General features: G+C 45.3%; 2 protein-coding genes across 4 annotated transcripts in view; both read right to left on the reverse strand.

Moving 5' to 3' along the window:
* Window positions 1-46618: 46618 nt before the first annotated feature.
* Window positions 46619-197893, reverse strand: NSG2 (neuronal vesicle trafficking associated 2). 2 transcript variants are annotated; one of them, XM_075342347.1, is made up of 5 exons: window positions 197736-197893; window positions 197326-197512; window positions 173367-173483; window positions 77019-77129; window positions 46619-48322 (listed from the first exon to the last, which is right to left on the reverse strand). In XM_075342347.1, exons 2-5 carry the CDS (start codon window positions 197452-197454, stop codon window positions 48131-48133), a joined length of 549 nt encoding a protein of 182 aa, XP_075198462.1. In that variant the 5' UTR covers window positions 197455-197512; window positions 197736-197893; the 3' UTR covers window positions 46619-48130. The 2 variants fall into 2 exon arrangements, with proteins under 2 accessions (XP_075198462.1, XP_075198461.1); XM_075342346.1 differs by having other exon boundaries at window positions 197326-197477; window positions 197736-197892.
* A 32480-nt stretch (window positions 197894-230373) lies between these two features.
* CPEB4 (cytoplasmic polyadenylation element binding protein 4) overlaps window positions 230374-288358 on the reverse strand; it is a 114785-nt gene continuing 56800 nt past the window's right edge. Inside the window, exons 3-9 of one of the 2 annotated variants that reach the window (XM_075344613.1) lie at window positions 283143-283166; window positions 276337-276510; window positions 274624-274713; window positions 267185-267303; window positions 254321-254435; window positions 250930-251111; window positions 230374-237589 (exon numbers count right to left, since the gene is read on the reverse strand). In XM_075344613.1, the coding sequence (XP_075200728.1) occupies window positions 237362-237589; window positions 250930-251111; window positions 254321-254435; window positions 267185-267303; window positions 274624-274713; window positions 276337-276510; window positions 283143-283166 (932 nt within the window). In that variant the 3' untranslated portion in view covers window positions 230374-237361. The remainder of the gene's footprint in view (window positions 237590-250929; window positions 251112-254320; window positions 254436-267184; window positions 267304-274623; window positions 274714-276336; window positions 276511-283142; window positions 283167-288358) is intronic. The other variant, XM_075344614.1, reaches the window with a different exon arrangement.

A 288358-nucleotide genomic window follows, 5' to 3' on the forward strand; every position in this document is an offset into this window, starting at 1 on the left:
TCAGAGACAACGCTGGCAGCTGTACACGACAAAATCTCCAAGGCGTAACTGGATAGCTCTGGCCATTTTTCTAGATTTGAAGCCCAAAATGAGCAAGGCTCTATTTGCAAAGTCATGGCATCGATGTTCATTTGTAGATACTGCTGTATCATCCTCTCCAGCCGTTGACTATGTGTCAGACTTGTTGTCTCTGGTGGCCTTGCAAAGGAGGGTCTAAAAAAATTATGAAAAGATTCCATTAAATTGCTGTTACCAGCACCAGATACGGTCCTACTGGTACGTGTAGACTGTTGAAGATGACGAGACCGTCCCATGTTTGTCAAGTTACAACTGGGAGAATCACTCCCTGCACCTGCACGGTTGTTTGGTGGAAAAGCCGAGCTAAGATCGAGTAACAGCTTCTGCTGATACTCCTGCATAAGTGCGTACCTTTCTATGGCTGGAATTATGTCACAAAATTTGGACTTGTACCGGGGATCTAATAGTGTGGCAAGCCAGTAGTCATCATCACTTCTAATTTTGACAATACGAGGGTCATGTTGGAGGTAGTGCAACAAGAAGGCACTCATGTGTCTTGCGCAGCCATGCGGACCAAGTCCACGCTGTGTTTGTGGCATAGAGGTGCTACCCGTTCTTTCTTCCTCTGACATCTCCCCCCAACCTCTTTCAACTGAAATTTGACCAAGGTCTCCCTCATCTGCTGAGTCTTCCATGTCCATGGACAGTTCGTCCTCCATATCTTCATGTCCTCCTGCACCTTCCTCAACATCTCGCCTGCTACCATGCGCCCTTGTTGATCCCTGTCCCCCATGGTCCCATGCCTGCCGCGTTGGTGATGATGAAGGTCTGGACCTTGGTGATGTTGTTGTGTCTTGCGCATATGAATCCTCCTGTAGTTCCTCCCCTTCCTGTTGTCCCACCCCCTGACTCCGAATAGTGTTTAGCGTGTGCTCCAGCATGTAAATGACTGGAATCGTCATGCTGATAATGGCATTGTCAGCGCTAAACATATTCGTCGCCATGTCGAAACTGTGCAGAAGGGTGCATAGGTCCTTGATCTGAGACCACTCCATCAGGGTGATCTGCCCCACCTCTGCATCTCGTTGGCCCAGGCTATACGTCATGACGTATTGCACCAGGGCTCTGCGGTGCTGCCACAGTCGCTGTAACATGTGGAGAGTTGAATTCCAGCGTGTCGCCACATCGCATTTCAGGCGATGAACCGGCAGGCCGAAAGACTTCTGGAGCGATGCAAGTCGCTCAGCTGCGGCGCTTGAACGGCGGAAGTGAGCAGACAGTTTTCGTGCCCTGTTCAGAAGGCCATCTAGGCCGGGATAGTGTGTTAAAAATTGCTGGACGACAAGGTTCAACACGTGAGCCATACAAGGTACGTGTGTCACCTTGCCCAGGCGAAGGGCCGCACCCAGGTTTGCAGCATTGTCGCACACGGCCTTACCAGGCTGCAGGTTGAGTGGAGACAACCATTTATTAAACTCAGACCGCAGAGCTGATCACAACTCCTCAGCTGTGTGACTCTTATTCCCAAGACATGTCAAGCTAAAGACCGCCTGATGCCGTTGCGCTCTGCTGCCAGCATAGTAATGAGGGGTGCGTGATTCCTTCTGCGCAGTGAGAACGCTGGTGGCCTGACCAGGCAGGCTTGGGGCGGAGGTGGAGGACCCAGATGAGGTGGAGGATGCAGAAGCAGTGGCGGAACTTGGACAGACAGAGGATTGACACACAAGTCGTGGGGACGGCAAGACTTGTGCAGCAGACCCTTCACCATCTATCACCATAGTTACCCAGTGCCCAGTCAGCGACATGTAACGTCCCTGTCCATGCTTACTGGTCCAAGTATCGGTGGTGAAATGCACCCGTTCACACACAGAGTTTCTCAAGGAAGCGGTGATGTTGTGTGCGACATGCTGGTGTAGCGCGGGCACACCTTTCTTAGAGAAGTAGTGGCGACTAGGCATCTGGTACTGGGGCACAGCGACAGACATAAGGTCTCTAAAATCCTGTGTGTCCACTAGGCGGAAAGGCAGCATTTCGGTAGCCAACAGCTTACAGAGGGATAGAGTCAACCTCTTAGCTTTGTCATGGGTCGCAGGAAGTGGCCTTTTATTTGACCACATCTGAGGGACAGAGATCTGGCTGCTGTGTGTAGACGGTGTTGAGTAGGGTGTCCCTGGAAAAATGCAGGTTTGTGAGGAAAGTGCAGGCGGAGACATGATGTTGCCTTCATCCAACGTTGGTGCTATCGATGTTTGAGAGAGCTGTACACAATCACTTGTTTCCCCTTCCAAACCAACTGACGATCTACCAAGCAAACTGCCTGTTGCGGTTACAGTGGTGGAAGTTGTGGGTGGAAAAACAGGTGTGACAGCTGTCCCCACAGTCCTAGAAGATGACGAGCGCGCGGATGCACTGGAAGGGGCAGGCGGTGGATGGTTGGCTCCGCTAGGCCGCATTGCAGCACGGTGAGCTTCCCACCAGGCCATATGATATTTATTCATGTGACGATTCATGGAAGAAGTTGTCAAACTGCTGAGGTTTTGACCTCTAGTAAGATAACCATGCCAAATGTTACAGATCACATAATTTGGGCGATCTTTTTTTATGTCAAAAAAGGACCAGGCTAGGCAAGGCTTAGAGGCCATGCGACCTGTTGATCCACCCCGAATAATGCTCAGAGGCAGAGTGGTGGCTGAGGATGCAGTTGTAGACATGCTACCAGTGCTCCGACTGTGTCCAGGAAGGCGCAAGGTTACTTCGACGTCGGTTGCATCCTCCTCCACCGCCTCTGTTGACCTCCTCGAGTGTCTGACTGTGGGTTGACAGTAGGTGGGATCTAGAACTTCATCATCAATTGTTGTGTTTGCACTCCCCTCCCCCTCAGACCGAGCATCTTCTTGCCCTGACCGAATATTTAAGTTGTCATCCCAATCGGGTATCTGCGTCTCATCTTCATCAGTATGTTCCTCATTGTCTATAACCACAGTTGTTGGAAAGGCAGCATTTTGGTAGCCAACAGTTTGCAGATGATGAAAGTCAACCCCCAAGCCATGTCATGACCTTCTAAAAGCATGTAAAACACAGCGAGGGGACTCCAACCACAGTCTCCCTCGTTTCCACTAACTGGGCCACACACACCCCACTTGACTGGCATCGGTTGACCCCCCCTTTTGAAAAAGAAAAAGATGCTTTGCATGAAGCACTCTCAAAAATACGCGTGCCTTTCCCGTCCCCTAGCTGACCCAGGGGAAGAAAAGTCCTCTGAGAGCCATGACTTGTTCATCTTGGTTCTTTTAGAGACACAGCGAGGGGACTCCAACCACAGTCTCCCTCGTTTCCACTAACTGGGCCACACACACCCCACTTGACTGGCATCGGTTGACCCCCCCTTTTGAAAAAGAAAAAGATGCTTTGCATGAAGCACTCTCAAAAATACGCGTGCCTTTCCCGTCCCCTGGCTGACCCAGGGGAAGAAAAGTCCTCTGAGAGCCATGACTTGTTCATCTTGGTTCTTTTAGAGACACAGCGAGGGGACTCCAACCACAGTCTCCCTCGTTTCCACTAACTGGGCCACACACACCCCACTTGACTGGCATCGGTTGAGCCCCCTTTTGAAAAAGAAAAAGATGCTTTGCATGAAGCACTCTCAAAAATACGCGTGCCTTTCCCGTCCCCTGGCTGACCCAGGGGAAGAAAAGTCCTCTGAGAGCCATGACTTGTTCATCTTGGTTCTTTTAGAGACACAGCAGAGGGGACTCCAACCACAGTCTCCCTCGTTTCCACTAACTGGGCCACACACACCCCACTTGACTGGCATCGGTTGAGCCCCCTTTTGAAAAAGAAAAAGATGCTTTGCATGAAGCACTCTCAAAAATACGCGTGCCTTTCCCGTCCCCTGGCTGACCCAGGGGAAGAAAAGTCCTCTGAGAGCCATGACTTGTTCATCTTGGTTCTTTTAGAGACACAGCGAGGGGACTCCAACCACAGTCTCCCTCGTTTCCACTAACTGGGCCACACAAACCCCACTTGACTGGCATCGGTTGACCCCCCCTTTTGAAAAAGAAAAAGATGCTTTGCATGAAGCACTCTCAAAAATACGCGTGCCTTTCCCGTCCCCTGGCTGACCCAGGGGAAGAAAAGTCCTCTGAGAGCCATGACTTGTTCATCTTGGTTCTTTTAGAGACACAGCGAGGGGACTCCAACCACAGTCTCCCTCGTTTCCACTAACTGGGCCACACACACCCCACTTGACTGGCATCGGTTGAGCCCCCTTTTGAAAAAGAAAAAGATGCTTTGCATGAAGCACTCTCAAAAATACGCGTGCCTTTCCCGTCCCCTGGCTGACCCAGGGGAAGAAAAGTCCTCTGAGAGCCATGACTTGTTCATCTTGGTTCTTTTAGAGACACAGCGAGGGGACTCCAACCACAGTCTCCCTCGTTTCCACTAACTGGGCCACACACACCCCACTTGACTGGCATCGGTTGACCCCCCCTTTTGAAAAAGAAAAAGATGCTTTGCATGAAGCACTCTCAAAAATACGCGTGCCTTTCCCGTCCCCTGGCTGACCCAGGGGAAGAAAAGTCCTCTGAGAGCCATGACTTGTTCATCTTGGTTCTTTTAGAGACACAGCGAGGGGACTCCAACCACAGTCTCCCTCGTTTCCACTAACTGGGCCACACACACCCCACTTGACTGGCATCGGTTGAGCCCCCTTTTGAAAAAGAAAAAGATGCTTTGCATGAAGCACTCTCAAAAATACGCGTGCCTTTCCCGTCCCCTGGCTGACCCAGGGGAAGAAAAGTCCTCTGAGAGCCATGACTTGTTCATCTTGGTTCTTTTAGAGACACAGCGAGGGGACTCTAACCACAGTCTCCCTCGTTTCCACTAACTGGGCCACACACACACCACTTGACTGGCATCGGTTGAGCCCCCTTTTGAAAAAGAAAAAGATGCTTTGCATGAAGCACTCTCAAAAATACGCGTGCCTTTCCCGTCCCCTGGCTGACCCAGGGGAAGAAAAGTCCTCTGAGAGCCATGACTTGTTCATCTTGGTTCTTTTAGAGACACAGCGAGGGGACTCCAACCACAGTCTCCCTCGTTTCCACTAACTGGGCCACACACACCCCACTTGACTGGCATCGGTTGAGCCCCCTTTTGAAAAAGAAAAAGATGCTTTGCATGAAGCACTCTCAAAAATACGCGTGCCTTTCCCGTCCCCTGGCTGACCCAGGGGAAGAAAAGTCCTCTGAGAGCCATGACTTGTTCATCTTGGTTCTTTTTTCAAAAGCGAGGGGACTCCAACCACAGTCTCCCTCGTTTCCACTAATTGGGCCACACACACCCCACTTGACTGGCATCACTTGATCTCCCTTTTCAAAATGAAACAGATGCTTTGCATGAAGCACTCTCAAAAATACGCGTGCCTTTCCCGTCCCCTGGCTGACCCAGGGGAAGAAAAGTCCTCTGAGAGCCATGACTTGTTCATCTTGGTTCTTTTAGAGACACAGCGAGGGGACTCCAACCACAGTCTCCCTCGTTTCCACTAACTGGGCCACACACACCCCACTTGACTGGCATCGGTTGAGCCCCCTTTTGAAAAAGAAAAAGATGCTTTGCATGAAGCACTCTCAAAAATACGCGTGCCTTTCCCGTCCCCTGGCTGACCCAGGGGAAGAAAAGTCCTCTGAGAGCCATGACTTGTTCATCTTGGTTCTTTTAGAGACACAGCGAGGGGACTCCAAGCACAGTCTCCCTCGTTTCCACTAACTGGGCCACACACACCCCACTTGACTGGCATCGGTTGAGCCCCCTTTTGAAAAAGAAAAAGATGCTTTGCATGAAGCACTCTCAAAAATACGCGTGCCTTTCCCGTCCCCTGGCTGACCCAGGGGAAGAAAAGTCCTCTGAGAGCCATGACTTGTTCATCTTGGTTCTTTTAGAGACACAGCGAGGGGACTCCAACCACAGTCTCCCTCGTTTCCACTAACTGGGCCACACACACCCCACTTGACTGGCATCGGTTGACCCCCCCTTTTGAAAAAGAAAAAGATGCTTTGCATGAAGCACTCTCAAAAATACGCGTGCCTTTCCCGTCCCCTGGCTGACCCAGGGGAAGAAAAGTCCTCTGAGAGCCATGACTTGTTCATCTTGGTTCTTTTAGAGACACAGCGAGGGGACTCCAACCACAGTCTCCCTCGTTTCCACTAACTGGGCCACACACACCCCACTTGACTGGCATCGGTTGAGCCCCCTTTTGAAAAAGAAAAAGATGCTTTGCATGAAGCACTCTCAAAAATACGCGTGCCTTTCCCGTCCCCTGGCTGACCCAGGGGAAGAAAAGTCCTCTGAGAGCCATGACTTGTTCATCTTGGTTCTTTTAGAGACACAGCGAGGGGACTCCAACCACAGTCTCCCTCGTTTCCACTAACTGGGCCACACACACCCCACTTGACTGGCATCGGTTGACCCCCCCTTTTGAAAAAGAAAAAGATGCTTTGCATGAAGCACTCTCAAAAATACGCGTGCCTTTCCCGTCCCCTGGCTGACCCAGGGGAAGAAAAGTCCTCTGAGAGCCATGACTTGTTCATCTTGGTTCTTTTAGAGACACAGCGAGGGGACTCCAACCACAGTCTCCCTCGTTTCCACTAACTGGGCCACACACACCCCACTTGACTGGCATCGGTTGAGCCCCCTTTTGAAAAAGAAAAAGATGCTTTGCATGAAGCACTCTCAAAAATACGCGTGCCTTTCCCGTCCCCTGGCTGACCCAGGGGAAGAAAAGTCCTCTGAGAGCCATGACTTGTTCATCTTGGTTCCTTTAGAGACACAGCGAGGGGACTCCAACCACAGTCTCCCTCGTTTCCACTAACTGGGCCACACACACCCCACTTGACTGGCATCGTTTGAGCCCCCTTTTGAAAAAGAAAAAGATGCTTTGCATGAAGCACTCTCAAAAATACGCGTGCCTTTCCCATCCCCTGGCTGACCCAGGGGAAGAAAAGTCCTCTGAGAGCCATGACTTGTTCATCTTGGTTCTTTTAGAGACACAGCGAGGGGACTCCAACCACAGTCTCCCTCGTTTCCACTAACTGGGCCACACACACCCCACTTGACTGGCATCGGTTGAGCCCCCTTTTGAAAAAGAAAAAGATGCTTTGCATGAAGCACTCTCAAAAATACGCGTGCCTTTCCCGTCCCCTGGCTGACCCAGGGGAAGAAAAGTCCTCTGAGAGCCATGACTTGTTCATCTTGGTTCTTTTAGAGACACAGCGAGGGGACTCCAACCACAGTCTCCCTCGTTTCCACTAACTGGGCCACACACACCCCACTCACTTGACTGGCATCGGTTGACCCCCCCTTTTGAAAAAGAAAAAGATGCTTTGCATGAAGCACTCTCAAAAATACGCGTGCCTTTCCCGTCCCCTGGCTGCCCAGGGGAAGAAAAGTCCTCTGAGAGCCATGACTTGTTCATCTTGGTTCTTTTAGAGACACAGCGAGGGGACTCCAACCACAGTCTCCCTCGTTTCCACTAACTGGGCCACACACACCCCACTTGACTGGCATCGGTTGACCCCCCCTTTTGAAAAAGAAAAAGATGCTTTGCATGAAGCACTCTCAAAAATATGCGTGCCTTTCCCGTCCCCTGGCTGCCCAGGGGAAGAAAAGTCCTCTGAGAGCCATGACTTGTTCATCTTGGTTCTTTTAGAGACACAGCGAGGGGACTCCAACCACAGTCTCCCTCGTTTCCACTAACTGGGCCACACACACCCCACTTGACTGGCATCGGTTGAGCCCCCTTTTGAAAAAGAAAAAGATGCTTTGCATGAAGCACTCTCAAAAATACGCGTGCCTTTCCCGTCCCCTGGCTGACCCAGGGGAAGAAAAGTCCTCTGAGAGCCATGACTTGTTCATCTTGGTTCTTTTTTCAAAAGCGAGGGGACTCCAACCACAGTCTCCCTCGTTTCCACTAATTGGGCCACACTCACCCCACTTGACTGGCATCACTTGATCTCCCTTTTCAAAATGAAACAGATGCTTTGCATGAAGCACTCTCAAAAATACGCGTGCCTTTACCGTCCCCTGGCTGACCCAGGGGAAGAAAAGTCCTCTGAGAGCCATGACTTGTTCATCTTGGTTCTTTTAGAGACACAGCGAGGGGACTCCAACCACAGTCTCCCTCGTTTCCACTAACTGGGCCACACACACCCCACTTGACTGGCATCGGTTGAGCCCCCTTTTGAAAAAGAAAAAGATGCTTTGCATAAAGCACTCTCAAAAATACGCGTTCCTTTCCCGTCCCCTGGCTGACCTAGGGGAAGAAAAGTCCTCTGAGAGCCATGACTTGTTCATCTTGGTTCTTTTAGAGACACAGCGAGGGGACTCCAACCACAGTCTCCCTCGTTTCCACTAACTGGGCCACACACACCCCACTTGACTGGCATCGGTTGAGCCCCCTTTTGAAAAAGAAAAAGATGCTTTGCATGAAGCACTCTCAAAAATACGCGTGCCTTTCCCGTCCCCTGGCTGACCCAGGGGAAGAAAAGTCCTCTGAGAGCCATGACTTGTTCATCTTGGTTCTTTTAGAGACACAGCGAGGGGACTCCAACCACAGTCTCCCTCGTTTCCACTAACTGGGCCACACACACCCCACTTGACTGGCATCGGTTGACCCCCCCTTTTGAAAAAGAAAAAGATGCTTTGCATGAAGCACTCTCAAAAATACGCGTGCCTTTCCCGTCCCCTGGCTGACCCAGGGGAAGAAAAGTCCTCTGAGAGCCATGACTTGTTCATCTTGGTTCTTTTAGAGACACAGCGAGGGGACTCCAACCACAGTCTCCCTCGTTTCCACTAACTGGGCCACACACACCCCACTTGACTGGCATCGGTTGACCCCCCCTTTTGAAAAAGAAAAAGATGCTTTGCATGAAGCACTCTCAAAAATACGCGTGCCTTTCCCGTCCCCTGGCTGACCCAGGGGAAGAAAAGTCCTCTGAGAGCCATGACTTGTTCATCTTGGTTCTTTTAGAGACACAGCGAGGGGACTCCAACCACAGTCTCCCTCGTTTCCACTAACTGGACCACACACACCCCACTTGACTGGCATCGGTTGAGCCCCCTTTTGAAAAAGAAAAAGATGCTTTGCATGAAGCACTCTCAAAAATACGCGTGCCTTTCCCGTCCCCTGGCTGACCCAGGGGAAGAAAAGTCCTCTGAGAGCCATGTCCACATTGTCAGTGGACAGACATGTGTGCTTATCTGCCAGCAGACCCCCAGCAGCACTGAAGACAGGTTCCGAGAGAACGCTGGCTGCAGGACACGACAAGATCCCCAAGGCGTACGTGGTGAGCTCAGGCAATTTATCAAGATTGGAAGCCTAAAATGAGCAGGGCTCAAGTTGCACAATAATGCAATCGATGTTTCCTTGCATATACTCATATATCTGTGTGTCCTCCTCTTTTTCCTTGTCCTGCTCTTTTGTTTTCACATGAGTATATGTCCTTGTCACTTTCCCATGTGTTGTGAGTTGTTTGTCACCTTTTGGACACCTTTGAGGGTGTTTTCTAGGTGTTTTTCTGTGTTTGTGATTGCCTGCCATTGTTTCCTATGCAGTTCGAGTTCGGTTCGTCGAACGTTCGACGAGCCGAACTCGAACGGGACCTCCGTTCGGCGAACCGACCTCGAGCCGAACCGGGACCGGTTCGCTCATCTCTAATTACTACACATATAAATGTGACGCCCTGGACTAGCCAGGTAGTCACAGACATAACATCACACACACCCCCTCCCCTGGATAGTCACATCAGTCAAACAAAAACCCTTGTTGCCTCCCTCCAGGGTCTGATGTCCACACCAGGTGGGGTGGAGCCAGGCAGTTGGCCCCACCCACCGAGAAGTTCACAGGCCTGGAGGCTGGAAAAAGCAGTTAGTTCAGTTTTGAAGTGGAGGAGAGGAGGAGATTCGTTTTGGATGTGAAAGTGTGAGGAGTAGAAATTGCAAGTGTCTGGGTCGGAGCCCAGGCACTGACAGCAAGGTTGGCAGACGGTGGTGGCCGTCTGCAGGAGTTAGTGGATCTCTGCGGAACCGTAGGACCGGGGTCGGGCGGTGGCCCACCGGTACCGAACTGGAGAGTGGAGTGAAGCTAAGCACAAAGGCAGGGCCATTGGACCCCGACTAGGCTTGGAGCCGCCGACAATGGTCAAATCCAAGTGTGACCGGAACCCCAGGGGTTTCCTAACAACCAAGATCCGACAGAAGGCAGCAGTCCACACCGTGAGGATACACAGCCACCGCCATAGGCTAGAGATCCAAGGGCCAGCACCTGCAGGCAAAACGGGCTCCTTCGGTACATACACGCCGGGGAGCGGACTACCGGTGGGCAACCACAGGAGTCAGAACATTCTAACCAGGTGCAGGGAAAGACAACCACCATCACCCTGTCTGGGGAGAGCACAAACACTGCAGCTCACTGCGGGACCTGTCCATCCAGCCATTTGGTTTACCAGAGACTCTGTGCATCTGTTTCTGAGTGAGTACAACAGTGCCATCCGGCACCGCACCGTGCTGCCCCTGCAATCCTGCACCCCCAGCCATCCAGCCTCCCCGTTACACCACCGGGCCGCGGGATCACCAACCCCTACCCACGGAGGGGACAACATCCTAGCTGCTCCCTACCATCGCTCCCGGGATCCCCGTCACCAGCAGCGGTGGTGCCCGTAGGTGGCGTCATGAACTATCTCCCAAAACAAACCACCCCCTTTTCACTCGTGGGCGAGGAGCGCTGTTCGAGTCCCCGGGTCCGGCCCACCACTCGAGCCACCGAGCAGCAGCAGCCGCGGACCTGAGCGTGGCGAGCGCGTCCCCTCCGCCCGCGACATAAATATACAATATACACTTAATATAAACATGAAGATCTTCAGGAGTTTGCAGGTTACAGTCCTCCTTCCTACATTTATCCCATCTTTAGCCATGGCTGTCTTCGGCCATGCGGAAATCAGCAACACAATAAAAATGACATAAAATCTCTATCAACTCTTTTCTTCTTCTGGGTCTCGACGTTTTCTTTCTTCAGGTCGGACTAGACAAAATCTCCGGAACAAAGACGGTGTCCCAAAAAAATCAGGCCCGTGGGCACAGTCCTCCGCTAGATGTCGTAACAAAGACCATCATGAGGTTTTGCCCATTTCTTCCACTTACCACAATGGTGGTGGTACAGTCCTTAAAACTATTCATCCATAAAGAATAAAACACATCCCAACTCGGCCGATATATCAGGCCATCTGTACACTATCCCTCCACTCACGAATCACGGGACTGGGCACAATCTCTCAGGGGTTGGTTGGGGTAAAATCCATAGGGAAAGGGTGTAAATGGTCAAAGTTCATGGCTTTCAAGATTCATATTTAGTAGCAAAATTAAGACACAGAGTATTAAACTGCCCTCCTGGTTTGCAATTGTAATATCTGAAGATTAAGAAAAAAATGCTGTTATTAAGTTGTGCTGTTATTGCAGTATAGGCAGGGCACCCACAGGAGTTAGGAGACGCTCGGGAACAGACAAGCAAGCAAAGGCATAACTAGTCAGGGGCCCGTGGTCTGGAGCTGCAGGCTCGAACCGGGATCCTAAGAAAGAACGGGGATCCCAGGGTTTGCGGGGAGTGTGGAAGGCACCCATGACCCGTTCCATGGCCCAGGAGCTGGGGTGAAGGGAGACTGTCGAAAGGTGATGCACAGAAGGAAACACCAGCCTCGACCTCCAAAGTATCCGGGATCGGCTGAAGCCCAACACAGCACAGCCCGGCACTCCAACAGCGGTGTGCTTCCAGTGAGTAAAAAAGACTTGAACTGCACCATCTGTGTCGTCCCATTTCTGCCGGTGTTTCCAGCATCGCACCCTTGCACCATAGGCGACAACTACCACCATCATCCTCCATGGGGCATAGCTCTGCCTGTGGATAGCTGAACCATCCGAGCTGTGCACCACAGGTAGCATTGTAGCGCCCCTGAAGCCATCAGGAGCTACAGGAAACTGCATCCTGTCAAAGATGTGTCGCGGGCGGAGGAGGGGACGCCGCGCTCTCCCACTGCTCGGGTCTGGCTGCCGCTGCGGCTGCTGCGGCCTGCTGCTGCTCGGTGGCTCGAGCAATGGGCTGGATCCCGGGGACTCGAGTGGCGCTCCTCGCCCGTGAGTGAAAGGGGATTGGTTTTTGGGATAGTTTATTGTCCGTGACGCGACCCACGGTTGTGGTGATTTGTTGACACCACCGCTGCTCTGTATGTGGATCCCGGGGACTGATGACAGGGAGCAGCAAAGTTGTTGGTTCTCCCCTCCATGGGTAGGGGGTAGTTGTCCCGGGGCCCAGTGATGAGGTGGGTGATGAGGGATGGCGGGGCCGGTGCAGGGCTTGGTGGGGTGCAGGGACGCGGGGGCAGCGCTGTGCCTTGCGGCACTGTGGTACTCAGCCTGAGACAGGGACACAGTTCTCGGTAAAACACACGGCTGGAAAGACGGTTCCCACGGACGGCTGCACTTGCTGTTCCCCAGTAGTTGACGGTAATGGTCCCTTTTCCTGCACCTGAGATGATGATGGTAACGATTGGTTCCCACCGGTAACCCGCTCCCCGGCTTGGATATGGGCCGGAGGAGCCCTACTTTGCCCGCAGGCGCTGGCCCTGAGAAACTGGTGCCCTGGCGGTGGCGGTGTCTCTCTCCAACGGTTGGACTGTTGCCTTCAATCGGGACTTGGTTGTTGGGAGACCCAGAGGTCCCCTTCACTAACGGATTTGGCAAATTCACGGCAACTCCTAGCCTTGCCGGGATCCGAAAGGCCCCTGCCACTGGTGCTGGCTTCACTTTGTATACCGCTCCGGTACCGCCGGGCCACCACCCGTCCGCGGTCCTTTCGGCAACCTCCGGTCCGCCGCTCCTGCGGACAGTCACCGCCGTCTGCTGACCTTGCTGTCTCAGTCCGGGGCACACACCCAGACCAACTTCAGGCTTTACAAACTGTCACTTTTCACTCCTTCTCTCAAGCTCCTCTACTACTTCCCTTCCTTCTACTTCCACTAACTTTTCTTATCTGCCTGGTTCTCCCGCCTCCAGGGCTGTGAACTCCTCGGTGGGCGGAGCCAACCGCCTGGCCCACCCCCTGGTCTGGACATCAGCCCCTGGAGGAAGGCAACAATGATTTTAGGTTAGCCTTGGTGTTCCTAACTGGGGTGTAGGGTGTGGTGGTGTTATGACCTGTGACCCCTGGCTTGCCCAGGGCGTCACAGATGCAGGTCCTACCCCCAGGGACCCGTGTCGTTAACAGTAAAACATTCCTTTTAATCCCTGTTTTACCCCCCAGAACTGGTGAAGGGCTATGGTTGGACCCAATATATGGCCACTTAGAGATGGAACTGATGCAGTCCACTAGACGATGACCAGGGAGGAGGGGCCAGCCAGTCAGTAAGTGGAAGTGAAAGGAAACGGATGTACGATACTGACGGGGAGTGTAGCGGTGACCTGTGGATCCAGGCATGTGGTTGCTGGGGGAGTATGTGTGGCCAGGAATTTGTTGTAATATAGTTGGCACCTATTGTACACCCTACGTGAATTAGCAAGATCCAAAAACCTGTCGGTGTGCTGAAGAGGAGAAGCAGGGTCAGGAATGCTCTGAGCACCCCCAGAGCCTACGTTGGGGATTCAGCGCAGGTCCCCCCTTTTGTTGTTGCTGCTAAGTTATTGCACTTGATTAGAGAGGTGCAGGATGCAAAGTGAAAAGTTTTTATGTGAAGTGAAAAGTTTTTATACAAAGTGAAAAGTTTTTATGCAAAGTGAAAAATGATATACACAGTGAAAAGTCTAATGTGAAAGTGCAAATTTTATGTGAAAGGGAATGTTTATTGCCCAAAGTGAATGTCTTATACTGTGAACCAATGTTTTATGCATTTTACAGTGTCAAAAGTTTGTATGTGACATAAAGTAAAACATGAAAGTTTGTAAAGTTCAAGTAACAATGCCTCCCATAAAGGGACAGAATGTTGTTGTTCTTTTGTATAGTAAAAATTTTGCAGTTTCTACTGTATTGCCTTATTTCCAGCTCGCGGACGTGCTGGGATTCGCTGTGGGGCTATGTGGTGCTTATGCGGTTTCAGGCGCCACAGGGTACTATACCTCACCCGAAATGCAGTATTCATCTCGGATACGGAGGAGATCATTACCTGTAACAACCACCAACCACCAACCACCAACGTGTTTCGCTTGATGTGCTTCGTCGGGGGACAGATAAAACTAGTGAGATGTATGGGCCTTATAAAGGACACCAAACCCCATTAAAATGCCCCCTCATCATATCCAATACATAACACGGGAACTCTCTTCCACTGGGACTGCTCTAGGGTAGGTGCTGGGGTGGCCATCTTGAGATATGGGACCTCTTGCCCACAAGTTCAGGAACCCGGGAGGCGGGGTAACCACAGGGGAAGTTAGGAGCCATCTCACACTGAATTCAGTCAGAAGTTAGCTTTGGATGCAGCAATCGTCAGGAGACGCTCGGGAACAGACAAGCAAGCAAAGACACGACTAGTCAGGGGCCTGTGGTCTGAAGCAGGAGGCTTGACCCAGGTTCCTAGTAAATAAGGGGGATCCCAGGGTTTGCGGGGAGTGCGGAAGGCACCCGTGACCCGTTCCACAGCCCAGGAGCTGGGGTGTAAGAAGACCGTTGAAAGGTGATGCACAGAAGGAAACACCGTCCTTGACCCCCGAAGTATCCGGGATCGGCTGAAGCCCAACACAATGCAGTCTGGCACTCCAACGGTGGTGTGTTTTCAGAGGGTAAAGAACTTGAACTGCACTCTCTGTGTCGTCCCATCACTGCCGGCGCTCGCAACATTGCGACCCCTGCACCATAGGCGACTACCTGTCACGTCCCCATCGGAGTCCGCTCCTGCGACTTCTGCTCCGATCGCCAGATGACGCCATGTTCCCACCATGGATAGTGCTGGTGATGGGAGAGGAGTCGGTGCCCGTGGTTCTGCGGAGCACAGTGTCACGTCCCCACCGGAGTCCGCTCCTGCGACTTCTGCTCCGATCGCCAGACGCCATGTTCCCACCATGGATAGTGGTGGTGATGGGAGAGGAGTCGGTGCCCGTGGCTCTGCGGAGCACAGGCTCCGCTCATCCACTAGGCTGGGTTTCCCTGGACCCTGCAGTACCACTGGCTTACTGTTGGTGGCGTGACTCCCGGCTGTAGTGGCCAACATTCACCTGCAGCCTATGGGAAGACACCACACCCTTCTTATTCCCTCTCCTGTCACATGATCACTGCCAGTGATAGTTCTGTTCTCCTGGCTCATGTGCTGTTTGTATTCTGATTCCTGTGCGCTGACCTTGCTTGTGTTTGACTACCCTCCTGCCTGTCGTTTTTGTACCTTGCTGCCAGTTCCGGATTTGACCCCTGCTTTGTCTCCTTACTACGCCCTTGCCTGCCGATTCTGTTCCTGTTTTGCATCTCCTGGATTTTGACCCTGCCTGACGACCACGGACTACAGTCTACCACAGGTAGCGATCTCTGAGGCTCTGTGTAATTCCAAATCCCTGTACAGGGGTTAAAGGGTTGCAGAGTTCTTGGGGTCCTGCTTTGTGAGCGGCTTTTCACTGTAGCTCCTATCAGGCATTACACTACTACTCTGAGCATCCTCCCTGGGGCCCAGCTCGACCTGTGGAGAACTGCAACACCAAAGCTGTGATATCATCCGCCCCAGAAAAGCAGTTACGCAGCGGCAGCTAATATTGGTTGCAGACCACATGTGGCATCACGAACTACAACTCCCATCATCCCCATCCAGGAACCAGGCATGGCCACCGCGGCGACCCAGGAGAAGAACTGTGGCCTGGTAATGAGTATCCCCAACCCCGTGGGCACGTCATATGGAATGCACTGTGCACGTAGATTTCCATGCCTACACTGTAAAAGCATAAAGTGGTGCTGTTTGCTTAGCTCCCATCTTCTACATTAGTGTCAAGGGTGTGTCACGTTTGACAGACAGTCGTTTGGTTTTTGGCAGTAGAATGTCATAGCGTCTGGCTGCGCAGAATGCTTCCTGACTTTCTGTTGTTCCTTCTGTCAGTATTCATTGGTATAGGTAGCTTTCCCGCTGGATTCATTTCTCTCCTTTTTGGACCCAGCTGGAGCATGACTTCCACCCAGTTGTTGATCGCCAGTATTCCCTTGGTGTTTAAATACCCCTTCCTTCCTTTAGACTGGTGCTGGTTATATTTTCAGTTCCTTCAAGCATAGGTTGCAAGCAGGTGGTTTGTACTCCTCTGTGGTATCATTGCTGAAAGCGCTGCTCAACTGCTGAACTACCAGTGTCATCTAATGATAAGTAGTTCATGCTTTTCCCCATGTGTGTTCCCCTTGTGTCTTGTATAGTTATTTACTGGGGTTGATGAAGAGCTCATCCCATCCATTCTCCTATTTAGCACCCACCACTACGAATACCTTCGGCCGGGTATCCGTCTCGGCGCATAGGTGTAGAACTTACTGTATCTAGGACCCAAACAAGAGAGTCTTTAAATTTGCCAAATAGAGGAGACACTCAAACAAGCCATGGTTATAAATGTATAACACATTTTATTTAAATAATGCTGTAGATGTGTCAATAACAAATCAAAGTGATATAGAAAAGGACCAGAGAGAATAAGTGCTGAAGGGGAATACACCCCACGTGTCCCGGAAGAAAATAGAGGAGAACAAATCTTCCAAGAAATCCAAACACCTTCCCAGGGTAAAGAATGACCACCCGGTAGATAATCGCCCAAAGGTGTATAATAACCTAATGACACAAGTAAATCCAAGTGTAGCCCACAGGGCAGTGTACCTACCAGGATGATGGATCACAGAAAACCGGGGTAGCACGTGGGGACCGACGTCCCAACACGTGTTTCGCTTGATGTGCTTCGTCGGGGGACAGATAAAACTAGTGAGATGTATGGGCCTTATAAAGGACACCAAACCCCATTAAAATGCCCCCTCATCATTACATAAAGGTGAGTAGCACGCCAGGTCACACCGCGGTGAGGCGTCGGCAGCGGAGGCCAGATGGAAGAAAACTTCCTGTGACGTCACAAACACTTCCAGTCTCCGCTGCCAAGGACGCCACCGCGGTCACGCCAAGGGGCAGATATTTCCTACTAGCGCGTCACACGGCCAAGGGGAGGATACCTCCAACTAGCGCGTCACACGGCCAACCCCTAACCAGGTAATAGAGACTAACACCCCCACAACAAGTAAGTGGCGATAGTCCCGCAAAGTCGCGAGATCCCACCACGGTCTGCCAGGGAAGATTATCCAATGCAAGATATCAAAACCGGGCCATATAAGCAACAAGGAAAGAAGAGAATGGAAGACGTGAATAATCATAGCTAAGAGCATAGTACAGGCATGTAAAGAGCTCTTAAATGCAATGTTATATATAAAAAGATACAGTAAGATGATACAATAAAGGCCACATAAAGTTACATAACAGTCATAGATGCAACTATAAATGAGCTACAATGCATGCTTGTTAGTAAATCCGATGAAATGGACATCAAGTTCAAAGCTTGCTTGTTAGGAAGGCTTCCATCTCTGTCGATCATATGTCTTCCGGTAGGCAAGAGGGTAGGGGGGGGGGAGGCCATGAAGATGAGGGCTGGAAGTCACAGGGGATGGATCAATATAAGCTAAGAAACCAAAAGATCTAGGGTAGTGAGGGACCCCAGACAGCAGCAGTAGGTTCAGTCAGGGATCATCATCTTCCTCCCTAGACACAAGGTTTCCCTTCCCTTTCACTTTCCCATACCTAGCGTGACAATTAGGTGTGATAATTCCCTCTTGATTGATTGTGATTTGTTTTCAATTGATTGTATTAGTTCACTGTTTCATTGTGCGATCAGCTAGTTCCTTGCGTGAGATGGTGAAACAGCCCCCATTGTTCATGGCCAGAAGTATGTACTTGGTTAAAGATGCGTATGACTGTCACATCTGATCAATCACCTGACGCCGCCACGTAACCACTGTGGGCAGCACTAGGGATGAGGGAGCCGCTCATCTATTAGGCTGAGTTTCACTAGGACCTGCAGTACCGCTGGTTGACTGTGGTGGTGTGTGCCTTCTGGCTGGAATAGCTACCTTTCAGCTGGGGCCAATGGGAAGGCACCACACACCTCTTATGCTTTCTCTCTTCTGCTGGCAGGTGCCAGATATAGTCCTATAATTCCATGCTAGACTCTGGTTCCTTGCTGTTTGTATTCCCGTATATTGACCTTAGCTTGACTACCTGACCACTCTTCTGCCTGCCGTTCCTGTACTTCGCTGCTAGCTCCGGCTTTGACCCTATGCTTGTTTGTCTGATCACTGTTCTGCCTGCCGTTTCTGTATTTCGTTGCAAGTTCCGGTTTTGACCCTTAGCCTGCACCCCGCTGATGAAGCTTTGGCGACACGCGCGTCCGGGTTGAAGGATACTCACCTACCCACCTCTGAACCACCACTGATAGACTCTCTGTTCTTACACCATGGGTAAGTCGAAAAAACTGTTGTTTTACAATATGACTATTTAACCACATGGTGTTCTCTCATTGTTATTGCACTGGCTATATACCTCTCTTGAGATTATGATGGGCTGATTTGGGTGGTTTATTGGCGGGTGGGTGTGTATAGAATCCACCTTACCTCATATTTACTTTATATGGAAAATGAATTTTAACCTTTTTGGCTGATATTTAATAAAAATTCTATATTTTACAACTTGACTGAGTCTCCTATACGTGTTTTACACGAGTTTCATAGTTTAATTTTGGAGTATATTCTATGACCTCCGTTTATTGGGTATTGTGATATAATTCACTAGGATGAAACTACAATATGGTATCTTCCCCTGTTTGTCTGCGCTATATATTTTAATCACAAGATATCGCTGCTGTGACGGGGGCGGGGACTATCGCGCTCGACATCGCAGCATCGGCTTGCGATGTTGCAGCGTGCAAACTACTCCTAAGAGCAATTCCACATATCCCTATTAAAATATCAAATTTTTATTATAATTCAGTGCAAAAAAGTGAAAAAATATATATACAAAAAACTCATTAAAATTGCAATGTTACAGGATGTACAACGCACAAAGGTGCGTGAGATGAATGCGTCTTAATACAATTATTTTATAACAGTTTTACAATAAATATTATGGTTTCATACAAAATTTTGCTTCAATAAGTAAATACAAACAATGGGTAGTAAGTACATTTTATGTTGGTGTTGTATTGGGCTATATAAAATATCTGAGTGATAGCCAGCAGCTGCAGCAAGTGTTGCCCATGTTATACTGCATAGTCAAATTTAGATAGCATACATTTGTCTATATAAAGAGCTGCCAGTTATTTGGCTTAATCCCGTATTTATAGTTATCTTGGCTACATTCCACCCATCGTGGTACAATTTTATAAAAGTTACAATAATATGTTCTGTGACCACTATAACTGCAACCACAAGCCGCCAGTTCAGGTGTGGAAAACCATATATATAGTCCAATAACAGCTCAAGAACATAAAGCATGAATGGCAGTAAACCTGGCAGTTTGTTAAAATCATTCAGCCATGCTGTCAGCATGAGAGCCCATCAACAAACCATTATAGATCATTACATTTACCCATTTGAGTGCTGGCAGGTCAAGAACGCATCCTCCTATACCCCTATGTACATTTCACAAGTATTGCTTCCTCAGGGGGCTGTTACTCATCAGTTCTCCCCTCACCTTTTATACTATGTGCTCCTAATGAGTATCAACTGCAATCTGTAACTGGCGCGTGCGCGCCGGTATTCACAGCCTCCAGCAATGAAGCGCCGCTCGTCGGCAGTACTGGCGCATGCGCAGTGGCTGTGTGAGCCAGTGCACGTGTCCAGACCTCTGGACAGCAGCGCTACCTAGCAGGAGAGTGAAGGACAGCGGGCGTGCGCTCCAGATTGCCGTGCGAATAGCTGCATGGTGTGTACCCAGGTCACAACACACCATGAGCTCACCATATAGTCATTTGTTAGCTAAAAAACATAAAGAGATGTGTACATATTAGAGCACAATACCATATGTAGATATTTATAAATAATATATCGCAAGAATTGATATGCAGAGCAATTCCATCAGTGAACATCCATTTCATAATCTTGGATCCATGGGCATGGAAAGGGGATCATTGCTGTTGGTACGAGATATACTGTAAACAATACACAAATTAAAAACCGATTAAAAACAGTGCATAGAAGTAGTGGAGAGAGGCATATCTAATATATTATTATATATATGCAAGATATTATTTTAGAGAGAATTTATTCTCTCTTTTTTTCTTTTTTCTTTTTATCAATTTTTCAAAAAGTGAAGTTGCTGCGCAAAAGACCAATTGAGTGACATAGTCTGACAAATGATCAGGTACCATAGGGCTATCTCTGACTTATGTGAGCAAGTGCAAGGTTACAAATTACAGAAAGCAAGCAAATGAATTGGTTTCCTATAATCCCCTCGGTGTTTTTGTTTCCAACAGGGTAATCCATTTGCATTCTTGTTGCAGTAATTTTTTGTTTATGTTGCCGCCTCTGATCCCTGTCGACACTTGTTCAATCCCCCTTACCATAAAGGTGCGTGGGTCACTATTATGTTTTAATTTAAAGTGTCGAGGGATCGTTTTTAATTCCTCCACATTAGAGATAGATTTTGCGGCAACAATATCGCGTATGTGTTCCCTTGTCCTTACTCGTACTTGTCGCGATGTAAGCCCTACATAAATGAGGCCACAACCACACGTCGCATAGTATATCACCTAGACAGTTGAGCAGGTGATATACTGGTGAATTTCAAATTCTTTATCTCCCCCAGATGAAACAAAGGTCTTGATTCGACAGATATTGGCACATGCCCTACAGCCACCACAGGGGTAGCACCCCCGAATTGGTGGTCCTGTACTGAAGGGAGTGCTGGTAGTCGACACATAGTGGCTTCTAACCAATATATCTTTAAGATTTCTACTCCTGCTGTAAGTCATCTGGGGGCGATCAGATATACAGTATATTCCCTCAAAATAGGTTCGGTTTGGAGGACTGGCCAGTGGTGTTGCAGGATTATTTTTACCTCATCACATTGTGAATTGTATGTCGTGATGAACCTGACATTATCGTTATCCCTACTTTTTCTGGCAGAGGGCTTCAATAGGGTTTCACGTGAGAGTTTTTTTGCTCTATTGTATCCTTCCTTAATGGATCTGTTACTGTACCCTCGTGACTGGAATCTCTCTCTTAATATGTCAGCCTGATGTTCAAATTTCTGTGGGGTGGAGCAGATCCGCTTCGTTCTCATAATAAACTGCCCAACTGGGATGGATTTGATGGTGGCATAATGATGGCTAGACCCTGCGTGCAACAGAGAGTTTATGTGTCGCCCAGGGATAGGGGTACTCAGATTTGGGCCAAGGGTAACTTCAGTAGTATCACGGTGGCGTGACCCGGTCTGTGATCCCAGGCTCCACTGTAAAAAGGGGTTATTGTAAAAGGGGATTGTTCGTGACGCCACCCACGGGTTGTGGTGATGGTGGACACCACCGCTGCGGTGAAGGTGCGGGACTCCCGGGAACGGTGTTGGGGCGCAGCTTTGGATGTTAACCCCTCCGTGGGTAGGGGCAGTTGGTCCCGGGGCCTGTTCGGGGATATGCAGGGAGCAGGGCGCAGTGCTGCGGTGCGGTGCGGTGCCTGAGGGCACAGGCGTACTCATAAGTATTTCACACAGAGTCACTGGTAAACTAGGAACTGCCGGTGTCCGCAGCCTTCAGTACAGATGGTGTTTGGATCCCACTCACGGTGCAGCAGACCCCTGTTCTTGCCCTGCAGCCAGATGTCTCTTTCTCCTCTCTTGTTCTCCACTCTCTCTCCTCAGTCGGGAATGGGGAGCCCACTCCCCTGCCGTGATCCGGGTCTTCCCTGGGTACCGGCGGGCCACCACCCTGCCCCGGCTACCTCGGGCCCCTTCCTCACACTTCCCTTTCTTACGGCAGCCAGGAGCTATCCTCCCCTGGTCTGCTCTCTTCACACTCCAAACTCACTCTGATCTCGCCCCTCCCCTGCTGCTCAGTTTAGCTCTTACACTGGGGGGAGGGGGTGTCCTGCTGCACTGGTGTGGGATGAGGTTACCAAGGAGGAGAATGACCTGCACTTTGCTGGATTTCTGCAGGTCTGTGACACCTTGGTTTTGCCAGGACGTCACATTTACTGCGTTGGGCTTCCTGAACAGATCTGTCTGCAGTTGTTGGTTACCATCAATCTCAATCTTGATGTCCAGGAAGTCCACCACCTCCCTGCTGCACACATAGGTGAGCCTGATGTTATAGTCATTCACATTGAGTTGATCCATGAACCGCCTAAGCCCATCCTCATTACCTTGCCAAATAAATGAAATATCATCAATGTATCTCAGCCACAGGGGTATATGGTCCACAGCCTGCACGCCCTCGCCCCCCCACAAACCTCTTTCCCAAAACCCCAGAAAGAGGTTTTCAAACGAAGGCGCGTAGGCCGCCCCCATTGCAGATAGAATTGTTTAAATGAAAAATAATTATGGGTAAGGATGAACTCAAGCAGCCCAAGGACCAACTCACATGTGGTTCTATCCCAGTTGCTGTTCACGAGAAAGAAGCGGACCGCCTCCAACCCCTGCTGATGATCTATGCACGTGTAGCGAGACTCAACATCCGCAGTCACGAGGTACATATCATCCTCCAAATGGATACCGTTAATTCTAGTCAGCACGTCCGTGGTATCCCGGACGTACGATGGGAGGGCCTCTGCCAGTGGTTTCAGGTAAAAATCTATGAATATACATACTGGGTCATTAAGGCCCTCCAATCCGGACACTTTCGGTCTATCCGGGGGTTCAGTGGCATTTTTATGAATTTTGGGGATGAAATAAATGTTTGGCGTTTTGGGGCACTTTACCGTTAAACCATCATATACTTTTTTGGGAATAATGCCCTGCGTCAAACCATCATACAGTATCAAATCAAGTTCAGCTGAATATGATACTATTGGGTTGGTGGATAATTTTATATATGTGGTTCGATCCCTCAACTGTTTTTGTGCCTCCTTCTCATTTTTCTCCTCATCTTCTGATATAAAATGTACATCACAGGAAGTACAGTGGCGGCCATCTTGGGAGCAGTTAGCAGTTACTGAACGAAGAGAGAGGACATGCAGAACAGAGGGTCAATAATATTTCAGAGTAGAAATTTATCATCTTGACCAGAGTGGTGACAGAGCAGAGCTGACCCTGTCCATATCCAAATCCTTACCAGATGGGAGAAGATTGCTGAAAGGACGCTGTCGTGAAGTTGATAGGATGTTGCCAAGGAGACAAACCACAATTGCCAGCAGTATTGCTCATCTGTTGGAGAGGCCTCTCATCTGACTGTGTACTTCAGACATATTGTCCAGAGCAGACGCGGGTCAGTAAGATAACTAAGGCCCACAGCGCCATCGCAGTGGGTACCGTGCACGCACCTCACATCAGTTGGCGCCAGAATATTTGAGACTGAGTCAGGGCCTGTAGATAATTTACATAGGCCTAATAACCCTGTCAGGCTGCAGTTACTGCACGATCACCATTTGGGATCACCGTTTCCATGAATACATCATCTAACTGTTCGCCATTGAGGATTCTGTGTGGACCACAATAACCTCACTTACACCTAGGTGTTGCTAAGGCCTATCACAAACTTTAGGCCATAGTTGAGCTCATAGAACAAGAAAGGCAAAATTTGCCACAAAATGTAATAAAAATATAATTCTTTATTAGTCCCATAGTTTTATAAAAGACAATCATACAAAAAGGTAATACACAGTTTATTGATTAAGTTAAGAGGACCATAGCATGAGGACAAAAAATTGGGGGAGCTTTTCCAACCAGTTCCAAGGGTAATGACAATATAGTAGTTTCGCTACTAGGGAGATGTTAAATAATTTGGCACAATGGCTCAGTAGATTGTTCTTGCCAGGCAGTCCAATGAACACAGTGGGGGATCATTAGTACTGACAATGAGTCAGCTATATAAAGCTGTGTTCACACACATAGCGACAGCGACAACGACGTCGCTGTTATGTCACCATTTTCTGTGACGCAACAGCGACCTTGTAAGTCGCTGTTATGATCGCTGCTTAGCTGTCAAACACAGCAGACGCAGCAGCGATCATAACGACATGCGTTGCTGTGCTACATGTGCAGAGAGCAGGGAGCCGCGCACACTGCTTAGCGCTGGCTCCCTGCACTCCTAGCTACAGTACACATCGGTTTAATTACCTGATGTGTACTACAGCTACATGTGCAGCGAGCAGGGAGCCGGCACTGACAGTGAGAGCGACGGACGCTGGTAACGAAGGTAAATATCGGGTAACCAGGGAAAGGTCTTCCCTTGGTTACCCGATGTTTACCCTGGTTACAGCTTACCACAGGCTGCCAGACGCCGGCTCCTGCTCCCTGCTCGCTTCATTTCGTCGCTCTCTCGCTGTCACACACAGCAATGTGTGCGTCACAGCGGGAGAGCGACGACCAAAAAATGAAGCTGGACATTCAGCAACGAGCGACGACCTCACAGCAGGGGCCAGCTCATTGCTGGATGTCACACACAGCGACAGCGACGGGACATCGCTGCTACGTCACAGAAAATGGTGACGTAGCAGCGACGTCGTTGTCGTCGTCGCTGTGTGTGACACCACCTTAAGTCACAGAGTATAATCAATGATCATATAAACTCTAAACAAAAAGCCCCATGGTGGTCATGCAGCAGCCATACATTCACAATCCTCCTATCAGCATAATGTAAAGAATCCATATTTACCCATTCTTAGAACTGTGTCCAAATACCAACCCTGTACATCCCTGACGTACGTTTCTCAATGTCCTGACAAAGCACATTGCGAAACATACGTCAGGGATGTATAGCGTCGATTTGTTTATCTATGGCTGCTGCATGACCACTGTGGGGCTTTTTGTTTAGAGTCAATATGACCGCTAATTATACTCTGTGACTTATGTAGCTGACTCATTGTGAGTACTAATGATTCCCCACTTTGTTCATTGGACTGCCTTGCAAGAACAATCTACTGAGCCATTGTGCCAAACTAATTAACATTTCCCTGGTAGTGAAACTACTATATTGCCTATACCCTTGGAACTGGTCGGAAAACCTCCCCCAATTTTTTTGACCTCACCTTATGGTCCTCTTACCTTAATCAATAAACTGTGTATTACCTTTTTGTATGATTGTCTTTTATAAAATTATGTGACTAATAATTATATTTTTATTACATTTTGTGGCAAATTATGCCTTTCTTGTTCCATGTACTATATTGGGTTATCCAATATTTGGGATCATGATCTACTTGTCCATGCTTTGAAAATATTTTTCATATTTGAGATCATGCAGGAGGGAACTGGTGTTGAACAATATAAATACATGTTATTTGTTTAAGTTATTACACACCCTTTCTGGCTAATCAACCGTTGTATATTATAATTTGTTTGGTCTTTCCAGGAGATAATGAGGAAGGACCCTTCATCAAAGTTCACTGTATTTATATTGGGGCTAGGGAAAATGTTTAGTTGAGATTTAGAATGAATTTATGGTAAGTTTGTAAACTGTTGTGCTATACTGCAGTCGGTTCGTATAACACACTACCATGATTTACTCCTGGCTCAGCTGCAGCTGAGCATTTTTTTAGTTTCACTTCTGATACAGGTCACATTAGGGGTTAATCCTTCCTGCCTCGTTCTGGAGGTCAGGCTGCTTTATCAGGTCACTGTTTCTCTGGGACTAGGCCAGTGATATTTCTGGCTCTGCTGTGTTCTGCTCGTGAGTGACCTGTTGTCTGCCCTGCCCCCCTCCTGACCTCTGTGTTCACCTGATCTATTGTTAACCTCCTCTGTTCTCTGTTTCCACCAGTGTCTCTCCTGCTGTCTCCCTGTTTGTTCCTTATCTGTTTACCTTTATTCTGTCTTGTCTTCCCACTCCCCCTCGCTTCTAGGCTCTGATTTCCCGGCTACTGACTGTTTGCTTCCCTCTGACTACGTTTAGACTTTGCCCCTGTGTATTTACATCATGTTGTGACACGGCTTTCTGACGATTCTACTGCCATCTGGTGGGCTTGACTAGTATTACCTCTGCTAGGGAATTCCCTGCTCATACGTTTTCTCCCCTCTAAAGCCCCCTAGTGGATTACCAGCTAACTACCTTCTCAGGTAGTTCCAGGAATCCTCTCAGTCCCACATTACTGCGCTATACTGCTATTGTACATCTTAGAGTACAGCGTGACACACACCCATTCAATTATTTCAGACTAAAGGTTATCAATAGGTGGTGGTTGGATTATCCAATCATGCCTGTAGGTATCACATGGTGTACATATTGTAGTTGACACATATTGTAAGATGCCACGCTGTAAAGCACCAGGGTCTCAGCCTCTTTTGCTGAGTGTCTTTGCATTTTCCCTGAGTGTTTTCCCCTGTTTTGATTACATTCATATCCAAATTGAAGTAAAGAACTTTTGCTGGTTGATTTAGCTTTGGAGCCGTCTATTTCTTGTTTGTGACTTTGCTGTATCCTAAAGAGCCTACCCCGGTACGTGACTAATGGAATTGGACTTCAAAACCTACGCAGCAAGTAGAACTCATTTTTAGTGAGGTATGTGGTGATTAGCTCAAATTATACTATTGATGATATGCCTTCAATCACTATTATTACAGAACCCATTACAGCTCTATTTTTACCAAAGCAATATGAAAGTACTTTTCTTCTATTCCTTTGTATTCTATACTATTGATTTTTAACTTTATAGTTCAATCACATATTTGTTTTTCATCAATCTTCAGATGTTCAAGTTACAGTTACTAAAAATGTGGCCTCAACATTAGCGACCAAATCTTAATGTGTACATTTTGACCTTAGAACATCAAAGCCAATAATTGATTAAGTAAAGTGCAATTACTGGCTTGTAAATGTAAACTGTGGCTGTTTACTACATTCATGAGACAGTTACTTAAATGTACTCTGACTCTTATAATGCCATTTTATCTCTCTGTTCAATTACAAGATGTGGGTACATAGGATGTAAGTCATTATGTTGCTATTTCTTGCTTCCAATGTCAGTGATTACGACGACTGTCTAGGGAAAACTGTATTAGCAGTGACATATACCGTAAATCACTGCTAAAAGCACACCACTGTCGTCAGAGTTCAAGTATAATAGAAATATTGTCATACGGACGGACACAAATGACAGATGTATTTTTAACTTAAAAATTACATTTAATACTCCTGGGAGGAGATGTATTTTTGCTTTTTTCCATGTTATAATCATTTTATATACCGTATTTTACAGCGTATAAGATGACTTTTTAACCCCTGAAAACCTACTCAAAAGTTGGGGGTCTTCTTATATGCTGGGTGTCGTCTTATACTGCGGTGCACGGAGCTGCATGAGCCCATTGTTTAGTAATGTTCTCCTACCGGTCCCCTTCTTGTCTTCTATTATGCCGTTGTTTACACACAATAAACATTATTCTCACCTGTCCTCCGTTCCTGCGGTGTATTCAGTTTCTGGCAGACTGCAGGCCCATATACCCCTCCACGATATCGTCCTGTACACAGGGCAACCGCCACTGCCATCATGGCTTTACTGCAGTTTAATGCTTTGCGGTGCCGTAAAGCATTCAACTGAAGTAAAGCGCTGACAGCACCGGCGTCAGCCCCATGTACAGGACTCAATCATGGAGGGGTCTATGGGCCTGCGGTCCGCAAGAAGCATCCTCCATGATCGCATCCCATACACGGGGCAGCTGCTCTCAGCACTTTACTGCAGTTGAATGCTTTACAGCACCGCAAAACATTTAACTGCAGTAAAGCCATGATGGCAGACAGCAGCCCCGTGCATCAAACACTATCGCGGAGGGGTCTATGTGCCTTGCAGTCTACAAGAAGCAGCTGAGGTCACCGCAGGAACGGAAGAAAGGTGAGAATAATGTTTATTGTGTGTAAACAATGGCATAATAGGGGACAAGAAGGGGATCAGTAGGAGGACATTACTAAATAATGGGCACATAACTGCAAGGGGGGGACAAGGATGGGCACATTACTAAACAATGGGCTCATTACTGCGGGTGACAGTACTAAACAATGGGGACATTACTAAACAATGGGGACATTACTGCAGGGGACTTTACTAAACAATGGGCACATTACTCGGGTCGGCTTATACTTGATTATATATGGTATATCCCAAACTCTATATTTTAACTGGAAAAGTTGGGGGTCGTCTTATACGCCCAGTCATCTTATACGCCGGAAAATACAGTATATATAGCAACCCACAGTACACTTAGCAGTCTACCATACCAGGTATGTAGATAGAATTTCTTTCATTTAGCAGCAAAGAGGACTGGACAGGTACAATTTAGTTTTTAGAAGAAGAAAGACATTTTTTTATTCCTGTAAAACCCACTTTAAATATAATGTTTAAAAACACATTTTATAGATTTGTAATTCTTAAAGGGAATCTGTCAATATGTTTTTGCTATGTAATCTGAATACAGCAAGAATTGGGTCTGAAACAAATTTCAGTGATGTGTTATTTATTAAGCTGTGTGCTGTTGTTTACTTATTCTGAAGGTTTTATCACCAGGACATTATCATTAAAAACAAGATAGAGGAAAGGGTTAAACCCGCGCTGCCATGGAGATGGACAGGAAAACACTCCGGAGGTTAATTCTTTGTGATTTTTAATTTTTCAATGCATTTCAGAGTCTAACTGAGTCCTTCATCAAGAATCAAAAACCACTGACGCATATGTATAGCAGTGTTTTTTGATTCCTGATGGAGTCAGTTAGACTCTGAAACGCGTTGAAAAATTAAAAATCACGAAGAATTAACCTCCGGAGTTTTTCCCTGTCCATCTCCATGGCAGCGCGGGTTAACCCTTTCCTCTATCTTGTTTTTACCGATATCAGCTGGGTTTGCGGCAGCCAATGTGGTGATATACTATTCTTGATTGGTAGTTGTGACCCTCACAACTCCCTGAGATGAGTGTTTCCAAGCTCTTTATTTTGGTTCCACTGGGATAAGACACCATCTGCGCCTTTGTCTCTTCCAGATATTACTTTATCAGCACATTATCATTGCTGGGACTAGCTACCTTGTGCAAAGTCGTCCAACCATGCCCTCCTGTGATAAGCAGCTTGCTGTCAATAGACAATGTACACAAATAGCCTGCTGTAGGCGGGGTTAGCTTTCTCAGCTCCGCTACATGCTACATCTAAGAACTCTAATTTTGTCACAACTGCTGGTCCCAGTAAACTAAGTGATAGATCACTGAATTCAGGATCTCTTTTTCAACATTATGTTGCTCTCTGATGAGGCAGCAAAATCTTGGAGACAGAGTCTCTTTAAAGAAATCTGAGGTATGGACATTTTAAACATCATGTTTATGTAACATTGCTGTCCAAAACCTGAAGTATAGAGCTATGAGAGACAATTCTCTCAGTAATGGTGTCCCGTGAGCATCATAATGCTTAGACTGGCCATCTGCTTTCCTACCCTAAGGGGCACTTTGCACACTATGACATCGCAAGCCGATGCTGCGATGCCGTGCGCGATAGTCCCCGCCCCCGTCGCAGCTGCAATATCATGGTGATAGCTGCCGTAGCGAACATTATCGCTACGGCAGCTTCACATGCACTCACCTGCCTTGCGACGTCGCTCTGGCCGGCGAACAGCCTCCTTATTAAGGGGAACCAAGGAAAAAAATGGTGAAAACATACCCTGCTGTAACTAAATAAAAGCATAGTGCATATAAACATAGGGTACTTAGTAAACACTGTTTTTTGATCAAAAAAAGCATAAAGCTATCCCACCAACGCCAAGGTGTACCCAGTTGGGATAGGGATTGATCAAAAAACAGTGTTTACTAAGTACCCTATGTTTATATGCACTATGCTTTTATTTAGTTACAGCAGGGTATGTTTTCACCATTTTTTTCCTTGGTTTCTCTTTGTCTTATGGCCAGTGTGAACATGAGCTCACAAGCTCCATGTGTATCATCTCATACTCCAGCTCACTTTTTTGTTTTTATGTAGTTTTTTTGTATTCAGTACAAATAGGGTGTGGCCCCCTTCTTAGTGAGCTGGGCATTTATTTCTGTGCATCCCCTGACTGTGTGTCCTGTTGGGATCCGGTCACTCTCAGCCCTTAGCCACATTGAGGCCTATTTTAGACCCATGGTAAGGTTTTAATATTAGAGAGTGTAGGTACTATCCCAACTGGGTACACCTTGGCGTTGGTGGGATAGCTTTATGCTTTTTTTGATCAAAAAACAGTGTTTACTAAGTACCCTATGTTTATATGCACTATGCTTTGATTTAGTTACAGCAGGGTATGTTTTCACCATTTTTTTCCTTGGTTTCTCTTTGTCTTATGGCCAGTGTGAACATGAGCTCACAAGCTCCATGTGTATCATCTCATACTCCAGCTGACTTTTTTGTCCTTATTAAGGGGGTGGGTCGTGCAGGTCATAGCGACGTCACACGGCAGGCGGCCCATAGAAGTGGAGGGGCGGAGATGAGGGGGACATAAACATCCCGCCCACCTCCTTCCTTCCGCATAGCCGGCGTGAGCCGCAGGACGCAGGTAGGAGATGTTCCTCGCTCCTGCGGTGTCACACACAGCGATGTGTGCTGCCGCAGGAACGAGGAACATCATCGTAACATCGGTATTTCCCAATTAATGGAAATGACCGTCGCTACACCGATGATACCATTACGACGATTTTGCGCTCGTTAATCGTATCATAAAGGATTTACACACTACGATGTCGAGAGCGACGCCGGATGTGCGTCACTTTCGATTTGACTCCACCCACATCGCACCTGCGATGTCGTAGTGTGCAAAGTGCCCCTAAGAGTGACAGCTGCATAGAAATACTGTCATGCGCAGGTCAGAGGGATGGACTGCCAGTACGAGAATTGTAATGAGATCTTTGGACGAGTGATATGGCAGTCTGACTGCACCCTTAGCCTAAGTTCATATGCATATTAATGGCTCCGTATGGAATCCGATTTTTTTGGGGGACCACCCATAGACCAGTGAGTCTCACACAAAGAAAAAAGTAATTTTTTTACAGACAGCACACAGACCAAAAATATGAACATGTGAATTTGACCTTCTAGTAAGAAGGTGAAGTAGTGATTGTTAGATCTACTGTATGTGCTGCCTAATTTAACATTTTCCCAACATATTTACATTGGTGCTTGAAACTTTGTAAACCCTTCAATCCATCTCCATCATGCGCTACAAGCTGACTGCCAGTACAGGGAGGTTTCAGGTTCACAAACTTTCAAGCACCACTGTTCCATAGAAGTTGCAGGCAATTAAATAGAGCGGGATCCAATGCTGATCTTAAGCCACCTAAAGTGGGAGACAGTTGTAACATAGATGAGCACCTGGTGCCTAGGACAATAGTGACTATGGCATTTAAGGGCCATCTATTACCTTATGAAGTCCTCTACATTGCAGTTGCAGGGTGTTAATGGGTTGTCAAGGCAGTTAAAGATCATATGAAGGCCTCCCTAGCCAAGGTCAAAGCTTAATAGGCTAATGGGTCAATTCACTGAAAATCAGGTGGGGTAACATGTTGATGCAGTTGGTAAAACTGTTGCCTTCAAGTACTGGGATCCTGGGTTAAAATCCCACCAAGATCATATGACGATCATATGAAGGCCACCCTGGCCTGGGTCAAAGCTTAATAAGACAATGGGTCAATACACTGAAAAAGAGAGGTGGGGGTAGGACGGTGACTCAGTGGGTTCAAATCCCACCAAGGACAACATTTACAAGTAACTTGTATTATCTCACTCCGGTTTCTCTTTCGCTCCTAACACATAGTGATAGATTGTGAGACTCAATGAGGACAGTCATAATGATACTGTATTTTTTCATATTGTTGCCCCAAATTCTGGAATACAATTCAATCATAAATTCTGGTGTACACCAAATTGGCACAAATAAAAAACAGCTTCACCCCTGAGAAACATAACTCCAATAATAGAAAACAAATAAGACTAAACATATAGCTTTCAGAATATGGTAACACAAAAAAAGGGGGTGGGTAGGGTTCTTTTTTTAGACTTATACACAAAATTCTTTAATCCTATATGCTATTGTTTGGTCAACGAGAGTTGTTGTCACTGCTTATTAGCTCCTGGGTACTGATTTACTTTCAAGTTTCTTTGTTCCTGGTGACAGGTCACATTCATGCTCTCAGTTATGGATCTAACGCCTAGTCCTGAGGCTTAGCATTACGTCTTGGCACTAGCCCTTCTACCTACCTTCTACCTCCAGTGGCTTAGTTTTTACTTCCAATGGAGGTGCTTGCAGCCAATTTATTGTGAGCACAAATAAAGTAGAAATACAGATCTAACAAGCTTTATTACAAATTCATACAAGTACAAGCAATGCATTAAAAGCAATTAAAACATCAAACAAATAAGGGTCTCACTAAGGAATGACGCACTAAATAATAGAGAAGCACAGTAAACTGTTTAATAGTAATACGCATTATCCAGTATACTTTTTTCCTTTAACCCTATAATGCACATACCTGGGGACTCGCAGGCCTGCTAGGTTACTTATTTTCTGCAAAATTACTTTAGTTAGAATTTTGAAACGCTAGGTATTCCTCAGGTATATAGTTGTTAGTAATTTCCAGTTGTTCATATATTTTTATGTTATAGGCATTTCGATAAAACAACTCTTTTTTGGGACTACCCCATATTCATATACCTGGGGCCTTTTAGGCCTGTACTTGGTTTACATGTGATCCTCATTTTTTTTGTCTGTACTGTTGCTGGGGAAGACTTTGTCTTTATCTTGTCTAACTTGGTATTTGCACTTTTGATGCCTACCTTGATGGAGCGAAGCAACACGAAATGCTTGCCAAGGCAAATTATGGAAGCTATGATTCGATGTGGTATACATTTTCAGGAACATCCAGAGCCAAGAGAAAAAAAAAGAAAGCGCTGTTATATTTATCCAACAAAGAGGGAAAGGAAATCTGAGCGTTTCTGTACTACTTGTGGACAAAATGTCTGCAAGGAACATTCTTCCGAAAGAATAAGATATGAAAATTTTTGGGGTAATCAGTAATGTTGAAAAGGAAAGTTTTTGAAAATAAATATCCCTGCACCATGTTTACTACAACTTTTATATAAAAAACTTTAAAACAAAAATGTTTTTTATATATATATAAATATATATATATATATATATATATATATATATATATTTACATACACACACAGTATATATATATATATATATATATATATATATACAATACAGACCAAAAGTTTGGACACACCTTCTCACCTCTAGAACAACTATTAAGGAGACTTTGTGCAGCAGGCCTTCATGGTAAAATAGTTGTTAGGAAACCACTGCTAAGGACAGGCAACAAGCAGAAGAGACTTGTTTGGGCTAAAGGACACAAGGAATGGACATTAGACCAGTGGTAATCTGTGCTTTGGTCTGATGAATCAAAATTTAAGATCTTTGGATCCAACCACCGTATCTTTGTAGAAAAGGTGAACAGATGGACTCTACATGCCTGGTTCCCACCGTGAAGCATGGAGGAGGTGTGATGGTGTGGGGGTGCTTTGCTGGTGACACTGTCAGGGATTTATTCGAAATTGAAGGCACACTAAACCAGCATGGCTACCACAGCATCTTGCAGCGGCATGCTATTCCATCCGGTTTGCGTTTAGTTGGACCATCATTTATTTTTCAACAGGACAATGACCCCAAACACACCTCCAGGCTGTGTAAGGGCTATTTGACTAAGAAGGAGAGTGATGGGGCGCTACGCCAGATGACCTGGCCTCCACAGTCACCAGACCTGAACCCAATCGAGATGGTTTGGGGTGAGCTGGACCGCAGAGTGAAGGCAAAAGGGCCAACAAGTGCTATCTCTGGGAACTCCTTCAAGACTGTTGGAAGACCATTTCTGGTGACTACCTCTTGAAGCTCATCAAGAGAATGCAAAGCAGTAATCAAAGCAAAAGGTGGCTACTTTGAAGAACCTAGAATATAAGACATATTTTCAGTTGTTTCACACTTGTGTAAGTATTTAATTCCACATGTTTCCATTCATAGTTTTGATGCCTTCAATGTGAATATAAAAATAGCAACAAAAAGAGGACAATGTCCTCCAAAAATTAAGTACTACTCACAGCAAGTTGGGCTGCAGTGTGTAGATCGCCCAGGCCAAAAGCTAATGCTCTACCAGGATACAGCTAAATCCCCACTAATGTGGAAGCATCACAGGTGCAGGAGAAGCAGATCACACACACACCTCCATCGAATGGAGGGGAGGCGAATGCTAGATAATAAAACTGCACACAAGTGGCTTGCATAGAGCGCTGTTCACATGCAGATGGTACAGTCACAAACCCGCAGCCTATTAGGTGACGCCCTTCTATTAGATCAGGCGGGCTGCCAAGCCGTACCCCACTGTGTATCATGCACGGACAGACACTCTACAATGCAAGGCTCAACAGAAAGGGGCCTGGCTGTATGCTGTACAAGCAAAAAAATATGAGGTTGTTGTTGGTATTTATGGCCATAAAACGTAAGCCTACACTCTCATCATGGGACCTCATGTCTGTAGGTCCCTACACTAAATATAAAAATAGCAACAAAAAGAGGACAATGTCCTCCAAAATTAAGTATTACTCACAGCAAGTTGGGCTGCAGTGTGTACATCGCCCAGGCCAAAAGCTAATGCTCTACCAGGATACAGCTAAACCCCCACTAATGTGGAAGCATCACAGGTGCAGGAGAAGCAGATCACACACACACACCTCCATGGAATGGAGGGGAGGCGAATGCTAGATGACAAAACTGCACACTAGTGGCTTGCATAGAGCGCTGTTCACATGCAGATGGTACAGTCACAAACCCGCAGCCTATTAGGTGACGCCCTTCTATTAGATCAGGCGGGCTGCCAAGCCGTACCCCACTGTGTATCATGCACGGACAGACACTCTACAATGCAAGGCCCAACAGAAAGGGGCCTGGCTGTATCCTGTACAAACAAAAAAATATGAGGTTTTTGTTGGTATTTATGGCCATAAAACGTAAGCCTACACTCTCGTCATGGGACCTCATGTCTGTAGGCCATACACTAAATATAAAAATAGCAACAAATAGAGGACAATGTCCTCCAAAATTAAGTATTACTCACAGCAAGTTGGGCTGCAGTGTGTACATAGCCCAGGCCAAAAGATAATGCTCTACCAGGATACAGCTAAACCCCCACTAATGTGGAAGCATCACAGGTGCAGGAGCAGCAGATCACACACACACCTCCATGGAATGGAAGGGAGACGAATGCTAGATGATAAAACTGCACACTAGTGGCTTGCATAGAGCGCTATTCACATGCAGATGGCACAGTCACAAACCCTCAGCCTATTAGGTGACGCCCTTCTATTAGATCAGGCGGGCTGCCAAGCCGTACCCCACTGTGTATCATGCACGGACAGACACTCTACAATGCAAGGCCCAACAGAAAGGGGCCTGGCTGTATCCTGTACAAACAAAAAAATATGAGGTTTTTGTTGATATTTATGGCCATAAAACGTAAGCCTACACCCTCGTCATGGGACCTCATGTCTGTAGGTCCCTACACTAAATATAAAAATAGCAACAAAAAGAGGACAATGTCCTCCAAAATTAAGTATTACTCACAGCAAGTTGGGCTGCAGTGTGTACATCGCCCAGGCCAAAAGCTAATGCTCTACCAGGATACAGCTAAAGCCCCACTAATGTGGAAGCATCACAGGTGCAGGAGAAGCAGATCACACACACACCTCCATGGAATGGATTGTAAACGAATGCTAGATGATAAAACTGCACACTAGTGGCTTGCATAGAGCGCTGTTCACATGCAGATGGCACAGTCACAAACCCGCAGCCTATTAGGTGACGCCCTTCTATTAGATCAGGCGGGCTGCCAAGCCGTACCCCACTGTGTATCATGCACGGACAGACACTCTACAATGCAAGGCCCAACAGAAAGGGGCCTGGCTGTATCCTGTACAAACAAAAAAATATGAGGTTTTTGTTGATATTTATGGCCATAAAACGTAAGCCTACATTGTGAATCTACAATTTTTAGAGTCATGAATATAAAGAAAATGAGAAGGTATGTCCAAACTTTTGGTCTGTACTGTATATATATATATATATATATATATATATACATATATATAAAGAATTATATAGAGCGCATATATTGGGCATTTTAAGCCGGTGTAAATACTTTTTTTGTTTTATGCACATAATTATAATGTTTTGAAATATTCACATCTCAAATAAACTTTGAAAAGTATTTCTATTTGAGTTACTCCATGTTATTTGCGCACAGGCCTAAAAGGCCCCAGGTATGTGAAAGTGTAGATTTCTATGATTGAGCGTTGTAGGGTTAATTAATGCTTACTCTTTACCCCATCTCCATACAAAGTGACCTTGAATTTGGAGCTCCCGTCCCACCATGATCTAGATATACTTATGTTGTTCAAAAGTCCATGTTTTTTTCGAAACAGATGTCCCCCCAAAAAAAAGTCACGGAGTAATGCATTTTTGATCCTAGTCATGGATAAAAATTGCCCATACAAGTCTATGGGTTCGTCAAAATCACAGACGATACACGGATGCCATCCATATGCTGACTGTTTTTAACCGTGTAATGGTAATGGTAGCAGAAACTTTACAATATTTTTTTTAGCATATGAGAAAATCACTGGCAAAACAATGACATATCAATGAAAATACTGATAGAGAACATGGATGAAAATACGTCCTTCTGCTCGTGGGGCCTCATAATGAACAAACCAACTTAGATTGAAATCTCCAGCCAAATCCATCTGTCCATATATCGTAGTAATATCCATGTTGATATCCACATATGTTTGTAGTGTCAGGACTGATGAGGATTTCTGCAGTGTGCTCCTGACAGCCTATTTGTGGCATTGTCGCTCTTCGGTATGTCCTTGTTATCTTCTTAGCGCTTCTTTAGGTTGCCTTTCTAGTTCTGTGTCTTTATCAAAGCTTTCCCTTACAGTTTCCCATGACTGACTCCTTGTCTCCGTATGTAATGATGACACATGTAGTGTCTCGTGCCTGCCTGTTTTTTGCTATTTTTGCTTGCTCTCACAAGTCTTTTTTTGTTTCCTTTAAGCCAGAATGTAGCATTTGATAAATAATAACTATACCAGAGAGGGTTCATTAATGAATTGATATCTCCTCACCTTATCCACCTTTCCATATCACTGTGAAGGGATGACTGATAATTCTAATGAATAGACACTATATTCTTTCATTATTAATTAAAGGTTAAGCAGCTTGACTGATTTTATCAATTTGGTTCATGGAATGGATGCACCATAATGCTCTGCATGCATCGAATGTGCCGTCCTTATCACAATGGTTAAAAGGGTTTTATCACCATATTATTACAAAATTGATATTATTTTACAATTGTAGATTTTTGTTCTCTTTTCCGTACCTGACCATGGAGGCAAACACCTTGTTTGAGCTGCTCCTCTATTTTATTCACAATATTTCAGATATTTTTTTATTCAGCGCAGCTACATGAATATATGAGGATTGCCATAGACATTTATGTGCCTCCTCAAGTACCTCACTATGGCTTAGGTTACAAACATAAACACAGGAAGGTATGTTTTTTTACCAATAGAAAGGAAATGTAATATAATAACAGGTTCTATATATGTAGAGGTATTCACCCCTAGATATACTGCTTCCAGTGAAGAATATATATATATAAATATATATATATATATATATATATATATATACATACATACATACATATACACACACACACACACACACACTAGCTGTAGCACCTTCTCCCTCTCTCCAAATTTCCCTCTCCCAGTCCCCCTCTCTGTCTCTCTCTTTATCTCTCCTTGTCTGTCTCTCTCCCTCTCTCCCACTCTCTCACTCTCCCTCTCTGTCTCTCTTTGTCTTTCTCTGTCTGTCTCATTCCTACCCTCCCTCTCTCCCACTCTCTCACTCTCCCTCTCTCTGTCTCTCTCTTTGTCACTCTCCCTCTCTCCCACTCTCCCTCTCTGTCTCTCTCTTTGTCTCTCTCCCACTCTCCCTCTCTCCCACTCTCCCTCTCTGTCTCTCTTTTTGCCTCTCTCCCACTCTCCCTCTCTGTCTGTCTCTCTTTGTTTTTCTCTGTCTGTCTCATTCCTACCCTCCCTCTCTCCCACTCTCTCACTCTCCCTCTCTCTGTCTCTCTCTTTGTCACTCTCCCTCTCTCCCACTCTCCCTCTCTGTCTCTCTCTTTGTCTCTCTCCCACTCTCCCTCTCTCCCACTCTCCCTCTCTCTGTCTCTCTTTTTGCCTCTCTCCCACTCTCCCTCTCTGTCTGTCTCTCTTTGTTTTTCTCTGTCTGTCTCTTTCCCACTCTCCGTCTCTCTCTTTGTCTCTCTCTTTGTCTCTCTCTTTGTCTCTCTCTTTGTCTCTCTCCCACTCTCCCTCTCTCCCACTCTCCCACTCTCTCACTCTCTCACTCTCCCACTCTCTCACTCTCCCACTCTCTCACTCTCCCTCTCTGTCTGTCTCTCTTTGTCTTTCTCTGTCTGTCTCTTTCCCACCCTCCCTCTCTCCAACTCTCTCACTCTCCCTCTCTCTGCCTCTCTCTTTGTCTCTCTCCCACTCTCCCTCTCTCCCACTCTCCCTCTCTCTGTCTCTCTCTTTGTCTCTCTCCCACTCTCCCTCTCTCCCACTTTCCCTCTCTCTGTCTCTCTCTTTGTCTCTCTCCCACTCTCTCACTCTCCCTCTCTGTCTGTCTCTCTTTGTCTGTTTCTCTCCCACCCTCCCTCTCTCCCACTCTCCCTCTCTCTGTCTGTCTCTTTCTCTCCCACTCTCCCTCTCTCCCACTCTCCCTCTCTCTGTCTCTCTCTTTGTCTCTCTCCCACTCTCCCTCTCTCCCACTCTCTCCTTCTCCCTCTCTGTCTGTCTCTTTGTCTCTCTTTGTCTGTCTCTCTCCCACCCTCCCTCTCTCCCACTCTCTCACTCTCCCTCTCTCTCTCTTTGTCTCTCTCTCTGTCTCTCTCCCACTCTCCCTCTCTCCCACTCGCCCTCTCTCTGTCTGTCTCTTTCTCTCCCACTCTCCCTCTCTCCCACTCTCCCTCTTTCTGTCTCTCTCTTTGTCTCTCTCCCTCTCTCCCACTCTCTCCCTCTCCCTCTCTGTCTGTCTCTTTGTCTCTCTTTGTCTGTCTCTCTCCCACTCTCCCTCTCTGTCTATCTCTCTCTTTGTCTCTCTCTCTGTCTCTCTCCCACTCTCCCTCTCTGTCTATCTCTCTCTTTGTCTCTCTCTGTCAGTTTCTCTGTCTGTGCGTCCTCCATTTACTTGCATTGAGGCTCTGTGGGCAAACTCATTAGAGATCTTAGATAAAAATTTCAGTTTAAGCATTTTATGTCAGTGGACAAGTATAATGAATTGAAAGTGGAACTGTGAAAATTGACATTGCTGGTATTTTATTCAAACAACAATTTTCTCATTATGGAGCCTTATTGTCTGTGTTTAGGATAATGGATGCTGAAATGCTAAATTAACACACTTGGGGTTTATCGACTACACATTTGAAATATACAGTCACTTAATGTGGGTGTGGAGGGTTGCTGTAAAATGTAATATAACTTTTTATTTAATTATCTTCCATTCATTGCAAAAATAGTTATATTTGCAATATACTTCATCACCTTAGTTTTCTTCCTTCTCACCAAAACATCATGCTGAGGTATTGCTTCAATACTTAGTTTATGCTCTTTTAGAAGCTCCTTTCCACTGCTGCTCAGCAAGATCTCATACATTATATTAAACCAATAAAAGAAAGGGAATTCTATCTGAGCACTGATGTGGGGAGCAGAGATGCCCAGAATTCCCATATACAGACTAAATATAATACATCTTGATAAGCAGCAATTGAAAGGTGCTTCTAAAGGTGCATTAAATATGCATTAAAGTAGCACTGCAGCATAATGTTTGGGTGAGAAGGGAGCAAAATTAAGTATATTCTAAATAAAATTCCAATGCTGTACTAACTGGAGGATAACTCCCCTAAAAAAGTTTACTTTTTAAAAGGGTTGTCTGGGGTAAACTGACAAGTCTGCCTACACTCTACATGACTACAGACCTGTGCACTGGGAGAATTTTCCATTTGTCAGAGTGGGGAATGGTGATCTTGTGGCCACATGTATATAATATGCATATTCCTGGCCAAATTCCGACTACATGGGCTCTTAATGCCAGAGCATTGCGCAAGGTCATGCCCATCGAGTAAAATTCGGTCCTGGAGTATGTATATTGCATACTTACAGCCATGTGACACCAGAGTATGCTCTGACTGGACAATCCCTTTTAGGCTATGTGCGCACTTTGTTTACCTGATTTTACACTGCTTTTTCAACTGCAGCGTTTTCATTCCAAAATGCTTGCATTCTGCTTTTCAAGCAAAGTCAATGGGACTTTCTTGTGCGCACTTTGCTGTTCAAAACGCTGCAATTAATTTGCATAAATTTGGGCAAAAATTGAGCGTTTAAAGAAGCAACATGTTTTTGTTTTTGCCATTTTGGCTGTGTTTCCCATCCATTCAATTTAATACAAAACTGCAGTGTTTCTAAAAGCACCGGAAAGCACTAAAAACTCATGAAAACCGCAAGGTGCACATAGGCTACTTTCTTTGCATTTTACATGCATTTTTAAAGCCAAAAGCATTGTCCTTTCTTCCAGAGGATGCTTTTTGAACTGCAACTACCTTGACGCAAAGTGCGCACCTAGCCTAAGGCTACATATTATGGCTATATGGCTACATATTAAGTATTTTACTCATTGAGAAACTGTAGCAAAATAGCTAATAATGAATAACCCACAAGAAAAAAAATCAATGTAAAAAATATCTGTTCGAACAGTGTTTATACGCTATTTTTTATTTGAACTCTTGGTGCTTTTTGTGCTTCTTCTCATCAGTTCTTCATAAATAATGTAGAAAACATTACAGACAACTCAGACACATCCAGCTTTATTTTCCTGTCAGAAAAGAGTGCAAGGATTACATCGAAATACTCCAGACTCTGCTAGCTACTAACAAGAAACACACCACACAATTAGAAACTACCGAGTGGGCAGATGTTAATATACATAGTGACAGGTGTAGAGAAGTCCGTTAGAGAATTTGGCACTATAGTCTGGGTATAGCACGTTACACCGTCATCTCAGGTTTATGGGGTACATATGGCAGCATATCACAGTTCAGAAAGCTCTACACAGTTCTAACTACAAAAGAAATCATAGAAATTTGAAGAAATACATGAAAAATCTCAAACTGGACTTATAAAAAGAACAAGATTCCAGGTAAACAATCAGCAATGTATACATCATCATGATATTCCATTTCTATGAACGTAATGCATGTTGCACCAGCTTAAAGGGAATCTGTCACCACACTTGACCCTTATGAGCTGTGGCCACCATCATTACACCCTTATATACAGCATTCTAGAATATTGTATATAAGAGCCCAGGCGGCTCTGTTTAAAGTAAAAAACATATTTTATTACACTTACCTGTGGGGCGGTCCAATCCTTTTGGTGCCACTGGTCTTGGTCCGGTGCTTCCTATCTTCTTGTGATCGCCGTACTCCTTCCCTGCCCCGTGTGGATGACGCATCCTACGTCATCCACACAGAGGTCTCCATTTTGCTCTTGCGTATGTTCACTATGATCTGCCCTGTGGGGGAAGATCAGAGTATTATAATTAGGGATGATCGAATACTTCGATTATTCGGCTTTGCATATATTTTCAGAATACCTCGCCGCTGTTCGACTATTAGCGAATATTCGATGGACAATGTAAGTCTATGGGAAACCTAAATAACAACTATTTGGAACTATTTGGACTTCCCATAGACTTACATTGCGCATTGAATAGTCGAATAATGGCGAGGTATTCGGAAAATATTTGCGAAACTGAATAATCGAAGTATTCGATCATCCCTAATAATAACAAGTCTGACTTTTTTCCAAGCCTGCGCATTACAGTACTTTGCTCTTCCCTCAGCAGGGCAGATCAAAGTGCGTGTGAGCAGAAGGGCAATGGTGGCCTCTGTGAGGATAATGTATCATGAGTAATCCACACAGATTAGGAAAGGAGGACAGCGATGGAAGGAAGAGAGGAGGTGCCGGACCAAGAGCATCAATGCCCATCGGGCCCGACTGCCCTCAGGTAAGTATAATAAAAGATGTTTTTTACGTTACATAGAGCGGCCTGGGCACTTATACACAGTTTTCTAATTGCTTTATATAAGGGCTGACTGGTGCTGGCCTCAGCTTATAGGGGAAAGACCTGGTGACATGTTCCCTTTAAAGGTACATGTTGGCCTAATCCAATCTGGGTGTGAGACCCCATTTACAAAAATGCAATTATGGCTTATGAAAATGCAACGTACAAAGTCTATCTAGGCATGTGAAAATTTACTTTTGTCTTATGTCATAGTTCGTTTCAATCATAGTAGTGATCCTTTTATTATTATTAAGCATAAACATGGTTAGCAAGAAAGAAAATAGTAGCATTGCCTGGACAGAGCCCAAAAATCATTGTTATTTCTATTCTACATCAATGCTTATAGGTAGCGATAAAGGACAGCTCCCCTTCCAGGTTATGCCTGCAGAGTAGTCTTTGCACATAATAGTATTATGTAAGAGAAAATTTACATTACTCCAGTGGTTAGAACAAATCAAGGAGAAATAAAGACTACATCAATATATTATCCTTATATACTATAATAATATTTTATATATATATATATATATATATATATATAAATATATATATATATATATATATATATATATATATATATATATATATATATATATATATATATATATATATATATATAGATATATATATTATATACCAGTCAAACCTTTTACTTTAGTCATAGTAGGAGATATACGTGTGTATTATCCTCACCCATAAGGTGCTGTAAGTTTGGTTCAGTAGAACCACGGCTCGGAATCCGGAGGTTTCATTCTTAAGATGTACAGTGAAAGAGGTTTGCCGGAAATCAAAAAAAATATAACCATTTCCAAAAGCCATAACTTAGCAAATCAAACATTTTGTCTATGAAGGTAATTACTACAGTATATTAAATAGGGCGCCATCTTGCTACACGGAGAGGAACTTTCCCTCTAATGTTACTAAGGTGCCAGTGAATATTGGAAATAGGAAGTTCTAACCTCATCCTTCATGTTTAGAAAGAATAGCTCCCCATGGGTATTCTGATCTAATACTGGAAATACCAAGGTGGTATGAAAAGGTTGCTCACAATGCTGTTCACTCTGTCTTTCTGATCTATTACTGGCAATTCCAGTGGTGATGAGATAAGAAGAGGCTGCTTATATTGTTGTTCATTCTGTCTTTCTGATCTGATACTGGAAATGCCAAGGTGGTGTGAAAAGGCTGCTCACACTGCTATTCCCTCAGTCTTTCTGATCTAATACTGGAGATTCAAGTGGTGATAAGATAAGAAGAGGCTGCTCACACTGTTGTTCACCCTGTCTTTCTGATCTAATATTGGAGATACCAGTGGTGCTGAGATAAGAAGAAGCTGCTCACCCTGCTCCATACTGTCTATCTGATCTAATATTGTAGACACCAGGAGCACTGAGGTAAGGAGAGGTCTCTCACATTACTGTAATCCCTGTATATCTGATCTAACATTTTAGACACCCAGATATCTGAGGTAATAAAAGGCCACTCACATTGTTGTTCACCCTGTTTTTCAGATCTAAAACTGCAAATAATAGGGGTGTTAAGGTAAGAAGAAGCTGCTCACACTGTATTTACCCTGTCTTTCTGATCTAATACTGGAGATACCAGGGATGTTTTCCACCCTGTCAGTTTGATAAGATAGTGGAGATGCAATGGGTTATGAGATAAGAAAAGGTCACACTCATTGCTGTCTATCCTGCTTTTCTGAGCCAATACTGGAGATGCCATGACTCGGAGTGCAGAGGTAAAAAAAAAGGCAGCTAGCACTGAGGTCTGCCCTGTTTTCCTGATCTAATACTGGAGATTCCAAGGATGCTGTCCACCATGTTATTCTAATCTAATACTGGAGATACTAGAGGTTTTGATCTAATACTGAAAATACAGAGGTGGTGAAGTAAGAAGAAGCTTGTTACACCGCAGTTCACTATGTGTTCCTGATTTAATACTGCAGATCCCTAGGATGCTGTCCACCTGGACTTTCTGATATAATATTGAAGATACTAGGGGTTCTGATGTAAGAAAAGGCAGCTAACACTGCTGTTTTCTCTATCCTACTGACCTAATACTGGAGATACTAAGAGTTTTGAGGTAAGAAGAAGCTGCTAACACTGCTATTCATCCTGTCTTTCTGATCTAATACTGAAAATACAGGGGTAATGAGGTAAGGAAAAGCTCCTTAAACCATTGCTCACTATGTCTTACTGATCCAATATGGAGATACCAGGGATGCTGTCTACCTGATCATTCTGATATAATACTGAAGATACAAGGGGTTTTGAGGTAAGAAGAGGTTCACAGTGCTTCTCACCATGTCTTTCTGATCAAATACTGAAGATACAGGGGTGATGAGGTAAGAATAAGCTCCTTACACTACTGTTCACTATGTGTTCTTGATCTAACACTGGAGATACCTGGTATGCTGTCCACCCTGTCATTCTGATATCATACTGGAGATACTAGGGGTTCTAAGGGAAGAAGAGGCTGCTCACACTGCTGCCCAACCTGTCTTTCAGATTTAATATTGAACGTACAGGGGTGATGAGGTAAGAAGAAGCTGCTTACACTTATAGCAGAGATACTAGGGGTTTCTGAGGTAAGAAATTCAAGCTAACACTACTGAACGGCTGATGGGAAATGGAGATAACCTACACCACATACTGGGAATCTAAGTCTAGTTCTACTGAACATGCTCACTAATACCTGTCCTACAATTCTAACACATGGTTATGTCAATGTAACAAGATGGCAATCATTTGAATTATATATATATATATAATATAATATAGATTATATATATATATATATATATATATATATATATATATATATATATGTATATATATATATATATATATACAGTTAGGTCCAGAAATATTTGGACAGTGACACAATGTTCGCGAGTTGGGCTCTGCATGCCACCACATTGGATTTGAAATGAAACCTCTACAACAGAATTCAAGTGCAGATTGTAACGTTTAATTTGAAGGTTTGAACAAAAATATCTGATAGAAATTGTAGGAATTGTACACATTTCTTTACAAACACTCCACATTTTAGGAGGTCAAAAGTAATTGGACAAATAAACCAAACCCAAACAAAATATTTTTATTTTCAATATTTTGTTGCAAATCCTTTGGAGGCAATCACGGCCTTAAGTCTGGAACCCATGGACATCACCAAACGCTGGGTTTCCTCCTTCTTAATGCTTTGCCAGGCCTTTATAGCCGCAGCCTTCAGGTCTTGCTTGTTTGTGGGTCTTTCCGTCTTAAGTCTGGATTTGAGCAAGTGAAATGCATGCTCAATTGGGTTAAGATCTGTTGATTGACTTGGCCATTGCAGAATGTTCCACTTTTTTGCACTCATGAACTCCTGGGTAGCTTTGGCTGTATGCTTGGGGTCATTGTCCATCTGTACTATGAAACGCCGTCCGATCAACTTTGCGGCATTTGGCTGAATCTGGGCTGAAAGTATATCCCTGTACACTTCAGAATTCATCCGGCTACTCTTGTCTGCTGTTATGTCATCAATAAACACAAGTGACCCAGTGCCATTGAAAGCCATGCATGCCCATGCCATCACGTTGCCTCCACCATGTTTTACAGAGGATGTGGTGTGCCTTGGATCATGTGCCGTTCCCTTTCTTCTCCAAACTTTTTTCTTCCCATCATTCTGATACAGGTTGATCTTTGTCTCATCTGTCCATAGAATACTTTTCCAGAACTGAGCTGGCTTCATGAGGTGTTTTTCAGCAAATTTAACTCTGGCCTGTCTATTTTTGGAATTGATGAATGGTTTGCATCTAGATGTGAACCCTTTGCATTTACTTTCATGGAGTCTTCTCTTTACTGTTGACTTAGAGACAGATACACCTACTTCACTGAGAGTGTTCTGGACTTCAGTTGATGTTGTGAACGGGTTCTTCTTCACCAAAGAAAGTATGCGACGATCATCCACCACTGTTGTCATCCGTGGACGCCCAGGCCTTTTTGAGTTCCCAAGCTCACCAGTCAATTCCTTTTTTCTCAGAATGTACCCGACTGTTGATTTTGCTACTCCAAGCATGTCTGCTATCTCTCTGATGGATTTTTTCTTTTTTTTCAGCCTCAGGATGTTCTGCTTCACCTCAATTGAGAGTTCCTTAGACCGCATGTTGTCTGGTCACAGCAACAGCTTCCAAATGCAAAACCACACACCTGTAATCAACCCCAGACCTTTTAACTACTTCATTGATTACAAGTTAACGAGGGAGATGCCTTCAGAGTTAATTGCAGCCCTTAGAGTCCCTTGTCCAATTACTTTTGGTCCCTTGAAAAAGAGGAGGCTATGCATTACAGAGCTATGATTCCTAAACCCTTTCTCCGATTTGGATGTGAAAACTCTCATATTGCAGCTGGGAGTGTGCACTTTCAGCCCATATTATGTATATAATTGTATTTCTGAACATGTTTTTGTAAACAGCTAAAATAACAAAACTTGTGTCACTGTCCAAATATTTCTGGCCCTGACTGTATATATATATATTTATAATATATGTATGTGTATGTATATATATATATATATATATATATATATATATATAGAATATATATATAGAATTAAAATATTACCTCCAAAGAAAAAAGTACAGTGATTTGCTAATTAAATGTATTTCAGATGTTATTTAAAATGGGATTTCCATTATTTAATTATTTCTCTTCCTGGAAAACCTCTTTAAACCCGGGTACAACTTACGTGTCTGAACGCGACCTTAGTATTGGCAAATCTCCATTGTGATACAGTTACTCAGTTAGAAATTTATTTTTCCATATTCATTGATATTCCTATGTGCTTATCTGACATCATGATCTCTTTTACATATATAGCTATATTAAATTTCTGAATACTAGAGAAATCCACATATTGCACTTCCAAATGCCTTTTCGAATAAAGCATGATATGGTCCCTTGGCTTCTACTGTGCAGTGAAAGGGGCCCATTAAAATGAATAATTATCCCACTTATACTCATATCAATTCCATATACATCAATTTATTTTTGCCTACAGATCGACACATTATATATTTCTCTCTCTTGAAATGACCCAATGCCGGAGTATGAGTGGCAATCAATGGTACTTGCAATTTTATGACAAAATAATCCATCTGTGCTTTGCTTCCTAGTGTATATATTTGTCTATTATATCAATCGTTCCATTCCAAAACTGCTGTGTATCTACGTCTGTCTCAAACCGGTTGCATTCCCACAACATTGGTGAAGGTAGGTGCACCTCCAACTACTCCTGTCCATACTATTGTGGATCTAGCTGTGCCAACTAACAAAAAACAATGACTATTATAGCTGAGCAATAGGCAAGCCATTCATGTGCATATGACTGCATCTGTCAACAGATTATTGAATTTGGCAATGTTAAAAAAAAATCTCTTTGCACTTTTTTCCCTATTTTTACATTGCAGATTGACAATAAACATTGAACATGCCTTTGTACAAGGTTGTGACTCGGTTACAAATTAACGATAACAATGCACAAAAAAGGAAACATCTCGCTGTTCATTAAAGACTCCCGCAAGTTTTTAGCTTTGCATCTAAAATGCGGCACCTCATCTGAGCCGTGGGATCAGTCTGGGATCACTGATGTCCCTTGTCTGCTTGACCTTCTAGTGACCTTCAGTTTTACTAGCCTTGGTATCATGATTCATGGATCCCGAAGAAAGCCACGGAGACACAGATCTTGAGCTTGTTTGCTTAGCCATGCTGTAGTGGCTAATGACAGTGTAAAACCTTCCTCGTGAGTTGGAATCCTGTGCAGAGTAGTAGGCATCCAGTGAGGAGGGTATGCATCTCTTATGCTGTAATTGAAAATGGAAATCTTTTAATGATATAGGAATACATGGCATAAATATCACTAGCATATAACAACACTGGAAATTAGGGCTTATATATTAAATAGGTGTCTCCCTAAACCACAACCCCCAAAGTTAGGTGGCCACCAGTTTCCATATTAAGGAGGAGAATGAATTTAAAGATATCTGTGCATTTTTGTTGGTGCCTCTGTTGACTCCTATGGAAGAAAAAAGGGGTTGTCCACTACTAGAACAACCCCTTCTGATTCCACGTTTCCTTCAGGTAAAATAATAAAGCCTATACTCACCTCCCGTACCGACATCGTTCCAGCGGTTTCCTGGATCGCGCTGCCGGAGCTCACTAGGAGTGGTGACATCATGTGAGCCCTCCAGTCGGCACTGGCTTCCTTCTCCCTGCCTTTGTGTTATAAAATATTTTTATTTTCAATAATTAAGAAGGGGAAAGGGGGAGGAGGAATTGGATACTATTTCATAGTTGAATATGATTGAATACAATATAGATAACAAAAGACATATATCTTAAAGCTTCTATTAAGGGTTAGGTATAAGATAGGGATGGGAAGGATGTAGGGAAGGTTGGGCTGTGGAAAGTTGTGTAATTTAATTGTGGAAACAGGGACAGGAGGAAGGAAACATTAAAATAGAGGGTAATGGAGAACAAGGCTTAATCAATCATTAAATATAACTAAAACATATATACAAATTACATTCGATCGAATCTTATCTGTGACGACAAATTAAATGACCATATTTATTCATGAGTTGTAAGAAGATACCCCTATGTGATTTATATTATGATGCACAAATATTTGTTCATGTGATCCCTTCTCGGAATTGGTTCCATGGATTCCATCGTTTGTAATATGGGGCGCATAAATTAGTTGTAATAGCATAATCTTTTTCATATTTTTCATCAAGGGAGAGAGTTTTCACAATTTGTGATATAATGGGGACATCAATTTTCTTCCAATTGGCTGCAATTAGGTTTTTAGTAGTGAGGAAAATATGGATAATTATGGGTCTGTATATGGGATCTATTTGTTCTAGTTCTAAGGAGAGAAGGGCTTTTTGAGGGGTGAGAACAATGTTTGAATGACTGATGTTATTGATTAATTTCGATACTTCCGACCAGCATTCCTTTAGTGATGGACACCCCAAAAAGACATGCATTAAGTCACCAATTCCACCACAATGCCTCCAGCAAGCAGGGGAGACATCTTTGTTAAATTGGTGAATTCTTGATGGAGTATAGTACCACCTCATCAGTATTTTTGTATGTGTCTCTAGAAGAGTTGCACTAGAACTAGACGAGATTGTTGCTAGCTTCCTTCTCCCTGCCTTTGTACACAGGAGAAATCAACAGAAAGTGAGCTCCAGTATAGCTGGAGTCTTGACCCTACCACTTGCTGTCAGCATTCTCCTTTAATAAGACACACCTAGAATGATAACTGAGATTCAAGGTTATTCCCACTATTAAAACTACCACAGGCAAATTCTTTAGGTGCTTATTATTAATAGATATTTTTCAAAAAGTAATCACATTTGACACTATTCTTTTTAAAAGACAAATTGTTAGTATGCTTATTGAGGAACCCTTAGTACTCATGCACGTTAATGTTATGAAAGTTTAATTTTCATTTTGCAAATCCTTTATAATCTAAAAAGGTTCAAAACTCTGTGCTAATTCTTAATGGGAACCTGGTACATGTTCTCTTACACTATCCACCCCTCGGCCTGACAACATTTTACCCCCATCTGCTACAGTCTTAGGGTATCTACTCTTCACATTTGTCTCAGGGGGTCGTCAATGTGCGTCTCAACAAACCTCCCGACAGTGATTGACTGCAGCATTTAAGTAGTTTAAAATCAGATATGATCTGCCGCTGATCTTTGCTGTTGTAGGCTAATTGCAACTATATAATACAGCTGAAACCAACCATGGATGGTTCACCCAAGCCACACAATACACTTCCACCTGATATCTGCTGGACAAGTGGTGCCTAGATGTATAAGATAATAATGCAGAAAGAAAGGGGTTAATGCTGTGCTGCTGTATACTGTACTGCCCCAGCGTCAGCAGCCAAGACTGCTCGGATCCAGATCCGCGATGGCTCGAGGGGTCTCCAGACCCGGGAGGGGTCGTGCGGCCACTCGAAATAAAAGGGGGGTATTTACAGAGGGCTGTGTGTTTAGAGTTCGTGACGCCACTCACGGTGTGTGGTAAGGTGGAGTACCACCGCTGCTGTTGGGAGCGCCCGGTGGCGATGGGATGGTAGCCAGGTGTTTAACCCCTCTGTGGGTATGGGGAATGCCCCGAGGCTCGGTGATGGTAGTGAGGGGATACCATTGGGGAGGAAAGGGTCACTGCGCACTCACTCCGTCCAATAACGCTGACACCGACAACTTGTAAACTGAAATTCTGAGCACCGCTGCAGCAGGGAGGGAGAACGCTTAGATCCCGAGCCTGATGGTGTTGCTTGTTACCCTGTGATCTTTTCCTTGGCACCTTCTTTATTGGATGGCCCCTGTAGTATAGAACTAGTCGGGTCCCGCTCACCTGTTTGCCTAACGGAGTGAGCTTGCTCTCAGGGTTCACGCTTGGGATTTTCTGGACTCTATATTGGGAAAGTCCTATCCCCCTCGTTGTGCTAGTACCCCGATTTTGGAGCGGGTGGAGAAAGATTCCTGAAGACTTCGTCCTCATCAGGTGAATTTCCAGGACGCTTGAACCTACTTCCCGGCCTAGGGTCCACATACCCCGTCATGCCCCGGCCCCTGCCCGGAGATGGCACAAAGCCGCCGGCTGCCCTCCTCGGCAGTTCCATGCCCCTTGACATGATCCCCTGCAATTGGGGTTCCAGCTCCTACCAGGCCCAGACCAATATCTGCCACCTAGTATTAGCATGGAGCCCAGCTCCTGACCTCCTCCAACTGACTTGTGGCCTCTCCTCATGAGAGTCACCACGCAACTGACTGCTCCTGACACTCCTGACCCTCCTCAACCAACCCCCCAAGTGGGCGGCCCTATTCCCTTCAGGCTACCCATTGGTGTGTTTGGTGCAGAGTGTTTCTAGGATTTCGTTTAGCTTGTTCTTAGCAACACCAAAGGTCAGGGACCCATAACCAAAGAGGATGTGGATACTGTGCAGAAGGGCGGATTGCACAATACCCTGTAGAGACCAGATAGGCCAGGGCGTCACACTACCATGGAAGTCCAATGTGCCTTAAAGGTATTTATTGGACAACGTGTTTGGGAGAAACCTTCTCCTTTCATGCAGGTCAGTAGGTTCTCATCCCGGTCCATGGTGAAATCGATATCCCATGGTCAGAGGAAACCATAATTGATTCTTAAACCCCCTAGGGCAAATATTCTCAGTGACAGCCACGGGGAGTTTTGAAGAGCTTCTCAAAGAGCAACTACACTATAGTATTGATACCAAATATTTATACATCTGCCTGGAGGAGAATATCTGCCGTAGGATTTTAAGTCTCAATTATGCTTCTCCCTTTCCATGGTATATCAATTTCACCAAAGACTGGGATGAGAACCTACAGACCTGCATGAAAGCAGAAGGATTCTCCAAAATGCGTTGTTCAATAAATCACCTTTAAGACACATCAGACTTGTATCTCCTTCTACAACAGCGTGGAATTGTAACGCCTCTGTAGCATGGTCGTTACAGGGTATTGTATAATATACTTTCCCGGGCAGGAGGAGGGTAAGTTTACGCACACACGCATCACATCACCAGGAAAGGGTTAATAGGTTTTCAGCACATTTGCATGACTCATCCTGTCTCCTATTGAGCAGGAAGCAGGTGGCTTCACAGAAACAGATCACCATCATGACGTCCTGGTAGGGTGGGGGCATGAGCTAGCAATGAGCTGCAGAAAAGGCAGGAAGTCTAATCAGAACCATCTGGAATGTGAGTAGAGACAGACCTCTGCAGGGGTAGCTCCAGTGGAGGGGGACCAGCCAGACCAGGGCTAGTAACACCTGGAGGAAGGGAACAGGGACAGGTACTGGGGAGCATGGAAAATGTCCTGGTGGTGATCTAGAGAAAGGGGACACTACCAGAGTAGGGAGAAAGAGAGACAGAGAGGTAGCGAGTCCCCAAGAAGCTTTATGCCATGGGAACGGCAACCAACGCACACGCCAGAGGGACCCTCAGATAACCTTACCGGACCCTACCTCCGACCTGCCTGGGCCGACTGGAGGCTACAATGGCGAGGACCGGCACCCAGGTGCGATGTTGAAAAAGACCAAGACCGGTGAATAAAAAGGAACTGGAACCCACACTCAGTGACTCTTTTGAGTAAATGCCGCCGCCCTGTGCCCCGATGCTCCTGTGGTTCTCACCAACCTCCCGGGGCTTCCGCTCTCCATCCGTGGGGAGTGATTCCATCTTAGCTGCCCGTAACACCTGCCCCGGAGAGAGACTGTGCAGCGGCGGCTAAACACCTGGCCGCATACCACGGGTGGCGCTGCATGCAATCCCTGTACCCATCCCATACCGTTCCTGGGGGAGAGAAGGGTTGCAGGGAGAAGGGGTCCACGGCAGAGGAGACCAAGACCCCAGTCACCGCTGCAACAGGTGGCGTGCTCCCAGGAACCCCGTTACCCTCTTCCTGTTACCCCCCTCTTGTGGATTGTCGAACTCTTTAATGAAACCCGCTGGGGTCACGGAAGCTGGGTCGGGCCACTTGCAGCTCGACCCCGAACACCACCGGCCCGATGACTGTGCGAGCCCTGCAAGCCCTGGCGTGGGTGTTTCAGCATCAGGGCATTAACCCCTTTCTTTCCGCATTATTGTCTACACCACGTGAGGCTGCAGCAGCCGTTGGATATCTACGAGGGACTGCTGATAAGTCTTTGGCTTTGTGATCTTTTTTTGTTTCTATGGTAACAAATATTACATCACATCAAAGCTTTATGTGTCTAATATATGTTTTCAAAATTTTGTGTTTGTTGCTTATGGCAACAGTGTTCTGTGCATGTGGGAAAATAAAATGGCAGAGTCTAATGTTATATTCACAGCAACTGAGAGCAGAGAAGTGATAAAATTCTTGTTTCTGCAAGGAAAGTTTGCAAAGGATATTCATGGTGATATGTCGCAGACATTGGGGGATCAATGTGTGATGACCTGGCCTATCAGGTTGTCCCAGGGTATTGTGCAATCTGCCCTTCTGTGCAATATCCACCTCCTCCTTGGTTATGGGTCCCTAACAATTGGTGTTGCCAAAGCCAGCTAATCAAAGTCCTAGGAGCACTCTGCACCACACCCACCAGACACACCAGTGGACGGCCTGAGTGGAATAGGGTTGCCCACGTGGGGGGTTGGTTCAGGGGAGGTCAGGAGTGTCAGGAGTAGGCCAGTGTAGTGTTGGAAGTGAAAGTGAGAGGAGGTCAGGAGCTGGGCTCCTTGGAACTACTAGGTAGCAGACGTTGGTCTGGGCCTGGTAGGAGCTGGACGCAGGAGATCATGACATTGTCGTGGAGGACAGCCAGTGGCCTTGTACAATCACCGGGCTGGGACCAGGGCATGACAGGGTACGTGGACCCTAGGTCAGGGAGTAGCTTCCGGCAACCTGACAATTCGCCCGGCGAGAACGGAGCCTTCAAGATCTGCTCTCCAGCCACTACAAAATTGGGGTACTAGCGCAACGAGAGGGATAGGACTTTCCACAAATATGGTCCAAGAAATCCCAAGCGTGAATCCTGAGAGGAAGCTCCCTCAGTTAGCCATACCGGGGAGCGGGACCCGACTAGTTTCAAGCTACAGGGACCAACTAGAAAGTAACAAGGTGCCACGGGAAAAGGTCACAGATCAACAGGCAACACCAACGGAAACGGGACCCAAACAAGCTCCCCCTCAGTAGCAGCGATGTCAAGAACTTTGGTTTACTTAAGTTGTCGGTGTCAGCGTTATTGGACTGAATGAGTACGCAAGTGACCCTTACCTCCCCAATGGCACGTCCCTGTCACCATCACCGAGTCCAGGGGCATTCCCACCTACCCGTGGAGGGGTAAAACACTTTGCTGCCCATTCCATCGCCACCGGAAATTCCCAGCCGCAGCGGTGGTACTCCATCTTGCCACACACCACGGGTGGTGTTACAAACTCTCAATATACCATACCCCCCCCGTAAATACCCCCCTTCATCCGAGTGGCCGTGAGACCCCCAGGTCCGGACGCACCTCGAGCCACCGCAGATCCGGATCCGAGCAGCTCGGCTGCTGACACGGGGGTGGCACAAATGCCCTTGATATTCCACAGTTAAGAATTGGGTTGCCAAATTTGAAACGGGCCACTTCAGCACCAATGATGAGAAACGTCCTAGACCGAGGAGAGTGGTTGTTGTTTCGGAGATCGTCGATGCTGTGCACAACCTCATACTGTAGAATCAACGAATTTCAGCTAAAGCAATAGCAGACATCATGGGGACTTCCCGTGAATGTGTTTGTGTCATTATCCATGAACATTTTGACATGAGGAAGCTCTCTGCAAGGTGGGTCCTGAAATGTTTGACAACAGATCAGAGAAGCATGCGAGTGAAAACTTCCCGGTCCATTTGTCACCGTTTCCAGGCTGATAGGAACTTCCTGTATCGACTGGTCACTATGCATGAGACCTGGATTTATTTGTGTGGCTCCCCTGAACTTCAGGCGCCAAAGGGTATTACACCACTTTTAAGGGGTAATATCCATCCCAGGAAAGGAGGGGGTTAACTGCCGGTGCCTTCACAAAACAACACACACAAAACAATGAGGTGCCTCCTACAGGGGGGTGGACTAGGGCAGACAGGGTGGTTAGCCATCATGAAGCATGGGACTTCCCTGGTTTCTAGAACAATCACTGGGGCGGGCATCACTTGGGGTAAGAAGTAGGCACAACCATCTAACTAGAGCAGACTTTCCCGGGCACAGCTTGGGATAACATCTCACATAACAGGAGTCGAGTGTTTCTCTTTCTTCGTGGGGCCCATGGCTTGGAGCTGGAGGCTCAGCCGGGTTGCAGACAGCAAACGGGGGACACTTCACTAGAAAGACTTCCACGGGCACCAGCGTTGACTGCCGAATAACCGGGATTGGCTGGAGCCCATTGTGGCAGAGATCGGTACTCTGGGGCAGCACCTGAACTACCAGTGAGTAAAAGACCTGGAACCACAGCCCCTGCCTCTGCCTCTCATTGGCAGTCGCAGCGCCAGCGGGGACTACCACCACCCCTGTCCGTTCTCAGTCATCTTCCCCGGGGTAACCCCGCTCCGTCTGTGGGGAGCAACACCATCCCAGCTGCGACCTTCACCATTAGCCCCGGAGAGCAGCACGCGCAGCGGCGGCTCATCTCTGGTCGCAGACCGCAGGTGGTGTCACGATCTAAAAAGACTTTCCTCACTGTCACTACCACCCCCATCCTCCATCCTTCCTCCCGTTCACTGCCTTCCCTTCCTCCTGTACATCTCAGGGTCACGAAACCGGGTCAGGCCAGCCCGTGATGACACAGCAGATCTGTGCCCCCGGCCTGGTGACGTGTCGAGTAAAAAAACCCTCAACCCTGGGATATTACATTTGTATGACCCTGAAAACAAGGAGCAGTCAAAGAAGTGGAGGCACAGTGGTTCTCTTCGTCCAAAGAAGTTCAGGGTGTAAAAATCAGCCACTAAGGTGATGGCGTCTGTGTTCTGGGATAAGGAGAGCGTGTCGCTAGGGGAGTACCTTCAAAAGGGTTCCACCATCAATGCAAGGTATTAAATTGAACTTATGGACCAATTGAACGCAGCTCTTAAGGTCAAAAGGTGCAACAAGCTGTCCAAATGAATCTTGTTCCTGCAAGACAACGCCTTCACTCACACTGCATAAGCAACCCTGGCAAAACTGTCAGAGCTGGGCTTCCAGCTGATTGACCACCCACCTTATTCACCAGATCTAGCTCCCTCCAGCTGTCATCTGTTTCTAAACCTGAAGAAACCCCCCAAGGGTATCAAATTTCACACCATTTCTGATGCCATGGCTGCTATGGATGCCTGGTTTGAGGCAATACCGAAATCCTTCTTTTTGGCTTACAGAACTTGGAATACAGATGTAAGAAGTGTGTTGATATCAGTGGAGACTATGTGGAATAAATGTAAAGTTTAATCATCCTATCTCGTGTCTTTCTGGGTAAAGACAAAGACCTATAACCACCCTCGTACTCTTCAAAGTGGCTGTTAGGGTACCTTCACACTTAGCGATGCAGCAGCGATCCGACCAGCGATCTGACCTGGTCAGGATCGCTGCTGCATCGCTACATGGTCGCTGGTGAGCTGTCAAACAGGCAGATCTCACCAGCGACCAGTGAACAGCCCCCAGCCAGCAGCGACGTGCAAGCGACGCTGCGCTTGCACGGAGCCGCCGTCTGGAAGCTGCAGAGACTGGTAACTAAGGTAAACATCGGGTATGGTTACACGATGTTTACATTAGTTACCAGTGTGAGCAGGGAGCCGCGCACACTGAGCGCTGGCTCCTTGCTCTCCTAGCTACAGTACACATCGGGTTAATTAACCCGATGTGTAATGCAGCTACATGTGCAGAGAGCAGGGAGCCGCGCACACTGCTTAGCGCTGGCTCCTTGCTCTCCTAGCTGCTGTACACATCGGGTTAATTAACCCGATGTGTACAGCAGCTACATGTGCAGAGAGCCGGAGCCGGCAGCACAGGCAGCGTGAGAGCTGCAGAGGCTGGTAACTAAGGTAAATATCGGGTAACCACCTTGGTTACCCGATGTTTATCTTGGATACAGCTTACCTCAGCTGTCAGACGCCGGCTCCTGCTCCCTGCTCGCTTCATTTGTCGCTCTCTCGCTGTCACACACAGCGATCTGTGTGTCACAGCAGGAGAGCGGCTTTGAAGAAAACGAACCAGGGCTGTGTGTAACGAGCAGCGATCTCGCAGCAGGGGCCAGATCGCTGCTCAGTGTCACACACAGCGAGATCGCTAATGAGGTCACTGCTGCGTCACAAAAAGCGTGACTCAGCAGCGATCTCGGCAGTGAGCTCGCTGTGTGTGAAGCACCCCTTACTCTCACAACCCAACAAGGTGAGCCTCCTTGTTATATACCCTTTATTTTCCCACCCAGTTAAGACCCTATTTTACGCTTTTGTGTCTTCCAGGCATTTCTCAGCTTAGATGTATAAGAGAACATTCTGTTTGCATCCAGAACCAGAGGAAGACCTTAAGCTCCCTCTGTCTGTGGCAGTCAGCCCTAGCTCTATATCTTACATCCATTTCTATGCAGAATTGCACCTTGGGCCAAGATACAGGTAAATAATGAAATTATGAAGCACCGAACTTTGGAACTCTAAACCAAATTATGTTATAAGAAAGACATTCACTTTAGGATAGCAGTACATTCAATATCTACTAAAGGGAACCTGAAAGTAGATCCATGCAGCATGATACAGACACTAGCGGTGTTACTGCAGTAGTATATGTGTTACTTTGAACCGCTATAGAAGAATGCCGCAGAAACATGCTTTGAAGAGATGGCTGGGAATTATGCGTCTCACTTGACTAGTCTGCGGCAAGTCCCCAGCAGCTTCTCTTCGCCTAGCATACCTAGACTGACAGTTTGTTCTTTATACACACACATACGGAGAGACCTGTTAGTCTAGGACAGCCGAGCAGGACCCTGGCCACTTTTCAAAGTCTGTTTTCTCAGAAATCCCTCAGAATTTCAGAGTAAAATCTACATGTCTGCAACATTGAGTTATACTTCCTGGGGTTCAGACAGCAGGAATCTCTTGAACCTTTAAACTGAATCTGTCAGCAGGTTTTTGCTATGTAACCTGACAGTAGCATAATGTAGAAACAGAGACTCTGATTCCAGCGATGTGTCATTTAAGAGGCTATTTATTGTTGATTCAATAAAATCAGTAGAAAAGCATGGAGAAAGGGCACCACCATTAATACAGTGCTGGCCAAAAGTATTGGCACCCCTGCAATTCTGTCAGATAATACTCAGTTTCTTCTTGAAAATGATTGCAATCACAAATTCTTTGGTATTATTATCTTCATTTAATGTGTCTTCAATGAAACTTGACTTGAGAATCCAAATTGTGAGGAAGCATGAGCAATCTCAAGGCTACAAGTCCATCTCCAAAGACCTGAAAGTTCCTGCGTCTACGGTGAGCAGTGTCATCAAGAAGTTTAAAGCCCATGATACTGTGGCTAACCTCCTTAGATGTGGAAGGAAAAGAAAAATTGACAAGAGATTTCAACGCAAGATTGTGCGAATGGTGGATAAAGAACCTCAACTAACATCCAAACAAGTTCAAGCTGCCCTGCAGTCCGAGGGTGCAACAGTGTCAACCCGTACTATCCATCGGCGTCTGAATGAAAAGGGACTGTATGGTAGGATACCCAGGAAGACCCCACTTCTTACCCCGAGACATAAAAAAGCCAGGCTGGAGTTTGCCAAAACTTACCTGAGAAAGCCTAAAATATTTTGGAAGAATGTTCTCTGGTCAGATGAGACAAAAGTACAGCTTTTTGGGAAAAGCCATCAACATAGAGTTTACAGGGAAAAAAAGAGGCATTCAAAGAAAAGAACACAGTCCCTACAGTCAAACATGGTGGAGGTACCCTGATGTTTTGGGGTATCTTTGCTGCCTCTGGCACTGGACTGCTTGACCGTGTGCATGGCATTATGAAGTCTGAAGACTACCAACAAATTTTGCAGCATAATGTAGGGCCCAGTGTGAGAAAGCTGGGTCTCCCTCAGAGGTCATGGGTCTTCCAGCAGGACAATGAGCCAAAACACACTTCAAAAAGCACTAGAAAATGGTTTGATAGAAAGCACTGGAGACTACTAAAGTGGCCAGCAATAAGTCCAGACCTGAATCCCATAGACCACCTGTGGAGAGATCTCAAAATGGCAGTTTGGGGAAGGCACCCTTCAAATCTCAGGGACCTGGAGCAGTTTGCCAAAGAAGAATGGTCTAAAATTCCAGCAGAGCATTGTAAGAAACTCATTGATGGTTACCGGAAGCGGTTGTTCGCAGTTATTTTGGCTAAAGGTTGTGCAACCAAGTATTAGGCTAAGGGTGCCAATACTTTTGTCTGGCCTATTTTTGGAGTTTTGTGTGAAATGATCAATGATTTGATTTTTGTTTCATTCTCTTTTGTGTTTTTTCATTGCAAGCAAAATAAATGAAGATAATAATACCAAAGAATTTGTGATTGCAATCATTTTCAAGAGGAAACTATGTATTATCTGACAGAATTGCAGGGGTGCCAATACTTTTGGCCAGCACTGTATATACAAAAAACTCAGTGCATGCACAAAAACTAACCAGTTAACAAAAGACAAAAAAGCGTGCATGAGCTGCACTGGAGCTCACAGTAAAGCCCAGTCAGAGGTGCATGCTAACACCAAAGTGACAAATGTTTATTGAAATAGTTCACCTAAAACATTTAAAAACAGCGGAACCCACAATTAAGAGGGTATCCAGCACAATCCCCCCATGGGTAACAAATTACATGTATAAAGCTGCTAACATGACATAGTAAAAGGGCAAATAAAAATTATAAAGATAAATATAATGTATAATATTACCATATGAAAGAGAAATCACAGTGGCCCTAAGGTACAAGAGGTTAATGGAGCAGCATGAGAAATGGGCGTATGGAATAGAAAGGCCCCACGTGTTATGCCACACAGGGTGTGAGAGTGGCTTCCTCAGGGGTAAATGAGCAGTGCAACATACAGAATATTCATCACACAAACTCTGAGCTAAATGCACCACAAATGTGAGTGTAATTAACAAGCTGGGAGGTTACCTCATGAAAAGCTGAACACAATGGAGAAAGGGTGATAACGCATTGTATAAACATAAGGCCCCTTTCAGACGTCCGTGTTTCAGGCATGTGTGACATCAGTTTTTAACACAAATGCCACACGTACCCATGTTATTTTCTGGAGTTACTCACACGGCCATGTTTTCACACGGACCATGTGACCCCTCGTGGCCCCGCACGCTCACACGGAGACATGTCCGTTTTTTTCCTAGCATCACAGGTGTCACACGGATCACACACTGATGTGATCCGTGTGACATCAGTATCACACGTACCGGAGAAAACACGGGTCTTTGAAATAAAAAGATTTTCTATATTTACCTGTATCCAACGCTGTTTTCTTCAACTCTGCTATCTCCTTATTCTGACCGCTGCTCATTATATTCATTCATTATTCACTGCACTGAGGACCTGGAACCCGTAACATCACCAGGGACAGCACTGGGGACACCATCGCTGAGGACAGCATCGCCGGGAACAGCGCCAGAGACAGCGCGAGGGACAGCTTCACCGCATCGCCAGTGACAGGTGAGTATTTAGCAAGCAGTATGTGTGCAGTGATGTCCAGGAGGTAATTGGAGTGGAAATTGGAGTGGTGACACCCGCTGTAGCGCAGGTGTCATCAAAGTTCATTGGGAACTCCAATGACCAACTGGACGTCACTGCACACACACTGCTTGCTGGATACTCACCTGTCAGCGGCGGTGCTGTCCCCGCCATACTATCACCGGAATGCTGTCCCCGCGTTGCTCCGGCTTCCAGATCCTCGGACAGTGAATAATCAATGAAAATAATGAGCAGGGGTCAGAAGCAAGAGGCAGCAGAGCCGAAGAAAACAGCGCTGGATACAGGTGAATATAGAACATCTTTTTATTTCAAAGACCCGCGTTTTCTCTGGTACCTGTCACACTGATTACACGTATGAAAACACAGATGTCACACGTATGACCATACCGATGTATGTGGCTTGTACTTGATTAAACGCAGACGTCTAACAGGGACCTTAGTGTGTCCAGGATCCTATCATAATTGGTAGATACATGGTGTGCGTTCCACTGTGGAATGCACGCTGCTGTGCATGTCTGGAAATCGAGTTGTGTGAAGTATGGCGCCCCTGAGGGGCCAGTCGCCACAGAGGTACTGTACATCAGCAAGAGGTGTGGTACCCCATTCTCTAGTAAGGAGGTTGCACAGGCTGTTGTCCACACACTCATAGCATAGACATACCACTTCAAGTCAGGGTGAGGGCAAGATTGATCCTAAGGGAGAGCACAGCCCCGGGGCCAGTTTAGATGTGGGGTTTAGGTAGTGGGTGGAACAAAGGTAGAACAAGTAAGAAAAGAACAAGGAAATAGACGGAACGGAGAGGAGAGGAGAGAGGTCCTGAGGACTGGAGCTACACAGTTCATCCGATAGATCCATTGAGACTTAAGGCGTAAAAGAGGCAATGTTGCGTTGCCTCCTCTAATAGTATTTATGAAATGTTCCAAACCAACGACTTTGGTGACCCGAATTTTACTGTCATGATGATGCAGTTAATGCATGGCAACCATAGAGAAGACTTTGCCTTGTTTTTGATGCTTCTCAGCCAGGGCAGCTCCGGAAGTGAATGTGCGACCCGGAAGTAGCTTGCCACCATGACACGGAGCATGGGTGAGTACACCGCGCGCGCTCCTATGCCCATATCCCGGACCAAATACGTATTTTTTAAGAAAATGAGCAGGTCCCGTTTTTTTGCGAGTCTGCTCAGCTCTACTCCTCAGTCGTTTTACCAACATAGTTCTTCCTGCAAGGACACATAATAACATACCACGTTGGTGGTATGGCATTTGGCTGTAACATTTAAGAAGGAACACCTTTGAATCTGTGCCCAGTTTCACCGTTGGATGTGAGAAATGACTCCTACACAGAGAATCTTTCAGATTTTTAGACCTTCTTGCTGTTAAGAGTGGTCTGGCAGAAACTAGATCTTTGAGCTTGATGTCATTGTGGTCCGAATTCTGAATCCTTGGCCTGAGAAGGGAAACTCTATCAGATTTTTCCGCCTGATGAAAAGCAAGGCCTAAAATTTTCTTGAGATAGCCCCTGGCATCAAAACAATCTGTCTAAAGTCTTGCAGTAAAGATTGGTGGTAATTGATTGGTCCTCAACAGTGAGTCTCAAGTCTAGGAAGTCGATGGTGACAGGGGAGATCCTCCACGTAAGCTTAATATTGAAAGGGTTAACATTGAGCCCTGAAATGAAATCCAGGCAGGCAGCCTCTGATCCTCCATGCTCTTCCTCCAGAAATGGGGAGACTGCCTGTAGACCAATGTTATGTCCAATGCACGTGTACAGGGATTCCACATCTAGGGAGACTAACAACGTTCCCGGTGGGACTGAAATATCTTGCAAGATTTTCAACAGATGAACCGTGTCCTGGAGGATTGTTAAGTGCGTGAATCTTCAGGAGAAGGTAAAACGTTGGAACGATGGGATTGGAGATCATGAAAAACTCCTCTTCGTGGTTGATGACACCAATATACGCAGCTTCTGTGAGAATGTTGTTCAATATTTTGGCTGGTGATATTATCATATTATCAATCAAGGTGTATGTTGAGATGGTAATCTCTAGTTAAAGGGTCTCCTGTTAGAAGGTTCCTCACTCTTCTGAAGAAGATCAAGAAGATCCTGGAAGACTCTGTTTATTATCGAGTAGTTCATGATGGCTGATGGATCCATTAATGTTGGTTGTCCGGGTGATTTTTCCTGTGTCTTGTTTGTATATTGGAGTGGTATTGGGGTCTCATTTTTCTTTTGCTTCTCTGTCCATCACTCCTTGTCCTCCTTCTGGGTCGCTCGTGTCTGTGGGCAAAAAAAATAACTGATATCCCTTCCCCAGGGTTAGAGGTGGATTGTCTGAGTGTCCTGAAGGACATATTAGTTCTGGCACTGCGATGATGTGACCATTTATAGGCCCTGTTGGACTCAAAATACATCTATTTAATCTCTGATCAGAGATTTTGATTTTCTCCTTGATTTGGGTGAGCAAAGCCGGTCATAACTAAAGTAATGACTTCATATTCCTAAGCTCCTTATATCCCCGCTCCACCAGTGGTTACAGTTTTATCCCAATGTAAAATGTGCACAGAAAGCTGCCAATCAGTGATGTGGGAGGGGTTATACAGAGCTCAGCATTCAGAGATATTCTACATCTGCAGCAGTGAAAACTGCTTTTATTAAAATGATAAAATTGAGTGATACATCTCTGGAATCAGGGTCTCTACCCCTACATCATGCTGCTCTCAGATTTCATAGCAAAAACTTGACAGATTTCCTATAATGTACATTTTGTAATACATAGCTCCTATTATGCTAGTAAGCATTCAATTGGTAGTCTCCTGAATTATGCATTACATCCAACATGTTTTGGCTATTATGCTGCAAAAGTGAGATAAATTAGCCAAGCTCTGTGAAGAGCAATGCTGAGTAATCAAATTGTTCACTTCTGTAATATCTGTAGTACAGTGATTAATGTTTTATATACATCTGGATCATTATATATTCTGTAATAACATTAAATCACATTACATTTAATTAGACTTGTCACCAGTGGCGTAACTAGAGTCTGATGGGCCCCAATGCAGATTTTGAGCCTAGTCCCACCCCATATGTTCATCAGATGTATGGGCCATTGTAGCATTCTAAATCCTATAAAGACATACAGGTTGACCCCCCTCCCCTTCATTGTGTAGTAATGTCCCACATCCTGTACTAATATTCCACATCCTGTGTTACTTCCTGGTAAATAGGTCCTCCATCCTGGTATATGTCCACATCATGGCCCCATCCTGGCATATGTCCACATCATGGCCCATTCCGGGTGTATGACCCCACTGTGACGACCTGGACTCTGTCAATGCTTAGCAAGGGTTACATTTCTTAAAATTCAGCCAGATGTATTGTTCTTCTGTGTGTTAACTCATGTTTGCTAAACTATTGTTTGGGACCAGACCCTCTGAGCATTCATTGTAATGTAGTTGTGTATTGCTAATCTAATGTAAATTACCTTAGTAGCCATTGTCTAGTCTGTGACTTGCAGACTTCATGTAGATATCCTCAGTCTTTCTATCCACATCATTTAAATGAACATTATCCATGCAGCTTGAAATTCATCCAATAACAGAAGCAACCTTGTACAACCAATCCGTTAAGGGCACAGTTTATCCTAAGGGAAGGTTATAGCTATAAAAGGGATTTCTTTAAGTCACCAGTTGGTTGATGGATTTTGCATGATCCAGTCTAAGCTCTTAGGAGCTGGCTAGAGGATCAGAACCAGGATACCTTGGGGGTGGACTCGGACTAGGGACTTTGGCTCCGACTAGAGGAACACTTGGCTACATAACTTCAAACCAGAGACTACTTAAGAAGGAAACCCAGGTTGGGACAATTTGGTCACCTGGTACAGACTTTGCAGACCTCAGCCAGCTTCCTAAATCTGGCGTTATTCCATTCTGGGTGGGTGCCCGCCAAAAGCGGGGTGCTGCTGGATTGGAGTAAATAGCCCTGGAACCTCTGAGGCATGGACATTCTAAATCCCTGGTGAGCCAGCGGAAGGGTGAGACTCTGTTGCCTGTTACATTTGTGTGTTTTGCTGGTTATGTGTTATGTGCCGTTAATATTTTGGGGATCCAATAAAGTCTTAATATTGTGATTCCCTCACCCGGTGTTGTCTGAGTAGTGTTCCGCCCACGGTTAAGGAGGTCGTGCTTTCAGTTGGGATGAGCCCTGAGCCACACTGTCTTTCTATAGGCGGCTGGGCCAGCGGACAAGAGCACCCACTGAGCCCCGTGTCTCCACACCCATCATAGCTATATTCTGGGATATATGGTCCCATTCTGGTATATATGTCCACTATCATGGCCCCATCCAGGTATATATATCCCCATCATGACACCCTCATGGTATATGTCCACATTATTGCCCCATCCTGGTGCATGACCCATCATGCCGATATCCTGGTATATAAGGCCCCCATCCTGGTATATAAATCCCCATCAAGGCCCATCCTGGTATATATGGCCTCATCATGGCCCCATCCTGGTGTTACGGTTGCTGTGGCACTGGAGACTATGTTTAGATTTCTTGCTACTGCACATGTGCAAGCGCTGGAGACTAAGTCCTATCTTGGAGCCATTGCAAATGTGCGTGTGACATCATCGCTGACACGAGGCCACATGTCTCTGACACCTTCTAAGCTGATTGGCCGCTGGTCATGTGCTTGTGACACGTGGTCACATGTCTCTGACACCTTCTATGCCGATTGGTCGCTGGTCATGTGCTTGTGACGCTTTGCTCGGTGATAGGCCAGCGTGACGTCATTGCTGTCATTCTGGCAGCGGATTGGCTCTGGTGTCCTCCATCTTGGATGAGGCACAGAGTCTATATAAGACCCTGACGCATGCCGCCCGGCACTCAGTCCTCTTGGTTCATGCATGAGAGTAGACGCTCTGTGCACGTCCCTCTGGGCATCTCTCTGTCTATGCTAGGTGAGCGCTACCGGCAGGGTAGCGTTCTAATACCTTACAGCTTCGGCTGCGGTCCGTATCCTTACCTCTTAGTGGAGCGGACATAGGCAGGTGCCTGAGGCACATGGTCCGGCTGGGCCTTGTGACTCTACTTGTAGGTGGACGTTGCCGCTAGGGTAACGTTCCTTATACTGCGTCTGGCAGTTGTTCGTATCTTCGCACACTAGGGGAGTGAACATAAGTAGGAGCTTTGTGCGGCTTATGCTGCTGTCCGTCTCTTTTGCACCACTAGTGGAGCGGACCTAGGCAGGTGCCATATCTAGTTGTTCGTATCCTCGCACACTAGGGGAGCGAACATAGGTAGGAGCTTTGTGCGGCTTACGCTGCTGTCCGTCTCCTGGCACCGCTAGGGGAACGGACCTAGGCAGGTGCCATTTCACACTCACTGCTTTTGTCTCTGTGACCATTAACAGAGACCATACCACACACCCTCCAAGTAAGGGAGGAATTGCTTTATTTTCTAATTATATTCCTCTGTGAGTTTAACAGAGGAATATACTCTGCACTTGTGCTATTACTATTTACAGTGGCACACTTATATACCCCTTATCCTCTGCCATAGTCTGCAGCAGAGTCTTTGCACGGTGGACCCTGACTGTCTGATATTCCTTTGGGTTTTATTATCAGACAGCCCCTCGTAACATTAGGACTGAGCCAAGGGTCTGGCAGTTATGGCAGAATATCAGCAGTTACACCGTTACATACAAGTACTTGAGTCGCGGCTCAAGACTATTGAGGATAAACCTTAGACCATGGTGACATCTGCACATGATCCTCGACTTGCTCTGCCAAACAGGTATTCTGGCGATGCCAGATCATGTCGTGGTTTCATTAGTCAGTGTCAGATACACCTAGAGGTGAACTCTTCTCGCTTCTCTACGGAGAGGTCCAGAGTAGGCTTTATCATCTCCTTACTTCAGGACAAAGCCTTAAAATGGGCGACTCCCCTATGGGAGCGCTCTGATGTGGTTACTCTGAGACATCAAGACTTTCTTGATGCTCTTAAAGCGGTATTCATGGGTCTGCAGGTTACCCATGATGCGGCCCTGAGACTGTTAGATCTATCTCAGGGTTCGTTATCCACTAGTTCTTATGCCATTGCTTTTAGAACTCTGGTGGCAGAACTAGATTGGCCAGAAAAGGTGTTGATTCCTATCTTCTGGAGAGGGTTGGCAAGCTATGTCAAGGATGCCCTTGCTACTCGTGAGGTCCCTGCTTCTCTAGAGGACTTAATCACTGTAGCAACAAGGATCGACGTACGCCATAAGGAACGTAGACTCGAGGTCTCTTTCTCACGCCCTAAGCATCAGGCTATTCCAGTTGTTGAGGGTCCACTACCATCTTCCTCAGCATCTGAGACATCTCCCACTCCTATGGAGTTAGGTCATACGTCCTCCAGACTACACAGGTCTGGTCCTCCTATATGTTACGTATGTCGTCAGGCTGGGCACTATGCCAACAAGTGTCCTAGCCATCAGGGAAACTCCCAGGCCTAGTAACCATTAGAGGGGGGTTACTAGAGATGTCTTCTGTACCCTCTAAGTGTAGTATCCCAGGTCAGCTCTCATTCTCTGAGAATATATGGCCTATTATGGCTTTTGTGGATTCCGGAGCTGACGGGACTTTTGTGTCCTCAGGATTTGTAAAGAGACACAATATTGCCTCTATCATGTTAGAGGCGCCTATTCCTGTCCGTGTTGTTAATAGGACTATGTTGTCTGACTCCATTACATTGAGGACAGTTCCCTTGCGCCTTTCCCTGTCTCAGGGTCACATAGAGGAGATATCTTTTCTTGTTTTGCCTGAGGGTATGGACGACGTTCTTCTGGGTCTCCCATGGCTTCGGACCCATGCTCCTCTAATTGACTGGGAGTCCGACAGCATTATTAGTTGGGGTTCGAAATGTCAGTCCCGATGTCTTCCCTTACCACCTAAGGTCGTTGCGGTTGCATCACCTGATCTCTCTCCCATACCTACACCCTATTTGGATTTCGCTGACGTGTTCTTCAAACAGGGTGCTGAGGTTCTTCCACCCCATAGGCCGTATGACTGCGCCATAGACCTTATCCCAGGTTCGGTTCCACCCAAGGGCAGGGTTTACCCCCTGTCAATACCTGAGTCGGAGGCCATGTCGATCTATATAAGAGAGAGTTTAGAGAAGGGGTTCATTCGTAAGTCTGTCTCTCCCGCGGGAGCTGGGTTTTCCTTTGTTCGGAAGAAAGAGGGTGATTTGCGTCCCTGCATAGATTACAGGGGTCTCAACGCAATCACAATAAAGAACAAATACCCGTTACCTTTAATTTCGGAGCTCTTTGACAGACTGAGGGGAGCTCAGGTTTTTACGAAGTTGGATCTGCGGGGTGCGTATAACTTGGTACGAATTCGAGAGGGTGACGAATGGAAGACCGCTTTTAACACCCGAGACGGTCACTATGAATACCTCGTCATGCCTTTTGGTTTATGTAATGCACCCGCAGTATTTCAGGACTTTGTAAATGATGTGTTCAGGGATTTACTGTTATCCTCCGTCGTGGTGTATCTGGACGACATCCTGATTTTTTTCTCCTGATCTGGAGACTCATCGTCAGGATGTCATTCGTGTCCTTTCCCGTTTAAGGGAGCACTCATTGTTTGCTAAACTCGAAAAGTGTGTATTCGAGCAGTCATCCTTGCCTTTTTTGGGTTACATTATCACACAAGAGGGTCTGGCTATGGATCCTGCGAAGCTCTCTGCTGTCCTGGAATGGTCTGAACCTCATTCCTTGAAGGCAGTGCAATGCTTCTTAGGATTCATAAATTATTACCAGCAGTTCATACCCCATTTCTCCACTTTGGTGGCCCCTTTGGTGTTCTTGACTAAGAAAGGTGCTAATCCAAAAGTCTGGTCTACTGAGACATCCCAGGCTTTTGAGGCAGTAAAAAGACACTTTTCAACTGCTCCCGTTCTTCAAAGACCCGATGAGAATAAGCCCTTCCTCTTGGAGGTTGATGCCTCTTCAGTGGGTGCTGGTGCGGTCTTGTATCAAAAGAACGGTGTAGGTAGAAAAAGGCCGTGTTTCTTCTTTGCTAAAACCTTTTCACCGGCAGAGAGAAACTATACCATTGGGGATAGGGAACTGCTCGCCCTGAGATTAGCCTTGGAGGAGTGGCGTCACTTGCTAGAAGGAGCGAAACATCCTTTCCAGGTCTATACAGACCATAAGAATCTGATGTACTTACAAACCGCTCAGCGTCTGAATCCTCGCCAAGCCCGCTGGTCCTTGTTTTTCTCCCGCTTTCACTTCTCCATCAACTATCTGTCTGGGAGTAAGAATAACATGGCAGACGCACTGTCTCGCTCTACGGTTTCTACCCAGGAAGAGATTGACGAACCTCGTCTTATCCTTCCCTCCAGGGTTTTTCATACGCTCTCCCCTGTGACGTTAGACCAAATCCCACCGGGCAAGACCTTTCTTCCGCCGGATCGACAGAATGATATACTGTCGTGGGCCCACACCTCAAAGGTGGGTGGGCATTTTGGTATTAGACGGACACGAGAGTTACTCGAGAGGTGGTATTGGTGGCCACACTTAGCCAGCCACGTCAAGAGATATGTCGGTTCCTGCTACTCGTGTGCTCGCAACCTTCCGTTACGGCAGAGACCAGCTGGGCTCTTGCATCCTTTACCAGTGCCAGATAGACCATGGGAGGTGGTAGGCATGGACTTTGTGGGTGATCTTCCGTGTTCACAGGGACATAGATTTGTGTGGGTCATTACGGACCATTTCTCCCGGATGGTTCATCTCATACCGTTATTGAGAATCCCATCTTCCAGGGTACTAGCCAAACTATTCCTCAAGCATGTCTTTAGGCTTCACGGGATGCCAGATCGTATCATTTGTGATAGAGGCCCGCAATTTGCTTCCCGTTTCTGGCGACATCTTTGTAGCCTTCTGCAAATTGAGTTGAATCTCTCTTCGGCATACCATCCGGAGACCAATGGTTTGGTTGAGCGTACCAATCAATCCATAATTATATACCTTCGACACTTTGTTGCTGAGAACCACGATAACTGGTCCTCCCTCCTACCCTGGGCAGAATTTGCCCTTAACAATTCGCTGGCTGAGGCCACTAGGCAGACACCATTCATACTCAATAATGGGCAACACCCTAGGGTCCCGGTACCGTTTCCCGCTGCTGCACCTCCTCCTCTTGTTGCCGACTGGGCAACTAATGCCAGAGAGGTTTGGGATCGGACTCAAGAGTCGATCCAAGCAGCTAAGGACCGTATGAAGGCGGTGTCCGATCGGCTTCGTCGCCCGGCTCCTGTCTTTTCTCCAGGGGACTTTGTGTGGCTCTCTGCAAAACACGTGAAACTTAGAGTGAGCTGTATCAAATTTGCTCCTTGCTTCCTGGGCCCTTATGAGGTTCTTCGACAGGTAAATCCTGTAGTCTACCAATTGAAGTTACCCGTCCATCTTAGGATCCATGACAAATTCCATGTTTCACTGCTAAAGCCGGCTATTTTACCTCACACTCGTGAAGTGCACTCTCCTGCCTCTGATTCCTCTCGCTCTAGCTATGAGGTATGAGCCATAGTTGGTTCTAAGATGGTTAAAGGGTGCAGGTTCTTCTTGATAGATTGGGAGGGCTATAGCCCGGAACATCGCTCTTGGGAGCCTGAGGAGGCTGTCCATGCTCCCGACTTAGTTGCCGATTACCTGCGTCGCCGGGAGGGGGGCCCTTGAGGGGGAGGTACTGTTACAGTTGCTGTGGCACTGGAGAATATGTTTTGATTTCTTGCTACTGCACATGTGCAAGCGCTGGAGACTAAGTCCTATCTTGGAGCCATTGCACATGTGCGGGTGACATCATCGCTGACACGAGGCCACATGTCTCTGACACCTTCTAAGCTGATTGGCCGCTGGTCATGTGCTTGTGACGCTTTGCTCGGTGATAGGCCAGCGTGACGTCATTGCTGTCATTCTGGCAGCGGATTGGCTCTGGTGTCCTCCATCTTGGATGAGGCACAGAGTCTATATAAGACCCTGACACACGCCGACCGGCGCTCAGTCCTCTTGATTCATGCATGAGAGTAGACGCTCTGTGCACATCCCTCTAGGCATCTCTCTGTCTATGCTAGGTGAGCGCTACCGGCAGGGTAGCGTTCTAATACCTTACAGCTTCGGCTGCGGTCCGTATCTTTACCTCTTAGTGGAGCGGACATAGGCAGGTGCCTGAGGCACATGGTCTGGCTGGGCCTTGTGATTCTACTCGTAGGTGGACGTTGCTGCTAGGGTAACGTTCCTTATACTGCGTCTGGCAGTTGTTCGTATCCTCGCACACTAGGGGAGCGAACATAGGTAGGAGCTTTGTGCGGCTTATGCTGCTGTCCGTCTCTTTTGCACCACTAGTGGAGCGGACCTAGGCAGGTGCCATATCTAGTGGTTCGTGTCCTCGCACACTAGTGGAGCGAACGCAGGTAGGAGCTTTGTGCGGCTTACGCTGCTGTCCATCTCCTGGCACCGCTAGAGGAACGGACCTAGGAAGGTGCCATTTCACACTCACTGCTTTTGTCTCTGTGACCATTAACAGAGACCATACCACACACCCTCCAAGTAAGGGAGGAATTGCTTTATTTTCTAATTATATTCCTCTGTGAGTTTAACAGAGGTGTTGCACTCTGCACTTGTGCTATTACTATTTACAGTGGCACACTTATATACCCCTTATCCTCTGCCATAGTCTGCAGCAGAGTCTTTGCACGGTGGACCCTGACTGTCTGATATTCCTTTGGGTTTTATTATCAGACAGCCCCCCGTAACACCTGGTATATATGGTCCCATCCTGGTATATATGGCTTCATCATGGTATATATGTCCCTATCATGGCCCAATCCTGGTATATATGCTTCAATCATGTCCCCATCCTGCTATATGTGCCAAGCATGTCCCCATCCTGATATAGCCCCAATCCTGATATATAGCCCCCATCCTGGTATATAGCCATTTATCCTGGTCTATAGCCCCCCATACTGGTATATAGCCTCCCATCCTGATATATAGCCCCCCATCCTAATATATAGCCCGCCATAGTGGTATATAGCCACCTATCTTGGTATATAGCCCCCTCATCCTGATATATAACCTCATCCTGGTATATAGCCCCCATCTTGCTATATAGCCCCCACGATGCCACACACAGTAAAAAAAAAAAATAAAAACAATTATACTCACCTTCTATACGCTCCCCTAGTGTCCTGCTACGATGCTGGCATGCCGGCAACTGACCAACGTGCAAGCTGCTCGGTGCATGACGTCAGTGTCTATTCACGTCAGCGAATAATCATGGCCTTAATCAGCAGCATATCACAGTGCAGGGACCCCACGGGTCTCTCTGCTCTGATGTACAGTATTTCAGCTGAATGCGTGCCATCAGACACGCATCTAGCTAAAGCAGTGGTCTAGCCTGGTCGCAGTGGCGATCTCTGCGACTGCGGGCGTGACACCCCTGCTTGTCACTAATCTACTAATCCCTTACAACAAAACCCAAAACAAAAACAGAAATTGATTGTATACTCTATAATAAAGCAAATAAGCAAATAGTAGTAGTACATGTAAAAAACATAGTGTACTTGGCTAACACTGATCAAAAAGCTATCCCAAGGCGTGCCCAGTCGGGTCAGAGCTACACTAGTATTAAAACCTTATCTTGCATCAGCGACATCAATGTCAAAAAGGGCAGAGGACAGAACCAAACTGCAGCCACCTGTCCATGGGAGGCTATATAGATAAATTGCCTAACTCAGAAGGCGAGACTACACCCCTTTTCGCACAAAGTACAAAAAATACAGAAAAAAAAATGAGTTGAAGCATAAGTTGGTATATGTATAAGAGCAACTTCACAACGTGGCCATTTTAGAAACAAAATGGTGGGATGGCTTTTACGCTTTTTGATAAAACAGTGTTAACTAAGTACCCTATGTTATTTACATATATTACTACTATTTAATTATGTGTGTATTTCTCTTGGGTTTTGTCTGTGAAATGGCCATGGTTTGAATGTGCTCCTATTGCACATATACTAACTTGTGCTCTGGCTTATTTTTATTTTTCTTGGCGGGGGGAGGGGGTAATCCGTTGCAATGCATTGTAAGCATGCCAAATTATTAAAATCTTCAGTTTTTACAGTATAAGTGATCATGCACATTAGATAACTTTTGACCTGCTGCTGCACATGCATGCACATTTGGTTCTTCCAAACATGCATGTGTTTTATGTGGTAAACAGAGAATAATAGTAAAGTGAAATACCACCCACTAAGAACTTACTTTAACAGGTACAAGAATTAATTCCCAGTGAAGTTGCAAAATAAATGTTCAGTATATATACAGTCATATGAAAAAGTGTGGGCACCCCTATTAATGTTAACCTTTTTTCTTTATAACAATTTGGGTTTTTTCAACAGCTATTTCAGTTTCATACATCTAATAACTGGTGGACTGAGTAATATTTCTGGATTGAAATGAGGTTTATTGTATTAACAGAAAATGTGCAATCCGCATTTAAACAAAAGTTGTTCGGTGCAAAAGTATGGGCACCCTTATCAATTTCTTGATTTGAACACTCCTAACTACTTTTTACTGACTCAATAAAGCACTAAATTGGTTTTGTAACCTCATTGAGCTTTGAACTTCATAGGCATTTGTATCCAATCATGAGTAAAGGTATTTAAGGTGGCCACTTGCAAGTTGTTCTCCTATTTGAATCTCCTATGAAGAGTGGCATCATGGGCTCCTCAAAACAACTCTCAAAGGATCTGAAAACAAAGATTATTCAACACAGTTGTTCAGGGGAAGGATACAAAAAGTTGCCTCAGAGATTAAAACTGTCAGTTTCCACTGTGAGGAATATAGAAAGGAAATAGAAGAACACAGGTACAGTTCTTGTTAAGCCCAGAAGTGGCAGGCCAAGAAAAATATCAGAAAGGCAGAGAAGAACAATGGCGAGAACAGTCAAGGACAATCCACGGACCACCTCCAAAGACCTGCAGCTTCATCTTGCTGCAGATGAAGTCAATGTGCATCAGTCAACAATACAGCGCACGTTGCATAAGGAGAAGCTGTATGGGAGAGTGATGCGAAAGAAGCCGTTTATGCAAGCACGCCACAAACAGAGTTGCCTGAGGTATGCAAAAGCACATTTGGACAAGCCAGTTACATTTTGGAAGAAGGTCCTGTGGACTGATGAAACAAAGATTGAGTTGTTTGGTCATGCAAAAAGGCGTTATGCATGGAGGCAAAAAAACACGGCATTCCAAGAAAAGCACTTGCTAACCACAGTAAAATTTGGTGGAGGTTCCATCATGCTTTGGGGCTGTGTGGCCAATGCCAGCACCGGGAATCTTGTTAAAGTTGAGGGTCGCATGGATTCAACTCAGAATCAGCAGATTCTTGACAATAATGTGCAAGAATCAGTGACGAAGTTGAAGTTACGCAGGGGATGGATATTTCAGCAAGACAATGATCCAAAACACCTCTCCAAATCTACTCAGGCATTCATGCAGAGGAACAATTACAATGTTCTGGAATGGCCATCACAGTCCCCAGACCTGAATATCATTGAAAATCTGTGGGATGATTTGAAGCGTGCTGTCCATGCTCGGCGAGCATCAAACTTAACTGAACTGGAATTGTTTTGTAAACAGGAATGGTCAAATATACCTTCATCCAGGATCCAGGAACTCATTAAAAGCTACAGGAAGCCACTAGAGGCTGTGAATTTTGCAAAAAGAGGATCTACAAAATATTAATGTCACTTTTATGTTGAGGTGCCCATACTTTTGCACCGGTCAAATTTTGTTTAAATGTGGATTGCACATTTTCTGTTAGTACAATAAACCTCATTTCAATCCAGAAATATTACTTAGTCCACCAGTTATTAGATATATGAAACTGAAGCAGCTGTTGCAAAAAACAAAATTGTTATAAAGAAAAAAGGTTAACATTAATAGGGGTGCTCAAACTTTTTCATATGACTATATCCACCATGGAGATTCTTTTTAGCTCCACAACATTTGCTGAAAGAATGCTCACTGATCATCAACAGTTGGCTGGTTACATTGAATTCAGATGGTTTAAGGGAATCTGTTAGCAGGTTTTTGTTGTGTATGCTGAAGCCAGCATGCTGCAAGGGTTAAAGGGAACCTGTCGCCAGATTTAGCGACTATAAGCTGCGGTCGCCACCACTGAGCTTTAATATACAACATTACAGAATGCTGTATATAAGAGCCCAGGCCACTGTGTAGAACGTAAAAATCACTTTTATTACACTCACCTAAGGGACGGTCCGGTCCGATGGGCATCGCTGTTCTCCAGTCCGGTGCCTACTCTCTGTGGCGATTGCTGTCCTTCTTCTTCTGAGGCCCGTGTGCATGACGTGTCCTACGTCATGCACATGCACTTTGATCTTCCCTACTTAGGGCAGATCAAAGTATTGTAGTGCGCATGAGCAGGCGACCTTTAACCTTTGCACCTGTGCATTACAGTACTTTGATCTGCCCTCAGCAGGGCAGATCAAAGTACGCCTGTGCATTTGTGCATTAACCGCAATGTTGGCCTGTCTGGATGACGTAAACGCGTCATCCACACTGGGCTGGGCAGAAGGAGGGTGGAGATCACAGCAGAGAGTATGCGCTGTACCGGTGAGAGGAGGTGCTGGACCGAAGAGCAGTGACACCCATCAGACCGGACCGCCCCTCCAGGTGAGTATTATAAAGGTGTTTTTATGTTCTACACAGAGGCCTGGGGTTTTACTGTATATACAGCATTCTAGAATGCTGTATATAAGAACTCACTGGTGGTGGCCGCAGCGTATAGTCACCAAATCTGGTGACAGGTTCCCTTTAACAAAGAAAACTCAGGTCTGCCAGTCTTGTTACAGATTGATCTGTTGTTTATTTGCTATGTTTGCTTAAGCAGCAGGACCCTGATTATTGCTGGGACTAGAAAGTCATGTGCAGGGTGGTCCGTTAAGCCTCCTCCTGTGATTGACACCCCACTGTCCATGTACATTCTCTATTGAGAACCTGTTATGGGTCGGGCAGCTCTTTGGACTCTGCTACATGACTAAACCAAAAAATTCTGATTGTGTAAGAATGGCTGCAGCCAGTAATCTAAGTGATACATCGTTGGATTCAGGATCTCTTTGCCTACATAGCATAAACCTGCTAATAGATTCCCTTTAAGGCTGAAGTTCATCTATTGTGTGTTTGGTACTTGGGGTTTATCATTCTAATATTGTTAAACTGAAAAACAATAAAAAAAAACCTCAAATAAAAATGAAAGTAGTTTTCCACTAATATTAGCTGCTACAGTGACAACATCTTTGCCATTGCAGACTGCACAAGCCCATTACATCAATGATTTCCTCCAGCGGTGATATGAGATATTGACGTAACATCACCGCTGCAGCCAATACAGAGACTGCGGAAGCAGTGGAAAGCCAGCGCTAGACCTGGGAAGGGTGAGTACTATATGATTTATTATTTTAACACAGATTTGCCAATTGAGGCCAAAAACTTAAGTGGAAAGCCCTTTTAGAGAAAATCTGACAGCAGGTTTTTGCTATGGAATCTGAGAGCAACATGATGTAATGGCAGAAAGCCTGAGACCAGGGATGTATGGTGTACTTACTGGACTGCTTAATGCAGTTTGCATAGAATCCCTGTTTTCTCTGTTGCAGATGTAGCAGGTGTCATAGTGCTGAGCAGTGTATATCCCGCCTACATCTCTGATTGCTAGCTTCCTGTGTACACTGAATTGTCAACAAGCTGCCAATCAGTGGTTGGGGCGGGGTTACACAAATTAACTAAACTGCATTGCACGTGACACAGTCCTCTAGTAATAATATCCTGCTGATGAAACATTGATTATACTGAAACTACAGCAAGCTGTTGAGCAAGGGCCATATCGCTGGAATCAGGTTCTCTGCCCCAACATTCGGCTGCTCTCTGAATAAATAGAAAAAAAATCTGCTGACGGATTCCTTTAAGCGAATAAGGATGACTAACCTGAAACGTACAATACATGCTGTATCTACAGCAAGATTTCGAGTATGATGGAATTACGTACCTAGCTTATGATAATGCCTTTAAATATTAACTAAACTATTCCCAGAATTAGTGTTCCTATTGTTGATTTGATAGAATTATTCATTCCTACAATATGCCATTGTCGATTTTATTATTTCATAATTCAGCATTGATTATTTTTTTGTTCTCAACCAGAATGACAGCATACCTTGTATACAAATCCATCCGGGCAGCTGTGATCATATGTGAAGGCTTTGTAGACCACAAGGAATACTATGCAAGCAAGGAAAGCCAGTGCCAGGCTTATTAGGATGGTGACCTAGAAGAAAAAGAAGTAGAGTCATAAATAAAAAGTAAAAACCTAATCAATGCAAAAAAAAAAAAGTGTCCTGTGCTGTCCCGAATGTAATTATTAGGGTCTTATTGAAGTATTAATGTGGAAAAACTTCAATGGGAAGGATGTTTTCAAGAGTGTGCTCTGCCCCTGGGATACAAAGGAAGGACACTACAGAACTGAAAGGATTACCATCAATAGGAGGGAAATTGACAGCTTCCCCTCCGCAGCGCCTAAGAATGAAGACAAGTAAACATCATTAGGACCTGAGAGCTCTTCTGATCTTCCTGGAACCTGACATCAAGATGGGCAGTGAACCCCATAGGGGTGAATAGGCCCCATGACGATCGGGAGGGTTCAGGGTAGGAAAGGGTTAAGGTATATGGCTAGAAGGTTGTATATGGGGCTTTTGGATTGGTGGGGAGAAATGGCAAAGGGGATTGGGGGATAGACTGGAAGGGGTGGGGTGTTGCAGGGGGTATAAAGGGGGATGTGCATAGGTCACTGCCTCTTTGTCCTACAATCAATGTGTCCCACCTGTGCTGCTGCCTCGCTGACCTGCAAGATGGCGGCCCTGGCTGCACTGCTGGTGGGGCCTCTGAAGTCAGCGAAGTGGACGCGCGGCAGGAGCAGCTGGTGGCGGTCTGGGGGCCGGAGCGGTTAGGCCTGCTGCTTCTGCTCCCAGGCCGGCACTGCGCGCTCGGCGGGCGCGACCACCGGAGCGCTACTCCCCTGGCGGGGGGAGAAGGAATAGATCTGGGAGCCCCCCCCTCGGGGACCCTCCGGGGCAGCGGAGCTCTCCTCACCTGTCTGGAGAGTCACCAGCCGCCGGGAGGAATCCTCGCCGGAGATCCCGTAGGCCGGAAGTGGGCGGAGCCTCGGCAAGGTCTACTTCCGGTTTGCGGCCTGCACGGCCCCGGACCGGAGCGACGGCAGCCCCCAGTGAGGAGTTGGAGGGGGTGGTGCCCAGCGTTGTGGAAGGGGAGCGGAGAGCTCCTGCAGGCGGCAGGGCAGCGATCGGTGCGTGCGGGGCGGCGCGGATCAGAGCGGCAGCCGGAGAGGACCGGGAGCAGGGCCCTGCAGTCCACAGGGCCGGACGCTCCGGTCAGTAATAACGGTCCCCCCCAGCAAGGATCAGGCTGGGGGGAGTTCCCTGCGTACGTCGGAGCGGCACGGCCTCCCTGCAGTCGGCAGGGAGGGAGACCCATACAGATGCCTGAAGGGGGGATGGCGCAGCAGGCAGGAGTGGAGGCATGAAAGAAGAACGGCGGCAGGATGCCGCGTGGCAAAAAGACAGAGGCCCAGCGGGAGACGCCCGGAGGAGCAGGGTGAGGTGACCGTGGGGGTTGACGGCCGCTGGAGGCAGGCTGTCCCCTCGCTGGTCCCCCCTGAGGAATTCAGCAGCGTCTCAGAAGCCGGCGAGGAAGAAGGAATGGAGGAGGCGGCTGAACGGATGGAGCGGCAGCAGGAAGTTCGTGTTACGGCTGCTCGGTTCAGAGGCAGCTCGGTAAGAGGACGACCACTATTGTTTAATGTTGTGGGTAGCGGGGATGGGGGTTCCTCTGCGGGGGGTAGCATGCTGGGGGCGGTCAGTCAGTCGGTGTTACCCGGGGCGGAATTTTTGGGCTTAGCTGTTGGGGGGTATTGCAGGGGTTGTTGGCGGAACGGTGAGGTCAGAGTGGGCCTGGGTTTGACGGGGGGATTCGGCTGGCGGTTGTTGCGGGTCAGGCGGACGGCGTGGCGGCTGAGCCGGTGGTTAGCAAGGACATGGAAAAGACAAAAGGAAAGAAGGACGAGGTTGCGCGTTTGGGCGATAGGGCACGGAGTGCAGTAGCAGTATACGTGGGCGTTGAAAGTCCGTTGGGGGTACATTTAAAAAAAAAAAAAAAAAAAAAAAGGAGGTAAGGCAGAAGATACGAAGAGGGGAGTATGTGAAAAATTTTTCCCTGCTCCCCTTGGAAAAGTTTAACGTGGACGAAGGAAGCGAGTGACTCCAAGAAGGAAAAGGAGGAGGAGGAGAAAAGGAAGTATAGGTTGCTCACTTTTACTAACTGGCTACAGTCCTTTGTGGCCCTAGCCAGGGGGATTGGGGAAAAGGAGCCGGAGCGTCCCCCCCCTCCCCCCTTTTCCGGTTACATGGACTCGATCGGCGAGGCTAACTGAGGGTATGGGGGTTTAGGCTGGCTGTGATATGATGCGCAGTTCCGGCAGCGGAAGGCTCTGCGGCCTGGCATCCGGTGGGACCACAAAGATATTTCTTTGTGGCTGCGGTTAATGACGGCCTCGGCCCAGCCCTTTCGAGGGGGTGCCGGGAGCCCGGGGGCGAGCGGCGAGTCCCCGGCTGGTCAGAAAAAGGGCCAGGCTGGCAATTTAATGAGGGGCAAGTGAGTTTGGGGGCGTCGTGTCGGTTACAATACGAGTGTTCCGGTTGTGGAGGCTCCCGCTCTTTGGCCAGGTGTTTCGACCAAGGTTAAGGAGAGTTTGGGGGAGGGGTCTGGAAAGGGAGGCCGCCAGTGAGGGAAGAGGCGATGCACCCCTATTTAAATAGATAACCGTATGTTCGGGCGGTGGAGCTGTTGGCGACAGGTTTTAGGGAGGGTTTCCGGATTCCGTTTGAATCCGAGGCGCCGGTGTTTCGGTAATTTGCGGTCCGCTAAAAAAAAAAAAACATTTGGAGGTGGTAGGGGGAAAAGCTGCAGAAGGGGGTGGAGTTGTGGATGATGGCGGGCCTGTTCAAGGACCCGCCATTCTACAGCTTGAGGATTTCGCCACTTGGGGTGGTGCCCAGGAAGGAGCCGAACACCTTTTGGCTCATTCATCATTATCCTCTCCGGCAGACTTGTCAGTGACCGATGGGTTTTTCACCTGAGTTGTCTGTGGTTTGCATGTCTCATTTGACACGGCATGGGAGTCACTGCGGGAAGCCCGGCAGGGGGGGCCCTGATGGCTGAGGCGGAGGTGGAAGCAATTTTGGTTAATTCCAGCATCCGGAGAATTTTCAGCTTTCAGGGTGCATGTGGGATGGTGAATACTATGTGGATCGGTGCCTGCCCACGGGGTTGTTCCAGTTCATGTGTTTATTTTGCAGCGTTTAGTTCTTTTGTGGAAGTGGTATTCAGGGAAGTGGCAGTAGTCCATGCGGTGATTCACTATTGGGTTGATTTCTTTACGTTGGCCCGGTGGGCTCCTTAGTTTGTTCCTTTGTTGATATTTACGTTACAGGGGTTAGCAGGAAGCCTAGGTATTCCGTTTGCAAAGAAAAAGCGGAAGGGCCAGGGACGGCTCAAGGTTTTTCGGGCAACGGAATTGATACGGTGGCTATGGAACGCCGATTGCCGGTGGGGCAAGCTGCGTGATTTGAAGGCGTCAGTGCAGTTTTGTCTTAGGCTGGGAAGGTGCGGTTGCGACATTTGCAGTCAGTGCGTACTAAATTGAATTTTGCTTGTCGCATTATGCCGATGGGGCAAATAGTTAATAGGCGATTGGCAGGCGCAGCTACAAGGGTGACAGCTTCGGATCATTTTGTCAGAGTGACGAAGGGATGAAAGGAGATCTGCTGGTGTGGGATGCATTTCTGGAACAATACAATGGAAAGATGTTATGGCTGGCCAATGGCATTGTCAAATAAACAGCTGGAATTCTTTACGGACGCGGGGGGGCCTCGGGTTTGGGGCAATTTTTCAAACACATTGGTGCGTTGAAAATGGCCACGGCTTTGAGTGAAAAAAGGGGCTTGTAAAGAATCTTGCGCTGCTGGGATTGTTTCCCATCTTAGTGGCTTTAGAGTGGGGCCCGAATTTGGAGGCAAGAAGCTTGGCATGGATGGTGATAACATGGCGGTGGTGCATTCTAGCAATTCACTGTCGGCTAAATCACCTCCAGTAGTGGGGTATTTGAGGCAGCTATTGTTGCGTTGCTTGGCGCTCAACATTGGGGTGGTGGCGCGGTATGTGCCGGGGTTCAAAATGAGGTGGGTGATGCGCTATCTCGATTGCAGTAGCACAGGTTCCGGTGACTGTGACGGGAGCAGACGAGGATGGAGTGCTATGCCCGTAATGGCTGGGGGACCTGGTGTCGGTGTAGCATTTGAGGGACTTAGGAGATCGGTGTCCGAGGCTACTGGGTGCCGGTATCAGTCGGTGTGGCAGAAATGGGTAGAGTTGGTGAAGGCGGATTGGATGGAGCCTGGTTACACGGGAGGAACGTTGGGGGTTTTGTCGTTGATTAGTGGGGATTGTTCTGCAGGTCGGTCTGTTCGGTCATAGGTTTCAAGTTGGAGGCGTGGGCTTTCTTGTTTGAAATGCAAGGGGTCGGGACGCGACAAAGGTTTTTTCTGGAATGGCAGGCGATGAAGGGGTGTTCGAAAGGGGGCGCGGTCGCGGGTCACAAGGCGGCCTATAGCGTTCCCATTGTTGGGTCGTGTGGTGGGGTGTTTGTGGGGATATATGCTCGTTTCCTTATGAATGAGCCTTGTTCACGGTGGCCTTCGTATTGGCATTCTTTGGGCCTTTCGCATCGGAGAATTGGTTAGCCCGGCTGGGCAAGCAAGAGGCGGACGGTTGGTGGAGGGTGTGATGCTTGGGATGGATAGAGCGGAATGCTGGCTACGGTTTTCACTGACAGATCAAGTGGGCCGGGGATGCCTGGTGGTGTTGTTTGAATTTCCAGGGCACTAGCTACGCCCGGTGGTACAAGTGAAGGAGTTTTGGAAGGTGGGGTGGTTACCCTGTTGTTTTCCTTAGGCATGGGGATGGATCCGCTTTATAGTGATTCCAGTTTATCGCAGTGCTGAAGACGGCTTTAGTACGGGTGTGGGAGGAGACAAGGGATTGAGGGTCCCACTCCTTCCGGATTGGGGCAGCGACTGAAGCCGTTAGGTGAGGTCTGAGTGAAGAATGGTTTCGGCAGATTGGGAGATGGTGGGAAGCTTTGCGGGCGGATGGTCGCCGGGACGGTCGGCAGCTCGGAGTGGCGCTGACGGAAGCCCGTCTGAAATGGCTCGGAAATTGGTCATGACCTGGGGGAGAGTTCGCCTTGAGGTGGTGTTTTTAGCTGTATTGATCGGGAACCGGATGCGTTAATTCAGCATGTGGGAGGGAATGAGCTTGGAGTGAGGGTGGCGACAGAGTTGAAGAGGGATATCAGGTTTGACTTGTTGCATTTGTGGAAGGCGTTCCCTGGTATTTTGATTGTAGGGTCCGGTATCATAGCCGGAAGCAGTGGCGTTTCGCGAGGTCGGTGGATCATATTAACAGGGCCCGGGTACAAAATTGAACCGGGCATTGGCAGGGTCGGAGCGCGAAATGGACGATTGGTGGTCCGACAGGGAGAGCTGGAGGAGTCCACCGAGCATTATTTGAGGCGAGATGGGGTTCATCTCACGGGCATAGGTTTGGATTTGTGGATGTTGGTTTTGAAGGATGGCTTAAAGCAAACAATGGGGGTGTGGCGGGCCCGGGCCAAGTAAGGTGTCACTTGGCCGGTCTGTGGCGGGGTGATAGGTCCGTTCAGAGAGGTTGGAAGTACCGACAGTCGGTTTGTTGGTATGAAGCCACTCAGGGGGAGTGGCTTCGGTTTGGATGGGAACTTGTGGGCGGAGGTCCTGCAGGTTCTGGGGAGGGGTAATTAACGATGGAACGTTATTACCCCACACCTCGGGTCGGTTGGTCACGGCCGAGGTGGTCCTCTGGGCCGGTTGGAGTTTACGGCCGGGGGATATGAATGATGGTTTGGCCTCTCGGACGGATCTATCAGGTGTGTTTTGTGGAGAATAAGTATATATGTACAGGTTATGTGTTATCAATGGGTGGCATGTGGAGCCACGAGTTTGGGTACATATATACTGTTAAATAAAGCTGTGGCCATTTGTGCAATAAAGTCGTAGTCTGTGTCATTATTTTAGGTACAGTTGGTAAGGGAAGTTTTACATTGGAGACCCGCTTATCCCTATAGATACGTCAAGATGGGCAGTGAACCCCATAGGGGTGAATAGGCCCCATGACGATCGGGAGGGTTCAGGGTAGGAAAGGGTTAAGGTATATGGCTAGAAGGTTGTATATGGGGCTTTTGGATTGGTGGGGAGAAATGGCAAAGGGGATTGGGGGATAGACTGGAAGGGGTGGGGTGTTGCAGGGGGTATATAGGGGGATGTGCATAGGTTACTGCCTCTTTGTCCTACAATCAATGTGTCCCACCCGCCCGCCCTGCAATAATATATATAAAAAAAAAAAAAAAAAAAACCCTAAGTTATACGGGGGTGGAAGTATCATAAAAAAAAAAAAAAAAAAAATAAATAAAAAAAAAAAAAAAATAAAAAAATAATGAGTTTTGTTTTTGTCACAGCGGGGTGATAGGTCCGTTCAGAGAGGTTGGAAGTACCGACAGTCGGTTTGTTGGTATGAAGCCACTCAGGGGGAGTGGCTTCGGTTTGGATGGGAACTTGTGGGCGGAGGTCCTGCAGGTTCTGGGGAGGGGTAATTAACGATGGAACGTTATTACCCCACACCTCGGGTCGGTTGGTCACGGCCGAGGTGGTCCTCTGGGCCGGTTGGAGTTTACGGCCGGGGGATAGGAATGATGGTTTGGCCTCTCGGACGGATCTATCAGGTGTGTTTTGTGGAGAATAAGTATATATGTACAGGTTATGTGTTATCAATGGGTGGCATGTGGAGCCACGAGTTTGGGTACATATATACTGTTAAATAAAGCTGTGGCCATTCGTGCAATAAAGTCGTAGTCTGTGTCATTATTTTAGGTACAGTTGGTAAGGGAAGTTTTACATTGGAGACCCGCTTATCCCTATAGATACGTCACGTCTTTCTTTGCATGGCCTTTTGATAATGCATCATGAATGAAATTAGAGAGTACATTCTAGGTTTTCTAAGAAAAAAAAGCTATTCAAGAGGATTGTGCTCTCAGCAGATCTTAGGCGAAGAAGAATCAAGAGATTACATGAAACCCCGCAATCCCCCACCTCCACCGGAAAATCACAATACAATGTATTTCCAGAAATAGTACCCAAGCTATGGTTACTCTACACGAGCTGGGGACCATTCAACTTTAATATATAAAACACATATAGGCATTGCATACTGTATGTCAATGGAAACGTACCTGCCTTTTTCTTAGGCCCCCTTCACACGTCCGTGATACACGTGCGTGTTTGGTCCGTTTCCGTATATACCGGAGACACGGCCAAACGTGCACCAATGTTAATCTATGATTGTGGTCACACGTCCGTTATTTCATTATGTCCGTGTGTGCGTGTCCGTGATCCGTATGTCTTTGCGTTTTGCACGGATGCATGTCCGTTATCTGCACGGAACACGCACACGTGGACACAATGAAAGTCTATGGGTATGTGCACACACGTTAGTAAACACATATGCATCTACCTATAGTCCGTGTCCGTTTGGTGTTTTTATTTCTAGTGATGTCGGCTATTCTTTCTATTTCTGTGTATGTCGGTCAATCTCCCTGAGTCCGTCGGTCGGTCTCTCTGTCTCTCTGTCGGTCTCTCTGTCTGTCTGTCCCTCTCTCACAGTCTGTCGGTCAGTTTCCCCCCCTCTCTCATACTTACCGTTCCCCGATCTCCGGCGCAGCGCTGCACGGCATTCACACTGCTGCGGCGGCTTTTACTATTTTGAAAAAGCCGGCCGCTCATTAAACAATCTCCTATTCCCTGCTTTCCCCGCCCACCGGCGCCTATGATTGGTTGCAGTGAGACACGCCCCCACGCTGAGTGACAGGTGTCACACTGCACCCAATCACAGCAGCCGGTGGGCGTGTCTATACTGTGCAGTAAAATAAATAAATAATTAAAAAAAAATGGCGTGCGGTCCCCCCCAATTTTAATGCCAGCCAGATAAAGCCATACGGCTGAAGGCTGGTATTCTCAGGATGGGGAGCTCCACGTTATGGGGAGCCCCCCACCCTAACAATATCAGTCAGCAGCCGCCCAGAATTGCCGCATACATCATATGCGACAGTTCTGGGGCTGTACCCGGCTCTTCCCGATTTACCCTGGTGCTTTGGCAAATCGGGGTAATAAGGAGTTAGGGTATGTGCGCACGTTGCTTTTTACCTGCTTTTTACCTGCTTTTTTGCTGCTTTTTCTTCTGCGCTGTTTAATGCCAAAATGGATGTGTTCTTCTATTCAAGCAAAGTCTATGGGAATTTGGGTTTCTTGTTCACACTATTGTTGTTCAAAATGCTGCCTTTTTGTGGCAGAACTTTGGTCAAAAACTCAGCTTTGCAGTGCAAAACCCAAATGGCAAAAACAATTGACATGTTGCTTCTTTGAAAAGCTGAGTTTTTGACCAAAGTTCTGCCACAAAAAGGCAGCATTTTGAACAACAATAGTGTGAACAAGAAACCCAAATTCCCATAGACTTTGCTTGAATAGAAGAACACATCCATTTTGGCATTAAACAGCGCAGAAGAAAAAGCAGCAAAAAAGCAGGTAAAAAGCAGGTAAAAAGCAACGTGCGCACATACCCTTATTGGCAGCCCATAGCTGCCAATAAGTCCTAGATTAATCATGTCAGGCGTCTATGAGATACCCTCCATGATTAATCTGTAAATTACAGTAAATAAACACACACACACCAGAAAAAATCCTTTATTAGAAATAAAAAACACACACATATACCCTGGTTCACCACTTTAATCAGCCCCAAAAAGCCCTCCATGTCCGGCGTACTCCAGGATGGTCCAGCGTCGCATCCAGCGCTGCTGCATGGAGGTGACAGGAGCTGCAGAAGACACCACCGCTCCGGTCACCTCCACGCAGCTAATGAAGACAGCCGTGCGATCAGCTGAGCTGTCACTGAGGTTACCCGCTGTCACTGGATTCAGCGGTGGCCGCGGGTAACCTCAGTGACAGCTCAGCTGATCGCACGGCTGTCTTCATTAGCTGCGTGGAGGTGACCGGAGCGGCGGTGTCTTCTGCAGCTCCTGTCACCTCCATGCAGCAGCGCTGGATGCGACGCTGGGCCATCCTGGAGTACGCCGGACATGGAGGGCTTTTTGGGGCTGATTAAAGTGGTGAACCAGGGTATATGTGTGTGTTTTTTATTTCTAATAAAGGATTTTTTCTGGTGTGTGTGTGTTTATTTACTGTAATTTACAGATTAATCATGGAGGGTGTCTCATAGACGCCTGACATGATTAATCTAGGACTTATTGGCAGCTATGGGCTGCCAATAACTCCTTATTACCCCGATTTGCCAAAGCACCAGGGCAAATCGGGAAGAGCCGGGTACAGCCCCAGAACTGTCGCATATAATGTATGCGGCAATTCTGGGCGGCTGCTGACTGATATTGTTAGGGTGGGGGGCTCCCCATAACGTGGAGCTCCCCATCCTGAGAATACCAGCCTTCAGCCGTATGGCTTTATCTGGCTGGCATTAAAATTGTGGGGAACCGCACGCCGTTTTTTTTTAATTATTTATTTATTTATTTTACTGCACAGTATAGACACGCCCACCGGCTGCTGTGATTGGGTGCAGTGTGACACCTGTCACTCAGTGTGGGGGCGTGTCTCACTGCAACCAATCATAGGCGTCGGTGGGCGGGGAAAGCAGGGAATAGGAGATTGTTTAATGAGCGGCCGGCTTTTTCAAAATAGTAAAAGCCGCCGCAGCAGTGTGAATGCCGTGCAGGGCCGCGCCGGGGATCGAGGAACGGTGAGTATGAGAGAGGGGGGGAAACTTCAGTCACTCGGGGGATTAGCGGTCACCGGTGAATCCTTCACAGGTGACCGCTAATCAGTACTCGACACAGACAGAGCCGCGGTATGAGGATGAAGTCGGGTGAAGTTCACCCGAGTTCATTCTCATCGCGCAACTCTGTCTGCTGTCAGCCGACATTTATAAACGACATTGTGCATCACACACACGGACATTCCACACGGACATTCCACGTACACATACACGTTAATTCCACACGCACACACGGACGTTCTGCACACAAACACGGCTAGCATACGCAATTCACACAGGTGCCACACGGACCATAAAAACGGACACAAAAACGGGACACGGACCCGAAAAACGGCCCGTAACACACGTGCGTGTTTTTCACGGACGTATGAAGGGGGCCTTAATATGTATATCCCTTTGAATTGATGTGCCAATAAAGGATTTTTATATTTAATCATTGGATAAGAGTCTTTTTATTTCTGTTGCATATATAGAGATAGATAATAGATAAAATTAGATAGAGAGAGCAATAGACATATAATAAAATTGCTCCCTGAGAAAGGCTTCTTATAATTAAATAAATAAATGTATGCATGAATGAATGAATTAATTAATTAATTAATGAAAAAACGACGTGGGGTCCCCCCTATTTTTGATAACTAGCAACGGTAAAGCAGACAGCTGGGGGCCGGTATTATCAGGCTGGTAAGGTCCATCATTACTGGGCCCTTCCCAGCCTAAAAATACCAGCTCGCAGCTGCCCCAGAAGTGGCACATCACATTTGATTCTGGCGCTTTGCCTGGCTCTTCCCGATTGCCCTAGTGGAGTGTCAATCGGGGTAATTATGGGGTTGATGTCAGCTGACATCAATCCCTGGTGGTTGTAATGGAGAGGTGTCCATGGAGAGGGAATAAAGCCACTTAATGACCACCATTTTTTTGTGTATTAGCAGTAATTAAGTGGTTAATGATGTTTATTGCATGGTAAAAATTACCTGTCAATATGTTTAAGTCAATCTGATAAGAGCAATACCAAACTTGTATAGTGTTTTTTTTCCAATGTTTCAGTGGTTAAAAAACTTTGTAAAAAAAAATTGGTTTCTGTCGCCATTTTCTGAGACCTGACTTTCTAATTTGGTCACAGAGGGAGCTATGTAAGGGCTTGTTTTTTTGCAGAGCAAGCAGTTCAGCTCTGTTTTAATATTTTTAAAACCTTTTTTTTAATTTATTTTTTAGACCCTTCATTTATTTTTTTACATGCCAAGTTGATTTGAGTCTGTGATCATTTTACTGGTACTATACAGGGTGGTCCAAAAGTAGGTGGACAGTATGTGTAATTGGGTTATCAAACATGGTGTAAAGTGAAACTGACTCAGTTGCCCTTAGCAACCAATCGGATTCCGCCTTTCATTTTCCAGAGTCTGTGAAGAATAAAAAGTGGAATCTGATTGGTTGCTAAGGGCAACTGAGTCAGTTTCACTTTACACCATGTTTGATAACCCTATTACACATGCTGTCCACGTAAGTTTGGACCACCCTATATAGTGCAGTACTTCATAATTTGATATTTACTAGATTTTTTAATTCTATATTGATTAATTTTTGGTCAAACAGGTTTTCTTTATTATCTGCAAAAAAGAAAAAGATGAATAGTGACAGAAGAAATGGGAACATTTAGTACTGTGAATTCAATGCTGACAATATATATGGTTAACAAGTCCATAGAAATCTATGAACCTGAAGACGTCCATTTAGTAAATTAATACCCTGTTGCAAAGGAACCATTTAAATGTGCATCTCAAAAGTTAAACAGCAGCTATTTTAGCTAGCTCTGATCGCTGCAGTTAGAGGTTGGCACTTGCTGTTCTGCAGATATGGCACCCACAATGTATGGATCTGTCTCAGTTTCTACACTTAGGGGTACTTTGCACACTACGACATCGCAACTGCGATGTCCGTGGGGGTCAAATCGAAAGTGACGCACATCCGGCCTCGTTGTCGATATCGTAGTGTGTAAATCCTTTATGATACGATTAACGAGCGCAAAAGCGTCGTAATCGTATCATCGGTGTAGTGTCCAACATTTCTATAATGTAGCTGCAGCGACGGTACGATGTTGTTCGTCGTTCCTGCGGCAGCACACATCGCTGTGTGAGAAGCCGCAGGAGCGAGGAACATCAGCTTACCTGTGTCACCGCGGCTCACGCCGGCTATGCGGAAGGAAGGAGGTGGGTGGGATGTTTACGTCCCGCTCATCTCCGCCCCTCCGCTTCTATTGGCCGCCTGCCGTGTGACGTCGCTGTGACGCCGCACGACCCGCCCCCTTAGGAAGGAGGCGGGTCGCCGGCCAGGGCAGGTGAGTGCATGTGAAGCTGCATAGCGATAATGTTCGCTACGGCAGCTATCACAAGATATCGCTGCTGCGACGGGGGCAGGGACTATCGCACTCGGCATCGCAAGCATCGGTTTGCGATGTCGTAGTGTGCAAAGTACCCCTTACCCTATACACCCACAGCAGACATGAACATCGTATGTCAGGAAAGATTTGATGTATAACAATATGTTTTAATCTCCTACGTTCTTTAGAGTTGTGACTAAGGGCAACCAGAATATTATTTACTTAACTCTGGAAGGTCTATAAAGGGGATTTGAAGAAAAATACAATTTGCCAGAAAAGTAATTTAAAAAATGAATCAATATATTTTGGTGCTTTGTTCAATTCTTTCATCCCACAGGTTATTAGTTTACTAGTTAATGGATGTCTCAAGGGTTGTAGATTTTAATGGACTTGTTCTACCATACATTTCAACATTGAATTCACATTACTAAATGTTCCCATTTCTTCTTTCAATACTCTGCTTCTTTTTCTTCACTTAATAATAAAAACAGATTTTAGAAAAAAAAATTAAACAGCATAACATTTTTAATTTTTTTCTTAAAGGGAACCTGTCATCAGAAATTTAGCTATCCACCTAAAAGTTTCCCCCTCTGCAGCTCCTGGGCTGCATTCTAGCAAGGTTCCTGTAGTTTTTCTTGCCCCTTTTAGCCCAAAATAAACACTTTATAAAGTAGTACCTGCTCGTATGTAAATTTTCTCATTTTTCCATGTGGGCGGTCTGTCTGGTGTCTGTGCCTGTCCTCCTACCGATTTACGCCCCCCCCAGAACGCAGAATTTCAAACCTCAAGACGCCGCCCCTGGGCGCCTGAGGTCCTGCGCATGCGCTCTGCTACCGTAGCGGGACAGTGCACAGCGTGCACGTGTGACCGCTGGTGACGGTATGCGCAGGCACGATGTTATGGGCGGCGCTGTGAGTGTCCTCAGCAAGTGCCGCCCATAACCTCGTGACCGCACTTTCCTCTCTTCCTCCATCGTTCTGCGCCAGCGCTCGCTGGCGCGGTGACCCGACGTCACCTCCTCCCATCTTGCCCTGCAGCAGGAAATAGATGGGAGGAGGTGACGTCGGGTCACCGCGCCAGCGAGCGCTGGCGCAGAACGATGGAGGAAGAGAGGAAAGTGCGGTCACGAGGTTATGGGCGGCACTTGCTGAGGACACTCACAGCGCCGCCCATAACATCGTGCCTGCGCATACCGTCACCAGCGGTCACACGTGCACGCTGTGCACTGTCCCGCTACGGTAGCAGAGCGCATGCGCAGAACCTCAGGCGCCCAGGGGCGGCGTCTTGAGGTTTGAAATTCTGCGTTCTGGGGGGGGCGTAAATCGGTAGGAGGACAGGCACAGACACCAGACAGACCGCCCACATGGAAAAATGAGAAAATTTACATACGAGCAGGTACTACTTTATAAAGTGTTTATTTTGGGCTAAAAGGGGCAAGAAAAACTACAGGAACCTTGCTAGAATGCAGCCCAGGAGCTGCAGAGGGGGAAACTTTTAGGTGGATAGCTAAATTTCTGATGACAGGTTCCCTTTAAATTTACCCATTCCTGAGGTACTGAAGGATTACCAATTTCTGACACATGATGTATTAGAATAATATGATCAGTATGTATTTTCACAAAACACCTTACTATTACATCATGGTGATGGTGCAGGAACAGGAGATATGCCTGCGCCATCTTCAGAATGTATCAGCTTTAACTAATAGGCAGCATCCGCCTATAGCAAGTGGAATTAGCGATAACTCCAATACTGGCCATTTAACTTCTTTGATTCAATGTTTAATAACATATGTGGTATCAAAGTAAAGGGGGCTTTACACGCTGCGACATCGCTAGCGATCGCACACGCCCCCGTCGTTTGGGCGTCACGGGCAAATCGCTGCCTGTGGCAAACAAAATCGCTGGTACATGTCATACATACTTACCTTCCTAATGACGTTGCTGTGGCTGGCGAACAACTTCTTTTCTAAGGGGGCGGTTCATGCGGCGTCACAGCGACGTCACACAGCAGGCCACCAATAGAAGCAGAGGGGCGGAGAGCAGGACACTCCCACCTCGTTGCCGGAGGACGCAGGTTCGGTTTTTGTTCGTCGTTCCCAGGGTGTCACACGTAGACGAACAACCTGCGTCAAGAACGAACAACGAGATTTTGAAAATTAACGACGTGTCAACAATCAATGATTTGGTGAGTATTTGGGATTGTTAGCGCTCGCTCGTACGTGTCACACGCAACGACGTCACTAACGAGGCCGAATGTGCGTCACGAATTCCGTGACCCCAGCAACATCTCATTAGCGATGTCGTTGCGTGTAACGGGGCCTTAATTCAAGAGAATCTGTCAGTAGGATAGTCCCTCATAGACCATCCATAAGGGCATGCAGGTAATGGAAAGTTGAATAAAATGATACCTTGATATCTGCGATCCAGAGAAACCTGCATGTTTTTTAATATTTAAATTAGCTGTTAAGATCTATGGGCTGGACATAGATCTCCCTGAAAATCTGCCCACAGAGCGTATCTTAAGTAAAAGGGGGCATCACCAGTGGGAAACATGTAGACCAGGAGAGCAGACTGTCGGTCAATACATGTCTCACACTGATAACACCTAGAGATGGGCGAGCACTAAAATGCTAAAGTGCTCGGTCCTCAAGTCTAGCAGGTTAGATGCTCAGAAAGTGCTTAACTCGAGTAACCAATATAATGGCAGTCAATGATTGTGCAGTTCATCTCTTTGCCCACATACAGCCAGCCATAGAGGGAGCAATTCCAGGGGAGAGCGTATTTTTTTCATATGTCACACTACATCTGAAAACATTGCCTTAACCGCAGTGAGAGCAATTCTGAAACGTTGAATGTCTCTCCCTGGGGTGCCAGCACACATCATGCAGTGAAGCAAGCCTGTGTATTGTGGTCATTGTTTAACAGACGAGCTCCACGAGTACCCGAGCCCCTGATGTTTGATCGAGTAATGAGCAGTTCAGAGCATGCTCGCTCATCACTAGTATCCCCCTTTCAGTTACAATAAGCTCTGAGCGAGATCTATGTCTGACCCATAGATCTTAACAGTTCATTTACATATTAAGAAATGTGGATCTCTTTGACATAAAAAATCAGATTGCAAATATCAAGGTACCATTTCATTCAACTTTCTATTTCTTGTATGCCCATACAGATGACTTAGGAGAGTTGATTTTACTAATAAATTTCCTATAAACAGAGGCAGTGGGTTATTTTTCGCATCCCATTGGTACTCCACAATGTACTCAAAGTATGTCAATTGCCTGTCATGACAGCTTGGATCTATCAAAAACTCCTATGTCTGTTTTTTGTTTGTGCTTATTAGAAGTATAGAATAGTGCACACCAATATTTGAGCACCATTACCCTCTTTTAAAAAATGTTGACCAATGTGTGTCAGTTTTGTAGATTTCTCAATTCATGTACACTACAACACTAAAGAAGGGGAAAGATGGTGACCCCCTGGTAAAACCTACCACTGGCTCCTATCTCTGCTGATGTCCCTAGATAGGTTCTGCACCTATGCGCCGATCAGAATATCTAGGCCCTGGCTGACCCTGATATAGGCCCTATCTAATGTCCAGACGAAATGAGCACTACTCAACACCACTAAGGCGGGCTTTGCACACTACGACATCGCAGGTGCGATGTCGGTGGGGTCAAATTGAAAATGACGCACTTCCGGCATCGCATGCGACATCGTAGTGTGTAAAGGCTCGATGATACGATTAACGAGCGCAAAAGCGTCGTAATCGTATCAACGGTGCAGCGTCGGCGTAATCCATGATTACGCTGACGCGACAGTCCGATGTTGTTCCTCGCTCCTGCGGCAGCACACATCGCTGTGTGTGAAGCCGCAGGAGCGAGGAACATCTGCTACCGGCGTCACTGCGGCTTCCGTAGGATATGCGGAAGGAAGGAGATGGGCGGGATGTTTACATCCCGCTCATCTCCGCCCCTCCGCTCCGATTGGCCGCCTGGCGTGTGACGTCGCTATGACGCCGCACAACCCGCCCCCTTAACAAGGAAGCGGGTCGCCGGCCACAGCGACGGTCGCAGGACAGGTGAGTCCATGTGAAGCTGCCGTAGCGATAATGTTCGCTACGGCAGCTATCAAAAGGATATCGCTGCTGCGACGGGGGCGGGTACTATCGCGCTCGGCATCGCAGCATCGGCCTGCGATGTCGCAGCATGCAAAGTACCCCTAAGACCTAAAGATCACACAGGAAAAACAAACAGGGGAATGCAAACGGACAACTTTTCTGCAAGATGACTTTGGGAGCAACATACAACAACGTGTTACGACAGGAGATTTTCAAGCCTATTGCTTGCAATCTGGACAGCTTAGGAGAATACTCTATCACCGGCAACAAGCCAAGGTGACATGCAGGTATAGATAGACACAGGGAGTCAGGATAAGGATTTGCAGCTGGACTGCCAAAATATCTGCTGAGTCCAAAACAGGGAAGATACATAGAACTCCATTCACACATAGGAAGAACGAAAGGGATATCAAGGAGCAGTTTGTGCTGCCAAAAGCAGCGACCTTCTGCAGCCGGACACCACAGGGTTGTCTGTCAACCATGACATACCTGTGACAATTATATTGCCTTGCCTATAGACCTACCTCCTATTGATCATGTCATACTAGTATCCTATATGAGCATACTCTTTGAAGCGATGTGCCCATATAGTGTAAAAGCTGCTTTTTTCTGATGTATTTTCTTGTACAGAAAACATCCTTAATTTATTAGTGCAAGCATTGTGGTTGTGCTTTTGTACCGCCCCGTGGAAGCAGCCGAGCTGCTCGGATTTGGTTCACTGTGGCTCGAGGGTCTCCGGACCGTGCAGTCACTCAAATGAAAAGGGGGAAGTATTTACAGGGGGGTTATAGTTTGTGACGCCACCCATGGTGTGTGGTAGTTAGGAGTACCACTGCTGCTGTTGGGAGTACCCAGGGATGATGGAACGGGGCAGCAAGGTAATGGAACCGTCCACTGGTAGGGGATTCCCCGGGACTCAGTGCAAGGAGGGAAGTGCCGTGGGAATGAAGGGGTCACTCTCGTACTCACTCAGTCCATAAGCAGACACCGACAATTGGGTAAACCAAGTCTCTGGGTATCGCTGCCGCTAAGAGGAGCACGTCCGGGTCCCGTCCCCAAGTGGTGCTGCCTGTTGGTCCGTGACCTGCCTCCTGGCGCTTAGTTTAGACTTCAACTTCATGGCCCAGTAGCTTGGAACTTGCCGGGCCCCACTCCCCACTATGGCTAAGTGAGGGAGCTTGCTCTCAGGGCTCACGCTTGGGATTTTCTGGACCGTTTTTGGTTGTTAAGTCCTATCCCCCCGTTACGCTAATGCCCTGATTCTGGTACGGGTGGGAACGGATCGTGAAGGTTCCGTTCTCCTCAGGTGAATTGTCGGGTTGCCTGAAGCTACTCCCCGACCTAGGATCCGTATACCCAGTTGTCCCTTCGACCCGGACCGGTGATATGGCCAGGCTGCCGGCTGTCCTCCTCGATGAGTCCGAGCACCTTGCCACGATCTCCTGCGACCGGGGGTCCGATCCTCTAGGCCCAGATCACCATTTGCAACTTAGGCAGTTACTTCGGAAGTCCCACTTCCGACTTCCTCTGAGCTCCTCTCAGCTCGAGGGCTACTACTGACTGACTACACTTCCTCACTTCTCCTCCCTAACCCCCCAGGTGGGAGACTCTATTCCTCTCAAGCCATCCACTGGTGTGTCAGGTGGGTGTGGTGCAGCGTGTCTCTAGGGTTTTAATTCGCTGATGGAGGCAACACCACTTAAGTAGGGACCCAGAACCAAGAGGGAGGCGGAATACTGCACGGAAGGCTAGCTTGTGCAGTACCCTGTGACGACCTCATAGTCCAGGGGCGTCACACTTTCATGAATCCTCAATATTGTGTATTTAAAGACACATTTCCACATATGGGAATATGGCTTAATGAGAATGTATCATCAAAAGATTAATTACTTTAAAGGTGTTGTCTGGGCATTTATTGATGACCTCTTCTTAAGATGTCTGACACCCCCACAATCAGCTGTTGTTAGTTCTAGTGGTGGGATGTAAACATTGAATAGAGCTGTACTGCAAAGTTCCATTCAATATGTAGCGGCTGTTTCCGAAAATAGCCAATCAGCTCTGATTTAATAGAATAGGATTTGATCTGCAGTTCTCGGCAGTGGTCTCTAAATATTGAATGGAGCTGTGCTGAACAAGTCTCCTTAATGATTACATTTGAGAACTGCCTGAGCTAATAACAGCTGATGGGCGGGGGCGTTGGGTGTCAAACTCCCACTCATCTGATATTGATGACCTAACCTATGGTTGGACAACCACATCACTTAGGATTGCATAATTAGGATACTTGCACATGAAGCAGATATTCTGCAACATATGTGCTTAGTATCTGCTGGGATTCGGCAGCATTTCTGATGCATTTTCCGCGTATAAGGGTATGTTTTATGGTTGTCAACTTGACTTTTTATTTTTTCTAGACATCTTATAAAAAAATCATAAATAGACAATATTTTTTATTGATACATTGTAAAACCATATAAAATCTTTATGGCTATAAGTGATCCATGTTTACAGCCCATAGTTCTAATATGAAGGCATTAGCTGTATGCATTTTAAACAGTGAACTGATGATAATTACAGTCAGAATAATCTGTATAGGTTTAATCAGCTTTAAGAAAATCACAGATGCCTTGAATTTTTTTTATGGACAGGTAAAAAAGTGCCATGTTTTTATGGCTTGTCCTGGAATTTCTGTATGGATGGCAACGCAGGTGTAAGGGAGTGTAAGGGGGTGCTGGGATCTAGCAGCCCAACCCTGAAGATGTGAATCGTCGCCACAAGACAACAGTCTAAATAGTGTTGATGTGAATAATGTGTTACTGCTTATTTTATGTATGTGGCCATCTAGTGGTTGGTTTTAGGTACTGCTCCTGAGCAAGGTATTGGAGGTGCCTAGCGAGGGGCAGTGAGATAGTAAACAGTTAAGCATAATGGGAGAAGATAGGTATAATATAGTCGTGCAGAGACAGGAGAGTAGAATTAAATTGAGAACAGTTGTGTGCAAGTTTGCTGAACACCGGAGGCCCAGAGACGGGGTGGTTGTGGCAAGGCCCAAAACCAGTATTAGAGACTTAAAAGCAGGATAGAACAGCAGAGTACCCCTATCCCATTATAGGGAGTACCAAACCTCAGCCTGGGCAACTCGGGTCACGACTGTTTCCAGCGGTGCTTGTCCTTTAGCAGAGGCTAAACTTGGGGTAACAGGTCAGCACGGAGAAACCCAGGAAATGAGCTTTGTCCAATGGAGGTCAGAAACCACTAGCAGGAGTGGAAACCAAAAGGTTGAAGGCTACCATGGCTGTCTAACAACCGTGGTGTTAGATAATGAGGTAGAGGACATTGGAACAATAGCAGTAGTACCAGGAATTATTAGTCAATTTGCAGTAGAAGTATGCTTTGAAGTCAAATGTTCTGTACCTACAATATTCAAGTGTTGTGCCCACAGTAATTATGTGAAAGAAGTACTGCGCATAACCATTAGTAAAAGACTGTTGAATGCAAATGATGCATCTGTGCCCCTTAATCCTCAGCAAGACGTTCCTTCTTAGAACAAGTGCCTGAGCAAAGTTATGGCTTGCATACATAAAGTCCACACACCCCACCAGGAACCCCGCCAACAACAATCCCTTCTCCACTGCTCTGTTGAGTGGACCAGATAGAGAGCGAGCCAAAGCAGAGGGAGCCCCTTGCCTGTGACTATGTGGGGGTCTGGCCTCCCCCCTTCACAGGTATGCTCCCAAGTAGAGAAAACAAAGCTGATATTTACTCTGTGTATGCTAAGAAATCTCACACACGTGAAATATATCCACAGTGCAAATTGACAAGTGTGTCAACTTTGAGATCTTTAGTATGTCAATTTATGCTGTGGATATAGATGGAGATTTACCATTTGCTATGTGTAGGGTGAAACGTGCAGCTCCCCTGCTCATTCTTTGCAGTGATATTCACAGTAGTAAATGCTGCTCCAAAATGTCTGCTGCGGGAGGACTGCAGTTGAGATTCTGAGTTGGAACGTATCCTTACACATCTTGATGAGAATTTTTCGAAGAATTTTACCCAATGCTTTGCAAACAATACAGTCTGTGATGAACTCGGCACAAATAATTATTTGTGCCGAGTTCATCACAGACTGTATTGTTTGCAAAGCATTGGGTAAAATTCTTCGAAAAATTCTAATTGATATTCTGTGGATTTTAATATCTGCACCACAGGTCAAGTTAGACATGGGAAACAATGTGTAGAGGAGATTTTCCTTAGATCATTACAATGGCCATGCCTATGTTATTCCATCTAGAGATGCATTTGTAAGTTGACAACTATGTGTTCTGTGAGGTGTCAACCGGCTGTATTACAAAGGGCCGGTATGGTTTGCAGAAGCGTGGGTGCTCTGCAATGGAAGTTGGCTGGGACCTGTGGCTCCACAGGATTGCATTACAGGCAGAGCCATGGAAGGGGTCTGATGCTGATTACACACTCCTTACCACCTGTGGGTGTTGCTCCAGGGGTTAAACCAATCCTGTCTCTGAACCTGGGTGGAGTGTGTCTAGGGCAGTCTAGATAGAGACTGGCTCTAGACTTCCAGTGTGTGTGCTGGAAACGGGGAGAGCAGAAGCAGGGTGTTTTGCTCTGCTCAGGAGACCTTCTCCTGAAGGAAGGGGCTTTTAGGTCCATGTGCAAAGCCTGGCTGGAGCCAGGGGGGACTTGGTAAGGACACTAGCCGCCTTCAGAGGAAGGTAACCCGTATTGGACTTTAAGGATAAAGCCAAGTACTGACAAGGGTCAGTGACACATGTGAGGAAGTCCAAGAGTGTGTGGACTTTACGTTATGTGTTGTACTTTGAGGATAAAGCCAAGGCATGGCATCTTTCTGTTATGGGACCTAGCATGGTTTATTTGAGCTGTTAATAAACCATATGGTCTGTAAGGCCGGTTTCACACATCCGGCTTTTTGCCGGTTTGCCGGATCCGGCGCTCTCCCATACAGTGACTACAGTACAGTGACAGCGCAACAAGCGCCGGTCACGTGCTGTCATGTGACCGGCGCATATGACCCGGAAGTTACAGCGCTGTCACTGTACTGTATTGTCTGTACGGGAGAGCGCCAGATCCGGCAAACCGGCGAAAAGCCGGATGTGTGAAACCGGCCTTAAAGAGACAAATTGTTCCGGTGTGCGTTAATCCTGATACCTGACGTGTGGCCCCCATACACTCAGGGCCCCACATCGTTACAGTTCCCATTCCCTCATGTGAACGCAGCCCTATGAACAGGTGAGATTGTGTGGGGATATACCCTATTGATGAGAGATATCATAACACTCAGTTGTTTACCCCTTCCCAACATATGTTGCACTTTGTGATTATTTGAAGCAGTCTCAGGTGCTGAGCCTGTTAAATACACTGCCAGTACCTGCCTCTTACAGCAGTGATTGGACTAGCTTACTCGCAGTCTCAAGCAATATACAGTATAAGTAGTTCATTTCAGTTTTCCATGGGTTAACATGAAAAACAAGAGCTTACTGAAGGCCACATTGCTAACATCTTGGTACTCCTTTGTGGCCCAGCTTTGTGGCTGGGGTTCATAGGATATTGTTAATTTTTTTCTATACTGCAGCACTGATGGACAGAGACAGAAAATGGTCCCTGTGCAAGAACAGTATATAGGCTTTTTACAGTTCAAAAGCTCATTATAATGCACAATTCCACACTTTGGAGGTCGAGTCCCCTTTGTTCTTGGACCCTTGTTATGTGACGCCCCTGAACCAGTCAGGGTGTCACAGGGTACTGCACTCTCTAGCCTTTGGTGCAGGACTCAACCCCTCATGGTTCTGGGATCCTGAACTTTGATGTTGCTTCCACCAGCATTCAAATCCTAGACAACTCACACCACACCCTGTCAGGCACACCATTGGGTGGTCTACCTGGAATAGGGTCTCCCACCTAGGGGTCTGACAGACTGGTGGGAGGGACTTAGTGAGAAGAGTGGTAGCTCTCAGAGAGGGAGGAGCTAGGGGGAGTTGGAGCTCCCCGGGAAGACTTTGACTAGGTTGCAAATGGTGGTCTGGGACCGGAGGAGTCGGAGACCCGGTCGCAGGGTATTAGAGAAAGGAGCCAGACTTAGTTTTGGAGAACGGTTGGCACCGAAGTACCTAATAACCGAACTGGTACCGAGCACGGCGGGATACTGGACCCTAGATCAGGGAGTAGCTTCACGCAACCTGATAGTAAACCTGTGGAGGATAGTATCTCTAGCAACTGTCCCCAAGAGCTCAGAGATCGAAGGCACCAACACAACGAGGGGGATAGGTCTTTCCAACCCATGCAGCCCACTGAAATCCCAAGTGTCAGCCATCGAGCGCACACACAGTTTCCCTACCCAATAACGGGGAGCGGGACCCTGAAAGCTTCAAGCCGAGGGGTCACTGGAAAACATCTAAAATTAGTGCAAGGAGGCAGGTCAAGACCACCACAACATCAAAGGGATCGGATTCCCGGACGAGCTCCCCCAGAGAGGCGGTGGCACACAGAAACTTGGTTTACCTTGGTGTCAGAGTCTGCTTTGCGGTCGCATTACTACTAACAATACCTGAGTGAGTCCTCCCCTGCTTCCAACTTGCACTGTGCTCCCCTATACCTCCACTATCCGGAGTCCCGGGGCCTACCCTACCCGTGGAGGGAACGTCATCTGGCTGCCCCACTTCCCCGGGTACTCCCATCGGCAGCGGCGGTACTCCCCTTACCGCGACCCACGGGTGGCGTCACAAACTCTTATCCCCTGTAAATATCCCCTTTTCATTTGAAGTGGCCGCGAGCCTCCGAGTCCAGAGACCCTCGAGCCACAGCAGACCCCAGATCCGAGTGGTTCGACCACTGCAGGGGCGGCACAGTTACACCATTGATATGTCCACTGCAGTACTGAAGTATTGCAGTATCAAAATATAACCCATATTGTAAAAGCTCTAAAGAAATAAAATAAAAACACCAAAACTGCTGTTTTTCAAACGAATGTATTAAAGGGAAACTACCACCAGGATTTTGTTACCTCCTCTGAAAGCAGCATAATGTACAGAGACTCTGATTCCAACGATGTATCTCTTAGTTTAATGGGTGCAGCAATTGTGGCACAGAGTTCTTAGATGTAGCATATAACAGAGTTCAGAAAGCTTTCCCTGCCCACACCACAGCTCTCTGTATACATTCTTTATTAAAATCAAAAAACGTCCGTAGAGCCTCTGTTAGGAGTCTCGACACAGAAAATAGCCAGATATCCCTCCAGGAAGGACCTAGCCAAGGAGTGGCTCTTTTTAAGGAGACCACCATAACCACCATATTAAGTAGCCCTTTTAGTCAATATCCAACTCTTTGACGAGTTTAAAGCTATGACAAGGGAAATACCAAGTCCAGGTATCCATCCACAGACAGCTGTTTCGGGGTATTGCCCCTCATCAATGTGGAGTAGGATTCTGGCTAGGTGGGAGCAATGTGGTGCGAAAAATACGGTATATCAGAACATTTTTATTAAAACACGTCTAATTGTGGATTTTATTTTTATTCCAAGATCTATTGATTAAAATGAACTTTGTGGGAAACCCCCATTAAGTCTAAATTTGCACTGTCTAAAAATTAGACAGTATTAACATGCCCCAATGTGTGTGATATCAGCCTTAACCCCTTCACGACCATGGACGGATATATCCGTCATGGAGCGTGTCCCGTTAAGCCCCGCCCCCTGCTGCGGGCAGGCGGCGGTCGGCACTCATATCAGCTGTTTTCATCAGCTGACATGTGTGCCTGCTAGCCGCGGGTGGAATCGCTTCCACCCACGGCCATTAACCCCTTAAATCTTGCTGCCAAAGTCTGGCAGCAAGATCTAAATGCGCGCGGCCATGTTTTTTACTTACCGCCGCCCCCACCGGAAGTCACGTGCGTGATCACGTGACTATCGGTGGTTGCCATCGTAGCACAGAGTCAGGTGATGACGCCTGCAGCTATGATGTTTCTCTTTCGTTTTCCCTCGGCACGGAACAGAGGGAAAAAGAAAGTGACTGTATCTGCTGTTTACAGCTGTATAGCTGTGATCAGCAGATAGATAATAGCGATCGGATTGCTGATCGCTATAGCCCCCTAGGGGGACTAGTAAAATAAAAAAAAAAAGTTTTAAAAAATAACAAAAAAACAAAAACCTAAAAGTTCAAATCACCCCCCTTTTCCCCCATTGAAAATTAAAGGGTTAAAAAATAAATAAATTTTCACATATTTGGTATCGCCGCGTTCAGAAATGCCCGATCTATCAAAATATAAAATCAATTAATCTGATTGGTAAACAGCGTAGTGGCAAAAAAATTCCAAACGCCAAAATTACGTTTTTTGGTCGCCGCAAGTTTTACGCAAAATGCCATAACAAGCAATCATGACGTAGCATCTGCGCAAAATGGTACCATTAGAAACGTCAGCTTGAGACGCAAAAAATAAGCTGTCACTGAGCCATAGATCCCAAAAAATAGGAACGCTACGTGTTTCGGAAAATGGCGCAAAACGTGCGCCACTTTTATTGGACAAACTTGTGATTTTTTTTAACCCCTTAGATACAAGTAAACCTATACATGTTTGGTGTCTACAAACTCGCACCAACCTCAGGCATCATACCCACACATCGGTTTTACCATATAGTGAACACCGTGAATAAAACATCCCAAAAACTATTGTGCCATCACACTTTTTTTGCAATTTTTCCGCATTTAGAATTTTTTTGCTGTTTTCCAGTACACCATATGGTAAAACTTATGGTTTCATTTAAAAGTACAACTTGTCCCGCAAAAACAAGCACTCATATGGCAAGATTGACGGAAAAATAAAAAAGTTACGGCTCTCGGAAGAAGGGGAGCAAAAAACAAAAACGCAAAAATGGAAAGTGCCCCGGGGCTGAAGGGGTTAAAGAATGGAAATTCAAAACATTAAAAAAAAATAAAATATATATTTCAACATTTTTGCATCCCATTGGCTTTTTACCAGTGCTACATAAATCTGTACAGTTGGAGCCTTTTTTCAAAATGTCGGCAGAAAGTACCGCCTGCCACTTTAAAAGATGAAGTGCAAAATTCAAGGGAAAATTTTATTTGATCTATTGCAAGCTGACCTAGTTGCTCAGTCACATGCAAAGCATTAAAATAAAAGGTGAAGATCAAGTGATTCTGATGAGAAGTTTTATACCGGTTGATACAATCTGTCCCACTGGTTTGGCTAGAACTCCAGATATTAATTAGACTTTTTCAACCTGTATAGTAGCAGGAAGCAGTCTATTCAAGTATTATCTTGTGCTACGGGAAGATGAAACTTGGAAAGATCAATACAGTCAAGTACATGAAAATATGAATGTAAAACTGCAAGAAAGTTTTGCACCTCACAGTGCAGCCAAAGCGATAAATAACTAACTGAACGGTAATTGATTGCAATATTTTTATGAAAAGCATTAATACCATACTTACTGCTTCTAAGAACCATTATCATTTAGACTTGAAATGTGCCATGGTTTGAGCTTTGCAGAATTTATTTCTAGATAAACTCAACTTACAAGTATTGGCCATACCTGCCACAGCAGGGTAGAGAGGCTATACCACCAATAAAGCACACCACTGAGGAAAGGGGAAGGAATGCGTTATAGTTAGGGAAAGGGGGAAGTGGTGACCCCTGATAACAACCAACAGTACTCCCTGGGGTCCCTCATCACCCTAGATAGTTGCTTCAGCTATGCACTGAGCCGGATACCTGACCTTAGGTATTCATACAGCCTGTCCCTAAATGGGGGACGGGTGGGATGAGCTCTTTGTCAACCCCACTACACGTTAAAGGAAGACACGAGGGAACAATACAGGGGAAACACAACTGCAAGTACCAAAGCCCTGGTAGACAGCAAAAGAGAAACATTTATCTGATAATTAGCAACCACAGAAGTCTCATAAACACCAAAAGACAACCTCTCCAGAGCTCAGCAAAGAGCAAACTATAAACCACAGCCAGGGTGAGATTAATAAAGGAAGTCAGATGCTGGCAACTGAGAGGAAAAACTCAGTTTCACAGGGTCATAGAGTCCACAGCTGCAGAAAAAGGGGAACTGTCAGATAACATGTGCTGCCAATCTCTGGGATTTTCTAGAACTCACTGCTACTGGATTGTCAGCCAGCTGTGACACCTCTGTGACAATATCCTAGAAGAGTGCGTTCCCCACCTGTATTTCAAGAACCACATGTGGCTCGCGGGACAATGATGTCTGCCACCTTAGCACATTAGCACCCAATTTAGCAAACAGCTATGAAGAGATTGAGACTATTATGCGTAGCCCCACAAAGAAGATCAGATCGGGTTGCGCATATACTGGGCTTGCAGTTGTAGAGATAAATTTAGTAAGTGCTGGACTTTTATTTTTTTAAATTCTTTTATTTATATATGTAATCCTTTAACAGTACACGTAACAGTTCTTAAGATCAAATGGACCTTTGTAAGATACATTCAACACACCAAAAAAATAGGACATAAGGCACACTTTGCATTTTTACATTGTGACAGAAAATGTTCCCGCAAATGCCCCCTTTCAGGTGTATAGACATTCAAGGTTCCATCTAGCTTTTTCAAAGAATAAATTCACATTTAACAGGTAACATACGTAACTCACCAAGAATAGTAAGAAGCGAAAGAGGAAAAGACCAGAAAGAAAGCAAGAGAAATAAAACAAAGAATAGAAAAGAGTGAGAAACTGGGGAAAAGGAGGAGGGTGGTGGGGGGGAGGGCTGGGAGGTGGAGGGGCCAGGTGAGGGTAAGAAGGGGTGGGGGGGGGGGCTGGGAGGTGAAGGGGCCAGGTGAGGGTAAGAAGGGGTGGTGGGGGGGCTGGGAGGTGGAGGGGCCAGGTGAGGGTAACAAGGGGTGGGGGGGGGGTCTGGGGATCCGCTTATGTACTACCTTCTGTGGTTCCCTCAGCCGCCTCAACACTGCCCACCAGAGCACCATAGTCCTCCGAATGCTGGAAGTCCATCCACTCCCTCCACGTGGCCCAAAATTTCTCATATGAGTTGTGTAATGATGAAGTTAGATCCTCCATATACATGAGGTCATTGACCTTATTGATCCATTGAACCAGCGAGGGGGGTGCTGTGCTCCTCCATCTCTCTGGGATGCACACTCTCGCCGCCATGATGAGGAATTTCCTCAGAGATTTTTTGTATATTTTTTCAGAAGTCCCGCAGTGATGTAACAGGGCGGCAGCAGGTCCCAATTCCTCCTCTCCACCCGTCACCCGTGAAATGATATCAGACACTCCCCTCCAGAAGGGCCGGATCGCCTCACATTCCCAGAACACGTGTAGAATGTTGCCCTCTGCTGTGCCACACCGCCAGCACATGGGATCAACCGTTGGGAACATCGCATGTAACCTCGAAGGTACTCTGTACCATCTGGTTAGCAGCTTGTAGCTAGCCTCTTGAAACCTGGAGCTGATGGAGGATGTGTGCGCCAATCTGAAGACCCTTTCCCACTGTGTTGGTGTCAGCTGGATTCCCAGATCCCGTTCCCACTGTGAAGCAAAAGGGGGGATTTGTTGGTCCGGGGGCGAAGATAAGAGCGAATATACTGCCGAAAGAGAATGCCGTATCGTGCCTGGTCCCATACATATTTGTTCAAACTGTGTCTTGGGTCGCTGAAAGAGGGATCTGGCTGGAAGGCTACTGAAAAAGTGTGCCAGTTGCAAGCATCTCCAATGACCAAGTGAGCTGGGATCCTGTTTAGCTGCCAATCCCTCTACCGACGGCCAGGTGTCCCGGTTTCCAAAGTCCTCTACCCGATCCACCCTGCCCCGAACCCAAGACTGAAAAACTGGATCCGCTCTGCCTGGCTCAAAGGCAGGATGGCTCAGGATTGGCGTCAAGCTCGATTGCCTGGGTAACATTTCTGATTGCACCTTCCCCGTATTACAGTATTTCACAGTTGACCCGATAGTTGGATGTGTTTTCAAGCTTGCAGGGACCTCCGAGAGCACCCATGGCAATTTGTTGAGGGGAATTGGGGAAAAGGACTGTTCAATTTGTATCCAAGCCTTTTGAGACCCGTTCCTGCACCAATCAATCATTCTAGTTAGATGACCTGCTAAATGATACCTTCTCATGTCTGGCAGCCCAATCCCCCCGCTACACTTGGTCCTGTGCAAAATAGCTCTTTTTATTCGTACCGATTTACCTGCCCAAATGAAGGAGGACTGAATGGACTCCAGAGATTTGAAAAATCCTGAGGGTATTTTGATTGGGAGCGCCTGCAGTAGATATAGAATTCTAGGTAAGATATTCATTTTGTAAATCTGGCTTCTGCCAAACCAAGAGAATAATGATTTCCCCCATCTGTCACAGTCTCGCCTAATGGAAGACAGCAGAGACGGGAAATTCTGAGAGTAGAGCAGACCGAGATCCCCAGTCAGCCGTATCCCCAGGTAATTTAGAGATTGGGATGCCCATCGGAACTTAAACGATCCCTTCAACTCTTCCACCTCTTTGGATGAGAGATTTATGTTAAGGGCCTCAGATTTCGTGAAATTTATCTTGAAATTTGATAAACTGGAGTATCTCCGGAATTCCCTCATTAAGTTGGGCAGGGAGATCTTGGGGGCTGAAACGAAAAACAGGAGATCGTCCGCATATGCAGCTACTTTGTGCGTAACATGGCCCACCCCAATACCCGCAATATCTGAGTTGGCTCGTACGTGTCTGAGGAAGGGTTCTAGCGTCAAGATGAAGATTAAGGGAGACAGCGGACATCCCTGACGGGTGCCATTAGATATTTTAAATGGGTCCGACAGAATCCCATTCACTCGGACTCTCGCCGAGGGTACCGAGTATAAAGACATGATCCAACCCATCATTCCACTTCCCAACCCCAGACACCCGAGCGTGGCTTCCATAAAGGTCCAATCCACTCTATCAAAAGCCTTTTCGGCATCAGTTGACAGCAGGATAGAGGGTAGACCCCCACTTTTAGCTTTATATATCAAATTAATGGCCTTAACTGTATTATCACGTGCCTCACGACCCGCCATAAACCTTGCCTGATCTGGGTGGATTATTTGAGAGATCAGAGGTGCCAGTCTGCTTGCAAGGATTTTAGCAAATAATTTTGTATCCACATTCAACAGGGATATCGGGCGATAGCTAGCACATTGTGTTGGGTCTTTCCCCATCTTAGGTATTACCGTGATGTGTGCTCTCAATGAATCTGCATTGGGAGTTGAGCCCTCTGAAGCCCTAGAATTAAAGGCTGACAGGAGGTGTGGGGATATAATCTCCTTAAGTTTTTTGTAGTATACGAGGGGGAGTCCATCAGGCCCAGGTGCCTTTCCCGATTTGGATGACCCTATTGCGTCCACCAGCTCTTGATTTGAAATTGGAGTTTCCAATGCGGCTATCTCGGAGTCTGTCAACCGCGGCATTTTAGCTTCTCTGATGTACTCTGAAATTTTACTTTTAATAGATGATTTTGACAAAGTGGGGTCATGTGTCTCTAAATTATATAAGGATGCATAGAATTTTTGGAACGTCTCCGCAATTTTTGCCGAAGAATGTAATATTGATCCCTGAGGGTGTGTAGGGGAAATTTTTGATATAAAGGTTGTCGCCTGTTGTTGTCTGAGTGCTCTCGCTAATGTCTTGCTACACTTGTTCCCGTATTCATAAAAATGTCTACGGCATCTATTGAGGACCCCTTTTGCCTTGCTGTTGAGTAGTTTTCGTAGCTCGTCCCGGACTTTGAATAAGGCTCCTCCCACCTCTGCCGAGGGCATCTGCTTATGTTGTGTCTCCAGATCTCTCAGCTGTGTTAGCAGTCTGTTGACCTCTAGTTCCCTTTCCCTCTTTCTTCTTGCCCCTTGCTGTATGAGAACCCCTCGAATAACACATTTGTGGGCCTCCCAGACCGTCGTTGGTGATGTATCCCCACCCGCGTTCAACGTAAAGTATTCAGTCAGGGAGTTCTGTACTGACTGAAGGCTTTCAGGGTCCTCCAGTAGGGAAGTGTTCAGTCTCCATTGCCACTGCTGTGGAAACGGAGACTGTAGCACCATAGACACAGTGCAAAGTGCATGGTCAGAGAATGTTATGCTATCTATCTGGGCTTTGGAGATCCTTTCGAGGTCTTTATGTTTTACAAAAAAGTAGTCCAATCTGGAGTATACTCCATGTGCATTTGAATAGAAAGAGTAGTCCCTGTCAGACGGGTGTAACAATCTCCATGTGTCCACGAGCTGCTGCTCATGTAATAAGTACCGCAGCCTGCGGAGGGCTGATGTAGGATGTGCAGAGGCCCCCGAGGAGGTGTCCTGAGCTGGGTTTAGAGCGATATTGAAATCCCCCCCCATAATGAGTGTCCCCTCCACGAAATCCTCCATAGTTTCAACAAATCCGGCCAGGGTATCAATTTGCCCCACATTGGGGAGATATATAGAAGCTAATGTGTAAATATGCGTAGCGATCCTGCCCTTCACCAACAATAGCCGTCCCCTGTCATCACTGCGAGAGTCCATGAATTCCCAAGGGATGGAGCGCGAGACAAGAATACTAGTACCTCGGGACTTCGGGTCCGGCGAGAAGCTATGATACGCCTCAGGGAACCAGCGTGATGTCAATTTAAACGGTTTATGTTTGCACAGATGCGTTTCTTGCAAGAATGCAATTTGGACCCCCATTTTTTTTAACGTATTTGCCAGGATAGACCTCTTACCCGGGCTATGTAAACCTTTCACATTCAATGTCCCACATTTCACCTCCGAGTTCCCTGGTTTATGCATGTTGGGTCAGGAACAGTGTTGAACCCCCTACAAAACACTGACCGGATACGGGAAAGTGGGGTAAGGATCGGGTGGGGGGGGATCAAGAATCAGGTAGAAAAAAGAACTAGCAGCAGAGAAGAAAGAGCAGAGAGAGAGAAAAAAAAAAAAGCGAGAAGTATTAGCAGACAGAAAATATGAACAGTAACAGCTGGCCTAAAGGAATGGCCAGTAAGTTTCACACAATAAAACTATGCAGTCTCTGAAGAACTTAGAGACCTGGTGCTCTCCAGATGGGAGAACCACCCTTGGGGTGCGTGGAAGACCAAGGGCAAAAGCTAAACAAGCTCGAGGCAGAAATGACAATATTATAGTGAACTGAAAACCCACGTCTCACCCCCCCCCGTTACACGACAGGGCAGTGAGAGGCACATTTCTTAGAAGAACAACACGTTTATCAGACTATCCATCAACATTATCAATTGAAGGGTCCATGTGAGACCCCCTTAGGGGGAGAGAGAGACAAAGAGAGGTGGTGTGAAAGGGAGAGCGAAAGAGATAGAAAAGGGGAGAAAAAGATAAAGAAGAGAGAGAGTGGAGGAAGAGAGAAAAAGGGGCGAAAGAGAAACGACGGAGCAGAGAGAGAGAGAAGAAAGAGAGAAAGGGACGAGAGAGAAAAGGAGGAGCAAGAAGAGAGAGGAGAAAGAGAGGGAAGAGAGAGAGAGAGAAGAGGGAGAGAAAGAGAGAAAAGGGAGGAACACAAACTGATAAAAGAGAGCATAGAGGGGAAATAATAATCTCTCCACCTCTCTCCCTGCCACCCAAGAAAAGAGAGACAAATACATTTCAAGTAGCAATTAACCCAATATTTAAGTTCGCGTCCGGCCTATAAGGGGCCATCCTCCCACATCTCCCGCTCCCCCCACCACAAGATAAAAAACCGCAATCAGACCCAAGTCTTCAATCTGGCTCCTCCTGGGAAGATTCTCCGGCCGGCTTGGGATCCCTGGAACTCTTCTGAGGTCTTGCACGGCGGCGTCCACCTTCTCTTCTTCTTTGGGGTAACCCGGCGGGTCTGTCCATATGTAGCCAGTTAGGGATCTCTACTGCCGGTGTATCAAGAAATTGGAAGAGACCCTCCACCTCCTCCGGCCGCTTCAGCAGATATTGGTCTCCATTGTGGCGTACTATTAGGTGAAATGGATGTCCCCATCTGTAAGATGCTCCTTTCTCTTTAATTTTTTGTAGAATAGGGAGGAGCTGACGCCTCATATACAGGGTTCTGGCTGATATGTCAGGAAAAAGCTTGATTTCAGACCCTTTGTAAGAGACGGTTCCATGGACCCATTCCTTCCTCAGTATGGTTTCTTTATCCGTGTAGTAATGCAGTCTGCACAGAACATCTCTCGGCTGTGCTGTGTCACCCGGCCCCTGGCGGAACACTCTGTGGACTCTGTCGATCACATAAGTGGAGTCCTCTGCAGCTCCCATCACTTTGTTGAAAATTAAAGTTACAGACTTAGGGAGGGCAGCTGCTGCTATCTCTTCTGGGATGCCTTTTAAACGAATAGTATTTCGCCTCCCCCTGTTTTCTTGATCATCTAACAGGATGGCGACATTTTGCAGGTGTGTACTGGCTTTGGATAGAGTTTGCTCCAGTGTGTTAACTCTTTAAAATAGTGTAAACACATCATTCTCCACTGCAGTGGTGCGTGTATCCAGAGCATCAATGTCCCCTTTCACAATGGACAGAGCCCTCTCATGTGCCGCCTCCATTTTAGTAACTAGATTGTCCAGGTCATGTTTGGTGGGGAGAGCAGCCAGCAGCTGCAGGATGCGCTCTGTATCCACAGTGGAGCTTCCTGGGTTAACTCCTTGTGTGAGCTGACCTCCATTTTGGTTCCCCTGACTGTGTGGGGATTGACTGCTTTGGGAGCCTGACAACTCCTGACATGCCTGGGAGGCCCTGCATTCATTACCCCCATGCATATCTCCATCAGTGCCCAGACTCCTGCTCTCTTCACCAGCCTGGCTCATCAAGCTCTGCTGTGGGGCCTGAACTCCACCGCCCCCCTCCTTCTGAGTATTCTGTGCAGCAGCCTCACCTCCTGTATACCCCTGCACCACTGGTCTCTGTGACGAAAGCAGAGATCTCGGTCCCAGCTGATCTCTGACGGTACCGCCCTGTACCTGCACGCTATGCATCGCCACCGCCACTTCTGTCCCGCTGCCACCACTGACGGCTGCTGTTGCTGCAGGCCCCTGCCTCATGGATGCAGGTGCCATTACTGAAGCAGGCCTGGAGACCGGAGAGAGCTTCCCCCCTTTGAACAGACGATCCACTGCTGCGCTGCTGCTTCTCAGGGCTGGTGGTCCAGTCTGTGGTGCTGTGCCTCTCTTCCCCGGCATGTTAGAGAGTGCCAGGTGGGTTTTGCTATGTTATTTGCCACCTCAGCTTGCAAGAGCTCCTACAGAGCACGTCTGCCTGCCATCAAGCTCAAGCCACGCCCCCGTGCTGGACTTTTAGATAACACTGTCAGATTGAGGGCATGCTTGAAGCTGGATGTGATAGTAGGGTGGGAGATGCAAGAATACCCAATGAGGGTAAGGTGGGAACCCCTGCATGCCAGTATACTTCCTCAGTGGGATTTCTGTGTGGAAGGCTTAGTTGTAATTAGATCGATAATGTAGGCTCTGAGTGCCACTACTGGTGGGAGGCGGGAGCTGGATGTCACCACTCAGGGGTGAAGCAGGGGATTTGGATGTGGCTCACAACATTCTCTCAGAGCTGAATGTGGCTCTCAAGGTAAGAGAGGTTTGGCATCACAGTCCTAGAACAATCAAATTGTCTTCATTTACAGCAATTCAAACTGACCCAATTACCAGCTGAGCACCCTCCAGAGAGCAATGCCAGGTAACTAATCCTAATAAAATATACTGCAAGCAGAACATCTCACATAAATAATGGGCTTTTCCATTTATGTCCTGTTCTGTCTTCAATCGATCAGTGCTCCTTTATTAAATTTATGTTAAAAATGTATGTTTAATAAAGGCGTACTGAAGCAAGAAAATATGAGAATGTAGGAAATTAATCTCTCATATTGAGGAGCTTTCCTTGTCCACAAGCATCGCAACAGAGGTGGAGTGCCAGCAGCATTGTCATTGACGCTTTTTTCAATCAATAACGTAGGTTCTACAGATACATAAACCAAGAATACACATTCAGAGTATGTGTGTGACGCCCATGAACTATCAGGTCATCACAGGGTATTGCACAATATGCCCTCCCGTGCAGTATCCACCTCCTTCTTGGTTTTGGGTCCCTAACTATATGGTGTTGCCTACATCAGCTAATCAAAACCCTAGATACACCCTGCACCACACCCACCAAAAACACCAGTGGACGGCTTGAGTGGAATAGAGTCGCCCACCTGGGGGGTTGGAGAAGGGAGGTCAGGGATGTCAGTTGTGAGGAGAAGTGTGTAGAGAGTGGAAGTGAGAGGAGGATCAGGAGCAGGGCTCCTAGGAAAACAGTCTAGGTGGCAGATGGTGGTCTGGACCTAGAGGAGCTGGACCCCCGGTCGCAGGGGATCGTGGCAAGGGGGCACGGATCTGTCGAGGAGGACAGCTGGCAGCCTTGCACCATCAACGGGCTGGGACAAGGGCACACCAGGGTACGTGGACCCTAGGTCAGGGAGTAGCTTCAGGCAACCTGACAATTTACCCGAAAAGAACAGAGTCTTCAAGAGCCGTCCTCACCCGCTCCAGAATCGGGGTACTAGCCCAGCGAGGGAGATAGGACTTTCCACTCAAAACGGTCCAGGAAATCCCAAGCGTGAACCCTGAAAGCAAGCTCCCACACTTAGCCATAGTGGGGAGCGGGACCCGGAAAGTTCTATACTACCGGGACCACCAAGGCAAATCAACTGAGTGCCGGGAGGCAGGTCAAGGATCACTAGGCAACACCATAGGTGACGGGACCCGAACTAAGCTCCCCTCAGTGGCAGCGGTATCCAGAACTTTGGTTATGGTGAGAAGAAGAATTGAGTATACAAAAATACTTAATTCAGCCATCTCATAGACTCAGTTATATAGTTCAGTAGATGTAAACTAACACACATGTTTGTGAATGCTTTTTTTTCTTACTAACATGTATATATGTATATTGCATATTCAGTGATTTTTCCTTAGACACAGTATATACTAGTGTGTATATATATATATATATATATATATATATATATATATATATATACATATATATGATACACAGCTTGAAGATGGCTGCCGCTTCCTGTTTTGCACATGGGACGATGGACAAAGAAATTCCTGGAGCCTGGACTGACCAATCCAAGGAGGATGTGCAGATCCCTCTACGTCATGAAGCTCTGCCCTGCGATACTTGATTGGACTAAAACTTTTGTTTACACCCCCTTACTGCTCGGTCTAGAGTTTTTTTAAATAATAAAGACCACTTGGTCAGTGCCAGTCATGGAGATAGATGTAACTGACTTGCTGTCCAGTTATTCTTCATTCTCGTGTGCACACATGACATTATGATTAGAAACAGCAGTCAGATCCCGAGAGATTTTTTGAGTCTCATCATCATCATCGTCATTTTTAACCCTGAAAGTTGGCGCGCCAAGCGTGGAGCCACCGAAAAGAATGAGTCAGAGCTTCCACTTTCTGGACGTCTGGTGCTACTCCACAAGTATCCAGGTGTTGCTCGATATCGAGGATTTGATCACCCTCCGTTCCGCGGTAAGCATCATATACATTGTGTGTGCTGTTTTACCTGTGGTTCGAGAGACACCTGGCGAAAGGGGGTGGTCACTAGTCCGGAGAATGGTAGTGCACCGGAGACCTAACGGTGTGACTGTCACTCGCCTGTGACCTAGAGAAGGACCCAGCTCCCATAGGGGCTAGGCGTAGGTTTTAAAGGATCTGACTGTCTGTATTTCTGAGTTGTAAACGGGGTAGAAGCTTGTAAATTCTCCTGACTTAGTTTTCAAAGAGTTAATTGCCTGCTGCTAGCTATAGAGACGGTGGAGAAAAGCCCAGTGCCTGCAGTTTTTTCTTCTTCACTGAGAGCGAAGAGAGGGGGGGTCAGTCCCCCACTGGCTGCTTACACAGGGACGGAGAGCGGGGTCGAATTACGCAGCCTGCATTTCTTCGCTGAGAACAAAAGGAAGCAGGGAGGAAAGTTGGTGTGTGTGTTAGCAATCACTGCCGAAGTCTTTACATTGAAGAAAAGAAGGGGGGTTGGTGAAACCCATTGCTGCCTGGAGGGAAGAGGCAGAGGGAGGGGTGAAGTAGAAGCCCACAGACGCAGCTGCTGTCTTTGTTTTGTGGAGGAGAAGGGGGGCCATTCACCCATTGCTGCAGTTTTGTGTAGCAAAAAGCACACGAAGGAGTTGTAGTGATTTGAAAGAAAGACAAGTGCTATTTTGGTTTGGATTGGAACAGAAATTAACGGGTTCATGCGTTTTTCAGTATTTACAATTGAGTTTCTTTTCGAACAGAAGTATGAGAACTAGCGATTCCCCTGTGTTGCAGATGACACAGCCACTGTTTATTAAATATTAAATATTAAATTTTGAATAGATAATAAACGAGGCGGGAAGGGTTCTGGCAACGAAGTGGAATTAGCGTATTCTCCTGCGTATTAGACGCGAGTCACTGTCTGCGCATTACAAACGCAGACGAGGAGAGAAAGAATTCCGTTGGAGCCGGCCGGTCCAATTAGAGTACTGTATATTCTCTGTTCAAAAATAAATATGTTTTTTTTTTAGTAGGAGCTGAGAACGCTGTCGCCCTAGTTACAAAAAAAAAAAAGAGCGGAAAAAAAATATAAAAGATTGTAAAATGTTGTGTAAAACCGTTGGACTACCACTAGATGGCAGGCTGCAACCCATGTACTGAAGTTCAGATTAATCTCCAGTGAGGGTATACTGGAGGACAAAGACCCTATTCACTGTGTGTTGCTGTTTGTAGAATCACTAAATGTCTTTCTCTAGATGTGCCTCATTGTTCTCCTTTAGAAGTCATCATATCTGGTACTAATTAAATTTTTTTCTTTGTATGCTGGAATGCAAATTGGTTTACAGGCACTAAAAGTATCCCTGGTTCACTAGGTAGTTCCAGCCACTCCCAGTACACCCAGGGAGTCACAACATGGATGCTACACCCGTAAGTCAGGTGCCTGGAACTTCCTGTGGCAGCCGTCTTGCTACACCCACTGATGGCAGGATATCTCATAAGCCATACCCCTCGCAATGGCTCTTTGTTCAAAGCTCTCCACCCATCCCCGGTGGGAGGTGTTCTCTGGTATATATGACTAACACATTTAAATAAGTATAAAACAGTATATTTGTTTACTCAGCTATCCCATAAATGCAAGTCAAAGATAAGTAAGTGAAACTTTTACAGAATTGATGAATAAAAAGATCTGTTCATATAAAATCAATTGCTATTTTTGAAGTCCTGCAGCATTATATCATAAAATAGAATAGAGGAAGGTAAATATATATCTTTGTACTGTGTTAGTTAATTTAAAACAAAAATTGTAAACGACTTACTGATGTCAAAATGTATCAAATCCATTTGTAAAAAGAAATAAGGAAAAATGTATAATGCATCCAATGGAGATGTGGGGAATGAATGTATTCACTGCTACGTCTTTGTTATAACAAAGGATGAGTTTTTTTTCTTTTCTCTGCTTTCTATTTAGAGATAAGAATGGAATGTGCCTTTCCCCAATAGTGGCGTAAGTTTGGTTTAACCCTTAGGGCGGCTTTGCACGTTGCGACATCGCACGTGCGATGTCGGTGGGGTCAAATCGAAAGTGACGCACATCCGGCGTCACTTTCGACATCGTACTGTGTAAATGCTAGATGATACGATGAATGAGCGCAAAAACGTCGTTATCGTATCATTGTTGCATTCACCGACATTTCCATAATGCCGGTGCCGCGACAAGTACGATGTTGTCCCTGGTTCCTGCGGCAGCACACATCGCTGTGTATGAAGCTGCAGGAGCGAGGAACATCACCTTACCTGCCGCCGGCCACAATGCGGAAGGAAGGAGGTGGGCGAGATGTTTACATCCTGCTCATCTCCACCCCTCCGACGCTATTGGCCGCCTGCCGTGTGACGTCGCTATGACGCCGCACGACCCGCCCCCTTAGGAAGGAGGCGGGTCGCCGGCCAGAGCGACGGTTGCAGGGCAGTTGAGTGCATGTGAAGCTGGCGTAGCGATAATTTTCGCTACACCAGCTATCACACGATATTGTACCTGCGACGGGGGCGGGGACTATCGCGTGCGACATCGCAGCATCGGCTTGCGATGTCGCAACATGCAAAGCCCGCCTTAGAGTTTAGGATTTCACATTTCTAGTTTCCTATTTATACCTGAATGTTTAAATTACTTTTGTAGGGTAAATTAGATTTCATGAGATATGCAAATTAGTTTGTGTTGTTTTGTTTTTTAATGGCGATTTATTTGAACAATTTATTTTTATTTTCTGACCCTATCCCTTTTTGTTTGTACGATCCTTTTTAAACATTTTATATTTCTTTTTGCAGGTTAGCCACCTAGTCACAGCTGTTACCTAACCATGTTTCAGTTATTTTTTACTGTCAAAGGTTTTCCTTTCTTTATGGATACTGTGTTGTTTATTGTAAGGTTTTAAAGTTCCCCAGCAATGTATATTGTTGTAAGATATACGTTATTTTCAGTGTTTGTGCAATTTTAGTTTTAGTATGTAGCTAATTTATGCCTGCTGTTTTATTTTCCTTTTAGAGAATACCAGCATAAAAACTCTGAATTTTGTTACATTGGTAAATAAACAATTAAACAAGGGAGGGGAATAAGGTATTAATTATATTCTCCAACAGTAGAGGGCGCAGCAGGCATATTAGATAGGTGTTGGCGCTGACCCTTCCCCCGCAGGTTATGTTTATTAGATTACTATGAGGCATATCTGTTAACTGAAATAGGAAAGTCTTGTCTTATATGTTTATTTGTTTGTTTATTTATTTAGTATTCTCAGTCATGTAAAGTATAGATGACCACTAACTGTATTGTGGTCAGAGTTAATGTTATAAGAATGATCTAATGTATATTTTTTAGTTTTTGTTTTTATAGATGGAACAAGATGTTGGTCGATTCTACACTGGATATGCTGCGGTTTGCACAACATGAGGTAGTCTAAATTCGATCACTCCCTCCAATCCTATGGGTACAGGAGGCAGTGCATTAAATGCCTCTCTAGATGGGTAGAACAGGAGTGGGTAAGAGTCTTTAGAGGTGTATGTAGGTTGTAGATTTTTTCCTGTTGTCAAATAAGCTAGGTACGCCAGAAAGAAAGTCTAGATCTGAGCTGATGCAATCGGATGGAGATCCCCGCACAGGTGCAGCTGACCAAGAAGCAGTGAACGGGCCTAGAGTTGAGGAGTCCTTTACCATGCATAAAGACCATGCCTCGGTGACACCGGTCACGTCAGTGACTTCTTTCACTCCTTGGGTTCTTAAATCCCTACAGGAACAAGCAAAACAACAAAGAATGGAGAGTGACATGCAGGGAGCCGGCTGACTGAGGAAGGTCTGTGGACAAAGGGTGGTAAGCTTTCTCTGCCATGAGAGCTCTTCTTAATGATGGCCCAGGTAACATCTGTGAAAGACAATTGTCAGTGTGCGCTTTGGTGACGCCAGGGTTCAGTACCCAGGTGGACAGATTCACCCGGTCTTGTAAAACATGTGCCTAAAACGAAGTGAGAAAAAAAAAAATCCGTGGAAAAACCCTGCACCTGCTCTACCCATTTTTTAGAGACTGCAAACTGATTATAGATGTATATCATGAGCACGTTGTATGCAAGTCTGTGCGTGTTGTGTAAATTTCTCTCCAGGTTTGGTCAGAGGCATTCCAGTGCAGAAAATGACGTCATTGCTGAGAAGCACATGAAGGTGGTATGTAAAAAAAAATGGGTTTACAAAAAGGTGTATATTTTATAGAAAAGTGGAAACTAGTAAATCATGTACAAAATGTATGTTTTGTTTTCTTTTCGTAAGAAACAGGTTTTTATGTAAGATGTTTTTTGGTTTAGCACAGACATGTATATTTTTATATAATTGACTGAATAGTGTGATAATCAGGTGTATTTTCCAATTCCAGATCTTAAATCAGAGCTATTAGCATATGGTCTGCAGTCAGGAGACTGATTGATCCTAAACGACAAGCGAGAAAGAGCCATGGGTCAACACTAGAGGAGCCGATCCAACCGCAGAAAAATCTATGGATCCACACTTCGCATTGCAGTAGGGTCGATCCACCGGAGCTGCACTGAGCATTCTGCTCATACTTATCCTTTTCAGAAAACCCGTACAGTCTCAGACCAGCATTGCCAGAACAGTTAGAAGAGAGGACTTAGAGAACCTTGAGACATGGGAAAGTCCAACTACAAAGGGTGAGGACTCGCCTAGGAGTCCTTGGTCTCAAACCGGTGAAGAAAACCACTTCCCCTTTCCGCCCATGTTTCAACGTTCAGTTAGGCAGGTTTTTCAACAGATCTTTCTACCTCTCTTCCTAAAGGAACACAGTACCCTTAGAATTCAGAAATGGCAGAAGTAAGTCTTTAGGGGGGACTGTTGAGGAGAAGAATTGAGTATACAAAAATACTTAAAGGGGTGGTTCACCCATTTTTTTTATTTTCTGTATGAGCTCTACTTACCTTTCTAGGCGTCTTCTCCATTGGCTTGTGTTTCCAGTTCTGGCACTGAGCGGCGCTATGCTGCACGCTCAGTGCCTGTCACATGACCCCCTGGAGCTGTGGCCGCCGGCATCCTCTGACGTCCCGGCATTTCCGGGCTCTCAAACAAGACGGGTACGTCACAGGATGCCGGCGCCACTCAGATTGAGTGACAGGGCTGTGGGCGGTGACTACCGCACATCACAGCCCAGCATCGAGGGGAGGATCCGGAGGAAGTCAGTGTGGAGCCGGAAGCGTCCTGCAGAGAGGCTGAGGCACGGGGCGCGCCAGTGTGCAGTACAGGGGGGGGGTCTTCAGCTGAATCCCCCCCTGCACGTAAGTATGTGATCACACTGTCCACCCACCCGCTCTGCTGCGATGTCAGGAGAGCGGCCGGTGTCGGGCAGTGTGATCATCTGCTCCTCCCAGCAGCAAGACACTGACAGGCATGTCACCGCTGTGCTCTGCCATCTGTCCTGCTGCATGGGACCAACTGTCTGCACTCTGTCACCTGCACCACAAGTCACAGAGTGGAGACAGTTGGTGACAGAGCACCTCTGCCCCCCCTCTTCTTTCCCCACTCTCTTCTCTCCCCCCACTCTTCTCCCCCTCCCCTCTTCCCTGCCCCCCTCTTATCCCTCTCTCCTCTCCCCTCTCTTTTCCCTCGCTCTCTTCCCCACTGCGCTCTCTTTTCCTCCCCCCTGCGCTCTCTTTTCCTCCCCCCTGCGCTCTCTTTTCCTCCCCCCTGCGCTCTCTTTTCCTCCCCCCCTGCGCTCTCTTTTCCTCCCCCCCTGCGCTCTCTTTTCCTCCCCCCCTCGCTCTCTTTTCCTCCCCCCTGCGCTCTCTTTTCCTCCCCCCTGCGCTCTCTTTTCCTCCCCCCTGCGCTCTCTTTTCCTCCCCCCCTGCGCTCTCTTTTCCTCCCCCCCTGCGCTCTCTTTTCCTCCCCCCCGCGCTCTCTTTTCCTCCCCCCCCTGCGCTCTCTTTTCCTCCCCCCCTGCGCTCTCTTTTCCTCCCCCCCGTGCGCTCTCTTTTCCTTCCCCCCCCGTGCGCTCTCTTTTCCTACCCCCCTGCGCTCTCTTTTCCTCCCCCCTGCGCTCTCTTTTCCTCCCCCCCTGCGCTCTCTTTTCCTCCCCCCCTGCGCTCTCTTTTCCTCCCCCCCGCGCTCTCTTTTCCTCCCCCCCCGCTTGCTCTCTTTTCCTCCCCCCCCCGCTTGCTCTCTTTTCCTCCCCCCGCTTGCTCTCTTCTCCTCCCCCCCGCTTGCTCTCTTCTCCCCCCCCGCTCGCTCTCTTCTCCCCCCCCGCTCGCTCTCTTCTCCCCCCCCGCTCGCTCTCTTCTCCCCCCCCGCTCGCTCTCTTTTCCTCCCCCCCCGCTCGCTCTCTTTTCCTCCCCCCCCGCTCGCTCTCTTTTCCTCCCCCCCCTCGCTGGCTCTCTTTTCCCTCGCTCTCTCCTGGCATGGTCAGTACAGAAATCTCTCCATCGTGGAGGGGTGAGAGGGAGTAATAAACATGGAGTCCCTACTGTGTCTGTGTATTTATTTCTAATAAAGTATTTTTCTCTGTGTGGTCTTTTTTTTTTTTTTAAACCCTTTATTGGAGATTCTTAATGGCCAGATCAACCTTGGCCTGACATTTAGAATCTCGGGCTTTATACCAGCGGGTAAAACATAGCTGGTATTAACCCCTTATTACCCAGCGTGCCACCTGCCACCAGGGCCACTGGAAGAGTTGGATACAGCGCCAGAAGATGGCGCTTCTATAAAAGCGCCATTTTCTGGGGCGGCTGTGGACTGCAATTCGCAGCGGGGGGCCCAGAAAGTTTGGGCACCCTTCACTGCGGATTCCAATCCCCAGCTGCCTAGTTGTACCTGGCTGGACTCAAAAATTCGGCGAAGCCCATGTCATTTTTTTTTTTAATTATTTCATGAAATTCATGAAATAAAAAAAAAAAAAGGGCTTCTCTATATTTTTGGTTCCCAGCCGGGTACAACTAGGCAGCAGGGGGTTGGGGGCAGCCCGTAGCTGCCTGCTGTACCTGGCTAGCATACAAAAATATGGCGAAGCCCACGTCATTTTCTTAAAAAAGTTTTCAGGGAAAAACCTTTATAAAAAAAAAATGCTTCCCTGCATTTCTATTGCCAGTGAAAGTAACACCAAGCAGCGGGGGCTAGCAGCCAGTAGCTGCTTTGGTTACCCTTAGCAACAGAAAATGCAGCGGGAGCCCACAAACAATGTGATTTTTTTTTTTTTTTTTTTAATGAATTTTTTTTAAAAAAAAAAGGCATGGGCTTCGCCCATCGAGCACCAGAGCATTTTACTGCTCAATTCATCCCAAGTAATCAGATGACTCCAGTGTCGGACGATTACTTGTTCTGTGTCCCCCTGCATCCATCGCAGCGTGTACGGGCTGTGAGGTCAGCGGAGTGGAGACAGTGACATGCTCTGCTCTGACACATAGTGTGCTGCATGTCACTATCTTTCTCCACTCTGGGACTTGTTGTGCAGGTGACCGGATGCTACATGTCACTAACTGTCTCCACTATGGGACTTGTTGTGCAGGTGAGAGTGTATACAGTTGGTACTATGCAGCAGAAATCACAGAGTGGGGCAGTTAGTGACATGTATCATCCGGTCACCTGCACAACAAGTCCCAGAGTGGATACAGTGACATGCAGCACAGTATGTGTCAGAGCAGAGCATGTCACCAACTTGCTCTGCTCTGTCACCTGCGGTGCTGCATGTCACGTTTTTGCCGCGATTTGGTGCCTTTTTTGCTGCGTTTTTGCTCACTGCGTTTTTAATCAGTGCACAATGCCATTAAAGATTGTTGATGAAAAAAATAAAAAAGGTCTGATGTCATTTCCTTATTCAAAATGTTCATTGTATGCAGGAGAGCAGACAGCAGCTGCAGAACTACAAGGCTCAGCATCCTCCATCCAGGACTGTATGCAGTTTTTTACCCAAAAAGAAAAAAAAAATGACGTGGGCTTCGCCATATTTTTGTATGCTAGCCGGGTACAGCAGGCAGGTACGGGCTGCCCCCAACCCCCAGCTGCCTAGTTGTACCCGGCTGGGAACCAAAAATATAGAGAAGCCCTTTTTTTTTTTAATTATTTCATGCAGTAGGACTGATTTTAGGGAAGGATTCTTCTATATAATGGTATTGTACACAGGAGTCCTGCAGTAAGAACTGATTTTAGGGGAGGATTCTTCTGTATAATGGTACTGTACACAGGCGTTCTTCAATAGGACTGATTTTAGGGGAGGATTCTTCTGTATAATGGTACTGTGCACAGGCGTCCTGCAGTAGGACTGATTTTAGGGAAGGATTCTTCTATATAATGGTATTGTACACAGGAGTCCTGCAGTAAGAACTGATTTTAGGGGAGGATTCTTCTGTATAATGGTACTGTACACAGGCGTTCTGCAATAGGACTGATTTTAGGGGACGAATCTTCTGTATAATGGTATTGTACACAGGCATTCTGCAGTAGGACTGATTTTAGGGGAGGATTCTTCTGGATAATGATATTGTACACAGGAGTCCTGCAATAGGACTGATTTTAGGGGAGGATTCTTCTGTATAATGGTACTGTACACAGGAGTTCTGCAGTAGGACTGATTTTAGGGGAGGATTCTTCTGAATAATGGTACTGTACACAGGCGTTCTGCAGTAGGACTGATTTTAGGGGAGGATTCTTCTGTATAATGGTACTGTACACAGGCGTTCTGCAGTAGGACTGATGTTAGAGGAGGATTCTTCTGTATAATGGTACTGTACACAGGCATTCTGCAGTAGGACTGATTTTAGGGGAGGATTCTCATGTATAATGGTACTGTACACAGGCATTCTGCAGTAGGACTGATTTTAGGGGAGGATTGTCATGTATAATGGTACTGTACACAGTCATTCTGCAGTAGGACTGATTTTAGGGGAGGATTGTCATGTATAATGGTACTGTACACAGGCATTCTGCAGTAGGACTGATTTTAGGGGAGGATTCTTCTGTAAAATGAGAGCATTTTGAGTGCTTACAGCTTCATAGTATAGAAATATGGAGACTGTGTGCCATGATTATGGTCTCCTGTGCTGTCATAACTCTATTTTTAATCGTATAACTTTAATTTTATCTGCATCTGCCAATTTTTTGTGTAGTCAAGGTGAATCAGAGACTAGGCAATTATCCCAGTTATTAAATACATTAAACACATTTTTATCTGGTCATTTGCATAATAGAATAACTCATTTATTTTGTTTTATGCTAAATCAGACAGCTGCAGGAAGAAATGCTAATACTTCTTATATTACTTGACAAATGGTGACAGGAAAAATATATCATTTAAAGAGAACCTGTCAACAGGATTTTATACCCCAAACTAATGGAATGTATGTTAAGGTGCTTAAATACTGAGTAAATCCTTACCTTCTTGTACAAATCTGTTTTGCTGCTTTAGGCCAGGTTCACATATTTTCTTTCTAAGTGTGATCCAACAAAACATCAGATCACACCAATGGACCAATGTTAAGGTGGCTTTAAACGCTACGATTTCGCTACAGCGATCTCATTGGGGTCATGGATTTTGTGACGCACATCCGGCCGCTGTAGCAATCTCGTTGCGTGTGACTCCTATGTGCGATTTTGAATCGTCGCAAAAAACGTTCAAAATCACTCATCGGTGACATGCCCCCCTATTCCCAATTATCGTTGCTGTTTGGACGATGTAGTTGCTCGTTCCTGCGGCAGAACACATCGCTACGTGTGACACCGCAGGAACGAGGAACCTCACCATACCTGCGTTCCGGCAGCAATGAGGAAGAAAGGAGGTGGGCGGGATGTTACAACCGCTCATCTCCGCCCCTCCGCTTTGATTGGGCGAACGCTTAGTGACTTCGCTGTGATGCCGATCGAACCGCCCCCTTAGAAAGGAGGCGGTACGCCGGTCACAGCGACGTCGCTATGCAGGTACAGGCAATATGTGTGACGGGGGTGCGCGATTTTGTGCGCGACGGGCAGCAATATGCCCGTGTCGCACAAACGATGGGGGCAGGCACGCACGCTTGCAATATCGCTAGCGAGATTGCAGCGTGTAAAGCGAGCTTTAGTCTATGGGCCCAAGCACATGTTAAAGTTTTCCTCAGATAGACGGTCTGTCCCAGGAATAAAATCGCTGTGTGTCCTAGTTTGATCCAATTTCAGATCACACTCAGCCTTGCAAATCAATGAGTGCATGGAAACCATCGGACTGCATTCGGACGACATCTGGGTGCAGCCTGATTTCCGCGCACAGACACAATGGAAAAGATGAAAAAAAAAATGTCTCCATCTTTTCCTCATCCCAGATAATTGGATCACGCTATGTTGACACTCTAATCAAACTCTTATCGGTTTAATCAGTGTCATTTGCATAATCGACCCAATTCTCTTGAATGAAGTAATTTATGTCTGTCTGTATGAGCCCTTAGAGAAATCCATAGTTGAAATTATATGCTAATGAGTTGCATGTGCACTTACAGCTCTTCTGCCTCTCTCCCTATTCCTGTCACATGGTGTTCAGCTCTCTCCAGGTATCATGGTGCCTTCTGACCCTGTATACACTGCAGAGTCTGACACACTACCTGGTGCTTTGGAGTTGCTCACTAAGAGCGGGGCATCAACCTGTTATGTGCTTACTACTGATCGGTTTAGCAGGAGTTCATTCTGCTGGCCTGTGATTTGCTGCTAGAGTCATGGGTTTCTGGAGACCTATCACAGCCACCTCTGCCTTTTAAAAGATGGTGGAATCTTCTTCTCCATGCTAATAATAGCTTTATGCAATTCCAGTCTATGTGCATGGTTATTCCGCTTCTGGTGAACTGCTATATGCTATCCTAGTGTGTTGTGGAAATACTCTTATTGTATGATTATTACCTAGTGGTATGACCTAGGGGTATGACCTAGAACTGATCGGCATAATCCAATAGGGGGGTCCCACGACGATCCATACCATAGTCACTGTCCCAGTCAATGAAGAACAGAATGTTCCCCATTGGCTGGGAGAGTAGTGCAGTGACCTGAGCTAATATCAATAGGTCAGCCCAGGTCACTGCAGGGGATGACGAGCGCTGCTGTCAGGAGGTTAGATGAGATCGTTACCTGCTGTGATGATCTGCTCTCCTGACGTCAGCGCTGTCACTGACTTCCATTGCCCGCCGCGTTCTCAGCGATACGCGGGAGCCCGTGACGTCACCACTAGTGACAGTCTCGGGCAGCGCGCGAGACGTGACATGAGAACTCGGCGGGCAATGGAAGACAGTGACAGCGCTGACGTCAGGAGTGCAGGAGATCGTCACAGCAGGTAATGATCTCATCTAACCTCCTAACAGCAGCGCTCGTCATCCCTGCGGCTGCCCGCACTGCAGTGTGAGAAGCTGCTGATACTGCAGTGCGGTCAGCCGTGGGGCTGGCAGGGAGCGGGACACAGACTGCACGGACACCCGAGGTCACACAGAAGTGCTTCCGTGTGGCTTCCAGGGATTGAGTGAGATCTGTGTGTGTTTACTCTCTGCTCTGCTTCCTCTTCTTGTCATAATGACATCACTTCCCTGCAAAACGCAGGGCAGTGATGAACATTATGTCCCGAAAAAACGTGAAATAACGCGGGATTAATGCAGGAAAACGCAATGAAACGCACAGAATTTACTACCTGCATTATTCCCTGCGTGATTTCATGATTACATTACAGTCAATGGAGTGAAATAACGCAGTTCGCTGCAGAAAAGAAGTGACGTGCTCATTCTTTTTCTAAAGAAAATCTACTGAAAGAATTTTCTTAAGAAAAAAACGCAGTGTTCGCACAGCTAATTTTTTTGCCATAGGTTTTGCTGGGGAATGTCTGCAGAAAGGTTACAAGAATTTCTCAAGAAATTTCTACAGCCAAAACGGACCAAAAACACGGGTAAAAAACACAGTGTGTGAACATAGCCTAACTCTGAAACTGCGACGATAGTCACTACAAAGACAAGTCAAGAGATACAGTAAAGGCCAAAAGTTTGGACACACCTTCTCATTCAAAGAGTTTTCTAGATACACATTGAAGGCATCAAAACTATGAATTAAAACATGTGGAATGAAATACTTAAAAAAGTGTGAAACAACTGAAAATATATCTTATATTCTAGTTTCTTCAAAGTAGCCACCTTTTGCTTTCATTACTACTTTGCACACTCTTGGCATTCTCTTGATGAGCTTCAAGAGGTAGTCATCGGAAATGTTTTTCCAACAGTCTTGAAGGAGTTCCAAGAGATGCTTAGCAATTGTTGGCCCTTTTGCCTTCACTCTGCGGTCCAGCTCACCCCAAACCATCTCGATTGGGTTCAGGTCTGGTGACTGTGGAGACCAGGTCATCTGGCGTAGCACCCCATCACTCTCCTTCAAATAGTCAAATAGCCCTTACACAGCCTGGAAGTGTGTTTGGGATCATTGTCCTGTTGAAAAATAAATGATAGTCCAACTAAACGCAAACCGGATGGAATAGCACGCCGCTACAAGATGCTGTGGTAGGCATGCTGGTTCTGTATGTCTTCAATTTTGAATAAATCCCCAACAGTGTCACCAGCAAAGCACCCCCACACTGCCACACCTCCTCCTCCATGCTTCACGGTGGGAACCAGCCATGTAGAGTCCATCCGTTCACCTTTTCTACAAAGACACGGTGGTTGGATCCAAAGATCTCAAATTTGGACTCATCAGACCAAAGCACAAATTTCCACTGGTCTAATGTCCATTCCTTGTGTTCTTTAGCCCAAACAAGACTCTTCTGCTTGTTACCTGTCCTTGGCAGTGGTTTCCTAGCAGCTATTTTACCATGAAGGCCTGCTGCACAAAGTCTCCTCTTAACAGTTGTTCTAGAGATAAGAAGGTGTGTCCAAACTTTTGGTCTGTACTGTAGGTGTCACACACAGAGTAGGAGATGTCCATATAACACACACATTATGACCAACAGGTGTCTGACACACTACAAAAACACCACAAAGAAGGCTGGGAACTCCAGGTTAATGATACAATGGAGATCCCTGCCACTGAGGGAGGGATTAGGGGGCACCTTTTGAACTCATCTCAAGATGACTCCTGAGCTCCATAACATCCCTATACAGGTTCTTTCAACCTGTTGGTGAGCAGGATAACTTGGACCCTCAGATGGCCCTAGACTTACCTAGTGAGTAGGCCAATGAGTACACTAGACTCGCCACTACACTAATAAACACAACGGGTAAGGAAAGACAGACGGGGAAATAAACAGAAGGATACAAAACACCAAACTTCACAGCAGCAGACAGACTCTAAAGTAGCAGACGGATGGACACAGGAATATTCCTCAGCAGTTCCTTCCACCAGGGTGGCCAAAGTAGAAATGAATTCTAACAGCAGCAAGGACTGCTGGGAAGGCTCCAGTATTTATGGGCCCAAAGTAGCTACAGCTAACCTGTACTGCTATGAGCTGATGCAACAAAACCTGAAATTAACTCATGAGATGCCAAAGGAAAGGAAATGTCATTTAAATGAAAAGTCAAGATGGAGATGGGAGGCTCCAGTCCTAAGGCTGTCAGTAGTCTCAAAACAGCAGGGAGACGACCATGACAATAGGATAGTCAAATGTTCTGGGGTCGGGAACCAGAAGAGCACGTCAGAAATAAGGGAATTGGCAGAGCCGTAGTCAGGTCATGGTCTGGGGTCAGAATACCTGGAGGGCAGTGGATAAGAGCAGAGGGATGAGACATTAGAAAGATCAAAATCAGAGATCTGGCAGCAAAAGAACAATGCACAGAGCTTAGATAACTGAATAACACCACTGAACAGAAGGCTAAGACTGGTACTGCTCTGGGATAAGATGCTCTGCTAAATAGTTGGGCAATTACTGGGAATAGGGAACACCTGTAGAAACCCAGCACCTCCCAGCATGAGATTGGATGACTGAACTGTCATTTAAAAACCCCTACAGTTCAGCACGACCCAGCTCCAGGTTGGACGACTGAGTCTTTACTCACCCAACTGACAGCTCAGCACATCCTGATCACTGAGCAGAGGAATTGTGACAGTAACTTTGTGGTGTTTAAGAATAAAACATACTTTGGAAATCCCTAAGGACACAAGTCGGATAAACAGGTCCCCAGTGGCCTCTAGTAACTAATAGGTTTCTGTCTCCATACCTGTATAAAAACAGATCTGTCACTCAAGGGGAACGGGTGGGGAGATGCCGCTGGAAATAGCCCTTTATGACTAGTTTCTTGTGCAGGTTGGTCATTATATTAGTTGTTATTTATCTCCCTCTTTATGAAATCAATTGTGGTTTTCTACTTCCTACACCATTGTTTGTTCCTGAATTAGATTAACCCAACTCCACAGAGGAAACACAGTGTGCACCTAGAAAAGCTCAGCCCACGTTGTAACAGGATTGAGGACATAATCAGCCATTAGCTGCTAATTGTCCGGCATCAATTCATCCTTCTGTGTTACTTTTATCTGCAAGTTCAAATAAAATAAAATAAATAAATAAAATAAAGATGAAAGCTAAATTTGGTGCCAAGGTTCCCTCTGGCATCCCAGCACCTAGAGGAAGTCAACTTCACATTGATATTCTTAATGATTGCATTGGAAGGCAGTGTCCTCTTCATCATATTGCGAGAAAGTGAAGGACAATGTAAATACAGTTCAAACCTTCTGTCTAGTTACATAATATGGTACCAATGTTAAAAAATTAAATTACAGAATATATCAGCTTAGGCTACTTTCACACATCCGGTTTTTGCTCTGCGGCACAATACGGCACTCTGCAGAAAAACCGCAACCGTTTTTTTTGCCGCCGGTTGCGGGTTTTTTTGCATAGACTTACATTAGTGCCGTATTGTGCCGCATGGGCTTGAGCATGCGGCAGATTTAGCCGATGCCGCGTCCGGATGGAACGTTGCCTGCAACGTTTTTTGCTCCGGCAAAAAAAAACCGCATCGCGCCGCATCCGGCCACTGCGGCGCATTTTCAATGCTTGCCTATGGATGCCGGATGCGGCGCGATGCGGAAAAAAAAACGCATCCGGCCGCCGCATGCGGTTTCTTCCACTGCGCATGCTCAGTAGCGTGCCGCAACCGGAAAAAAACGGACCGGCCGCATGTAAAAACTTATGCAAAGGATGCGGTGTTTTCGCCGCATCCATTGCATAGGTTTCACAGCCGGATTGAGCCGCAGTGCTCAAACCGGATGTGTGAAAGTAGCCTTAAAAAAATCTATACCACGTTTACATTAGGTGCAACAACTTGTATGGAGAAATGTACATAAGAGAATAGAAACAAAAATGTGAAGCTGATGTTGCCTGTTGTTGCTGGTATGTTGGATACAAAAAAATTGAAATTCCCTAAAACACACTTATTATCTAAATTCAACCTCTGTCATCAGCGACAAGGATTCATAAAATGTAGCAGATAACAGATGAATAGATGGACACCCTTTTCACATAAATCTGACCAATGATGGTCTATGAGCATAATAAATGTGAATTTTATAGTTATTTCCAACTGTTTACCCCATTTGTGGGATGAACCAGTTAAAATAGATAAATTGGACAAAGTGACATTTATTAAAAAGTGACACCATTCACAAAGTTCATTAACCCTATAGGTGCTTCACATGAATTTAAGCAATGTGGAAGGGAAAAATTCAAATGTTACTTTTTCCCCCAAAAATGTTGCTTTACCCCAAACTTGCATTTTCACAAAAATTACTGCAGAAAATACAGCATAAAATGTGTTATGCAACTTCTCCTGAGTAGGCATATATTTCATATGTGGTGGAAAACTACTGTTTTGGTGCACGGCAGGGCTCGGAAGGGAAGGAATGCCATTTGACTTTTGGAACGCAAAATCATCTGAATTTGATAGCAGACACCATGTCGCATTTGGAGAGCCCCTGATGTGCCTAAACCATGGAAACTCCCCACAAGTGACTCCATTTTTGAAACTAGACCACATAACTAGTTTAACTAGGTGTTTGGTGAGCACCTTGACCCACCAGGTGTTTCACAGAATTTTATAAAGTTGAACCGTGAAGATAAAAAAAAAAAATATTTTCCCCACAATAATGGTGTTTTAGCCCCACATTGTTAATTTTCAGAAGTGTAACATAAGAAAATGTACCATATAATTTGTTGTGCAATTTCTCCTGAGTTCCCCAGTACCAAATATGTGGTGGAAAACTACTGTTTGGACGCACAGCAGAACTTGGAAGAGAAGGAGGGCTATTCAATCGCAGATTTTGCAATCATAGAAAACTTCAGGTGCCATGTCGCATTTGAAGAGCCACTATGGTGCCAAAACAACAGTAACCACCCACATGTGACCCCATTTTGGAAAGTACACCTCTTAATGAATTCATCTAGGAGAATAGTGAGCATTTTAAAGCTAAAAGTAATTTTCGGGATTGTGTAACATTGGTCTGTGGGCCATCAGGAGGAAATGGACAACATAATCTGTTACACAATTTTTGCTGAGTTCGCCAATATCCTATATGTGGTTAGAAATTATTTTTTAGACACAGAGCAAAGCTGAGAAGGGAAGGAGTGCCATATTAATATGCAAATTTTGCTGGAATGGTTATGACATAATGGCAGAGCCCCTGAGGTGACAAACAATCAGAAACTGCATCCCTCAGTGAACACATCTAGTGATATAGTGAGAATATTGATACCAAAGATGTGTCAAAGAATTTTAAGAAATTCTACAGGAAAGAGCTAATAATTTTATTTTTATCACTAAAATACTTTTTAGCCTCAGATTTTTGGTTTTCACAAACGAAAAATTGCTAACAAAAAGGCCCAATACTTTGTCATACAATTTCTTCTGAACATGGCAATACCCCATATAAGGCTCTACAGTACTGTTTGGCCAAACGGCAGGGCTTGAAAGGGAAGGAGTGCTATCTGACACAGATTTTTCTAGAATAATTTGTTGACTCCATTTGCAGAGCCCTGATGTACCTAAACAGTGGAAAAAAAACCCTCAAGTGACCTCTTATTAGAATTTTTCACCCCTGTGGAAATTCATCTATGAGTGTAGTGACTATTTTTATGCTATGGGTGTTTTCCACAAACACTCAGTGGAAGTTGCAGAGTGAAAAGTGCAAATATGCCATTGTAGTGCCCAATACATTGTAGTGCCCAATACATTGTGCCCAGCTTGTGCTTTTAGAACCATGCAGCTGTAAAATATGTGGGCTCTCTTCACTATGTTATTGTCAAACATGTGGACACTAACTGCGGTTTAGGCACATTGTGGGGCTCAGAAGAGAGGGGGGCATTTGGATTTAGCAGCACAGATTTTACTTGATTTCTTTTAGGGATCCATGCCACTTTTCCAGAGCCATTCTGCTACCAGTAACTTGGACACCCCCTATATTTTTGTTAACAAGTGATGGACCCAAGTGGGGATTTGCTTTTTTGTGGGTTGAGTTGAAGCTTTTATTGATGGCATTTTTGGGCACAGAACATTTTGAATCAGTTCACATATGTACGGTGCTCTAGGCTGAGGACTTACATTGGGTTTTCCATCAAAATATCTATCACATGTGATTCAAACACTGTGCCCGACAGATCGATTCACTAATAAGGCAGGTAGAGTTACACCAGACTCCGTTTGGTCTTTGGTTTGTGGTTTCTACCTGTTCAGAGGTACACAAACCTGTGGCAGGACGTGCTTTTATGCACGCCTAGAAAAGACGCTTAAAAAGAAGGAAACCACTGGATCATAGGCGAAAGAGTGTCAACAGTCACTACTTTTGCCTCATTATAGGGAATTTTTCATCAGGGTTTCTGTTTGAATCTTGAATCACATATTTCAGAGATATACATGAGTATCCTGGTGTAAGTGCTTAGTGTTGAGCGCAGGATAAATATGAGCCGAGCCTTGCTGCGATCATTGGGAGGAAGAATAAACAATTCAACAGCAGGTCAAGAATTGGTTTTGTTTATTTTTTACACCGTTCACTGTGTATAAGTGAGTAGATAACTTTATTCTTCAGGTCCGTGTGATTACAACGATACCAGATTAATACAGTTTTTTATGTTTGGCTGCTATCATTTGTCTACTCAGTCATGTGGGAGCTTGTTTTTTGAGGGACAAGTTGATGTTTTTATTGGTACCATTGTCGCTCACATACCATTTTTTTGATCGCTTTCTATTCTGATTTTTAGTAGGAAGAATAAACCCAAAAAACAGCAGTTTAGGACTTGCTTTTTTAGAAAGGGGGCATTATGCTGTTCCGCTTGTGGTAAAAGTGATAAGACAGCTTTATATTTTGGGTCAGTACAATTACATTGATACCATATTTATATTGCTTTTTGTTTTGTTGCTTTTGCATAATAAAATTATTCTATTAGAAAAAAGAATTGCTTTTGCATCGCTATATTCTGAGAGTGAGAGCTATAACTTTTTATTTTTCTGCTGCTGAAGCTCTTTGTTGGCTTGTTTCTTGCAGGACAAGATGATGTTTCCAGCAATACCATTTTTATTTACATTTGTCTTTTTGACCGCATTTTGTTTAACTTTTTTCAGTGATTTTATGAAAAAGAATAACTTTATGCCACTTTTTTTATTTATTTATTTTAAACTCTGTTCACTGAAGGTGTTAAATAGTGTTATAGTTTTATAGATCGGTTTGTTCTGGAAGCCGCGATACCAAATATGTTTACTTTTCTCTTGTTTATTTTTTGTTTTTACATAAATATACGTACTTATTGGTATAATGGTTTGTTAGGGTTTTTTATTTCATTTTTTTCTTTATTTTGTGATTTTTAAAAATATTTTAACTATTCTTTTTTTTTTACTTTTTTACTTTACCAGCATGGAAATTCATTACTCCTGTCAGTGATGCAGTGACAGAAGCCATTTATACCATGCTCTTGGCATTGTCTAACAGGCTTGCAGTAGTGGGCTGACCCGAAGGTCATCATAATGACCATGGTTTGCTATAGCAATGATTGACCCCTTGCATTGACGATGCAGGGGCGCCGATCAGACAGGAGAGAGAATTCCCTCTCTCAGCCTCCTAAATGTTGCGATTGATATCATTTAGGAAGTTAAATAGCCAGACGCGGTCCAAGCACCACTCCTGGCTATGAGAGGGGGGCACAGCTGTCATGTAAGCAGAGCTCCAGGTGGTGATTGTGTGTGCACAGCTCCTGTGCACGAGCGATCGCCAGGACATACTGGTACGTCCAATGTAGGATAGGGGATAATGCTACTGTTGTGTCAGGTGATGCTAGGCATGCCATAAGATAATGGTGGCAAAGCTGAAATCCAAGTTAGGGCTCGGTTCCACCTGCACATAACTTCTGATGCAAGAGCATTGGAAGTGATATGCTAATGACCCTCTGCTGCGAGCGTCAGCCTAAGGTCATGCAACTGTGATCCGATCATGCGATTTTCTCCTTGTCCTCTGCTGCCTGTCTCTGCGTATATTGCAGTGTAGTCAGATGACACCCGAGTGCAGTGCGATGTTTCACATGCATCCATAGACTTGTATGGGGATGTGTGAGCCGAGACTATCTGCCAAACGAAGCATGCTGCAATCCATTCGGAATGCCGCTATGGCATGAGAAATCAATCGCAGATGGACACTGCCCCATAGTTTTGCACTAGAGTGAGAACAATCCAAAGTGTTATCGGATTGCGATTGCCCCTGCAAAACGTAAGTGGAACCGAGGCCTTAAAGGGAGTCTGACAGCACAAATAGCTGTTCAAACCAAGCACAGATGATCAGAGCACTCTTGGTGTGCACTTTCCAACCTGCTTGTTAACCATCTATCTTCACTGTCCTCTGGTTCCTGTAAAGCTTGTGCCATCAATTAACCAAGACAAGTATAAAGTTAATTTGGTAAAAAGTAAGTGTATAGATACACTGAACTGCTCAGTCATGCCAATTCCTATGCTTAATTTTGTGCTGACAGACTCCATCTAACTTATTGATGCACGTTATAAAGTACTAAAGGCAAACACTGTAAAAAATTGAAAGTCCATGCAAAAAAAATTACGGTATCTCACTTTTTAATTAGGAGAAATATGAATAATAGAGAAAATCTGCTGCTATCCGAGAAAATCAAATTCCCTGCACCTTCTGTACCTTGCCTTTAGCAAATTAGAAGCGTTACAGCAACTATTAATGGTAAAAGGAAGACTGACGGGGTGACCATCTGCCAAAAGGAGCCGCGGGTGATTTGATTTCCTTGAGATTGCTCATCCCTATTGCCAGAGTAACTCTAGCTTATAATACATATGCTTTCTGTAAAAGGTGTGTATTAGTAATTTCTCACACTGTAATGCAACAACATGTGTCTCATGCAAAGACTTTGCTGAACATTGCTGACGGAAGTGAATTCTCAGCATTTGCCCTTTTTTGTGTTATGTCTGAGCCCTACACAGGGATAAACAAACCAGGAGAGAATACGTGTAACCAAGTACCTAGTCAGACTTAAAAAAAAAAAAGCCCTAAATCAAACTGATTTGTCCCTGACTGAAAACAGAGGTTGGTGCCCTAAGCCAACACAGTGGTGCTCCTACTCAATGTCAGCTGACTCTGAGTGACTTTAACTGCACCCTCAACAATAATAAATAAGTTTAACGCCAAACAATAAAAATACTGTAAATGAAGAGCTGGGTCTCCAAACATCCATCCATCCAGAAATATAACCAGCAATAAAGGTATTGCATGTAAGGCAAAGAAAAGGAAAAACAAAAGAACTATCAGCATTTGGACAAAACAGGCTGTGGTCCAACAGAGAAGGAAACTGACCACACACCCAGAGGTAATCAGATCGATCCTTAGAGTTCAGCCAATGACAGTACGTCCCCTTCTATAAGGGGCCACTGGACTCTCAGGAGCCTCCATTCTCTGTCAACACTAATGGAACTCTCCTATTAGGTGATCCACATGAAGATCCTCTGAATTGACAATATAATCAGGACTGTAACCCTTCCATTTCACAAGATAAGTCGCTTGACCCGCCTGGATCCCAGAACTCGCTCCACCTCATAATCCCAACCCACCACAATAATGGCCCAGGTGCCTCTTCAAATCTATTTACAAGGGAAGTATGTAACGAGTTGTTGATTTTTCAAGCTACAAGGAGTTGAACTTAACTTTCAAAACTTCAGTGAACTTGTAAGGAGTGGACCCACAAATTTGGGAGTAAATTTCCCAGAAGCCATATTAAGATTTACATTTTTCAAGGACAACCACACAAACTCCCCAACCCTAAAGACAGGAGTCTTTCTGTGTTAGTGGTTTGCTCTCTTTTTGGACAGATCACTATTCACCAATAGACCCTTTTCAACCTCCCTCATGACTTTTATCAATTGGGAAGATAATATCTTCTCCTTTAGCATGGATAACTGCAATCCAGAAAAATTTCCAAGACCTGGATGAAAACCCCCACAACAAAAAAAGGCGAGGTCACAGTAGCTGCGGAGGTATGGTTACCACAACAAAAAAAGGCGAGGTCCCAGTAGCTGCGGAGGTATGGTTACCACAACAAAAAAAGGTGAGGTCCCAGTAGCTGTAGACGGAGGTATGGTTATTTAAAACAAATTCTATCAAGGGGCAGAAACTCTAGCCAGTCTTCCTGATTGAATGAAACAAAACACCTCAAATATTGCTCTATCTCTTGGTTCATCCTCTCAGTCTCTCCATTAGTCTCGGGAAGGTACCATGAGGAAAAGGACAATTTGATACGCAATCTGGAGCAGATACTATGCCAAAAGCTAGGAAAAAAACTGAACCTCTCTATTGGAAATATTGTTTTTGGGAACACCATGTAACGTAACTATTTGAGAAATGAACAGTGTAGCTAAGCTCTTAGCAGTAGGCAACTTTTGATGTGGAACCAAAATAACAATCTTGTTGAAACGGTCCACCTCCACCCACACACCAGTCTTCCCACCAGAATTAGGTAAATCAGTGACAAAGTCCATTGACAAGTGGGTCCAAATCTGTGACGGAATCTCATTAAGCATTACATATTCTGCTGGGGCTTGACGAGAAGTTTGAGCCCCTGGCACAATCTGTGCATTTACGAACATAACGACAAAACCTGCTCCCTTGGCAAAGAAGCTGCATATAGCTTTTATGTTTTTTTGTGTTTTTGCTGTGTTTTCTTGGGTGCAGATTTTGTGTCAAATGTAGTGATGAGCAAGTACTAAAATGCTGGAGTGCTTGATACTCAAACGAGCAGGTCGGATGCTGGAACGGGGTCGATTTGAGTATCAAGTAAAGTGGAAGTCAAGGGGAAATTCAAGCATTTTTCTGTAGGACCCCACAAGGAGGGCCGGGGAGGCCCTAAAATCGATAAAACTGATGGAAACAGCGCTCAAACGGAATGGGGAAAGAATAGGGAAAAAGCCTGGAAGCATGGATCTCTGACTACCAGGTCCATGCTGGGAACAATGGTGTCAGAGTATTACTCCAGTTTTACGGACTGACAATAAAACGTATAAAACCCAAGATAAAATGGATTGTACAGGAAAAAATATTAAGAAACATTCTTTCTTGTATAATGACTTGTATATAAGGCAAAATAATAAACAGGAAAAAAAAGTCTCTACTCCATTAGGCTATGTTCACACGTTTGTTTTTGTAGCATTTTTGCATTTTCTCATTGCTTTCAATGTTGAAAAAAAAACGCTGTAAAAATGCTGAAAGAATTGACATGCTGCTTCTTTCATAAACACCATAATTTTCTATTTCAGTGAGGAAAAAAAACAAAAGTGAGAGGGCTGCCAAAAACCTCCCACTAGAAATCAAAGAGTAGGTAGAGAAGTCGGGCTAAATGCTGCGCTAAGAACCACAAATCCAGGAGATGTAGTAAATTCTTTCCTTCATTTTCACAGGTCAACGCGTTTCAAAGGCATATCCGCCTTCTTCATCAGGACAAAGAAAGAACAGCATAACACTTGTTGCTGACAGGCAATACATATATAACACTGGAAGGAGTAGCCACGTTGGCAAGATGACAGCAGTCCAGTGACTAATCGCCACGTGGAGCAGGCAGATAGAAGTGAAAAAAGAGAGAAAAAAATGTGTGGGGTGTAACCGGTTAAATACTGCTAAAACCCTTCAAAGCACATAAAGGGTATATAACCATAATGTTATTTTGTGACTGTGAAGTGAAAATGGTGTGCATCAAAATGGTATGAAAAACAATGGTATTTCAGTAGACATGAGAGGAAAGACATGAGAGACTGAAATACATGTAACTGGTAAACGAAAAAAGGAGGGGAGCCAGCACTGCTCATGAATGGCTTGCAACAATGAAGAAATAAAAAGTGTAATATTCACAAATTCATTCCTACTGTAACAATTCAATGAGATTTTTTGCAAGTGATTGATCAATTATTTGAGCCCCCCTGCCCCGTCACGGCAAATCTCTATACGGGGGTCCCTAACGATATATTATAAATTATTATGTACCATAAGGTCTCATATATTGAGCAGGACCATATGAAAACACCACTTACCCGAGACATGTCTGAACCGCTCCCATGCTTTATTTCTTCATTGTTGCATGCCATTCATAAGCAGTGCTGGCTCCCCTCCTTTTTTCATTTACTGGTCAGGTGGTTGACCGCCACCATGCCGTGCACGCCCAGTGTGGTTTGCAAATTCCTTCTGTCGCCATCAAAATTCAGTTTGGTGCTTGTTCACACACGGCCACCGCCTCCTGCTCCAAGGCATCATTATTTAAACACCACCTGCCTGAACCTTGTTCCGTCCTCATCCATATTTGCTGGTCTGGCACTGTGAGGGCCAGTCCTGACATTGTGCTGGTGTGTGTGGTTCCGCCACACACACTGGCACCTGGGCTGCCTTTATTCGCGGTTGTCAGTCCTGGCAGCATGGGAGCGGTTCAGACATGTCTCAGGTAAGTGGTGTTTTCATATGGTCCTGCTCATTATATGAGACCTTATGGTACATAATAATTTATAATATAGCGTTAGGGACCCCCCTATAGAGATTTGCTGTGACGGGGCAGGGGGGCTCAAATCATTGATCAATCATTTGCAAAAAATCTCATTGAATTGTTACAGTAGGAATGAATTTGTGAATATTACACTCTTTATTTCTTCATTGTTGCATGCCATTCATAAGCAGTGCTGGCTCCCCTCCTTTTTTCATCTCCACCAGGATGCAGGGCCTACCCCCTAGGGACCCAGAAGACGAGTGCCGGTAACAATCAAACACTCCAGTTAATCCCTATTTTCCTCAAATCCCCATAGGCTGGTACCAGACTAGGGTTGGACCAATTTATGGCCGCCTAGAGGTGGAGCCAATCCAGTCTACTAGAAGACCAGGTGGGAGGGGCAGACAGTGGATAAACAGTGAGTGAGTTGGTGATAGAGGGAGAGGAAGGACTGTCAAGAGTGTAACAGTGACCTGAGGGCCCAAGCAGTTAGTTGCCGGTGGAGTACGGTGAAGTACCTCGGAACTACACACCACTACACTACTCGGAACTACACACGGGGTACAGAATCCTAGGTCAGGCAAATGCTCCAGGCAGACCTGATAAAATCTGCACAATGAGGGGACCATCAAGGACCTCCCTGACCTTGAAGTTTGAGACACAGTAGCAACGGGAGAACCAGGGACAGGACCTTATGTACCTTATGCTGATACTGTAACGAGTAGTAAACGTGTTAATAATTATGCAGGGGAGCAATTAAAGAGGTATAAGTGATCATATGCTGGGGAGGGGCTCTATACTGCAAGAGTATGTCATTTATTACAGTCGGTGGACGGGGAAAGGAAACTTGCTAGCAAAATATTATTTTTTTTTACATTGGGGGTAATTATACTACAGAGGGGCTCTATATGTGATTATAATACAGGAGGGGCAAGTTCTATATGTAATTATACTACAAGAGGGGTCTCTATATGTGATTATGAGACACACGGGTTAATAGAAAGGCACCACCTGAAAGAGATCTCCTCAAGCACATGAATTGTGCAAAGCAGAACTGGTTTTGCTCAATATGTGATTATACTACAGGGTAGGGTCTTTATGTAATTATATTACAGGAGCGGCCCCTATATATTATTACACTACAGGAGCATCTCTATTTGTGATTATACTAAAGGAGGGGCTCTACATATTATTATCCTAAAAGATTAGCGTTGTAATTAAACATGCTAGATGAAGGGTCTCTACATGTGATTTTACTACAGACGTGGTCTCTATATGTTATATTATACTTCTGGAGGGGCCTTGAGAAGTGCAACATGAGACCCAAGCCTATGGATCGGCTATGCTACTCATGGGCTTTTGCATTGTGCTTGCACCGCAGGGTAATATTTGCCAACCAGCTCCTGTTCAAATCCAAGATTAAAGGGTATATCCAGGACTTTACAGACAAATAAAAGTTCCTAAGCACTAACAGGCAGGTAGTTGCCACCAACCTGTCTGTTGTGCCCGGCGCTGTTCTTCCCCGACACAGAGCGATCACAGACCACTCCTGCTGGTGATTCTTCAGCTTCCGCTAAGGTTGCAGTGGCGCCCCTGAGGCTTTCGTCGCCACAGAGGTACTGCACCTCAGCCAGAAGTGTTGTATCCCATCCTGGGTAAGAAGGGGGTCATCTACCGGTTCACAGACAAAACCTGCACACACACCAATTGTTAGGTCACACACTCGGTCAGGGTTTAAGGCAGGTGCCCCATTAATGCTGAGGAGCAGGGACCAGTATACCTGGTTATGGGGCCTTAAGTACCATTCACTGTCCTAGAGGGGTGGAGCCTGGCAGGGGGGAGTGTAGGAGGAGTCAGTGGAGTAGTTAGGAAAACCGGTTAGTTCAAGTGTGAACCAGGCAGTCTGTCAGAGAAGTGACAGTGGACAGGAGTCTGTGAGAGGGTCTGTGACAGGGAGTCTGAGAGAAAGGAGTGAGGAGACTGGGTTTTTGTGGTGAAGACCCTGGGGCCCTGCTAGGTCCAGGTGACACCGAGGAGGAGGAAAAGGGTTCCAGAGTGCCACGGATGTGCGGGAGGCCTCCGTGGACTTGTTCCACCAAGAACACCGGGGTCCCGAGGCTAAAGAAAGAAAATATTTCCCTTTAGTAATCCAAAGGCTCGGGAGATTGCTGCAGGCACCTGAGGCCACAACTTGCCACCCATCACCTGCAAGGGGGAGCAATAAAGGACCGAGGTCAGCCACCCTTTGGACAGGCTCGGTGGCGGAGGCGCAGGATAGTCAAGTGAAGGTTAGCGCTAGTGAGACAGCCAGGGAAGGCACATTGAAGGGTGCACCGGTACTGACCTTTGACCTGCTCGGGATCGGCAGTGAACAGTGAATCCTGGCATACCACGGGTAACCGGTCAGCGGAACTGTGAGACTAACAGTGAGTTAAACATCTTGACTGCAAGCCCTGTGTCATCTGGTTTGTCCAGCACCCCATCAACATCCACCATAGACCTTACAAACGGTTTCCCGGGGTACCCGCTCCACCTGTGGGGAGCAGAAACACTTAGCTGCCACAACACCATCCCCGGGAGTCCTGTCCAGCAGCCGCGGCTCCAAAGCCGCAACCACAGGTGGCGTCATGAATCTCATACAAACTTTATTACCATCTCCCCCAATACCGCCACATTAATTGACTCCACCAGGGTCCCAGAGTTAGGCCCCGCCACCGCTGACTACCCCGGACTAGTCCGATCCGACACCGAGTCAAGTAAGGCCCTGGGGTGGGCGAGTCATTGCCACAACAGAGCGGCGGCTTCTCATCTGCTCTTCTTTGTAGACGGGCATTAAGCTGGGTTTACACACTGCAACATCTCAAACGACATCGCTGTAACGTCACCGGTTTTGTGACGCAATAGCGATGTTGTTTGCGATGTTGCAGTGTGTGAATCCTATCAGCGACCTGGCCCCTGCTGTGAAGTTGTAATCGTTACAAATCGTTCAGGACCATTCCTAGGTCCTTTGTTTCCCGCTGTGCAGCATGAAGTTTCAGTGTTTGAAGCCTTTTCAGCGACTTTGTTAGCAACTTCCCTTTCAAAAGGCTGCTTATCAACGTCCCCAACAATCAGCTAGGTCGCTCTGCAGGTCCGGATCGCTGTTGAGTTGTTGGCCAGGTTTGCCTGTTTGAACGCTCACCAGAGACTTAGCAGAGACTTAGGGAGGTCGCTATTGCGTCACCAAACCGGTGACGTTACAGCGATGTCCTTTGCGATGTTGCAGCGTGTAAACCCAGCTTTACTCCCAAAGTCATACTGCTGACAGCCATCTCCAGCAGTTAGACAGTGGGGAGCCAGCTGTAATCAGGATGATGTCGGCTGTCCTGCCCTTTCTATAGAGCACAGTGTAAAAGAAACCTGAGGTACGTTGACTAAGCCATTATATTGTTGGCAGGAGTGGTCTGTAACTTCTCTGTGCCATTGTTGAACGTCAGTTAGGTAGCAACTACCTACCCTTTTAGTGCTTAGGCACTTTTAAAAAAAAGAAAAAGTCCCAGATATATCCCTTAAACACTGCATAAAGGACACATGAAATATCTCATTATTTATTTATATTATTTTTTTGCTCTGTAACTATAAGAAACTTGAAGTGCTTGTCTCCCTTATATAAACTGTACACATCTGTCCAGATTTCCCAAGAGGTTATTGGAAAATTAAGTCTGATTCTTGCAGGCATAAGATTCCGTCTCTGCTCTTCCTCTGTAGCTCTCATGAATATTATCAAGCAACTGCTCTACCTCCACTTGGTAATGTTGTGAGCACTGCATGCTAATTTATCTCTAATGTAGCCAAGGTTTACTTATTTATCAGTCTGTGGGGCAGCTTTCTGCTGCATGATGAATAAAAGAAATGTGAAAGAATAGCTTCTATTATCTGCTTCACGGTAAGAAAACGTAAAGTAAACAGCTGAATGCACCAAATTAAGAGGGGGACTATATAGAGACAGGAGCTTTTATGATAATCCATTCTAAGGCAGGCTCTGCACATTACGACATCGCAGGTGCGATATCGGTGGGGTCAAATCGAAAGTGACGCACATCTGGCGTCGCAGTCGATATCGTAGTGTGTAAATCCTTTTTGATACGATTAACGAGCGCAAAAGCGTCGTTATCGTATCATCGGTGTAGGGTCCGACACTTCCATTATTTGGCAGCAGCGACAGGTACGATGTTGTTCCTCGTTCCTGCGGCAGCACATATCGCCGTGTGAGAAGCCGCAGGAGCGAGGAACATCTCCTACCTGCGTCACCGCGTCTCACGCCGGCTCTGCGGAAGGAAGGAGGGGGGCGGGATGTTTACGTCCCGCTCATCTCCGCCCCTCCGCTTCTATTAGCCGCCTGCCGTCTGACGTTGTTGTGACGCCGTACGACCCGCACCCTTAGGAAGGAGGCGGTTCGCCGGCCAGAGCGACGTCGCAGGGCAGGCGAGTGCATGTGAAGCTGCCGTAGCGATAATGTTCGCTACGGCAGCAATCCCAAGATATCGTACCTGCGACGGGGGCGGGGACTATCGCTGCAGCTTCGGTAACAGATTGTTACCGATGTCGCAGCGTGCAAACCCCGCCTAAGACCATAAGTATTTCAAAATGAAACTACTGAAATGTAATTGAAGTGGGGACTTTCAGGTTTAATTAAAGGGGTTGAACAAAAATATCCTGTGAAACATTTAGGAATTGCAACAATTTTTCTACAAAGCCTCCTCAATTTAGGGGCCTAAAAGTAATTGGACAAAGTAACATTAACATCTCGGTGTCCCCCAAGGCTCAGTTCTTGGACCCCTGCTGTTCTCCATCCACACCCTCGGCCTGGGACAGCTCAGAGTCCCACGGCTTTCAGTATCATCTCTATGCCGATGACACACAGATGTAGATCTCTCTGGACCTGACATTGCCTCTCTACTAACCAAAATTCCACAATGTCTGTCTGCTATTTCATCCTTCTTCTCTGCGCGATTCCTAAAGCTTAACATTGACAAAACAGAATTCATTGTCTTTCCTCCTCCTTACTCATCCCCTCCAACAAGCCTTTCCATCAAACTTGATGGTTGCTCACTCTCCCCAGTCTCACAAGTTTGTTGCCTTGGAGTAACCCTCGACTCTGCTCTGTCCTTCAAGCCACACATTCAAGCCCTCTTCACCTCATGCAGACTATAACTCAAAAATATCTCCTGGATCCGTGCTTTCCTTAACCAAGAATCAGCAAAAACATTAGTGCATGCCCTCATCATCTCCAGCCTCGACTACTGCAACCTCCTGCTCTCTGGTGTCCCCTCAAACACTCTTGCACCCCTCCAATCTATCCTAAACTCTGCAGCCCGCTTAATCCACCTCTCCCTTTGCTATTCCCCAGCCTCGCCTCTCTGCTAATCCCTTCACTGGCTTCCTATCGCCCAACGACTCCAGTTCAAAACATTAACCATGACATACAAAGCTATCCACAACCTGTCTCCACCTTACATCTGTGACCTAGTCTCCCGGTACCTACCCGCACACAACCTCAGATCCTCACAAGATCTCCTTCTCTACTCCTCTCTTATCTCCTCTTCCCACAATTGCGTACAAGATTTCTCCCGTGCCTCCCCCATACTCTGGAACGCTCTACCTCAGCATATCAGACTCTCCCCTACCATTTAAAGCTTCAAGAGGAACCTCAAGACCCATCTCTTCCAACAAGCCTACAACCTACATTAACCCTCAGTCCAGTACACCACTGTGCAACCAGCTCTGTCATTACCTATTGTACCATCACCCATTCCCTATAGACTGTGAGCCCTCACGGCCAGGGTCCTCTCTCCTCCTGTACCAGTCTGTTTTGTACTGTTAATGATTGTTGTATGTATACCCTCTTTCACTGTAAAGCGCCATGGAATAAATGGCGCTATAATAATAAATAATAATAATAATGAATAAAATAAAATTGTAATACTTTGTAGAGAATACTTTGTAAGCAATGACTGGCTAATGTCTGAAAGACATGGACTTCCTGAAACTTTGCTAGTGCGGCTGACTTCATGTAAGGTTCGGGTTTTCCATGGAACTTGTTGTGTCTTCTTGCCCTTATCCAAGATGAAGTCGGTTGCCTCGTCTTTCCCTTGAACTTTCTGTCTGCCCTGCTTATAAGTCCCGGTCCGTGACTTATTCCTTGCCTGAGTATTTTATTTCTGCTGGCTCCTGACTTTCTGCCACTTGTTTTGTGATCTGCTTCATTACTGCTCAGCTACCTGCAGTCCTTGATGCATAATCCTGTTCCTGGCTGTGGTTTCCTCCCTTCAAGTCTTGTAGGAGAAGAGGTTCAGACTGCTGGACTTACCTGATCTGTAAGGACTTTTATTCTCTGTTTGTGATCAGTGTACCTTATCCTGGACTGAATCTGTAAGGGCTCTCTGCTAGACTTGAGCAGGACTTTGTCAGCCCTGGGAGGTACACTGATAACCATTTGTTTGCTGTGAGCACTCCTGCTTACTATTCTGGACATTTCTTGCTATTCGTACTCCTGCACATTATTCTGGACATACATGTATAGTGTGGTGAGCACTACTGCATATTACTTATGGACATTTATGTTTTAGTGCCAGTCGCACTCCTGTATATTTTTTCCAGACTTTCATGCATTTGTGTGGGTCATTTATTATTTCTGGACATTTGTTTATTTGTGCTGGTTGCACTTGCATTTAATTTGTAGTTGCCACTGTTATTCGTTTTTTTTCTCTATGTTATGTTATGTCTATATTTATTATTTATCAATACAAAGTATTTACCCTACCATTGTCTCAGTTTCGTTATATTCCATGCCATCAAATTCCAGAGTATCTACATAAGTATTACACTTCAGTTGTTGCTTGTTTGTGGGTCTCTCTGCCTTAAGTGTTGATTTAAAGGGAATCTGACAGGTGAAATATGCACCCAGAACCACAAGCAGCTCTGGGTACATATTTTTAATCCCTCCCTAGCAGTCCCAGGCTACAGTACCACAGAGAAAGAGATCTTTAGAAAAAGTATTTCTAAAAAGCCTTTATGATATGCTAATGAGGCCAGGGACTAGTCCCAAGGGTGTTAGTTCCCTTGGCTAGTCGGCCCCCTTAGCATGTAAGCATGCTCCTGTGGCCATACTAACATGCTAATGATTGCGTACCATCAGAGGCATGGTCGTTTTCACCTCTCTGCTGCCAGCACTGGTTTTTGGCTTAGGGTGAAAGATCAGAACATGCTTAGACTTCCGATCATGTGCACTACACCAGTTTGAAGCTGGGACGCGCACACATAATCTGGGAATACAGAAGTCCGGGAACTTCTGATCATGCGCACTAAGCCGAAAACCAGCATCGGCTGCGGTGACAGCAGAGAGGTGAGAGTGACCATTAATTATTTAATTATTTTTTACAGTGTTTCTAGATAATATATGTATAGATTATAAAAGAATATTACGCCATAGGTGGGTGAAGGGATTTCCCATCCCAGGCGTCTATGGCATATTCTATGGACATGTCAACAATGTCTGAAGTGGGAACACCACATTAATTGTTAATCATGATTTTAATTATAGAGAATGTGTATATTTTTTATGCTCTACTACTTGCGAAAATCCCAAAAATGTTTTGCCTAATATATTCATGTGAGGTTTTGTCTTCTATTTTTCAAATGAAACCTTTTCTCACAATGTGACTATAAATGTCTGACATTTGCAATTGTCTCCTACATAATGTGACACTAAAGTTGCTATAGCAACGTTTTTTTTCCAACTGAAAAGGCAAATGGAATGATCGAAGAAAGAGCACGCAAACAGCTCTGGCATAAGTCATAAACACCCTGGAGAAGGAAGCCGATCAGCTGCTTGGTAGGGTTGTGGTGACCCTGCAGTCTGGGCACTGGTTACTAGCTATATCTACCTACTCTTAGTAGTTCACCATGGCCACCTACAGCCTATAGATGACGCCCATACTAAGTGCACCCCACAAGATCAAAAGCTCTAATGCCCACCACCAAAACTCTGCAAACAAATAAAGAAATTAGGTATAGGTGATATTTTGCCAAAAATACAAAATTTCATCAAGGTTCCTCACTGGCTTGCACATCCCTACACAAAAATTAAAAAGCAATTTATTTAACATCAAATAAAACAAAAATAAAAAAAAGACCATTCTCACCTATACTTGGACACAATATCAATATACTATCATGTGGCAGGTCACCATGATAAAGGTGGAGGCAACAGAGCTAAAACACCAGACAACTACTACCGTACTAGAATTATGGAGCTGAGCCTGGTAAACTATGAAAAGGACAGGCTGAAAAGTACTAAAAAGTAATAAAAGTGCAAAACTATTACAAGCAATACATTTTTGTAATTGACTTTTTTTAAATAAAAGTTAACAAACCACACAATCCAGTCAATAAATTATAGTGATTTGTAAATGGTTGATTTTTTTATGCATTTAACCCAAAGTAAAAGTTAATAAAAATATAACTAAATGTATACTAATATAAATGAAACAACCAAACGAAACTAGAAAAAGTCCACATATACAAGTATGTCACAACTGTACCTAAAAAATACAGATTTGGCAACAAAAAAACAAGACTTTGTAAATTAATGTTTACATAAAGAAAATAGTTAAAGCTATAAATGGGTAAAAATGAAAATGGAAAAAAAAAATCTTATAGCACACCCAAAATTTTGTGCCGAAAAGGATTAAAATCTGCCCCTTCCCTTTTGAAGGTACAGGTACATCTCAATAAATTAGAATATCATCAAAGAGTTACCGTATTTTTTGCTTTATAAAATGCACCTGATTATAAGACGCACCCCAAATTTGGTGAAGGAAAAGAGAAAAAATGTTTTTTTAATGTTAAATGGGGTCCGTCTTATAATGCCAGTGTCCGTCTAACAAATCATATAGGGTATATTAGCCCCCTTAATCTGGATGTGGCCCCCTTATATTGAACATAGCCCCCTTGTGCTGGCATACATCCCCCAGTGATGCCACATGTCCCGCATTGACGGCACACGTCCCTATTGATGGCACACGTCCCCTATTGATGGCAGATGTCCCCTATTGATGGCACATGTCCGCCTGTTCTGGCACACATTCCCCTGTGCTGGCACACATCCCCTACAGCTGGCACCGATCTCCTATAGATGGCACATGTCTCCTACAGCTGGCACAGATCTCCTATGGATGGCACACGTCCCCCTCTGCTGCCCATGGCCCCCTATGGATGGCACATGTCCCCCTGTGCTGCCCATGGCCCCCTATGGATGACACACATCCCCCTGTGTTTGATATGGCCCCCATGCTGCTGCCCATAGTAAAATAAAAAACTATTTACTTACCTTCTCCAGCGCTGTCCTCCGTCGTGTCTCCCTCCATGCTGCTGAGTTCCTACACTTCATGCTTCTCGGTGCCGGTCATGTGATTGGCACAGCAGAGTTACATCATCTAAGTGTGCCTGATCACAGCGGCAGCAGGGATACACAGGGAGATCAGCGCTGGAGGCGGTAAGTAAAGCTTTTTCATTTTAGGATGGGCAGCAGCATGGGGGCCATATCTAACATAGGGGGGACATGTGCCATCAAAGGGGGGTGCAGGCACATATAATATGTGTCGCTCCCCCAGCCCATCACCGCGGTGCGGATTCAGCACCACGGTGATGGACAACGGCAGTACATATTATATGAGCGGGAGCAGGAGATCTCCTGCTGCCTCCTGCAGCCTCCACCAGCCTGCCTCAGCCGCCAGCACTGCTCCAGAGCTGCCCCCACTTCCCCTGAGCCCTGCAGTGTATAATCTGCATATTCGGATTATAAGACTACAAGACCTATACTATAAGACCCCCTACTTCCCCCCAAAATTTGGGGGAACAAAAGTGTGTCTTATAGTGCAAAAATACGGTAACTTATTTGGATAATTCAGTACAAAAAGGGAAACGCATATATTATATAGAGTCATTACACACAGAGGGATCTATTTCAAGTGTTTATTTCTGTTAATGTTGATGATTATGGCTTAAAGCCAATGAAAACTCAAAAGTTATTATCTCAGAAAATTACAATATTATATAAGACCAACTGAAAAAATGATTTTAAACTCAAATGTTGGCACCTACTGAAAAGTATGTACAGTAAATGCCTCAATACTTGGTCGGGGCTCCTTTTGCATGAATTACTGCATTAATACGGCGTGGCATGGATGCGATCAGCCTGTGGCACTGCTGAGGTGTTATGGAAGCCCAGGTTGCTTTGATAACAGCCTTCAGCTCGTCTGCATTGTTGGGTCTGTTGTCTCTCATTTTCCTCTTAACAATTCCCTATAGATTCTCTATGGGGTTTAGGTCAGGCAAGTTTGCTGGCCAATCAAGCAGAGTGATACTGTGGTTATTAAACCAGGCATTGGTACTTTTGGCAGTGTGGACAGGTGACAAGTCCTGCTGGAAAATTCAATTACCATCTCCAAAAAGCTTGTCAGCAGAGGGAAGCATGAAGTGCTCTAAAGTTTCCTGGCAGACGGCTGCGCTGACTTTGGTCTTGATAAAACACAGTGGGCTTAAACCAGCAGATGACAAGGCTCCGAAAACCATCACTGATTGTAAACACCTCACAGTAGACCTCAAGCAGCTTGGATTGTGGCCTCTCCACTCTTCCTCCAGACTCTGGAACTGCAATTTTCAAATGAAATGCAAAATTTACTTTTATCTGAAAACAACACCTTGGACCACAAAGCAACAGTCCAGTTCTTTTTCTCCTTGGCCCAGGTAAGACACTTCTGACGTTGTCTATTGGTCATGAGTGGTTTAACACAAGGAATGCAAGAGTTGTAGCCCCTGTCCTGGATATGTCTGTGTGTGGTGGCTCTTGAAGCACTGACTCCAGCAGCAGTCCACTCCTTGTGAATCTCCCCCAAATTTTTGAATGACCTTTTCTTAAGAATCCTATCAAGACTGAGGTTATCTCGGTTGCTTGTGCACCTTTTTCTACCACACCTTTTCCTTCCACTCAACGTTCCATTAATATGCTTGAATACAGCACTCTGTGAAAAGCCAGCTTCTTTAGCAATGATCTTTTGTGGCTTATCCTTGTGGAATGTGTCAAAGACTGCCTTCTGGACACCTGTCAAGTCAGCAGTCCTCCCTGTGATTGTGTAGCCTACTGAACAAGACTAAAGGCCCCGTCATACACAGAGATAAATCTTTGGCAGGTCTGTGGTTGCAGTGAAATCATGGAAATATTGTTACAATTGTACACAGCCACAAACCTGGCACTGATTGTCCACAATTTCACTGCAACCACAGATCTGCTGCAGATTTATCTCTGTGTGTGACAGGGCTTTAAGGCACCATTTTTAGAAAGCCTTTGCAGGTGTTTTGTGGTAATTATTCTAATTATCTGAGATAATGACTTGGGTTTTCATTGGCTGTAAGCTATAATCAACATTTACAAAAATAAACACTTGAAATAGATCCCTCTGTGTGTAATGACTCTATATAATATATGCATTTCACTTTGTGTATTGAAATACTGAAATAAATTAACTTTTTGAAGATATTCTATTTTATTGAGATGCACCTGTATCTGGTTGCTCAACAGCCAAAAACAAATCTTGTTACTTTGTGTTGCCCAGAATGGCCCCTATTCACATGAGACTAATGTCATATGTACCTGCCAATATCACACGGTTCTGTCTATACTCTAATGTGTATGTTGTTTGCTTTTTTCCTCCGTAGATAAGTCATCAGCAGCGGTGTCGGTCGGTGGCCATGCTGGTGCTTCTGTGGTTGGGAGAGACAGCTGAGATGGTTTCGGCCAACAATTGTCCAGAGCTTCATCTGGCTAACAGCCACCTAATGTGTATGGCAAGGATAAGTGTAGTGAGTGTCTGACACCCATAAGAATATATACTACTAACTTAACGTGAAGCTCAGAAAAAAATCTTTTTGAGATATTTCACTTTTGGGATTTACCTTTTCGAAGATATTCTAATTTATTAAGATGCACCTGTATCTGGTTGCTCAACACTATTTCTAGCCAAAAACAGATCTTTTTTCTTTGTGTTGCCCTGAAAGGCCCCTATTCACATTAAACTAATGTCGTATGTACCTGCCAATATGGAACGGTTCTGTCTATACTCTAATGTGTATGTTGTTTGCTTTTTTCCTCCGTAGATAAGTCATCTGCAGTGGTGTCGGTCGGTTGCAATGCTGGTGCTTCTGTGTTTGGGAGAGAAAGCTGAGATGATTTCGCCAACGATTGCCGACAGCCACCTAATGTGTTTGGCCAGGATAAGTGTAGTGAGTGTCTGACACCCATAAGAATGTATACTATTAACTCAACCTGAAGCTCCAGAAAAAAAATCTTTGAGACATCTCACTTTTGGGATTTGTTGACTATCCTTTTTTTTTCATTTTGTGTAGCTCCAGATCCACCGAAAGGCCAGTTCTATTTAGTCACTGTAGACCTCTTGCACTGTGAAATTTCTTTTCATTGCAAGTGAAATTGCAGTGAGTTATTATGAGCTCATTTTTGCTAACTTGAAGTTCCAGAAAAAAATGAGTTTAATATTGTATAGGTATTGGCAGTAGGAGTTTGTAATAGCTTGAAAGAGCGGTTTAAAAGACAAAGCAGAATCAAAGGTTACACCGAGGGGTGGATTTGTGAAACTGTGGATCCATTGACTGTGCGTGATAGTTCTGGAGATGAGTGAGGTGTGGGAAAAAGAATAATACCGGTTTCCTTGTTTTAGAATGCAGGAGAAGAAAGATATTATATATAGACGCTCTGCAATTTTAGAAACTGAGAAGTAACATCTGGGCCGCAGAGATAAATTTGAGTGCTAATCTTCAATGTTTCTACAGTATCATAAGTTATTTATAGCTGATTTGTACAATATCTTTCATTGTTATTGTGTGTCATGAAAAACAATCTAACAATGACGCGTCACATGTTGCCGTTCGACTTTTAAACTGAATCTGCCATCAGGTATTTGGCACCTAATCTGAGAACAGCATAATGTAGAGACCCTGATTGCAGTAATGTGTCACTAAGGGGTACTTTGCACGTTGCGACATCGCTACTGCGATATCATTGGGGTCAAATCGAAAGTGACGGACATCCGGCGCCAGTAATGACGTCGCAACGTGTAAAGCCTAGATGCACCGATAAACGATCGCAAAAGCATCGTAAATCGGTGATCTGTGTAGTGTCGGACATTTCCATAATGTCGCACCAATAGGAGATATGATGTTGTTCCTCGTTCCTGCGGCAGTACATATCGCTGTGTGTGAAGCCGCAGGAGCGAGGAACATCTCCTACCTGCGTCTACCGGCTATGCGGAAGGAAGGAGGTGGGCGGGATATTTAAGTCCCGCTCATCTCCGCCCCTTCGCTTCTATTGGCCGCCTGCTGTGTGACATTGCTGTGACGCCGCACGATCCGCCCCCTTAGGAAGGAGGCGGGTCGCCGGCCAGAGTGACGTCGCAGGGCAGGTAAGTGCGTGTGAAGCTGCCATAGCGATAATGTTCGCCACAGCAGCTATCACAAGATATCGCATGTTCAACGGGGGCGGGTATATCGTGCTCGGCATCGCTATCATCGGCTAGCGATGTCGCAGCGTGCAAAGTACCCCTTACTGAGCTGCTTGCTGTAGACTGGATAAAACAAGAGTTAAGGCAATGCTGGAAAATAATTGTGACTACACAAAATATTGACACTTTGGGCACAATTTGGCCAATTTCACGTAGGGGTGTACTCACTTTTGTTGACAGCGATTTTACAAACTGTACACTGACTACTTTACATTGTACAAAGTGTCATAAGTTTTATCCCATAAAAAGATATAAAATATTTACAAAAAAAATTATGATATGCTGTTATTATTGTGATTAGAAACAGCGCTCATACAAATAAAATTTGCAATACTCTGTGTGATTGTGCCAGGACACAAAATCTATTGTTAGAAATGGTAACATGTTGTCGATAAACTCTAATTTGGTTACCACAGATGCCCCAAATAATTGGCACAAACAAAAAGCAAATTATTTGTTTGGGATCTGCCAGCTCCATAGACAAGTCTCGCTTCCAATCTGCATTTTTGTTGTCCTAATTAAAAGCCATCTTCTTTTGAGTTAACGCAGTCCACCAGTATAATGAAACACTGCGGTAGATTGAGCTCAGTATCTGTGCGGAAGGTGCCTGGTCTTCATTATCTCACTGGTGGTACAGATGGTATCTTCTCAACATTTTGTCCTTACTTATGGTTGGGCTTGTTTTTAGAAGCAGCAACTAATTTGAGCAAACACAACGGCAACGTAAAGAATGGCGGAGAAATGGATCAATACTGATCTAGGCGTTCTGACATTCTGAGACAAAAGGCCGCTTTACACGCTATGACATCACTAAACGCACATCCGGCCACGTTAGCGATGTCGTTGCGTGTGACACCTATGAGCGATTTTGAATCGTCGCAAAAACGTTCAAAATCGCTAATCGGTGACATGCCCCCCTATTCCCAATTACCGTTGCTGCTGCAGGTACAATGTTGTTCGTCGTTCCTGCGGCAGCTCACATCGCTATGTGTGACACCGCAGGAACAAGGAACCTCAACTTACCTGCGGCAATGCGGAAGGAAGGAGGTGGGCGGGATGTTACGTCCCGCTCATCTCCGCCCCTCCGCTTCTATTATTGGACAGCCGCTTAGTGACGTCGCTGTGATGCCGAACGAACCGCCCCCTTAGAAAGGAGGTGGTTCGCCGGTCACAGCAACGTCGCTAGGCAGGTAAGTAGTGTGACGGGTCCGCACGATTTTGTGCACCATGGGCAGCGATTTGCCCGTGATGCACAAACGATGGGGGCGGGTACACACGCTAGCGATCTCGCTAGCGAGATCGCAGCGTGTAAAGCGGCCTAAAATGTATGTTAAAAACAGATCAGCTTGAGAGACAGGTGCAACAATGACAGAAGACAACGTATTTCTCTTATCAACAGCTGTTACTTAAAGAGAACCTGTCATCATGATTTTGATGGTAAACTAAAGACATGGCCATAGTTCCGCTGTTATACTGATTACATTGATGCCTTTAGTGAAGAAATACGCTTTGTGGTAGTACTTTAATCAGCATTTGAAGTTTTCGATTACTAAGATTTAGGTGTATATAGCTGGGATTGTGGGTAGGGTCTTCACTACTGCCCCATCCCCTCCGCCTGCTATGTGAGTGACCTGCTCCTGTTTTAAAGTTCACGTTCTTGGCATGGGTGGTCCTGGCGCAGATTAAACTCATAGTTGTCTTCAATAAAATGGTGCCCCTGGCAACCTATTCCCAATTATATCTCTAAAGGATGTCATTGAGTTAAGGGAACCAATCACCAGGATTTTCGCATATAACCTAAAGCCAGTGCTATACTGGCACTATCAGACTGATTCTCTACATACCGGATGTTTAGGTTTTGAAATACAAGAAAGCAAAGTTTATAAAATCACCAGCTTGTTGAGTGACAGCAGCTGAGGAGCAGATAATAGCTGTTGGGGGGGTATTCATAGTTTTCCCTTCCCCCTGTTAGAATTAGCATAAGTATTATACAATCTATTTAATTTTATGACTTGCAGGACCTGTGTGAGGTCATACCCATGTTACCAGAAGGGGTGGGGTCTCAGCCAACAGTAAATGTTGCTTCCTGGTATCAGCTTTGTTGGCTGAGGGGGAAACTATTAATACCCCCCCAGCTGTTATCTGATCCTCAGCTGCTGTCACTCAAGTAGCAGCTGATTTTATAAACTTTACTTTCTTTGATTTCAAAACCTATACATCTGAGCTGACCACTTTAGGTATGTATAGAATCAGCCTGATAGTGTCAGTATAGCACTGGCTTTAGGTTATATATGAAAATCCTGGTGATTAGATTAAGATCTCAATCTGCGCATGCACTGCCACCGGTGCAATTGAGGTCAATCTATGCAAATGGCGTCTGTGGCAAGAACAGTGCTGGATCAAGTTTCCAAACAGTAGGCAGGTCACTCTGTGACCCGTCATACAGAAACCAAAGCCAAAAGTGCCTTTCTTCACTAGAGGTATCAATATAATCAGTATAACAGTGCCATTAGAGGCATGCCTTTACTTTAACATACAAAATCTTGTTGACAGCTTCTCTTTAAGTAACAGCTGTTAAAAAAAAAAGAAATACGGTAAGTTGTTTCCTGTCACTACGCTCAGTGGTTAGCACTGCAGCCTTGCAGTGCTGGGGTCCTGGGTTCTAGTCCCACTAAGGACAACATCTGCAAGGAGTTTGTATGTTCTCCCCATGTTTCCGTGGGTTTCCTCCGGGTATTCTGGTTTCCTTCCACACTCCAAAAACATACTGATAGGGAATTTAGATTGTGAGCCCCAATGGGGACAGAGTTGCCAATGTACGTAAAGCGCTGTGGAATTAACAGCACTATATAAGTGAATAAATATTATTATTATTATTATTATTATTATTATTATTATATTATATGACCTCAAAAAGGCAAACATACAGTACATAAGGATAAAACTTCAAACACCGGAGATGAGCTCCATCTGTGTAGGCAGGAATACTCCTCTACCATTTAAGGTATGTGTGAACAATGTACAGGGTCCATAACCCCCATTACTGTATATGTTGGTCCAAATGGAAGCAGAAGGACTAGGGACGGTCAAAAACCTCAAATATTCGGCTTTTTGAATATTTTCCGAATAGGTCGACGTTATGCGAATATTCAATGTGCAATGTAAGTCTATGGGAAGCCTGAATAGTTGTTATTCGGGTTTCTCATAGACTTACATTGCGCATCGAATACTTGTGAATAGTCGAATTGTGGCGACCTATTCGGTAAATATTTGCGAAGCCGAATATTTGAGGTATTCGATCATCCCTAAGAAGGACCCTATTGAATATTATGGGTTGTTTCTGATTTCTTTTGTGTCCATTTTTAGAGTGAAAAGGAGCATCATGCAGAACTTTTTCTTCTCTTCTAAAAACTGGCATATAAAGTAACCCAGAGAGTTCACAAACATACAGTTAAGTCCAGAAATATTTGGACAGTGACACAATTTTCGCGAGTTGGGCTCTGCATGCCACCACATTGGATTTGAAATGAAACCTCTACAACAGAATTCAAGTGCAGATTGTAACGTTTAATTTGAAGGTTTGAACAAAAATATCTGATAGAAATTGTAGGAATTGTACACATTTCTTTACAAACACTCCACATTTTAGGAGGTCAAAAGTAATTGGACAAATAAACCAAACCCAAACAAAATATTTTTATTTTCAATATTTTGTTGCGAATCCTTTGGAGGCAATCACTGCCTTAAGTCTGGAACCCATGGACATCACCAAACGCTGGGTTTCCTCCTTCTTAATGCTTTGCCAGGCCTTTACAGCCGCAGCCTTCAGGTCTTGCTTGTTTGTGGGTCTTTCCGTCTTAAGTCTGGATTTGAGCAAGTGAAATGCATGCTCAATTGGGTTAAGATCTGGTGATTGACTTGGCCATTGCAGAATGTTCCACTTTTTTGCACTCATGAACTCCTGGGTAGCTTTGGCTGTATGCTTGGGGTCATTGTCCATCTGTACTATGAAGCGCCGTCCGATCAACTTTGCGGCATTTGGCTGAATCTGGGCTGAAAGTATATCCCGGTACACTTCAGAATTCATCCGGCTACTATTGTCTGCTGTTATGTCATCAATAAACACAAGTGACCCAGTGCCATTGAAAGCCATGCATGCCCATGCCATCACGTTGCCTCCACCATGTTTTACAGAGGATGTGGTGTGCCTTGGATCATGTGCCATTCCCTTTCTTCTCCAAACTTTTTTCTTCCCATCATTCTGGTACAGGTTGATCTTTGTCTCATCTGTCCATAGAATACTTTTCCAGAACTTAGCTGGCTTCATGAGGTGTTTTTCAGCAAATTTAACTCTGGCCTGTCTATTTTTGGAATTGATGAATGGTTTGCATCTAGATGTGAACCCTTTGTATTTACTTTCATGGAGTCTTCTCTTTACTGTTGACTTAGAGACAGATACACCTACTTCACTGAGAGTGTTCTGGACTTCAGTTGATGTTGTGAACGGGTTATTCTTCACCAAAGAAAGTATGCGGCGATCATCCACCACTGTTGTCATCCGTGGACGCCCAGGCCTTTTTGAGTTCCCAAGCTCACCAGTCAATTCCTTTTTTCTCAGAATGTACCCAACTGTTGATTTTGCTACTCCAAGCATGTCTGCTATCTCTCTGATGGATTTTTTTCTTTTTTTTCAGCCTCAGGATGTTCTGCTTCACCTCAGTTGAGAGTTCCTTAGACCGCATGTTGTCTGGTCACAGCAACAGCTTCCAAATGCAAAACCACACACCTGTAATCAACCCCAGACCTTTTAACTACTTCATTGATTACAGGTTAATGAGGGAGACGCCTTCAGAGTTAATTGCAGCCCTTAGAGTCCCTTGTCCAATTACTTTTGGTCCCTTTAAAAAGAGGAGGCTATGCATTACAGAGCTATGATTCCTAAACCCTTTCTCCGATTTGGATGTGAAAACTCTCATATTGCAGCTGGGAGTGTGCACTTTCAGCCCATATTATATATATAATTGTATTTCTGAACATGTTTTTGTAAACAGCTAAAATAACAAAACTTGTGTCACTGTCCAAATATTTCTGGACCTAACTGTAATTAATGGTGTCTTTCTACTTCTGTTTCAATAAGCTATGCAAAAAAAAATTGACAATAATTCCAAATGACAGAACAGACAAATGGAATATGAAAACAGTAGTGTGAATGAAGCCTTACCTGTAACGCTTATGAAATAATGTAGATACTCTGTAGTCACCAATCAGAACTGCAAACTAATTGAGAACTAATTGAGAACAAACGACGACAGAGGACAGGTTTTGACAGCCGTTAATTAAATCCTTCTGTTTTCACGCTACATTGATAAAGCTAGAGGTGGGGTCTGGGTTTTTATAAAGAACACATGAATGCTGATCCAAGCTAATGCTCATGGGTATGAGGGAATTGAGAGAGAAAATTGTAGTCCAAAATGCTACTGTATCTGAGACATATGAGGACCTGCAAAGCAGCCAGCAGAAGATAAGTAGATCATATCTCAAATTACTGACTAAAATAAAAAAGACTAGATCTGTTTGAATACCAGCATAGCCAATGGATAAACTGCCCATACCTAAGTCTGATGATAAGATGCTCCCTATAATGTCCTGGACAATTACTCTATTGCCATACCGTCAGAAACAAGTGCAATGGCAAGTTACTGGGAATATGTAAAATGTCCATCAATAACTTTGCCATTTTATTTTTTTTATCCATTATTTTACTTCTCGAATTCGGCACTTCATTGAACGTAACACATGTCTACTTAACATATTTAACCTCAAAATAATGGAGTTGCATATGACAGGATCAATGGTTGTGCAGATCATTTAATGTAAAGCTGTAAAACACTTAAGACCCATATCTACCAGTATATATTTTGTAAAAGTATAGTAACTGATATGGTCAATTTCAATACATGATGAAGTGTGCATACGTTAATTAGAACATTAAATGAAAGGATGGGTAATGAAAAATGGTCTGAAACAGATTTTATGCATCACGGGGTAAGAAATGACAGAACAGGGGCTCCTAAGATAGCCCTCAGACTTGAGAACTTGCGCTGTCCCTTATCTCAGAGGTATGCTTGATGGTAGAAAGGTCTGAGCCTCCCGCGTGACCCTGACTCCTGGTCAAGCCCTGATCTTACTTCCCCTTTCCCCTGTCCACCACCATTGGGGCAGGCCAAAAACACAATAACAAAAAAACAAAAATGACACAGACAAGGGAGAATGAAACTCATACACACTGCACTCAAACACAAATGAGAGAATGTACGTGTACAGGGGATAATGAAAAAGGAAGGAAGAAAATGCACGACAGGGAAACATCTACAGCACTCAAAATAGCATCTACAGATCACCAAAGTCTGGATCACCACTAAGACCAGAATCGCTGGAGCCATGCTGAAGCTATTATCAGCTCAGAACCAAAGGCTCCCATACCTTAAATAGGAAAGAAACAGCTTTATGTGGTAATTAGCAACCTGCTCTTAGGAATCGCACACAAATCCACAAGAATTAACTCCTGCAGGGCTGGAGGGCAATGGAAATAAGTCAGCCAACGCCGGGTTCAGGCTGAGAAACTAGGAGACCTCAGGTTGCCTGTCAGATGCTACAATGTGAATAGAGTCTGATACCATAGCGGCACCCTGCGAGTGTGAAACCAAAAACCGCATGATAGTATGCTACAGAAGTAAACGATTTATGTATCTTTATTGTCTTCTGTCTATGAATACAGAAATCCTAACTTAAGAGGGTCTATTATTATCTGACATCTCACCTCTTAATGCAGGGGTGGGGAACCTCCGGCCCGCAGGCCGCATCCGGCCCGCCATGACCTTTTATGTGGCCCCCGGGCAGATTCCCGGGGGAGGCAGTGCTCGTGCTGTCACTGCTGTCTTGCTGCCGCCGGCCCTTTAAATTCACACATTGCTGTTTGTGCTGCAATGTGTTCTCCCGTCGGCCAGTGCCAATTGTGGGCGGGTCCACAGCAGCCTCACAGCTTCCAGCCTTGTGTGTCCGCCCCCTGCCCTCCGGAGATCAGTGCCCGCCTTCTCCTTCTGATGCACTGCAGTGTGTCCGGCTCCTGCACTCCGGTGATGTGAATGCAATGCTGCTGTGAATCCAGCGCCGACCCTCTGCTGCTATGTGCCTTGCCCAATGTTTTGTACCTCCCCACCCCAGTTCTGTAAACCTTCTCCCCCAGAGTTGCATGAAACTCTCAGCGCAGTGTGCCCCCCAATGTCCTGTGTGCACCCCTCCCCCATTCCTGTGTGCAGCCCCCCAATGTCCTGTGTGCATCCCCACACAATCCTATGTGCAGCTCCCCCAGTCCTATGTGCAGCCCATCACCCAGTCCTGTGTGCACCCCCCCAATCCTGTGTGCAGCCCATCCCCCAGTCCTGTGTGCAGCCCATCCCCCAGTCCTGTGTGCAGGCCATCCCCCAGTCCTGTGTGCAGCCCATCCCCCAGTCCTGTGTGCAGCCCATCCCCCAGTCCTGTGTGCAGCCCATCCCCCAGTCCTGTGTGCAGCCCATCCCCCAGTCCTGTGTGCAGCCCATCCCCCAGTCCTGTGTGCTTCCCCCCAGTGATGTCTGTGCCTCCCTCCAGTGATGTCTGTGCCTCCCTCCAGTGATGTCTGTGCCCCCAGCCCCTCGTGTGGTGTCTGTGCCCCCAGCCCCTCGTGTGGTGTCTGTGCCCCCAGCCCTCGTGTGGTGTCTGTGCCCCCAGCCCCTCGTGTGGTGTCTGTGCCCCCAGCCCCTCGTGTGGTGTCTGTGCCCCCAGCCCCTCGTGTGGTGTCTGTGCCCCCAGCCCCTCGTGTGGTGTCTGTGCCCCCAGCCCCTCGTGTGGTGTCTGTGCCCCCAGCCCCTCGTGTGGTGTCTGTGCCCCCAGCCCCTCGTGTGGTGTCTGTGCCCCCAGCCCCTCGTGTGGTGTCTGTGCCCCCAGCCCCTCGTGTGGTGTCTGTGCCCCCAGCCCCTCGTGTGGTGTCTGTGCCCCCAGCCCCTCGTGTGGTGTCTGTGCCCCCAGCCCCTCGTGTGGTGTCTGTGCCCCCAGCCCCTCGTGTGGTGTCGGTGCCCCCAGCCCCTCGTGTGGTGTCGGTGCCCCCAGCCCCTCGTGTGGTGTCTGTGCCCCCAGCCCCTCGTGTGGTGTCTGTGCCCCCAGCCCTCGTGTGGTGTCTGTGCCCCCAACCCCTCGTGTGGTGTCTGTGCCCCCAGCCCCTCGTGTGGTGTCTGTGCCCCCAGCCCCTCGTGTGGTGTCTGTGCCCCCAGCCCCTCGTGTGGTGTCTGTGCCCCCAGCCCCTCGTGTGGTGTCTATGCCCCCAGCCCCTCGTGTGGTGTCTGTGCCCCCAGCCCCTCGTGTGGTGTCTGTGCCCCCAGCCCCTCGTGTGGTGTCTGTGCCCCCAGCCCCTCGTGTGGTGTCTGTGCCCCCAGCCCCTCGTGTGGTGTCGGTGCCCCCAGCCCCTCGTGTGGTGTCTGTGCCCCCAGCCCCTCGTGTGGTGTCTGTGCCCCCAGCCCCTCGTGTGGTGTCTGTGCCCCCAGCCCCTCGTGTGGTGTCTGTGCCCCCAGCCCCTCGTGTGGTGTCTGTGCCCCCAGCCCCTCGTGTGGTGTCTGTGCCCCCAGCCCCTCGTGTGGTGTCTGTGCCCCCAGCCCCTCGTGTGGTGTCTGTGCCCCCAGCCCCTCGTGTGGTGTCTGTGCCCCCAGCCCCTCGTGTGGTGTCTGTGCCCCCAGCCCCTCGTGTGGTGTCTGTGCCCCCAGCCCCTCGTGTGGTGTCGGTGCCCCCAGCCCCTCGTGTGGTGTCTGTGCCCCCAGCCCCTCGTGTGGTGTCTGTGCCCCCAGCCCTCGTGTGGTGTCTGTGCCCCCAGCCCCTCGTGTGGTGTCTGTGCCCCCAGCCCCTCGTGTGGTGTCTGTGCCCCCAGCCCCTCGTGTGGTGTCTGTGCCCCCAGCCCCTCGTGTGGTGTCTGTGCCCCCAGCCCCTCGTGTGGTGTCTGTGCCCCCAGCCCCTCGTGTGGTGTCTGTGCCCCCAGCCCCTCGTGTGGTGTCTGTGCCCCCAGCCCCTCGTGTGGTGTCGGTGCCCCCAGCCCCTCGTGTGGTGTCTGTGCCCCCAGCCCCTCGTGTGGTGTCTGTGCCCCCAGCCCCTGGTGTGGTGTCTGTGCCCCCAGCCCCTCGTGTGGTGTCTGTGCCCCCAGCCCCGCTTGTGGTGTCTGTGCCCCCAGCCCCGCTTGTGGTGTCTGTGCCCCCAGCCCCGCTTGTGGCGTCTGTGCCCCCAGAACCGCTTGTGGCGTCTGTGCCCCCAGAACCGCTTGTGGCGTCTGTGCCCCCAGAACCGCTTGTGGCATCTGTGCCCCCAGAACCGCTTGTGGCGTCTGTGCCCCCAGCCCCATGCCCCCAGTTAATTAATTGCTTCACCCAATATAGCAGGGTCATTTAAACATTGATAATTTTGTGCGGCCCCCGAAGGTTGGTAGAAATTTCCAAATGGTCCCCGACAGAAAAAAGGTTCCCCACCCCTGTCTTAAGGTCCAGTCACACTAAGCAACTTACCAGCGATCCCAACAACGATAGGGATCGCTGGTAAGTTGCTAGGAGGTTGCTGGTGAGCTGTCACACTGCGACGCTCCAGCGATCCCACCAGCAACCTGACCTGGCAGGGATCGCTGGAGCGTGGCTACACGAGTTGCTGGTGAGCTCACCAGCAACCAGTGACCAGCCCCCAGTCTCCTAGTTACAGCACACATCAGGTTAATTAACCCGATGTGTGCTGCAGCTAAATGTGCACAGAGCAGGGAGCAGCGCACACTGCTTAGTGCTGGCTCCTTGCTCTCCTAGTTACAGCACACATCGGGTTAATTGCCTGATGTGTGCTGCAGCTATCTGTGCACAGAGCAGGAGCCGGCAGCACAGGCAGTGAGAGCGGAGGAGGCTGGTATCAAAGGTAAATATCGGGTAACCAAGGACAGGGCTTCTTGGTTACCCGATGTTTACATTAGTTACCAGCCTCAGCAGAAGCTGGCTCCCTGCTCACTGCACATTAGTTGTTGCTGTCTCGCTGTCACACACAGCGATCTGTGCTTCACAGCAGGACAGCAACAACTAAAAAATGGCCCAGGACATTCAGCAACAACCAACGACCTCACAGCAGGGGCCAGGTTGTTGCTGGATGTCACACACAGCAACATCGCTAGCAACGTCACAAAAGTTGTTCGTTACCAGCGATGTTGCTAGCGATGTTGCTTAGTGTGACGGGGCCTTTAATGAATCAGGAGTGTCTTAAAAGTTGTGTGTGTCTCAGAGACTGGAGAAAGATTTCAGCTGTAAGGTGCTCAACAACTTTAACATCCCCATCCCTGGGCAATTTTCTGTTTTCATTTTTTCTTAAACTTCTTCTAAGATCCATAACTTTTTTTATTTTTCCAGCCATATGACAGCTGTACGATGAAATTACAAAAAAAGTGAAATTCCTCTTTTTTTGGAGGGGTTTAGTTTACCATGTTCAATATATTGTAAAACTAACCCGCTGATCGTCTGATCGCCTCTGCTATACTGAGCAGTGTATCAGCACTGCTGTGTATAGCTAAAATCACTACTTCCTATGAACGCCAGCTCTCAGTCAGCAAATACAGGAGGATTTTGATGGCACGAGGGTTATCAGCTGACCCTTGGCTGTCATGACAAGCCAAAGGTGTCTCGCAATCTTGTGACAGGCCTGACGATAGGCAGGATCAGTGACGCGCTTGTTAAATGCCATTGTCAGTGATTGACAGTGACATTTAACTGGTTAACAGCCACTGGTGGATCTGAGATCCACCCGAGACTGTTAGAAGTACTTGATGGCTGATTAAATCAGCCATCAAGTGCAGAGAAAGATGTGGGCTATGCTTGTGAGCCCACATCAAAGGCAGGGACACAGCTTATGAAATAACTATATGCCATTGGTTGTGAAGGGATTAATAGTGCTGTTTGTCATGTGGCTGGAGTGTAGGTCCACCTTCATTGGTGGACACACATGTTCAGTTGCTTTCTCTGCTCTGTAGTGATCGCACAGTGAATGTCTTTGCAATTTTGCACAGACCACTTGGAGTAAGGAAAAAAAAAATCGGACATGTGGACACCCCCATATAAGGTACAAGTGTGATCTGTGAAAAGCACAGGTAGCACTCGCACAAGAAAAAACAACGATAGATTAAGGCCCTAATGTAACAAGCAGCAACAAGAAAGGAGTGAGTAAAGAGGCTAAAAAGGTGAAAATTATCCATTAGACTGATTTTTTTTGTGCTTTAACAAGATAAAAGTTATGATGGGCATCACTCCAGAGATTCATTTTAGATTTTTCTACTTATTCAGTACATCCCTTTGTATCTTCTCACAATTGCGAAAGCAATGTTATAAGGAGCATTAAAAAGATAGTTGATACAGTATAGTCACATATTTTACTAACTTTGAGCCCCAATTTACAGAGCACCTAAAACCCTGCTTTTTCATGAAGCAATGACCACAGGATATACTGAAAATGCCTCATGAAGCACTTACGCATAAGCATCTGCCACGTAAACAGGTGGTATGAAGGCAAAGTCATTTTCATTCTAAATCCCTTTTAAGTGCCATAATCTAAACTGTTTCTAATACAATAGCATTAAAAATTATTCCCTGTCCTTCAATAATTAAGCAATATAACTGTCATGCAATTTTTCTCCCTACTTCGCTTTTGATATTTTGTTTGAGAATCCCAGTGCATGCTGGGATGCTCAAACAAAGTGTCATCAGGGGGCACAGGTTGCAACCTCTGCCCCCTTCCCGAAGCGTCATCAGAGATGCTTATTTCAGGATCTGGGCTAATCGCTGTGCGCTGTGTGATGTGCACAATGACAGTGTGTGCTCTGTTGTCGGCTGAGATCAGCAGTAATGAGCTGCCAACAGATCAATACCCCCCCATGTGATGTTACTGGTCTCTGGATGCTTAGTATTCTGACACCTCTCTATTGCTGGCTTGTTACTGACGATCTGAGCCAACAACAAAGTGCACGCTGTCATTGTACACATCGCACAGCGTGCACGGAGTTTCTCAGGCCCTGAAATGAGTGTCACTTATGATGCTTCTTTTCGGGGAGGGGAGCAGAAGGTGCACCAGTTACCACAGCCTCTGCCCACTGCTGACGCGCAGTTTGATTTCCCAGCATGCACTTGGATTCTCAAAATAAGAAGGAATTAAGCGGAAAAAATGGAATAGCAGGTAGATACTGTAGATAGGGAAGGATAGGAGGTTTTTTATGCAAGTGTGGCGCCCTGGACTAGCCAGGTAGCCACAGACAAAACACACACACACACACCCACCCCCCAGACAGTTACATTAGTCAGACAAAAATCCTTGTTGCCTCACTCCAGGGTCTGATATCCACACCAGGTGGGGCGGAGCCAGGCGGTTGGCCCCACCCACCGAGGAGTTCACAGGCCTGGAGGCGGGAAAGCAGAGTGGAGTTCAGGAAGTGAAAGTGAGAGGTCATGTACTGCGAGTGTCTGGGTTGGAGCCCAGGCAATGAGAGCAAGGTTGTCAGACGGTGGTGGCCATCTGCAGGAGTTGGTGGAACTCCGCAGAGCCATAAGGACCGGGGCTGGGCGGTGGCCAACCGGTACCGGACCGGGGAACGGAGTGAAGCTAAGCACACAGGCAGGGCCATCGGACCCCGACCAGGCTTGGAGCCGCCATCAATAGTCAAATCCGAATGTGACAGGAACCCCCGGGGTTCCCTAACAACTAAGTCCCGATTGAAAGCAACCGCTCACACCATGAGGATAAACAGCCACCGCCACCGGCTAGAAATTCGAGGGCCAGCGCCTGCGGGCAGAACGGGCTCCTCCGGTATCTATACACCGGGGAGCGGACTACCGTTGGGAAGCCATTGGAGTCATCACAGTACACAAAGGGTGCAGGGAAAGACAGCCACCATCACCTGTCAGGGGAGAGACACTGCAGCCGGCTGAGGGACCCGTCCATTCAGCCGTTTGGTTTACCGGAGACTTTGTGCATCTATTGCTGAGTGAGTACACCCGTGCCATCCGGCAAGACGCCGCGCTGTCCCTGCAACCTTGCACCTCACCGACCCTGCCTCCCCGTCAAACCACCGGGCCCCGGGACCACCAACCCCTACCCACGGAGGAGGAAAACAACATCCCAGCTGCTCCCTACCATCGCTCCCGGGATCCCCGTCACCAGCAGCGGTGGTGCCCATCTTCACCACAACCCATGGGTGGCGTCACGGACTAAATCCCCAAACAAACCACCCCCCTTTCACTCACGGGCGAGGAGCGCCGCTCGAGTCCCCGGATCTGGCCCACCGCTCGAGCCACCAAGCAGCAGCCGCAGCAGCGCCAGACGCGAGCGTTAGCGAGCGTAGCGCCCCGCCGCCCGCGACACAAGTATATTAGAAAATAGTTTCAATCATGGCAGTAAATAGATAGGGATTAAGAATGACAATTATTATTATTTTGGCCTTCAGACCACTCTTTTAAGGTCCATTTCTCTGGACAGTCACTCAAAAATTATGATGTTTTGGAGATACATAAACATATAATTAATACAGAAGTAAAATATATAGTAATTTAGGTTTAAGAGAGACTCACTTTAGCTGTTTTTTAGGCAAGTAGTCCATAAAAATATTTGTCTCATAATCATATTTCTCATCTCTTTCTGAAAAACATCTCAAGGAATCTGGTGCATATTTAATGGTGTTTTTTTATTTATTTATGGTCAATGCCCACAAACACCTGACCCGGCAGAATTTTGGTTGCAGACAGAAAATTACATAATTGAATTCTCGGAATTACTTACTGTGCAACTATTGTCTTGAGCAGCAATAAAATTTCTAACTTTAAAGCTGAGTCATCCGGAAATGTTAAACTTTAAAAGAAATGAGCTGTAAAACGTACACTAACAGTTTCACGGCTGTGACTCAATTACATTAAGCAGTTGACTGCATAATTACCCGTCTTTGATTATAAAGTAAATTTGTGGCCAGAGATGAAAATAGAATTGTGGCCTAAATATTACTGCACAGTACAAAGTTATACAATACTTGGTGATAAAGAAAATAATGTATCAAACAACTGTACACTTCCCTTTTCAAAGAATGACACCATTTACTTATGTGGGGCAAGGTGAAGTCCTTAAAATTGTAGATAATGGCAGTTAATAGAAGAAAGACTGGCAGTTCTCTTAAAAGGAATGAAATGTACAACGTTGTGACAGTCAGTGTAAAGAACAAAGGTATGACAAAACATAAAAAGCCAAGAGAACATGACAAAGCCAGCACTGATAATGGCTAATAATGGTCATTCTTCATCTACTTTTTACCATGACTGGCTAGTATTAGGCTAGGGCCACACGGGCATTACTGCAATCCCCTCGCATGACACTCGGCTCGCGCTGGCAGTACAGCAGAGCAGAGTGTCATGCGTATATCCCTGCAACTGAGGTCCGATCGTGCGAGCGGACCTCAGCTGCGGGGGGTGGTTCGGCACTGAGGAGGGGCGGGCCAACACTGAGGAGGGGAGGGAGGGATTTATCTCCCTTTCTCCTCAGTAGACGGCTACTGCCATTCTTGCCCTGTACTTGTGGTACACCGGTGTACTGCGAGTGTAGTGTGATTTTTCTCTCGCCCCATACACTTGAATGGGTGTGTGACGCCCTGGCACAGCCAGGTTGTCACAGAAAGAGTTAATCCTCCTTGGTAATCTGATCTCACACCGGTGCAGCCAGACAAGCCACAGCCCCAGTGTAAGAGAAAAGCAGAGGAGAGGGGAGGGGCTGGAGCAGAGAGTGTGTGGAGGGCAGACAGGACAGAGGTCTGGAGTTAGCTCCCAGGCTGGGAGTGAAGCGTGCTCTGAAAGGGCCGGGACAGGCCGTAGTGAGGAAGGGGCCAGAACAGGTAGCCGGAGCAGGGCGGTGGCCCCTCGGTACCTGGGTACCCGGATCACTACAGGGGAGTAGATTCCCCGTTCCCGGCTGAGGAGAAAGAGGAAGAGAGAGGAGGAAAAGGCACTTGACTGCAGGGAAGGAACAACAAGGGCTGCTGCACCGTGTGTGAGACACTAACACCCCCGTACCGGAGGCCGCGGACACCGGCAATTCTTAGTTCACCAGTGACTCCGTGTGACTTTCTTGTGAGTACACCCGTGCCCTCGGGCACCGCACTGCAGCACTGCGCCCTGCTCCCTGCTTACCCCATCACCGGGCCCCGAGACAACCAACCCCCTACCCACGGAGGGGAGAAATAACATCTAGCTGCCCCATACCATCGCTCCCGGGATCCCCGTCCAAAGCAGCGGTGGTGTTCCAACCTCACCACAACCGTGGGTGGCGTCACGGACAATCTCCCTTAACAAATCCCCTTTTACTGTGGAGCCTGGGATCACAGACCGGGTCACGCCATCGTGATACCCACAGAAGTGACTCTGTGGCCCGGATCTGAGTACCCCTGGTCCCCGGGCGAAACATTTGGCGTCACGAACAGGATCGAACCCATCCAGTTACCTGGAGGAAGTGCGCCTTATTCTGGACTGTCAGCGGTGATCCGCTGCAAAAATCTTAAAGTCGCCATCTTTGCCGCCATTTTTGGCACGAAAATCTCCCGCCCAGCACCTTCTTCCCCAAGTGTTGGGCGCGAAAAAGAGGCTCCGCCCCCCTGAGAACGCGGGCGGAAGTGAAGCTCCGGAGGACCGGAAGCGAAAGGGAAACTTTAAAAGTTGCTGGAAGGACTGCTCCCGAGTACCAAGGGGGAGCAGAAAGAAGGAACCGCAGCTTATGTGACAAGGACTGTAAAGGCAGGGACGCCAGGACTCTGCCAACATTTGGTTCCTGGAGAGGCCGCCGCAGCGATGCACCGACCCGTTACCCCTGTTACCGGTAACGGAGCCCGCAGCGCCTGTTGGGGAGGACCCAGACCTGGGGTCCCCAGGCCCCACCTTTGTCACCACCATGCCACCGGCCCCGGCAGTCCGCCCGGCCGCGACGGAGATGACGACGGCTCCGGCAGTCCGCCCGGCCACAACGGCAGCGAAGTACCGGTCCCGTTGACCAATTTGGGGCTGTTCCTGGACTGGGGTCAAGGGGTGCTGCCTGGGTTTTAGGGGCAGCACCAAGGCTAGGTTGTTTGGGTGGGTGACAAAAGGACTCGTTACGTTGCTATTATTGAAAATGCATGTGTGAAAATGTTTAAAATGTTATATCCTTTTTTCCAGTTTTAATAAATGTTGGTGCCTCGACGGCCCGAGGACGGGCCGTGTTTTACCAAGGGGGTGTGTGACGCCCTGGCACAGCCAGGTTGTCACAGAAAGAGTTAATCCTCCTTGGTAATCTGATCTCACACCGGTGCAGCCAGACAAGCCACAGCCCCAGTGTAAGAGAAAAGCAGAGGAGAGGGGAGGGGCTGGAGCAGAGAGTGTGTGGAGGGCAGACAGGACAGAGGTCTGGAGTTAGCTCCCAGGCTGGGAGTGAAGCGTGCTCTGAAAGGGCCGGGACAGGCCATAGTGAGGAAGGGCCCAGAACAGGTAGCCGGAGCAGGGCGGTGGCCCCTCGGTACCTGGGTACCCGGATCACTACAGGGGAGTAGATTCCCCGTTCCCGGCTGAGGAGAAAGAGGAAGAGAGAGGAGGAAAAGGCACTTGACTGCAGGGAAGGAACAACAAGGGCTGCTGCACCGTGTGTGGGACACTAACACCCCCGTACCGGAGGCCGCGGACACCGGCAATTCTTAGTTCACCAGTGACTCCGTGTGACTTTCTTGTGAGTACACCCGTGCCCTCGGGCACCGCACTGCAGCACTGCGCCCTGCTCCCTGCTTACCCCATCACCGGGCCCCGGGACAACCAACCCCCTACCCACGGAGGAGAGAAATAACATCTAGCTGCCCCATACCATCGCTCCCGGGATCCCCGTCCAAAGCAGCGGTGGTGTTCCAACCTCACCACAACCGTGGGTGGCGTCACGGACAATCTCCCTTAACAAATCCCCTTTTACTGTGGAGCCTGGGATCACAGACCGGGTCACGCCATCGTGATACCCACAGAAGTGACTCTGTGGCCCGGATCTGAGTACCCCTGGTCCCCGGGCGAAACAGGTGCGAGAGAAAACAGGATTGCATTACAGTGGCAGCATGCTGCGATTGTTTTCTCGGTCCGGTTAGGGCTGAGAAAATAATTGCTCATGTGTGCTGGCACATAGGCTAATATTGGTCCGAGGGGAATGCGATGTTTTATCGCACTCCACTCACACCGATTTTCATGCTGTGTGTCTTAGGCCTTAGAAGAGCAAAGTGTAGGCCAGGCACAGCCAGACATTAATCATGTATCACATTCTTATCTAAAAAGTGCTACCAGATATTTCACAGATATTTTTTTTACTTCAGTCTGTACATTTATCTGTGACTGGTTGAGCAACATAAGCAGCAATGTACTGTAATTTAAGAACATATTTTTGCAGGTTCATACATTCCACTCTTTTTAGTTTTTCCAAAATATTTTAAAGGAAATTTAGAGGCAGGTTTATGCTTTGTAATTAGAGATGGGTGAACCTGCTGATGTTTGGGTTCGGCAGGGTGGCTGGACTTAAAACATTAGTCCAGTTCGGGACCAGACTTGACCTGAACTTGACCCTAAATGCCAAATCCCATAGAAGACTAAGTGACCAGAAGTGTTATAAAATGGTGGCAGTATGAGCTAAGGGGCTGCAATAGGAAGAAAAATGGGGATTAAAGCAGGACAATTATACTTACTGAGTTTCTGTGCAGCTGTCACACTACTTCCAGGTCCGAGCACTAAATCTCATAAATAGTCACTGCTTTCCCGCCTACCCTCTGTGACAGCATCTGTGATTGGTTGCAGTTACACTGCCGGCAAATGTGATCAGTTGCAGTCCTGCTTCCCCCATCAACCTTCTGTGCTGGCGTCTGTGATTGGTTGCAGTCCTGCTTCCCCGCCCATCCTTTGTGATGGCATCTGTGATCTGTTGCAGTCCTGCTTCCCCCGCCCACCTTTTGTGCTGGAGTCTGTGATTGATTGCCCTCACACTAGCTGTCTGGGTCCCTGAAGTGGAGTGTAAAAATAAATAAACAATTGGAAAAAAGGTAGTATGGCTGTGACGGGGTATGCAACAGAGCAGTGAGGGACGCCAGGCCAAGGAACAATCCAAAGGGCTTTATTGGAACCACAAAGATAAAGCAGCAAACATAAATATAAATCCTTCAAATCTGCAAGGAGTCCACAACAAAAAAAAACAAAAGATCCAGGGGCACCGCCTGGTATTCCGATGCCAGGGAAATTAGGGCAATGGTCCTTATATGAGTTCCTTGAGTCCAACAGGGTGAACAACAAAACACAATCCCACGTGGCCGCGGATCTCCAGTCTGTAACAGTACAAACACACAGACCCCAGGATCCAGCCTCAGCTATAGATCCTAGTACGTCTCCAGCCGAGATCCAACTAACTGAACTAACATGTTCTTCTCTCCTGGGATCAGCCCCTTAGGTGGGCACACCTCCCCCTGGCCATTTGATGCATGAATGGACTTTAGACTGCTGGCTCTGTTCTGTTTACCAAGTTGTAGATTGGAGAAGTCCCATGCTGAGAAGAACAATATATATATATGCAACCCCCACCAAATCAATGACAATAGCTACTGCTGAAGCCTGATTGCAATATGATACAGGCTGGGGGGAAGGTATGGTCACTTACATCCCAAGACATTTCAAAGTGTTCAGTAAGTACAACCAAAGGAAAGTTACATCACATCCTGACATAGTATTACAGCAAATACAGTGAGAAGGTAAAATACATCACATGGCATCTTATACAAAAAATATGGGATGGAGAAAACTACATACATCATGACAATTCCTTCCCCTCCCAACTTGTGTACGTACTAGGGACCTCTACAGGTCGCTGGTTAAGTACACGCAGGCATGGCTGACAGGACTCAAGGCTCCTCTTGCCTGGACAATCCGTCTGCATTTTGGGTGTTGGCTCCAGGTTCTTTAGTGTATGATGAAGATGTAGGGTTGAATGTTCGGGTCCAGTTTATATCCTCCTTCACTTAAACTCTGCTTCCTGCACCCACAAATCGGCATTGTATATCTCCCACATCATTGGCTAGGAGTATGTCTGCAGGAAGGCCGCTCATCACACCGATTATGCATTGTTTTGCCCCAAAGCCATAATCCAGGGTCACACTCGCTCTTGGAATGTATCTTTGAGTACCTCCAGCCAATTCAATGGCAATTCCTGGTCCCTTTTGAATTGCTTCTGGTTGAATTACTCGGGGATCTGCGATGGTGAGAAAAGCCCCAGTGTCACGAAAGCCAACAACTTTTTGGCCATCCAGCACGACCTCCTGTAGATGTGTATGCTGAAGATCATAAGAACGCGTGGCTGTGGCTCGCACTCCATAGACTCCTGGTAGGGAAGTCAAGATATCAGGGTCACTTGGCAAATCATCAGGGCCTGAATCCAGCTCTTCTCCTGCTGAAGATGTCTGTAGATAATGGACAGGCAAAGGTGGTCTGCAGCTGTTCTGCCTCTGAACACCTGGACAGTGAGCTTGCAGATGACCAGGCTGCCCACATTGATAACATCTGCGCTGCGTCTCACTCCATCCAGTTTGCCTTCTGGAGAAGTAGGTAGGAGACCTTGGTGACTGATAGGGAGGTGCAGGTGCTGGAGGTGGTTGTCGATTTGGAGGATGACTCCACTGGATAGATGGGCATGTGGCGCGCAGATGTCCGGGATGCCCACAGCTATAACATCTCCGCTCTTCTACTTTCTCTCCTCGTCGTATTCCAAAAAATGTGGTAGAAACAACTGGAGGCACGTACACACGGGTATCCACATGAGGTGGTGATCTAGGTCGAGGAACATTGGACACTGAAGGACAAGGAACCTCTGGTGTTGGGGAGCTGGTCATTTTTGCTCCCTCTGCTAGCAGCTTCTTCCATTGAGGCTTGATAGTGAGCACCTCATCAGCTAGAGCAGCAGCTGGTTCCATTGTCTCTGGTCTCCTCTCACACACCCATTCCTGAATCTCAGTAGGGCACTTGGCATAAAACTGTTCTTTTAGGATGACCTGGATGAACGTCTCCCAAGTTAAGGCCCCCTCTCCCTCCAGCCAGCGATGGCATACCTGTTTCAGTCTGTGGGCAAACATCTTGAAAGACACTTCCCCATCACAGGCTAATGTACGGAACTTAGTCCTATAAGTATCTGGGGTCACAGCATAATGTTCCAGAATGGTCTGTTTTATCTCCCCATACTCACAATTCCACTGAGGGTCCATAGCTCTATGGGCGTCGGCAGCTCCACCGTCCAAGAGGCCCACCAGGTGTCTGACTCGCTCTCTTTCTGGGACTTCCATTAATCGGCACTGATGCTCAAAGTCCTGAAAGAAGCCCTCAATGTAACCTGCAGCTTCATTAAATGGCTTAAAGTCCTTGCGGGACACTCTGGAGAATTCCATCATAGTTGGTGCTGTGGTTAAAGTTTGTCTGGAGCCTCTAGCTGCTTCCACAGCAAATCTCCTCTCCAGCAATGCCCTCTCCTTAGCTCCGCGAATAGCCTCCCTCTTATCTTCTATGGTGGCCTCATTTCCAAGCAGTGCCATCTCCTCCTCATACCACACAATCCATTGACTTTTTTGGGTATTTACCTCCAGCTCCCGTCTTTCCTCCCTTTGCTGTGGAAATTGTTCCTCGGTGCCATCTTGCAGGCAAGCGTTTTCCAATGCCTCAATTAGTTGCTCCTTAGAGAGTCCTTTGTAACCGACTCCTAATTCACAGGCCATTGTTTGTAGGCTCACCACAGTCCAGTTCTTGTACTCTGAGGTTCTGATTCCAGATGTTAATGGGCCGTTGTCCTCCATTCTTTCTGCTCTGATCCCGCCGCTGCCACCAGTTTGTGACGGGGTATGCAACAGAGCAGTGAGGGACGCCAGGCCAAGGAACAATCCAAAGGGCTTTATTGGAACCACAAAGATAAAGCAGCAAACATAAATATAAATCCTTCAAATCTGCAAGGAGTCCACAACAAAAAAACAAAAGATCCAGGGGCACCGCCTGGTATTCCGATGCCAGGGAAATTAGGGCAATGGTCCTTATATGAGTTCCTTGAGTCCAACAGGGTGAACAACAAAACACAATCCCACGTGGCCGCGGATCTCCAGTCTGTAACAGTCCACACACACAGACCCCAGGATCCAGCCTCAGCTATAGATCCCAGTACGTCTCCAGCCGAGATCCAACTAACTGAACTAACATGTTCTTCTCTCCTGGGATCAGCCCCTTAGGTGGGCACACCTCCCCCTGGCCATTTGATGCATGAATGGACTTTAGACTGCTGGCTCTGTTCTGTTTACCAAGTTGTAGATTGGAGAAGTCCCATGCTGAGAAGAACAATATATATATGCAACCCCCACCAAATCAATGACAATAGCTACTGCTGAAGCCTGATTGCAATATGATACAGACTGGGGGGGAAGGTATGGTCACTTACATCCCAAGACATTTCAAAGTGTCCAGTAAGTACAACCAAAGGAAAGTTACATCACATCCTGACATAGTATTACAGCAAATACAGTGAGAAGGTAAAATACATCACATGGCATCTTATACAAAAAATATGGGATGGAGAAAACTACATACATCATGACAATGGCCCCCTGTATTTTGATACACAGTGCAAATAAAACAGACAATGAGAGGCTGGAACATCTAATGGATGCGCCAAATCTGGAGAAGCAGCGGACTGCCATTTTTAGACTGGGGAGGGTGCATAAATCATGAACCTCTGCAGACTGAGAGTACCGGCCCCCAGCTCTCTGCTTTATCTTGGCTGGGTATCAAAATTGGGGGAACTGCTCTCTGTTTCATTTAATAATTTGTTTAAATAAGTTTAAAAAGCCGCATGGAGTCCCTCATGTTTTGATACACAGCCAAGATAATGCTCATTGCTGGGGGTTGCAGCCTCGAATTGTCTGCTTTATCTGCTCTAGGTATCAAAATACAGGAGTCCCTATGCTATTTTTTCCAATTATTTATTTATTTTTAAACTCCACTTCAGGTACCCAGACAGGTAGTGTGACGGCAACCAATCACAGACGCCGGCACACCAGCAGTTTAACTGCAACCAATCACAGATGTTGTAACAGAGGGTGGGGGAAGTAGTGAATATTCATAAGGTTTAATGTGACCAGTAAACAGTGTGACAGCCACACAGAAACTCAGTAAGTATAATTGTCTGTCCTTCTTTAGTCCCCATTTTGCTTCCTTTTTTTTTCATCCGGTGTCCAAGCTGGATCAGTAACCTGGACTTCCCTGAGAAGTCCGTGTTTGGGGTTTGTGCGTAGATACTAGTTGTCTGATACAGACCCCGAACTTTACAGTTCGGGTTTGCCCATCACGGTTTGTAATCTAAGAGCACCGTAATGTTGGGACTGAGAGCCTGATGCCAGTGACGTGTCACAGACAGCATGTTATTTTTAAACTGTCTATGCCTGATGATGTAGAGCTCTGTATCAGAAAAAACAACAGGCCTCCATCCTCTAAAATGATATATGTTTAATAATTGCTATAAGTCACATAGTTATTGTTGAATTAAGGCATATCTCTACCACGGGCAACTAGTTCGTAAGCCGTTTATTTCTTAATTTAATAAAACATATTTAAATTTGTGAAAAACAAAAATTAAAAAAGAGCAATAACAAAAAAATACAATCTGGTTAAACTTTGGACTAAAAAAACATTTTCAGAATCTGTACCAAGCAAGTAACTGGAACTAAGGTATCACCGACGAGAATACAGATAAGTACCTTTAACCTCTCAGTCACCCCATCCGTGAAGCTCACAGTGAACTCTGCAATTTTTGGCACTCTAATTTTCTTGTTCTTTTGTTCCGACTGATATTCTGTCCTTGTCTTGACAACCACCTAGAACACATGAATGCTTACAGTAAAAAAATGGAAATAGGAATCAAAATAATTAAACATTATGGAGGTGAACATTGCTATCATATATTGGTCCCCACAAGGAGTACCCAATAAATGCACCAATCTTTTGTATTCCATAATATCAGGATAAATCAATAGAAAAAAAATCTAACAAAAATCAATTCAGATAATTTGTAATATTCGACAAAGGTTTTCCAAATCATACTTAAATTTATATAACAAATTATGAAAAAATGGGGAGCCTAATGGCATAAATGAAGAAAGTAATAACACATAGCGTGCCATGTAGTCTTTTAAGCTACTTTTATTATAAAGTGCAAATAAGTACAGCCAGACAAACATGGCTAGTGGATTAAACATCCATAAAAGTGAAAAAGATAAACAAAAAAACAGAAAAGGAGGTTAAGGGGAAACAGAATCCCATACAGGAGAGTACCCACATGTACATAAAGGGTCACATATACAAAGAAGTAAAGAACATAGTCCTAATAAATATGAGACCCTTATATATTGACAATGGTATCTAGTATAACATATAGGGTTATTAATACAAAATAGTGAGGATCACAATCCAAGTAAAAAAAAAAAACAACAACCCCCCCTCATATATTAACAATAGTAGACAGAGGAGGTCACATCAGGGTCTTCTGAAGCAGCCCTGCGAAACACGTGTCAGGACCTGTCCCATGCTCCAGTATTGGTGTACCCCTGGTATTTGACAGTAAGTATGATCTCCAGTTGCCTATTCACTATTAATGTTTTTGTACACATGCTTTTTGTATCTGATACTCTCTGTAAGTGAATGGCCGTGATGTGACCTCCTCTGTCTACTATTGTTAATATATGAGGGTTTGTTTTTTTCTGTGAAGGGGGGGTTTATGTAGCACCCCAGGATTCATATGTCACAGTAACAACACAAAGGGTTAACTCCCCATACAACACCAATACCTCCAGGCCAGAAGGGGGAGACTAAGCTGCCTCCCTGTATATTCTGGTGTGGAGAGGAAGTGTGCAGTCAGTGCAGTTCAGTTCCTGAGAGGACTGAGGAAGGAGGATCTGTAGGTTGGAGCTTGCTCAAGCTCACCACAGGGTCCACTGACCAATTCCAGGCCTAAGCCGAGGGTCTGAGGAAAGGAGACAGATTAACCAGAGGAATATACCTAGGAGACAGAGTATTGCTGAACTCACCCCAATGGAGCACACAGAACGGATGCCGGATCCGAGGCTGTGCAGATTACACACCGCACAGCTAACACCGGAGAAGTGAAGATTCCACATTCTTCATCTGTACCACATACACAGCAACACTGCAGAGTTCAGGAACATACAAGTAAGGACTCGAGTTGCCTGTCAGATTGGTACCCGTGAGGAGAACAGGGTCGGCTGCCTAGTTTATACAGCAGTAGGGCCACACACACAGTGCAGATAAGGAAGCCAAAACGGCCTGGCTGGGTGGGAGAAACCCTGAATCCTTCACAGACTCCGTGGACAGTACTCTGCTGAATACTATCATCAGTAAAGGACAAAGAAACTGCTAAACCGTGAGTCTGCTTGTTTATTGTGCTCGTGTCTCTTGCACTCCCCCATACACTATCTCACTGCCCCGGGGAGAAGGCTCTACCCGTGGGGAGCCGTCCAATCTCAAGCTGCTATCCATCACCCCCAGAGGTTCTACAGCAGCAGTGGTCATCTCTGATCACATTCCACAGGTGGCGTCACATACATAATCCCCTTTTTATTGTGGAACCAGGGATCACAGACTGGGTCACGACACCGTGATCCCCTTTCCAGAAGCGACCCCTTTGCCCGGTTCTGGGTATCCCCTTAACCCCTGGCGACACAACTTTGGCGTCACGAACAGGATCCGGAATGGACCCGGCTGCAACCTGGGTGACGTGTGCCTGTAAATACTTATTGAATCGCATAAATGACTTGCCCTGTGAATTGTTGCAACAAAGAACTTACTTTAAACTTTGCAAAGATACCTGGAAAATCCAAAAACGGATTCAAAAACGGAAATTAAAATTCTCCAGCCGCCATCTTGGATCGCACCATTAGCTGCTACGCGCGGGAGAACAGCGCGCCAAAACCAGGACTCCACCCACTGCTAAAAGAGTGTGCTGCGACCCGAACGGAGACGCAGAGGAGGTGCGCTCCGTGCTGCGACCCGAACGAAGACGCAGGAAAGTGCCCCAGGCTTTCTGTGAAGAAGACTGGTGAAATTAACTAAGGGGGCGCAAAGATGTCGCAGCAGGGAGAAGCTGTTGTACCCGGCAGTGCAGCGGCCCCTATCATGCCATTCCTGATGCCGTACACCCCGGGTGCAGTGTGGCTGCCGCAGTACTCAGGTGAGCCCAACACACTTAATGACTTTATCGGAAAGCTAAAAATCTACTACAGCATGTACCCCCTGACGGAAGCCCAGCGTGTCGGTATGCTTATGGGATAGTTAACCGGCAATGCTCAGCGAGAGGTTACGTCCTGGTCAGATGATGCAAAAGACACTGCAGAGCACATAATAGCTGGACCAAAAGCAGCTTTTGAATCCACTGCCGGCAGCCGGGCTAAAATGAAGTTCTTTGGATGCAAGCAAAAACCTAGAGAGAGCGCAAGAGACTTTGCCTTAAACTTGCAGGAGGCGCTCAGAGCACTTAAGTTAGCAGAACCTACCTTAGCCCCCGGAGCAGATAAGCTGCTGATAGACCAATTCTTGGATGGACTCTCATCCCCTTCCCACCGGGGACAACTGAGCATGATGGTGATCCAGGATCCAGGACTAACATTTGCCCAGCTAAAGGATAGAGCCATCCGCCTCCAGAAGGTAGATGAGCCCCGGGATATAGACTCTGTTCAACACCCTACAGCGGCACCCCAGCAGCCAGTAGTGCCAGTGACATCGGCCATGTGAGCGGCTGCTGCTAACCACCTGGAGCCCATCACTAATGAGGCTCTCCATCAAAAGCTTGATGCTCTGACAGACACTGTTACTTCCATGGCTAGAATCGTCCAGGAGCTGCGTGGATCCAAGTCTGCACCCAAGATTGAGTTGGCGACCATCAAGGAGGATGTCCCGTGGATGAGGCCTAGGAGATACCAAGCGACGAGAGGACGACCCTGCGACCGCTACCAGCCGGATGGACAGCCCATTTGCCACCATTGCAAGGAGCCAGGTCACTTGGCCCGGGAATGTGCTTTAAATGGGGATCCCCTGGGAAGGCGGGCCGCTCCTCTGGAATGAACTCTCAAGGCCCCTCACCCTGGCACGACAAGTATGTGGGAGGACGTACAGTCATTCCCATTGTGCTGGATGGCATTCCGCTCAACGCCTTGCTGGACACTGGTTCCCAAATTACATCAATTCCGTATGTCCTTTATAAGAGGTACTGGGCTGATTCAGATGTTAGCAGTGGTCCATCTAACATTGCATTGAATATATGGGCTAGCAATGGTGAATTAGTACCACAGGTTGGTTTCAGAGAAATGACCATTAAGATTGGAAGAGTAGAATTGCAGAATCAGGGTATTGTCATTGTTGATGTTGACCGGCGAGAACGTGAGCCAACTATGCTGCTAGGAATGAATGTAATTAAAAATTGTTTTGCAGAGGTAATTACTGTCTTGCAGCAGATCGCCGAGACTGCCAAACCTGGGCAACAGAGACTCCTGCAGAAGGAAATTAAAGCCTTGATGCTGAAGCAGCAGGTAGAAATGTCAGGAGGTGAAATTGGCAGTGCAAGGGTAAGTGACCCTATACCCATTGTAATTCCTCCCAAAACGGAAATGCTGGTCTGGTGTAGAGCCGCAATAGGCATCAGAGGGCGAGACTATCAGGCCCTGGTAGAACCCATGTACTCAGACAGTAGGCCCACTGTACTGACGGCCAGAGGAATAGTTGAGGCACATCGGGGAAGAGTGCCAATACGCCTTCTAATTTGTGGGGAAGATGAGGTCACCCTACCAAAGTATGCTACCATCGCTAAGCTATATACGGTTGATAACAACGCCATCACCACCGTTGAGCCCTTGAGCCCGTCAAGTCAGGTGGAGGACAATGGCTCAGAGGGAAAGCTGGAGGATTGATGCTAAAAGCTACATGTAGGTACCGATTTTTCACCCTCCCATCAAAAGCATGGAGTATACAGGGTAGTGAAAGAATATGAACAAATATTCAGCAAACACCCATTAGACTTTGGGTTAGATCAAAGGGGTAGAGCACACTATAGCCACAGGTAACCATCCACCCATAAAGGAGAGGTACAGGCCAGTACCACCGGCTCACTACCAATGCGCCAAAGACATGCTCAAAGAAATGAAAGAAGCCGGGGTAATAAGAGACAGTTGTAGCCCCTGGGCAGCCCCACTAGTGCTAGTTAGAAAAAAAGATGGGACCATGAGGATGTGCGTAGACTACCGACAGATCAACTGCATTACACACAAGGATGTATACCCATTACCTAGGATAGAAGAGTCATTGGCTGCATTAAAATCCGCTACTTACTTTTCCACCCTAGATCTGACATGTGGGTATTGGCATTAGAAACTGTCCTCCTGTACCTGGATGACGTCATAGTCTACTCCAAGACCTATGAACAGCATCTACAAGACCTGGCAGAAGTGTTTGAAGCCTTATCTGGATACGGCATGAAAATCAAGCCATCCAAGTGTCACCTTCTAAAGCTAAGGGTACAGTACCTGGGACATGTCGTGAGCTCAGAAGGGGTAGCACCGTATTCTGAAAAAGTTACCGTGATAAGAGATTGTCCGAGACCCACCAGCGTGAAAGAGGTGAGGCAATTCCTGGGACTGGTGGGCTACTATAGAAGATTCATAAAAGGGTTCGCGAAGTTAGCAGCACCCCTACAAGACATCCTAGTAGGACAGTCACAGAAGTCTGCAGCCCGGAATCCTCCTTTCCAGTGGAGTGATGAGAGAGAAGAGTCCTTTAAGAAGTTAAACAGGGCACTGACAGGAGAAGAGATTCTGGCATATCCAGATTACCATCAACCCTTCCTTTTGTATACGGATGCCAGCTTTAGTACTGGGAGCAGTATTGTCTCAAAAGCAGGAAGGTAAAGATAGAGTTATTGCCTTTGCAAGCAGGAAGCTCCGGCCTACATAAAGAAACCCTGAGAATTACAGCTCCTTCAAGTTAGAACTACTGGCAGTACTTTGGGCTGTAACAGAGCGTTTCAAACACTACCTGGCAGCAGCAGAATTTACTATCTTTACTGACAATAATCCGTTGACCCACCTGGACTCGGCAAAATTAGGTGCGCTGGAACAGCGATGGATAGCCCGACTGTCAAACTACAACTTTGTCATCAAATACAGGGCAGGCCGCAAGAATGGGAATGCAGATGCCTTATCCCGGATGCCACACTCAGGGGACGTGGAAAAGGAACCAGAGGGGTTGGAAGAAATTGAGCTCGTCTTGCACTCCCCCATAGACTATCACACTGCCCCGGGGAGAAGGCTCTACCTGTGGGGAGCCGTCCCATCTCAAGCTGCCCTCCATCACCCCCAGAGGTTCTGCAGCAGCGGTGGTGATCTCTGATCACATTCCACGGGTGGCGTCACGTACATAACCCCCTTTCTATTGTGGAACCAGGGATCACAGACCGGGTCACGACACCGTGATCACGTTTCCAGAAGCGACCCCTTGGCCCGGTTCTGGGTATCCCCTTAACCCCTGGCGACACATTTACTTTGACTGTGATCCTCACTATTTTGTATTTATAACCCTATATGTTATACTAGATACCATTGTCAATATATAATACTAGAAGGTGGCCCGATTCTAACGCATCGGGTATTCTAGAATTTATTGTGTAGTTAATGTATGTTTTTTGTTATATATATCGATGTTGTGTGTAGTTGCCAGTGTTTGTGTAGGGCACTGTAAATGTTCTGGGTGTTGTCTGGGTGTGGGGGTGTGTGAGAGCGGTGTTGTTTGTGTGTCGCGTTGTGTGTGTTGCGTTGTATGCGGAGCGTTGTGTGTCTGCAGCGTTCTGTGTGTGTGGTGCTGTGTGTGTTGCGCGGTTTGTGTGGGTGTGGAGTGCGTGTGTGTGTTTTGGGGGAGGTATGTTTTGTGCAGTGTGTGTGTTGCGCGGTATGTGTATATATTTATGTATGCTGCAGTGTTTATGTGTTGGGTGTTGTGTGTGTGCGGCATGACACTGTCACGGTGACACAATTTTGGAGCAAGACAGACAGACAGACAGACAGACAGAATAAGGCAATTATATATATAGATAATATATAACGGTCTCCTATTTATTAGGACTATGTTACTTACTACTTTGTATATGTGACCTTTTATAATGAACATGTAGGTAAACCTCTCCTATATGGGATTCTGTTTCCCCCTAACCTTCTTTTCTGTTTTTTGTATATCTTTTTCACTTTTATGGATTTTTAATCCACTAGACATCTTTGTCTGGCTGCATTTATGTGCACTTTATAATAAAAGCAGCTTAAAAGACTACATGGCACGCTATGTGTTATTACTTTCTTCATGGCTCCCCATTTCTTCATTGTTTATATCTAGTTAAAGAGCTACGGCATTTACTATGAGGTCCTTATTAGGGATGATCAAATATCGCAAATATTCGGCAATATTTGGCTTTGCGAATACATTATGTACATTTATATATTAATATTCTTTACAGTGACATACATCTCTGTTCACATCACACCAGGTATGGCAAGTTTAAGAATCCTGTACACACTGCACTAAAGTTGGCCGAACCTGCCAATATCAGCAGGATTGGCAGACTGTCTACCGTGCATAGAGTCTCTCGACTCTCCCTTGACAGATAATGTCAGGGAGGAGAAAGATCTGGCCGTGAGAATTTCAATCATCATACAACTATTAATATATCATAGTTCATGAAAAATATATAAACTGCATTGTGCTGCTATACACGCCACACTACCACTGAGGAGGTGTACTCAGGGGCCGTACCACAAGCCACAAGCATTGCTCCTGTTCCTACCACTGTCTGTCCTTTTAGTTCCCTGGCTTCTTCTGTTTATCTTACTCTGTTTGTGTTTTGTTTGTTTATTTGTTTGTTTTTTTGCGGGATTTAATTTTTAACCCCTTAAGGACGAAGCCAGTTTTGTACTTAATGCCCAGGCCATTTTTTGCAATTCTGACCAGTGTACCTTTATGAGGTTATAACTCTGGAACGCTTTAACGGATCCCAGTGATTCTGACATGGTTTTTTCATGACATATTGTACTTCATGATAGTTATAAATTTAGAACAATATTTTTTGCTTTTATTTGTGAAAAAATCGGAAATTTGATAAAAATTATGAAAATTTTGCAATTTTCAAACTTTTAATTTTTATGCCCTTAAGGCCCCCTTCACACGTCAGTGATTCTGGTACGTTTGTGCTTTTTTTTAAACGTACCAGAATCACTGACATACGCAGATCCATTATAATCAATAGGTCTGCTCACACATCAGTGATTTTTCACTGACCATGTCTCCGTGCAGCGTTCACGCGTGTCCGTGATTGCCGCACGGAGACATGTCCATTTTTTTCTGGCATCACTGATGTCCCACGGATCACGCAGTGGTGTGATCCGTGAAACACGTGCCAGAAAAAAACATGCATATAAAATAAAAATCATTTTAACTCACCCGGCTCCAGCGACGCTCTGTGCAGCCTGTTCTCCCTGCTGCTTCTGAGCCGGCTCATTACTGTCATGCATATTCATGAATGCACGACACAGCCGACCTGGAAGCAGCTCCTGCGGGGGTCAGCGCCAGCCGGATACTGCACCGCGGGAGTGTTCAGCACCATGGAGAGCGGGAGCGGGCACAGGTGAGTTGATCGCTAAGTGCAATCACGGACCACGGAGAACCGAGCCCAGATTGCACTTAGACAACCCACGTGTGCCGTGATTCACGGCACACGGAGGGACATGGGCGTGTTTTACACGTCAGTGAAGAACGTCTGTGTTTTTCACTGATGTGTGAAACGGGCCTAACCCAGAGAGTTATGTCACACAAAATAGTTAATAAATAACATTTCCCACATGTCTATTTTACATTAGCGCAATTTCTGAAACAAAATATTTTGGGGTTCGGAAGTTAGAAGGGCTCAAAGTTCATCAGCAATTTCCCATTTTTTCAACAAAATTCACAAAACCATTTTTTTAGGGACCACATCATATTTCAAGTAACTTTGAGAGGCCTAGGTGAAAGAAAATACCCAAAAGTGACACCATTCTAAAAACTGTACCCCTCAAAGTACTCAAAACCACATCCAATAAGTTTATTAACCCTTCAGGTGCTTCACAGGAACTAAAGCAAAGTGGAATGAAAAAAAGCAAAAAATAAAATGTTACCTAAAATGTTGCTCTACCCCAAATTTATTCACTTTTAGAAGAAATAACACAACAAAATGGAACTTGTTACCCACTTTATTATGAATGCGCCAATACCCCACATGTGGTCAGAAACCTTTGTTTGGACAAATGGGAGGGCTCGGAACAGAAGGAGCAATATTTGAATTTTGGAAAGCAAATGGATGAAATAGATTGCAGGCACCATTTACAGCATTTACATGTCCGCTAAGGTACCTAAACAGCAGAAACGCCTCACAAGTGATGCCATTTTGGAAACTAGACCTCTCAAGGCTTCTATCTAGGGGTATAGTGAGCATTTTGGACCCACAGGTACTTCACAGATTTTGATAACGTTACGTTGTCATATTGAAAATTTTCATTTTTTTCTCAAAAATGTTGCTTTAGCATCAATCTTTTCACTTTTTCAAGAGGTAATTCCCAAAATTTGACCCAATGTTTGTTACCCACTTTTTTATGAGCGCGGTGATACCTCACATGTGATCTGAAACCTTTGTTTGGAGAAATGGGAAGGCTTGGAACGGAAGGAGCAATATTTGAATTTTGGAAAGGAAATTTGGCTGAAAAAGATTGCGGGCACCATGTTGCATTTGGAGGACCCCTAAGGTACGTAAACAGCAAAAAAAAACCCACAAGTAACCCCATATTGGAAACTAGGCCCCTCAAGGAATTTATCTAGATGTTTGGTGAGTACCCTAAACCCCCTGGTGCTTCACAGAAGTTTATAACGTTGAGCCATGAAAATAAAAAAATAAAATTTTACCACAAAATTGTTACTTCAACCAGGTAGCTTTTTTTCACAAGGGTAACAGGAAAAAAATCACCATGAAATTTATTGTGCAATTTCTCCTGAGTTTGGTGAAATCTTGTATGTGGTGGAAATCAACTGTTTGGGCACACGGCAGGGCTCGGAAGAGAAGGAGTGCCATTTGATTGCAAAATTGGCTGGAATCAATAGTGGACACCATGTTGCATTAGGAGAGCCCCTGAGGTGCCTAAACAGTGGAGGTCCCCCACAAGTGACCCCATTCTGGAAAATAGACCCCTCAAGGAATTTATCTAGATGTTTGGTGAGTACTCTGAACCCGCAGGTGCTTCACAGAAGTTTATAATGTTGAGCTGTGAAAATAAAAAAAAAAATTTTTTACCACAAAATTGTTACTTCAACTAGATAGCTTTTTTTTTTAACAAGAGTAAAGGGAAAAGATCTGCATAAAATTTATTGTGCAATTTTTCCTGAGTATGCTGATACCTTATGTGTGGTGGAAATCAACTGTTTGGGTGCACAGCAGGGCTCGGAAGGGAAAAAGTGCCATTTGACTGAACAATTGGCTGGAATAATTAGCGGACGCTATGTCGCATTTGGAAAGCCTCTAAGTTGCCTAAACAGTGGAGGCCCCACACTTACCCCATTCTGGAAACAAGACACCTCAAGGCTTTTATCTAGGTGTATAGTGAGCATTTTGAATCCACGAGTACTTCACAGAATTTGATAAGCTTAGGTTGCCATATTGAAAATTTTCATTTTTTTCACAAAAATGTTGATTTAGCATCAAATGTCTCACTTTTTCAAGAGGCAACAATAAAACGTGGACCCCACAGGTTGTTATCCAATTTCTTGTGAGCGCAGGGATACCCCACATGTGGCCAAAAACCTCTGTTTGGATAAATGGGAGGGCTTGGAATGGAAGGTGCACCATTTGAATTTTGGAAAAGTTTAAATAAATTGCGCGCACCATGTCACATTAGCAGGGCCCCTTGGGTACCTATACATCAGAAACCCCCCACAAGTGACCCCATTTTGGAAACTGGAACCCTCAATGATTTTATTCAGGAGTATAGTGAGCATTTTGATTCCACAGGTACTTCACAAAAATGTTGCTGTAGCAACCAATTTCTCACTGTTAGGCTATGTGGCCATGATCCAGCGACACGGCGTCTAGTACACAGTGTCAGCCTTCCTGCAGAGATGTGAGAGTCCATGGGAGAACGCAGCTGCCCATGCCCAGAATTTGGGTTCAGGCTGCTGTGGACTTTAGCTCTATTCTACCTGCAGAAAACACTCTTGTCTCCGCAGCATAAATTGACATGCTGAGGCTCGGGAAGCTGCACCACAGGTCAGTTTATGCTGCGAAGAAAAGAAGCACAGTGGGCATAGGATTTCTAAAAATCCTTCCACTGTGCTTCTACTGCACAATGCAGCGTTATGGACGCAGGGAAAACACTCTGCATCCAAAACGCTGCAAACCCTGATTGTGGGCACACAGCGTAAACTGCTACAATAGAAGAATGGATAGATGTCAAACATATATAATGTCCCACACCCCTGCATATTCTAAGCTGGCGCCCTTTAGTGCCTTTCATGTGGCACTAAAGGGTGCCTAGCCTTGCATTTAGCCCCCGAAAAAAAAAAAAAAAATAAAATAAATGATGTGGGGTCCCCCCTAATTTTGATAGCCAGCTAAGGTAAAGCAGACAGCTGTAGCATGCAAATCACAGCTGACAGCTTCATCTTGTCTGGTGATCAATTTGGAGGGCTCCCCAAGCTGTTTTGTTTTTTTTTAAACTATTTATAAATAAATAATTAAAAAACAAACAAATTAGATCACCAGCCAAGGTGAAACTGACAGCTGGTATTCTCAGGGTGGGAAGAGCCATGGTTATTGGACTCTCCCCAGCCTAAAAATAGCAGGCCGCAGCCGCACCAGAAGTGGCGCATCCATTAGATGCGCCAATCCTGGCGCTTCACCCCAGCTCATTCCGTGCCCTGGTGCGGTGGCAAACGGGGTAATAAATGGGGTTGATACCAGATGTGTAATGAGTGACCTGGCATCAAGCCCAGCAATTAGTGATGTCACGGCGTCTATTTGATACCAGACATAACTAATTGACAGTAATAAAAAAAAAATTGACAACAAAAAAAAAAATATTTGAAAAAACACTCCCCAAAACAATCCCTCTTTCACCAATTTATTGAAAGGAAAAAAAAATTGGATCCCCTGTAAGCCATTTTGGAAGTCTCACGATGATTCCAGACCTTCTAGAATATGGGGGGCACCTTCAGGGAACGTATCCCCCATTTTCTAGGAGTGCAGACCCTCCATGTGAGGAGAGTGTGTTCAAAGAATTTGCACCTACCCTCCCCGGGTCACAGCTGCAGTGTGCGAGCAGCCAGCGCAGCTCTCTGAACACAGGAAGCTGAGCCTTCAGCTGCTCTGCACATGTGACCAGCGTGCACTGTGAAGGAGGGGGCCGCGGAGGATCAGCGCTGCGAGAGGTACAGGGGAACACCGGAGGACACCGGTGGGTTATAGGGGGTGACCTGGCAGGGCCTGGGGAGCAGTTTTCTGTCGCATGTGTCATGGCACATGCGACAGAAATCAGAGGAAAAGGGTAAATGCGTCCGGTGCGCTGCTGTGCGCACGGCCATGTTGGATTTTCGGGAGGGGGTTGGGGGTCGGGGGTGGCACTTTGGCGACACCGGGGGACCGGGGAGGAGATTTGTCTCCTAGCTGACATGTTTGATCATGCCAGATGGGAGATAAATCATTTTTTACCGGCGCTGTCATTTACTGTAACGTGATCATCGGTATACGGTGTATACCGGTGATCATGTGAGCGGGGACCGGAAAAACCGGCCTGAACATTATCTCCAGGGTCTCAGCTACCCCCGGTAGCTGAAACCCCAGAGATTTTCTAACGCTGGGGGGCGCTATTTACCTTTTTCTGACCGCCGTTTTAAAATGGCAAAAAGGAATAAGTACCCTTTTTGCTGCCATTTTAATACGTAAAGGCTGTCGTAATGGGGTTAAATGGTAGCTGTATTATTATTACTAAATGTACTCAAAGTAAATAAATGTAAATGAGGCAGTATTTGTTTTGTTGTAACTGGTGAGTGATAGTATGGGGTTGGAAGATAGGTGAACAGCTGAAGTACTCAATAGCAGTACTTAGGGCTCTTTTCCACTTGTGATTTCTCGGTGCGAGTGCGATCCGATAAAAAAAATCGGATTGCACTCGCACCAGTGTTAATCAATGAGGCAGTGTCCTCTTTCCTGTTATTTCTCCACATGAATCATGCTCTCGGTGCAATCACAGCATGCTGCGTTTTGCAGCGACCCTCGGCTCACGCACCCCCATGCAACCCTAAGGTAGCGTATGAAACAACGCACTGCACTTGCGTGTCATGCGACTGCAGTGCGATGCACGCAAAGCAGATAGCGGAGGAGATGGGGAGAAAGTTTTCCCTCCATCTTCTCTTGGCAGGTGAAAGACTCTAGCCCGCATTGCTGCACTAAAACACACCAGGAATGAAAACTGACAGAGGGATACACACCAAAAGACTGCTGTAGTCAGCACCAGGACTGCAGCCACCACAACAACTTCAGCAGAGGGTTTCAAACAACTGCTTCCAGCTCCAAGGTCAGCAGCCTAATGACAATGAGAATAACCGGCACCCTCTGCTGGAAGCAGAGGGTATAAAAGGGACTGGGTGTGGCCCTAAACTGGAAACACCTGGGAAAGGTAATGGTCTGCTTGCTATCAAGGAACACAGACATTAACCTTCTGACTGCTGAAAGAACATAAACTACATTTAAATCTGCAGAGTCTCACCAGGCAAAGTGAGACTCAGACCCCGAACCTGTCACTCATCTCTCGTAGCAGAGAGATGACCTTGACACCAAGGAGATTAACAAGTGGTCCAGTAGAGATTAACTCTTGCTAGCCTGCTTATGAACTACAGTTCTATGAGTCGACGCCCAAGTCACCCTACACTAATCACAGACATCAGAGAAGTTAGCAGGCAGAGTGCAGGAATCTGAAGTTTCCTCAGATCCTGACACCACATTGACAGTCGGTGATGCTTGCAATGATGAAAATTGCTAACCAGGCATTCAGCATGGATATCAAAAGCTAGTACCCAAGTTTTTTCTTCAGGACCGAAACCAGTGGCATACCTTCAATAGAGGCTGGCCACGCCACTGCTATGGGGCCCATGAGCTGGAAGGGGTCGCTTTCGATTTCATCATTCCCAGAATCATGCCCTTGGGGCCATCACCAAGCAGCTGATTAAGGCTGCTGGAGGTCAGCACAGTTTGTATGGCTGCAGGCTGGCCGGTGGCTGCAACACAGAGATGCAGATGCGCCCACACTGCCCACTGCGTGGCCTCTGCTGAAGAGAAGGGAGTGGCAAGGCAGCATCTTCTTCCATTTGAAGAGCTAAGAGAGATGCCAGGAAGAGATCAGCCAATCAGGAGAGGGAGTGGAGCTTGTTCAGTACAGCGTGGGAAAACGAAAAGATGAAAAGGATAACAGTGCTGGAGAAGCAGCAGAGACCTGAGAAAGCAAAGAAAAGAGAGCAGAGTAAAGAGGGAGAAGGAGCAGAGAACAGAATGAGCAGAGCAAATAGAGAGCAGAGCAAACGAGAAGGAGCAGAGAGCAGAAGGAACAGAAAGAGAAAGCAGAGGATAGGATCTGAATACAGCCAGAAGGACCCACAGGAAGTGCAGCAGGGAGGCCGGTGCCACTAATATGATCTCTCACATCACAAGAGCAAGTGAGTATTATTATGTACAAATGTCTGTTTGTAATAATACAGAAAGAAACCCCATTATACTGTGACATTACTGTGTGTATTATCCTTGTATTGTGACAGCATTGTGTGTATTATCCATGTACTGTGACATCACTGTGTGTATCACTCCTGTGCTGTGACTTTACTCTGCGTATCATCCTTGTGCTGTGACATCGCTGTGTACATTATCCCTGTGCTGTGACATCACTGTGTGTATTACCCCTGTACTGTGACATCACTGTGTATATTACCCCTGTACTGTGACATCACTGTGTGTATTACCCCTGTACTGTGATATCACTGTGTGTATTACCCCTGTACTGTGATATCACTGTATGTATTACCCCTGTAAAGTGAGATCACTGTGTGTATTACCCTTGTGCTGTGACATCATTGTGTGTATTATATCTGTATTGTGACATCACTGTGTGTATTACCTTTGTACTGATATCACTGTGTATATTACCTCTGAACTGACAGCACTGTCTATTACCCCTGTACTGTGACATCACTATGTGTATTATTCCTGTACTGTGACATCAATGTGTATTATCCCTGCACTGTGCAGAGTTATACTGTAGTTCCTAAGGCTATAAATGGGTCATAAGCATTATCATTATTGTGTATGGTAAGGGGCACGAAGAAGGACACTGCTAATTTAGGCCAAGTTCACACACTACAAATTTTTGGGGGATTTGCGGTGTGAAGCCACTGGTCTTGGTGCAGTTGGCTTTGCTCAGTAACAGGATGGTGGTTATATTCAGACTCTATATGGTAATAATACTTTGTCATGGTGTGGCGGCAATATTTTGCAATATATAGTGTTATTATTGGTCTTGGTATGGTGGGTGTGGTTCAGCAAAAACTATCTAGTATGTATTATTTGGTAATTGTATGGCTACTTTGTTGATGCATTACAAAAAAGTAATGTTGATATTTATAGATTTGTATTATTTAATTATTTTTATGGTGGCAGTAAATGTACCACTAACTCATGTGAGGCGCTTTGGTAGGACTATTTTTTATTACTGTTTACTGTAGTATTCTTTGGTTTGTTGGCTGTGGCTGATTCCACTGTTTGCAGGCACTGCGGTGCTCATCGAGCGTCAGGCACTGTTACTTTGGCTGCCGCTGGTTTGTACTTTTCGAAGAGGTTCTTAAAGTTATTCCTGCGTTGTTCTATTCGCATCAATGGTACAATGCTGTAATACTGCTATATAGTCGGCCGATAGATGTGATAATGGCCTGTCCTAAGAATAAGACAGGAAACTGTAAAGTTTGAAAAATGCACTTGATGTGCTGTGGACTAGTCCAAAATGAAAATGTTATTTTACTCATAAATCTCTATCTATCTAAAGTCGCAATTAAATATTTTTTCTAATAAACAGTATTTTAATTAAAAATTCTTATCCCTCCCTCACCTCTCTAAATGCTTTATTTTTTATATTTCCTCTTTGATGTCACTTTGTTTGAAAATCCCAGGGCATGCTCGGATGCTCAAACGTGACATCATCAGGGGCAGAGGCTGTGGTCACTGTTGTAGCCTCTACCCCCTCCCTGAAATGAATTGTCATCAATGACGTCCATTTCAGGGGCTGGGCTCATCCCTGTTCTATTGAATATATGCCGGCTGTCAAATACAACGGATGCTCAGTAGAATCTTGCAACTGTGCAAAATTCTTCTCAGTGCACAATGGCAGCGCACTCATTTGCTGGCTCTGATTAGAAGTGACAAGCTGGCATCAGACCACACTGTCAGTGCACATGGTAAGTAAACAAGCAGAGACCAGCACAGCCCCGCAAGTGACTAAAGCTGGTGAGGGAGTGCACTTTTATTGTGCACTGACAAGAATAGTGCACAGTGGCAAGATCACACTAAGCATCTGTTGGAATTGACAGCTGGTGCATGCTAAGTAGAACAGTGATTTGCCCAGCCCCTGAAATGGAGGTCACTAGTGATGCTTTGTTTTAGCGAGAGGGCAGAGGCTGCAGATTGTCCGCAGTCTCTGCCTCTTAATGATGTTTGAGTATCCCAGGGTGCATTGGGGATTTTCAAACAAAGTGTCATCAGAGAGAGTTAAGGAAGGAGAGGGAATTTTTCATTAACGTATATTAGAAAAAAGATTGGGTTATGACAGAGATTTAGGAGCAAATTAAAATTTAGTTTCAGACCACCTCTAATGAATCAGAGCCAATAAGTATAGGCCACTGCTTTACGCTTGCCCCCCAGGCCAAAATTTGCCAGCCAGCCCCTGATTCAGAGCCAGGATGAGTGTGAAACTGTCAGCGTCTACAGCTCAGCACCGGCCTGCCGTGTACACTGCAGTGTCCTAGAACCTCCAATTGTTCTGATGCTCCTTTCTCTGGCTGAACTTGCATGTCACCTGGCTGACGTAGTTTTACAGCCAAAAAGAGGAGCTTCTGAGGCAGGTGGGCTATAGCCATTTGTTGTTGTACTGCTCGCTGGTGGTTTAGCACGGCGTCAGTAACTGGCAGAGACTCAGATGTGTGCATTGCAAACAGTCACAAAACAGGAGCACAGGTGCACATCACAGCCTAGACTGGTCATCTGCAGATGGAGCTGGGCCCAGTAATAGTCTCCAGTAATAGTCTACTTACTAGACTGATAGATAACCTGGCCAGAATAATGATTAATTCATAATGTGTATATAAGCCCCCAGTAACTTGTATGACCCCATTGGCCTCTAGTAACTTGTATGATGCCCCCCAGCAATGTGTATGTTGCCCCCAGTAACCTGTATATCCCCCTGTAACATGTAAACCACCCCCAGCAACTTGCATATCACCCCAGTAACATATAAGTCGCCCCCAGTAACATGAATGCCACCCCAAGTAACATGTATGCCGGCCCTCAGTAACGTGTATGCTGTTTATTATGTTAATATTTTGTTGTATTTTTTATATCGGGGAGAGGGGCCCTATTCAGACTTTTGCTATGGGGCCCCATGATTTCTATGTATGCTCCTCACCAAAACCTTGCCAATGAACAGCGAATAAAACAAGGAGCAACAATCTTGGACACCTGAACCTCTAATGACCCAATGACTGAAATCAGAGGTGGAGGTAATGGAAGAGAGGTTCCCGAAGACACATATTTTTTTAACAGAGACCTTTGAAATACACTATGGATTTAAAAAGATGCAGGTAGTGGCAGATGGAAAGCAACAGGATTAATGACAGTTGTAATTTTGTATGGACCAATAAATCGGGATCCTAACTTTAATGACGGTATTTTAAGTTTCATGTTTTTGTCGATAAACACACCAGATCACCCACACACAGGTCTAGACCATGCACATGTCTACAGTAAGCCACATGCTTATACTTAAAACCCCTGCCATGCAAATGTTGCTGAACCTTCTCCAATGTAGACGATAATTATGAGAAAAATAGATCCTCCCCCGGTACCCTAGATGGGTGCTCCTCCTGAAACGTACAGAACTGGGGATGCCGACCATAGACACAAAAAAAGGTGATATCCCAGAAGATTCAACACGACAATTACAGTATTAATGACAAATTCAGTGAGAGGAAGGATAGAGGACCACTATTCCTGATTATTAAATAGAAAACAACGTAAGTACTCCTCTAAATTCTGATTTACACATTTTATTTGCCCATTAGACTGAGGGTGGAACGCCGAAGAATGAGATAGCTTAATCCCTAACCAAAAAGCTTTCCAAATTTTAGCAATAAATTGAGCACCTCTATACAAGACAATATTAGAGGGAACTGTGTGGAGTTTAACAATTTTTCAAGAACAATGACCTGGGCTAAAGTCTTGGCATTAGGTAAGGATGGCAAGGTGATAAAATGTGTAATTTTTTAAAACCTATCAACAACCACCAAAATGACAGAATTACTAGCAGAGAAAGGCAAATCAGTTATAAAATCCATTGAAATATCTGTTCAAGGTTGACTGGGAACACTAAAAGGCTGCAAATATCCCGAAGGACGAGAATGAGATGCCTTAGAGCGTGCACATGTGGCACAGGCAGACACATAGGCTACTACTTTCCTCCCAAGCAACACAATATAAGATCAGGAGACCCTTTAACCCCAAAGTGACCAGTAACAACAGACTAATGATGTTCTATCATAAAGTGCAGTTAAAAGTAGCGGGGAGAGAGCCGGGTGCAGGTCCCCTAATGGACGACGGCCGTTTCGCACTTCCTTGTACCCTTGGACCCGTTCAAGCACAAGGAAGTGCGAAACAGCCTTCGTCCATTAGAGGGCCTGCAACCGGCTCTATCCCCGCTACTTTTAACTGCACTATATGATGGAATAAATCACTTTGGAATACTGGATGGTGTCTGCCGCAGATTTCTACATCTTGGACATCAGTTTACAAAGGAATTAAACCTATTGAAAAACAACGACCAATAAACTTGTCTTGGTGTAAGCCACTTTGCAGACTCAAAGTAGAGAAGACTTTCATGGTCAGTAATTACCTTAACAGGATGGATAGCTCCTTCCAAAAAGTTATGCCATTCATCAATTGCTAATTTGATCACAGTAACTCCCTCTTACCAATATCGTAATTATGTTCAGCCAATGACAGTTTCTTAGGGAAAAAGGACGCAGCTTACCAAGAGACGAACCATGAGACAACACGGCTCCCACCCCCACTTCTGAAGCATTAACCTGGTTTGTATCAATACACGTGCCAATGACCATTTTTTAAGACGGTCAAACGCATGCAAAACACCCTCAGACCATCTTGAGAAATCCGTACCATTTTTAGTCATGTCTGTGAGAGGTCCTGCTATGGCAGAGAAGTTCTTAATAAACTTCCTGTAATAATTTTCAAAAACTAAAATCATTGCAGTTCGTTAAAGTTTCCAGGATGGTCCCATTTTAATATAGCTTTTAATTTAGTGGGATCCATCCAAAACCTGCAGTAGAAATTATGTATCCCAAAAGCTGAAATTCCTATGTGGCAAATACACACTTCTCCAGTAGTACAACTTAATACAACTTATTCTCTCTGAGAATGTGTAGAACCTGTCTGACATGTTCTATATGAGACCCATAATCCCATGAGTATATGAGAATGTCATCTAGGTAAATGATTAGACTTCCCCAAAAGATGAGAAAAACATGATTAACGAAGTGTTGGGAGTACACAGACGTGTTGCTAAGTCAAATGGTATCACAAGGTTTCCGAAGTGCATATTAAAGTTCGCTTTCCACTCATCCCCCTGTTTGACCCAGATCAGATTTTAGGCCCCCCCAAGGTCAAGTTTAGAGAATCATTTAGAATTGACAATCTGATTACAAAGGTCAGAAATGAGTGGAAGAAGGATAAGGATCTCAAACCCTTATTTGGTTGACCTCTTTGGAAGTGAAAGCACGGCAGTAACACACCATCCTTCTTTTTGACAAAGAAGAATCCAGCAGCCACTGGCGACAAAGATAGCGTAATGTGACCCTTTGCTAAACTCTCTGATATGTACTCTTAGAGAGCTGATCTCTGGGGATCCGAAAAGTTACAGAGTCTGCACTTGGGCAGTTTTCAACCTTATCATGCAGTCAAAAGGCCTGTGTGGCGGCAATTCTTGACATCCCCCTCTGAGAACACATCACTAAAATCAGAGAGAGAACCAGGAAGACTTGCAGTAACCGCCAAAATACAGGTTTCTAGACAATGGTCTTTACAATATGTGCTCCGTTTCATTATCTCCTGGGTTTGCCAATCAATAGTGGCGTTATTTTATATAAGGCTTACCAGGGAAAACCCAATGCTACTTGTGCAGGAAGGGCCTTGAGAACATAACATGATATCTACTCTGAATGCAGTACCCCTATACAGAGTTCCAGCCTCTACACACTCAAAAAAGCCTCCATGAGTAAAAGATGGCAAATCAATTGCAAATATCTGAACAGGATTGGATAACACCTTAAAATCCAACTCTGAGGAATGAGCAAACTGTTCATGGATCACATTTACCCCTGAACCACCATCAAGAAAAACCGTTATAGAGATTTCTTGGCCCCCATCCTTAACCCCAGAGGGTATTAAACCTTGAGACACCATTGTCAAGGATATACAGTATGTAGCGCCCCTGAAGCCATCGGGGAGCTACAAGGTAATGCATCCCTGCCGGGATGCAGGGTCTACCCCCTAGGGACCCACAAAACTAGTGCCGGTAACATACAAACACTCCAGGTAATCCCTGTTTTCCCCAATTATCCCCCATAGAATGGTACAAGGCTAGGGTCGGACCAATGGATGGCCGCCTAGAGGTGGAGCTACTCCAGTCCACTAGACAACCAGGTGGGAGGGGCAGACAGTGGACAGTCAGACAGTGGAGGAGAGACAGTAGTAGTGGTGGAGTGCAAGTGAGCAGACGGACTGACCGGAGTGAACAGTGACCTGAGGGCCCAGTCGGTTAGTTGCCGGTGGAGTACGGTGGAGTACTCCCGGAACTACGCAACAACAGGGTACAGAATCCTAGGTCAGGCAAAAGCTCCAGGCAGACCTGATACAATCTGCACAGTGAGGGGACTATTAAGGACCTCACTGACCTTGAAGATCAGGACTCAGTAGCCAAGGGAGAAACAGACAGGACCAGAGACTCCAACCCCACAGGGTTGACGCTACCATCATACGGACTGCTGAAGAAGACAACTAGGAGGGGACCCCCAGCCGCTCTATGCCACAGGGACCCACCAACCAAAAATAAGTGCAGGGGAAAGAAGCCACCAGGTCACTAAACCGGCACTGGGACTAAGGGGACCTGCGGTTAAGACCAGCCAGCCTCAGATGACCAGTTACCAGATTGCAGTGAGTAACAAGAACCAGTTACACCAAACTCCCCTTGTGGCCTACCTTCTTTCAACACCTACCTGCAACACCTATCCTCTGGGGCCTGGCCCTGCTTGTGGAGGGCCTAACATCCAGGCTGCCACTAACACCAGCCAAGGTAGTGAACATTGTGCAGCGGCGGCTCCATCCTAATAGCCACAACACCACAAGTGGAGTCACGTATAAACTTTATTCAACAATCCCCTGTAAATATTCCCCTTTTTAAAAACCATCCAGGGCACGGAACCGGGCAACGGCCACCAAAGTAACATTCCCCAGTTATACACTGCCCGGGACCGAGTACCCCAAAAAACCCTCAGCAACACATATACGTAGACCCAAGTTGGATCCCCAAACAATATGGGTTTAGGAGTTTTCCAACTGACATCTTTCCTTGCACACAAAGGGAGAAGTACTGATAAAGTGTCTGGTTTTGCCACAGGAAAAACTGACTCTGCCCCTTTTGAGTGGAGTGGAGGTTTTCACTCTATGGGATGTCCCTCCGTGCTGCATGGACTCAGGTGAGGCCTCTGGGAGTAACAATGGTGCTGTAACACCTACCCTGGATGTTTTATACTCATGGGACCTCTACCGAAATTGACAATTAATGCATATTACCAAAGCTGGTCACCAGCTAAAGCACTGAGAGAAAGTGCGAAACAGACGTCGTCTGACGTGTCGGGTGGTCCGCTCCCTCCCCACCAGCCCTATGTATGTAATCTCCACATATAAATAAAGAATTTCCTGCACAGCAAGAAATGATGAGTGCCGTTTTCTCCATAATTTTATTTAGACAATAAATGAGTGTTGTGCAGAGACAGGGCACGAGAATCAATAATATTACCAGGGAATAAGAAGAGGCAGGGAGAAACAGTGAGAACAGAAAAGGCCTTGCTGGGAAGGAGCAGCTGGGTGCATGAGAATCAGTGTCCGGTGTGTAGGCTGTCCAGTGGCAGAGTCATGCATATCCAGTGCCTCCTTTACCCTCTTGGACAAACCCTGGAAAAACTGTCTTTTCAGAGCTGGGTCATTCCGTGGACCAGCTCTGGAATTCAGCACAGTAATCCTCTGCAGCCTGATCCCCCTGTTGCAGTGAGCGGATAATAAACTCGGCTACTGATGTTTTATTTGGATCATCATAGATGAGCACGAGTGCCAAACAAAACCCGTCCTACATTCAAAAACAATAAATCAGAGGAATAGGAACTGGCCCACTCAAGAAAGAGACAATAATTCCCACCTGCTGTTCCTCACCACCAGAAGAGTGGGGACGTAAATAGAATTATAGAATTATAACTCTCTGAAAGTAGCAAAAAAGGCTGCTTCCCTCCAAAAGTCTTTGCTGGAGAAGCAGTTTGGGTTCTGAAGATCCAGCTCTCAAGGCTGATGGCTCCGATGTGGCGGACTGAGCTTGATTATATACCGTAACTTTTTATTTAGCCACCTGAAGTGTCATGGTCTGTAATTGTCTTCCTAGTGCAGAAACCGGATCCATGCTGGAATGTAGTGAAATTATGACCGGCTATAATGTCACAATGTGACTGTGAGATGGCAAGCGACAATGGGCTCTTATGCTATACCTCATGCTAGGGGATCCTAGATTATCCATCTCTTATGGATTACCCCTGATGGTGGTGATGCCAGAATCCCATGCCTTACTATACTCCTGAGTAAAGCTGATCTGTTCCCCCTCCCCAAGGGAAGAAAGGGGCAGGAGTGTAATGAAAACACAGATGAGACAGACAGGGATAACCAAAACTCAGTCACACTTCACACTCTCAGGAATACACAGTAAGAAACTAAATTGAAAAGCAGGAACAATGCAAGTAATGCAGCCAGTAAAGGACAAAAAGGGTTAACACCACAACTGCACACAACAATAGTATCACAACCAAAAGTAAGCCTGGATAAATTCACTTCTCCAGACAAGGTCTAGTCAAGCTATAGCTGGCACTATAACAGCAGTCCAGCCAGCATATAAAGTAGGGAAGCAAATGTGACTCTCTCCCATAGAGTGTAACCAAGGAGATTAACAAGCAGTCCACCAGAGATTAACTGTTGCTAGCCTGCCTATAAACTACAGGTCTGTGAGTCAATGCCTGAGTCACCCTGCGCTGATCACAGACATTAGAGAAGTTACTAGCAGAGTACAAGAATATGAAGTTTCCTGAGGTCCTGACGCCACCATGACAGTCGACGATGCTTGCACAAACCTCCTTGTGACAATGCACCTTGCGCTCTCTAGTGGTAGCTACGGGCAGTTACAATTGTGTCATTAAGCTTGAGGATTCTGTGTTCTGAACTAAAAAAGCAGCTCCACATGATAGAAAGATATGGCAATACATTTCTCAGTAAATCATTTTCAAAACACTTGTATTGAAAAAAATGGCTTCCAAGGGTAGAAATTTACTTTAAGATTTTGCATGAAATTATGCTTTAGGACATTGATAAGAATCCAAGTGACTCTATAGGATAAAACACTGAGGATTTACAAATTGTCAATTGATGCAACTGCATTTCTTTGTAACTCCATGGTATCAGTTCTTAAATACAGAATATTTTTATGTGCACACACGAGGTTCAATGCTACAATATTTTTTGCTGCTTCTCTTTTGTGTGGGAGAAGTGGGCTTTTATTGCATTATAATGTTTGTGTGACTCTGATTTATTAGAGAATGGTAATTAATGGTATGCCTAGTAATCGATGTCCTACATGATACTTTTGTTCATACATCATAAATCCAGTGCATTGTAACTGCTGAGAGTAAGAATTCTATGGGAATTATTCTTCACCCTGCGGACTCCATGTAGCCCGATTGCACTAGACCCTCCAGTATACAGCGGCAGTGATTATGCAGGTAGATTGAATCTGTGTCCCTTGTGTACTATATGTACTCATACCTGACATGTATGCGCTGCCAATTTAATGGCACATACATAGAGGAGGCAATCCAGTTGACAGATTGATGGGATTTCGAGCTAGTCCAGATATAAAGGAAGGTCTGGACCTGACAGATCACAACATCCATTCACAATATTACCTTCTCAGGGGCAGAGAACTGCAGATGATTTACATCCAAGGGTGTGATCAGAGGCACCGTCTGAAATCCATCTTCACCAGAAGGATCCTTACTGGTTTTGTCACTCAGATTACTCCCCAGCTTCACCATTCTTTATTCCTCAGCTTTCAGACCTGGTGAATGAGGAGATGAATAGAAAACAATGTACCTGTGAATGAATGGAGATGGGCAGAACAGATCACAATGCTAAAAAGATACCGACCATTGTATGCCTTTTCCTTAGCCTATATGCTGTATTAGCAGTCAGCAGATGGATGTACATGTATCTGCCTATGTGTATGTGCAGGCATTCTGTCACTGAGCAGCCAGGGAGTGTCTCTGGATACAAAGCTAGCTAAGAATGACATGCTAATAGCAGGAACAATACTCACAGTTATAAACTCCTTTCTTCTATACTAAGGCCAGGCTCGAGGATGAGGGAGCGGCGAGCCCTGTCTGTGTTGCTGATGCAGACAATGCTCCTAGGACGGCGGCTTCTATAACCTACTAGAGGGGAATAAAGCGCCTATTGCAGTACATGCTTCCTGCGGCACTCAGACAGGAGCTGCTGCACTGGTCACCTGTACAATGGCGCCATCTGGTGTTCAAAAGGAAGAACCGCTACATAAACAAAACCTCGGAACCAGCAACGCTCTCTACAGGGAAAACTGGAGTAGTATTTCTTTGTATATGTGTTGTTGTGGGATAAATTATTGAATGTTCTCAGTGAGAGGAACAAAATTATAATCTGGTGATACCTTTTAATGGCTAACTAAAATAAAGTGATGTTACAAAGCAAGCTTTCGAGACATCTCAGGTCCCTTCATCAGGCATGGTATGACAAAATATCTGAAGAAACACAAATATATGCACAAACAGAGCAGAGAGATGGCTAATAAAAGACATTTAAATAAACAAACACTGAGCTTAGAAAGTGAATCCTTAATTAGCTTTGATTAGTGGTGTGAGAGTTTTATTGTCCCAATATCCATGTAGGATATAGGATATATTGTGGGATAACATATATATAAAGGGGAGGACATATCATTGGTGCAATCTGTGCAGCCACACAAGGGTCCAGGGGACAAGTGGGTTAATTTCCACCACTAAATCATTTTAAATTTTACATTCTGATGATCTATTGGGCAGCAAATGGCACATATATTGCTATTTCACAGGGGCCTCTTCTGTCTGTGTCCACCAGTGCATATAAGCAACAACTATGGAATATACAGTACAGACCAAAAGTTTGGACACACCTTCCATCCAAACAGTTTTCTTTATTTTCATGACTCTGAAAATAAATAGATTCACATTGATACATGACAAATACAAAGATATATTTTACCTGTATCACATGTGGAATAAAACACTTAACAAAAAAGTGTGAAACAACAGAAAATATGTCTTATATTCTAGGTTCTTCAAAGTAGCCACCTTTGCTTTGATTACTGATTTGCACACTCTTGGCATTCTCTTGATGAGCTTCAAGAGGTAGTCACCGAAAATTGTCTTACAACAGTCTTGAAGGAGTTCCCAGAGATACTTAGCACTTGTTGGCCCTTTTGCCTTCACTCTGCGGTCCAGCTTACCCCAAACCATCTTGATTGGGTTCAGGTCTTTACCATGAAGGCCTGCTGCACAAAGTCTCCTCTTAACAATTGTTCTAGAGATGTGTCTGCTGCTAGAACTCTGTGTGGCATTGACCTGGTCTCTAATCTGAGCTGCTGTTAACCTGCGATTTCTGAGGCTGGTGACTGGTGACTCAGATAAACTTATCCTCCGCAGCAGAGGTGAGTCTTGGTCCTTTCCTGGGGCGGTCCTCATGTGAGCCAGTTTCTTTGAAGCGTTTGATGGTTTTTGCCACTGCACTTGGGGACACTTTCAAAGTTTTCCAAATTTTTGGGACTGACTAACCTTCATTTCTTAAAGTAATGATGGCCAATAATTTTTCTTTACTTAGCTGCTTTTTTCTTGCCATAATACCAATTCTAACAGTCTATTCAGTAGGACTATCAGCTGTGTATCCACCAGACTTCTGCACAACACAACTGATGGTCCCAACCCCATTTATAAGGCATTAAATCCCACTTATTAAACCTGACAGGGCACACCTGTGAAGTGAAAACCATTTCTGGTGACTATCTCTTGAAGCTCATCAAGAGGATGTCAAGAGTGTGCAAAGCAGTAATCAAAACAAAAGGTGGCTACTTTGAAGAACCTAGAATATAAGACATATTTTCAGTTGTTTCACACTTTTTTGTTAAGTATTTCATTCCACATGTGTTAATTCATAGTTTTGATGCCTTCAATGTGAATCTACAATTTTCAGTCATGAAAATAAAGAAAACTCTTTGAATGAGAAGGTGTGTCCAAACTTTTGGTCTGTACTGTAGTTTTGCCGAAAAAAAGAAAAATACTAACGGGTATAGAAAATCAATAATTTAGCAGCATATACCCAATGTATTAACTATAAAACCTCAAATTTCTTCAATTAGTATTAAAAACTACCCCAGACAGACACAACACATAAAACTCACTGTTTTAAAAAACATACAAGCTGTGGACACAAAAAATATGTATCAATATAGCCCGATGACCATTTAGATAGGAGAAGACAAATCCGCATCCCAATAATCAGATTTGCATCAAGAAAAATATATCAATGTTACAAAGTAGAGGAATCAATAATTCAGGTTACCAATGGGGAGATGATAGTATATCAGTGTATATCAAGATGGCATAAATGGGGCACGCAGTTAAACCCTAGCAAACATCTGCCCCTACCTGTCAATGGAGTAAAAACCCTAATTACAATGGTGCCCCCATTCCTCGGCGGTTTTACTTCCTTCTCTTTCTATTCTCCCTTTTTAAACACTGGGATGATAATAAATATGTACAGAGAATCACTATATCAACATAAATGATGAAATATTAGGTTACTTATCTAACACAGAAAAACAGCTGGTATGATAAATTATTTCTAACTCCATACCTCAAAACGTTCAGCGTGTGGGCACAAAAAATATCAATAAAGCCCAATGACTAGAACTGGGCGGACTCGCAGAAAACCAGGACCAGCGGGCCCCTGCTAAATTAAAAAAAAAAAACGGATCCGGTCCGGAATCTGGTACCCATATAAGTCTATGGGAACCAGAATCCGGAGATTAAAAATGTTGATAGAAGGGATAGGGGGTAGGAGTGTGCGTGATGTACTCACAGAAGATCCGTAATGGCAGTAAGCTGCTTCCAGGTCACACATTGCCTTCTGGAGCTTAAAAATTAATGAGTGCAAATGTCTGCGGGTGAGTATCTTAGTGTAAAAATAAATGAATAAATAAAACAATTGGCGCAGGGTCCCTGTATTCTGAAACCAGCACAGACTAAGTGCACCACAATATCAGACCACACGAGCACTAAACCCATGTGGGAAGAGAAAAGCCGAAGGCAGTCACACTTGATGTCACAGATCAAGTCTCTGGAAGCCCTGCCGCCTAAGTCGTTCCCCCCCGCGTGCAGTAACAGGACATCCGGCAGTCTGTCCAACTCGACGTGATAGCACCAAGTTGGCAAAACTCCATTCCACAACATTCCTCTAACCCCTATCCATCGTACTGTCACTCTGAGACACCCAACTGTCGGCTGTATGGTCGCATACCTGCCGGAAGGGCGCCCCAATAAACAAACGAGTGTACCAGCACCCATAACAACAGGAGGGTCCTGCAAAACTTAAGGTAAAACGATGGAAGGGGGGAAGGGGAGGGACAATCAGGACCACACTTAAACCAGAAAGCGAAACCCTTTCCACACTCCAAACACACTCATAACATGGACGACTTGACATATGATCGGTATGTGGCTGACTCCCAGCAGCCGATCTTGCACACCGCCTGTGCGCCCAGTCCTCAATGAGCAGCCTGAGTCACCGCCCCAATCCTAAAGGAATGGGAGGCGAACTTCGTCTCATTGAGAGCGCAACACTGCAGGCACCTCCGGAAGATACATACAAGTTGTTAATATGACAGAGCCGATCCATCCTGATGCTGCAAAAGGAAACCTGGCCTCGCTCCCCTAACCACTGAAGACACTTGACTAACCAGACATGCTGCCAAACCCTGGACAACACAGATCTCAACTACACAACCTCTGTCATACTGATCCATCTTGTACGGCCGCAAATGGCACCGCACTACCTCCACGCCACATTCTATGTCATCCAGCAACAGTCCTCACTGGCATTTTGTGTTCTTCCTCATCAGCTCCCTGATCCTGAAGGCCCCAAAAAATGCCAAAACGAAGGCCACCCTTTCTCTAAGTGTTAGGCGCCACCGACATTTGAATCAATTTCCAGGCTGGACGCAAACCAGATCCCACAACTAGGTGGGCCAAATGGTCTCCTGCTGCACACCCAGCGCCAGCGCTCGAAAACAGTCCCACTGGAAGTAAGACTACATGTCAGCCACAGAATTCAAAACAACGGGAACAGGTACAGCGAAAATTCACAAATTCAGATTAAGACAACCTAGAACCAGATGCCTCAGGAGATCCACCACCGGGGGAGAATCTGCCATCAGATTATTGACACACTGAACCACCCCCAGGTTGCCACAAATAAAGCGCACCTTCCTGTTCCTCAGCTCCTACCCCAAGACCTCCAGAGCCACAATAATAGGGAATAACTCCAGCAATGCCAGGTTCCTGGTTAGCCTCATGGACTTACACAAATCTAGCCATCTGCCCACACACCATTATCCTCTGAAGTACGCCCCAAAACCACTGGAACAAGATGCATCTGAATAGAGGACCAAGTCCTCATTGGACACAACCTCCTGAGTCCACAACGACTGCTCATTACACAACTCCAAGAATCGGGACCACACTCTCAGGTCCGCTTTATGCTCAGCTTTCAGATGTATAAAGTTTAACGGGTGGGACACGCCAGCTGTGGCGCGCACCAAACGCTGGAAAAAACTCTTCCCATGGGCAAGATCCTACAAGCAAAATTAAGCTTGCCAAGAACGGACTGCAAACTAAAGCTAAACAGCTAAACTTCTCAAAATAAGAACAAGAAATTGAACAGCCCATGAGCAAACAACAATCCACATAAAACTTGTACTCCCACCAACACCTCAGCAGGTGAAAACTGTCCGGATGCATCGGCAAAAGACGAAAAGCCGCCTCAATGTCCGTTTTTAGACAAGAGGGAACCCTTACCAAGTTTCCTTAACCAATCCACTGCCCTGTCAAAATGGACATATGACACGGAAACCAGATCCGGGTCAATACCATCATTCACTGACTTTCCGAGAGGGTACTACAAATGGTGAATTAACCTCAACTTGTTAACCTCCTTCTTTGGGACAACCCCTAGCGGGGAAACCACCAAGTCTGGCTACGGAGGGGAATCAAATGGCCCTGCCATACGCCCCAGTTCCACCTCTCTGCGCAACTTCTCGGTAACCACCACACCACCAGGCTCAGCAACTGATGGTATTTTAAAACCCAAATGAAAACATTCCCGCAACAACTCCACCATTTCCTGGTCGGGGTACCTACTTAGAAACGGCAGCATCTGTTCGACCCTCACCAGGGTTCTGTCTCTTTGCCGAAGACTCAGCGGCGTTCCCTCTTCCTTTCTTAAACAACCTAAGGTAACTGAGGGAGCCCCCGCAGCCCAAGCACTCATGCTTAAACCCGAAACGACATTCCTTGTCGTTAAACTGCCAACACAAACCATTCTTGGGCTCCAGCGAAAAGACAAAAAACCTCGTAACTCCCCCGGAAATCCCAGGAAAGGACTGAGAAGCCACCTTAGGCGCAGCCATCAGCTGCATCTACAAACTAATCTCCTTATGGTCCCACCGTAAACTAGGTTAAACCACCTTACGCTGCCGAAACTGCTCATCATAGCGAAGCCAAGCAGTTCCACCATAAGTCCTATACGCCTCACCGATTGAATCAAGATAACAAAACAGCGCTGAACAATTATCCGGAGCCTTCTTCCCTACAACACTAGCCAATATCATGAACACCTGCAACCATTTTTGATATATGCGGGGAATGAGATGATACCGCTGCCACTCCTCATCTTTCTTACTCTCGTCCGGTTTAACCTGGTCGAGATTAAACTTCTCAAGAGGGAGTAACGAAAAAATCTCCACATACTCATCCTTCCAGATTTTCTCCCTAACCTCCTGTTTCAGGTATGCCCCCAATGGCCCATCAAAGCAAACATATATCTCTTCCCTAGCCTTGTCATCCATGTGGCCACGTCCACGGTGGCAGGCGACGCAGGAGAGGGTGCCGCCACAACCGACTTCCCTGAACCACTTTTGTTAACTACCACAGCTCCCAACGGCACCACCAATGCTGCGCTATTCCCTAACGCACCAGCAACCGTAAATCCTGACCCTCCGGCTGCAGCACCCTGCCATACTGGTCTAGGACCTACCGCTGTGGTAAATAAATCCCTAACCAACCATAACAATTCAGACGCCAAACTACCATCACCAATATCTACATTCATTACTGCACGCTACTCGGACCACCAGGCACACCACCCCCAACATCCACACCTGACGCACAAGAAATAGGGAAAACCATGGTCTTACCAGACTGACTTCGAGAGAACCCCGGAACAGCCGTCACGTGTCCTCCTCATCGAGCTCCCGGTGCTCCTTCACTACCAGATGTGTCTGAGTCATCCTCTTCAGAACTGCACTCAGGCCCGGGGATCCCAACAGCAGCCGCCGGCAAGCTCAACCCGTAACCCAATCCATCCCCTAATCCGGGTAACTCCAACTGACTGGTCGCTGCCACCCACAGCACCTGTATCGCCCGCACACCCATAAGCGTCTCTGCCATCACTATGGATTCCTCCTGTTGCTTCCATCCTCTGGCCGCCATCCTCTTCCGCCGTCCTGTCTCTGCGCTGGCCCGACCCCGCAGAACTGGACCGCCGATGTGGGTCACCAAAACCTTGCGCCCCCACACAGGCCACACATCCTGAGTGTCCAGGATCCGCAGTAGCACCTCTGGGTCCCAGGAAGCCGTGTCCGGGTCTCGCAACATCACATCCGGGGTCCGTGACATCACATCCAGGTCAGGTGACCGCGCCACTAAAGAGAAGTGTGTGTGCCACCCCAGCACTAAGGGGACGTGTGTGTGCTACCCCAGCACTAAAGGGACATGTGTGTGCCACCTCAGCCCTAAAGTGAAGTGTGTGTGCCACCCCAGCACTAAGGGGATATGTGTGTGCCACCCCAGCACTAAGGGGATGTGTGTGTACCTCCCCAGAACTAAGTGTACGTACATGTGCCACCCCAGCACTAAGTAAACGTGTGTATGCCACCTGTTATGATTTGGTAACCGTGGACAATCACGAAAAATCCCATTAATAAGAAAAAACAAAACCACCAGAGTAGTTGGAAACTGAGCTGATCATAATCCCCTATCTATCAGACAACACTAAAAGTTGCAGTGGGATGTTCCTAAGACACCTAGACACCTCGCCACTGCCTGAGAAACTTGCTACACCTCAAAGATAGAAATGAGGAATCCTAACTTACCTCGGAGCAGTCCCCAAAGAAATAGCAAGCCTTCAATATGCAACAGTGATGTAAGAAAACACAATACACAGATAGAAAATATAGATCAGCAAAGGTGAGGCCCGACTTACTAGATAGAACAGGACAGGACAGATAGCTGATTGCGGCCAGCAAAAAACCCTGCAAAAATACCAATCTCCTGATATGAAAAAGATCTGAGACCACATGGTCTATTCCCTACTATATCAGGTACTCTTGTGCTAGACAGTTTAAACAGAACTGCAGATATAATGGGAAGAAACAAAATCACAAAACAAATAATATTCTAAAGTGCAAATACTCCAAACATGAACAGAGAGCAAGCTCCCTTTCTTGCTGGAGGAACTGCCCTGCTCACAGAAGCAGAAAGACAGATCCTCACATACAAGAAACCAAACACAGAACCAAATGGAATATGCAGAAACACTCTTAAGTGCAAATCCAGCAATTAAGCACAAAAACAGTAAACTTATCTTGAGAAGATTCAGGCACCAAATAAATGTGAAAAACATAAGGAAATACTCCCAGCCATCTTCAGAAGCAGGCAGGAACATTTATCACTGGCAATCACCAGGCACAAAATGCTCTCCTAAATAAACTAGGCTGATCTGCAATAGGACTTCCTGGATTCCTAATTAATTCCATCACCTGTCTGAATCACAGATTCAAATTCAGCTTCATTACCATTCCTGGCCACCAGAGGGAGCTCCAAACCAGCACCCACTCGGATGACATTCACAACAGTACCCCACCCTTGAGGAGGGGTCAACGAACCCTCACCAGAACCACCGGGTCTGTCAGAATGGGCATGATGAAAAGCACAAACCAATCTCTCAGCGTAAATGTCAGAAGTAAAAACCCAGGAATTGTCCTACTGACTATAACCCTTCAACTTAACAAGGTACTGAAGCTTACGTCTATTAAGGTGGGAATCCAAACTTTTCTCTACTTCATACTCTAGATCCCCATCTACCAACACAGGATCAGGAGGCGCCGACATGGAAACTGCTGGTTCCACATGTTTTTTCAACAAAGACTTATGAAAAACATTGTGAATATTAAAAAACTCAGGAAGAGCCAAACGTAAACATACAGGATTAATAATCTCCAAAATCTTATAAGGCCCAATAAATCTTGGCTTAAATTTAGGAGAAGAAACTCTCATAGGAATATTTTTGGAGGACAACCAACTATGTCCCCCACTTTAAACCGGGGACCAACAGTCGTAAGCCGGTTGGCAAACCTTTGGGCATTCTCCTGGGACTGAAACAATTTGTCCACTACCTGACCCCAAATCTGCTGCATTCTCTCCACCACAGAATCAACTGCCGGACAGGCCAAAGCCTCAACCTGCCCTGAAAAAAACCTGGGATGACACCCTAAATTGCAGAAAAACGAAGACATCAAAGTAACAGAACTATCCCTATCATTGAGAGCAAACTCTGCCAATGGTAAAAACGAAACCCAGTCATTCTAATCCACAGATACAAAGCACCTCAAATAGGTTTCCATTGTCTGGTTTGCTTTCTCAGTCTGACCATTGGTCTGAAGATTAAATGCAGAAGAGAAAGACAACTCAATTCCTAATTTAGAACAAAATGATCTCCAACATCTGAACACAAACTGATCTCCTCTGTCTGACACAATACTCTCAGTAATACCTTGTAAACGAACCACTTGTTGAAAAAACAAGGGCACCAACTCTGATGAAGACGGCAACTTAGGCAATGGTACCAAATGGACCATCTTATAAAATCTATCACAAATAACCCAAATAACCATCATTCTCTGAGAGACAGAAAGATCAGAAATAAAATCCATAGCGATATGAGTCCAAAGTCTCTTAGGTACAGGCAATGGCAATAACAACCCATTAGAATGTGAACAATAAGGCTTGGATCTAGAACAAACCCCCCATTGCACAAAACTCCTGACATCCCGAGATAAAAAGGCCACCAAAAAGACCTACTCACTAGTACCAAAAATTCCAGGATGACCAGCCAAAACGGAACAATGAATCTTGGAGATAACTCTACTCCTCCATTGCTCAGGAACATACAATTTCCCCCCAGGACATCTCTCAAGTTTGTCCCCGTAAAATTTCTCAAGGGCTAACCTTAAATCAGGTGAAATTACGGAGAGGACCATATCTTCATTCAGAATGGTAGATGGCTCAGCAACATCAAAAGAATTAGCAAAGAAACTTCTATAGAGGGCATCTGCTTTAATATTCTAGAAAAGAGACCACAAAATGGAAACGCATAAAAAATAAAGCCCACCTGGCCTGCCTAGTCTCTTGGCAGATTCAAGGTAGGTCAGATTCTTATGATTAGTGAGCACCACAATTTGATGTCTAGCCCCCTCCAACCAATGTCTCCATTCTTCAAAAGCCCACTTCATAGCCAATAATTCCCAATTACCCACATCAAAGTTTCGTTCAGATGGAGAAAATTTCCGAGAGAAGAAGGCGCAAGGCTTCAGTTTGGAAGTTGTAGGATCTCTTTGAGACAAAACCGCTCCTGCTCCAATCTCTGAGGCATCTATCTCCACTTGAAACGGAAGAGAAACATCAGGTTGCTGCAGGACTGGGGCAGAAGTGAACCTCTTTTTTTAATCTCCTGGAAGGCCATAATGGTTTCTGGAGTCCAATTCTCAACATCAGCTACCTTTTTGGTCAAATCCGTCAAAGGCTTAACAATACTAGAGAAATTGCCTATAAATGTACGATAGAAATTTGCAAAACCCCAAAATTTCTGAAGGGATTTCAAAGAAGTAGGCTGAACCCAGTCATAAATGGCCTGAACCTTGACCTGATCCATTTCAATAGAAGACGGGGACAAAATAAACCCCAAAAAGGAATTTTTTTTGTACGCCAGACAAAGAGACATTTTGACCCCTTAACGTGTTGTTCTTAAGAAACTGAAAAACAGTCCGAACTTGTTCAACATGAGAGTCCCTATCGTCAGAAGAAAACAAAATATCATCCAAATAGAAGGTCAGAAATTTACCAATCAGTTCCCTGAAAATATCATTCATGACTGACTGGAAGACGGAGGGGGCATTAGTGAGCCTAAAAGGCATCACTAGGTACTCAAACGTAACATGTTCTGCTACGGTCGGCAGTTGCAGTACAATAGCCGGGCTGGGGCCGAAGGCACGTCGGTGTACTAGACCCTAGGTCGGGGAGAGGCTTCTAGCAACCCGGCAATTAACCTGCGGAGGATAGGGCCTTTATGGACTGTCCCCACAAAGCTCAGAGATCAGGGACACTAGTGCAACGAGGAGGATAGGGCTTTCCAAGCAAAGCAGCCCACTGAAATCCCAAGCGTGAGCCCCTGAGAGCAGTTCAGGTAAATTGGGTAACACTGAGACTGTGTTTTAATATGAGCAAGCCACTATGTAGGTTCTGCCTAAACATGATGCTATGCGAACTTATATTAAGGAGTCATTGAAAAAAGGTCATATTGGACCGTCATCTTCACCCCTAGGTGCCAGTTTTTATTTTGTGTCGAAGAAGGATGGGTCATTGAAACCTTGTATTGACTATCGCCTCCTTAATAAAATCACTGTTAAATATCAGTATCCTTTGCCCCTGATGTCACATCTGTTTTCTAGAGTTCAGGGGGCTAAATGGTTTACTAAACTTGATCTTAAGGGGGCGTACAATCTCATTTGAATTACTGAGGGGGATGTGTACCGCTCCTAGCAGCGGTCGAACCTCTCGGATCCGGGTGTCACTACTCATGGCTCTCGAGGGTCTCCGGACCCGGGTACTCAGGGTCACTCTTAATTGTTAAAGGGGGTTATTTTCAGGGGATTAGATAGTTTGTGATGCCACCCTTGGTGTGCGGTAATAGGGAGTACCGGCGCTGCTGATGGGAGTACCGGGGTTGATGGAATGGGGGCAGCTAGATGACGTTTTCCCTCCACGGGTAGGGAAGGCCCCGGGACTCTGGATGGTGGGATGATTGCAGGGGGAGCGCAGGCTTTCTGGTAGCAGGGGCTGATCAGGTACTCACTCAGAAGGAAAACTGTAAAGGGGAAAAAAGCGCAATAGGGTCTTACCCGGTATGAGGGTGGACAAACAAGACAAAGAAGCACTCACCTGGTGAGGTTATGCCAGTCACAACCCCTTATGATAGCCTGTGAGTGCCCGGTGGTTTAGCTGCAGCCCCGGGAGAGGAATGATGTATCACACAGGTAGAAGAGAAGACCGGGTTTATGCCGAGCTAAAAACCACTGATGCGTGTAAATTAAAAGATTTCCTTTTTATTGGACAGTTCCTACGCGTTTCAGAGACATCTGTCTCCTTCCTCAGGAAAAGAAATCATATTACAGCAAGGCCGCTTGGACCTATATATAAGGAGCAAACAGCCATGTATGCATTAAGGACTGCCTGTATGACTCAGAGCTATATCTGAGTCATACAGGCAGTCCTTAATGCATACATGGCTGTTTGCTCCTTATATATAGGTCCAAGCGGCCTTGCTGTAATATGATTTCTTTTCCTGAGGAAGGAGACGGATGTCTCTGAAACGCGTAGGAACTGTCCAATAAAAAGGAAATCTTTTAATTTACACGCATCAGTGGTTTTTAGCGTGGCATAAACCCGGTCTTCTCTTCTACCTGTGTGATACAAAATCACTCAGAAGGAAAGCAGACGCTGACAACATTGTAAACCAAGTCTCTGGGTGCCACTGCCCTCTTGGGAGAGCTCGTCCGGATCCCGTTCCCTTGCAGCACTGCCTGATGGTCTGGATCCTGCCTCCATGCATAGAAATTTAGTAGTGTCCAAATGGCCCCTAAGCTTGCAGCTGTCAGGGCCCCGCCCCCTACTATGGATCTGTGTGGCCGCCATTTTATTAATGCTGCGCGCCATAGCAGGCAGGGGCGGAATGGCTCTTGGAGCAAGAAGCCGGTCCCCTAGCAGTGGTTCAGGGACTGCCGAAGGACCGCACTGTACCTTTAATGTTTTTCAATACCAGCTGTCACTATGCTGCAGAGATGCCCACTGCACCCTGTGTGGACCGCTTCTGCAAGGGTGACGTCACTGCGCACCTGATGCTGCTTCTTCCTGCCATACAGAAGCGTGTGGGAAGACCGGAGCGGAGGCCTCAGTGGATCTTGGTAAGTATGAGGTCATCCATCATGGTGCCGGGCAGGAGGGCTGCAGTGAGGAGGTAGCAGGACGCCGCTCACCTCCTGATAATTCCAGACGTGATTCCATAGTGTAAGCTCAGCAGCCACTCTGCTGGGGATCAGTGTGAGTTATTGCAGGAGTCTGAACTGCTGCAAATCAGGTTGGGCTGTCAGTGACGGGTCATCTACTCCAACTTCATCCCTCCCCTGCAATAACTCACTCTGAGCTCCAGCAAAGTGCACAGACATCACTACACAGAATCCTGCACTGATCACATCTGAGCCTGCAGAACAGCACAGATTATACTATATGGCCCATCTAATATATAAAGCTGAGTGTGTGTGTGTGTGTGTGTGTGTGTGTGTGTCCACTAAAGGAATCCGCACTGTCGCATTTACAATCACGAAATTTTGTACAGACGCCTCATGTGACCCAGGGAGCGTCATACACTATAGCCTGCTTTACACGAGTCGATCTATTGTGCGATAGCACGAGCGATCATACCCACCCCGTCGTTTTTGCGTCACGGACAAATCGCTGCCCGTGGCGCACAAACTCGTTTAACCCCAGTCACACGCACTTACCTTCCGGACGACCTCGCTGTGGGGACGTTCGGAGTCACAGTGACGTCACACGACAGCCGGCTAATAGAAGCAGAGGGGCGGAGATGAGCGGGATGTAAACATCCCGCCCACCTCCTTCCTTCCACATAGCCGGCGGGTGCCGCGGGACGCAGGTAAGCTGTGTTCATCGTTCCCGTGGTGTCACACGGAGCAATGTGTGATGCCACGGAAACGATGAACAACCGGCGCCATTTTAATTAAACAATTTTATGAAACCTAGCGACGAGTACACGACTCACGATTTGTGAGCGATACTGCGTCGCTAGAATGTGTCACACGAGACGACATCGTGTACGATGCCGGATGTGCGTCACGAAAACCGTGACCCCGACGATGCATCGCACGATCGGTCGTCTCGTGTAAAGCCCGCATATCTTTTGACAGAAAAATGTAACCCCGTGCTTTACAGTTAGTCTCTAAAATCCTGCTGCCTATAAACTGAATGGAGGTGGGAGCTATAGGTTATTAATAGCAACTGTCAGTGGTTGCTATAGGAACAAAATAAACTGTTAGTTGAAGCTTATGCGTGAGGTTATATGATGTGGAGAGATGGATAGAGAGACAGAAAAAGACAGACAGACAGAGACACAGACAGAGACAGCCCCGGAAAGAGACAGCCCTAGAAAGAGACAGCACTGGAAATTGTCTCTTTCCAGGGCTGTCTCTTTCCCCGTCTGTCTGTTTCCCCGTCTGTCTCTTTCCAGGGCTGTCTTTTTCCAGGTCTGTCTCTTTCCAGGTCTGTCTCTTTGCCCGTCTGTCTCTTTGCAGGGCTGTCTCTTTGCCCGTCTGTCTCTTTGCCCATCTGTCTGACGGACAAAGAGACAGACCTGGAAAAAGACAGCCCTGGAAAGAGACAGACGGAGAAAGAGACAGACGGGGAAAGAGACAGACGGGGAAAGAGACAGAAAGGGAAAGAGACAGCCCTGGAAAGAGACAGCCGGGAAAAGAGACAGCCCTGGAAAGAGACAGCCGGGGAAAGAGACAGCTCTGGCAAGAGACAGCCGGGGAAAAAGACAGCCGGGGAAAGAGACAGACGGGGAAAGAGACAGCCCTGGAAAGAGACAGACGGGGAAAGAGACAGAAGGGGAAAGAAACAGACGGGGAAAGTGACAGACCTGGAAAGAGACAGATGGGGAAAGAGACAGATGGGCAAAGAGACAGACCTGGAAAGAAACAGATAGGCAAAGAGACAGCCCTGGAAAGAGACAGCCGGGGAAAGAGACAGCCCTGGAAAGAGACAGCCAGGGAAAAAGGCAGCCGGGGAAAGAGACAGACTTGGAAAGAGACAGACTTGGAAAGAGACAGATGGGGAAAGAGACAGCCCTGAAAAGAGACAGTCCTGGAAAGAGTCAGCCGGGCAAAGAGACATCCCTGGAAAGAGAGACCTCTGGAAAGAGACAGATGGGGAAAGAGACAGACGGAGAAAGAGACAGCCCTGGAAAGAGACAGCCCTGGAAAGAGACAGCCCTGGAAAGAGACAGATGTGGAAAGAGACAGACGGGCAAAGAGACAGACCTGGAAAGAGACAGACCTGGAAAGAGATAGCCCTGGAAAGAGACAGACAGGGAAAGAGACAGACGGGGAAAGAGACAGACCTGGAAAGAGACAGACCTGGAAAGAGACAGACGGGGAAAGAGACAGACCTGGAAAGAGACAGATCTGGAAAGAGACAGACCAAGACAGACGGAAAAGAGACAGACGGGGAAAGAGACAGACAGACACACACATAGAGACAGAGATGGAGACAGATAGACTGATACAAATACAGACAGAGATAGAAATAGTCAGAGAGAGACAGACACGGACAGACAAGGAAAGAGACAGAGAATGGGAGAGAGACAGTTACTATCCCGGGCAACGCCGGGTACTACAGCTAGTATTACATATAGAATATGTGAGGTCCGCATCCAGTGTACAGAGTAGTGTGATATACTGTGTACACACATCAGATGGTATATAATAATGTGTATATTGTATAACATCTGCTGCCTGTATCACAGTATATTGTGTCCCAGTCATGTATTCTCCTTACACTGTACAGGGGCGTACCTTTGGGGGGCATGTGGCACATTTTCCCCTGCACAGCAATCAGGGGGGCACCATCGGAAACTGTGAGACAGCAGTATGGTGGGAGAAATTTGTAAGTGGACAATATTGGGAAAGAAAAGTGTGAGGGGGCAGTATTGGTGGAGAAAAGTGTGAGGGCACATAATATAGAGACAGGGTAGTGTGGGGGGATAAACAGTATAGTATAGTAAAGTAAGGGGCAGCATGGTGGCTAGTGTTAGAGCACAGTATGGAGGGTACAGTATGCTGAGAAGGGGGAATGTGAGACTGAGGTGCAGTATAGTGACTGGGTAGTGAAGGAGATATGCAGTATAGAGAAGGGGCATCATGGTGGCTAGTGTGAGAGCACAGTATGGAGGGCACAGTATGCTGAGGAAGGGGAATGTGATGTGAGACTTAAGGAACAGTATAGTGACTGGATAGTGAAGGAGATAGGCAGTATAGAGAAGGGGCAGCACGGTGGCCAGTGTGAGGGAATAGTATGGAGGGCAGAGTATGATGAGGAGAGGGAATGTGAGACTGAGGTGCAGTATGGTGACGGGAGAGTGTAAGATGTAGGCAGAATAGAGAAGGGGGTGACATGGTGGCCAGTGCGAGGGCACAGTATGGAGGGCACAGTATGCTAAGAAGGGGAAAATGTTAGACTGAGGTGCAGTTTAGTGACTGGATAGTGAAGGAGGTTGGCAGTATAGAGAAGTGGCAGCATGGTGGCCAGTGTGAGGACACAGTATGCTGAGAAGGGGAAAAGTGAGACTGAGGTGTAGTATAGTGACTGGATAATGAAGGAGATAGGCATTATAGAGACGGTGCAGCATAGTGGCCAGTGTGAAGGCACAGTATGGGGGCACAGTATGCTGAGAAGGGAAAAATGTAAGACTGAGGTGCAGTTTAGTGACTGGATAGTGAAGGAGGTTGGCAGTATAGAGAAGTGGCAGCATGGTGGCCAGTGTGAGGGCACAGTATGCTGAGAAGGGGAAAAGTGAGACTGAGGTGCAGTATAGTGACTGGATAATGAAGGAGATAGGCAGTATAGAGACGGTGCAGCATAGTGGCCAGTGTGAGGGCACAGTATGGAGGGCATAGTATGCTGAGAAGGGGGAATGAGAGATTGAGGTGCAGTATAGTGACAGGATAGTGAAGGAGGTAGGCAGTATAGAGAAGGGGCAGCATGGTGGCCAGTGTGAGGGTGTAGCACCCAGTGGGCAGGGGTCATCAGACATGGGGTATCTCGTACCTGCGTTACTCATCACTGGGCTAGTGTGATGATCTGGGATGTCGAGGTGGCCTGCCCGGCTTCGTGCCCCGAGGTGTACTCCAATATGGAATATGGAGGGAAGATATTGGGGATAGTAGTAAGATGATGCCACCTGTGGTATGTGGCCAGGGATTTAGCCGCCACTGCTGTCTTTGTTCTCTGGGGTGGATGGAGCGGGCGCCGGGGGGATGATGAGGGGGAGTAGTGATGACATTTGAGCTCCGAGGCGTGGGGTGACGGCACCGATAATAAAGAGACAGAGTCTATTGCTGTGGTTCCAGGTGTCTTTACTCACTCTTTGTGCTGTGCCGCTTGCCCAGATACTACTGGTCACCCGCTGTAATGGGCTCCGTCGAACCTGAATCCCTTCAGAGGTCAGTGGTGTGGTGCTCGGTGAGTCCCTTCCTTCTAGTGCCGTATGTGTTGGATCCCCGTGGCTTAAAGATACTTGTGGACCCCACTCTGTCTCGAGTAGTACTCTTGCTCTATTTGCAGGTACCGCAATGGGACCTGGTCTAATCCAAGGCCCCGGATCCTCTCTGGTACTGTGCTTTCAGGCTGTTTGTGGCCAGGGAAGCTTAAAACCTCCCTGTTCTGTCAGATTCTGGAAAACCACCTTGGAGTGTGATCTTCCCTAGGGTCCTGCACCCTGAGTGTGGCGCCGTTTCCGAGGAAGTGTTTAAGCTCGCATCTTGGCAACCACAAGAACAACTCCTCTGTCCCACCAGAGCACCGGTAAGACACGTCTGCCCCTTTCCTCTCCTGCTGGAGAACTCCTCAAAACTGTTGTGTTGGCTCCTAACTGCCCCTAAGTGGCTGCTCCACCCCCGAGTCCTTGTCACTAGTGGGTGGTGCCCCCTCTGTTTGGAGGCTACCTTAAGACCCTCCCCTAGCCTGGTCCCCATTGGGGAGGGCAACCTGGTTGTTGTGACGGGGTCCTTCTCCCATATCACACAATCAACAGAGCGAGAGATGAGTGAACCGTCCAAAGAATATTTATTCCAAGCAAATCAAACGGTCCATTACATAATCCACAAAACAGAGGGTACAATTAGTCCAGAAACATAAATATAGTCCAGTAAGCGATAAATGTCCAGGTCTGCTTCTCCCAGAGGATCACTCCTTCTCTCTTCAAGTTCTCAAACAGACTGCCCAATTCTTCAGGTAAGCAGAGAGTTTAGGTGGATCCCAGCCCCCTCCCCCACACCTAGGGACAGAAGCGCTTCAAGGAGTTATAAGCCTGCAGACAGGATAACAAATACATCGAATAGACAGCCCACCACGCCCAAAATATGTACCCATACAAAATGGTACATGACCCCCTATAAACCACCATCACAACCTCTCCCTCCTTTTTAATAAGTGAGTACGCCATGAGGTCTACACAGACCTCTGGCCACCTCACTTAAGTCCATGTTACTCAGCTGTGGATAGTCCCTTGTACAGCGGTAGTGTTGTAAGGACAAGCTTCCCTTTGTGTCCTCCTTCACTAAAACTGTATTTCCTGCACCCACAAATCGGCATTGTAGATCTCCCACATCATTTCCTAGGAGAATATCTGCAGTCAGGCCACTCATCGCCCCAACCACACATTACTTGACCCCAAAGCCAAAGTCCAGATCTACAGTCGCCTTTGGGATATTCCTCCTTTGTCCTCCAGCCAATTCAATAACAATCACTGGTCCATGATGTATTGCCTCTGGCTGAACCACCTGGGGATCAACTATTGTGAGAAATGCCCCAGAGTCACAAAATCCAATGACTCTCTGTCCATCCTGCACAACCTCCTGTAAATGCTTACTTTGATGGTGAGAGGAACTCGGGGCTGTGGCTCTCACCCCATAAACCCCTAGTGGCCGACCATAAGTGTCTGAGTCCTTAGGCAGGTCAACTTGAAGGGGTGAGAACTCTTCCCCCTTGTATTTGGCTGTAGAGAATGAACAGGTCTATTTGGTGCAAGGTCATTCCTCAATCGACCAGCAGGGCAAGTGTTTTGCAAATTCCCAGGCTGCCCACATTGATAACATCTCGTCTGTGTCATACTCCTTCGAATGTGCATTCTGGAGTAGGCAGTAGGAGAACATGGTGACAGAGGCCGGAGGCCATACGCTCCAACAGGGGCATCTATGGTGCAGGGGTCAGGGGAACACTCCACTGAAGGTGGTTGTACCTATTCCTCCTGCAGGATGGAATGCACAAAATGCACCGGACAAGGTGGAGGTGCGTGGGTGTCCCTCCAAGTCCTTGCAGGACAACTGGATTGCAGGTGTCCAGGTTGTCTGCACCCATAACATCTCCTCTCTGTGATTCTCACAGGGTGTGGTCGGAACTGTTGGGCCCCAGGATTGTGAACCAGGATTGTCATTGGCCTGCGGCTGGTTGGAGGGGCAGATATAACCAGAGGGGTCTGGGACGCAGGACCAGGCTGTGGCTTATTGTCGAGAAGCCTCCTCCACTGTGGTCGGATAGTAAGGACCTCATCAGCCAGGGCTGCAGCTCTATCCAAGGAGCACGGTGTGCGCTCTCTGACCCATTCCTGTATTTCTGAGGGACACTTAAAAAGGAATTGTTCTATAAGAAATACCTGCATAATGTCTTCCACAGAGAAGGTATTTTCCGCTTCCAGCCATATCCGACATGCCTGGGGCATCTTATGGGCATACATCCTAAATGATCCCCCCGTAGTGCATGGGAGGTCTGAGAACTGTACCCTATGTGAGTGTGGGGTGATAGCATGGTAATCAAGAATAGTCTGCTTTACTATGTTATAATCCTGATTCCGCTAAGAGTCAATGGTGCGATAAGCCTTTGCCAAGCTTCCGTTCAGGAGTCCCAATAACAAACACATCCAGCCAGAGTGGGGCACCTCCATCACGGCACACTGCTGCTCAAAGTCCTTGGATAACCCTTCCACATCTCCGGAAGCCTCATCAAATGGTTTAAAGTCCGCCCGGGTGATCTGTACAGGCTTCTGGATCGCTAGGTTTACACTCCAACTCACATTACTCTCTCTGTTGGACTCCATTGCTTCTTGTCTCCTCTGTGTTCGGCGAGCAGCCTCCTCCTTATACTCATGAGATACACATGGGCCCAGAGCTGCCATCTCTTCTTCAAACCACACCAACCACTGGACTTTTGTGGCAGGGATCATTGTCTCCAGCGTTTGTTCACTAGACATCTGGGAGGAGGTGGATTGGCTCGCACCCACCAGTAGATCAATTAAGGCTTCTTTACTCAGCCCCTTATAGTTCAGGCCCAGATCTCTTGCTCTCTCCTGTAGACTGGATGCAGTCCAGTTTCTGTACTCACTCTGTGGGTAGATCTCCATTGGGCTGTGCTCTGTTGATCCCACTGCTGCCAGCAGTTGTCATGGGTTCCTTCTCCCATATCACACAATCAACAGAGCAAGAGATGAGTGAACCATTCAAAGAATATTTATTCCAAGAAAATCAAACGGTCCATAACATAATCCACAAAACAGAGGTAAAATTAGTCCAGAAACACAAATATAGTCCAGTAAGCCATAAATGTCCAGGTCTCTCTGAGAAGCCTAAGCTTCTCCCAGAGGACTAATCCTTCTCTCTTCAAGTTTTCAATCAGACTGCCCAATTCTTCAGGTAAGCAGAGAGTTTAGGTGGATCCCAGGCCCCTTCCCCCACACCTAGGGACAGAAGCGCTTCAAGGAGTTATAACCCTGCATACAGGATAAACAGCACATCGAATAGACAGACCACCATGCCCAAAACATGAACCCACACAAAATGGTACATGACCCACAATATCCCACCATCACAGTTGCGTAATTTGGTGTGTAAGTGGTGAAACCGGTACCGACCTCATCAGGATCCGGGTGCAGCATTACACCTTAAATCAGGTGCAATACTCTGTGGCGACTGAAGCCTCAGGGGCGCCACAAGGGCACAGTATGGAGGGCACAGTATGCTGAGAAAGGGGAAAGTAAGACTGAGGTACAGTATAGTGACTGGATAGTGAAGGAGGTAGGCAGTATAGAGAAGGGGCAGCATGGTGGCCAGTGTGAGGGCACAGTATGCTGAGGAGGGGGAATGTGAGACTGAGGTGCAGTATAGAGAAGGAGCAGCATGGTGGCCAGTGTGAGGGCAGAGTATGGAAGGCACAGTATGCTGAGAAGGTGAAAAGTGAGACTGAGGGGAGGTATAGTAATTTTGGTGAGGGCAGTATTGAGATGGGACAGCATGGGGGAAATTGTGAGGGTACAGCTTAGTAGGAGGAGTGGGAGGCGGGGGCACAGTTTCACATTTGGAAGTATAGTGGGGACACAATGTAGAGGACAGTGTGAAGAGGGGGCCCAGTACTGAAAGAAGAGGCCATGTACCATAAGAGGGACATTGCGTGGGTCATTTTGTGCAGGGAGCACAGTGATGAGCAATTATTTATTCAGGAGCACAGCATAGGTCATATATTTTTATTTAAGAGCATTATAACCATTCTGCTATTTTTAAGGGCAAAATGTCGAGATGTGCTGCAGAAGACCCGGGAGATCTGCAGAGATGAGCTGTGGAAGTGAAAAGTCATCATGACGTCTGGACAAGATGGAGAAGAAAGAATAAGATGACTTCGATCAGAGAAGATGTCACCTACAAAGTACCTGGATGTAAATGTTTATTTGTGATACTCAATGCTTCTCATCAGTACTGTGGTTCCTGTATGGTCCAAAGTCTGATAAATACTGTTAGCAACTCCCAGCATGTCTTACAATTGTTAAGGACATACTGGGAGTTGTTAATTCATGTGATACAAATGTATATGGGGATATGACATTACAATATATTGCTGTAGTAAACTTGGTGCTGTAGTCATGTTTTGGTGGTTCTGGTGATATATTCCTTTACTGATGAGGGTGCTAGTGATTTATTTCGGTACTGCTGGTGGTTCTGGTGATGAATTTATATACCTAGGCCTGTTTCACACGTCAGTGATTCTGGTACGTTTGTGCTTTTTTTTAAACGTACCAGAATCACTGACATACGCAGACCCATTATAATGAATGGGTCTGCTCACACATCAGTGATTTTTCACTGCACGTGTCTCCGTGCGGCGTACCCGCGTGTCCGTGATTGCCGCACGGAGACATGTCCATTTTTTTCTGGCATCACTGATGTCCCACGGACCACGCAGTGGTGTGGTCCGTGAAACACGTGCCAGAAAAAAACGTGCTTTTAAAATAAAAATCATTTTTACTCAACCGGCTCCAGCGATGTCCTGTGCAGCCCGTGCAGCTTTCTGCTTCTGAGCCGGCTCATTACTGTCGCGCATATTCATGATGCACGACACAGCCGACCCGGAAGCAGCTGCTGCGGGGGTCAGCGCCGGCCGGATGCTGCACCGCGGGAGCGATCAGCACCATGGAGAGCGGGAGCGCGCACAGGTGAGTTAATCTCTAAGTGTAATCACAGGCCATGGAGAACGGAGCCCGGATTGCACTTAGACACGGCACATGGAGGGACATGTGCGTGTTTTACACGCCAGTGAAAAACGTCAGTGTTTTTCACTGACATGTGAAACGGGCCTTACTGGTTCTGATCCTGTACACATGTAACAATCCATAATTTGTAAAATTACATGACCACAAGGGTTTCTACATTAGTATTTATGTTAGTAATGGCCTTAACGACCACGGGCAGTAATATTACGTCCAAGCGGTCATAGCAGGCAGCTGATATGTGTGCATGCTAGGCACGAGCAGACTCATCTGCTCGTGCCGTTTAACCCCTTAAATGGCGCTGTTAATATGTGACAGCGCCATTATAACGGCATCGGCGGTAAACATTTACTTACCGCCCGATACCGGAAGTCATGTGACGTGATCACGTGACTTCCGGTGGTTGTCATGGTAGCACAGGGTCATGTGATGACTCCTGTACCACACATGAATTGGCCCGGAGCCGAGTGAAGCAGAAAGTGAGCATATCTGCTCTTTACAGCTGTATAGCAGTGATCAGCAGATAGGTCAGAGCGATCGGATTGTTGATCCATATAGCCCCCTAAGGGGACTAGTAAAATTAAAAAAAAGTTAAAAAAAGTTTTAAAAAATTAAAAAAAAACAAAAATCTAAGAGTAAAAAAAAAAAAATATACAACATTTGGTATCGCCGCGTTCAGAAACGCCTGATCTATCAAACTATAAAATCAATTAATCTGATTGGTAAATGGCGTAGCGGCAAAAAAATTCCAAACGCCAAAATTACGGGGTTTTTTTGTCGACACAACTTTAGCACAAAATGCAATACCCGACGATCAAAACGTAGCATCTGCACAAAATGGCACTGTTAAAAACGTCAGCTCGAGATGCAAAAAATAAGCCATCACTGAGCCATAGATCCATAAAAATGAGAACGCTACAGGTCACGGAATATGGCGTAAAAGGTGCGCCACTTTTTTTGGACAAACTTCCGATTTTTTTTTTTATAAAAGTAAACCTATACATGTGTCTACAAACTCGCACTGACCTAAGGCATCACACCCACACATCATTTGTACCATATAGTGAACACAGTGAATAACATATCTCAAAAACAATAGTGCTATCACACATTTTTTGCAATTTTTCTGCATTTGGAATTTTTTTGTCATTTTCCAGTACACTATATGGTAAACTGTATAGTTTGATTTAAAAGTACAGCTCGTTCCGCAAAAAATGAGCCCTAAGGCTGCTTTCACACATCCGGCTTGAGCTCTGCGGCTCAATCCGGCTGTGCAAGCTATGCAACGGATGCGGTGAACACATCGCATCCTTTGCATACGTTTTTCCTTTGCGCCAGTCCGGTTTTTGCCGCTTGCGGCATGCTACTGAGCATGCGCAGTGGCAAAAACCGCATGCGGCGGCCGGATGCGGTTATTGCCGCATCGCGCCGAATCCGCCAGCCATAGGCATGCATTGAAAAATGCGCCGCATCGGCTGAATGCGGCGCGATGCGGGTTTTTTTGCCGCACGAAAAAACGTGCCAGGCAACGTTCCATCCGGCCGCCACATCGGCTAAATCTGCCGCATGCGGCAAAAACCGGACGGAACGCAAGGCCATGCGGCACAATGCGGCACTAATTAAAGTCTATGCAGAAAAAACGCAACCGGCAGCAAAAAAAAAAACGGTTGCGATTTTCCTGCAAAGTGCCGGAGTGCGCCGCATTGCAGAAACCGGAGGTGTGAAAGCAGCCTAACATGACCATATTGACTGAAAAATAAAAAAGTTACGTCTCTCGGAAGAAGAATGGCGAGAAAAAAAAACGGAAAGCGAAAATTCGGCCGGTCATGAAGGGGTTAAAGGGGTTGTTCAAGTTTGTAATGAAAGTGTCTGTGACTACAGACTTCTGAATCCTCAGTGTGCACACTGCACACGGTCAGGGCTCTCCGATGCCAGAAGTGAGAGCTTGAGGGCACGTAACCACAAGTATAATCATAAATCACTTATATTGAGTGAGGCTGCTCATGTCTAATTTGAATGTGGCCGGACGTAGGCAAATCGCATACTTGCAGTCCTGACTACTTAATAATAAGGATATGCAATATTGACATTAGGTTTGTAATACTTTGGTGCCATCTTGTGGACATAATATAAAATACAGCTTGAAATAACGTTCTCGTCACTATTGGTATTGGAGTTTACATTGAGCAATTTTTGCACAAGCACTAGTTACTTTTGGCCTTTTTACATCCTGTATACACTTATAGTCACTTAATATAATATTATTTATTTTTTGGATAATATATAATCTTTGATGTGACTTCTTAATTTTGTTTAGATGCACTTTTGTTTTTATATGTGCTTTTAACATTATATTTTAATACCTTACTGACTTTTTTGTATTACCTTATTTATGCTATTTTTGTCCTCTATGCTGTAAGGTCCTCTTAAGCATTTTTCTGTACATTCTCTCTTTTTATGTTTTTGGGTTTTTTTCAATAAAAAAATGATTTTAATCTTATCCTGCTTTTTGCTCCTATATGTGTGGATCTATTTTAATCTACCACTGGTGTTATTGTTGAGTTTGGGCAGCTTTGAGGTATTGAAAGGAATTTTCTTTCCCCTTTATTGAGTACATGCCTTTTTTTGTTTGTATACACTAAGATAACTATGCCTTTAAACATTATGGGACAGCCCATAGATGACTTCTTTGGAAGTTTCTGATAGGTTTATTGGCCACATCTGAGTTAATTAGACACACCTGTGGATGTATTTTAATACATACCTGAAACACACTGTATCTTTATGTAATATCATTGGAAGGTAAAAAGAAATCAGCCAAGATCTTAGGAAGTGTATTGTGAACTTGCACAAGTCTGGTTCATTTTTGGGTGCAATTTTCAGATACCTGAAAATGCCTCATTCATCTGTACGAACAATTATATGCAAGTACAAACAAGATGGGAATGACCAGCCATCATAACGCTCAGGAAGGAGACAGGTTCTGTGTACCAGAGATAAATGTGCTTTGGTCAGACATGTGTATATCAACCCAAGAACAAAAGCAAAAGACCTTGTGAAGATGGTGGCGGAAGCTGGTAAAATTTTGTCATTATCCACATTGAAACGAGTATTGTATCAACCTTGGCTGAAAAGCCACTCTGCCTGGAAAAAGCCATTACTCCAAAAGAAACATAAAAAGCCAGATTAATATTTGCAAATGTACACAGGAACAAAGACCTTAATTTTTGGATACCTGTCCTGTGATCTGACGAACTAAAATTGAACTGGTCATAATGACCATCGTTACATTTGAAGGAAAAAGGTAGACGCTTTGAAGCCTAAGAACATCATCCCAACTGTGAAAAACGGGGGTGGCAACATCATGTTGTGGGGTTGTTTTGCTGCAGGAGGGACTGGTGCACTTCACAAAATAGATGGCATCATGAGGAAAGAAGATTATGTAGCAATACTGAAGCAACATCTCAAGATTTCAGCCAGGAACTTAAAGCTTGGGCGGAAATGGGTCTTCCAAACTGTCTACAAAGTGGCTTAAGAATAACAAAGTCAATTTTTTAGACTGGCCATCACAAAGCCCTGATCTCAATCCTATTGAAAATTTATGGGCAAAGCTGAAGAGGCCGATGCGAACAAGGCGACCTACAAACATGGCTAAGTTACACCAGTTCTGTCAGGAGGAATGGGCCCAAATTCCTACCAACTATTGTGAGAAGCTTGTGGAAAGATATCCAAAATATTTGACCCAAGTCATACAGTTTAAGGGCAATGCTGTCAAATACTAATGAAATGTGTGTAAGCTTTTGACTTTGCAGAAAGTAATAAAAATTTCTTAAAACATTCTCTCTCTTTCTCTCTCGTTTTGGTAATATCTCGCTCTCTCTCGTTTTGGTAATCACTCTCTCATTTTGGTAATCCTAACTGACCTAAAACGGAAAAGGTTATTCTTATTTTATGTCAGTGAGAAAAACATGCATATGTTTCTTTTTAGATAGTGTGTGTAAACTACTGATTTCAACTGTATATGATGAAAAGACAGTTTTTGCAATTTTTTTATTTATTTTGTTTACGGGGTTAACTGGTGACAGTTTTATAGATTGGGTTGTTACAGATGCTGTAATACTAAATATTTGATTTTTTTATATATTTGTTGGATTCTTTTGTTCTTTATTTTTAGATTTATTTTTTTTTATATTTTTACCAATTTTTAAAACTTTACTTAGTCCTTTATTGGACACTAACTTTCAGTGATCTGATCACTGATATAATCCACTGCAGTGCATGATCACTGTAGAGGATTATAAGTGTCAACACTGCACTCGAAGCACTGATGGTTCGCCTCTAACACCGTGCATCTGTCATGGCCTGTGAGGCGATCCATAGCTCAGTAACCTGGGTTCGTCATGGTGATGACCCAGGGTTACCATGGCAGTGATCGGGTCCCTGTGATCACATTACAGGGACCCAATCGCCAGGGAGAGGTAAAAGATCCCTCTCCATGCCTCCTGAATGCTGTAATCGCATTGATCGCAGCATTTAGGGGGTAGTCTGCTGGGATCGGTGCAGAGACCACTCCTGGCAGTGAGAGCCGGGTCGCAGCTGTAAGATTAGCCAGAGAACCAGCAGCCATCGCGGGGGTACAGCGCGGGAACTCCCATGATCACCATGACATAACGATACATCATTGGTCAAGAACGCACAGACTTCCATGCCGTACAGTTACGTCAAGGGTTGTGAAGGGGTTAAGTGTCATGCTCAGACAATTACACACCAGCAAAAAAATGGCAGCCACCAGTGGCTGCATAAAATATTAATAAGCAAATATAAGTTAAAACACAACATACCACTCTTTTATTAAAAATAATTATATCATACTATTGATACAAAAAAAGAAACATTCCCTTTAAAGAGAATCTGATAGCAGCATAAAGTAGGGATAGCCTAATTTCAGCAATGTATCAAAAGATTGTTTGATGCAGTTTTGATAGCATCCCTGTTTTGTATGATGTAAATATAGAAGAGCTAAGAGTTCTGAACCCCACCCAAACCCCTGACTGGCAGCTTCATTCGTATACTTCAAATTGTCAGAAAGCTGCTAATCATTTGTAGGGGCTGGGTTACACAGATTAGCTTGTCTAGCCTGCATGAGACATGCAGCCCAGCAGTGATAATCTGCTGATTATATTGAAACTACAATACGCAACCTTCTTTTAAGGCATGACTGGGGTGGGCATGCGGCTGGGGGCTGCGACCGTGTGTTTTGTCTGTGCTGGGTGTCATGGTGTGACGGGACTCTGAGCCAATTTTATTTTATTTTTGTGCTATGGAGACGAAGACGTGTGATTCCAGGGGGAGGTGTGTGATAGGGTCGCAGTCAGGCTGCAGCTGGTCGGAGATGCTGGGGCTGCTGGTGGAGGCGGTGGGTGTGGTGGGTGCTGCGTGTGAGACTTGGTAGGCATAGTACCATTGTTCATCCCCATTTTCTTTCATTTATTTATTTATTTAATAAAGTTCCCTGAGAAACCTGTGTCCGTGGTCGGTGCATGGATACTAGGTATCTGGTACGGATGCTAGATTTTACAGTCCAGGTTCACCCATCACTACTAATAGGGAATATGTAAGATCATCTGTCCTAAGCTGTCTATATGGATATGCTGGTCATAGAAGTTTAAAGAAAAACGATACTTTGGCCACAACCCCGTCCAGCCCATTTTCACCTTCGTGGTCAGGCCGTTTTTTTTCCGTTCTGACCAGTATCACTTTATGAGATGGTGATGCTGGAGCGCTTCAGCAGATCCCAGTGGTTCTGGGACTGTTGTTGTTATTCATGATAATTGTGAATTTGGGGCAATTCTGCATTGCAACTGATGGTGGCCACTTTGAGCTTCAAACTTAAATGAGTACCATATGCGCGACCAGCATTCAATGTTTGGGGGGCATGGGTTTCATATCATAGCATTTCTGTATGCAAGGTGTCGATTCGTATTGAATTGAGGATGACCTACAACTTTGTAATTCCCTTTTTTTCTCTCCCGTTCCGTTTTCGAGATAAAAATGCTAACTCCGTTGTTTTCCACCAGGTGGCACTATAGGTGGTTTCATTGCGTAGCGCATGGCTACATTACTATACCTAGACACCACTTCTATGCCTTTGGCTGCCGCCGTTCTCAAGTTAATGGCGGTGGACAGGATATGGGTGGACACACTGTATTACATTCTTTAGAATTCCACATGTGAAGAGTCCCAATCAAATTCTAGAATTGTAACAAAGAACCCAATTAAAGCTGGGGTGAAAATGGACCATGATTGCAAGTATATTGTAAGTGGCTTAAAATGCAATCTGTCAGTAAGGCTGTGTTCGCACGTGTGCTTTTTTTCATGCTTTTACGTTGCGTTCTGCACCGCAGCGTAAAAGCATGCGTCCTGCATCCCCAGCACAATCTATGAAGATTGTGCAAATTCCATCTGCACGTTGCGTTTTAGGGTTTAGCGTTTCAACGCCTGAAATATTTTGCCAAAACGCTGCATTCTAAAAAGCAACATGTCACTTCTTTTGTGCGTTCCGGATGCTTTCCCCACTCTGTCTATGGCTGAGCAAGCATCCAGAACACGAATTCCACATGCATGCTTTCAAAATGCAGCTTTTCGGCTGCGTTTTGAAACGCACATGCAGTGACTTAAACACTGCGGAATAGAACGCAGACGTGCGAACATACCCTAAGACCTCATACACCGCTATGCAGGTCTCGGAAAGCTAAATCCTTAGACACCTGCTACATTCCCAGTAAATTATCGTTTTAATCCACATGCAAACCATGAATGAATCTGAGCGTAAGGCTGGGTCCCATTTGTGTATGGCATCTAAGCATCAGATGTGATATGCTAAAAACACTCGGCTCAGGCTGTGCTGCGATTGGTTCACAGGGGTGGAGAAAAGGGAGAGGGTACTTTCTCCATCTTCTCCACTGCCTGCCTCTATCTCACTGCACTCTGATTACATCAGAGTGCAGTGAGATATAGCATCCATAGACTTATGTGGGTGCGTGTGATGCGAAACTCACTGCCAAATACAAATTGCAGCATGCTGTATTTTTTTTTCTCGTGCCGATATGACATGAGAAAAAAATAGCAGATGGAGACTGCCTCATTGTTTAACAGTTGTGAGAGTGCAAGCTGATGTTGTATGACACGTGGGAGAGGCAAAATAGAGCACTTTGAGCCTCTGCCTCCCAAGGCTTTTACCACCACTAACACTAGCCTCTGTAGTTTGATTGATAGCCTTCTGTTGCATGAGGCACCAAGCCAGGAAATCAGATACTGGACTTTCAACCTAAAGAGGCTGATGAATGGCGGGAAAATAACCACGTGAAAACAGGATGGGGAACTTCCTGAGCATCTGAAAACTTTACCAACTAATTTGCATGTTGATTACAACTTTGATTTCTTAGGAATGTAGCAACAGCTGTAAGGATGTCAGTGGATTTGGCTTTCAAAACCTGCATTGTTCATATACACTGGAGATTAAAATTCAAGAACAATGTATGATCACTTGATTTGAGAAATAATGTAAACTACATTGATCAATATTTGAAGGGTTTTTTTTTTTTTTTTTTAAAGAGTACACCATGCCACTAGAACAGTGTTTTGCAAAAGATCCAAAACATTTATCATCAATAAAACTTTATTTTGCCCAAAACGTGATGATCATAACTCGAGAACAACAATGACTGTAGCGCAGAGAAAGATTAAAACAAAATTTTCTGAAGGTAACAGTCACCAATCAGTAAGAAGTGCACAGGCCTTTGATTTGAATCACTAGTCTCTCACAATGCTCTGGTGTGATTTTAGTCCACTCATCTTCATTTCAGTGCGACAGGAGGCATTGTCCTGCATGAAAACTACTGGGTGATTGTGTGAACGCAAGTAGGGAACCATGTGTTATTGAAGGTTCGGATAACACACTTGCATTCACTCTGCCATGTAGTCTAACTCCTGCTGCAGAAAACATTCCCCAAACCATGACATTTCCTCCACCACCTTTCACCGACTTCTAAACACACTTTTGGTTCAGTCTTTCCCCAGCTTGTTGACGAAAGAAACCGTCAGACCCAAATAAATTAAACTTTCTTTCATCACTAAAATGAACTGTGGACCACTTCTCCTCTGTCTATACAACAAAGGTGAGTCTAGTCTTTTCATTCTTTCTGCTAATGAGTGGTTTGCTCACTGCAGAGTGGGCTTTCAGTCAAATGCTCTTAAACGTTGTGACACTATGACGAGACAGATCCTTACCCTGTTCAGTGCTGAACTGGCAAGCAATTCCAACTGCAGTGTTGAAACGATTACCCATGGAGATTCTCCGCATTATCCGGTCTTTGCTTGCATTTGTCTTTCAAAAGTGACCAGCCTTCTTTGGGGACTTGAAAGAGTTTGTGATATTGTAAAGATGCAACATTCTTAAATTAGTTCAGGAACAAAGTTTATGTGGAACTATTACTGCGCTGCTGAAGATATTACATAAATCCAGGAAAACTGAATTAAGGTGGTTTTATTCAATGCATTTTAAAAAGTGTCACCCCCCACTTCATCAGGAAACCACAAATACCTGGTGGAGTTCCTGATGAAGAAGTGGGATGACATTTGGAAACGCGTTGAATAAAACTACCTTAATTCAGTTTTCCTGGATTTATGTCATATCTTCAGCAACGCAGTAATAATTCCACATAAACTTTGTTCCTGATTTGCTTTGGCTTTTTAAGCAAGTGGACTCTGCAGCACCTGATTACATGCTTTAACTCTGGTTGTGTGACACACAACCCAATAAGGTGAGCACATTCCCTTATTACTCTTATATGTACGTTGGGTAAGACCCTACTGCACTTTTTCCCTTCAGCTTTTATTTATAGTCTTGAATTCACAGACTTGGAATGACCAACTTCTCTTGCTATGACTGATAGGGTCACGTTTTTTGGCCTTCATGTAGACAGCCTGCTGCCGGAGGGTTTCAGTCACTTTGGAATGGCACACCATTTTTGTAAAGTCAGTGGAAACTGGAACACCAATAACATGCAGGTATCTGAAAAGGTTTTCTAATTTTGATCAGTGTTTTTCATTTATCTCATTTAAATTTTTATTATGTGCTTTACAATAAATTCAATTTATTAAAAATAATCTTAAAAGACTCATGTCAGGATATAATCACATAGAACGACACGATGACCTTAACATTTAGGAAAAAGTGTGTTCTCCAATTTTGATTTCCAGTGTATGCGGTTTGTGTTTGTTGACCTGATTAACAGATTCCCTTGCACAACAATAAGTTATAAGTATGGAGTGGCCATTATAAAGCTATAACCTCAACCCCATAGAAAAATCATGGACAGAAATGAAAACGTTTGTGCCTAAAAAAGCCTAAATTGCACCAATTCTGTCAGGAGGAATGGCCAAAATTCCCAAATGTTTGTGGAAAGTTACTTAAATATTTGTCCCAAATAAATGTAAAAGGAAATGGTACCAAATACTACTGTGTTTTTCCAAAAATAAAACCTCCCCCAAAAATAAGCCTTAGTGGGGATTTTCAGCATTTTCGGAGCAAGGTTTAAATATAAGCCCTACCCCGAAAATAAGCCCTACTCGCGGTTCAATAATGAAGTGTCCGTGCAGCTAAAAAAAAAGTTAGATACTGCAGGACACTTCATTATAGACGGCGGGTACCCTGTAATCATACTCCCCAGGCACCGAGCAGGAGGCTCTGCAGTGATCGCACCCCCGCACACATCAGATCACACATATACTCACCACATCCAGCAACACATTTCTTCTCGCTGGCCAAACCCTGAGAGGCTGTGCAGTGGAGAGCAAGGACCTGCCGCAATGCTTGCTTACAGGACCTGCGGACACACGTGACTTCCTCCCATCATTTCCTGCAGCCGGAAGCATTCTTTAACTCTGGATGTGAGGAGTATGTGTGTGTGTGATGTGCGTGCGTGTGTGCGCCAGTCAGAAGCAGGGGAGGATAGCGTGCAGCATGCACCGGAGATCCTGGGAAGTGTGTGTGTGTGTGTGTGTGTGTGTGTGTGTGTGTGTGGTCTGCTTTTTTGGGGGGTAAACTTACCCCCCAACCTTGTTTCTCCAAGAATAAGACCTCCTCCAAAAAGAAGCCCTAGTGCTTTTTTGGGGGGCAAAACAAAGACAGTCTTCTTTGTGGAAAAACACGGTAACACCTTGTGTAGCACTGGGAATGTAATGAAAGAATAAAAGCGGAAATAAATCATTGTCCTTAGTATTATTCTTACAGTTCACATTCCTGTAATATAGTAGGTCCTAATTGACCTAAGAGGCAACGTGTGCTAGGATTAAATGTCATTGTGAAATACAGAGTTTTAGTGAATATGCAGACTTGTATTATGCTATGTGTAATGTTAATTCTTACATAATTACCAAAATTCAGATTGACTGATTTAACACTATTTCTGATGCGAAATTAACATTGTAACAGTGATCAGCAGGGCTAAATTTTCTGTTACTTATTCTTTCCAAAACTGTGGGTAAGCCTAAATGATAAAATGTCTGTTTACGTATTCAAATCCAAGCTTTCAATTATTGTGACTTTTGCAAAAATGGTACCAAACTTTACTTTAACACTAGAACTATTGAGGTAGTCATTTTGACTACTTTGGACCATGTATTTCTATATAGGTGTCACGAGTCCAGTAGTTCTAGTGTTAACCACCTTTTTTCCGATAGTATGCACAAAAAACAAAACAAAAAAAGCCCACTATAAAAAAAAAATCAAATATACACAAACACGGTGTAAAGTCTGATATAAAACGTACAAATGAAAGGCAACATTCAAAAACAAACCAATGCACAAATTTAGAGTTAAAAGTTTATTCATTCAACATCTCACATTACAAATATTTAAAAATTATATGCATACTGGTATAAATAGTCATTTGCAAACTATTTAATAACATTAATTTTTCACTAGCACTTCAACAAATGAACTCTTTAAAAAAGAACTTGTGTTATATAACTTAGAGTAAAACATACAAAAATATGAACTTAAAAGTGAAAATGACTTTAATAAAAAATGAATTATCTTTATTTAAAATGCTATAATAAATACTACAACCTCCCCATACACAGTAGAAACTATGTGTAAATTCAGCCAAGTGGTACAATTAATTGACATACTTAAATAACTTTTTTTTTCCTTCTGGTAAATGAGCAATACAATGGAAAAAAAAGAACATTAGGGATTAGTAAAAACTAGACACCCACTTGTTAATAATAATATAATAATAATAATTTCACTTTCAAAAAAATATAACAAAGGAATCTGATGAAAATTATAAAAACTAATTATGCTTTCAAATTTAAAAATATAAAAAATAAAACAGTTGAATACAATATTGTCCCAATTCTTACAATGTTATCAATCACAGTAGCTTTAAACCCTGACTGTCTGGAGAGGCACAAGTCTCGGAAAGCCTCGCGCTCCTCAATGACACCAGATTTTAAAAGAAGGTAACAAAATAACGCCAATGACCAAAACCTCTTTTATTCCATTTTTTTTTAAAAAATAATCTCAGTTTTACATTAGTAGAAAGATTGATTTCTGATTCTTTTCTTTAGAAACACCAGCAAGAAAGAGGATTACTAGAACAGTAGAAAACGACATCTTTAAATGCCTGCAATTAAAAACAATGAAGAATTACACTGCAAAGATCTCTCAAAAGTCAGAAATAAGTATTGCACATAACAACTTGAAGTTCAACTCGCCACAATATATTATCATATTCAAGTTTTAAATCACCTTTAAACAGAAGGCTTAAACTCAAAGCAATAAAAACAAGAAAAAAAACCCCAAAAAAAAACCAAAAAAAAAAAACTAAAAACAAAAACAAACGGTGGGATTATCAAGTCTTTCCAACAGCATTTCTTCAGAAATGCTGGTCATTCACTGCAAACATATTAACTTGCATTATGCAGAGGTCTGTGTATGGAGAAGTATATACTAGGCCAAAGCATTGGGCAGTGAGGGTTTCCATTGCGTGGAAACAAAGTAACGCGGTTCTGTCTTGCAGCACAGAAGAGAATCGTGTTAACACCCGGGCATGTAATGCTTGGGCGGCTTTTCAGCTACAGGTACAAGCACTGCACTCACTGCTAGAAAGGCTTATTTAGAAGGAAGCCGGTTACAGAAAACCAAAAACTTCTAGCATGTGAAGAGACACGGACTTATGCTATATATCACATGCTTAGCCCCAGCTAATAAACCGAGGTGCCGACTAGTGGCCGATTATCTACTAGCATACGTTATACTAAAGCCATGAGTCCGTACAATGGAGTAAGGTCATGGGACTTTATGCTCTGGAAATTAAAGTGTTACCAAGTCTGTATCTGTAAACACGCTTTTCACACAATAACAACAAGTGAATATTAGTAGAATAGCTAGATTTTTTTTTTCCTTATATTAGTCATGCATACTAACATTACACATCTGGAACTCCGAAGGTATGGTTTTATTTCTTTAATTTTTTTTTTCCACTTAAAACTTTTTTTTTTCCGTTTTTTTTTTCCAAACTGCAGACTTGTCTGCAATATAAAACACCTAACATTAATTTTATTAATATGTAAAATGGCTAAACATTCACCAAAAAAATTTGCAATTTATATATATATATTTTTTCACTTCTTTAAAAAATGAGAAATATGAAGAAGCAGAATACATTTTTTTTTAGTTGTTACTTTAACTTTTAATCTACTTTGCTACAATTTTTTTTTTGTATTTTTCCAAGGGACTAAAAGAGTTGATTAAATTGTCTCGTTCATGCGATTTCATCTCCTCAATATTAGATCTAGAACATCTTTAAATGAAACATCCACCAAATGTTTGGTGCGGGCTAGCATATTGGAAGCCACGTGCTTTGTATCTCTGCAGGTTCTGAAGTAGCATTACCAGTGCGCAACATCCATCATTCATAATGTATGCAGAGCACTGAAATGTATAAAAAGCAGAATAAGAAAATAAAAATTTATTAAAATTATTTATCTTAAAAAAATGAAGTTATATGAAGATCTCTCCGTAATAAAAGTACAAAAAGCTACTCTTTGCAATATGAAAAATTGAGGTATTGCATAAAGAGATATCCCGCCAGTGAAAAGTGGGCCTAAATGCTCACTGCTGGAAACATAAGATATATAAAATTAGTGCATAACAAGTGTACAATATGTGCATGACAAAAATAAGTTAGCTACAAAAACACTGTACCGAAAGTCAGCAGGTCATGTACAAAGGGAAATAAAGAGAAAATATTCTTCAAAAGCTAGCTTCCAAACAGTGGTCTATTTCCGGAGTTAACCTTTTCCATGCCGAGCAGGAGTCTACACAAAGCCATGCAGACTACTGTATCTTGGATGCATAAAGGGGCTGTTGGGCTTTGATGTGCAAACATTTAGCAATGAAAAGGTTAAGTTATCGCCACTGTTTACTGGTAGGAATGGCACTCTAGCACACCCCAAGCCATCTACACTCACTTTTAGCAGATAAAAGGGTGAAATCAAATCTGTCAACCCACCCACTAGATGTATACCACAGCACCCACCGATAGAAATGATGTTTATCATTGCAGTACAAGCATTGGCTTAGAAAGAAACTCCTTTAACGAGTTCTCTATAGCCATCAGGAAATATCTCCATTTCGAAACATATTTACCATACCCCTCTGATGGTAGCGATGCACATTAGAACACGTATGAAAGTATACTGAGAATCAGGAAAAAAGGCAGGTGCATTGTTTAGTAACGTTAATGCTGAGGGGAAGGGAGGAAGGCCATCACCTTCCTCTGAGGGTTATATACCTCAATGTTCGACTTTAAACCAGATCTCATTCTGGAAGTTGAAATTTGGTAATAACAGGGGCTCCTCAAGTATAAAGCAGCAGCACTGAAGCAATTCTTTGGTTTCCACAACCTGTGAGAGCATTGTTAGGAAGCAATGCCCTAAAACCAGTTCCATCTGCAGTGTTTCTAAAGAACGTCAGTTTTCAGAGCTACTACTCGCCATGACAAGCGTATAGCAAGAGGTCAATGAAACCCTATTGCAGCCAGATTATGGACTGCCATAAAAGCTCATAACACAAGCTTCTTAGTCTTGCCCTTCACAGCAGCAATTGAAAAGAAATCCTAAAGGTCCAGTCACACTAAACAACTTACCAGCGATCCCAACAACGATAGGGATCGCTGGTAAGTTGCTAGGAGGTTGCTGGTGAGCTGTCACACTGCGACGCTCCAGCGATCCCACCAGCAACCTGACCTGGCAGGGATCGCTGGAGCATCGGTACACAAGTTGCTGGTGAGCTCACCAGCAACTAGTGACCAGCCCCCAGCGCCGCGTGGAAGATGCTGTGCTTGGTAACTAAGGTAAATATCGGGTAACCAACCCGATATTTACCTTGGTTACCAGCGCACGCAGCTACACGTGCAGAGAGCAGGGAGCAGCACACACTGAGCGCTGGCTCCCTGCTCTCCTAGTTACAGCACACATCGGGTTAATTACCTGATGTGTGCTGCAGCTAAATGTGCACAGAGCAGGGAGCAGCGCACACCGGGTGCAGCTGCACAGGGTACATATATAGGGTATAGAGTATAGGGTGCAGCTGCACAGAGCAGGGAGCAGCGCACAATGCTTAGCGCTGGCTCCCTGCTCTCCTAGCTACAGCACACATCAGGTTAATTACCCGATGTGTACTGCAGCTACATGTGCACAGTGCAGGAGCCGGCACTGACAGTGAGAGCGGCGGAGGCTGGTAACAAAGGTAAATATCGGGTAACCAAGGACAGGGCTTCTTGGTTACCCTATGTTTACTGTGGTTACCAGCCTCCGCAGAAGTCGGCTCCTGCTGCATGCACATTTAGTTGTTGCTGTCTCGCTGTCACACACAGCGATCTGTGCTTCACAGCGGGACAGCAACAACTAAAAAATGGCCCAGGACATTCAGCAACAACCAACGACCTCACAGCAGGAGCCAGGTTGTTGCTGGATGTCACACACAGCGACATCACTAGCAACATCGCTGCTACGTCACAAAAGTTGTTCGTTAGCAGTGATGTTGCTAGCGATTTTGCTTAGTGTGACGGGGCCTTAAGGCTCCTTTGCTAAATAAGGTGTCTCCATCCAGTCAATGCTGTGATGAATAGATTATTTAGTTTAAATAGTATCGGTCACTAGAGAATTGGCTAATGGCTTCCTTTACACGTGTGAACGGCACGCACTATAAAGCAACAAGTGTGATCCCTCTACCAAACTAATGTCACTATCAAGCTGCCTAAAGCATTTTCTGCCTAGGAAAAGCCAAGGAGGTTGAATACATTGATCGGCTGATGGAATTAGGGCCAAACTATATTCATTTTTCCTGAGGTACCCATAACCATTTGGTGTGACTGAGCATACATGAGTTGTCAATAGAGAGGGGGGGGAAACATGCGCTTCCAGGCACCTCTGACCGTCATCTAGCTCTGTTAATGAAAAGGATAGGGCAGCAGGCTCCACTTAACCAATCCTACCCTTTATCTGGATAAAATCTTGTGGGAGGTCTCCATAACATAAGATCTAGTTTGGCCGGATGGCTTACAACTTGAAAATTCAACTACGTGATCTTTATCTTCTTTACAAGAGTGGTAAGGCCCCCCCATACACTTTACATAGTCATCCTGTCCCATGCAAATATGTTCCTCTGTGCAGCAGTCTAGGAAGCCATATAGTGAGTACAAGTTGCACCAGCTGGCCTAATGCATATGGATGTCCGAAATAAAAGGGTGTATCCTAGTGACAAATGCTATTTAATATGAACTGCTAACCTGCACACAATAGAGATATGTAGATTTTAAGGTGAACCGAGGTCTAGGTTTCAAGCACCTATTGCTTCAAAAGACTTCACTGCGATGGATACCAGTCAGCCTACAAGACCACTGCTTCTACTTCTTGGCAGCAAAATCGACAGTGTATAAACTGGAAGTGTGCGGTTCCTGGAATTTACAGACATACAGAACAATCTCAAGACTTCCTTAAGGGTGTTGAGGTCAGTCAGTAACGCACATTTGTGTGATGGGTAGCAGCAAATTTCCAAGCGTAACAATATTGCACATTGGACATAAATGCACACATCTGCTTGAATATACAGGGCAGCGCTTGCTACTGACAAAAACACCAAAATATCCAACCTGGCATCTATAGTGCTACCAATATGAGTCTTATGAAGCCATCTTCAATGCTGTTATACCTCAGCAGCAGGCAAAGATGAGTGCTGGCTAAGTTACTTGGCCTGTAAAGAGTTAAGGCATCAAGATTATTCAGTGGTAAAAGCAGCTTAAAGTCTAAAGTGCCAAAAAGGCATTAAAACTGAAGGTTCCTTAACCAAACTCAGCTCAGAATGTTTCATTTAGAAATGATTATATCTACAGCAAGGGAGGGGGAAGTTTAAAGCAAAAGTGACAACTATGAGATACAGTCATCACCCAGACAGTACAATATTGTGACCCACAGCCAAGCAGAAGAAGTACGTGTAAAGTGACATTATGCTGAGGGAAGCCCTTCATTGTCCCTCTGATGGTCAAAGGGCCATAATACATCTGTGTGACACGGGGGACTGATGTGTGCTGCCAATATAATCTCAGACAGCAGAGGGGTTACATAAGCAAGAATGGGCTTCTCTGTTAATGTCTAGAATTCTAGATTGGAGGCAGTACAAACGTCCAATTCCTTCCTTGAGGTATCTTTCAAGTATTCGGTGTCAAATGGAAAACAGAAGCTGGCACCTGATATAGGTTTAGCAAGTTAGGACTATAGATATATATTAAGCATCAAAAAATAAAAATCTATACATTTGTTCTTTCTGAGCAGAAAAAAAACTGCCTTCTGTAATTTTACTCCTTTCAGCTTTGGTAGGACTTTTTTTTCCGGGGAATATGGTTAAATGATACGGTGTTACTCTGTTGAATTCTTTTTATTTCATTTTTTAGATTATTTTTCACTGAAAAAATAAATAAATAAGTGCACTCCCCTCAGTAGTAACTTCACTCAACATTTACATTCTTAAAAAGCTTAAATAGCTCACATCTAAAATACTTCAGAGCCCTAAGGAGAATCAGCCAGTTATGTGGATGCCAAAACAGGAAAAGTGACGACAATGAGTTACTAGAAAAGAGAAATATTGGAGGCATCTGCCATCGTTTTACCATTCCAAAATGGTTCACATATAACGCTGCTTTACTTTTGTTTTTTTGTGTGTGTGTGGGTTATTTCATTTCACAATAGGCAATTACTTCCACTAAAACGGTAAAAAGCAAATTAAAAAAAACTAAAAAATAATCCCCAATAAATAGGAAATAAAAAATCCCCCCCTAGTAAAAAATAAGCTGTGTCAAACAGACCAATAGTGTTACTGTGGTTGCATGGTTACATTAACAGTATTCTTCTGTTAATTCATATTTAACAATAATTTAATTAAAAAAAATACTCTGGTTTTCTTTTCTTAATAATTATCTACTTGCAAGCTTTCAAACTCTTCTCTGAATAATAATAAAAATAATAATAAATCATTAGTTGCAGTCTCCCTGCTCCCTTGGTTTTCGATGAGGACAGCATGAAACATGCATGCATCAGAGTGATATTGTAATGAACAAAAAGGCTTTCCAATACAGTTCTCAATGACACAAGACTTTACAAATACCTATGGTGTAGGTCATTCTTTCGTTATACTATTGTTAAAATACAGACTACAACAAGAGGACATGCTTTCCTAAGGATGGTAGGAGGAAGGAGGGTTAAGAGAACAGAAGAGTGCACTTATTTGGATCCTTGGAAGGAAGTTAAGCAAAGGGTGGTTCAATTCCAACGGAATGAAATATGCCTTGGGCGATCTCCTCCCTCCTTCACCAGCGGCTTGTGGAACTCCCGGCCAGCACGCGAGTGGATAGCAGCCCAGCAATATTCACAGTAATACTGCAGACAGGTAACATTAGCACAGAAGAATGGAGCAAACTTGCCACTGCAGCGAGCTCCTTGACACTCATCACAAAGCTGGTCATCCAAGACATATGGCTTCACCTCTACCTGAGAAGAGAATAAGCATAGATACAATCAGAACAGATGCAATATCATCATTTTATCGAAAAGGCGTTGGGTGTAGATGTGTGCCGAGAGGGCTCCTTAATTCTGTAGAAGCAGTAAGTCTAAACGCGAAAACCTTGGAAGTTGGAATAAACTTGGGCAGATTTAACAGTGGCTTAAAGTTAGTCAATTTGGAAATCGTCTATATGAGTCAAATTAAGTGCAGATGTCCATGTTGGTTGATTATTTGATGCATCTTTAAATAATGGTCTAACTTCATACCACCTCTTGGTTGAGTAATGTTAGACTGCGGAATATATCAGAAAATCACCTATATATTAAAGCGTTTAATTGTTATATGTGTTTTTAGACAAAATTCTGGTAATGGTAATGTTTGTTAAAGGAAAAAATTAGTAATCATGCGATTTTCACAGTGGACTGGCCACTAAGAATTATTTCTTTTCTATGCTTTCAGAAAGAATTTTCTGGAAGGCTCTATATAAGAGCCATGATTCCAACGAGAGGTAACACTTCTATACATAGCTAATAATACAGAATCCACCAATCACAGTAGGCGGTCACAATGACTTTTGTATCATTGTATTATGTCAGGATCTGACAATTGCAGCTATGTAAATGTGTTGCTTCCTGAAGCAATCAGAAGTTAAGTTCTAAAAAAGCCCAAATAGCTGGTGTGCACACTACAAGATTTATGGTTTTCAAACAAAAATTAAAATATATATATTTTTTAAATAAATTTAAACAAAAATGTGATTTAGGTCATTTTCTGATGAAACGTTCCCTTTAAAGTGTAAAATTGTGGCTCAATTTAAAAACATGTTTGTGCATTTTAAGTTATAAATCTGACCCATTATTTATGCTGTTTAAGAAGACAAAGAACATGTCAAATAGAAAAAAACAACCAAAGCCCCTGTATATCTTGTGGTGGGACCAGCTGACCATTATTATGTATTGGGACCTCCCAACTCTCCCTACAAATGATTTTGGGGGAGAAGATCAGGCAATTTGTACTGAAACACTGAATCCTCTTGTTCTCCTGGAGGACTTGGAATCTAGCAAAGGCTCACTTTCCTCTCACCATCTGGAGCGCACACACACACTATTGAATGTGCATGTGTGGGAGGGTCAGGCACGATAGTCTTCTGAATCAAAGTTACAACAGTTGGAAGAAAAGACACCTGATCAATCAAGTTCTATCACTCCAACAGCTTTTTTTATGTGTAACATCAGCTTCAGAGAAGAGTCATGTTCAAACTGTTTTTGATCTTTTTTCCTGAAGTTTTCTTTTACTCCTACACAGCCCAAACCATGAATTTCTTAACTCCAATTCCAAGGGAAAACTCCGGATTGTCAAAGATCAGCGACAATGGACCTGGTATATCAGAAATCTTGAACTTCGTGATCCCAAACTTGAAGTAGATCTCCTGTCATTGAGGAGAATGACCCTTTTGAAGGACGAGCATTTTTAGACATACACGCAATGATGTTAAACTCAGGTGACCCAACGCTCCTGCTCAGAACCATGAAACCAGTCCACCATGTGTACTATCATAGCTGAACCATAACAGAGCTCAAAATTAGGCAGGGCAGCACCCCATTGGGATTTAGATCTGGATAAAAGTCCACGGACGAGGTGGGATCTGTTCGATCTCTAATTAAACGTATTACAAAATGTGTTTAGTTGTTTAAAAAAAAGTGCAGGGGAGTGCAATTGGGACTGATTAAACAGGTTAAAAAAATATAGGCAGTATGTTTATTTTTAACACGTTGATTCTACTAAACCACAACAATTTCACTTTATCATAACTGTTGAGATCTCAGATTTGGAAAGATTAACCTTTAAGTTACTCAAAAAATGATACATTTCAACATTTCATACTCCCTCAGTATAGAGGGGTACCCTTGTCTAGTCAGATTAGAAACCCCAAGGGAGTCTGAAGAAGTACCATTGCAACAAACTTTGGTGGAGGGATACTGGTACAAAGCCATTATTTTATTAAAGTATATTAGGGCCAAGGTTAATTTGCTTAAGGGAACTTTGAAGAAGCGGCCAACTAATCCAGTCAAATGTCTTCTTAGCATCAATTGAACATAAATAAAATGGGATTTTTTTTATTTTTGGCATGTGAGATAAGGAGTAAAATTTTAATCGTGTTGTCTTTCTCCTACTCTGAGGTACAACTCCCACCTGATTGTGATGTATAGTTGGGGTCGGAAGGGTGCTAGTCTCATGGCAATGATCTTAGAGATGTTAATTAGGGGGATTGATCGATAAAGCATAATATCATGGCTTTCCCAGGTTTTGATATAACTAAAATATGGGGCTCAAGAGTTTGGGAGACAGATTTGCAATTGAGACTGAATTAAATACTTTGGTTAAGAAGAGTTTTAGTTGTGGGCAAAGGTTTGTAAAATATAGCAGCGTACGTATCTGGACCTGGACTCTTATTACGTGTGAATGTATTGGTATGTATGTATTACCTGAAAAATTTCTACTTCACTAAATGGTTGCTACAAAGAAGTATGTACTTTGTCAGATAGAGAGGGCAAGGCACTTTTCTCTATATAATGGTCTATTTTTGTTTGAAGGTGTGTTGGTGAGATATCTGCATATTGGCCTTCAATGTTGAATAGGGATTTTAGTAGTCTTTGAACGCATCAGCAATTTGTGAGGATTCATTTAGCTCCATACCTAGGGCTTACTGGATAGAAGGAAGGCAGTGAGGGATATAGATTGACTGAAATAGTGAAGAGTAGTAGTCCGGATATGCACAGTTTCAACCTTACCCGAGTGCCGGGCCTGGGATTACAGGTGTTGATTCAGATCCAGCAACTCAGGAAATAAGAAAAAATAAAGAAAATAAGAATGAAGAAAACGCTTAATACTTACTGAGGCTTCGGCGTGGCTGTAACTGCTCCTGCGGTCGCCCATTCACTTCCAGGCCCGCTCATTACCTTCACTGCATATGCACTGCTTTCACCGCCCACCGGCCGTCCTGGCGTCTGATTTTTTTTTGCAGACACGTTCCCAGCCTGTGTGAGTATCTGCCTACAACCAGTCACTGGCGCTGTCTGTTGGTCTATATCGTACAGTGAAAATAAAATATTTGGCGTAGGGTCCCCCATATTGTGATACCCAGCATAGATAAAGCATATGGCTAATGGCTGCAGTCCCCAGCCTTGCACTTATCTTGGCGGTGTATCAAAATAGAAGAAACCACATGCGACTAACATAAATAAAAAAAAAATTAGTCGAATAATTTAAAAAAAAAAAACAGCGTGCAGCCCGTGGCAGCCTGCAGCCACCCAGAATTGTCGCATCCATTAGAGGTGACAGTCCTAGAACTTTACCCGGCTTTTCCTGATTGCCCTGATGCTGTGGCAATCAGGGTAATAAGGGGTTAATAACAGCCCACAGGTGTCACTAAGCCCTAAATTGGTAATGTGGAGGTTCTATGAGACCACCCTATTTCTAATCTAAAGGCCGCTTTACACGCTGCGTACCCACCCCCATGGTTTGTGCGTCACGGGCAAAATCGCTGCCCGTGGCGCACAAAATCGCTCGGACCCGTCACATTACTTACCTGCCTAGCGACGTCGCTGTGACCGGCGAACCGCCTCCTTTCTAAGGGGCGGTTCGTTCGGCGTCACAGCGACGTCACTAAGCAGCCACCCAATCGAAGCGGAGGGGCGGATATGGGCAGGACGAACATCCCGCCCACCTCCTTCCTTGCTCATTGCTGGTGGCCGCAGGTAAGGTGAGGTTCCTCGTTCCTGCAGTATTACACATAGCGATGTGTGCTGCTGCAGGAACGACTAACAACATCGTACCTGTAGCAGCAACGATTTTTGGGAATAGGGGAACATGTCAACGATTACCAATTTTGAGACCATTTTCGATCGCACGTAGGTGTCACACGCAACGACATCGCTAAAGTGGCCGGATGTGCGTCACGAATTCAGTGACCCCCAACGACATCGCTTTAGCTAAAGCGATGTCGCTGCGTGTAAAGCAGCCTTAAGTTAAATAAAAAAAAACATTTTTTTGAGATACAATACAAAAAAACAAAAAAAAAAAAACAACACACCCTTTCACTACCTTATTAACCCCCAAAACACCCCTACAGTTCCGACATAATCCACACGAGGTGCCACAACGAATCCAGCTCTGCTACATATCTGAAGTCACAGAGTGCAATCATGGAACACGACCGCACGCTTTAACTTCAGGCAGAGACTGAGCCGCGCGATCAGCGGTGAAGTCACTCAGGTGATTTGCGGTCACAGCTGGAGGCTCCCACGATCCTCTTCTTACCTGTGGCCACATTTTTACATCATTCTACACGTGCTTGCAAAAAAAACGCATCAAAACTGTATGCGGCATAATGCAATTGTTTTGCCATGAGGTGTAAAATGGGTGCAGGAATATGGTGTAACATTTTCATCAAATCTGCATTTCTTGGCAAAAAAAAAACCAACTTATTTTTCTGCCAGGAGATGCAGGTGACTAGATTGAGTTTAATGAGGTCCTCTGAGGTCACGTTACCTGCGGTCACAGGTGGAGGACTCCAGTTGTGACCACAACTAATCCGAGTGATGTCACCGTTGATTACTGTGGCTCATTCATTCTCTGTCTGCTGACAGTGGGCAGTCATGTTCCATGATCACACGTCGTCAACTGAGATGTAGCAGAGCTGGAATCATTGTGGGAGCTCATGTGGATTACTTTGGACCTGCAGGGGTGTTTTGGGGTTAATAAAATGGTGAAAGAGGCTGTTTTTTTGTATTTTATTTCAAATAAAGGATTTTTTCAGTGTTTGTTTACTTTCACTTACAGATTAGTAATGGGGGGGATCTCACAGACCCTCCCCATTACTAATCTAGGGCTTTAGTGACAGCTGTGGGCTGTAATTAACCCCTTATCCCAATTGCCACCGCATCAGGGCAATCGGGAAGAGACGAGTAAAGTGCTGGGATTGTCACATCTATTGGATGCAACAATTCAGGACAGCTGCAGGCTGCTATTTTTAGGCTGGGGGCAGCCCAATAAGCATTGGTCTCCCCCAGTCTGAGAATATCAGCCCAAGCTGTAGGGCTTTATCTTGACCGCACATGGTTTCTTTAACATTATTTATTTTTTAAATAATTTTAAAAAAAACAAAACAAAAAAAACCACATTTTGATACACACATAAGTTGCAGCCTGTAGCTGTGGGCTTTATTTGTGCTGGGTATCATTTATTTTTACTGTACAACAGACCGGGTCTGTGATTGAAAGCGTCAGACACGCTGTCACTCAGGGTGGGGGTGTCTGCCTGAAACCAATCACAGAGACCAGTGGGCGGGGAAAGCAGTGCATATGCATGAATGATAATATGCGGCCCCGGAAGTGAGTACGCAGCCTGGAGCCAGTATACTGCCTCAACGGAGCCTCGGTAAGTACAAAGCGCTTTCTCCTATCCTTTCTACTGACAGACTTATATTGGAATCGGCATCAGGCCCAGAACTGGATTTTAAAAACAAATAACAGTGACCTGCCGATCCTGAGCATCTGCGAGTCCGCCCATCACTAGTGAAGAGAAAAGGGAAGGAAAAAAAGGAGAAAAAAAAAGAAAAATATACTGAACAAAAATCTAAAAACGTAACTTGTTTTTTTTGCTCCCATTTTTTCATGAGATGGTCTCCAAGATCTAAGACTTTTTCTATGTACACAAAAAGCCTTTTTCTCTCAAATATTGTTAATAAATTTGTTAGTGAGCACGTCTCCTTTGTCCACCTCACAAGTGTTTTTTCACTCGTACATGGCAGACAGGAAAATTGTGATCACACCAGATACTGGCTGTTTTCTGACCCCTCCAATACTGTACAACTGCACATTTTAGAATGGCCTTTTATTGTGGCCAGCCAAAAGGCACACACATGCAATATTCATGATGTCTAATCAGATTCTTGATATGCCACACTTGTGAGGTGGCTGGATTATCTCCACAAAGGGGAAGTGATCACTAACACAGATTTAGACAATATAGAAAAAGTCTTAGATTTTTGAGTTGAGATCATGAAAAATAGATGCAAAAACAAAAAAGTGTTGCATTTATATTTTTGCTCAGTATAGAAAAGGGAAAAGATATTGAAAGACAAAAAAGTTTCTGAAAGGGAATAAGCCAAATTTTCGAGCTCAGAGCAAGGAAACAAAAAGAAAAATCCCTTGGAAAAAAAAAAAAAAAAAGTTTTCCAAAAACCTGTATAAAACGAGTCACCCTACTTTGGAATTGTCTTTCAAGGTGGCAACCACTAACTCCAAAGGGCTCCCCCTGGACATTATAGACAGCAAGATTAGAGAGATAAAAGCTTGAACGGAGACCTCTCTTCAGCCCTTCATTGACTATTAAGTCCGTAATTAAATATATGGGTTATATTATCCTACAGAAAAAGGGAACATAACAGTCACCAATATAAAAGTTTATCCCTGTGGCCTTAGTAAAACCAACATGTGTACATAAAAGTTCCAATAACCTATTGAATGGGATGTAAATGCAAGATTAAGTTTGGACACCATGTTCGATTTTTTAGAATTTGTTAGTAAGAGATGAGCGGACTCAAATAACCGGGACCGGCGGGACCCTGCTAAACTTTTTAAAAAATCCTGTTCCGGTCAAGAATCCGATACCCATATAAGTCCATGGGGATCAGAATCCAGAGACTAAAAAATGGTGGTGGCAGGGATGGGGGGATAGGAGTGCGCGCGGTGTTCTCACAGATGCTTCATCATGGCTATATACTCCTTCCAGGTCATGCATTCACTTCCAGTGTCGCGCATAAGGTTCATTTCATGTGCACTGCTTTTCCCACCTTCCGGCGCCTCTGATTGGTTGTAGTCAGAGGCGCCCCCAAACTGAGTGACAGCATTTCAGCTGACTGCTTCCAGTAACAGGCGCTGTGTGAGTCTATAGCGTACAGTAAAAATAAATAAGTAAAACAACTCCCATACGGTCCCCACATAATAGGATTCCCAGCACAGATAACACCTACAGCTACAGGCTGCAGCGCCCAGCCATGCACTTATCTAGGCTGTGTATCAAAATAGGAGGAACTGCATGCGGCTTATTATCTTCAACTACTTAATTTTAAAAATCCAGCATGCTGTCCCCCCCACCCCCAATTTTGATACCCAGCCATGATAAAGCCCGACAGCTGGGGCTGGTATTTGCAGACTGTAGAGGCCTATGGTTATTAGGCCCTCCAGCCTAAAAATAGCAACTCCTAGCTGCCAGAGATTGTCGCATCCATTAGATGAGACAAGCTCAGCGCTGTACCTGGCTTTTCCCTTTTGCCGTGACGCGGTGACAATCTGTGTAATGAGGGGTTAATAACAGCCCACAGCTGTCATCAAGCCCAAAATTAGTGATGGGATGGGGTCTATGAGACCTCTCACCACTAATCCTATACGTAAAAAGAAATATACAGAAAGAAGAATCCTTTATTTGGAATAGAATATATATAAAAACAAAAAAACAGCACCCTCTTTCACCACTTTAACCCTCAGGTCTGCCGTAATACACACTAGGTCCCACGACAGTCCTGGGTCTGCTACATATCTGAAGTCACAGAGCGCGATCATGGACATGTCCGCATTCTGTACCTGTAAGCAGAGTATGCAGGCGGTTGTTTAATTATTGGGATTGTTAAAAACGGATCATGTGGTTCCTCTTATTTTGGTCCACAGTCTAGATATGTGTAGGGCCGGGGGCTGCAACCTGTAACCAACAGCTTTATCTGTGCTGGGTATCATAATATAGGGGACCCTACACCAACTGTTTTATTTATTTTTATACCACGATACTGACTGACATACAGCACCTGTCATTGGTTGCAGGCAGACACTGTCACACAGGCTGGGAGCGCGCGTCTGACTACAACCAATCAGACGCCAGGACAGCCGATGGGCAGGGAAAGCATTGCATATGTGATGAGTAATGGTGAGCGGCACAGAAAATGAAGGAGAGGCCGCGAGAGCAGTTTACAGCCGCGACGGACACTTGGCAAATATGAGGCGCACGCTTCATTCTTAATTTCTTTATTTTTTTTTTATTTTTTTAATTTCGAGTCCCGGATCTAGATCAAAAACCTATTTTTGAAACTGCGCAGATCCAGACTTTTACTGTCCTCGTTCGCTCATCACTAGTTGTAAGTATTAATGCAGTTAATATTAACATGTTAGACTAAGGACAAATAAGTAAATAAAGCATAGCCTGTGACCCTACAAATCATGAACTACAGTTTGGATTGTAAACTGAAAGGAGTACTATCATATTAGAGGGGTCATTTAGAACAATCAACAATATAAATATATAGACAGACATCAGTGTATAAGAGGAAATATCCACATGAACACCCTCAAAGGCTGCAGAAGGGAAAAAAAAAATAAAAAAAATCAACAGTAACTATGTAGGCTTTCACTGTTAAAAATGGTTGACAATGAATAGTTTCTCTAATATCAACAAGTACTTTTCGTTTGAAGTCACGTACACGGACATATCGCATTTTTGCCAATCTGGAACATGTTGTCCTCCTGGTTGCTACTGCTTTGTTTATTAATGACCTTGTGGATGGGATAGATCGTAAAGTGTCAGTCTTTGCTGATGACCCCAAACTATGTAGGATATTAAAAACTGACCTTGATAGTGTAATATTACAAAAAGCTCTGGATAAGATGTCAGAATGGGCAGATACTTGGCAAATGAGATTTAATGTTGATAAATGTAAAGTAATGCACCTAGGACGGAGTCATCCTAGAACTGCGTATACATTAAATGGAATTAAACTCTGGATTACAGAACAGGAGAAGGACTTGGGTATTCTCTATACACATATACTGAACAGCAGTACTCCATGTCAGGCAGCAGCTGCTAAAGCAAACAAGATTTTAGGGTGTATAAAAAAAGAGAGATTAGATCCCGTGATCCCAATGTATTGTTACCCCTCTATAAATCACTTGTAAGGCCACATCTGGAATATGGGATTCAGTTTTGGGCTCCGACCGGAAGGGACGTCACTTCCGGTCGGAGACGGTATTCTTGAACATCGGGTGTGAGCGCGGACAGGATGCCTAAATCAAAAGGAGCTGGTGTCTTCAAGCTCATCCAGGAGCGAATCCGACAGCAAGGTGAATCAGAAGGCAAAGCGAAAAAAGCAGCCCCCATCAGAGAAGGAAAAGTCAACAAAGAAACAGAAGTCTGGAGAAAGCTGCAAGGGATCTGCATCCTCTAAACCAGGGGTCTCAAACTCGGCCGGGTGTACGGGCCGCACACAGAAAAAAAATAATTTGAGGGGCCGCATTTTTTTTCAGGACAAAGTGACATTGTTAGTGGTACCATTTTTTCCTTTCTATACACCCTTGGATCACTGTTTTTGAACATTTTTCATTTGTCTATCATAACAAATGTGTACTTTTTTTGTATGTGTCTAATATATATTATAAAACACTTTTATTTACATTTTTTCACCTTTTTGTAAGTAATACAGTTTTACAATAAGCACCGCATAGTAATTTTGGCCAACATCTTGTAGTAATGTGCCCCTCCTGTTCCCCATTCTGTAAAAATGTGCGCATCCTTGTCCCCTTGTAGCAATGTGCCCCATGCAGGTCCTCTTCTTGCATTAATGTTCCCCCATGCAGCTCCCCTTCTTGTATTAATATGCCTCCATGCAGCTCCCCTTCTTTTAGTAATGTGCCCCATGCAGGACTCCTTCTTGTAGTAATGTGTCCTCATTCAGGTCCCCTTCTTATAATATTGTGCCCCATGCAGGTCCCCTTCTTGTGGTAATGTGCTTCATGCAGGTCCCCTTCTTGTCTTCTTGTGGTAATGTGCCCCATGCATGTCCCCACACGTACACACCCTGTGCAGCCTCAGCCAGCAACAGAATATCGCACGCGCACACACACACACACACACACACACACACACACACACACACACACACACACACACACACACACACACACACACACACACACACACACACACACACACACACACACACACACACACACACACACACACACACACACTGCAGCCTCAGCCAGCAACAGAAAAACACACACAAACATTCTGCTCACCTATCCTCCGTCGGCAGCACGCAGGCACGTGGACCCGGTAATGATCACAGCTGCTGTCACCGCTGAACTTTCTGCCGGCGCGTGCAGAGCAGTTCTCACTGCACAACAGCCACTGGCCAATCACAGGCAAGCATCTGAGGTCATATGCAGCAGGTGCTTGCCTCTGATTGGCAGGCGGCTGTTATTGCGTTCTGCAGCGAGAACTTCACTGTGCACGGCAAAGGCAAAACTGTAAACTGAAGTAAATAGCTGGCGGCTGCGGCCCCTTGCACCGGTCGCCATCTTTACCGGGGTCCACGGGCCAGCGGGCCGCAAAAAGCCACCTGAAGGGCCGCATGTGGCCCGCGGGCCGCGTGTTTGAGACCCCTGCTCTAAACAAAGCAGTAGCAACCAGGAAGACAACATGTTCCAGATTGGCAAAATGCGATACGTCAGTGTATGTGACTTCAAAGGAAAAGTACTTGTTGATATTAGAGAATATTTAATGGACAACCAAGGAGAAATGAAGCCAGGAAGAAAAGGTATCTCCTTAAAATCCCAGCAGTAGAATCAGCTTGAGAATGAACAGGCAGCCTGCATCTTTCCCTTTGACCTTGTCTGCGGTGATTTCCATAACGATCCAGAGGCATGAGTGGATTCATAAGCTAGTCAGTTACGGTGATCGCAGGCAAATCCAAGTCCTCCAGGAATAATTGCAATTCCTGCGGGTCTCTCAGAGATAGATCCTCGTTGGTTGCGTTCTTATAATTGAAAGGGAAAGCCCCAGGTAGAAACTATGTTTTTGTCTCTGTGAGAGCTTCCAGGATCGGTCACAGGGCCCTGCGTTTTTGCCAACGTTGTTTTGCACAGATTCATTAGAAAGTTCAATTGAGCACCATCAAAGTTCCTTTAGACCAAGATAACTTCATAATTTCTTTAACACTAAAGTAAATCAATGCAACAAATTACATCTCTGGGGTTGCTGGTATTGCGAGGTCTCAAATCTCAATGTGCTCTGTGTATAACCATGTCCTCTTCAGGTGGTCTATCAAGATGAATATTACAAATTTCAAGTAGAGTAAATATTTGGCCAGCTGCAACTATTGCCTCCGGTAAACCACGTATATGAATATTGATGTGACGGTTATGAGTCTCAAGATCCTTCATTATACTAAAGTCAATTTGTTTAGTAAGTTGTTGTAATATGCTGACTGTTCTGCAGTTTGGAAAGCAGAAGAGGACTGTAGCTGAGTCACCATCAGACTTGTGATACTGTTGTATAAAGATCCTGAATTTCTGAACTGTACAAGTGTTCCAGACAGGCAATATAACCTTCCATGTCAGATTTAGTTGGGAAAGCCCCCATTTGTGAGCAAAATACTTTACTTTCCTCCATTAATGAGATACCCTGTACAGATATTCCTGAAGGGGTTATAGTAGAGGATTTTGCAAGAATAGAAAGATTCAAAAGAAGGGCTATTTGTCCCCATAATTGCTCTTTGATTGTTTATCCCCTCAGCATTTTTAGAGAGGTCACCTTGTGAAGGAGGGGAGGAAGTTTGAAGAGAGGTGTCAGCTGCCATTTTAGGACCTTTGTCCTGAAAAGAGCCTGTGTTGTCAGTTAAAAACCTTTGAATGCTGCCAGATCTAGAGGAAGCAGGGGTCCCTGATGTGGAAGGCTTCCTACTCCACCTGCCCATAGCCCACACATCATGATTGCTTGTGAGGTAGGCCTTGCAGGCCGCACAACAACACAGTATTTAATTTCAGGTAATCAAAGGGCTCATAGATTACTGACAGCAGTGTTGTTGCGAGCTCTCCGGCTTCTGAAGCAGAGCTGAAAGGAGCTCCGGTTAGAAAGTCCCACCTTAGGCTGCTTTCACACTACGTCTTTTTAACATGCGTCCTGAACGTTTTTTTGCTGCAAAAGCGGATCCTGCTTTTACAGCAAAAAATGCATGCAAACGCATGTGTTACTTTGCAGGATCCTGTCACTGGATGTTTAGGGGCGGGCATTGGAGTCATGTGATCGGGAGTGATGGGAACTAAAACGTGCCAGACTGGGAGCCGGCTTCTTATAACTGCGGAGGTTCGTAACCAAGGTAAACATCGGGTATACTTGCTTGGATACCCGATATTTACTTTGGTTATGAGCGTCTGCAGCTGCTAGGAGCCGGCTTCCTGCACACGTAACCAACGTAAACATCGGGTAACTAAGATAAGTGGTTACCTGATATTTACCTTGGTTATGAGTGTCCGCAGCTCTCAGGTGGGAGAGAGAGACAGGAGAGGGAGGGGGAGAGACAGAGAGGGAGGAGAGAGATAGACTGATCACCCGAGGCTGGTTCTGGGCATGCTCAGTAGAGCAAGCAGGATCCTGTCTATCAGCATGCCAGCATTCACCTGCGTTTGCATACTGTTTAGTCAGGATCCAGCAATTTGCAGTATTTGGACGCAGCTCAAAAACGCTACATGTAGCTTTTTGAAAGATGTTAAAAAACTGCAAGTCGCTGGATCCTCACTATAGCGCACGCAAACGCAGGTGAACGCATGTTAACGCGAGTCCATTGCAAATGCATTGAAATGAAAACGCATTTGCACTGGATCAGTTTTTGCGTTAAAAAAAACCATTCAGGACGCATGTTAAAAAGACGTAGTGTGAAAGCAGCCTTACCCAGCCGACGCACCGCCTTCTGCAACAAGTCACGACGCCAGACCGGACGCAGATCTTTCCTGTCAATGCTAGCACCAGCTTCCTTACCTCCCAACTACTGTGGCTTTGTTCCGGTCATCAGGTATCCTCTAAGTTTGTGATAAGAGCAGTCCATAGATGTCGAAATCCCTGGGAGAAGCAGGAGCACTAGCCCACACGTCTGCTCAGTGCCATTGCCAGGCCACACCCCAGCTTGGTCATGTTTAATTGAGCGCTCTAAAATACTAAATGAATTGAAGCTGACCTTGCATTTCAAAAGCAGCAAAAAATTTGCAGAAGCTGTAAAAAGAAATGTGTAGACTATCCCAATTAACATCAGCAAAATTTTGAAAATCAGACTGCTGAGCGGGATCGTTATGCTAAATAATGGAGGCATCTTTAAATGTTCTCTAAGAGCAGAAAGTGTTTTTTTGAGCAGTAAGAGAGATGACAAGTATGTCCCACCTATGGTAGTTACATTATAGCATTACATATAATGTTTAAGAACAAACAAAATCTAAAACCCACTTACCCGCTTATCAATTTCTCCATGCTGTAGCTGAACGAAGCGGGCGCTGATAGCAGCGATATAACTCTGTTGATTGGAAAAGGCAACTCGCCCAGCTCCCTTAGGGTATTTTAGCTCAGGGTCTGTATCTATGCCAGCATAGCATACACCTCCATATAGGCGATCCATAATCATAGCTAGCTCCACTATAAAAGAAAGGAGAAATAGTGGCTATATCGTAATCATGTTATATGTACATGAACTGAATATGAAGATGCATTTATTAAAATTTCTCGTCGACCCTATGGTTTTTGTCCCCTGAGGAATCCCTGGCATCTTCTGGGAAGAAACGCGTCGGGATTGTGCGTCTGAACCTTAATTCAGATGGAACTGTATGTTTGAACCTCAATTCAGAGAAGTACCTTTTTCATTGCATTGCAATGGGAATTAGTATTTAATCAGCACTGGGGTTTGTTAGGGTGTAATAGGGTCAGTGAGGGCTTCGTTGAATGGGGGCGTCACACCCCTAGGACATCATACCCTCCATTCCAAGGAAGGGAGAGACACTACAGGGCCAATTAGGGCCAGTGTTTTTCTCTGTCTATTTGCATATCTCCCACCTGGTTATTATTAGTATATACCCTATTTTTTACCATTTGTGTGTGTTTTATGGTCACCTGACCTCCTAATGAAAATATTAAAAGTTCTATTTTAATGGGGTACTCCCCTTCTGGCTTTTCTATATATTTACTCTAATCTATAAGCCACGGCCTGGTTCTAAATGCTATGTCAGATTAGCAGAGTCCCCAAGATGCCAGAACAGCAAACTTCTCCCCCCACAAGTGACCCCCATTTTACAAACTGCACCCCTCAATGAATTCATCTAGGGGTGCAGTGGGCATATTGGCACTACAGTTGTGTGACAGAATTTTATACAATTGGACGGTGCAAAAAGAATAAATGCGTTTTTACAACTAAAATGTTTTAACCCCAGATTTCCAATTTTCACAAGGGAAATGGGTAAAAAAAAAAAAAGGCGACATAATGTGTTACACAATTTCAGTACGGTTTGGCCGCACCACAGGGCTCAGGAGGGAAGGAGCGCCATTTGACTTTTGGAGCACAGATTTTCCTAGAAAAATTTGCTAAGACCCTGTCAGAAAAGCAGAAACCCCCTAAAGTGACCACATTTTGGAAATTACATCACTCCAGGAATTAATCTACAGGTGTAGTGACAATTTTGTCCGTGGAAAACATCCATGAAGTCAAACGCAGTGAATGTTGCAGATTTAATATGTCCCTGTAGTGCCCAGTACATTGCAGTGGCGGCACACTGTGCCCAGCTCGTGCTTCTGGAGATACACACAACCTGTAAATTAACAATGCCGAACATGCGAATGTTAACTGTTTACACACATTGTAGTGCTCAGAAGTGAGGGGGGGGGGGTATTTAGATTTGGGTTCACAGATTTTGCCGGATTTCTTTTCTTGGGGAGCCATAACACTTTTCCAAAGCCTTTGTGCTACCAGTGATGTGGAATCCTTCTAAATTTCCATTAACATGAAAGACCTGAGTAGGGACTTTTTTTTTGTGTGTGTTTTTGGTTGGTTGAGATGAATTTTATTGGTGGGAATTTGGGGTACAGATGATTTTGGATCAATTCACATTTATCTTGTGCTCTATGCAGAGCGCTTACATTAGAATTTACATCTCCAAAATATGTGATTCAGCTGAAACCCTCAATGGAATTATTCACTAATGAGGCAGAATTACTCTGGGGTTAGTCTGGCCTCTGTTCAGTGGTGTCAGTCTTTACAAAAGGGGCACAAAACTTTTGCTGTCAGCACTTTTCTGCATGGCTTAAAAAACACATAAAAAGAAGGACACCAGTGGACCACAGGTCAGAGGAGTTCAAAGTGACTCCCTCAGCCTTATTACAGTCCATTGGCAATTTTGTCTGAGTCACGTTTTTTCAGAGCTTTACACATTTGCAAATGCTCAGCTTTGAGCGCAGGATAAAAGTGAGCAGCACCTTACTGCGATATTGGGGAGGCAGAACAAATCAGCAGCAGCAGAATTGGCTATAATACTATTTCTGCCACTCACCTTGCAGTATAATTGCCAGGGCAGCTTTATTTCTCAGGTCAGTACGATTACAGCAATATCAGATTTATACATTTTTTTTAATTTTTGGTTACTATCACGTTTAACTTTTTTTTTTTTTTTTTTTTTACAAAATATAGGGTTTTTGCTTCACCGAATTCTGAATGTTATTTTTTGCCTTAATTTTTCTGCTGACAGTCATCTTAGTTTTTTGAGTTTTTTTGCCGGATGAGTTGGGAGTTTTTCTAGCATTTTGGGCCACATAATATCTTTTAGATAGCTTTCTATTCTGCATTCTGTGAGGCAGAATCAAGGAGAGATAGCAATTTAGGAATTTTTTTTAACAGTGTTTTAAAAAGACAGCTTTATTCTTCAGGTCAGTACAAATACAGCGATACCACTTTTATTTTTTCTTAGGTTTTGCCACTTTTACACCATAAAGACAATTTTAGAAAAAAATGTTTTTGCATTGCTGTATTTTAAGAAATGTTTTTTGTTTATGCTGATTGAGATGCAGCTTCAGGTTTTTTGCAGGACAATATGACATTTTCAGCAACATCATTTTTATTTACATCACTTTTTGATTAAATTTTTTCCACTTTTTGTCAGCCGTATGATGAAAAGACAATTTTCGCTACATTATTGATGATATAATATTATTTCATTGTTCATCATTTTTAAATTTATTTTAAAACTTTTTTACTTAGTCCTTATATGGAACATTAACTTTTATTACTCTAATTGCTGATATAGATTGCAATGCAGAAGAATTTCAATATACTATGCATGTCAGTGTGACACTGACAGAAGCTTCTTAGACCATGCGCCTGGCATGGTCTAACAGGCCACTGTGGATGACTGACCCGGAGGTCGCCATCATGACCATGGATTGCCATGGCAACAATCAGGCCTCCGTGATCACGTCATGAGGGTCCCGATTTGGTGGGAAAGAGCGCACTTGCTCTCCCAGCCCTCTACATGCTATGATAAACTATGGATAGCAACATCTAGGGGGGAAAAAAAGCCAGGGGTAGTGGGTGGGCGGTACCGGCAGAGTTTACGGCAGTGATCGTGTGGGCACAGTCCCCCTGCCCCTGTGATTGCCATGACATACATTTACGTCAATTTGCGGGAATCCCTTTCCAACCATGACATAATTGTAAAGTCAAATATCATGAAGAGATTTAAAAAATTAAAATAGGGCACCCAATATGTTGGCGGTTTGATTTAGTAAAGCATTTATTTAGGTCTACGCAAAAAGATCTACAAACAACTGAAGGCATAAACATACATAATACTGTAAAAACATACCAGCTCGCAAAGGTCGTGGGACACCACCAACAAAAATGGTTTTCCGTGGATCGAGAGGCTGAGAGCCATCCATCACGAAGTCACTGTCACTGAGATTCCAGGGCCGGATCTGAACCTGGTAAACAATATAGCAAAGTCTAATGAAAAGTGCTGTTGCTGCAGTAATAAGATTTTACATTAATGCCAAATTTCTAATCCCGTTTAACTTGCTTGTCTAGTCTAAGGTGCAATGTACTTTTACTGTTATAAGAAAATGTTGCAAAAAAACTCATGACAGCGACAGTGTCACTTACTGGAGTGTGATGCTGTTTCATTAAGGCGAGGTTCACATTTCCGTTGCTTTGCATCAGTCACATGCGTTGCTTGTTACTTGTGACTGATGCATTGTACAACGGATGACAAGAATAAGAATTCATTGTCGGACTGTTGTAAAACATGAGAGAACGATCAGCCGATCGCTCACAGCAGCCGGGTGAACAGCCGATCGCTCACAGCAGCCGGGTGAACAGCCGATCGCTCACAGCAGCCGGGTTAACAGCCGATCGTTCAAAGCAGCTGGGTGAACAGCCGATTGCTCACAGCAGCCGGCCGCCGGGTGATCAGCTGATCGTTCGGCCGCTGAGAGAGAGCATGCGCAGCTGCTCAAAAAACGCTACATGCTGCGTTCCTGATCAGTCGGGTGAAGGATGCAATGCAGCGTCATCAGTCACAATCCGCCGCTCATACAAGTCTATGGGAAAAACAGAATCCGCCAAACGGATTCCGTTGTTTACCAGAGCCGCGGATTGTGACCGATACAAATTGACGGAAATGTGAACCTAGCCAAAAGATCCATGTTTTATCAGCAAAACATTACTACAGGACTAGTTGTCTTATGCCATGTCAAAATGTTTAAAAGAACTGAGTCCTCAGTTATGCCATATAGTCCTACTTTATGTAACCCCGCAACCACCACTAATCAGAAGCTGTCAATGCAGTGTATACAGAAAGCTGCCCATCACTGGTGTGGCTTGGCTTACACAGGGCTCAGCATTCTGAGCACTGCTAAATCTGCAGCAGAGAAAACCGTGATTGTATAAAAATGACAGCAAGCAGAACAGTAATTGACATCACTGACAGTGTATCTGTTCCTACATTGTGCTGCTCTCAAGATGACAGAAAAAACCTGCTGACAAAATCCCCTTTAAAGTTTAGGCCTACTTTGAAATTATTTTGCAAAAAGAAAAAAACATTTTTGTTTAAATGTCTCTTATTGACAGGTTTCTTCAGCGTTGGATCTTTTTTCCACTACTCTACCATAAAAAAAGATTACTTAGACAAACTTCTGGTCTGTGTTACATTGAATTTCTATATATTAGGATTGCTACTAGAGATGAGTGAACCCTCTCAAGATTCGGTTCGCCGAGCCTATCGGAACGTATGGTGCGTTTGTCGAACCGTTCGATGAACCGAACTCCGAACCTTTATCGAACCTTTCCGAACCCCATTTAATTCAATGGGAGGCCAAACGCAAGGCAGAGAAATCACTTTTGGGAGGGAGTAGGGGGTGCAAAATCCTTCCAAAACAGCAGAAATACGTTTTACAGTGCAGTACCACTGTTTTGGCATAGCAATTAGCTTCTTAGACTATTGACATAAGAAATATAGAGGTAGATGAGAGACAGGTGTAGGGCTGGTGCTCCCATACCCCTGCCAGTGCAGACAAGACGAACGAGACCTATCTTGAAGTCTTGACACTTAAAAACCTTTCAGACAGACAGCAGTACAGTAGCATCAATTTCCCCTTTCCCCATAGGGCCTTAAAAGAGCAAGGAGGGATGGCCTATGCAACACACAGGCTGTGGCCCAGCATTTCAATTTTCATGAATGCTTGAGTAACCGGTGTAGGTCTCCCAAAAGACTGTCACTACCCACAAGACAAAATTTGGAGACCCATGTTGTAGTCTCAACATTCAAAATCCTTTCATGCAGACAACAGTACAGCAGCATCAATTGCCCCTCTACCCAGAGGGCCTTAAAAGAGCAGGGATGTACAGTCTATGCAGCTCACAGGCAGTGGCCCAGCGTTTCAATTTTAAAAATGAAGATATGCTTGAGTGAGCTGTGGCCCGGCGGTTCAATTTTAACCCCTTCACGACAGGCCGATTTTTTACTTTCCATTTTTTTTCGCCATTCTTCTTCTGAGACGTAACTTTTTTATTTCTCAGTCAATATGGTCATGTGAGGGCTCATTTTTTGCGGAACGAACTATACTTTTAAATGGAACCATAAGTTTTACCATATAGTGTACTGAAAAACGGCAAAAAAATTCCAAATGCAGAAAAATTGCAAAAAAGTGCGATACACTATTGTTTATGAGATATTTTATTCACGGTGTTCACTATATGGTAAAACTGATGTGTGGGTGTGATGCCTCAGGTCAGTACGTGTTCGTAGACAAAAAACATGTATAGGTTTACTTTTATATAAAAGGTTAAAAAAAATATCGGAAGTTTGTCCGAAAAAAGTGGCGCACGTTTTACGCCATATTCCGTGACCTGTAGCATTCTCATTTTCTATGGCTCAGTGACTGCTTATTTTTTGCGTCTCGAGCTGACGTTTTTAACTGCACCATTGTTGCGCAGATGCTACGTTTTGATCGCCTGCTATTGCATTTTGTGAAAAAGTTGTGGCGACAAAAAAAAAAAAAAAAAAAAAAAAAGTCATTTTGGCGTTTGGAATTTTTTTTTGCCACTACACCGTTAACCGATTAAATGGATTGATTTTATATTTTGATAGATCGGGCGTTTCTGAACGCGGCGATACCAAATGTGTGTATATTTTTTATTTTTTCTTTCATTTTCAATGGGGTGAAAGGGTGATTTGAACTTTTAGGGGTTTTTTTAAATTTTTTAAAACTTTTTTACTTTTTTTATTTTACTAGTCCCCTTAGGGGGCTATAGCGATCAGCAATCCGATCTCTCTGCCCTATCTGCTGATCACAGCTACACAGCTGTATACAGCAGATATGCTCACTTTCTGCTTCACTTAGCTCCGGGCCGAGTGAAACTGAAAGTAATTCATGTGTAGTACAGGAGTCATCACATGACCCTGTGCTACCATGACAACCACCAGAAGTCACGTGATCACGTCACGTGACTTCTAGTATCGGCGGGTAAGTAAAAAGTTTATTGCGATTATAATGGTGCTGTCACATATTGACAGCACCATTTAAGGGGTTAAACGGCACGAGCAGATACAGATTCGATGGACTACACCCTCCCGTGACAGCCGCTAGTGCGACGGCTGTCCAGACATTACAGGAAATGTTATCACTTTCTAATCTACCTCTGGGACACATACTATTCAAAGTGTGCTGCAACATATAGATAAGCGGAATAGAGATGCTGATGACCGCATCGTCAGCGCTAACCATCTTTGTAGCTATTTCGAAACGTTCAAGGAGGGTGCAGAGGTCCTTCATCTGTGCCCACTCCACATTCGTGATTTGCCCCCCATCTGTACTGCGTTGTCCAAGGTTATGCGTTATGGCATAGTGCACCAGGGCTTGCTGCTGCCACAGTCGCTGCAACATGTCCACAATGATATTCCATAGTGTAGGCACATCGCATATCAACCGGTTACCGGTAGGCCGAAAGTCCTTTGTAGCATTGCAAGACGATTAGCTGCGAGTTGCAAAATGGTGGAAGTGAGCACACGCTGATTGTGCCTTCTGCAGCAGTGCATCCAGCCCAGGATAGTGGACTAGAGAGTTCTGTACAACCAGGTTCAGACCGTGAGCCATGCAAGGCACAAGGGTGATGTCACCCTTAGGAGGGTGGACACACCATAGGAGGGTGAACAGGTTTGCACCATTGTCACACATGTCCTTCCCTGGCTCCAGGTTCAGTGGAGACAGCCTTTGATCACACTCGGCCCGGATAGCGGTCCACAACTTTGTAGCTGTGTGACTGTGCTGCGTTCTCCGATGCAAATTGATTTCAGCACTGCCTGATTGTGTTAAGCCCTGGCTGAGCTGTATGGAGGTGGGGGATTCTCTCTGCACTCTTGGACTGTGTGTTACATTAAGGGAGAGGTTGAGGGCACAGTTGGAGGCCCTGGAGGAGGAGGAAGCAGAAGAGGAAGCGGTAAATACAGACGTTTGTCCCGCAAGCCTTGGGGATTTAAACACTTGGGAAGCAACCCCTTCCCCGCCTACCCCTGCAGCCACCACCAGAGTAACCCAGTGCCCAGTCTGCGAGATGTAACACCCCTGGCCATGCTTGCTCGTCCAGGTGTCAGTGGTGAAATACACCGAGAGACAGAGTTTTTCAAGAAAAAGGTAATCTTGGCTGTGACATGATAGTGTAGCGAAGGCACAGCTTTATTAGAAAAGTAATGGCAACTGGGCAACTGCTACTGGGGTACAGCAACGGCCATCAGGTTTCGGGAACAGTCTATACCCACCAGGCAGAAAGGCAGCATTTCTGTGGCCAACAGTTTCAACATGGTGAAATTCAAGCACTTTTTGCCATGTGTGGGAGGAAATAGTCTTGTACGTGACTAAAACTATGGGACATAGGACTAGCTCCTGTGCTGAGAGAGGTTGCAGTAAAGTGAACACGACCGAGCGGTGGACTGGGAGGGAGGTGTAGTGGGAGATGAAATACTGGATTGAGAAACAAGCGGTGTGCTCTGTGTCTCACATGGATCAAAAACACCAGGCATGGTCACTTCCATAATATCTGAAGGGCCCTCCCTCACCCCCACTTGTTTTGTGATGTGGACACAAAACAAGTGTAATTGGGGTGGCACCTCTGGGGAATGAACTGGGTGTGACATTGCGGTGCAGGAAGAGGAGGAGAGGCCACTTGATGCAACGCTTGCCATCCACTCTAGCACCTGCTGTTTATCAGCCTCATTTCCAAGTTGAAGCAATGTGTGTCTGCCAAACAAATCTAGTGTAGTAGGCTGTCCAGTAATGGAGATTGGGGATAGGATGAGCCAGCATTTGCTCACTAGGCCTTTGACTAACAGAACTTCCTACACATACACACACCTCCAACACCCTGCCTAATCCCCCTTCAACGACAACCTCATCAATATTTACCACTCATGGTTGATGTACCCCTCCCCTTTCAAAAAGATGTTTCACAACCCTATGCCCACACCTGTCAGACACCTGAAATAAAATTATTTATTTCCTGCCCGAGTTGGCAATATTGTGAAGACACTAAAAAGTACCACTACCTACAAATGTGGTTCAATGCCTAATTTGGAGCAGACCTGGAAAAGTGCCAAGACCACCTTGTTCAATAGCAAATTTTCAGCAGCCACCACTAACAATACCTATAAATGCATTTCACTGCAGAATTTTGAGCAGGCAATTAAAATTGCCAAGAAACTTTTTAGATACTTCCCTAGCAACTTTTTTAGGCCAGCCATTAATAAGTAACAATACCTATAAATGTGTTGGACTGCGTAATTTGGAGCAGGCAGCAATACGTAGCAACACCTATATAGATTCTTCACTGGCAACTCATTAGCAGGCACTACAAGTACCAATCCCTATTTCTATCATGAAATGTGCCGATTTGTGGCACACAAACACCTTTCCCTACACTGCACGTCCCAATTTTAAACTATCGCTCTTCTATCTATCTATCTCAACTACCTAGCATTACACCCCTATCGAAGCTCACTGTCTAGCAGCACTTTCCTTAACTCCTTAACGTTTCACATTCACAAAATGGCGCCAACGCAACATGTCCGCAATTTATATGCACAGGGATATGTGACTTCGCAGCCAACCACACAAGCCTTTGTGTCTGAACCTCATGGATGTTTGCTGTGCTGTGATTGGCTGCAAAAAAAAAAAATTAAAAAAAAAAAAATGGTGCTGCGTCAAAAGGCTTCTCCTGGTTTAGAGTAGAGATGAGCGAAGCGGTCGTGGTTCGGCTCGAGTTCGGTTCGTCGAACGGAGGTCTCGTTCGAGTTCAGTTCGACGAACCGAACTCGAACCGCATAGGAAACAATGGCAGGCAATCACAAACACATAAAAACACCTAGAAAACACCCTCAAAAGGTGTCCAAAAGGTGACAAACAACTCACAACACAACACAAACACATGGGAAAGTGACAAGGACATATACTCATGCAAAAACAAAAGAGCAGGACAAGGAAAAAGAGGAGGAGACACAGATATATGAGTATATGCAAGGAAACGTCGATGCCATTACTGTGCAACTTGAGCCCTGCTCATTTTAGGCTTCTAATCTGGATAAATTGCCTGAACTTGCCACGTACGCCTTGGGGATCTTGTCGTGTCCTGTAGCCAGCGTTCTCTCGGTACCCGTCTTCAGTGATGCTGGGGGTCTGCTTGCCGATAAGCACACGTGTCTGTCCACTGACAATGTGGATATGGCTCTCAGAGGACTTTTCTTCCCCTGGCTCATCCAGGGGAGGTGAAAGGCACGCATATTTTTGAGAGTGCTTCATGCAAAGCATCTTTTTCTTTTTCAAAAGGGGGGTCAACTGATGCCAGTCAAATGGGGTGTGTGTGGCCCAATTATTGGCAACGAGGGAGACTGTGGTTGGGAGTCCCCTCGCTGTGTTTGTAAAAGAACCAAGATGAACAAGTCATGGCTCTCAGAGGACTTTTCTTCCCCTGGTCATCCAAGGGGTGGTGAAAGGCACGCGTATTTTTTAGAGTGCTTCATGCAAAGCATCTTTTTCTTTTTCAAAAGGGGGGGTCAACTGATGCCAGTCAAGTGGGGTGTGTGTGGCCCAATTAGTGGAAACGAGGGAGACTGTGGTTGGAGCCCCTCGCTGTGTTTTACATGATTTTCGAAGGGCATGACATGCCTAAGAGGTTGAGTTTCAGCATCTGCAACTTGTTGGCAACAGAAAGGCTGCCTTTACACCCTTTTGAGATCGAGGATTTTCGAGACCTTATGCCCATTGCAGTGCCCCAAGAGCCGATGGCCAGTCGTCACTCCTTCTCCAAGAAAAGCGTGCCCGCGCTACCACAGCAGGTCGCACACAACCTCACCGATTCCTTGAGAAACTCTGTGTGACAGGGTGCATTTCCCCACAGATACTTGGACCAGTAAGCATGGACAGGGGAGTTACATGTTGCTGACTGGGCACTGGGTTACTATAGTGAGAGATGGAGAAGGGTTTGCTGTACTAGTCTTGCCGTCTCCACGACTTGTGTGTCAATCCTTCCTCTGTATGTACAAGTTCCTCCACTGCTTCTGCCTCCTCAACCTCGTGTGGGTCCTCCACCTCGGCCCAAACCCTGTGTGGTCAGGCCACCCTTCCTTGTAACTGCGCCCAAGGAATCCCACACACCTCCTTACTATGCTGGCAGCACAGCTCAACAGCACGATGCGGTCGACTCTTTACTTAGAAATGTCTGGGAAATGTGAGTCACACCGCTGAGGGAGTTGTGGACGGTAAGCTCTGGAGAGTGAGACCGAGTTTCATCAATGGTTGTCTCCACTCAACCAGAAGCCAGGGAAGGTCAGGTGCGACAATGATGCAAACCAGTCTGCGACCCTTCTTCAGGGCAATGTGACACGTGCCTTGTATGGCTCACGTGTTGAACCTGGTTGTCCAGCAATTTTTAAAACACTATCCCGGCCTACATGGCCTTCTGCAGAGGGCACGGTGTAACGCCTGCCTGGATCGACACACTCAGATGGGCTGTAAAGGATAGGCTAGAGGCAAGCCACTCACCAAGCTGGACACCCAGAACCCTGAAACCCTTTAACCCCTATACAGTGATTTGGAATTACACAGGGCCCAAGTTGATCAATACCTGTGGAAGGCTGCAGTTCCAGAGAATAGTAGTCATGCAGGGTCAAAAACATTAATTGACAGAATGAAATGGCCAGGACTTAATCAGAAAACAAGCAGAGTTGAAATGCGGATCGGCCAACGAGGTTCATTAACAGCAAGCAGGAAAAGTAGTCAGGTAACAAGCACACAAAATCATAAACCTGAACTGGGGGTAACAGTAACAAGAGCTTCATAGCTTTGTCTGGCAGTGGTCTGCAGACAGGAGGGGCCTAAAAAAGGGTGTGGTGTCTTCCCATTGGTTGTAGCTGAATGATGGTATTTCATCTGTGAGATACCCACCACCTACATTCAGCCTGTGGTTCTGTATCTGTCAAGGTAACGCAACCCAGTGGGTGACCATAACCTGCGTCCACCTGCGCCGCAGGCATCGACTCCTTTCCCATCATCAGCACTATGTACGAAAGGAACACGTTGTCACCTGGCGACCGGAGTACAAATTGATTGAGTGGACTACGTTGGTGACTTAACAGCCGTGTGCGGCAATGATGCAAACCTGTCTGCGGTTCTTCGTCAGGGCAATGTGACACACGTGCCTTGTATGGCTCACGTGTTGAATCTGATTCTCCAGCAATTTTTAAAATACCATCCCAGCCTACATGGCCTTGTGCAGCGGGCACGCTGCTATGTGCTCACTTTCATGCTTCGCACCCAGCAGCTCAACAACTTTCATCGCTCCTGAAGTCTTAGGGTCTGGCGGTTAAACGCCGGAAATGCGATGTTCCGACACGCAGGAATTGGAATCTGCACATGTTGCAGCGTCTGTGGCAGCACCGCAGAGCCCTGCTGAAATACGGTCTGACGTATACCCTGGGCTAACTTGATCCAGAGGTGGTGCAGATCACGCTGCTGGAGTGGTGTCAGATCAAGGACCTATGCACCCTTCTACACAGTTTACAAATGTCGACGAAGATGTTTAGCGCTGGCGATGCCATTCTCAGCGTGACAATTCTGGTCATCTACAAGATGGAGCACACTGTAAGCATTATTCGGAGTCAGGTGTTGGTCCAAGAGGAAGGGGAGGAAGTACAGGAGGAGTCATATGCAGAAGGGATAATAAGATCTACAAAGGTCCAGACGGTGAGCGGCACCTAGGCGGCAGTCATGGTGGGGGAGAGGGATTAACAAGGGTGCATAGTATCAGCAAAAATTGTTGAGGAAGGTGCAGGAGCCCATGAAGAAATGGAGGACGAACTGGCGATGGGCATGGAAGACTCAGCAGATGAGTGAGAGCTTGCTCACATTTCGGTTGTGCAAGGTTGGGGGGAGAGGGCAGAGGAAGGAGGCACGATTCTCACCTCTCTGCCACCAACACACCAAGGACTTGGTCCTCCTGGATGCACAAGACACATGAGCGCCTTCTTGCTGCACTACCTACAACATGACCCTCGGATTGTACGAATTCGAAGTAATGCTAACTACTGGGTTGCCACACTGTTAGATCCCTGGTACAAGAGAAAATTTGGCAAAATAATTCCTGCCATAGAAAGGGACGCACGTATACAGGAGTATCTGCAGAAGGTGGTACGGATTCTTAGATCTGCTTTTCCAGTAAACACCAGTGCTGCACAGAGTGAATCTCAACGCTTTGTCATTGATAGGAGGAAATGGTTTTTTACTTGTCCACATCTGAGGGAGGGAGGGCTGGCTGTTGTGCTGAGATGACATTGAGTACGGTGTCCCTGCAGAGTTGCACTTTTGGTCATATACCAAATGAGTTGAAAAAGGACAGATGCTGGTGGAAAGGGGAACAGTTGTGTTGGAAAGGGGAAAAAAAGTTTTTCTCCGTGGGTTTGGTGGTAAAAGTAACATTTGATGAAGAAACACCATCTGTTACGGTGGGACTGGCAGATTTGGATAAGGTGGTATATACTATGTTACCGCTATATAACGAAAATTAATAAGAAAAGAAAGAGAAAGGTATATATCCCCATCAGCAGTCAATGTCCACCGTGCTCCCAGATGGAAAAGGAGAGGTTGGCAACTGGAAGGTTAGGTGGAGGATACAGAGCTGTGTGGCTATGAAACTAATAGTAGCCTGAACCGAGTTAGACGCCACTCGGATCTGGAGACTGGGAGCCCTGTTAGCGTCACAGGGTCCACACGCCCACCCAGCCCAGGAACTCCCTGTTAACATCACAGGGGCCATTCAGTACGCTGACCGTGTGCATTGGGGCCACACCTGTGGACAGCAGGCGCATCAGCAGCAGCAGGCCTGTTAATGCCACTGGGCTGCACAAGCAGGACTTGTAGGACAGGAGCTGGTCTTAACCATTCTGCGTTACCAACTGTGGTGGCGGCCTGCATCGATGCCCTATCCCTGCCTACCTCTGGCCTAAAGCCGCAATGGGTTCAACACATGGAGGTGTGCTCTTTCGGAGCATAATAGAAGACTGCGCACCTCCTTGTTGGCTCCAGCCCGTTTTATAACCTGGGTCCGCCCCAAACCAGGGTGGACCACAATGCACCTCCTGGAGACAAAAGCAGAGTGACACATCATGAGTGGCATAACTAGCGTCCTATTTGGAACCGCAACTTCAATGATGACCTCATGGCTGCCACGACACAAACACCTCACCAGTCATCGTCTGACCATCAATAATGAGGTGACAAGTCATAGGGGCGGGCCTCTGCAAGCCATTTGGGAGTGGCCTGGCCACATCGTCAGGACACCTGATGCCCTGTGGTCTATATGGGCCCCCCACATCAGGGGCAGGGCCAAAGAGTTCATTACCGGACCTAGTCTCTGATGCAGTAAGTGCCTGAGCATGCTCAGTAGCATGAAATACAGTCTCCGAAAAAAGCTTTAGCCTGGTGTCTAGGCACAACACAGGACTTGGACCCGACACAGAGTGCAAGTACCTGTGCAAAGAGGCTTTTCGCACTAAGTGTGGGAGCATGCGCTGTATCCCGAAATGAAGACTTAGCCTCAGGAATGGTACAGTCAGGCTGAGCATACTCACTAGGTGAAACACTGTAGTTAGGCTGCGGCTGGGGTAAATCGGCACACGCATGCGCACTAGCTGCCTCTCCACACTTAGACGTGGAGGAGAAATTGCTCTTCGGGTGTGGACTTGGAGATGCTGTCTATGAACAGAAGGAAAAGCTAAAGGTGTGTGTTACAGCAAGGAGCCACCGCGGAAACACTTCGTTCAATTGTGAGGGGAGTCATTTTGGAGTTTGGTGAGGAGTACCGTAACGCCAGTGAGCAGCATCCTGTGCCACAGGCGTGGAGGAGAAATTGCTCTTCGGGTGTGGACTTTGAGATGCTGTCTATGAACAGAAGGAAAAGATAAAAGGAAGCCTCACTTTCTATTCCTCCGAATTATCAAATGCAGCAAGGAATTCCCTGAGTTTGCTATAAAATTAGCGTAGCAAAATGTGCATGAGGGTGTCATGCAGAGGTGCTGCAAATAGATTTGCACCAGTGGGACACTAATGGAAGTCCAACAGCCACTTTTTGTATGCCACTAAGTTTACTCAATTTTTGGTATTATAATGGCTTAGTAACAATGAGTTTGAGTGTGCAATGCAGGCAGACGTGCTGCAAATATCTTTGCACTAGTGGGACAATACAGAAGTCCACCAGCCACGTTTAGGATGCCACTAAGTTCACTCAGTGTTTGCTAGTATAATGGCTTAGTAACAATGAGTTTGAGTGTGCAAAGGGCAGGAGGGTACAGTGGTAGGGTTGTGGGTCTCTGGGTAGAGGAAAGGAACCCTGCCTTTCTATCCTTCCTAATGGGGAAATGCAGTGAGGAAATCCCTGACCTTAGCTACACAGACGCTGTCATCTTGTGTAGCTGTTAAACTCTGTTTTCACGGACCTGTCACCTATGGCTCTGACCCTGCCGGTATTAGCCCTTAAAAGGACTGATAGAAAGTGCTATCCCTATGCTGTACAGCGCTGTGTATAGAGCGTACACAGCAGTATCGGAGATAGGCGCTGCGCCAGCGGTGACTGACACCAAGGACGCAGAAGGCAGATAATGGCGTGCTGGAGGAAAATGTCCGTTTTTATAATGCATGGACACGTGACATGGACATCCTATCACACATGCCGTTGCTTCTCTGGCTAAAAGTCCACTTAGCTGTGTGTGTGTCTGGGATTGGCTGACATGCTGGCCCGCCCCACTACACGCACGCGCTTAGGGAGGGAAGACAAGGGAAAAAAATAAATGGCGATCGCCATTATACAAACAGCAGTGATCTGAATGCGCTGTTCTCGCACACTATACACTGAAATTTCATAATAGTGTGAGTCACAGAGTGACTTACACTATTACAGCGGAAAGACAGCTAGTAATTAGCTGGTCTTTTTGCTGCTAGAACCGTTCTCGAACATATCTAGAACTATTGAGCTTTAGCAAAAAGCTCGAGTTCTAGTTCTATCTAGAACAGCCCCCAAAATCACTCGAGCCGCGAACTGGAGAACCTCGAACCGCGCTCAACTCTAGTTTAGAGTCCTCTCCTCCTCCACTGAATTTTCATATCCCCACATCAGACAGCACCACAATCCTATACGAAAGCAGAAAATGCTATTTCAAATGCGGCCAGTTTTCAGGGGCAGGAACCAAACAAAACAGAAGCTCGGCGACTTTTGGGGAAAGTGCTCGGGGTTATAGAATGCTAAATACTCTTGTAATTCAGCAATTACAGATGGAGATAAAAGATCTGACCATCTTCGCCATTTTCAGACAAAACCATCTTTTTATATATACCTGCTAAACAGCGGGATTTTACTACTAATGGGCTATTCATGAGACCAGAGTATCGGCAGCACTTTGATGACAGACTTCATTCGGAAATTAAGAACATATAAAGCGCACTTGAAGCTGTCAAGCAATGCACAAGGCAGGACGTTCCACCCAGTTAAAGCTTTCAAGTCTCTATGTAAACACTGAAGCTGCTTCAATGAAGATTTCTTTTGCAAGCTTAGCCATTAGGTGATACTTGTACTTCAACTTACCTTGCATGAATAACTACAAAGAGAAATGATGACATTTAATATAATGAATACTCACTGGCTTGTCTTTAATGGTCGGGCTTGACACACACAGGTAGAGCTTACTATCCTCTTCAATGCAAGCATCAATCAGAGCCTGCACAGAACTTTCATCTTGAAACAGCAAGAATGCATAGCCTGGTTTACAAAAGAGAAGACAGAGAAGACGATGAGGAACCAGAAAGACGCAGATTAGAACACTGTACCCATGATAAATATAACCTGTAATAACATTTTCTTAAGGCCTCATTCAGACGTCCGATTTTCACCAGTGTTTCTGCTTTTACCATCAGAGTTGTTATATGTGCAAAAAAAAATAAAAATAAAAAATCTGATAAAAAGGTTTCTCAGGCTTCTCCCAGTAAACAGTCAGGGAAAACCAGACAGTCCAGGATTCAGCCAGGATGGTATCAGTAAGCCTTCAAGTTTTTTCAAGCACCCATAGACTTCAATGTGTGCTTTGATCCATGACTTGGATCAAAATTGGACATTTCTCCATTTTTTTTTTTTCTTAAGGACACCCGGACTCAAAAAACAAAAAAAAAAAAAAACCACTAACTAAATAAAATGAAATATAGATTCCAAAGTAAGTGCCTGTCATCTATAGACCTTATTATACAAAGCCCTGCATCATACGATAGCTATAGTATACTGATTAGTAAGATACCCTTAAAGGTTTCTTTAACCCCTTCACCCCCGGCCACTAAAACACCCTAATGACCGGGCCATTTTTTGCAATTCTGACCAGTGTCACTTTGACAGGTTATAACTCTGGAACGCTTCAACGGATCCTGGCGATTCTGACATTGTTTTTTCGTGACATATTGTACTTCATGTCAGTGGTAAATTTAAACCGATAATTTTTGCGTTTATTTGTGAAAATTTAGAAAATTTCGCAATTTTCAAACTTTGAAAATGTATGCCCATAAATCTGAGAGATATGTCACACAATAGTTACTAAATAACATTTCCCACTTGTCTACTTTACATCAGCGCAATTTTTGAAACAATTTTTTTTTTTCGTTAGGAAGTTAGAAGGGGGTCAAAGGTCATCAGCAATTTCTCATTTTTCCAACAAAATTTAGAAACTATTTTTTTTTAGGGACCACATCACATTTGAATTGACTGAGAGACCAAGGTGACAGAAAATACCCAAAAGTGACCCCATTCTAAAAACTGCACCCCTCACTCTGCTCAAAACCACATCCAAGAAGTTTAGTAACCCTTTAGGTGCTTCACAGGAACCAAAGCAATGTGGAAGGGAAAAATGAAAATTTTACTTTTTAAACACAAAAATGTTACTTTAGCCATAACACTTTCATTTTCACAAGGGAGAAAAGAGAAAGTGCACCCTACAATTTATTGTGCATGTTCTCCTGAGTACGCTGATACCCCATATGGGGTAAAAATCAATTGTTTGGGTGCACAGCGGAGCTCGGAACGGAAGGCGCGCCATTTAAATTTTTGAACGCAAAATTAGCTGCACTCATTAGCGGACGTCATGTTGGGTTTGAAGACCCCCTGAGGTGCCTAAACAATGGAGCTCCCCCACAAGTGACCCCATTTTGGAAACTAGAGCCCTCAAATAATTTTTCTAGATGTTTGGTGAGCACTTTGAACACCTGGGGGCTTCACAGAAGTTTATAACGTTGAGCTGTGAAAATACATTTTTTTTTTTTTTTTTAACCACAAAAAACCTTTAACCTTCAACAAGGTAGCTTTTTTTTTCACAAGGGTATCAGGAGAAATGCACCATAAAATGTATTGTGCATTTTCTCCCGAGTACACAGATACCTCATATGTGGTGGAAATCAAATGTTTGGACACACGGCAGTGCTCGGAAGGCAAGGAGCACCATTTGAATTTTTGAGTGCAAAAATAGCTGCACTCATTAGCGGACGCCATGTCGGGTTTGAAGAGCCCCTAAGGTGCCTAAACAATGGAGTTCCCCCACAAGTGACCCCGTTTTGGAAACTAGAGCCCTCAAATAATTTTTCTAGATGTTTGGTGAGCACTTTGAACACCTGGGGGCTTCACAGAAGTTTATAACGTTGAGCTGTGAAAAGAAATTTTTTTTTTTACCACAAAACTGTTGCTTCAACTAGGTAGCTTTTTTTCACAAGGGTATCGGCAAAAACTTCACCATAAAATTTATAGTGCATTTTTTCCTGAGTACGACGATACCTCATATGTGGTGGAAAGTAATTGTTTGGGCCATGGCGGGGCTCAGAAGAGAAGGAGCGCCATTTGACAGCAAAATTGGTTGGAATCATTAGCGGACGCCATGTCACATTTGGAGACCCCCTATGGTGCCTAAACAGTGGAGCTCCCTCACAAGTGACCCCATTTTGGAAACTAGACCCCTCAAGGAGTTTATCTAGATGTTAAACGAGCCCCAAGGGGCTCCACAGAAGTTGATCATGTTGAGCCATGAATACAATTGTTTTTTTTCACCACAAAACTGTCAGTTCAACCAGGTAGCTTTTTTTTCCACAAGGGTATCAGGAAAAAATGTACAAGGAATTTATCTAGATATTTGGTGAGCCCCTTGTACCCCCAGGGGCACCACAGAAGTTGATAACGTTGAACCGTGAAATTTTTTTTTTTTTTTTTAACCACAAAATTTTTGTATCAACCAGGTAGCTTTTTTTTTTTTTTTACAACGGTAATCAGGAAAAAATGCACCATAAAACGTATTGTGCAATTTTTCCTGAGTACATAGATACCTCATATGTGGTGGAAAGTAATTGTTTGGGCACATGGTGGGGCTCAGAATAGAAGGAACGCCATTTAACTTTTCAAACGCACAGACGCGGTGCACTGATCGGCCGCTGCAGGACGCACGGTCGGATGAGTTACAAAAAGCGTTGGGGATACGGAAAAAAAAAGGTCACGCCAAAAATTGAGCAGGGATGCCGATCCGTTATGTGCATCCCTGATCAGCACTCGGCGGGACGCACAGACGGCTGCGATACAAAAAGCGCCGCAAATACAGAAAAAAAAAGTCACGTCAAAAATTGACCACGGATGCAGATACGTTATGTGCATCCCTGATCAGCGCTCGGCGGGACGCATGGACACATGAGATACAAGAAGCGTCGGGGATATGGGAAAAAAAAAGTCCTGCTGAAAACTGACCACGGATGCAGATCCGTTATCTGCATATCCCTGATTAGCGCTCAGAGGGACGCACGGACGGATGAGGTGTAAAAATGGACAGGATACAAGAAAAAAAAAAAAAGTTATACTCACAGTACCAAGAGGATCACTGACCAGAGGAACTGCAGAGGAACAAGAAGGCAGTGAGATGGACAGCTTTACACGAGCAGCAGGCAGGACGTTGGACAGATCAGCAGAAGGACCCAGCGATGGAGGCAGATGTGATCGGGCCAGTGAAGACCTCGGACGACCCGTGAAGGCAGGTAGGAGGACGTCGGGGGGGGGGGGGGTTGCAGAGGGGGATGGGGGGGGCGGACAGGGAGAGCAGAGGGGGCGGAGAAGCAAAGGCAGAAGGAAGGAACTTTGGAAGCAGAATAGAGATGACAGAGGAGGCAGGCAGATCGCGTGGGGAGCAGATCGGGATGCCGGGGGGGCACGGGCAGGGGCCTTCACAGGAGCGAGCAGGGGCCTTCACAGGAGCGCGCAGGGTCCATCGCCGGAGCGCAATACTTACCATTGGAGCAGGCGCGGTGACAGCAGAGGCGGCGTCTGCGGCGGCAGCAGCGGTGGCGTGGTACCAAAAGTACCAGCCAGTGCACGCTGCAGACATGTTGGGGGAGGGTCCCCAGACCAGCACAGGCCTGGGGAGGGCGGCCACCTGCAGATCACACCGCCCCACTGCACACTGATTGGAGCGATTGCGCGTCATAGCACGATCGCTCCAATCAGTGCTGCAGGGGCTGGGGGCGACATGTTTGAGATCCATCTATGATCTGCTGTAGCTGCTACAATAGATCATAGCAGGATCTCACAGTATCGCACTAATTCGGGCATTATTTTTGCCGAAATTAGTGCGAACGATGTGAATGGCGGTTCAGATTTGAACAGCCAATCACATCGATCGCCTATGGGAGGTGGTGATGCCACCCCCCTGGGGTCAAGCAAAGGTCCCCTTCTGTAAGAAACAGCAGGGGACATCATTTGAAAGCCGTTGCTATGGCCACGGCAATCAAATGAAGTTTAGGCAGTAAAATTACGTCCCTGGTCGTTAAGTCACGTTAAAATAGGACGTAATTTTACTGCCCGCGGTCGTGAAGGGGTTAAGAAAGGTGTCCCAAACTCGGCTGGGTGTATGGGCCGCATGTAGAAAAAAAATAATTTGGGGGGGGGGGGGGGGGGTCGCATTGATTGTGGACAAAGTGACATTTTATTGGTAACATATTTATTTTTTTTCCCCACAACTTTGGATCACTGGTTTTGAACATTTTTTGTTTATTATAACAAAAGTGCCCCTTTTTTGTTTAACCCCTTAAGGATGACGACAATTTTATCTCCGATGACCGGGCCATTTTTTTGCAATTCTGACCAGTGTCACTTTCACAGGTTATAACTCTGGAACGCTTCAACAGATCCCGGTGATTCTGGCATTGAATTTCATGACATATTGTACTTCAGGATAGTTCTAAATTTAGGACAATTTTTTTTGCTTTTATTTGTGAAAAAAAATTGGAAGTTTGATGAAAATTTTGTAATTTTCAAACTTAATTTTTTTGCCCTTAAACCAGAGAGTTGGTTATGTCTAACAAAATAGTTAATAAATAACATTTCCCAGATGTCTACTTTACATCAGCAAAATTTTTGAAACAACATTTTTGGGGGTTAGGAGGTTAGAAGGGGGTCAAAGTTCATCAGCAATTTTCCATTTTTTCAACAAAATTTACAAAACCATTTTTTAGGGACCACATCACATTTCAAGTAACTTTGAGAGGCCCAAGTGACAGAAAATACTCAAAAGTGACACCATTCTAAAAACTGCACCCCTCAAAAGTACTCAAAGCAACATCCAAGAAGTTTATTAACCCTTCAGGTGCTTCACAGGAACTAAAGCAATGTGGAATGAAAAAAAAATATATATCTTTTTCCCTAAAAATATTGCTGAAGCCCCAATTTATTCCCTTTTAGAAGAAATGACAAAATGTAACCCAATTTCTTCTGAGCACGCTGATACCCCACATGTGGTCAGAAACCTCTGTTTGGACAAATGGGAGGGCTCAGAACAGAAGGAGCAATATTTGAATTTTGGAACATAGATTTCCCTGAAATAGATTGCGGGCACCATGTTGGATTTGCAGGGCCTCTAAGGTACCTAAACAGTAGAAACCTCCCACAAGTGACTGCATTGTGGAAACTAGACCCTTCAAGGATTTTATCTAGGGGTATAGTGAGCATCTTGAACCCACAGATACTTCACAGAATTTAATAACATAAGGCTGTCATATTGAAAATTTTCATTTTTTTTTCCACAAAAATGTTGCTTTAGCACCAAATTTCTCCCTTTTTCAAGAGGTAACGCCAAAAAAAACAGTGGACCCCACAGTTTGTCACCCTTTTTCTGATGAGCGCGGTGATACCAGACATGTAGTCAAAAACCTCTGTTTGTCCAAGCGGTAGGGCTCAGAACGAAAGGAGCACCATTTGAATTTTGGAAAAGTTGAAATAAATTGCGGGCACCGCGTCGCATTTGCAGGGCCACTAGGGTACTTATACATTAGAAACCCCAAAAAGTAACCCCCATTTTGGAAACTAGACCCCTTAAAGATTTTATTGAGGGGTATAGTGAGCATTTTGAATCCAGAGGTACTACACAAAAATGTTGCTGTAGTGCCAAATTTCTCACTTTTAGGCTATGTGCCCACGATCCGAAGACACAGCGTCTAGTGCACAGTGTCAGCCCTCCTGTGGAGATGCGAGTGTTGTCCATGGAAGAACACAGCAAGGTCCATGCCCACTATCAAGGTTCAGGCTGCTGCAGACTTTAGCTCTATTCTCCCAGCGGAGAACACACTCGTCTCCTCAGCATAAATTGACATGCTGTGGCTCAGAAAGCCACATATCACAGGTCAGTTTATACAGAAGAGTTCTAAAAATCCATACTCTGCGTTTGTACTGCACAGCGTAGCCTTATGGACGCAGCGAAAACACCCTACATGCTGCAAATCCTGATGGTGAGCACACAGCGTAAAAAGCTAGGAAGGCTGGATGGATGTGAAACACATATATAATGTTCCATCCCCTGCATATTTTAAGCTGACACTGTTTAGTGATGTTCATGTGGCCCTAACGGGTGTTTAGCTTTTTATTTAGCGCCCCCCGGCCCAAAAAAAAAAAAGGAGACATAGGGTCCCCTTAGTTTTGATAGCCAGCTAGGAAAAAGAAGGTGGCTGTAGACCAAAGTTGGCCGCCTCACCTTGGCAGGAAACCAAAAAAGGAGGGCACCCCAGGATGAGTTTTGGTTTTTTTTTTTTAATTATTTATAAATAATTAAAAATAAAAAATGTGGGGTCCCCCCAAATTGGATCACCAGCCAAGGTAAAGTGGACAGCTGTAGTCTGGTATTCTCAAGGTGGGAAGAGCCATGGTTATTTGGCCCTTCCTAGCCTAAGAATAGCAGGCTGCAGACCAATTTATTCAAAAGAAAAATCTGGTCCGCCATAATCCATCTTGAAGGTCCCACGACGATTATGGACCTTCCAAAATATGGGGTGGCACGATCCCCCATTTTCTGAAACCGCAGGAACTCCATGTGACGAGTGTCAGTGCAGTGACCTGAGAAACTGCACTCATGCTCCTCCAGTCCACAGCACGGCAGTGTGAGCATCAGCAATATCCCATCGTGGTCTCCTATTGTGCCATTCTAGACACACACGAAAGCAATGTCCCATGCTGGTCCCCTATTGTGCCATTAAACGCACACACCTTCACACCTGTCCTCCGTTCCCTCAGCGTCCTCTTCCCCGTTTTTGCAGCCCACAGGCAAGAGCCCCCCTCTACTATCGCGGCCACTGTCAGTGCTGCATCTGAAATTCAGATGAAAGTGTTTCTGCAGCGCAGAATCAAGCGCTCTGTTCTATTCCAATAGCAGCTGCTGGCCGATTAGTGACGAGCAGGTGACGTCATACGTATCAGCTGCTTGTCTCTGATTGGGCAGCAGCTGCCACTGGAGTAGTACAGAAAGAGCTTGACTCTGCGCCTAGCCACGATTGTCAAGGGGGACACATGCCTGCGAGCTGCAAGAAGCAGCCTGAGGGGCCGCATATGGCCCTTGTGTTTGAGATCTCTGCCTTAAGACATCGTATATTGTATTGAGTATCCACTAATACTGTATTTCAAGTGATGAATGTTGTGCACACTTTGAACCCATGTGTATTTCCTTTTCTTGTGAAATAGGACAAACCCATAAGCCTACAGACAATTTCCACTCAATACTATCATAAGTTAACTGCTTGCCAACTGGAATACCTTTTGGTGGGAAGTAAGATTTGCTCTCAGCCTTATGTGGCCAATCCACGATCAAAGGACCAAACCGACGAAAACTAGCAGTTATTTCATCTGAAAGAAGCATAGAGAGGAAGGTTAGTGCAGGAACAATTATACTGATCACCAGCGCTTTTCCATGCCATGCGGGTCACAACTGTCCAAGCCAAATCTGTAATATTGTACATTAATTGACACCATGATAATGCTGTCCAACCTCCAGGCACCATGTTACAGATCAGGGGGAGCTGAGCAGATTGACCCATGGTTTTGTGGGAAAAGATTCAGAATAACCTTTGATTTCATCATTTATGCCTCTGCTCTTTCTGGGATTTTTGGCCCAGTGGGCGGTCCAATCCGTGATTGACAGCTATGTCTGTATATATTTATAGCAAGAAACATGTCAGTCACGGATGGGACAGAAAAAGCAGATGAAATCACAGGTCATCCTGAATCACATCCCATAACTATAAAGCAATCTGCTGAGCTCCCGCTGCTGTACAACATGGTGCCTGCAGATTGCACGGCATTTTCACAGCCACGGGTTCAATTTAAGGCTATGTATACATGGAGCGGTTTTTTATGCGTTTGAGAAATCAGCACCAAAATCTGCACCAAAATCTGCATGCCTATCCTGAAGCAAGGAAAGTCTATGAGATATCTGAAGTGGTTTACACACATTGCATTTTTTTTTCCTTGCAGATTTTGGCGCAGAAAAAAAAAAATCTGCATCATGTCTATTGTGGCGTTTTATCCTGCTTTTTTTTAGCCCTTCCAGCCATTGATTTCACTGGAACCCCCCCCCCCCCCCCCCAAAAAAAAGAAACGCATTAAAACCGCATGTGTTTTTAGTGCGTTTTTCTGCCAGAAGGTGCAGATTTGATGTAGAAAATTTATGCACCAAGCCTGCAGCGTGTGCACATACCCCAAGTATATATACTAGCCAAATGAATAAACAGAAGTAATTGTGCTACTAAGGGAAAATCATGGCTGAGGCTTGCTATATGTGAGAACATAGTGATAAAGGAGGAGGATATAACCCAGTACTTATAGAATATATTTATTCACTTATATAGCATCATTAATTCCACTGCACTTCACAGATGTGATCATCCCTGTGCCCATTGGGACTTACAATCTGTATTTCCTATCACTATGTCTTTGATGTGTAGAAGGAAACCGGAGGCCCCAGGGAAAATCCCTGCAAACAAGGGAAGAACATACAAACTCCTTGCAGATGTTGTCCTTGGTGGGATTGAACCCAGAACCCCATTGCTGCAAGACTGCAGAGGAAAGCACCAAGGCACCACAGTGCTTCCCACGGCATCCCCTATGCTGCCCACAGACCTTAGCTCTAAATAAACAGCCATTACAGGGCAGGGTCATCATCCCTTCTGAATACTCATGACTATTTTGGGTAGATTCAAGTCTCCTAAATTACACAAGTATCTATATCATCATCAGAAGTGCACCAGTAAATAGGTAGGACTAGTCATGCAGATATCACAGATATTGGGTTGTGCTCATGAGACGTTCAGCTCTTCTACACCAATAAAAGGTATTTTCTTAGTTAACGTTTTAGGGTCTCAAATCACCCATCTTAAATACAGTGCAAATAGTAAAAATGCAATAGTGAGGTAAGGAAAATTTCAATACATTCCCTACGCAGTAGATCCAACTGACATGATCTTTACTCACCTTCATCGATATCAGGAGGCAAACCCCCTACAAACACTTTACGAGAATAGCGCTCCACTCTTTCACCATTCTGATGTGGAAAGCAATGAGGAGACCCCAAGCCGCTGTGGAGGGTTTGATCACTTCGACCATCATCCAGAAAGCCATCCTCCATTGGAAAGAGTGAGGACTGTCCTGAAGAATGAACAATATAAATATATTTAGTACCCTTAATTGTTCTAAAATGTCAATTCTGACAAAGTGCCCCAAAGTCTTTATCCAAAAGGTGGTCGGCCAAACAGGAAAGAGTGATAGCCAAACTACAGTACTGCTGCACAGATTATCATTGGTCTACAGTATACACAAGAGAATTCATCCACTAAGAAATCTACAAATGAAGATTATTAAAATAAGAAGAAAATCTAAATTCATCCATTTATGAAAGACGTATAGCCAAGACGCAAAATGAACCTTCCTCAGAGAGACCCTAAGAAGAGGCTAGATCAGGCTGATCTTGTAAATCTACCATCTAACACACAAATGCTTACTTTCACATAACCCATTAGGCTATGTGCCCACGCTGCGGAAAATTCACACAATTTGCCGCAATTTTTTTCGCAGAAATTCCACAGATTTTTCAAAAATCCGCAGTACAGCGAGTCCCCAGCCATTTCTATGGCATTTGGGAAGTGCTGTGCCCATGCTGCGTTTTTTTCCCACAGGGGAAAGAATGCGTATTTCCCTGCGGAAAAATCTGCAGCATGTCAATTATTCCTGCGGATTTTTCCCCACGATCCTATACTTACCTGCCTTGATCGAAGACACCGGAGTCCCTTCCTCCGGTGCTGAGGAGCGCAGTCGAGCCAGGACTCGGAGGGGGGCGGGGCCTGCACGAGCTCTGGTCATGTGACAGCTGGGGCTAGTTCAGGCCCGCCCACCTTCTCCAGCAATGTGCAGATAGACACGGTAGGAAAGTGAAATGCTGCGTGATGGAGGCAAGTATGAACTCACCGATCACTCCAGCACTTGTTCTGCATTGAGGATGCAGTGCTGAAGCCATGGTACTGTATCCTCCATGCAGACTGACCGCAGCATATCCGCAGGACATTCCGCAATACAACCGCAGCATGGAAACAGACAAAGTTGTGCTGCGGTTTTCTGGGAGCTCCTGCGGAATGTCCTGCAGATATAGCTGCAGGAGACTTTCCCCGTGGGGACATAGCCCATAGTGGGTCATATTGAAACTCCCTGAAGAAGCTTGCGCAAAACACATTGGAGAGAGTGGCAGTGGTACAATACTTCACTATCCTTTCAATCATGTCTATTTCTAGCTATATGGCCTCCAATATAACGATATCTCATGTCATACTACCATATAACTTGGGATTTGCCATTGTTTGCTGATCCCCTATTCCAGGATCACCCTCTATTGTGAGCCTGATTGGTTCTCTTTAAATCCACGTGTTTACAGTAATCACCAGGATTTTTACATATAAAGTAAAGCCAGTGCTATACTGCAACTAGAATGCTGAATGTAATCACTCTTGAATGGGACCCCTATTTCCTACCTACAGTTCACAAGAGCATATCACACACCCACCAGGTTGTCCCATCATATTCGGAATTACATCTATTACTTCCATACATTATATTGACCTATTTTTGCAAAAATACGTATTACTCCTTGACTCCCATTTCCGTGACTTCTCGCACTTGATTCAGGGTGGTTACATATTTTTTTCATTATCTGTAAATGCATTGTATTCCAATATACCCCATGATCTGGGACTGCAAGCACTCGTTACCTGAGGCACAGAAGGATCTTCATAATAGATAGCATCCTTATTTTAAATCATAATACGTTTACATTTCAGGGTGCGCCCTATCGACAGGTGAAGGGCTGTGCGATGGGGACACGATTCACACCCAATTATGCGACTCTTCAGGGGTCATTTTGAGTCCATCTGCATTGTACTGTCCTCCCTGTTGATGGGCTGCATTGTACTTTACCGGAGATTAATTGATTACCTCTTTTTTTTTTTATTTGGAGGGGGACCCCCGAAGAGGTTCATTCGTTTGGCAATGGATTAAATGATAATCCGTGGGGTCTCAAATTTGCTTCCACCATTTCAGTCACCGATATTCAATTTTTGAATCTCACCATCTCGAGTCATCAAGAAGAGAGAATTATCACATCCACTTTTTTCAAGAAGCTTGATGTGAACAGTTATTTAGGGTTCTATAGTGGCCATCTCCCTAAATGGATACTCAATGTTCGGTACGGACAATATTGGAGTATCCGAAAAAGCTGCAGAAAGGACGAGGACTTCATGGGAGAATCCAGGGAATTACAAAAAGAAGATTTCACCAAATTATTAAATGATGCTTTTAACAATAAACAAACCTTTGAGCCAGGATGATTGTCTATTAAAGATACAGTCAAATTGTGGGCTGTCAGCAATGGGGAAAATATGGACAACTATAATAGTTAATTATTTACCACAATTAGTAACTCCCATCACATGATAAAAAAAAAAAAAAAATCTTATGTTCAAATACTGGGTCCTCCTGAAGAATGACCCTATTATGGGGAAAAAAAAGTACCCCATAATCCCTCCATCATATTCAGAAGAAACCAAAACCTCAAAAACCTAATTGCCCCCAGTCGTGAACGCAGTGGGTCTCTATCCTGGGAATCTCCGATCAACCTATAGGGGGAATCCAATGTGGTAACTCAAAATGTCTTTGCTGTAAATCCATTAATATTGGGGTAAATATATTTCCATCTATAACCACAGGGGAACACTTCAATATTAATCAAATACTGAATTGCATTTCCTCATATGTAATATATCTATTGGAGTGCAGTTGCAAGCTTCCGTATATTGGTCGTACGATTCAGCCTACATTGTCGATTGAACAAAGATAGGCACAATATCAGGAATACTGAATCATAGCGTTTCCAATCACTTCGCACAGGAACATCAAACCCCCCCCCCCTGATGATTTAATCTAATTATAACTGAACAGATCCTAGACCATGCTGCAGATCGATATGAGGATCTAATACGGAAGGAGTATTACTGGATATATAAAATGAGCACCCTAATGCCCGAGGGCTTGGACATTACCCTTGAGAATATATAGAGCTGTGTTCACAAGCTGCATTATTTTAGTGACCACAAAAATGCACATTTTTGGCCCTAAAAAAAAAAAAAAAAAAAAAAAAAAAACCCAGTGGCAAAAAAAACACATCCAAAAAAATGTCCATGCTGCATCTTGGCTGGAACTAGAGAAACACAGCCAAAAAAAATAGTGTTGACTGCAAACTTAGAATCTTAACCTTTGCTGGGGGAATTAAATGTATGCATTTATGTGCATCTTTGTGACCTCAAGGATGCACGAAAAACACAGTAAAGTATGACGTGTGTGAACATGGCCTAATGAATTATATGCAATGTGGTTTTTATCCCAAATGATCCTAAACTATAAATTTTGATTACTGTATTATTTTGTATTCTTTTGTAATATATTTATATCTTATCAGTGTCATTTGATTATATGTCTAGCTTTAAATGTTTTAATACACAATTGTGGCAGATTGTTGCAAAAGTTTATGCAATGGAAAATCTATTCTATACGTGGTGTTTCTCTGGGATACATGAATTTTTGCAAACCCTATCCAAACGAATAAGAAAATAAAAGACATTTCTGTAACAAATCTGCCAGGTGTAAATATGGCTTTATAATTCTTATTTACGGTCAAACAGCTTAAAAAGGATAAGGAATTATAACAATATTCTTAAAAATAACATTTTCACTCCTATAGTGATTAATGGGTGTTCATCTCAGTATTACCAGTGATTGTGGGTGGGGGAGGGGTGTGTCTGATTATGGGAAGCCCAATAATGAAGGGAGTTATAGTAATATATCCCATTCATTGCTTTTTTTCTTCAGCACAGGGGTGTTCAGTATGTTACAATGCTGGGAAAAATTGTGAAGGGGAGAAAGCACTGAAGCAGCACTGTAGCCCCTACAATCCCCGGATCAACAGGGGTTCCAGAGATTGGACGGCCAGTAGTCATTAAGGTATAGCAGATCTTGGTGATTTGCCATCATTTAAGGCTGGAGTCACATTTGCGTGTGACTCCTGCGTGGACTGTGTTACATCACTCGGCACAGCACCCTGCTCTCCGCACAGAAGCGTGCAGCTGTATGCATTTCTATGCAGCTGCATGCTCCTGTATGAAGAGTGGCAGGTTATGCCAGGTGGTGACCCGATCTGCACACCAGTGTGACTCCAGCGGAGATTGGGACTACCTTCAAGTCTTAGGCTGCTTTCACACATCCGGTTTTTGCTGAGTGGCACAATACGGCGCTTTGCAGAAAAAAACGCAACAGTTTTTTTTTTGCCACCGGTTGCGTTTTTTCCCCGCATAGACTTGCATTAGCGCCATATTGTGCCGAATGGCCTTGCGTTGCATCCATTTTTTGCCGGATGCGGCACATTTAGCCCATGCGGCGGCCGGATGGAACGTTGCATAGCACTTTTTTGTGCGGTGAAAAAAATGCATCGCGCCAGATCTGGCGCGATTTACAATGCAAGCCTATGGACGCCGGATGGGGCCTCCTGCGGCAAAAAACGCATCCAGCCGCCGGATGCGGTTTTTTTCACTGCACATGCTCAGTATCAAACCACATCGGTCAAAAAACGGACGGGCCGAATGGGAAAAGTTTTACAACGGATCCGTTTTTTCCGCCGCATCCGTTGCATAGGTGTTTGAGCCGGACTGCAAAAACCGGATGTGTGAAAGCAGCCATATTTGAATCAAACTGCAAAAGTTTCTTATTATTAGTGCAGTGTTTACAGCAGCTATCCTGCAGAGATACTATATTTAAAGAGGACGTTCAGTGATTTAAGATTTTGTTCTTAAACTTGAAATTAACAGAACCAACTAATATCTTGAGCAAAGCTCCTCCTACCTCATTCTTTCAGTGCTAGTCCTTGCAGATCCACTATGGCTTTATTTCTACACAGAGGCAAACTTCATAGGACCCATAACAGGAGGTAGTGGCCTCGGTGACCAGCTAATTTCTATACCTAAGCCAGTGCCCTTCTCTGAAATAGCTATGGTGGAGAAGGGACCTTGCTTAGCGAATGTAATAGGCCGGTCAGCCAACACTCTTCACACATCACTAACAAAAAAGGTAAAGGATGCCTTCCCCTGTGACCAGCACCAAAAGCAGACCATTAATGAAGTTTCAATAATAAAAATTAGTAAGCTGGCCTAATTAGAAACACATCTAAAAAGGCCCATTTATTTAGAAATCCCAGTAAAGAAGTGTATATTACAAGAACAGGCTCACTTTGCTGTTCGCACACAATAGTTATATGCATTTTTGGCTGCTTGGAATAGTCCACTGCAGTCTGAGGGGATAAACTGTTTTTCAACATGACAACACCAGGCCACATGTTGCTTGTGATACAGAGAGCAGCCTCCAGGCCTAAACGTGCTACCATGGCCTGCAGCGTCTCCGGACGGACCCCTCCTCCTCAGCACATCTGAGATGTCATTAGTCAGCAATTACAAAGGCAGCTGCCAGCAGCGGATCTTGATTTGTGTGCCCAAAGTGTACTCCGTGTAGCAGAACATTCCTCAGACAACCATTAATAACATCATTGCTAGCATGCCAGGGGTGTGTAAGCGTGGGGATGTCAGCAACTGGTGCTTATACACAATAAACCGAAACGCCTTAAAAAAAAAAAAAATAAATAAAAATGTGTTTCCAATTTACCATTTGAATATCGTTGACCTGTCAAATGATTAAGAAGTGTTGTTCATATTAAAATATAATACATAAAACTCACAAAAAAAAAAAAAAAAAAAAACGCTGCCGTAAAACATTAGATTTTTTTTTTCCTCTGAGTCACAAGGGCTTGATTTCTGTGGGGTGCAATGAGGTTTTCAATTGATTTCATTTTTTGTCAGATTAGACAGTTTGATCAATTTTTACTCCATGCTTCATGGGGCAGTATGATGACAAAATTAACATTTTGGGGTGCTTTTAATTAATTTTCATACAGCATTCACAGTCCAGTCCACCAGATAGTGATTGTTTCGGACCTGTCAATATTAATGTTTGCAAATGTATTTTTTTTTTTTTTTTTTAGCAAAAAACGATATATATATATATATATATAATATTTTTTTTTTTCTAATTTTTTTTTACATTTTTTTATACATTTTTTTTTTTTATTTTTTTATTTGATCTCCCTACCGGACATAAGGATTCAAGAATAGTCATACATGTATTTTTGGCTACTGACACATATTAAAGTGAATCTGTTGGCAGGTTTTTGCTATGTAAGCTGAAGTCAGCACGCTGTAGGGGTTAAAAAGAAATGCACAATTTCTAAAGAGAGCCTGGTATTGTTGGGGACAACTCCCTGGGCTCAGCTTCATGCTTAAAACACAATACTTTGATTATGAGAACGGCTGCAGCCAGTAATTAAGTGATACACGGTTGGATTCAGAATCTCCTTGCCTATATTATATTGCTGTCAGATGAGTTAGCAAAAACCTGCTGACAGATTCCCTATAAATGGTGTCTATCATGTATTTTGACCTAAAAAAAAAAAAAAGTTAATACAGTAACCATCATTTTTATTTTATTTTTATGCTGCCAAGCATTAAACCCTGTCAGCAAAACAGCAATATCATCTCACTAGTAAGCAGGACTTCACAAATAAAAAGCTAGCATAATAATCTGGAGCCGATCACTGACATTCTAAACATTGTTAGAAGATGGGAAAGCAGAAATATTACCTCTCCTCCGCCCATATGTCCTTGCTGCATGTCGGAGAAAGAAAAGAACCTTTCAGAAAATGTTATCAAGATTACAAAATCTAATTACATCCTCTGGACAGTGACATACTCCTCTGAAATGGACGCTAAGCAAATATCTATTGAGAAATCTAGACCTGTGGTCACCATTTCATAACAAATACTGAAGACATCACAAAAAGTAAAAATAAAAAAAAATGTAGACACCCCCAAATACCCCTGGTCATTCATTCTGGAAAAGATGGCGTTCAACACGGAGCTGTGAAGGGAATGGGTCATCAGAAAATAATGTTCAAATCAGTTTTTGTATTTCATTTCTGGTAATGAATTATAAAATGACAATCTAAGTAAAAAATAAAAAAAATAAAAAATATTAGAAGTCTTGCAATTTTTACACTGGCCACTAGGGCTATTCTAGACTCCTACTTCCTGTTCTTTCGGGAAACCCACATGAACACTGGAGATCAAAATTAGAGAACAATGTATGATCACTTGCTTATTTCAGAAATAATGTAATCTACATTGATCAATATTTGAAGGGTTTTTGCTCAGGACAGATCATAGTATTGTAGTGCGCCTGCGCAGGAGCTCAATACTGTCCTGTGTGCATGACGTAGGACATGTCATGCACGCCGACTTTAGAAGGAAGAGGACAAAGATAGCCGAAAGAGGATGCTTGGGTTGCGGAGAACGGCGCCACCCATCCGACCATTCTGCAGCGGAGCGACCTGCTAGGTGAGTATTATAAGGTGTTTATGTTCCACACAGTGACTTGGGCTCTTATATACAGCATGTTAGAATGCTGTATATAAGAGCCCACTGGTGGTGGATGCAGCTTATAGGGCAAAAAGACTGGCGACAGGTTCCCTTTATACCTTTATTTTGCCCAAAACGTGATGATTATAATTAGAGAACAGCAATGAATGTAGCACAGAGAAAGATTATCAGTAAGTTTTCAGAAGGGAACAACAGTGAGTAATCAGTAGGGAGTGTACAGGCTTTTGCATTGAATGACTTCAGTATATAGGATATCACTAGCCTCTCACACTGCTCTGGTGTGATTTTGGTCCTCTCGTCTTCCAGTCTCTTCCACGGTTCTTTGACTCTTGTGGGTTTCTTGGCCATAACGTTGTTACTAAGGATTTCCAGAGGTTTTCTATTGGGTTTAGATCAGGACTTTAAGGGCTGGCCATTTCATTGTTTCAATGTTTTCTGTTTCCATGAACTCCTTTACCTGTTTATGTGACAGTGAGCATAGTCCTGCATAAAAATTGCTGGCCGATTGAGTGATGAACGCAAGTAAGGAACCAGGTGTTGTTGAAGAAGGTTCTGATACACACTTGCATTCACTGCCATGTAGCTGTATGAGAGGTCCAACTCCTGCTGCAGAACACATTCCCCAAACCATGACACATCCTCCACCGCCTTTCATTGACTTATCACACTTTGGGGTTCAGTCTTTCCCCAGTTTGTTTCCTATCAGACCCAAATAAAGTAAACTTGCTTTTATCACTAAAATGAACTGTGGATCACTTCTCCTCTGTCCACACAACATGCTCCTCACGAAAGATAAGTCTAGTCTTTTGATTCTTTTTGCTAATGAGAGGTTTGGTCACTGCAGGAGTGGGCTTTCAGTCCAAATGCTCTTAAAACGTTGTGACACTGTATGACTAGACAGATCCTTACCGTGTACAGTGCTTACCTGGCGAGCAATTCCAGCTGCAGTGTTGAAATGATTATCCATGGAGATTCTACAATTATCCTATCCTCTCTTGTATTTGTCTTTCGAGGGCAAACGACCTTCTTGAGGAACTTGAGTTTGTGATATTGTAAAAATTCAATATTCTCAAAATCACAGACTTTGAACAACCAACTTCTCTTGCTATAGCTGATAGGGTCACCCCTTTGGCCTTCATGTAGACAACCTGCTGCCGGAGGGTTTCAGTCACTTGGGAACGGCACTCCATTTTTGCAAAATCAGTGCAAACAGTAAAGTTAGGCTGCCAGTTACATAGGGCTTGTCAGATAATTAAAGAAATTAGCACCAGGTGCCATATTAACACCAATAACATGCAGGTATCTGAAAGGGTTCTCTAATGTTGATCAGTGTTCTTTTTCATTTATCTCATTTACATTTTTATTATGTGCTGGACAATAAATTCAATTTATGCAAGAAGCTTAAAATACTGATTATTTACTCATGTTAGGATATAAATCACATATACACAATTACCTTAACATTTAGGAAATTGTGTGTCCTCTAAGTTTGATCTCCAGTGTATATTACCAGCAATAGACTGACTAAGACCCCCATTTGCTGTATTGAGGCATCTAATGTGCAACGGTCATTGTGAAGAAATGGAAAGCAGGGTCAGCTGTGACCTCGCCTATCGTGCTTGAAGGATCCTCGGCTGTGTATAGAGGTGTTGCAGGTGGTCAGTGTATTCCAGCCTGTGAGGACAATGAATATGCTGAAATACTTCCTGTGCCTTTATGCAAGTGAGTCTGAAATAGCCCTAGTGGCCAGTGAGAGAATTGCAAGATTTCAAGCTTTATTTTTGGGGCTTTTTTTTTTTTTTTTTTTTTTTAAACAGAATGAAAAAAGTGCCAAAGCTTTTAAAAAAATATTTTAAAAAAATCACTTCTAAAAACACAAAAATTTGATTTAAATGGATAATTTTCTGATGAGACACACTCCTTTTACAGAAAAAAAAAGTAATACACAGAGTACATTCACACACTGAAAATCAAGATAACTGATTTCACGCAATTCAAGTGAATCAAAATTGGGTCACCATAAACCAAATGTGGTCTTCAGTTACTTGTAAGGAAACATTTATCATCATCTGTCAATTTATCCAGGAAGAAATACACATTTCAAAGAAAATCTAGATGCTGTAGTATCAATGGGTGGCGGAATCTGTATAATGTGTAGCTGATGCTGCAGAGGAGCTCCTAATCTATTTAGTAGGAGATAATGTGCAGTACTCCGCAGCGGCCTCTACACAACCGCTGGGGCTAACAGATTGTCGGGTGTCAGACCATCACAGATTGGATATCGATGTCCTGTTGTAAAATAAGGATAGGTGATCAAAACCAATGACCAGACAACGCCTTTAAAGAACCAAACACTATGGATCCATACAAACAGCAGTGGGAGGTTGATCTGGAATTGGTGTGGTTTTGATAGCAAAAACCTTCTGAGAAGTTCACTTTTTAAAGCTATGTAATCTGAGGACAGCATGAGGTAGGGGCCGAGACACAGATTTCAGGGATAATGTTATTTATTAGGCTGAGCGCTGCAGTTTCAACACAATGAGTTTTATCAGCAGCAGATTATCACTGCCTGAACTACAGCTCATGTGAGCACTAGTCCGTCCACATCGGCTCCCTGCCTACAGACAATGAGTGAGCTACGGTGTGGGCAGGATTAGCTTTCTGAGCTCCTCTACACCTAAAAACTGTCAACTGCTGCTCCCAGTAAAGTAATACATCACTGGAATTAGGATCTCTGCCCCTACATTATGCTGCTCTTAGAGGAGGGTGCAAAAACATGGTGACAGATTCCCTTAAAAGTAAACTTTTCTGCTAGGTGTAAGATATCGCAGGTTTATGCTGTAAACAAGACGGCCACTTCACTTTAAAAATGGTCACAGAGGGTTCAATAAACTTAGGCTCATCTGATGGAGAATGCGATGACCAACATAAAAGTACTTTATTTACCTCAAGTGCTTTTTAGTTTCCTCACAGTGTCCACCACTAGGCGTCTCCATTCTGTCTGCTGCCTGTTAAGTACACGCTGTACCGAAGAGACGCAGAGAGGAACAGGAAGTAGAGGTGAGCCTTTAGGCCCAGTCACACACAATGACTTACCAGCGAGCCAGAAAACTATGTGACCTGATAGGGATCGCAGGTAAGATGTAACACAGTCAGACCTTACCAATGCTACAGGAACGATACAGGTCGCAGTAGCGACCTGTATAACGATTTCAGCAGTCACTGAGACCCTGTCACACAGCGTCAAACACAGCGATGCGTCCTACCCAGCAGGACATCGCTTTTGAAGAAAATGGCCTGGACCATTCTGCAACTAGAGATCTCACAGCAGGGGCCTGATCACTGGTAGATGTCACACATAACAAGATCGCCAATGGGATCGCTACTGCGTCATCTCGTTATGTGTGACAGTACCTTTTGGCTCTCTGCTCCTGCTTTCCTACAAACTCCATACAGGCATAATAGATATGCAGCCTATCCGTTCGGGGTAGACAAGCGGCTATGCAATGGCTGAAGTAATGCACAACCCACTGCATTAGAGTAGTAGAGTGGATAACAAGTTACAGAACATTAGAATTGGGACAGTACCTCAAATATTATAACTGGTACATGCACCAAAGGCAATTTTGACTTAGGATTGAGCAAGACCTTCCTTTTGGGTGAAATTTAAGTTATGCTTTAGATTATCCCTAAGACTTTAGACTGAACAAAATAACTTGCAGTTTTCCTCTACATTTTGATCTTTAATACAGCTCCAATGTAATACTGTAATGTGTTTATTCGCTGATATTACATGTCCATCCAAAAGATCACACCAATGAGGTTTTATTATTGGTGACCACTCTGACATTTTACTACTGAACAGTATGAAATGTATATACACCCCGAATACGGTTGGGGTCTCGCCGCCCCAGAGTCGTAGCGCTCCTGTATTGGCCACCACACAATCATTCGAGCTGCTTCTCACAAGATCATCGGCATTCTAGTTTCGGCTTACTCTTCTTGGCAGCCATGTGAAAGCCGTTTTTTGTATTCTGTCCTAGGGCAATTAGTATTCATCACATACTGAAAGCTGGGTTGTTTTTCTGATTTATCTTGTAGGGTTGCAAATTGGCTGAGATCATAATACAGGTCAGGAGTTTTATACTGGTTTAGAACGGATTGCCAAAGAGGTTTTCTGGTCAAAACTATTAGCTTTGATAACAAGTTTGTCTCCAAACATTCATAGAGGAAAAGGTTAGAAAAAAAAAAGTAGGAATAACAAAAAAAGTATAAAAAAAAACCCCAAGAAAGGTATAAAAGAAGCACAGAAGAGCATAAGCTGGAAAATTAAGTGGAAATCATGCCAGAAATTTTTTTTTATTTTCATTTATTTTTTTTTTCCCTTTAGAAAGCTCATTTTAAAACAAATTGTCTCTCCA

The sequence above is a fragment of the Anomaloglossus baeobatrachus genome, chromosome 4, assembly GCF_048569485.1.
Source record: "Anomaloglossus baeobatrachus isolate aAnoBae1 chromosome 4, aAnoBae1.hap1, whole genome shotgun sequence".
Classification (NCBI taxonomy): domain Eukaryota; kingdom Metazoa; phylum Chordata; class Amphibia; order Anura; family Aromobatidae; genus Anomaloglossus; species Anomaloglossus baeobatrachus.

Excerpts from the sequence above, each read along its gene's own strand:
- NSG2 (XM_075342347.1), bottom strand. The coding sequence starts at position 197,454 with ATGGTGAAGCTGGGGAGTAATCTGAGTGACAAAACCAGTAAGGATCCT. Across the intron at positions 173,484-197,325 it reads AGTTCTCTGCCCCTGAGAAG|GTGGTTGTCAAGACAAGGAC; the intron begins GTAATATTGTGA and ends CATGTGTTCTAG. Across the intron at positions 77,130-173,366 it reads GGGTGACTGAGAGGTTAAAG|GTCACCATCCTAATAAGCCT; the intron begins GTACTTATCTGT and ends TTTTTCTTCTAG.